At 41.3% G+C, this 242742-nt stretch overlaps 4 protein-coding genes, 1 long non-coding RNA gene and 1 other non-coding gene across 22 annotated transcripts; 2 read left to right on the forward strand and 4 right to left on the reverse strand.

Moving 5' to 3' along the window:
* Positions 1 to 43066: 43066 nt before the first annotated feature.
* On the reverse strand, positions 43067 to 78501 carry LOC141275660 (uncharacterized). Its single transcript, XR_004524470.2, has 2 exons — positions 77771 to 78501; positions 43067 to 44014 (listed from the first exon to the last, which is right to left on the reverse strand). It is a non-coding gene; the product is annotated as an uncharacterized lncRNA (long non-coding RNA).
* A 2041-nt stretch (positions 78502 to 80542) lies between these two features.
* On the forward strand, positions 80543 to 109473 carry AP1S2 (adaptor related protein complex 1 subunit sigma 2). 2 transcript variants are annotated; one of them, XM_019925625.3, is made up of 5 exons: positions 80543 to 80695; positions 82837 to 83015; positions 89770 to 89878; positions 90429 to 90566; positions 107878 to 109473. In XM_019925625.3, the coding sequence occupies exons 2-5, from the start codon at positions 82837 to 82839 to the stop codon at positions 107923 to 107925; spliced, it is 474 nt and encodes a 157-aa protein (XP_019781184.1). In that variant the 5' UTR covers positions 80543 to 80695; the 3' UTR covers positions 107926 to 109473. The 2 variants fall into 2 exon arrangements, with proteins under 2 accessions (XP_019781184.1, XP_019781183.1); XM_019925624.3 differs by lacking the exon at positions 107878 to 109473 and adding an exon at positions 103658 to 105137.
* A 2030-nt stretch (positions 109474 to 111503) lies between these two features.
* On the reverse strand, positions 111504 to 138408 carry ZRSR2 (zinc finger CCCH-type, RNA binding motif and serine/arginine rich 2). Of its 4 annotated transcripts, none has more exons than XM_019925622.3 (12): positions 138277 to 138408; positions 137796 to 137875; positions 135695 to 135883; positions 134222 to 134312; positions 130069 to 130177; positions 129789 to 129875; positions 126928 to 126966; positions 126202 to 126320; positions 119429 to 119642; positions 115669 to 115724; positions 114782 to 114891; positions 111504 to 112706 (listed from the first exon to the last, which is right to left on the reverse strand). In XM_019925622.3, exons 1-12 carry the CDS (start codon positions 138315 to 138317, stop codon positions 112258 to 112260), a joined length of 1584 nt encoding a protein of 527 aa, XP_019781181.2. In that variant the 5' UTR covers positions 138318 to 138408; the 3' UTR covers positions 111504 to 112257. The 4 variants fall into 4 exon arrangements, 3 of the variants coding, with proteins under 3 accessions (XP_019781181.2, XP_019781182.2, XP_073654950.1); XM_073798849.1 differs by lacking the exon at positions 111504 to 112706 and adding an exon at positions 112713 to 112873; XM_019925623.3 differs by lacking the exon at positions 135695 to 135883.
* Positions 138346 to 217379, forward strand: CLTRN (collectrin, amino acid transport regulator). Of its 4 annotated transcripts, XM_073798851.1 has the most exons (10): positions 138420 to 138559; positions 141762 to 141819; positions 168216 to 168259; positions 180140 to 180198; positions 184821 to 184906; positions 197253 to 197366; positions 198863 to 198904; positions 202035 to 202229; positions 210450 to 210561; positions 216548 to 216708. In XM_073798851.1, exons 1-10 carry the CDS (start codon positions 138517 to 138519, stop codon positions 216566 to 216568), a joined length of 774 nt encoding a protein of 257 aa, XP_073654952.1. In that variant the 5' UTR covers positions 138420 to 138516; the 3' UTR covers positions 216569 to 216708. The 4 variants fall into 4 exon arrangements, with proteins under 4 accessions (XP_033705698.1, XP_073654952.1, XP_073654951.1 ...); XM_033849807.2 differs by lacking the exon at positions 210450 to 210561 and having other exon boundaries at positions 138346 to 138480; positions 216548 to 217379; XM_073798850.1 differs by lacking the exon at positions 210450 to 210561 and having other exon boundaries at positions 216548 to 217379.
* LOC101327084 (uncharacterized) lies at positions 142183 to 151931 on the reverse strand. Its single transcript, XR_012329140.1, has 3 exons — positions 151808 to 151931; positions 150593 to 150748; positions 142183 to 145497 (listed from the first exon to the last, which is right to left on the reverse strand). It is a non-coding gene; the product is annotated as an uncharacterized protein (transcript).
* LOC117310350 (carbonic anhydrase 5B, mitochondrial) lies at positions 153675 to 170864 on the reverse strand. 10 transcript variants are annotated; one of them, XM_073798853.1, is made up of 3 exons: positions 170064 to 170273; positions 169484 to 169556; positions 153675 to 157799 (listed from the first exon to the last, which is right to left on the reverse strand). In XM_073798853.1, the coding sequence occupies exons 1-3, from the start codon at positions 170076 to 170078 to the stop codon at positions 157438 to 157440; spliced, it is 450 nt and encodes a 149-aa protein (XP_073654954.1). In that variant the 5' UTR covers positions 170079 to 170273; the 3' UTR covers positions 153675 to 157437. The 10 variants fall into 10 exon arrangements, 1 of the variants encoding a protein (XP_073654954.1); XR_012329138.1 differs by lacking the exon at positions 153675 to 157799 and adding an exon at positions 165780 to 165800 and having other exon boundaries at positions 169433 to 169556; positions 170064 to 170247; XR_012329139.1 differs by lacking the exons at positions 153675 to 157799; positions 170064 to 170273 and adding exons at positions 165784 to 165800; positions 170280 to 170412.
* Positions 217380 to 242742: the final 25363 nt, after the last annotated feature.

Consider the following 242742-nt stretch of genomic DNA (forward strand, 5'->3'; position numbering starts at 1 on the left):
TCGCTTGTCTCTGCTCTACAATGTCTGGGACCTCGGCTGGGAAGTTTTGACAATGGCTGGTGGCCACAGTCACCTTGAAGGCTTCCTCATTCACCTGTCTGGTGGTTGAGGCCAGCTATTGGCTGAAACACTTATATATGGCTTCTCCATGTGGTCTCTCCATGTGAGCTAGTTAGAGCTTCCTAACAGCATGATGGCTGGGCTCTAACAGAGCAAGAGGGATGTGCATGGCATGTTTATGACCTATCCCAGAAGTCACATAGTGTCACTTTTGCCATATTTTAATGGTCAAGGCAGTCACAAAGTTTCACCCAGATCAAGGGGAAGGGACATAGACCCTACCACCCAATATCAAGAGTGTCAAGGTCACACTGAAGAAGAGCATGTGGGATGGGAGACATTTTTGTGACCATCTTCAGAAAATACAGCCTCTTACTCTGGGGCAGATGCAAAGTCAATGAAAAAATACAGATTCTTGAAGTCTGGCTGGAGGAAGAACAAGAGGAAGAAATCAAGGATTTTCCCAGTTTTCAAGTCTAGGTGGAAAAAGAATAACCACAAAAGGGAAGGCTTGAGTCAGAGTCAGTTTGGGGAGAAAGACAGCTCAAAAGATGTTCCCAGTAGTTCTGCCTTTTGAGTTTGGAGAAGATATGAGCATGTTTACTGGCAGAGATAATGGAGCCAAGAGGAAGACTAAAGATAGAAAATGGGGGAGAGAAAATTAATAGGACAAGATTCTGGAGGAGACAGATGTGACGAAATACTCAGATGGAGGTTTAACTTCACATGGAGAAATGCTATTTCTCTGAGGAAATAGGGGGAGAGGATGGGGGAAATAGAACAGAATTCTGAGACATTTTGAAGTGCAGAGAAGGGAAAATGGCAGATCTCAAACTGAATAGCCTATCTTCTCAGGGAAGTAAGAGATAAGAAAATCTGTTGAAATTAACATGAGATGTCTTAAAGTCCATAAGGAATAGAAATGACTAGGCAAGAAACTGAATAGGATATCTGTAGGATACGACTCAAGTAGTTCTTATTTTTGAAAAAAGTTGAAAGAATGTTAAAATGATAATTATTGACACTGGGTGATGGAATATGGGAATTTATTATACTGTTCTCACTAAGTATGTGTGTGATTGAAATTTTCATAATAAAATGTTTAAAATTTTTAAAAGGCTTTTGAATAATACACTTATCTGTTTTTTTGTTTTTTTAAAGAAACTTATAACATTGCATTTTTATTTGTGGGTTGTCAATAAAAATGTTTCCCTTAGGTCAATGGCTCTCAATGGTGAAAGTATTTTCTATTTGTCTCATACTTATTACTGCCCTAGATAAAAGTTCAATCAATTCACATGTACCTGTAAAACCCTCTGCCTAATATTTTTTAAATGCCTGCCGTATACTTTAGGCAAGTTCTGAGATGATTTCGTTTATTTCCCCTAAAAGCACATTATTGCTTTTTGTTGAACTAAACAAAAGTCTTTTATTTCTTTACTATCGTTGTTATTATTATTATTACTTAAGACAAGTTGGTTGCAGGTTGGGTTTTTTTTTTAAAGGAATTTTTTCTTTTTGTTTCTTAATTTATTTTTGTCTGCATTGGGTCTTTGTTGCTGCGCGTGGGCTTTCTCTAGTTGCGGTGAGCGGGGGCTACTCTTCGTTGCGGTGCGTGGGCTTCTCATTGCGGTGGCTTCTCTCATCATGGAGCACGGGCTCTAGGCGTGTGGGGCTTCAGTAGTTGTGGCATGCAGGCTCACTAGCTGTGGCGCACGGGCTTAGTTGTTCCACGGCACGTGGGATCTTCCCAGACCAGGGCTCGAACCCGTGTCTTCTGCACTGGCAGGCGGATTCTTAACCACTGCACCACCAGGTAAGCCCCACAGGTTGGGTTCTATTCTGTCCTTTTCACGGCGATACCCACGTGAAGAATATCACAGGGTTTCCAGTCTTGTTACATTTCTTCTTGGCATTGGGAAAACATTGAGCTGGCAAAATAAATAGCTCAAATCTCAGAAACATGTTAGAGTGATATGGAATCCTGTATGCTTCACAGCACTAACCAACAACCATTTATATTCTTGGGGCTTGAAGGAAACATATTAAGAAAGGATATCCTTGCCTTGTACAAAACTGTCACAGCCAGCTAGCAAGAAATATTAAAGACTGAAGAAATATCCATGAAGCAGCCACTTGGTTTTCTGAATCATGTCAATGATACCCAGAATTCATCAAGTTCATGGTTCCACATCTTGGATTGTGAAAAGTAACTAGGAAGTGTGCGTGATTTTGACCTTTAATCAAGATCTCTTTTTCTGCATTATATTAGGAATAATGAATTGTCATAAATATCATGTGGCTCAAACCAATATTCTGGGAAAATGGCTGGTGGGTTTTAGAAATTAGATGGCAAGCAACTCAAAATCAGATACTGCAAGTATCTTAAAAGGAGAGTAGCCTAGCTTTCCAGCTTTAGATCTTACCAAACCATCCACATGCTGACCAGGCTCCTGTTCAGGTAAGAAGCACTAGAATGAAGAACATATTTACATAATATGGTGGATGAAAAATCTGAACAGGATAGAGGGAGAGGGAGAGAAGACCTGGGAGATTAATGAAAGGGAAGACTCAAAAGCATGAACTCAAGGTCTGAGGGCCAGAAGACATCATGCATCCCTTGCTGAGGGGTCAAATTATTTCTTTCATATCAGGACAGCAATGCAAAGACAGAAAACAGGAAAATTTTCAGTCAAATGCATTTTACTGGGCAAAATGCATTTACTGTAGCCAACTTCAGTCTCAATGACATTTCATGGCAATTTGAGGATTACAAAGGAAAAATTACTGACATCAAATGACAGCACCCACTGACACTATTCCTCCCTTGACTGACATTAATCACAAGTTGCTGTCTATAAAGGAATTTTTATTTAATGGAGAAAGAAGCATATGCCACTTTATCTTAGCATCTTACTAAATAGTAGTTCTGGGATTCATGTGCATGGACTACAGACTATGTCTAGAGCTCTGCTCCTGATTTTGATGTTGGAAAAATTGTGAAGAAGTATAATACATGACAAACTAGGGGAGAGAAAAAGACGGAGAGTGAGGCTGGAGTGGGACTGGTGGCGATTCTTTCTCTAAATCCCCTCACTTCCTTAGTGGATATAAAATATGAGCCAGATATACACAGACACTCTTAGTGGCCAGAGAAGAATCATCCCATCCTTTCCTTTTTGGCTTTAATGAGTTCCCAAAGATCTAGTCAAAGCGTCTGTGTTGGATGGACCTAGTGGAGATGCCACTCATGGTTCGGCCCTTGTCCAATCATCCCAGGAAAAAGCCTTGTCCATGGATAGGCACAGCCATACCACGCAGCCCCTGTACTCTCCAACCCTGTGTGACACAGACCCATGGCCCCAGTAATGGAGGCAGGGGCCCACCTTGGTCCAGCTCCAAGCCCTGACACAGACTAACTCTTGTGCTAAAAGAGGGAGGAGTAAGTGCAGACATTAGCTCAGCAAAATTGATTCCAGGCATTGAACATGAAGCAAATGTTGAAAGGAAAATATAATTTTTGTGTCCAGGTTTCCCTAACTGTGGTAGGCTGAACAATGCCCTTCCCCAAAGATGTCCATGACCTAATATCGAGAACCTGTGAATGTTGTTACCTCATGTAGCAAAAGAGATTTTGTAGATGTCATTAAGTTAAGGATCTTGAGATGGGGAGATTATCCTGGATTACCTGGGTGTGCCCAATGTATTCATAAGGGTGCTTATAAAAGGGACACAAGAGGAGTCAGAGAAGGAGATGTGATAGCACAAGCAGAGGAACAGAGAGAGAGAGATTCAAAAATGCTACACTGCTGGCTTTGAAGACAGAGGAAGAAGCCATGAGCCAAGGAATGCAGGTGGCCTCTAGAAGCCAGAAAAGGCAAGGAAACAGATTCTGTGCTAGAACATTCAGAAGGAATGCAGTCCTGGAAACCCATTGCAGACTTCTGACCTCCAGAACTATAAGATAATAAATCTGTGGTGTTTTAAGTCACTGAGTTTGGGGTCATTTGCTTCAGCAGCACTTGGAAACGAATATGCCAAGAGCCCATACAGACAAGATGAGATCAGTTCACTCCTGGCCCCTAAATTACAACCACTTAAGTCCTAGCTCACTTGTTAGTAGAAGTCCAGCCTTTCTTTGACTCCTCTCCACAAATAAAAGGGAAAGTTTACTCCTTCCAGGAAGTTGCCTTGGTTGTTTCCAGCTGACTCAGTCCCCTCCTGCTTTGAAACCACTCCTTCCCTCCACCCATGGGGCCACTGATGACCCTGCTGCTGGTCACCGTCCACCCCCAGGATTCACTTCCCTTGCATTCCTGCATCACTCCTTTGTATTGCTTCACCCAAAGCATGATCCTGATCAGCTTCCCTAATTTCCGAAGTGAAATGCAAATGCAAGGGTGAAGCTTGTTGTAATAAGAAAAAATAATAAGTAATGATAAAAGTACTAGTTGAGGAAGTTACAACACAGAAGTAACCATCTTAGGTTGGATTCCTTAGAACTGGAACCTGAGATGAGAATTCTTAGGCATGTGATTTCTTCTGGGAGAGAGCAGAGGAATGAGGGAAGCAGGATGAGCCAGGGGAAGGAGTGAAGTTATCATGGGATCTTACTGGGAATTCAGCTTCAACCTGATCCCACAGGGAATTCTGGCGTACAAACCGCACCAGAGGATAGTACCACCTCGAAGGCAAAGGGGCCAGCCTTCTGTACCCTATGTCAGTCCGTCGTTGGCCATAGCCACTTGGGGAATGGGGTAGCATAACCTCCCAGATGAGGAGACTCCCATTCTGCTGAGAAGAATTCTCCAGATAAAGAGGTAGGGATGAATAGGCAAACCCATAGTTGCTGAGGGATGCCATCAGGGGTCCTTAAAAGGGATGTGCGTGGGCACCAAGTGCATCCATGACAACAACCTATAACATAGCTCACAACTAGTCCCGGAAGAGCACCTCTGCCCTGGCCTGGCCTCACCACTGTTCGAAAGAGTTAACTTTACTCTTCATTTTGCCACCTCCTTTTCACTCCACCAACAGAAACGTCCTTGAGCTGTCTCTTCTCCCTGGAGGAGAGGTCCCAGAGACATTTCTTTCTCCCTTAAACACATCACCCAATCCTGTTTCAGTTTCAGGATTTTCCAAAATGATTGACAGCCCTCACTCCCTAATCTTGGTCTTAGGACTCCAAGAAGACACTGGAACACAAAGGCCCAACATTAGTACATTTGTCCTAGTTTGAGTAACATGTGTGTACGGCACCAACAGTCCAATCTACGTTGAGCCAAAGTGATTAGCTCATCATTTCCCTTTCACAGCCATTCAGTCCTCCTTGGGGAGGTAAAGATTAACCCTCCACTTTATTCCTGCCATGAACAAACAGCTCCATAAGAACAAGCAATAACATGCAGGCACTGAAATCTATAAACCCCTTCCTAGGGAAGAACATATCACCAAAAAGTGTTATTCATACTGCAGGTAGCAACCCATTAGTGGTCTTGAGAAAAAATTAATGAAAAAAGGCAGACTAGAAAAGATTAAAATTCATTTCAAATAACAAATGTACATGCTGTTTCATGGAGCAAGACTTTGTTTCAGTTATATTTATTCGTATATGTATATTCAAACATTTGTATGTCTGGGTCATGATGTATTTCTTATTATAGGTAGGAGTCAAAAAAAATTGGGAAAAAAACTCACCAATGTAAACACTTTTCACTACACAGATAACTTCTCTCATTTTCATCCGGAACAGATTGGTTTCTTGATGTCACTGGAGGTTTAGAAATCTTCATTTATTGTTGTGTGTCTTTGCTTCATGTCTACAAAAGAGAAAGATCCATCTGGGTATTTGCTTTCCCCCAAACAAGAGAACTGTCAGCTCCATTCCATATCCCAAAGGTGAACTGAACTCTACTTCTCTACAAAGCCTGCTTTAAACTTTGAAATTATAACATTATGGATTGAAGTAGGTAGAATTATGTCCCCTAAAAAGATATGCTCAAGTCCTAACTCCCAGTACCTGTGAATGTGACCTTATTTGGAAATAGGGTCTTGGCAAATGTAATCAAATTAAAATGAGGTCATACTAGGTTAGGGTGGGTCCTAATCCAGTGGCTGGTATCCTTGTAAGAAGAGGGAAATTTGGACACAGAGACACACAGGGAGAATGCCACGTGACAAGAGGCAGATATTGGAGTAATGTGTCCACAAGCCAAAGAATGCCCAGGATTGCCAGAAACCACCAGAAGCTAGGCAGTGGCAGAGAAAGATTGTTCCCAAGAGCCTTGAGAGAAAGAATGGCCCTGCTGATACCTTGATTTTGGATTTCTTGCCCCCAGAAATGTAAGAGAATACATTTCTTTTGTCTTAAGTCTCTGGTAGTTTGTTTCGGCAGTCTTAGGCAACTAATACATGGGTTTTCCTATTTCTACACTCACCATTGAATTTTCAAAGATCTTAGCAAATATTTACATGTACCTACTTGAATATTCATAAAACATCTCTGAAAAGATAACCAAGAAACTGACAACACTAGTTGCCTTTGGGAAAGGGAAGTGGGTAGCAGTAGAATAAGGGAAGGAAATTTTTTACTATAATACCCTTTTGAATTTTAAACCATGTGATGTATTATCTATTTTTAAAACAAAAATAAAAATTTTGAAAATTTATGCCTCAAACAACCTACCTAGCAATCTTCCCCACCTCCCCAGAGATCACTGCGGATGGAAGCCTGTCCCATTTTTTTCAAACGAAGATGTAAAGTCCTAAAAAGAAGGATCACCCTCTTTCACAGAGAACACCTGGTTCACAGTCATTTCCCTTTTGTACCAAAAACCCAGGAAGGCTAACTGTCTAGTCTTATTCAGAGATATCTTTAGTCATCTGCCTCTCTTTCCAAGCTATTTGCTTAAGGATAAAAAGGTACAACACTGGCAGCTGAAACAATGTTCCTATCTATGATATCCTTAATTACTGACTTAAATGAAGAGCCATTGTCAGATTTCCTCATTAAAAGACATATTTTATGAGCAGATAACTCACACGAATGATTTAAGAAGGACAGATTCATCAGACAGTTTGAGGTTGAATCTAACAAAGTATGCAAAGTTAATTATATAATTTGAAGTGTTGGACAAAATGGGTCCAAGGGTCTTTCAACATCAAAGCCTCTAGTGGAGAAGGATGCAGTGTAACTGGGGCCTTCAGCTAAACTCTCCCGTGAGACAACTCTGTACAATACTGGTGATCAATGCATATTTCATGAATTGAATAAAATTAAAAGCATAAAGTGAAGAGCTAGAAGAGACTCTAGAATTCTTAGGCATGTTTCCCCAGCAATGCTCTGAAAATGGGCACTGGGCTGTCTGGGCTGGAATACTGACTTCACTTTAGCCAGGCTTTTTCTATGCCTCAGTTTTCTCATCTGAAAAATACAGTGGATATACTTTCTGCCTCTTAGCGTTGTTGAGTAGGTGAAGTATATGCAGTAGATGCACTTGGTACCTTGACCAGATTCCCTTTACAAGGCCAGAGCACCCATCCCCTAGCAGGGGAGAATGTGGATACCCCAGCTGCCTCCGTCTCTGCAGAACTGCCCCGGACTGATGGTAGCCATGCCCTCCAGTAAATTACCCCACCCCATGGCCCACAAAGACTGACTGATATGCGGGTACAAAAGAGACCCCTCCTCTCAAGGCAGGGATAACTCCAAGGTGTGGTTTGTATTTCAGAGCCTCTCTTTAAGGAAGCAAGACCGCGCGTGTCCTCGCTCACCTTCCCCCACCCCTCTCCTTTCCTGCTTCCCTCCCTCCCTCCCAGGTTCTTCCTGAAGAGCACGCCCCGCAATGCGCCCAACTTCCTGCTTCAGGTTCTGCTTCTAGGGAACCCAACCTAAGAGAGGAGGTAGAGAGCTTCAAAGTTAAGTGTATAAACAGTCAATCCAGTTTCATCGTTATTGCTTAATCATTCAAATTTAGAGCAAGCACAAAAGCAAAGGACCTTTGACATAATCCACCCCCAAAGGCTTACAGAGGAAAGTGGTGATACAAAATCTGAAAAGACAGAAAATTACTTGGGTGAGTCTATTCCCAAACTAAGACTGAGGAGACAAACCAGGAGCCAGAAAGAGATAGACTGGCCCTGCTTAGATTTCTTTTAAAAACTAGAGACCCTGTGGTGAAGGCCTAAAATTAATATTATGCGCTGCCTTGAGATCTGGTGAAATCAGCAGGGTCTCCAATAGCCTAACTGCAAGTGCCTCTCCCTACTCTGCCACAAAGATCCTCTAGCCAAACAACTCTCCTTATCACAGGGCCCAAGAACAGTTCCCTGCAGCCCTCAGAACTATTCAAACAAGCCAATCACATCCTCCTACAGAAGCCAGGGTACACCTCACCCTCTTGATACCATGAAGCCTGCCTCTCACAGGCCCTGGTTGTTCGCTCTGCTTCTGAGTATAACTCCCATGTAGCCCTACATGGCACGTGGGATCCTCCTGCCCCAGACTGTGAGTATGTGTGACTAATAAACCATTGTCCATCTCATCTCTCCAGTGGTGGATGCTGTGTGTTCAGCCATCTCTATAACTCCATGGTGGGAAGCCATTCATCACCAGTGGGGTAAAGAGAAGGCAATGAAAACAGACCCTTATTTCCAGGGCTTTTAAGACTTCTTAGTTTTTTAACTTCTCCATTGTTTTGTTAAACTTGTCAATTTTCACATATGAAACTGAGAAAAGCCAAAGTGTGTGTGTACGTACGTATGTGTCAAAGAAACAAGATTAGGTTGGAAGAAGCTGGAAAACTGTAGCAAACACAGTAAAGAGGCTGTGTGTGTGGATAAGAGGCAGGGGTGGATGAGGCAGAGCTCGCTTGGGCCAGAGGGAGAGAGGAAGAAATGAACAACTTGCCGAGACAAAGCTGTGTTCTAGGTAGAAGCCTGGCCGCTCCCCATTAGACCAAGGTGCTTCCCGTTAGAACAGAAACCAAAAATCAGTGGGAACGGATCAGAGCTCAAAAGTAAAGGAAGTAAAGGTGCTTGGGCAGAAACGAAAAATGAATGAAGAACAGGTGAAATATACATTATTCGTCAAGAACTCCTGACACTGTGGTTCTTATTAATGCAGAATGTGAGGGATGAGGTTTGGTTTCTCTCACTAGTTTTAGCTAAGGTCATCAAAAATTTTGGCTGCCTTTTAAGTACACAGTACCTTGACCTTGATACTCAGCCTAGTTATGAGATCACTGGGGACAAGTTGAAGGAGGTGCCCATTTCTAGAGCCTTACAGGAGAAACCTTTCTGCTAATCCCCAAATCACATCCCTGTGGACTTTTCATTCAATTCAACTCATGATTTAGGCACTAAGCACCTACACTATACAATACCTAATGTACCGTGTTTTTCCATATGTGCACCTATGATAGGAGAGAATCTGCCCTTTTAACAAGCCTAAAGGTGAGTCTTATGTGTCCAAAAATTTGAAAAGTAATACTTGAAAATATGCAAAGGAGAAAAAGGGAGGTGAAGCACTGACATTAAAATACAAGAATGTCCTTTGGGGGGCTTCCCTGGTGGCGCAGTGGTTGAGAGTCCGCCTGCCGATGCAGGGGACGTGGGTTCGTGCTCCGGTCCGGGAAGATCCCACATGCCGCAGAGCGGCTGGGCCCGTGAGCCATGGCCGCTGAGCCTGCGCGTCCGGAGCCTGTGCTCTGCAACGGGAGGGGCCCCAACAGGGAGAGGCCCGCGTACCGCCAAAAAAAAAAAAAAAAGAATGTTCTTTGGAAAAAATGGGTCAGAGGCATTTCTCCAGAGAAGACGTACAGATGGCCAACAGGTACATGAAAAAAATACTCAAAATCACTACCAGTCAAAATCACCTTATACCAGTCAGAATGGCCATGATAAAAAAGTCTACAAATGGGGAGTTTCCTGGCAGTCCAATGGTTAGGACTTGGCGCTTTCACTACCGTGGCTCAGGTTCAACGCCTGGTCAGGGAACTAAGATCCCATAAGCTATGCGGCACAGCCAAAAAAAAAACAAGTCTACAAATAACAAATGCTGGAGAGGGTGTGGAGAAAAGGGAACCCTCCCACACTGTTGGTGGCAATGTAAATTGGTGCAGTCACTATAGAGAACAGTATGGAGGTTCCCTAGAAAACTAAAAATAGGGTTAGCATATGATCCAACCACCCCACTCTTGGGCATATATCTGGAAAAGATGAAGACTCTAATTCGAAAAGATACACGCCCCCCCAGTGTTCATAGCAGCACTATTTACAATAGCCAAGACATGGAAACAACCTAAATGGCCAGTGACAGATGAATGGATAAAGATGTGGTATATATATATATACACAATGGAATACTACTCAGCCATAAAAATGAATGAAATAATGCCACTTGCAGCAACATGGATGGACCTAGAGATTATCATACTAAGTGAAGTAAGTCAGATAAAGAAAGGTAAATATCATATGATATCACTTATATGTGGAATCTAAAAAATGATACAAATGAACTTATTTACAAAACAAAAATAGACTCACAGACGTAGAAAACAAACTTAAGGTTACCAAAGGGGAAAGGTGGGGGGAGGGATAAGTTAGGAGTCAGTGATTAACAGATACACACTACTGTATATAAAATAGATAAACAATAAGGACTTACTGTATAGCACAGGGAACTGTATTCGATACCTTGTAATACCCTACAACGGGAAAGAATCTGAAAAAGAATATACATATGTGTGTGTGTGTGTGTGTATGTGTGTATATATTATATATACACATATATGTGTGTATATATATATATACACACATATATGTGTATATATAACTGAATCATTTTGCTGTACACCTGAAACTAATGCAGCATTATAAATCAAGTATACTTCAATTTAAAAAAATGGGTCAGAAGGAGTTAGTCTTTAAAAAAACAAGATAAAATAAAATGAAATAAAATAAAACAAAATAAAATACAAGATCACATAGATTGAGTCACACTATTAATGGACCAACAGGAAGGACAGAAGCTGTTGAAAAGAGGATGAAGGTAACTGTTCAGCCTCCTGAAAGATAGGGAGGTTAACCTGGGCTTTGAAGGTGAGTAGGATTTAAATTGACATAGAAAGCATTCCACACACCCACACAATAATGGAAGTAAGCATTCAATGCAGCTAGTATTCATTAATTGCTAAAAAAAAAAAAAAAAAAGGCAAACGTCCAACAAGTACACAGTGGTTGCCATTTTTATTTGGTTGACTCCCTATTTGAGGGAAACAAGTGACCAAAAAACCTATTTAAATACTTAAATCATAAAAACCACAACTAAGTGGTACCGCACTAATTCTTTATTCATGTGAGATTTGACCGTGTAGATCAGGCAGTGCCACCAAGGACCTGGTTTCTCACTATGTAGTTTCTTCTCACCCTTCCATGCTGTTGGCACCATCCTCAGGGCTTTCATGCTGATCCCTTGGCTTGCCCCTCACTGCAGCAAAATGGCAGCTCAAGTCCAAACCTCACATCCTCACACCAACTCTTCAGGACAAGAGATGGTCTCCTTCTATAGCCTCTGCCTATCTTTCAGCCCCATCCTGAATCATGTTCTCACTTGCTCTCTGCACCCCAGCTCCATTGGTCTATTTCAAGCTCATCAAATATGCTATTCTTACTTCTATCACAGCACGTGGGCTTCCATGGTGCATTCTTCCTCCTCTTCACCTAGTTCACACACACTCAAATTTCATCTCCCAGCATAAACTTCATGACAAGGTCAGCCCCTGTTATATGCTCTCAATACATAGTGTAGTTCTCCTTCGTGGCAACATATACATATAACCATTTGATTAGTGTTTGTCTTTTCTACAAGAAAGAAACCATGTCTGGTTTGGTTTATCATTGTATCCTCAGCATCAAGCCAGTGTCTGGACAGTGGGCACTTAATACGTATTTGTTGATTGGATAGTTGGATGGATGGATGGATGGATGGATGGACTTGGCTTCTAAACACGGCCATGTAACTAATTAGCTACATAACCTTCAGCTTTTTTGAGATTCAGTTCTCTCAACTGTGAAATGAAAAGGTTGGACTAGTTGACCTTTAAGACCCTTTCTGAATTTAAAGTGCTGAATTCATAAAGTGTTACTGGCAAGAGAATTTCTTTAACTGTAAGTATGGTGGAAACAAACTAAAAAATGGTGTTTTGGGTTACTCTGCTGTCCTTTTACACTTGTCAATTTAATCTAATTCTGACTTTGTGTGGGTCTCATGCAGTAGTTAGCAATCTGGAGAAATTGATATCCTACAACTGTTACTGAGCAGCTGGAATTGCCAAATAGCTAATACAAGTTAGAAAAATATATATTGACAGTCTAGGCAGATGTTAAATTAAATGTTATTGAGAACATTTTACACATGTTCCTTTCCCTACCCTATCCCCCCATATTTGCAATATTCAAAGTAAAGGGTGGGGCTTCCCTGGTGGCGCAGTGGTTGAGAGTCCGCCTGCCGATGCAGGGGACGCGGGTTCGTGCCCCGGTCCGGGAAGATCCCACATGCCGCGGAGCGGCTGGGCCCATGAGCCATGGCCACTGAGCCTGCGCATCCGGAGCCTGTGTTCCGCAACGGGAGAGGCCACAACAGTGAGAGGCCCACGTACCGCAAAAAAAAAAAACAAAAAAAACAAAGTAAAGGGTGGATTCGGTTTGATGCACTGCTAAAAATAAAATTTCCATCTTTGAGTGATGTTTAGTACAGAGCACTATTATCATATTGAAATAGTTTTATCTTGAATTTACAAAATAACCTTGCTGTATCCAAATTCATAGAAATTTGATTAGATCCTAAATATATTTTCATTCAGGGTCCAATTCATATCCATCGATTTCTGCATCTTAAAAGAAAATATAATTCATCTTTTCACTTGACATGCCTATGAAGCACAAGATAACATTTCCTACCTGCTCCCCCATTCAACATCTGGATCTGAACTATAATTTGCCTATAAATAAGAAATGAGAATTTTGATCAGGCAGCTTTGCAATCTGTTCAAAAGAGTCTGGGAATACTTGATTGCATAACAAACCTCCAAGTAAATCAAGTGGTGTTAAGACAGTTTAACTACTATACAATATTTTATTATATTCTATCTCCCCTTAAAAATTTATACTTTCTAATGAAGTGATGCAGCCAGAGTATCGATAAAGAGAAAGCACTATGTGGAAAGGTCCTTGTGAAAAGAAGCTCCCCTGTTGAGGAAACCAAGGCCCCGTTGTTCCTCTTCTAAGTGGCTGGGGCAGGAACTGGCTAACTGTTCCCCAAACCCATTTCCGTATCCTCCTTGGCTCCCAGGTAGACTGCATTTCCCAGCCTCCCACGTGACAGATTCCTGGCCAATGGAATGTAGGCAGGAAGTTATACACCCCACTTCTGGGCCTGGCTTATAAAATCCTCCCTTGTAATCCTCCACCCTCTTACCTCCCACATATGAAAGATGGCAGAGCTAGGTATGCCTTGTTTTGTGAACACTGTGTAGGGCAGAGCCTCTCTCCACTGTCTCATACTCTCAACCAAATTATGAGCTAGCTGAAGAGAGACTACATTATAGTATCTGTCATTCTTCTCAGTATCTTAGGCTTCTGAGCACAGCACACTACCAGAAGCCTCCATTAAAAATTTGCTATAGGTGATTATTCCTTTTCCCCCATTTTTTCTTCATTTTAAAGACAGAAGAGTAAAGAAGAGGGGAGATCCTGACATTCCGTGACTTTTTTGCCCAAGAACCATCTATCCTTGCATAAATTGGGCCCATAAAATACATTGGCTGCAAGAATGGAGAAAACGTTTAGCTTCTTCAAATGAGTGTATTAGTCCACGTTCTCATAGAAGCATATGCCAAGATAAGATTAAACATACAAGGATTTTACTAAGAGAAATGCCCATGTAAGAAAATGGAGAGTGAGCCAGGAAAGCTAGAGGGTCATGAGACCACGACGCGAGGCTGACCCAGAGTGAAGAAGCGAGGGGGAGAAGGTTGGGCAGAAGTGTGCTGCCATGTAGTCTAAGGAAGGTTTGGCAAGGCCATCAGGGAGTCCTCAAGCCAAAGCTGGCCATCGGAGGAATCCCATGTCCCTCCAGAAAAAACCTGCCTTGGTACTTCTGCCACATATCATTGGCTGGGAGCACCCCTTGGGAGGCAAGGCCTTGGCTCAAACTTGGGGATGGATTTCAGAACCCAGCAGCTGGGGCCATCAGTCAGTTATACTCCCCACAGTTCTTCAAAGCACATTCTCATCGCTTCTACAGAGTGTTCTTTTAAAGGTAACATGAGCTTATCCATCTTATCTGTATATCTTTTTGTTTTAATAGATTTTAGTCACTACGAAAACATAAAGGATCAGGACCAGAAAAAACTAGTCTCCATGATGGGCCTTGTCATAAATTTTGTTTTTATCAGTCACCATCAGTCAATCACATAATGCTCCCCCATTGAATAGAGGCTCATTAACCAAGTTAGGATTTATATTCAGCTGCTAGTTACGGGGACTGGAGATTAAAAAAATGGTTTAACCAAGACAGAGGTTTATTTCCCTCTTATATAAAATAAGTCTGTAGTTAAGCAGTGCAGTGATAGTATTGGGTTGGCCACAAAGTTCGTTTGGGTTTTTCTGTACATCTTATGGAAAAACCTGAAATAACTTTTTGGCCAACCCAATATAATAGCTCTAAAGTATCATCCTGGACCCAGTCACCTACTATATTTCTATTCCTTCATTCTTAGAGTATGATTACCATCCTCAGGTCACTTCATGTTCCAGAATGGATTCTGGGAATCCAATCATCATGTTTGTATTCCAGTTAGGATGGAGGGGAAGAAGTGAAAACAGAAAGGGACATACACGCTAGCTACGTGCCCCTTTAAAAAACAAACAAAAGTAACTATTCCTGGGAAGTACCACTGTATGCAGACAATTTCAAGATACAACTCATGGGCAACACTTTGCTACACAGGAGGCTGAGGAATGAATTCTTTAAGCTGTGCAGAAAAATTCCCCAACTCTTTTCATAGAAGAAGGGGTATGAATACTGGGCAGGTATTCTTTTTCCCAGCCATTTCTCGGGTTTGGTTCTGAAAAGAAAGTTTTTTTGTTTGTTTGTTTTGTTTTTTTTTTTTCGGTACGCGGGCCTCTCACTGTTGTGGCCTCTCCCGTTGCGGAGCACGGGCTCCCGACGCGCAGGCTCAGCGGCCATAGCTCACGGGCCCAGCCGCTCCGCGGCATGTGGGATCCCCCCGGACCGGGGCACAAACCCGCGTCCCCTGCATCGGCAGGCGGACTCTCAACCACTGCACCACCAGGGAAGCCCAGAAAGTTTTAATGTAAAAAGGCTGGTGAGGTTTTTCCTCTGCTACTAGATGAATCTATTATATTAATGACAGCCACTGATCCAGTTCAATTGCCTTCCATAAATTTGCACATATTGTTTATTGGTTGCCTTGTCCATATAACCTGTTCATTCTGTACTTTCTTTCCTCTCTGAGGAGAAGTAAATTTTCTTTTTTTTCCATTATATTAGAGGCCTTCTAAGCTATCTGCCCACCCCATCAGCTTCCCTCTCTGAGAACTGCTCTCCCAGACAAGAGTGCTTCCTGAATCGTATTTCTAACTACCTAATGCATCCCTGACCCTTGAATATTGGGTCAGGGATAGAAACTAAACCAAGCTGAACAGACCCATTTCTCTCTTCCGAGAACTGGGATCTGGAATCAAGATCACACCTGTCTCCACTGGACATCTGAATAAAGGAGATGTAAATTTATTTTATTAATTAATTTATTTATAAATTTATTCATTTATTTATTTATTTTTGGCTGTGTTGGGTCTTCGTTGCTGTGCGCAGGCTTTCTCTAGTTGCGGCGAGCAGGGTCTACTCTTCGTTGCGGTGCGCGGGCTTCTCGTTGCAGTGGCTTCTCTTGTTGCGGAGCACGGGCTCTAGGTGCATGGGCTTCAGTAGTTGTGGCTCATGGGCTCTAGAGTGCAGGCTCAGTAGTTGTGGTGCACTGGCTTAGTTGCTCCACGGCACGTGGGATCTTCCCGGACCAGGGCTCGAATCCATGTCCCCTGCATTGGCAGGCGGATTCTTAACCACTGCACCACCAGGGAAATCCCAAGGAGATGTAAATTTATAAATGATAGGGACAGACATCTTCTGCCATGTTTATGGAACAGTCAAGAGAGCCAGTTTGCTGACAGAGGAGAGTAAAGCAGAGATGGCACAGCTCTTACTTTGCTGTAGTTATGTGGATCAATCCCTTCCACAGATGTTTTCCCAAATATTACATCCAAGTAGATGAACTGAAGGACCATAAATAGCTGGTAGCTAGTGTCAGGTGCATTCCAAACTACCTCTATTATTAGGATCTAACAGATATAACCCCAGCCTTTTCTTCTATGGTCCTTCCAATGTGGTACACTGGAACCAGCATGAGATTTGTTGATTTTTTAATGTGTTCCCTGATTCCTATTCCTATACTTAGTGTATATTTCTTTGAGTAGCTATCTGTTACTTTCTATCAGTAGACTCATCCTGCCTGCGTATGTTATCACAGCTACTAGTGATAAAGATAGTGATAAGGGTTGGGCTTGTTGGATTCAATTTGAGAAACTGAGTTCATTTGGAGTTCTACACTATGCTAGGTCTGGAGAACAAACAGATAAATAAGACATGGACCCTGCCCAGCAATTTATAAGTTGCTATTATAAGTGACTCTCAACCAAGTTCTGGTACTGTATTTGCATGTCAAGTCATATCTAGGAAAAGGAGTTAAGATCTCTCAATTGGAAGATGTCCAATAGCTTAGAGGCAGAAAGGGATGATGACTCCACTGATTTCTTGGAAAAACGAAATCCTTTCAAAAGTTTTTCTTTTTCCCCTCTCTGAGCTGATTTTTACCTACACCCCTCTGTTTGTTTGCACTTGGTGTATCGATAGCTCCACTGAGAAGGGGATCAAAAAGAATGCCAAAGCACTTTTTTGATCAAAATGCTATGATACTAGAAATCAACTATAAGAAAAAAACTGCAAAAAACCCAAACATGTGGAGGGTAAATAATATGCTTCTAAGCAACCAATGGCTAACTGAAGAAATCAAAGAGGAGGAGGAGAATAAGATTCCACAAGCCTTGTGGCCAAAAAAAAAAAAGTAATCATGAGGGGAGGAGAATACAAATGCAGGGTTTTAAAAATTTATTTGAAATTAAGAGATAAGCAACTTAAAACAATCATACACACACGCACACACGCACACACACACACACACACACACACACACACACACACATATAGACTGCTATACAAAAACCTCATGGTAACTGCAAACCAAAAATCTGTAATAGATATACACACAAAAACAGAAAAGGGAATCCAAACATAGCGCTAAAGATAGTCATCAAATCACAAGAGAAGAGAGCAAAAGAAGAAGAAAGGGGAAAAAAAGACCTATAAAAACAAATCCAAAACAATTAACAAAATGGCAGTAAGAACATATATATCAATAATTACCTTAAATATAAATGGACTAAATTAAACAACCAAAAGACACAGAGTGGCTGAATGGATACAAAAACATGACTCGTATGTATGCTGCCAACAAGAGACTCACTCAGATCTAGAGACACACACAGACTAAAAGTTAGAGAATGTAAAAAGGTATTCCATGCAAGTGGAAATCAAAAGAAAGTCAGTGTAGCAATAAGTATATCAGACAAAATAGACTTTAAAATAAAGGCTGTTATGAAAAAGGACACTACGTAATGATCAAGGAATCAATCCAAGAAGATCTAACAATTGTAAATATATATGCACCCAACATAGAAACACCTAAATATATGAAGCAAATATTCACAGACATAAAAGAAGTCGACAGTAACACAATGACAGTAGGGGACTTTAACACCCCACTCACATCAATGGACAGATCAGCCAGACATAAAATCAATAAGGAAACTGGCCTTAAATGACATGTTAGACCAGACAAACTTAATTGATATATAGAGCATTCCATCCAAAAGCAGCAGAATACACTCTTTTCAAGTGCACACAGAATATGCTCCAGGATGTTCACATCCTGGATGTCTAGGACCTAGGTCACATGCTAGGTCACAAAACAAGCCTTAGTAAATTTAAGAAAATTGAAATCATGTCAAGCATCTTTTCTGACCAAAATGCTATGAGACTAGAAATCAACTACAAAAAAAAAAAACTGCAAAAAACACAAACACATGGAGGCTAAACAATATGCTACTAAACAACCAATGGCTAACAAGAAATCAAAGAGGAAATAAATACCTAGAGACAAATGACAATGAAAACACAATGATCCAAAACCAAAGGGACACAGCAAAAGCAGTTCTAAGAGAGAAGTTTATAGCAATACAACCTTACCTCAGGAAACAAGTAAAATCTCAAATAAACAAGCTAATCTTACACTTAAAGCAACTAGAGAAAGAAGAACAAACAAAACCCAAAGTTAGTAGAAGGAAAGAAATCATAAACATCAGAACAGAAATAAATGAAATAGAGACTAAAAAATAATAGAAAAGATCAATGAAACTAAAAGATGGTTCTCTGAAAAGACAAACAAAATTGACAAACCTTTAGCCAGACTCATCAAGAAAAAATGGGAGAGGGCCCATATCAATAAAATCAAAATGAAAAAGGAGAAATTACAATCTACACCATAGAAATGCAAAGGATCATAAGAGACTACTATGAACAACTATATGCCAATAAAATGGAAAACCTAGAAGAAATGGACAAACTCTTAGAAAGGTACACTATCCCAAGACTGAACCAGGAAGGAATAAAAATATGAACAGACCAATTACCAGTAATGAGACTGAATCAGTAATTTAAAAACTCCCAGAAAACAAAAGTCCAGGACCAGATGGCTTCACAGGTGAATTCTACCAAACATTTAGAGAAGAGTTAAGACCCATCATTCTCGAACTATTCCAAAAAACTGCAAAGGAAGGAACACTTCCCAACTCATTCTATGAGACCAGCATCACCCTGATACCAAAACCAGACAAAGATAGCACACAAAAAAGAAAATCACAGGCCAATATCACTGATGAACATGGACACAAAAATCCTCAATAAAATATTGGTAACCCAAATCCAACAATACATTAAAAGGATCATACACCATGATGAAGTAGGATTTATCCCAGGGATGCAAGGGGTTTTTAATATCTGCAAATTAATCAATGTGATATACCACATTAACAAATTGAAGAATAAAAAACATGATCATCTTGATAGATGCAGAAAAAGCTTTTGACAAAATTCAACATCCATTTATGATAAAAACTCTCCAGAAAGTGGACATAATGGAAACGTACCTCAACATAATGAAGGCCATATATGACAAACCCACTGCTAACATCATACTCAATGGTGAAAAGCTGAAAGCATTCCACTTAAGACCAGGAACAAGACAAAAGTACCCACTCTCACCACTTTTACTCAACATAGTTTTGGAAGTCCTAGCCATAGCAATCAGAGAAGAAAAAGAAATAAAAGGAATCCAAATTGGAAAGAAAGAAGTAAAACTGTCATTGTTAGCAGATGACATGATACTATAAATAGAAAATCCTAAAGATGCTACCAGAAAACTACTAGAGTTCATCAGTTAATTTGGTAAAGTTGCAAGATACAAAATTAACATACAGAAATCTGTTGCATTTCTATACCCTAACAATGAAATATCAGAAAGAGAAATTAAGGAAACAATCACATTTACCATCAGATCAAAAAGAATAAAATACCTAGGAATAAACCTACCTAAAGAGGCAAAAGACCTGTACTCTGAAAACTATAAGACACTGATGAAAGAAATTGAACTCTACACAGATGGAAAGAAACCGTGTTCTTGGGTTGGAAGAATCAATATTGTTAAAACGACCATACCACCCAAAGCAATCTACAGATGCAATGCAATCCCTTTCAAAGTACCAATGGTATTTTTCACAGAATTAGAACAAAAAACTTTACAATTTGTATGGAAACACAAAAGACCCCGAATAGCCAAAGCAATCTTGAGAAAGAAAAACAGAGCTAAAGGAATGAGGCTCCCTGACTTCAGGCTATATTACAAAGCTACAGTCATCAAAACAGTATGCTACTGGCACAGAAACAGAAATATAGATCAATGGAACGGGATAGAAATTCCAGAGATAAAGCCACACACCTATGGTCAACTAATCTATGACAAAGGAGGCAAGAATATACAATGGAGAAAAGACAGTCTCTTCAATAAGTGGTGCTGGGAAAACTGGACAGCCACACATAAAAGAATGAAATTAGAACATTCTCTAACACCATATGCAAAAATAAACTCAAAATGGATTAAAGAAAAAAAATGGATTAAAGACCTAAATGTAGGGCTGGACACTATAAAACTCTCAGAGGAAAACATAGGCAGAACGCTCTTTGACTTAAATCACAGCAAGATCTTTTTTGATCCACCTCCTAGAGTAATGACAATAAAAACAAAAATAAACAAATGGGATCTAAATAAACTTAAAAGCTTTTGCACAGCAAAGGACACCATAATCAAACAAAAAGACAACCTACAGAATGGGAGAAAATATTTGCAAATGATGTGACCAACAAGAGATTAATTTCCAAAATATACAAACAGCTCATGCAGCTCAATATCAAAAATAATAGTAATAATAATAAAAAATAAACCCAATCAAAAAATGGGCAGAAGTTCTAAATAGACATTTCTCCAAAGAAGACATACAGATGGCCAACAGGCACATGAAAAGATGCTCAACATCACTAATTATTAGAGAAATGCAAACTGAAACTATCGATACAATGAGGTACCACCTCACACCAGTCAGAATGGCCATCATCAAAAAGTCTACAAATAATAAATGCTGGAGAGGGTGTGGAGCAAAGGGAACCCTCCTACACTGTTGGTGGGAATGTAAATTTGTGCAGCCACTATGGAGAACAGTATGGAGATTGCTCAAAAAACTAAAAATAGAGTTATTATATGGGCAATCCCACTCTTGGGCATATATCCATAAAAGATGAAAACTCTAATTTGAAAAGATATATGCACCCCAATGTTCATAGCAGCACTATTTACAATAGCCAAGATATGGAAACAACCTAAATGTCTATCAACAGATGAATGGATAAAGAAAACAAAAGAAAAAATCTACAGGTAACTACTTTTAGGTGGTTTTCAAATGAAAAAGCTCAGAATTATGCCAGGTTATGAAAGTTTATAAAAATTTTAATGCAAATACAAGGAAACAGCAATACTTTTTCTTAGTCTTCCCTTTTCACTCTGGCCCACCTTGCTGTTAAAAAAAAAAAATTGAGTTTCCTACCTTCTGGAACTTTTTATCAGCAGGAGGTGAGAAATCATATAAATTGCTGGAAACAAATGGTAACAGTCAGTCATTTCTTTTATAATAGACCATTAGATTGGTGTATTTGCATGTATCATCAAATTCTCTAATGGAATGACAATGCTAGAGAGATAATCTAATACAATTAGAATGTAGGCTTCTGGGATAAAATTACTACATGTTTTCCTTGGAGGAGGAAAAAAGTATATCCTCTACCATGAAAATACCAGTGAGAAAAAAGAAGCTATTCTGAATGATTTTGTCCAATATAACATTTTTCTATCATAACAAAATTCTTATGAATTTCACATTAGCCAGTGATTTGAAGGCAGGCATCTTCCAGAGTGAATTTTAAAAAATGTAGGGCTTCCCTGGTGGCGCAGTGGTTGAGAGTCCGCCTGCCAATGCAGGGGACACGGGTTCGTGCCCCGGTCTGGGAAGATCCCACATGCCGTGGAGCGGCTGGGCCCGTGAGCCATGGCCGCTGAGCCTGCGCGTCCGGAGCCTGTGCTCCGCAACGGAAGAGGCCACAGCAGTGAGAGGCCCGTGTACCGCAAAAAATAAAAAATAAATAAGCATGTGGGGCTTCCCTGGTGGCGCAGTGGTTGAGAGTCCGCCTGCTGATGCAGGGGACACGGGTTCGTGCCGCGGTCTGGGAAGATCCCATATGCCGCGGAGCGGCTGGGCCCGGGAGCCATGGCCGCTGACCCTGCGCGTCCGGAGCCCGTGCTCCGCAACGGGAGAGGCCACAACAGTGAGAGGCCCGAGTACTGCCCCAAAAAAAAAAAAAAAAAAAAAAAGGAGAACACAGGATAATCAAGATCAGGAGCATCATCTTTTATTCTTTGATGCAAAAGGCAGATGCTTTATGAATACAATTATCAGTGAAGGCCAATGTTATGTCTCTAACAAGTAACTGCAGGAGCATTCACCTGAGCAATGCTTCTTTGTGGCAAATGAGAGTTGGAACTACATACAAACCCCCAAGTGGGACAGAACCAGAGGCATGCCCTTGTTCAGAGTTGCACATAGGTCCATCCCAGCCTAGAAGTTGGTTTTCAAGAGTTTCTGGCACCAGATTTAATTTTCACACCTCCTTTTCTTATCAGTACTTGGAAGTACTGGTCAAACACACCCTATCCCCAATGGAAGGCTTCCCTGGTGAACACTGCTCCCTTCTACTCCCTCAAATGACAGAACGATCCCATCACTCCTTGCACTGTTGTCACAGCTCCCATGGCACCCTGACTCACTCCAGAGAAATTATAAAACCATATGGAAATCAAACCCAATATAATTCTGCATCTGGAAGAGTTTGGGGAATACCTTCCCAAGCCTGTAGTTTTATACTAACTTTTTAAGTGAACCTAAGCATTTTGGAGACTTTATTTTTTAAATACAACATTAAATTAACATATTAAATGTTATGCATATATTCTATAGAAAGGTGGGAATAGTAAAAAGAGGAGAGAGAGCTAGAATTAAAAACCAGTGGCTTGGACTTCCCTGGTGGCACAGTGGTTAAGAATCCACCTGCCAATGCAGGGGACATGGGTTCGAGCCCTGGTCTGGGAAGATCCCACATGCCGCAGAGCAGCTAAGCCCATGTGCCACAACTACTGAGCCTGTGCTCTACAGCCCGCAAGCCACAACTACTGAGCCCACGTGCCACAACTATTGCAGCCTGCGCACCTAGAGCCCAAGCTCCGCAACAAGAGAAGCCACCACAATGAGAAGCCCACACACCACAACGAAAAGTAGCCCCCGCTTGCTGCAACTAGAGAAAGCTCGCGCGCAGCAATGAAGACGCAACTCAGCCAAAAGTAAATAAATAAATAAATTTATAAAAAAGAAAACATTAAGCTAAGTGAAAAAAGCCAGTCACAAAAACAGAAACAAACAAACAAACAAAACAGTGCCTTTAACGTGTATTTTAACAACATGAATAATTTAAATCTGCCTCCTGGCATCAGAAAAGACATTCTGAAATATTTTCCAGAGATGAATTTTGGTTTTTTGAAATTTAGTGATAGGATGGGCTTTAGCTATACTCAAATGGATTATTATAAATGAAGTATGGTTAACATAGGGGATGCTAGAACCCCAGAGGAAAGAAAATATTCAAGAGAAATATGCATTTTATTACAATTCAGAAGCTTAAAAAACAATTTTTTTTGTTATACTTAAAATGCCTATGGTGTACTATATTACAAATGAGGAAATAGAGTGTGAAATTAAGTGAATTGCTGAGTGGTCAACCAGTTTAAGTACATCAAATGGCATATTCACTAAACTGGTTATATCATGTTACTTATTCTAGACAGACCCATCATGGGATACATACACTTTGAAAACAACCCTGAAGAGTGTAAAGCTATTGATATGTTGATGAATGCTTTCTGCAGATATTCTCCCAAATGGTATATCCGAGTAAATGACCGTAGATAGTTGGTGGACCCAGTGTCAGGTGCTTTCCTAACTACCCTTTTATTATCATAACCTGACAGATACAATCTCAAACATTTCCCTCTCTGGTCCTTCCATATGGCATATGGAAATCAGCATGCAATTTGGTGATTTTTTTTTTTATCCCCATCCCCACCCCCAGCCCCAGTGCATATTTGTTTGTTTGTTTCCTTGTTCATTTATGCATTTGTTTGCCAATCTGTGAGCAACCTGAGATCAGTAGTTCATCTCAGTCAGCATCCTCACTGCCAGAGACATGATAAGCTTCTAGCAAATGTTTGATGACAGCAAAATTATGAATCAGTCCCTTATCAGTGGTGGGATCTTGGGCAGTAAATGGAAATCTCTGAGGCTCAAGTCTCCTCATCTAAAAAAGTGGGGATTAATAATAATACTTGCTTACATTAGAGTTATTTTAAGAAACAAATGAGATTGTTAGACTATTTGGCTTTTATTGCATTGTCATCATCATTATTTTTGCCATTATTATTCTCATGATGAATTTTCAACCTTTATCCAAGAAGAGAGATTGACTCAGTCCTCTCAATGTATATGACTAAATTTGAACTTGAAAGATGGAGCCTGACTCATGAGAAGAGGATAATAATGGGCACTATGTTTTCATTGGAAATTCTGAGTTAGCAGCAAGAATCCTGTTTGTTAAAATTCAGATGCAGATAAATAATGAGTAAGGTTCAGGAATAATTGCAGAGTATCCATGGTTACAGAAAATGCTGTCAACACCCATTGTTCTATATATACCTTGGGAGATATGTCACCACATTTCTATAAATAGAGTAGAAATTGATTCATTTCAACCTTGATCATGTGCAAGGCTCCAATCTTCTCAGGAATAAAGGAACTAGACTTGATGTAATGGGGGAATATGTAGTTTAATGGGTGTAATGGGCCATATGTCTGAGGAAGGTCAACAGAGCAAAGAAGAAAGAAAGTTTATGAGAGCAAATGGGGCTTCTGAGTCTCCAGCAGGCGACTCCTTGGGGGAAGAATGACCCTGAGAACCTGAACAACCTCAAGCTACTTAAGAGTTTCTCCTGACCACTCATTCAGTTTTAAATACAAAACAAAAAGACGACTGGAAGATTTCTAATTAAACATGACAGGAAAAATGATCTTTTAGAAAGGCCATAAGGCCAGAAAGAATGAAAGAGTGGATGACAGCAAATGAGAGATGGCCATAAAATTTTAAAAGCTGGAAAGCAGATGGCTAAGTGGTAAACGACTTAGCATAAACGTAAAATTCGAGTATCTATAAGGATTCAGGGTCAGATAGCAGTATCAACAGAAAAAACAATTTGAGCTGCAGAATCCCAGGAATGCTTAGAAATTGGCAGCACCAAGTACTTCTGAAGGTTGAGTGGCAAAAGGCTAAAACATAACCATAGCCGAGGGCACTAGTACTGAACTAAAAACAGAGGAATTAGTGATATCCTCCCAACCTGCCTCCTACTTGGCTCTGAGAACACCATCAGCTGCTCACTTACTTCCCAGATAAAGAGAATGACCCCTGAGAAATACTAACATGTTTAGCATTTGGTTAATTACAGATGCTAACATTTGGGGGTCTCCTATGAAACATTCAGGCCTCCTCTTTGTCAAGCCCCACCAATGTACAGTTTCCACTAAACTAAGCTTTTTAGTGTTTTACTCTTAGACAGACTACCAAGAATTCCTATTTAAAGAAATTTTCTAACATGACAGACAATGAATATATGGAAAAAAGGAAACCAGAGAAAACAGAAACAATGCAGAGAGCAGAAGAAAACTAAACCTCACTATAAGTAGTATCTTCAAATGATAAAAGACTGCATCATCCAAGAAACAAGGACAAAATACTATACAGTAAAGAAGCAATCCAAGAAGAAATAAAGAGCTCTTGAAAATTAAAATATAACAGAAAATAAATCAATAGAGGAGTGACAAGAGAAAGTTGAAGAGGGACTTCCCTGGTGGCGCAGTGGTTAAGAATCCGCCTGCCAATGCAGGGCACACGGGTTTGAGCCCTGGTCCAGGAAGATCCCACATGCCGCAGAGCAACTAAGCCCATGTGCCACAACTACTGAGCCTACGTTCTAGAGCCTGCAAGCCACAACTACTGAGCCCGTGTGGCACAACTACTGCAGCCTGTGTGCCTAGAGCCTGTGCTCTGCAACAAAGAGAAGCCACTGCGATGAGAAGCTCACACAATACAACAAAGAGCAGCCCGCGCTCGCTGCAAATAGAGAAAGCCCGCGCACAGCAATGAAGAGCCAACGCAGCCAATAAATAAATAAATAAAAAGATAAAGTTGAAGAAATTTTATAGAAAGTTGAATGGACAGAAAAAGAAAGAAATGGAACATACCAGAAAGAGGATAAGAAAATCAGAGGATCAATCAAGGAGGTCCAAGATTGAATTATAAGAGTTCTAGAAAGAAAGACAAGAAAATGGAGAGGAGAAAAAAAAAATCAAAAAAATAATTTAAATTTCCCAGAACAGAATAAGGGGCCAAGCTAGCACCACGCCCTTGCTAAGGTATTATTGTAAAATTTCAGATCACTGGGTATATGAGGAAGATTCTAAAATCTTCCAGAGAGCAAAAATAGCTCACAGATAAAAGCTAAAGAAGTAGACTAGCTAGAAGAAAATGGAGCAATGCTATTAAAATTCTTTTAAAAAATAGTTTCTATATAGAACTCTAAACACAATCATATTATCAATATGTTTTGAGAGTAGTTTAAAAATATTTTCAGGGGCTTCCCTGGTGGCGCAGTGGTTGAGAGTACGCCTGCCGATGCAGGGGACACGGGTTCACGCCCCGATCCGGGAAGATCCCACATGCCGCGGAGTGGCTGGGCCCGTGAGCCATGGCCGCTGAGCCTGCATGTCCGGAGCCTGTACTCCGCAACGGGAGAAGCCACGGCAGTGAGAGGCCCGCGTACCGCAAAAAACAAACAAACAAAAAATATATATATATTTTTTCAGACATGTAATGTCTCAAAAACATGCAAGGTCTAAAAAACCTCAGGAAGCTACTGGAGTGCTGTGATCTTGTGATTTATAATAAGAAATACATATTTGCTCTTCCTCCAGGTCCTGTCACACAGCTCCTAAAACCCTTGGAATTTCCTGTGTTGAGAGGGATAAAGGTGTCTTTTGTTATGTTAATGAGGAGACTTTTGCCAGTGGAGCCAACCTTGTGATTAGAGGGTTGCAACTTTCAGCCCCACCCCACCCCAACCCACCCCCACCTCTGGGAGGGGTGAAGGGCTGGAGATTGAACTCAATCACCAGTGGCCAATGATTTAATCAGTCATGCCTAATGGAGCCTCCATAACAACCTAAAAGGACAGGGTTCAGAGAGCTTCTGAGTTGGTGAGCACGTGGAGAATGGGGAGAGAGAGCGAGCTCAAAGAGCATGGAAGTTCAGAGAGCATGGAACTTCCACACACCCCCTTTCCCCATGCCTTGCCCTCTACATCTCTTTCATCTGGTTGTTCCTAAATTAGATCCTTTTATAATAAACCTGTAATCTAGTAAGTAAACTGTTTCTCTAAGTTCTGTGAGCCACTCTAGCAAGTTAATCGAATACAAGTAGGGGGTCGTTGGAATCAACAATCTACTAGAGTCACTAGGTCAGAAGCCCAGGTGATACCTGGACTTGTGATTGGCCTCTGAAGGGCGGGGTGGGGGGGGACACCAGTCTTGTAGGACTGAACCCTTAACCTGTGGGATCTGATGGTATCTCTGGGTAGATAGTGTCAAAATTGAGTTGAATTGTAGGACACCCAGCTGGTACTGGAGAACTGCTTGGTGCTGTGGAACCACAACCCCCAACCCCACCCACTACCACTACCATTGGAATTGGTACGCGAATCATTAGATGTGCTCCACCAGAATGAGGTAGTAAACTAAGACAGAAGATAAAGGATCAAGTAAAGGAATCAAAGAGAGGAGAGATGATAATTCTCTTTCACCAGGATGAGGGTGAAGGGAACCACACAGCTAAGAAGTGAACCCAGAGAACCACTGATTCACATTGGAGAAAGTGGATGGAGGGCTCCAATAAGGATAACTCCAAACACAAAATGAAGCAGTAGATTACCACCAATGTTTGATGTACTCAAAGGGGAATGATGCTTCTGGAAGAGTGTTTGGGGATGAATTAGAGAAAGGTATATAGAAAAAATATAGGCCCAAAATGATACAATTATTGGGACTTCCCTGGTGGCGCAGTGGTTAAGAATCTACCTGCCAGTGCAGAGGACACAGGTTCAGTCCCTGGTCCGGGAAGATCCCACATGCAGCGGAGCAACTAAGCCCATGCGCCACAACTACTGAGCCCTTGTGCCACAACTACTGAAGCCCATGCGCTTAAAGCTTGTGCTCTGCAACAAGAGAAGCACCGTAATAGGAAGCACACGTACTACAAGGAAGAGTAGCCCCCACTCGCTGCAACTAGAGAAAGCCCGTGTGCAGCAGTGAAGACCCAACACAGCCCAAAATAAGTAAATAAAATAAATTTATGGAAAAAAAATGATACAATTATTAGCTCCAGAGAAAACAAGTTTTCCAAGAAAAGAAACGTAATAATTGTATACTACCTTTACAATGTATACTATTTATGCATAATAGTTACAAAATCACAACATGAATACTGAATTCTGATCTAATTTTTTAAAATTTGGTATAACCGTACTGTAGGATGGGATAGGGTAAGCATGTGTGTTCTGGAACTCAGTGTGACATAGGAAGGGGAGGTAAGAGAGTTAAATCCTCAGCCTCCTGTAGTAAGAAATCAATTAATAACATTGAATTAGAAAAAATTAGAAATATCAGTGTTGATTTAAAATAAGGAGATAAATTCCAGAAAAAAATAGTTAATGCAATCAAAAGTGGTTGACTCTTAAAAGTGGGTAACAGGGATGCAAAAAGGTGGGAAAAGAGATTGTTCATTTTCTTTGAAAACCTTGTAGAACCATATGAATTTGTAGAATCATATAATAAAAATGAATTTTTTAAAAAAATTACTGCTGTACATCTTTTATTTCCCCCTCAGATCTACTCTTTGTCCTGCTCCTTTCATTGAGTATCCTGGGAATTTGACTCATGTGGACCACACTAACAGTCTTAGTTGAATTGGCTATACAGCAGAGGTTGGAGTGAGAGAGAAAGACTTATTTTCACAACTCCAGTTGGGTGGTCCATAAAGCTCTCTCTCCTCTTGCCCTCCAGACCTAATGGCAATAATAATTCTAATGATCTATCCTCAGGTACTGCACTCTCCCTTACGATTTCCCTCCATTCTACCCACATCTTTAGAAATAGTCTCTTCATTAGAATTCTCTTTAAATTACATCATTTGAACGTGTCATGTACTTCCTCCCAGGACCCTGACTAACACAGAGCTTTAGCTACATCTGCATCTAGATTGACTAGAAAATAGATGATAATATTTTCTTAACTTTTAATAACAATAATAATTTATTATAACAATAACAATGTAAATAACACATACACACCTTCCTTCATTATAAATCTCTGGAATCATGGGGTTTTTTTAGGGTAGTTACAGGTTCACAGCAAATTTGAGAAGGAACAGAGATTTCCCATATTCCCCTGCCTTCCACACATGCACAGCCTCCCCCATTTTCAACACCCCCACCCGAGTTCATCACTTGTACATTTGTGACAAGTGATGAACCTATGTTGACATATCATAATCACCCAAAGTCCATAGTTTACATTACGGTTCACTCTTGGTGTTGTATATTCTTTGGGTTTGGACAAATGTGTGACATGTACTCATCATTATGGTATCATACTGAGTATTCTCACTGCCCTAAAAATCCTGTGCTCTGCCTATTCATCCCTCCCTTACCCTGCCACCAACACCTGGCAGCCACTGATCTTTTTACTGTCTCCATAGTTTTGCCTTTTCAAGAATGTCACATAATTGGAATCATATAGTGTATAGTTCGTGTTGTTTCGAGGTCTTTTGTTCTAGTTACATACTCATAGAAAAATTAGAAAATAAAAAAATTAATCACCATAATTCCACAAGCCTGAGTCAATCGATATTGATATTTTGGTGTGGAAACCTAGAGCAAAGTAATAATTAGGCACTCCTTCAAATGGATATTCTTTAGTGATGCTCAGTGTTTATATAGAGAGGCAGTGTAGGGGAATGGCAGAGCATTAGGATGCTTGCTAGTTCCAGCCTCTCTTAATATTCCCAGTAATGCAAGTCCAGTCCCCAAATTCTACACTTCACTCAGCTCTACTCTGAGTTCACCATCTTCACCTCCAAGCAACTTTGCAAAGTGTTCCTTCCGATCATGCACAGTGCTGTGTGTAAGAGAAGTTCTGTCAGTATTCCATCTTGGCAACATTTCCGACGATGTTTTAGTGCTCCAATGATCTTTTACCCACCCCACTTCTTAGCCATTGGTACCCTGGGATAATGTCCATGCCTTTTTTTCCGCTTTGGCACCAAACTAAGCATGGTAGCAAGAGATCATTTCAACATTGTCAGCGGCAGTGAAGGCAAACTAATACACGATCTCCGCTTTTCCAGCTAAAATGTCAGCTTATCTTGTTTTACAGTCACCTCCACAAAAGTTTCTCTGTGAAGGGTTCACAAAGAGATATTGATTTTGATCCACAGCTGATGTAAGGGGGAAAAATCAGTGTTTATATATAAATACTTTTAACTTGGATGGGTGAGATGGACTATAGATTAATGAAGCTCATCAACAGAACGCCCTCACTCATCTCCCTGTGAGGGGGGGGAAACTTGTGTAATCGAGGAGTCAAACTCACTGCTGTTTAACTTTATACTGTTATTGCTAAAAGCACAGGAGCAATGGTGACATCTTGTGTCAGGTTAAAAACTAACAGGATCTTAATTCCTTGTGGTGTCTACTGGGAGTACTTCAGAAGAGTCCCAACTAACACTCATGTGTATCTGCTCATTTTAGCTGCTGACCAAATAATAAAACAGGGGCATTGGTTTTTCAGGTGCAGAGATTACATCTTCAGGAATGATGGGGAAAACTCCACTTGGCATTTGACTGATCTAACTGCCACCTTAAGAACAAAGCAACCAGGAGTGCCAGTCTAGTTCTTCAACTCAGCCCTTACACGTTGCCAGGATATCCTTGTAAAACACATGGGCTCTGGGCCCATCCACCATCATTCTGAAGCAGCCAGAGGAGAGCTGTGGAGTTCTGTAATGATTGCAATTAGTTATCTTACTGCTTCGAGCATTTTCTTCATTTCTTTGGCAAGCCTTTGAATGTCACATGACATGACTGGAACCTCTGGAGCCCAATAGATGCCATATCAAACACTGCTGGCAGCAGATGCCTGGGAAGCCAAATCTTTTTGTTTCGTGTGCTCTTTATGAGAGCAGTGGTTCTTAACCGTGGCCATACAAAATCACCTGGGGAGCTTATACAAATATCAATACCTGGATCCATTCCAGACCAATGAAATTAGAATTTCTGGGAGTTGAAGGCAGACATTTTTGAAAAGCCCCCAAGGTGATATTAGCATGCAGCTCTCACCTGGCTCTCCTGCCCTGTTAAACCAGCCACCACACTGTGAAGAAGCCCATGTCACATGGAGAGGCCATATGCATCCTTGTGTTTAAAGATCTAGGCCTTAGTGTAAATCTCTGATTATTTTTTCTTAGAAAACAGAAGACAACAACAAAAACTTCTTAGAATTACTGAGTCAGAGAGCATCCTTTAAAATACATATACTGATTACAAATCATTTAATTTTTAAATTTTCATAATTAAAATAATTTAATTATTTATTTTGAAAAATTTGTTGCCAAATAACTTTCCAGGAAGGTAGGTCTTTCCTCGGAATAGTCCTCTGTTCTTGCCATCTTCAATCCCTCTCCTCCCATTCTCCCTTAAATTCACATCAGTTATGCCTTTGACCCCATCACTCCACTGAAGCTGCTCTCCATAGTTCCAAGTTCACTAGTGATCTTCACATTGTTGAATTTATGGCTAAGTCTTCTCTTACTCTGACCTAGAAGCAACGTTTTGCACAGTGTATAATCCCTTCCTGATACACACTTCTTCACTTGGTCGCCAGGTCCCACCCTCTTTTCGTTTTCTCATCTCACTGGTTGGATCTTCTCAGTCTCTTTGCTGGGTTTTTCTTCTTTCCCTGTAATGCTCCAGGGCCCAATCCTGGCTCCTTTTTTTCTTTATCTGCCACTCCCTGTATGATCTCAGCCTGTCTCAAGGCTTTAAATTCTACAAAATGCCTTTAACTCCTCCAAATATATCTCCAGCCCATACTTCTATCCAAACTCCAAGCATCTACATCTGACTGTGTACATCTCAAACTCAACATTTCCAAATCTTTTCCCCCCAAACCTTCTCTACCAGCAGCCTTCCCATCTCAGGTAATGGCAGTACATGTTTCAACTGCTCAGGCAAAAAATCTTGACACATTCTCAAGTCCCCTCATCCTCTGTCATTCCATATCCAATTCCTCAAGAAATCCTGATGGCTTTACCTTAAAAATATATCCACAATCTTATCTCCTCTTAACACCTCACTGGTACCACCCTGGTCCAAGCACCTGGCCTTTTGCCTGGCTAACTATAATACCCTCCAACAGGTTTCCCTGCCTAAACTTGTCCCTGCCACACACACACTCTAGCAGTCAGAGGGATGGGAACTTCTGTAACACGTGAGGGGGAGCAGAATACATGACCACCAAATATGCCTCTTTGGCATGTGAATTATTTTGTTGCAATTGATGGGATATAAGCCTCAACTGCCCAACTTGCTGTTGGGTCTCATATCTTTGGGGGTCCCACACATATGAAATTAAAATGTTTTCCTGTTAATTTGTCTTATGTCAATTAAATTGTTACGCCAGCCAAAGAACCTAGAAGGGAAGAAGGGAGAATTTTTCCACCCCTACACATGTCAGATCATGTTGCTTTCTCTGCTCAAAATTCTCCAGTGACTCCCCTTTTCCTCCCACATCCACTGTCCCTTTTCCTGCTCCACATTTTTTTCTGTTGCTAGTGTCACTTCCTAACATGCTGTTTGGTTTGTCTACTTATTCTCTCTTTTGTTTATTGTCTGTCTCTCCCCACTAGCATATAAACTCCATTGGGGCAGGATCTCTGTTTTCATCACTCATATATCCCAAGCACCTAGAAGACTACCTGGAACAATGAAGGCATTCACTGCATGTCTGTTGAATAAACAAATGAATGAATGAAGGCTATTACTCTTTATCTTGAGACCGCTGTGATCTATATGGGCATGTAGACAAGGTTTGTCTACCTGGCCCTCCGCTTCTTCATGCAAGGTGTATCATCCTCTAGTTTCTCTTCAGTTGTTCAGATACCCTCCACTCAGGACTCCTTTCTCTCACAGAGGTCTAGACTCCAAGATTAGGCCTTGTTCTTCTCCTGCCCCCATTCTGTCAGTCTCCTTCCTTCCATCTATGAATATTAGCAAGTAGTCAGCAGTCAAGTTTCCAATTCAAGTCATTCCAGTTAAACTAATTCATGAAGGTCTTTGTGCTTTCTTATTCCCTTCTCCAAGTCCCCTCTCTGAGAGCCCAGGCTGAGGATGAGCCTAAACGTTAGCTAAATTCGCTGTATCCTTTAGTTCTTTAACATTATAATATGTTACTCCCTAGAATATTTGTATTTCAAAGATAAACGCTCCAAGAGGGCAATGCTTACTTGTTGACTAACTCATACGGTATCCTAAGCCTCCATTATTCAAGATTTGGAACATGAAAAAAAATGATTTTTGCAATAAGAAAAGACAAAGAGAGGTAGGTAGTCCTTTTGAGACAGGAGGGAGGGGGACAGGGCACAACCTTTGAAAAGAATGACATAGCCGTTGAGGATATGACAAAAACTGGTTAGAACCAATTAGGCCCAAGCTGGAGGAAGATTCGACTTCCTGTACACTTTGAGCCTCATTATATGCTCATTGTAATACATTAGCATATGCTAAATGACACACCCGCAGGTGCCATGACAGTTCCAAGGCTGACTATAAAGGGCAAAAAAGTGGGTGGTGGCCCAATCCCTGGAAATCCCCACCCCTTCTCCGAAATAGTTGGAATAATCTTCCCACTCGTTAGCCTATGAAATTACCCAGCCCATAAAAACTAACCACCTGTAAAACCGATAGCTAGTGGGAAGCAGCCACATAGCACAGGGAGATCAGCTTTGTGACCACCTAGAGGGGTGGGATAGGGAAGGTGGGAGGGAGACACAAGAGGGAAGAGATAGGGGAATATATGTATATGTATAGCTGATTCACTTGGTTATAAAGCAGGAACTAACACACCACTGTAAAGCAATTATACTCCAATAAAGATGTTTAAAAAAAACCCAAAAAACTAACCACCACACACCTCTGGTGCTCTCACCTTCTGAGACTGATTGCATTCTGTCTATGGAATGTGTATCTCCCAGGGCTCCTCACCTTCTGAGATGGCCCTCACTCTGTCTATGGAGTGTGTATCTCCCTAAATAAACTGGCTTTCCCATTTAGTTCTTGGGGCAGAGCCCCCTTATCTGCCCACTTGTATCCCTCACAAGCGTTCTATATTAATAAATCTACTTCTTGCCTATCACTTTGCCTCTTGCTGAATTCCTTCTGTGCTGAGACATAAAGAACCAGAGCTTCAGTAAGTCCTGACACCGGGTGAGTGATTTTAATTTAAAGACAGTGGGTTCAAGTCCCAATCTGAATTTTGGCTGGGTTGGAATCCCAGCCCGTGGGTTTAAGTTCCAATCCAAGTTTTGGCTGGGTTCGGGTCCCATCTGAGGTGCGATTGGGTTCGAGTCCCAATCTGGGACCAGGTGTGCGGTTTCACTTTCATTTATTGATTCATTCATCAAATATTGATTAGCAACTATTATGTACAGTCACTGTGCTAGGCACTGGGGACAGAGTGGAGAACAAGACAGACCAGGTCACACTCCCTTTGGAGCTCCAGTCCCATACCTGGATTTAAATGCTTTATGCAATGGCTTTAACATTAATTAACTAATTAACATTAAATCACATTAAATAACTTACATTTTTCTTCAGCGGAAAATGCATAATCTCCTTAATTATTAGAAACCACCGTGATGGGTTTTTGCTTCTTTGCTAGTCAAACAAAGCACAAAGGAATCTTATGCTACTAATGAACGGACTGTTAAAATAACCCACGAGATAGGTTTGGGAAGAAAAAGCTGATATCCTAAGCAAAGCCAAAACATTATATTACCATCAAGTCAATAAAGGACCTCGCTATTCCTCTGTTCTGAGCCAGAACCATCCACAAAAGGATTAGAAATGGCACAAACCCAAACTGACCTCTTTCTATTCCATCTGTGTCATTTTTTTAGGCTAAGATCACAAGTCCCATTGGTCAGGCTGTGAGCCTCCTCTGTTCTTTGTTTTATAATGTGATGATTGGGCCTTTCACACGTCTTACCTGACATAATCAGTGAGCCATCCTGTGAGGAAAGCATTGCGATCTCCACCTGGGGATTGGGAGAACAAAGTAATTAGCACAAGACTACCCCTGCTACAAGTGCTGATGCTAGTATTTTAAAACCCAAATCTGTCTGCCTCTTGAGCTTATTTTATTTTCACTGTGACGAAATGTCTCGGATTGTAAGTTTTGTGAAATTGAAATAAATATCTTTCTAGTTCTGGTGTCAGAATGGAAGGGACTCTTCTCTGTTCAGACAAGAACCAAGAGGGGACTTAACTGGTTCTTGAAGTTAACAGCAGTGGAAATAAGCATCAGTGACAACAGAGCATGGGCAAATCATTTATATTTTTTCCTGCATCTAAGTGTCTTTAGGTGATAAATGGGAATAATAAAATAGAAAAAGCTCGAAGGAACACTATACAAATCAATCTAGTGTTTATGACAATTTGACAAAAGAACACTAAAAATTCTTATTATTATATTTCTCATCTATGTTAACAAGACTATTATTAAAAAAGAAAACACCTGGAAACAATAAACAACCAAAATGTTCATAGATAGTACTATGGATAAATGAACTGTGGTATGCTCACCAAATGGAATATAGGAACAGTAGTAAAAATGAATGAACTTCAGCTACAGACAACAACATGGATGAAATGATGAATGTTAAAAACTTGAGAGAAAAAACACTACATATGTTATGATGCCATTTTGATACAGCTCAAAAACAAGCAAAACTAAACAAACTGTTTAGGAATGCATCTATATATGGTAAAAGTGTTTTGTTTTTAATGAATGGGAATGCAAAATTTAGAAGAGCAGTTATTTTTGCAGAAGTAGAAATCAATGGAGGAGAGCCCAGATATTAATGTTCTAGGCCCTGTGTGTCTATATTTTAATATTTCTCACAACTTACATATATATTATATACTACATTTATTATTTTTGCATACATAAAATATTATGTAATACAAATTTAAGTTAAAAATATATTTTCTGTCATAATATTGTGAAACCAATTTTTTTTTAATTTTTAAAAAAATTTATTTTATTTTTGGCTGTGTTGGGTCTTCGTTGCTGCGCACGGGCTTTTCTCTGGTTGCAGGGAGCGGGGGCTACTCTTCTTTGTGGTGTGCGGGCTTCTCATTGCGGTGGCGTCTGTTGTTGCAGAGCACAGGCTCTAGGCACGCAGGCTTCAGTAGTTGTGGCACACGGGCTCAGTAGTTGTGGCTCGCAGGCTCTAGAGTGCAGGCTCAGTAGTTGTGGCGCACAGGCTTAGTTGCTCTGCGGCATGTGGGATCTTCCCGGACCAGGGCTCGAACCCGTGTCCCCTGCTGATTCTGAACCACTGCGCCACCAGGGAAGCCCTGAAATTAATTCTTAAAAGATCTTAAGACCAATCTAGTTTCCTTGAAAAGTTAAAAATTTGTAAAAATTGAGAAATAGGGATCAAGTGAAGTCTGAATCCTGGTGCAAAGGACTCACAATGCATTCCTCCAGCTAGCCTTTGGAGAAGCCCTTATCAGCTGATACAGCAGTTTCCTGAAACAAAGGATCATCCTTCCAACCCAACTTCAAACATCTTAGAATTACTGAACTGGCTCATGTTAGCCAGCCAGCTCCCTTCCACCAGATAAGACCATTTGACATATTATGTAAACACTTTTAGAGTTTATCTTATTCACCACAACAACTCTTCAGTCTGACACACTGGGCAGTCATTTTTTCAAAGACTGGGAAAATAATGACTGTTATCAGCAACTTCCCATCATTCTTTGTGTCCTTGATGCTACAAGGAAAGAGTTCATGAGAGAACTCAGAAGTGCTGGAAAAGCCTTTTGGGGCCTGGATTTATAAGGTGGTTTTCCTTCTGCGTATAATTCCCTGCACTTTTTGGTCTGTTTCTAAGGAGAAATAAAATGACTTGGCTTTTAACCCCTCTTATCCTCATGTCTGTCTTACTGGACAGGTTAAAGGGGAGAGGAGTGGCGGGGGTGGGGGCGCGGGGAGGAGGAAGGAGAAGTGGAGAGGGAGGAAGGGAAGGAAGAGGAGAGCATGTGACAGGGGAGGGGACGTGGGGAGGAGAGAGGGAGGGGAGGGAGAGAGGAGAAAGTGACTTAGTCTGAGAAACCACATTTCCACATGCTATGCTAGATTATTTCCACATGGGTCATCTCATTTACTTCTCCTGACAACCTTGTGAGGTAAGTCAGGAAACTTGAAACTCAGTAAAGATAGAAGCCTTAAAGTGACAAAGCCAGTAAGTGATGGGATTTAACTCCAGATCTTTCTGACTCTGAAGCCAAACTCCTTCTAAGTGCCCACCTGTGGGAATTGGAATTTCAGAACAAGGTAAAGCACCAGGGGGCAGAGGCCTGGAGCACAGCAATAAGATGGGAACCCCAAATATGTGCACATCAAAAATTTCGTCTCACTAAAAAGAAGAATATTTGATCATTCTTGGACTAGTTTTGCTAGCAATTTCATTGAACACAAGGTAGACAAAAAAATGGGACAGACAATTCTTAACAGCTGAGAACTGGTTAAACAGAAGTGTGAAGAACCTTTGAAGAAAGAGATAGCATTATCTAAAAATCCAAAAGGCGAGGAAGGTAAAACTGGATGTAGACTTTAAAGAAACACATTTCTACTGATTCACAGAAAAGACAGAATCACAGAAGAGATAGTATCAGGGGACTCAAATTCAAGCTAGAAGCTCTAAAAATACAGTTCTGTATATGTAATAAGAATACTGTAATACCACAAGTCTGAAGTGAAGGAAGAATTAAAGAAACAAATTTTGCTATGAGCTCAGATGTTTAAAAGGTTAAGAAATGGTCACACAACCTCTTCCAATTCACTGTGACTCCAGTGAGGATTTCGGGCATCGAGAACAAAGTGAAGGTAGCACAGTCCTTGCAGTCAAAGTTCCAAATTGGAGGGCTGAAGGGCTCTCCTGGTTCTCTCTTGTGCTCCCCGCCAGAGTGCCTCAGTCATAGTTTGAGAGATCCCCATGGCACTTATGAAGAGGTCCAGCAGAAAGAAATGGGAGACGGCAGCTCAGTGGTCACTGGTGTCTAGGTCTTAAGTCAAAAGAGAAAAGGGAGTTCTTGACTTTTCTACATGACCCAACGCAGGTAAGCAGTTAGGGATGCAGAATATGCTAGGGAAAGGACTATGCTTTTACCATCCAGGGTCCTGCTACGAAACAAACGGCGGGGGAGCAGAACAGGTTACCCCACAATGTGCCACTTTGGCGTGTGAACTGTTTTGAGCTGGAGGCAATCAAGACCCAGTAGATTCAAGAAAAACTTTTACCTCTCCCTTAACTACCTAAAAGAATTTAAATAGGGGGCCTGGCCCAGAAAGAGAGCTACTACCAGAGATAACTTTTTATCTGAACGACCTATCTGTATGGCAGAGCAAACATCTGCCCTTCTTATCATCCTGTGAATTACACCCCTCCCCTTTTATCAACGTTTTTTTTTTTTTTTTTTTTTTTTGCCATACCTCTTGGCTTGCGGGATCTTAGTTCCCGGATCAGGGATGGAACACGGGTCCTCCACAATGAAAGCACAGAGTCCTAATCACTGGACTGCCAGGGAATTCCCGGCCCCCCTCCCCTTTGAAGCCTCAGGCTCCTATCCCGTTCCTTAGCTTGGGATGGGCTATAAGCCTCAATTGCCTGACTTACCCTTGGGTCTCATTTTTTATATGGTGCTCCCTTTACGTACAAAATTAAATTTGTTTTTCTCCTGTTAGTCTGTCATATGTCAATTTGATTCTTAGACCAGCCAAAGAACCTAGAAGGGAAGAAAGGAAAATTTTTCTATCCCTACAGCCATGGGGTAAGTGAGAGGGTTTAATGAAGAACCCTCTACGGCAAGGTTAAGGTAAACCAAAAAGAAATGGTGCAGTGTCATGGTGTGAGCAACTCCCTGAAAACTGAGCTCTGGGAGAAGGGCGCCCAGGCACAAAAGCCATCATCAATGCAAGAAGGTGGCTAATGACAATCCATAAGGAGGGAAGGCGTGAGTCAGAATATATCACCCATCTCTCTCTACTACCCTCCTCCAATGTCCTGCTTGTGCTTCCCATTGCCAGAGGGTAAATGAGCCCAGTGATGAGGGCCACATAGCAAGGCAAAGAAGCATGGGGAGTAAACCCAGAGGGGCAAACAGAGTAGCCAACGCAATCATTCAAAAATTATGAGTATATGCAAAGATTTAGCTACAAGGAAATTCATCACAGCATTTGTAAAAGCAAAAATATGGAAATGACCTAAATATTACATAGAGAAAATAATTATGTTACCCACATGAGGGCAGAGACAATCTTGCCTATTTTTGTATATAAAGTGCAGCAATTGGAATAATGCCTTGCATAGAAAATATTCCTTAAACATTAAAAATGCTAGTGTAGGGATATATTTATGGACATGGAAAGATGTTCATAATTCAATATTAAAAAACAGGTTACAAAATAATGTGGTAATGATCCCATTTTGTTTGATAGCTAGCTACATAGATAGATACGGGATGCAGGTTTGGAAAAACACACAAGGAGATGGTTATAATAATTAACGATGCTCTGAGGGAGATTGTGTTTCGTTTTGTTTGATTTGTTTTTATGCTTCATTTTCTGATATTCCTGTAATGAATACAAATTGCTTTTATAATAAGAAAATACAGCTTTTTTCAGTTTTATTTATAAAACAGTGTTCATTTTTCTGGTGTTTTCCTTTCCCTTCCCTGTGTCATCTCTTGCTCCATAACCTTGAGAGTGGCAGCAGATGGCTGGGCAGGCATGTAGATCGAGGGGAAGGGAGGGAATCCCACCATATGGGAGTCATGACTCACAGCTTTCCCAGCTTGCGGAGCACCGAGGACCAAAATACAGAAGAGTGGTAGGGGCCTAGGAAAACCTCCTGTTCCCAAGGCTTAAATCCTAGGAAGCTGAGAATTATAGTACATGCTGAAGATGACTAAAAAGTATTTTTAAGCTGCACTGGAAGCAAGATGAACAAGCTGGGAAGAGCATCACTGCTAAGGAAAGATGTCACATTACCAGAGAGCAGGGAGAGGAAGCAGTCAACTCCAATTTTGCTTTCATGTCAACCATAAATAAGGCTTTCTTCTCCTTTTCTCTTTCTTGGCCATCGTCATCATCACCGTCACCATCGACACCCCCATTATTCTTGTAACCTCCTCCAAAATCACTACCATTATCATCGTCCCCATTCCAGATAGTAAACTTCCTAAGAGCAGTAAAATATGCCTTATGCTTATATATACACTGGAACATTTAGCACATGATTCTACATAGGATAAACACAAATTGAATTGACAAGGATGAGGGCACTCTTATCAAGTAAGCAGAAAACGTGACACTGGTAGGAAGACTTGATATACTGCATGAAAATCTTATAAACTTTAGTGAGCCAGTATCGCAAAGGGCCAGAACTTTTTAATCACGTACGCTCCCCCCAGTATATTTACATGTGTTTAGTTATAAATTTTATACATGGTCTACCTTATTAAATATTTACATATAAATTAAAAATTTTAATGAAACCGGTAATATTTGTTTTCCACATCCCAGTGGATCATTTTGGGGTTTACACACCCCGCATGGGAGACCACTGTCTTAGACAACAGAATCAGAATCAAAAGTTTCTGAAGCAAATCTATGATGGTGGCTGTAACCAATAACAGGAGATTAAATATCGATGAAGGTCAAATGTTGCATCTGAGTTCCCAAATTGAGCCCAAGTTGAGGAATTTAATATGCAAGGACACTCTTGTAATACTAAGACATCACCACCAGACGACTTCTAGGTCTAGTAATTGAAGATGAGTGGACTGAGCAATAAGCAGCATTTAAAGAAAAGCCAACCTTGACAATTAATCAAATGCACCAGATGGTGCCCCACTCTCGCTACTATCACTATTTAACATTGCTGTATTAAATTAGTGTGTTTTCTTTCTAGGGATTTCTTGAAACAAAATAAGGTTTCAGAGGATAGGAGCAATATGTGCCTGCTTCCATCACTTTTGGAAACTGCTTTGATACCAAGCAACCAGAAATTCTCATTTACCTGGGAGAGCCCTGCTTTTCATCCCTTTGGGACCAGCATCCCAGCTCTGGGTTGCTGGTTATTAACTGCAGCAGGAGGAGGCATCCTTACGAGTTCATCAGCGAGCGTGGTTTCCTTGAACAACTCCACCCAAATCTGAACGCTTATGTCATAACTTCAGGTCAAGTTATAGAAACTCTGTAGAAACTGCCACCCCCCAAAAGTGGGGTTGGGGCAACCAGAGTGTGTTCTGGGTAGAATAACCTTTGGGCCACAGTGGCTTTGTATAAGGTTATGGTAGGACAGAGTAGAGAGAACAAAGGCTTTGGAGTCAGACAGATCTGGGATGGAATCCATCCACACTGCCTGTGTGACAATGGGCAATCTACTGAACTTCTCTGTCACAAAAGGCAGTTGGTAAAATGCCGTAAGATTTTCTAGGCTTATTGTGAGCGCTGGAAAGAATATTTATAGAGCATCAGGCACAGGATCCAAGCTCTCCATTCACTCAGCCATGCCTGTGGATGTGAATACCTGAGGCACTTATTTAAAATACAGATATTTCTCCCCTAGAGTTTCAGATGTCACAAGCCCAGAGTGAACAAAGGATAAACCAGGGTGAATATTCCATAATTCCCTGCCTCTAGAGGAAACTTTATGTTTTAAGAAGTCCCCCTCATCCCCCAGGTGATTATTATTGTCAAACAAGCTTAGGAATACCCTCACCAACAGTTATTTACCATTGTTGTGCCCACTGCTGTGTCACTGCTATTTTGTTCCTTCCTGCCACCCCGCAGCACTACTCCAGTGTGCCGTCGTTATGGACTCTGCCTACTTTCTTCCACCAAGGAAAATTCCCTGCATTTTCTACTCCACTTCCCTCCTCCCGCCCTCACTCCTCAGTCAACCTACTCTCTGCCATCTGTCGAGTTGGAAAGGTGTGAGTGGATGGATTCACGTGAAGGCTTTGAACTGAAAATGACTTACTTAGTTACGCAGGCCAGGGAGTTTTTCATAATAAGCGGCTTAAACTCGAGAGATTCATCCTAAATAATAGCAGTACTGGCCCGGCGGCAGACGTTTTGAGAAGAAGGATCTCTCAATTCCTGCCATGGCCTACTTGCTGATTCATCTGTATGTATGTAAGAATCACTGGAGAGCTCGTTAAAATGCAGATTCTGTTATTAGATACTGGATCTAAGGTGGGGCCCCAGACTTTGCATTTCTAACAAGCTCCTGGGTAAGCCGATGCTGGTGGTCTAAGGACATTCTGAATGTCAAGGGGTGGGTAATGGTGAAGAAAAGACCTACATCCCCAAAGGCTTGGAAATATACCAACACCTAGAGACTAATGTGATCATGAAAGTCTAGAGTCTCTTAACTTAGGTAAGCACCAAGAGATAGGCCTGTTACCCATACACACACACAACCCACAAACAACAAGTCAGAACTTTTCAACACCTTCAACAACTTAAAAATCATTACTTTCCACGAGGGAACATTTCCGCAGAGAAATGACAACTAAGAGCTCCAAAGTTTATTGTAAAAGCATTTTATGCAGTTATTTTCAAAATTACATCTCAACATTCATAAAAGGTAAATAGAGGTAAATGTGTTTGTTTTACACATGACAGACAATACAAGAGCACCAAGATAACTGTTGAAAGAGCCAGCCCTCCTGGAACAAAGAAATTTCCATTCACCTGTGTGGCACAGTCAGCTCCACAAACGTAAGTAAAAGGTTTTCAACATGTTCAGCTGGCTTCTGCTGTTAACCTCCTGGAGGAAGTTAAAGCACAATGTGAAACAATAAAATACTGAATGTGAGAGCTGGGGACAATGGAGCACAGTCCTGGTGTTCTGGAATTTGAGCAGTAACCCATTTGTAAACCTCGAAGGTTTCTGCAAAGCGGCCACAGGCTGATCTAAAAGGTCACACGGTGCAAACTCCTTAACTGCGATCGTCTTTCGAGAAGACAAGCTCCACCTTGGGTGTGTGAGAGTGATGCTTCTAAGGACACTGACATCCATACAAACATATCATTTGACTCTGAAGCTCCATACATTATCTTTTTTTAAATTAAATAATTAATTGATTGATTTTTGACTGCGTTGTGTCTCGCTGCTGCACGGGGGCTTTCTCTAGTTGCAGCGAGCAGGAGCTACTCTTCGTTGCGGTGCGCAGGCTTCTCTTGTTGTGCAGCACGGGTTCTAGGCGCACGGGCTTCAGTAGTTGTGGCGTGTGGGCTCAGTAGTTGTGGCTCACGGGCTCGAGAGCACAGGCTCAGTAGTTGTAGCGCATGCGCTTAGTTGCTCCTTGGCATGTGGGATCTTCCCGGAACGGGGCTCAAACCCATGTCCCCTGCATTGGCAGACAGATTTTTAACCACTGCGCCACCAGGGAAGTCCCCATACATTATCTTGAAAAGCCAGCTTTGGCACTTGCGCAGATCTAAAGCCTCTTCCTAGGGCAGCTGGAACTTTCTAGATCAACATGAAAATGTTGGTTTACAACCTGTTTAAAACGGCCACCACTTACAAGAGGACCCCGGCTATGCCCCTGATCTGGAGCCCATATTGCCCCTTCCGCAGAAAGCTTTCCTCCTCTCCCCGGAAACCTGGATTTTTAGCCTGCAGCTGCTGAGCTACCAGGCGGAGAAAAACAACATCAAGCAATGTCAGGCAGAAATTTTCACTGTGTCTGCAGTTCTGGTGGTACTGGTGGGAAGATAATACTATGTCAACCTTATACAGGGATAATCTTCTTTGTATGCTCCCACTCATTAGATTTTAACCTTTAGTGACTTTCTGAACTAGAAAAGACAAAGGAGGAGTAGCCTCTTTGCTGTTTAGGTTGGGACAAAATGGGATAATTGTATAGTTTACCTCTGGTACTAAATGCATGACTCAGATTTATTTTTCTTTTGTGTTTTAGTTTTTGGTTGACCTATAACACACATACAGATAAGTGCACAAATCATTATGTATGAACAGCTCAGCAAGTATTCACAAACTGATCACATCCTTTGAATCAGCACCCAAACAGGAACTGGAGCACTGGAGCAACCCAGAAGTCCCCTTTGTGCCCTCTTTCGGTCACTATATCCTCCCCCTCCCCAGGAACGGCTATCCTGACTTTTAATACTCTAGTTTGGTGTATTTTCGAACTTTAAATAAAATTCTAAAAACTGACTTATTTTTGAAACATGAAATTAAAAGGTAATAATATTAATACCAAATTTGTTTAAGTTGGTTGTTTTCATGGTAATCTGAGAGTCCGAAAATTAAAGTGTCTCCTTTAGTCCAATCCAATTGCTATGGACTGGACTGTATCCCCCCAAATTCATATGTTGAAGTTCTAACAACCAAACTGACTGTATTTATAGATAGGGCTTTTAGAAGATAATTACGGTTAAATGAGGTCATAAGGGTAGAGCTCTGTATAGGACTGTGGCCTTATAAGAAGGGGAAGATCTCTTTCCCTTTCCCCTGTTAGAATACAGCAAGAAAACTACAAAAGGCTACCATCAACAAGCCAGGAAGAGAGGGCTCACAAGGCTCCGAATCACCCGGCACCTTGATCTTGGACTTCCCACCCTCCAGAACTGTGAGAAATTAATTATTATTGTTTAAGCCACCCAGTCTGTGATGTTTTGTTATGGCAGTCTGACCTAATACATCCATTTTCCTAAAAATGTATTTCACTTTTTTTAGTAAGTTTATCATTGAAGACCAGCCTCTACATTTCAAATTAATGCTTTTTTTTTTTTTTTTAGTTTTAAGAGAAGTTGGCACACAAAATTAAATTGCTACTGCCCAGTAAGAAAACAAGGATTTATTAGATAAACATAAGGAGATCTATACGCTAAGTGCTGGGGTGCAAAGACAAAAAGGCAAGATCTCTCTCGTCTAGGAAATTCACACTTTACTTGGGAAATTCAATCATTCCAAGCCAACGGCAGATATTAATGGCATCGCTGACATAGGTTTAGGTGCCCTGACTTTGAAGTAATGTAATAAAACCCTGTCCTTGCCACCACCTTTGAAATCAGGGTGGTAGCTGCAGTGCCTCACACTAAAAGTAGACATCCAACACATGTTGTTGATTAAAGAGGTGGCTGGAGGACTCTGAAGTGTAGCTGGAGCAAGAGAGGTGCCAAGAGGTGGCTCTCTTTAATTAACACTCTGTTGGGAAGAATCAGGCTCCCGGTGGAATCACCCATAGTACCCAAAGGGAGTGCAGTGATCCTATTTGCAAGCCAGTGTGACGAGAAGTGTTTCCACTGAGTCATATTTTCAAAAGCCATCGTTTTCCCCTCCTGTAAACAAATGCCAATTAATGTGTAGGATGCGACTTTCTTAGAGTCGAATAAAAGTAACACAGCAACCAGGTGGTCTGCAATGTGCCACTTGTGCTTTTTATTTACAAACCTATTGCATGCCACTTGTGTCGTCAAAGAAACAAGAAATAATTAGAAAGGTAGACTAATAGGGAAAATAAGATGTTTGTGATATCTGGGTCCTCCTCATAGCTCAAAAGGCACTGTTTGTTATACTGCATCCAAATATAAAACAAATGATCTGTCTCCAACATAAACTATTTAGACTGAACACCAGCCAAATGAAAGCAGCTGCCACTAGATTAAAAAGTCATTTTCTCAGCCAACTCAGATTAAAAAAGAAATATTTTATGAACATATTTCTTCAACTCAAGCAGATTTTTATTATTCTGTGTTTCAGCTGCACATAAAAATAAAAACAGCATCTCCTGGCATGACCATTTGTCAGAAATTTAATTTCAGATAAACAGATGGTGCTGAACTAAAAATATTAGTAGGGTATCATCTGTAAAATTCAAATCATTTTAGTATGTGTTGTCTTTAGTCTTTTTTTTAAACAAAGAAGTTTCTTTTTCTAAATTGATCACACCAAAATATAGCTCATATTCATTTTCAAGGATCTTGAACAAGGGTCTCTTATGTCCCCATCTCTAGGGGCTCTTGACAAGAAATAAACTTAGAATATACTGTTCCTTCTTCACTTCACTGCCTGGAGATAAATCTGGATAAAATTTTAAAGGCTACAAATTGAAGTTAGAATTCTCTTTACTGGTTGATTTACTTGCTATTCAAGACTTGGGCACATTTTGTGCAGCTGGGGGTCCAAGTTCTACACGACCAATGTCAGTGAAATGAAAGGAAACAGATAAAGGAGAAAAGGACTGGCACAGCAAACAGCTGAAAGACGACTTTCCCAACTTCCATTAGTTATTAAAACAAAAAATTAAAACAGTCCCTCCAACGGCTCAGTGAAAGTTCTACCCCAGGACCAATAGGCACAGCAACTCTGGGGACCAACCAAAGCTCTCACTGATTCGAAGCATAGATTGGATTAGAGTGCATTTCATTATGTACAGTCTTACTGCACAGCACATATCAGGTCGAACCGCGTGAAACTGCCAATAGTCAACCAGTTTTGACCAACATATATTTCAACCTAATATGGAGACTGCTTCCAAAGACCACTTCATTTCTAACCCTACCCATAGTACAAATCAAGAACATTATTCAATATGTACCAAGTCGTATAGGAGGTGCTTGGCCATTTTTGGCTGCTTCCTTGCCCTTAGAAACCAATTCTTTTCCTCACTGGTCTAATCATATCTAATTCTCTAACACAACGGAGCTTTTTCACCAAGGCTGTGGACACCTTTGGAGTTTGTGCATAGGCTTCAGGGTGTCAGTGAAAACTTAGATATCGTATACATAATTGCGTGTGCATTTTGGAGTCGGGATTGGGCAAGAGAAGTGAGTCCACAATATTTACCAGCTTTAAGAGAAGTGAGTCGGTCAAAATTGTTAGGTAGCTGCTCAAAAATCCTGCCTTGTCCCTGAAAACTCTAGCTTATGTTGATCTCACTCTGGAAGCAGTTCTGAAAGACTTAATGTACTTAAACATAAATTGGCTCACATGCTACTTGCTGGTTTGAAAAATAAATGTCTTCTCTTACAGATCAGATAGAAAGTTCCAAGAGGCATAGTTCTTTTATGCCTCTTGTATCTCCCCTTAGTTTCTAGCACAAGGGTTTAATCTTACAGGTTAATTAAGGTTTTTTGTTAACAAGTAACATGTATCATTGCTCCTTAAAATTATTAAAAAATTGAGTTTTCTAGTGAAAATTCGTCTACCAACACATACTTCTACATTTCTATAGTTTACATTTGGACTTGCTTATTGTTCACAGGAATTGTTTTATTTGTAAAAATAACAATAAAAATATATAAAAAATCATTATTCAGAAAAACATAATTAAGAGTGCAAATCTGATATCAAAAGTCGATTGCAATACACGGTAAAGTATGTAAAAATTTGAGTCTATTCCTGCTGCCACCAGCATCCATAATTATCAGTTAGCTGGTTCAGATAAATAAACGGCTGTGATATTGTTTTTCTGAGAAATAGAAGAAGGCCAAGCCCTATTTGGAAATACATTGGTAGCCTTAAAAGGATTTAAAATACATATATATATATAATTTTCCTGGATTTACACTACCTGAGATGAGTGATTCTTTAAGGCAAGTTTTCTCAAGCTTGGTACTACTGGCATTTTGGACCAGATACTTGTTTGTGGTGGGGCTGTCCTGTGCACTGTAGGGTATTTAACAGCATCCCTGGCCTCTACCCATGAAATGCCAGTGGTAAGCCCTCCTCCAGTTAGGACAACAGAATATATCTCCACTTACTGCTAAATGTTGGGAGGGGGCAAGATCACCCACAGTTAGGACTTCAGAAGATTTCCTTAAGGTTTTTACTCAGTAGCCAACCTACCCCATGTGTTTCTCCTTACCTAATGAAGAGGAGAGCCTCGCTAGAAATAATAAGGTTTTTCCTCAAAGGTTTTGGGTTAGGGTTGCCGGATTTAGCAATTAAAAATAGAAGATGCCCAGTTAAATTTGAATTTGGATAACAACGAATAAGTTTTTAGTATACATATGTCCCAAATATTGCATAGTGTTTAATCTGGCAACCTTATTCCCAGTGAAGTACTAATATAAATAAATTGCTAGTTCCTGACAGGGGAAAAACAGTATTAAATAGTTACTGTGACTCTTTTCTACTCCAATGCTGTATTAAAGTGATGGGAACTAGGTTGTGTTGCAAATAAGTCGTTTAGTCGTTGTTTTTGTTGTTGTTGTCCTTTAAAAAAAAAGGATAACATACCTCACAGTCAGCGAGTGACAGTGAAAACAGCACATACTTTGGAACCAGGCAGCTTTGAGTTGGAACTTGACAATGTCATTTTTGAAGGTGTGACCTTCGACAAGTTAACTTCTGAGTCTTCACTTCCTCTTTTACGAAAAAAAAAGTCCGGGGTGGGTGAGGGGATTATAATTCTGTTACTGAGTAGTTGTGTGAGTGTATGATGAAGTGAGGTAGCTTTTTAAAGATGAAGTGAATATACATAATGTTGCTGGCACTGGGCACTCCCTGGATGTGTGGGGCTGATGACCTAGGACTCTAGGAGGCTGTGGACCAGATGTTCTGGCGCTGCACCTACCCCAGATGTAACCGCACAGGCTCCAGGCAGCACCTGCCCAGGGCAAAAGAGGAAGCCGAGGTTGCCCCGCATAGCCACCCATCACACCTGACCCATAATAGCTCAACGACCCACCGGAGCGGGGTCCCGTGAATAGGGCTGGGAGCAACACTGAGCAGACAGGTGTGCAAAACCGAGAAAAAGAGAACCACAGCCTGACATTTGTAGGGCTATGGGCTATGGTGTTCAACTCCTAAAATGCTCTTCTCAAAAGAGCGTTTCACTCAAATTTTCCCCCTTGCAATTGGTCTGACAATGTAGAAAATATATTGAGCTTTTTTTTTTTTTAAAGATACTTCCCTATATCTCTATTTCTTCATCTGCAAAAGGAAGGGGTGGGGCAAGTGAACTCTAACATTCATTCCAAGTTTGAAAAATTATGTGATTCCTCCCTCCAAAGGCCCAGCTGAAGTCTCGGCTCCTCCTGAAGGGTTCTGCTCTGAAAATCCTGCCAGCACTAACCTCTCTCCCTTAGCTTTTACTGTCTCTACCATTCATTAAAGCAAACAATCTATCACAAGCTACTTCATATTTTAAAACATTATATTATCTATATAATGTACACAGAATAATAAAACAAATATCTATGTATCCACTGCTCAATCTAAGAAATAATGTTACCAATGTTTTCAAGGCCCCATCTGCATCCCTTTCACTCCCAGCAGTAACCACTACCTTGAATTTTGTTAATTACGTATCCCCTTTTTACTACTCCCTTGCTTTTCTTAATAATATTACAACATATATATCTATCCCTAAAGAATATTTGTTTAGAGTTGCTTGCTTCTGAATGTTATATCTGTGTTTTCATACTTTATATTCTATATTCTGTGACTTCTTTTACTCACTAGTATATTTGTGAGACAGCCATGTTGATGGGTGAAATTGTAGTTCAACCATGATCACTGCTCTACCATATTCTATTCTGTGAATATATTACCATTTACTTATTCATTATTCTGTCAGTGGACTATTGGGTTGTTTTCAGTTTGCTGCTGTTTTGAATAATGCTGTGGTGGCCATTTTTTTCATGTTTCTTGGTGCACACAGACCAGGGTTTCTTTAGAGTATAGCAATAAGGCCATGGGGTAGGTGTATCTTGTCTTTTCTAGATGATGCCAAACTGTTTTCCAAAGGGGTTTACCAAGTCATATCCTCACCAGCAGCCTATCAGTTCTCCTTGCTGCATGTCTTCCACACTGGGTATTGTGAGAGCAAAAAAATTATTTTCTCTGCTTACAGTGGGCAAAGAGACCATTCTCCCACCCACCCCTTTTCTTAGAGTACTTCGGAAAACTTAGGGACAGAGTGAATCTGAGCGCTTACTCTAACCTTTCGAACAGAGATAAATCTCTCTAGGGATTAATCCGAGTCTCCAGGTTTTTTTTTGTTTGTTTGTTTGTTTTTGCGGTGCGTGGGCCTCTCACTGTTGTGGCCTCTCCCGTTGCGGAGCACAGGCTCTGGACGCACAGGCTCAGCGGCCATGGCTCACGGGCCCAGTCGCTCTGCGGCATGTGGGATCCTCCCGGACCAGGGCACGAACTCGTGTCCCCTGCATCGGCAGGTGGACTCTCAACCACTGCGCCACCAGGGAAGCCCCAAGTCTCCAGTTTTTACAACAGAGTTATCTCCAAGGCCAGGACCAAACAGTCTCTAGATGTGTAAATAGGTGTACCTCCGGAATTAGCTAAGGGCTCTCTTGAGGGGTGGGTAGGAGACTTTCAGAAGGCACAGTCCTTTGTCTCTCTCGGAGATAAGAGAAGTCATTGTTCTTTCTTCTGATGTGCTCTTTAAATTACACGAGATTTTGTCCTAACTTGTCGTCTCTCGCCTGGACCACCTGTGTCATGTGTTTTCTCTCTTCTATACTGGTACGGAGGTGATCTTGCTGGCAGGATTGTTTTGTTTCTCCAACATATTATTCTTCCATCCATTATTAAAATAATTAAAAAATTTTTGGAATAAATTTAGATTTGCAGAAAAATTATAAAGATAGCATAGAGAGTTCCCATGCACCCCTGATTTCCACTCATTGGAAATTTTTATTTAGTTTAATATCTAGTATCTTGTATTACTTGCATATCATGTATATTATACATATATTATATTATATATTTGCTTATATGTATTTTTGTCTCTGTAAGGGTCTGGGCAAGGTGTTGCTCTATGTTTCAGTACTTACTATAAGACCTTAGCTATGAGAGGAAAGGCCCTAGCTGAATTTGAAGGCAGAGGTGGGAGAGGGCCAAACTGTTCCCCTAAGAAAATGAAAGGAACTTCCAATATTTGTCTCCTGAGAGGAACAAAGCAGAGAAGGGGAAGAAGAGGAGAGCTTAACAAGGACACAAGCTGATACCGAGCTGCAGAGGGGGCCAAGGAATTGTTTTAATAGGATATCAAATGTTAATTTTAAGTTGTGTCCACTGTAAAGCAGGGATGCACAAAATACACATTTCAGCCACATGCCTAATGGCCCGAGCAAGGCCAGAAACAAATATTCTATCCTAGAATGAACTTCCATACATAAAATTTTATTTTAAAATATTACAGGGCTTCCCTGGTGGCGCAGTGGTTGAGAGTCCGCCTGCCGATGCAGGGGACACGGGTTCGTGTCCCGGTCCGGGAAGATCCCACATGCCGTGGAGCGGCTGGGCCCGTGAGCCATGGCCGCTGAGCCTGCGCGTCCGGAGCCTGTGCTCCGCAACGGGAGAGGCCACAACAGTGAGAGGCTCGCGTACCGCAAAAAAAAAAATAAATAAATAAATTACAATTTTATTATTAAAAGCTATCATAGTCATTTTTTAAAGTGTGAGGGTTTACTGTAGCTACAGAAATATCTGGGCTCAGACAGCTGCTGGCCTGCTCTTTCAACCACTGCACCACCGTCTGTAATTTTGTACCAAATGGATATTCACTTTCAAGTGAAGTCAGAACGGGCACACCGTGTTTTTGGCCAGCACCGCCAGCATGGAGTTCTGCCCCTGGTGATGCTGTCACCGATTTAATTAAGTTTCTTTCCTAATAGTAACTGACCAAGGTAAAAATTTACCTCTTTAAGTCCAACGTTAGGTCGATGGTGATAGTGCAATTTCACTGAAGCAGGGTCACCAACCGAGCTTTGTGCACAGTTTAAATAAGATAAGTTCTGAATATTTTCAGGAGCAGCCTTAAGATTGTTTTTCTTGCTCTGGTTTTTTATTCCTAATATGTGTACAGCACTTACAATGCTTCACATGCTCACAGGAGATAAATTTGTCCTCAAACCTTGGACGTAGAAATGTGGCATTGGAGCAAATAATTGGCTTTCAAGATGACAAAACTATCTCTGAATCTCCACCTGCATCTCAGCTTTCATTGAATTCACACCAATTTCAGCATCTTCACTGGAGAAAAATGATGGAGGTATCTCTCCGTCAGGTCATGGAGAAAATACTTGCAGCTTCAAGGCACATCAGTCTGGTTAACTGCTTCAGTAACTTTCAGCAAATAACTACCTTCTCTGCAAATAACCACTGGCTGCTAATAAGCCCTGCTATGTTGGTAACGTTACCTGCAAAATACAGAATTAAGGTTCCTTTGTCCAAGTAACATTTTTTAAAAATTCGTTAATGCTGCTTTTATATCTTGTTTGGCTTGCAGTTTGGAAAGCACCTTGCACACTGTTAGGGGAGGAGTTCTTATTTATTAAAAGCAACAATGAGTTAAATTAATACTTCCTCAACTTTAGTGATGCCCAAGGATTCTGATTTGGTAATTTGGGGTAGGACCCAAGAATTCACATTTCTAATGAGTTCCCAGGAGATGCAGCTGCTGGTGAGGGGCCCACACTTGGAACAGCTCTGAGTTAAATCATGACCTTGTCCCCACCCACTGTCTTCAGCTGGGGGTCTGGTTTGCTGCAGGGGTGTCCGTCTGCTTTTCTTATTTTGCCAGTTTCTAAGCTTCTTTCCAAGGAAACCATTCAGTACTCTATTTTTTTTTAACAGCTTCATTGAGATATAATTCACATACCATATAATTCATCCACTTAAAGTGTACAATCCAACGGTTTTTAGTATATCCACAAAGTTATGCAACCATCATCATAATTTTAGAATATCTGCATCACCTCCAAAAGAAACTCTATATTCTTTAACTCTCATCTCCAACTCCCCCCAGCCCATGGCAACCACTAATCTACCTAATGTCTCTATGAATGTGCCCATTCTAGCCATGCCACAGAAACAGAACCATACAGTCAACCTCTGTACTTAAGTGTTTTCTTGTCAGCAACACAGCAATATTTGTCACGACTAAACATGATTAGAAAAACAACTCCGTCGGGCACCATTCTTTAAGAGATGAGGCCCTGGGGACTTCCCTGGTGGTCCAGTGGTTAAGACTCCGTGCTTTCAATGCAGGGGGCCCGGGTTCGATCCCTGGTCAGGGAACTAGATCCCGCACGCATGCCACAACTAAGATCCCACATGCCACAACTAAGACCCGGCACAGCCAAATAAATAAATAAATATTTTTTTAAAAAAGAGAGAGAGATGAGGCCCTTGCGTTCAGGCCCTTCTTCCTGAACGGTTATTTGGATTTTGAAGGTTTACTGCTGTGGTGGGATCTACTTATCTTACGTGGCCACCACCCCACCTTGTGAGAACGACTCATTCTTTCTCTTGGAGGATTCATCTTCACTGCTCCAACTGTGTGGTTTTAATGCCACTGCTAGTCATAATACCCTCCTCCCAGCTCCCATCACCCTGCCTCCTTAACCCATGTTATGGACTGAATTGAATGTTTGTGTCTGCCCAAAATTCATATGTTGAAACACTAACCCCCAATGTGAGGGCATTAGGAGGCAGGGGCTTTCAGAGGTGATTAAGCCATGAGGTGGAGCCCTCATGAATGGGATTAGTGCTCTCATAGTAGACGAGAGAGCTTGCTTCCTCTCTCTGCTCTGCACTACGTAAGGACACAGCAAGAAGGTGGCCATCTGTAAAGCAGAAAGAAGGCTCTCACCAGAACCCGACCATAACGGCACCCCAATCTCAGACCTCCCAGCCTTTAGAACTGTGAGAAATAAATGTTGCTTGAGCCACCCAGTATATAATATTGTTATAGCTGCTTGAGCTAAGACAACTCAATTCATAGGAGAGGGTACATGACCCAAGCTTGCTCTGTCAGAGGCCTTCCCTGGACATTTTCAAATCAATCCTAAGGGAAGGGAACTGTGCTGGGAGGGTATGAGCCCTTGGGCTGCCAACAACCAGTTTCAACATCCTGGCTGAGATGGGGAGGGAGTCAGAATCTTGAGGAGAGGGGGATCCAATCTTGTCCCAGAGGTTCCCAGGGCCACCGTGGTTCTTCTTGCTTCCCTAAGACTTGGTTTGTTCGTTCAGCCTCTATTCTAGAAGTATGGAATGGACCCCAGTCAGGCCTGAAGGCTCAGACCTAGAAACTCGTGGTAAATTCACCTTTAATGTCACCAGTCTCATGGCAAATGAGGGATGTACCTACTTCTTATATCTTCTATCCTCTTATATCTCTGTGTCTACTTCTTATATCTGGTGAGCAGGCAAGCAGGTACCCAGGCTCTCTCCAGTATGATTGAAAGGGACTAAGAGAGTAAAAAGACCCCAAGAGAAGAGAAGAGCAAAGTTCTCACTCTGTGCTCACTGTCCTTAAAGGGATCTTGGAGGAATCAGGATGCGAGCTGCGTCGTCTCCTGCTTTGTGAGGCTGTTGGGTGCAGCTCAGTTTCTGTATCTTTTGACATCAGAGGAAACATATTCCCTTAACTGTGTCTATGGGCATCTTTCCACCAATCACATCACTGTCTCACTGAGACTCACTGTGCAATGAATTATCCCAAGATCCTTCCAATAAATCCCTTTTAATCTAAAGTCCTTTTTGTTTGCTTTACCACCTGTTTTGAAAAGTTCCAACTATACAACTACTGATGCTAAGAAATTTAGTCATCACCCTGCTTATCTAAAGATAAGGCATTCATTATACTTTTGTGTAAAACGTGACTGTATGTAACTGTCAAGCTGAACACCAGGTACCAGCTACCAACCCCAGAGGAGGACTCCAAACACTTCTGCCTGTTGCGTGTTGGGGTTGGGGTCGCCAAGTGAAACACAACACAGTCAAGCCCCAGATGGAATGGTGCTTTACCTACGTAGAGAGGGGACAGAGCAAGATCAGCTTCGATGTGGGTGTTGGTCCCTCGTGGCCAGCAGGTCCCCAGGGCGGCCAACACGGTGCAACTGGCCTATGCACACCCCTCTTATGCTGCAAGAGAAGGACCCTGACCCTTCCCTGTGGAGCCTGAAATATTGAAAGCTGGGTGCATGCCTGTGGGCCGTTGACATGCACACGTAAGCAGAATGAAGGAACACTCAGTGAGCATGAAACGGGGAAAGATATTCCACACAATGCAGAAAGCCCAACACAGGCTGTGTGCGCTCTTTACCTCTTGGTAAGGAAGTGTTCCAGGCCCAAGGCCGTTTCTTATCTGGCTGAGCAGAGGGTCAAAAGATTGCCTCTTGACCCTGTCTTTCCCAACAACAACCATGTCACTTGGAAACTGGCTTGCAAGGTATAGACACCCCAACTCAAATAGAATTGGTTCACAGAACTGATAAAGTCCACTAGTAAGAGTCCCAGCTCCATTTATTTGTGACTCTTTCCTCTGCCTTCCTACACAATACTGTCACCATTTTAAGACTGGCATTCTTTATGGAAGCAAAATGGGTGCACACTTTGTCTCTCCTGACATTAAACTCTTCTCTACTTGGACAAACTCAGCAAAAAGGGGAAGGGATTAAGGCTGCCACTTGTGAGAAACAATCTCAAAGTCTGCCATGTTGATCTGCGCTCTGTTTTGACTTAGATAATGGTTGAACTTCAAATGTACCAAGTATTGTCAATGAATGAACAGGGCTTCTTTGGAGCCCTGCCCCAAAGAAACTCAGTCTTCTAGTCAACACACAAACAGTTACTCTGAATATAATATTGAATGCTAATTTAAAGGTAACCCAGGAAACCCAGAAGAGGGTACTTAGCCTAACCTAGAGTGCTGTAAAGGCTCCCTAGTAAATATTTTACCTGTACTTTGAAGGTATTTCCACTTGGGACTTTAACTCCATGCAGACATTCCATGAGGGTAAGGCCTGACCCCACAGTATCCACTTATCCTGGCAGGGACTAGCTCTCATGCCATCCTAAATCTGTTCCAGAAGAAGCCTTTGCATAATTGTATTTTAACTGGTTAGTGGTTTTCTTGTTTCCATTTTCAGCCAGTTGTTTGTTCTCTTCTTATAATCTCTTTCTTTAACTTCTGACAGTGTAACAATCCTATCCTGCCCTCCTCCATTTGTTCTAACAGCTCTCCACCCTCTCCACCTACATGTGAAAACTTAATTTTCATTTTCCAATGTATGGAGACACAGAAGTACTTTTCAGAGCAAGTCTGACAATACTGGGAAGGTGAGAACTGACATTTATTAAGCACCAACTATGTGCCAGAAACAAGAGTAGGCTTTTTTACACCCATTTAATTCTCAAAGAAGTCTGTGAGACAGATATAGTATCCCTGTTTTACAAATGAGGAAACCGAGGCCCAGAGAAGATATGTTACTCATAGAATGTTATACAGCTGCTTAGTGGAGTGGTCGAAATCTCTACTCAAGGCTATCTGATTCCAAAGTTTTTCCAAAGCTACGTTCTCTTCATTACCCAGTGATTTCAATTTTGGCTGCAAGAAAAATCATCTGGAGAGTTAACACACACATGCGCGCGCTCACACACACACACACACGCGCACCCCAAGACCTTGGACCCACTCCTAGAGATTCTTATTTTAAATGGGGGGGGGGGCTCAGTATTTTCCTTCAAAGTTTCTTGGATGATTCTAATGAAAACCCAAGCTCAGAACAAATTATACTAGAACGTACTGCCTCACAAACCATATCAATAAATTTCATGAAACCTAGCAGAGGCTGGACAGCACTTCAATCTCAACAACTAAAAATAGCTAATAGTGGCACCAATACACAGTATTAAAGGAAACTCAGGGTAATCTCACCTAGGATGCTTCACCCATGCAAAGTGCTTATGATAGGCCTGGGACCAAGATAGACAGCACAAATCAGATCCCGGAAGCCTGCTCTTGACTTTGCTTCTGAGACTCTGTATGATGGTTGTGTTCTCAGTACACACTGCAAATGCCCTGCCCCATGTGCCCTTGGCTGGGCCTGGGTTCACCTGCAGCTGCTGGGAAAGACAGCCTTGTACCTGCTGACAGCTCCGTACCTCCAGCAGCCACCCATCTCTCTCCACCTCTGACCCAAGGCTTCACTAGCACCTTCAGAGCTGGCTCAGCTGTGCAGGGCGTCTAGGAAGTGTCACGGATTTATCATCCCCAGGGAGCAGCCCTTAACCAATGAGGGACAGAAGCCTGTGGCTAAACACCTCTGCTTCCCATCCTCAGTGGGACGATTCAGAGGATGCTCAGTTCCCTTGAGCTTCATGTGCACACAGTTATAATTACTCACAACTCACCCTTTTTGCTGACTTCTCCCTCGCCTGCCTAAAGGTGCCCCACTCCCTCACTTTATGCTTCCTGGTGATCCTGGGATCACCCCCCTAGTTTACTCCCTGTACCTGAATCCTAGTCTCAGGATCTGCTTTGGGAGAATCAGACTAGAATAACCTCTAGGCGCTTCATTTTAGCCTCAGATATAAATAAGCATTAGGCCGACAATGATACTAACTTATATTTGAATATTACTTTATAGCTTACAAAGAGCTTTCACAAACACTCTCATTTTGATCACTAAAGGAGAATATTTCCTAACACCATCACAAGGGGGGTTGGAGATAGATACAATTCTCTTTCATTTCTTAAGAGAAAAGTACGCCATTATCATACTAAAGACAGGCATAGATTAATTTTTCCCTGTATGCATGCACTCTGCTGATTCTGAGTCTGCTAGTGGGTTCTTCATAAGAAAAATGGCCAATTCAAGCAAATATTAGAAATAATTCTATTGTTTTATACAGCGGATGCTCAAGCAATTAGTGCAACAATGTTAGTGTGTTTTTTTAACTTCTATTGTGAATAGTCATTCATGCTCCATCATGTAAAATTATATGTTAAAAATGTGTGTTGTGGAAACATTTTTCACTGAGATAAATACAATTTAACATGGGTCACAGACTAGGGATAATGGAGAAGTTCAACATTTTTTCTGTCTTCCTGTAAGTGAAATAAAAATGAGACAGAAAGGGGGAGATCATTGGGATTGCACCACAAAATGTAATACACCTTTGCCATTTCTTTGCAACATACAATAGATTCTGCTGGGTATTAGAGCTTACAGCAGTCTTAGCTATAGAAAACTTTAAATAAAATTGACTGGCTCAAGGAAAGGATATTATTATTTTGAGAATAAGAACGAGCAAAAATGCACAGCTCTCTCTCTGAGTCTAAATCCTTAATGAAATGGATAATCCTGCAGTAGAAGAATTCAATTTAAGCTATTATTGTCCCATCTGTGCTGAGTCAGGGCTGGCTACCTTGTACTTTTCTTCACAGAAAGTAGGTCTCCTTTTCAGTAGAACTGCAATCTTTTTCTCTACAATTTGGACCTTTTTACTGCTGGTTGGATTTCTATTATTAGTATTTTAAGGAATTTTAAAGCATTTCCTTAAAAACAAGATTAGAGGTTTTAAGTTTATATGAGAGGTACCACATAAACCATGTAGGTAAGGTTCTTTTAGTTTTATACTTACCTTTACTTTTAGGTTTATATTTACCTTTCAAGAAAATCTAGAAGATTGCTTAAAATGTCTAAGCTCTAACATCCACAACTGAAGCCTTGAACTTACAGAGTTTTTTTTTCTTAATCCATTGGACCAAAGAGAAGCTGGATTTGCTAGTGACTGCATATTTGACCTTCTCAGTATAGTCATAGTTCCCCCAATACATAACAATTCCTGTTTTAGCCACCAATCCCTACTGGAACATTCCGTGTCAAAATGGGGAGACCAGTGGGTTGGGCTCAGTCTGTAGTCTAACATTTTTATTTTTGATAATAATAGTAGGGACATGTTCACATATTAATTAAGACAGTAGTAGTGTTCCTGATCATGACGCTAATTATTACTGCATGCTTAGGATAGACTGCAAAATAGTAAAATGTAAAAAGTACATATATTCATCCGTTTTCCTGTGCTAAATTAATATGACATTTATCTTGGGGAAGTGGGAAGATGTAACGCTCTTTTGTTTTTGTTTTTTTTTTTTGGCTGTGCTGTGAAGCATGTGGGATCTTAGTCCCCCGACCAGGGATTGAACCCGCGCCCCCTGTCTTGGAAGTGCGGAGTCTTAACCACTGGACTACCAGGGAAGTGCCTGTAATGATCTTTTCAACATTTTTGGGGGGGACTTTTCCTCTTTACCATTGGCTTTTGGATTGTAAATGGAAATCAGTTTTCTGGAAAAACTCGAAATGCATTCACATCTTCTTTGAGGCAGATTTTTATCTCAGAGGTGATTATTTATTAGCAGCATTCCAAAAATGCTATCTATTGGGAATGACTGCCCTCATACGCACTTATTTTTATAACTTACCAAACACTAACATGCTAGTCTGCAAGTGACTTCAAGAGAAAAAAAAAAGTGTTTGAAATGGATTGTACTGAAATTAATAGAGACTGCAATTTTGGTGTTTCCTATCTGAGGACTGTCTGAGACTCAGTTTAGTTGTTTTAGAATCATCCAACGGCCCCACACTAACTTGCATTTTATGATTGTTGCTCATGAGGATGTCATCTTATCCAGATGAGGCATTTACATTTTACTCTGGGTTTTAGAACAATTCCTGCTTTTCTCTTTGCTAGGGTAGACATATTTTTGATACATGAATTTGTGAGTCTGAAAAGTTTTGAGTAATCAGTTAACTTAAGTTTAAACACTACCACATAACACAGAATACTTGTTTGTGTTTTCAAACAGCAAATATTACTTTAAAATCATGTCTGCTGTAACGTTCAGATGAGTTTTCTTTCAACACTTGGAAACTATAATATTCTCGGATGTTTTATTTATCAGCTCCCTTTCTCCTATTGCTGTTTGCATGTTGAAGGAACAGTGCAAGACAAAAGATTTAAGTTTAAATCTGGTGAATGCTATAAATGGTGGTGACTGGAACTGGACCGGGGCACGGATATTCCTATGTCACTTCATGTAGTTTTTTCTGCGTCTGGCTAAGAGTTAGGTCCTTCAATATCAGCTAAAACTGTCAAAATTAAGTCAGTTGTGAAAAGTCAAGCCTTAGGAGGCATTCTTTATCTGAAAATCTGTAAGTATTATGCCCAGGCCCCCAGGAGAAAATCTGGTGAACAAGACTTTGCAAGAGTAGATTCGAATTTTCTAATGCATGTTTCCCAGCTGGAAACAAATCACTTTTATTACCTTTTTCTTATTTTTCATCTGCAATTTGTGGACTCATAAACATTATACGCAGTTGAAAATTGAATGGAATTCTATGATTTACTTTTTCATAAATTTTTTAGAAAGTAATTGGCTTGTTCTTTGGTTCTCTCATGATATTGAAGATGAAAAATATTATATAAGCATTTTGATGGATTTTGAGGTTTTAAAAAATTAATGGTGTGGAAGTTGACTCTGGAATAATACGGTTTCTGATTTGGTGTCTAAATTGTACTTTTTCTACCCCCACTCCCACGCCCATGTACTCACTCCGTTCCTTTTTTTTTTATTTTTTTAATTTTTGGGGTATAATTGCTTTACAGTGGTGTGTTAGTTTCTGCTTTATAACAAAGTGAATCAGTTATACATATACATATGTTCCCATATCTCTTCCCTCTTGCCTCTCCCTCCCTCCCACCCCTCCAGGCGGTCACAAAGCTGATCTCCCTGTGCTATGCGGCTGCTTCCCACTAGCTATCTGCCTCACTCCGTTCCTTAACTGCATTATGTGTGGCACCTGGAGGGGAAGGTGCTCAGTGAAAGCTGCTCCTAACAGAGGAGGAGAGAGATCAGTACATCAAGCAAAATATTTGGTAACCAGTGGTTTTTGAGTTTGCCGATTTAAATAGAAGGAGATGTATTATTGAAATTTTAACATTGATCTGTTATGGGATGTTGGAAATACATCCAGGCAATTTTAGTGCATTCCTTAGTAGGCTACCTGGGTAGCCTCTGGTTTCTTGTTAAGAGCACTAGTAGCTATTTTCATGTTGATTTTCCTTAAGCAGGCATTTATTCTTTCTAGCTTTTGTTACTCTTTGAAGGAAAAACTAAATCCTTAAAATTAATCCCGGGTTAAAAAAATATATATATATTAATGTGTTAACCGGCCTAGAAAATCTCTGGTTTTTTCCACAGGTGACCCATCTGACTCACTGATGTTACTCACACACACACAAAAAAAATCACAAATATTATCTGGTTAGGTTTTAACTCATCTTTCTGGTTTGCTTCAATCTTTTAAAACCCTGATTCTAACTTTGGTATCCCTTCCACTTGGATGTCATCTGAAAATTTGATCAGTTTGCCATCTCAAGAGAGACGGATGGTCTGCTGGACGGGCCTGGGCCTTCCCTCAGGGAGCCTAGCGACAGGCTGTCTCACAGGAAGAACCTCAAGGTATTCAGCTGAGAAAGATTTATGGTGTGCAAATTCCAGGTGCCTCACGTCCTAGATAAGGATGAGCCTCGCTTCAGCAAGGCCATTCCACTGACCATTAATCCAAGTTCTCCTAATTCCTGATGATGTGCTCCCGATCCAGTGCCTCTTGCCCTTCTCAACTTCTCTAGAGGCACAGTGGAGCAGAGTCCTCCTGGAGCCAACCCTTGGTGCTTCCAACTGTACCCTGCCCCCAACACTTCCCATGGAAAGAGCAGCTGCTGTGGAAAACAGTTCAGTAGTTCCTCAAAAGGGTAAGGACAGAATTACCATATGGCCCAGCAATTCCTCTCCTAGGTATATACCCAAAAGAATTAAGAACAGGTCTTCAAACAAAAATTGTTCACAAATGTTCAGAGTAGTACTATTCACAATAGCCCAATGGTGGAAACAACCCTAATTTCCATCAACTGATGAATGGGTGAACAAAATCTGGTATATCCATAAAATGAAACATTAGGCAGCTATAAAAAGGAATGAAGAACGTTACTGGTGGTCCAGTGGTTAACACTCCACACTTCCACTGCAGGGGGCACAGGTTCGAGCCCTGGTTGGGGAACTAAGATCCTGCATGCCGCATGGTGCAGCCAAAAAGTAGGAAAAAAAGAAAAAAAAAAAAAAGGAATGAAGTACTGATACAGGCCACAACATGGATGAACTTTGAAAACATTATGCTAGGTAAAAGAAGGCAGACAAAAAAGGCTGCATATTATATGATTCCATTTATACAAAACAACCAGAATAAGCAAATCCACAGACACAGAAAGCAGATTAGTGATTGCCCAGGAATGGGGGTAGGGTAAAATGGAGAATGAGAATGGGGGTTTCCTTTTGGGGTGATGAAAAAGTTCTGGAACTAGATAGTGGTGATAGTTGCACAAGATTGTCAATGTACTTAATACCCCTGAACTGTATACTTCAAAATGATTAAAATAGTAAATTTTATATGATGTGTATTTTACCACAAAAAAATAATAATAAAAAAGAACAAAGTGTATTTTACCACCACAATAAAAAATAATAATAATAAAAAAGAACAAAGCCATCTAACAGGGTGACCATTCAGAGCATGTCCATCCATCTTGTCTAGGAGGGTACAAGACCTTGCCAAATACTTTGCAGAAATCTCTGTACGCTATTTGTACCACATTACTTTGATCAACCGGCCTAATATCATTCGTGAAGGTACGAGTAAAAGGAAATCTGATAACTTATGTGATATTCTTTGTGACCCCCACTATCCTAGCTCCTACAGCTCACTAAGTTCCTGTGTGGGTGCTTACAAATCATTCTTTGAGTACTGTAATCACCCGGGAGTAACATCAAGCACACTAGGCTGTTATTTTTGGCACTGTCTCCTTTTTCAGAATTAGGACACCCCCCCCCCCACGCCCCTCCATTCCTCTGGTTTTTCTCCTCCTTCCCAACCACAGGCATTCAGGGTCTCCTTTGTAAGTTTTCGCTGATGGTTTATCACATTCACCTGGGCCCAAATTCTAGCACTTACAGCCAATCCACGCTGTACCTTGTGTGGTGGTGGTGGTGGTGGTCTTCTTCTTGTTTTTATCTCACCTCTCACTACTCTCCTCTTCACTCACTTTACTCCAGTCACACTAGTCTCCTTCCAATTCCTTACATCAGATATGGCACGCGTCCTCATGCCAAGCTCTAAGATTTGGCACTCTCTGCCCTCTCTGCCTGGAAAGCTTATGCCCCAGGTTCCACTGGTTCATTCCCTCACTTTCTTCAACTCTGTGCTCAAATATCACTTTGTCAGAGAGGCCTCCCCTGACCAGTCTATCTGAAATAGCGACCCCCAAGACCCCTCTCTCATTTTTCTCTCTCACTGTTTACCACCTTCTGACCTATTTGTTTATCTGCTTATTGTGTGTCTCCCACTGTCACTCTCTTCCCCCACCTCGCCACCTGACAGATTTATGTGTTTATATTTGGGTTGTCTGCCTCTCCTGCGATATCATGGGGGCTCAGTATTATTTATTTAATAAATCAAGATTGGCCTTCAACTCTCCCCTGACCTGTTCAGTCCATCAACCAGGAGTTATTGAGCAATCTTTATAAGCCAGGCACCGTGTTAAGTCTCTGAGCTACGTAAAATGAAAAGACATGGTTCCTGCTTGTAAGTGGCCTCCGGACTAGTCAGAGTAGGTCATAGGAGAGGCCACGATCTAGGGAATGTCAAGGAGTCCTCACTGAAGAGGTGAAAAAGGCTGAGGTTTTCTGAAGGCCAAGGAAGGTTTCTACAGGTGTTCGAAGTCATCATTGAGGTGGGAGAGAACACAGCTCATTCAAAGAACTTGAATATTCTGAGGCTGGAGCCCCAGAGGCAGGGGAGACAAGGGTAGCACTTATCATCACCTGATTATTTGTTTATTGTTCATCTGCCCCCACTCTCTTCCCCTTAGTTCTTGGACTTATCACCTCCTGAGCAAGCCCCAAGGGCCTGACCCTGAAAGGCCACTGCACACAGTTTGACACCTGCAGGTGATGGAGCATGTGGTCAAGAAGACAGAAAGGGGAAAGGAGGCCTGGAGCCCAGCAGCTATGCTGTTTGTACAAAGCCCTCATTATTCCTGCTTGCAGACGGCTGTAGTACTTAAGAAAGCTGCCAAGTCAGATTAAACTCAATCAAGAATGTAGAATACGGGTCTTAGGTTCAACAGACAGCACTACTGGTGAGGGAGTCATTGCTATACAAAAGCCTCCGTGTTTCAGTGTAGGCTGGAGCAGGGCAGTGTTCAGGGAAAGGCTGGGTAACCAACCCAGCAGGTAATTGAGTCTGTTCTTTTCTCTGTTCTACTAATGATTCATTAAGCAGAGTGTACTGCTCACTGTGATCCAGACTCATGACTTCAAATCAAACAGAGGAGGCCAATTTTTCTGCAAAGTACAGGAAGGAAACAATCAGTGCCCTGGGCTTGGTTAGGACAGGCTACAGAGGCAGGAACCCTGCAACTGCTTTGCTCTGGGCAAGGCATTTTGGGAAAACTATAGCTTCTTCCTACAGAATGGGTTGTGGAAAAAGTTGAGGCTAATAATAAAGACATGCCTTGGACTTGGTTACCATCACACAAATTTTTTTTTCACAAACTATAAATAATTAGGAAGTTAGGACATTTTAGCTATAGTTAAATGATTATGTTAGGGAAAGAAACAGACAACTGGCACTAAATTTTTTAAAATAGAAATATTATAGTGTTAAGAAATTAAATTTGATCATTACTTTAAGGGAAGCTGAGGATTATCGGAAAATTACTGTGTGATGAATTAATAATAATATTCACATTCCATGGTATACCTACTATGAACTAAGCATTATGATAGGTTATTAGCATACTTTATTTCATCTTCAAAATAACTACCTGAAGTATACATATATTAATAACCTCATTTAAGAGATGAGGAAACTACCGTTCTGAAAGATTAAGCAAGCTGACTATGGTACCCAGAAAAGCCAGGATTTAAAGCCTGAGTCTGTCTGGCTTGGAAGGGCAAGTTTTATGGTTTGTATGTTGCCCTGAAAAGCTCTTCCAGCTTTTGTGGCAAACATCAAGTACCTTCCAAATCAAAGTCCTATTGGAGAGAGACTAGGATAAGAATTAGGAAAGTATTTTTACTTAATGTGAATTTGCAATGATGGAAATCATAGTAGGGAGGTGCAGTTTCCTTAGCAGTAAAAACACATGATTCTTCACTCTTAACTTAGGAGATATCCAAAAGCAAAAAGAAAGCACTTGAAGGAGAGAAATCGCCTCAATTCAAGGCTAAATCATGAATATAAATGAGATATAAAATAAGAAAGCATCTTCATGAGAAACACAGAGAAGCTTCAAGAAAAGACCCTCTTCGTTGAGTCCCTGTGTGTTGGGCATTATGGGGTAGATCCAAAGCAAATTCCAGACACTGGCCTTCTAGCCCATTTGTGCCTGACTATTCTAGACTTCTGACATATAAATCAGGAAACATTTCCTTTCTGTTTAAGATGGAGAGAAACAACACCAATACGCATACCCACAAATCCCAGAACAACAGCTGCCCTTGAAGTGGGGTTTTCTGGATCCCCAAATTGAAAAAAGCCTTAAGGTTCTGAGTGTCCAGCCCTTCACATAGCAAAGGAGTCCCCACTGCCATGTCATTTGTTTGAACATCTCCAACAACTGGGCGCTCACCTACTTTGATTCGACTCCTAATTATTAGTAGTTACTTGTTTATATTTTATCTGAAATCTACCACCCCAGTAACTTTCATCCGTTGATGCTCATTTTCCTCTTGGAACGAAACAGAATTCTGTCTTATGTCCCATCTCTTTCGATGCTGTAAGAGAGCCATCCTTTTGCCCCTAAATATTTTACTCCCAAGCTAACTATCCTCACTCATTTCAGCTGTTGCTCATATGCCATGATTTATAGCACTCTATGATATGACTCCTATGAAGGAGTTGAAGTTGGTCTATGTCCCTCATGAAATATATTTCCCAGAATTGAACATAATAAATCAAAGTATAGTAAGATTGATTATCAAAAGCAAAGAACAGTCAGAATACTATGGATATATTTCTAATTAAACAGCCCAAGATTCCTTTGGGTTCTTTTTTCTTCTTTTGTTTTATAGCCTTATCATGCTCTTGGCTCTTATTGCCTTCAGGCTACTAACATCCCCAAGTCTTCTTTTCTACATGCTGCTATTTAGCAAGTTCTCCTTATATCCTTAACTTTGGTTCCAAGGATAGAACACTAAAACTTGTCCTATTTAAATTTCATTTTAACAGAGATGACCACTTCTGCATTTATTTACATATTTATCCTGCCTTTTTGCAAAAGATACTAGCTGATACATCATCCCTGGGCCAATGCCAGTTTGGAATCTGCTTTGTCATCTGATTTATTCACACTCCCTCCCAGACTCTTGTTCTCTATACACTGATACCCAGGTCCACTTAGCCCATATCCAGGTTACTTAAAAAGGACCATGCTAGGAAAGGAACCCTGGTTGAAACAGATCTTCAACAAAATTTGCCAGATTTGACAGAGATCCATTAATCAGCATTCTTAGGATAGAATGATTATGCTGCTAAATTATCCTATCACCCATCCAGTTTCTCCATCTTCTCAGCAAGGATGTCATGAAAGTGTTTGAAAAATGCCTTGCAGAAGCACAGAAACGCTATGTCTGCAGGATTCCTTTGACCTACTAGCCTAATAAACATATAACAAAAGAAACCAAAGCCTGTCTGTCAGGCTGTCTCTTCTCAATGAATTCGTGCTGGCTTCTTTAAGGATCACCTCCCCTCTCTCTGGGAGTTCACACACCACCCATTTGATATTCTTAATAGAGAATCAATATTGAAATCCCCGTTAACATTTGCATCATCTACCTTCTCCCCATTTTTGAAAACCAAGACATTTGCCCATCTCCTGTCTTCAGGAAGCACTTCTATTTCTAATCTATGGGAAAAATAGATTACAAATGATATTTTAAGGATCTCTTTAAAAAATTGTTTTCATATTCTCAGATATGATTTGTCCCAACCTGAAGACTTGCATTCTTTTAGCTTACATCCTTGGAATGGGAGTGATGGTGGTAGGGGGAGAGAACAGTTTCCCTGAAGAATGGGGGTACTGTTTTTAGAAGGAGTGAGGGATGCTGGGCAAACAAAAGAGATTCCACTGCAGCAGTGAACCTTCAAATTCAAATATACTTCAGCAAGCCTTGGTTCTCTCTAGCTGGTCTTTCTTGCATTAGTGTTACAGCTCTGTGCTGTTCTTGTGGTTTGAGTCTTTGATTGCTACCTCCCTCTTCCCAGGTTTTTATGTGTCCTTTACATTCTGAGCTCCTTAAAGAGACTTAGCCTCTCTCACCAGCACATTTAGTCTCTTGGATTACTTCCTCCACTATTATTAACAAGAGGCTCTAGTCCCTTCATACAGACAACAGTCCCTTCTGCTTATTTGTAATTGACATTTCCTGGAAGTTGATGCATTTATTCGGTTTTATTGCTTTTAGTAGGCCCTGATCCCATTTTCGCAGTTTCTGTTACTAACATGGTTGAAAAAAAATTAGCCAAAGACCAGAGAAGATAAAGCCGTCGAGGGCTTCTGAGGTTAATAGGCTAGAAAATAAATTATTCCATTATCAGGATGAAAACTGAATCCTCACATTAACCTTCCTAATTGCTGGCTTACCTTGTTTTCATACTTTCTAAGTGAACAGGAACAAAGCCACTTGCTGCTGTTCTCATTAACACTAATGATCAATAAGTAGAAAAAAATTTTTTTGCTGATTCTTATATTTTGTTCAACATTATGTAGGCTTAATTTAGAGCTTATTAGGGCATTGCCAGTTTTGCTCATTATCTCCTCTATAAGATGAATATGTTTCTTAGGCAAGTAGTTAACATGAAGCAACAATGACTGACTCAGTTTTTGTCATTAAGCAAGGCTTTCAGTTATGTTTACTGCTGGGGGTGGGGAGGGAAGAAGCAAGCATGAGCATTTAATATTGACTTATTTTAGATACTCCCAAGAAAAGGACAAGACGTACTTTACAACAATTTTGGCACTGAATGTCAATGACCAGAGCTGACTTGGTGTACAAGGGAAGTGTTTGCCTTGCATCCTCCCCTAAACTCTTCTGAGGTTCTTTCCAGCCATTAAAATAGTGCTCTGAAATGAAATTCCGATGCCTGCTACAACATGGATGATGAACCTTGAAAGCACTATGCTAAGTGAAGGAAGCCATATACAAAGGACCACCTATGATATGCTTCCATTTATACAGAATGGCCAGAATAGGTAAATCTATAGACAGAAAGCAGATCAGTAGGGGAATTCCCTGGTGGTCCAGTGGTTAGGACTCGGCGCTTTCCCTGCCGTGGCCCAGGTTCAGTCCCTGGTCTGGGAACTAAGATCCCTCAAGCTTTACCCTGCGGCCAAAGAAAACCCCCCAAAAAACAAAAAACCAAACAAAAAAGAAAGCGTATCAGTGGCTGCCAGGGGCTGGGGGATGGGGGGAGTGTTCGGGAGATTGGAAGTGATGACTAAGGTGTGTGGGGTTTCTTTTAGGAGTGAGGAAAATGTTCTGAAATTGACTGTGGTGATGGTTGCAAACTCTGTGAATACACTAAAAGCCATTGAACTATAAATGGGTGAACTGTGTGGCATGTGAATTACATCTCAATAAACCTTTTTTTTTTTTTAAATCACACCCTACTCCTCCTGCTGCCATTATATACCACTCCCTCTTTCTTTGGAGTCTTTAGCAACTGAGTCACTGTCACCTTTTCCATCAGGTCCTGCTACCATCCCAAATGACTCTGACATCCACATAGATGACCTACTACTCAACACCCAAGCAAGTCCCTTCCTGGGTCTTCTCTGCTCCAGTGACCTTCCCCTCCTTTCTACTAGGCCATCACTCCGCCCTTATTTGTTGCATTCCCCACCCAACCTCCCACTTCCCCACCTCTGAAACAATGTCACAGGTCCCTCTCAGAACACGACTCCCAACACTTCCAGCTGGCTCTAATTCTAATCTGGCCCTGGTGGGCGTAGGGTTCTCCTCTTCCTCGACCTCATCACTTTGCCTCCTTCTGCTCCATCATACCAGCATCCACCACCTCCCTCCTGCCCTGAAACTCCCCGCTTTCACCACCACAGCTCTCCTTGTCTGGCTTGAATTCCACTACTTTGGTGTCTCATCCTTCTATCTCAGCCGTCTGGCAAATCTCAACCCTCCACCAATGCACCTAATTCCAGAACGACCCAGCCACATTTCTAGTCTCCACTGTACACTCAGTGCCCTCAGTGATCCGTTCATATTGCGCCAGAAGACTCTCTCCAGTTCTCCAAGGTTTCTAGGAGAAACCTGCTTCATGTTTCTCAACCCATCTCCACCTCCCTCTTCATGCCCAGCAGATAATCTTCCCTCTGCCTCTATGTCAGAGAGGAAGAAGCTGCTTCCCTAGCACCAAACTATGTGCTTGCCTACATCCTTTCTTCCTCCCCCACCATTCACTGGTCTGAGCAAAATGGAAGAAATGCCCCTTTTCTTATTTAGCCTCTAGTGTGTCTGGCTTACATCACCTCCTCACTACTCAGTGTCCTTGTAGGACTGAGTATTTAACTCCTTTCCCCCATATCTTCAACCTCTTCCTCTCTATTGGCTCCTAGCTTGTCTCTCCCTCCTTAAGCAACAGCAGCACCTCCAACTTGATGCCACACCCCCCTCTCCAGCTCTCTCTCTTTCCGCCTCTTTAAATACAAACCTCGGGACTCCCCTGGTGGCAGAGTGGTTAAGAATCCACCTGCCAATGCAGGGGACACGGGTTCAAGCCCTGGTCTGGGAAGATCCCACGGGCGGCGGAGCAACTAAGCCCGTGCGCCACAACTACTGAGCCTGCGCTCTAGAGCCCGTGAGCCACAACTACTGAGCTCGCAAGCCACAAATACTGAAGCCCGCGCGCCTAGAGCCCATGCTCCGCAGCAAGAGAAGCCACCGCAATGAGAAGCCCGCGCACCGCGACAAAGAGTAGCCCCCGCTCGCTGCAACGAGAGAAAGCCCACATGCAGCAACAAAGACCCAATGCAGCCAAAAATAAATAAATAAATAAATAAGTAAATTTAGTAAAAATATATAAATACATTCCAACCTGCTGCAGTGTTCCTCCCAGAAAACAAAAAACTACATTCCATAGCCAGGCTTCTGGTTGTGATGTAGATTCCAACAATCAGGTGTACCTATGCGAGATTTGGAAGGGAGAAGTGATAGATCATGAAGAGGGGGCCTCACCTCTCCTATTTCTGCTGATGAGCATGGTTATGGAAGCATCTGGCTTTCAGTGGCAGTTGTAGAGGGAGTCCAATGTCCAGTCTCTAGCCACATGAGTGAAAAGAAGGAGCACCCATGGCATCCACTTTGCTGGCAGCAGATTCCTGATTTCTTGATCACAGCAGAGGATGTATAGGCTTGAAGCCAGCAGTTATGAAGACAGCTTCTTAGCATTCCAGCTCACTGATCATGGCAGACACAGTGGCTCCCTGGCAGTCAAGTTCTGCAGTGTTATTCTGGAAGGTTTTCCTGGAAACTCAGCCTAGATTTTGCTCTTCCAATCATATTTAGACTGCTTTTGTTCATATTAGTTAGAACGGTTTATTTTATCTTCAACTAAACTCGGACTACAGTATATCCTGCAGTTAACCACATTTCACCCTGAGTGATTTTTCTGAAACTCTAAAACTCAAATCCAATAATGGCGCTGCCTTTGCTTAAAATCCTTCAGTGTCTCCCAATATCTTTATATAAAGCCCAAATGTTTTAATCTTGTTAAAAGGTCCTGCATAACCTGGTCCTCTTATTCTCTGCAGACTTATCTTTACCCAGGTACTCTCTGACCACAATGACCTTCTATTCAGGTCCTTAAGAGAGTCACACACCCATCTCTTTATCTTTGTACATGTTACTCTCCCTGTGCGGAACACTCTTGCCCAACTCACTTGTTTTGTTTTGTTTTGTTTTTCAATTTTGGCCTAAAGTCTGTGTCCTCCAGGAACCCTTCTCAGATTCTACCACCTATCACGATCACCGAAACTCTGGATTAGGCCCTCTCCTATATGGTCCCTTAGCACCCTAGCCTTCCCCCTTTTGAAACACTTACGTTACTGTATTGGGACTGCCAGTTGTAAACTGTGCCCTCCTGCCCTAATACCATATGCACCTGGCAGAAGGTTCCATGTCTAAGTTGTTCTCTATGTTATCCCCAGTACCCAATGAGTACCTGGCCCAGACATAGGCATACAAATTGAAGTAATAAAGAAACTGAAACATTCTAAGCAGAGGGTCTAATCTCTATTGGATTTATGTTTCAGAAAAAACACTCAGGTGGCCACATGCAGAAGGAATTGTAGTAATGGGATCAGATGGAGGGGAGGGGCTGAGACGGAAAGTCCAGTTTGTTGGTCTGACCTAGGGCAACATTAGTGGGGATGGAAAGGAGGAGATTACTTCGTATGCTATGGTAGGGGGAGGGGAGCAGAAAATCTGCTAACACTCAAGAAGCAATGAGACAGGGGCTTATTAATTTTTCTTTTGGCGTCAAAGTAATTAACATTTCAAAGTAACATTTTCTGAGCGTCTACTCTATGCCAAGTATTGGATTAGATTCTGTGATAGAAAGATTAGTAAAATACTATCCCAATCCTGGAGATCACAAGGGTTTCAGTCCACTAGTGGAGACACAAATACTTTAGTACCAGGCTGAGAGATAAGAGAAAGAAATGAAGAATTTATGTTTTGAGGGGCTGTGGGTGTGTGGTTTTTCAGTTTATTTGTTTGTTTTTGTCTAAAGATAATGGGCTAGTAGTTTATGGGCAACAGACAGTGGACTATGGTGGGAAAACACTGGCTGGAGACAGAACACAGGGCTCTTAGTTCCTCATCTACCACTAATGAAGTAGTATGATATTGAGCAATTTGTTTACTTCTCTGGGGCTTAATTTCCTTATTTGTAAAATGAAGTTTTTGAGTGAAATCACTTTTAAACATCTATTATTTTACGTATTTGTTATATTTAAAAGGTGTGCATTATTTCTAAAAGTTTTTCAAATCATTCAATTAAAATGTCTGTGTATTCTAAATAGTGCTTTAGGATAAATGTTTTAACTTTGTCCTATATTATTTAGAAGACAAGGATATAATCTGATCATAAATCAACTGTCATCTTTGGTTTCTTGGTTCTAAGAAACTGACAACATCATGCACTTTTGACAATTAGGGATAGTTAGCCAGAATATGCTCCCCCCGTTACCCCCATTTCCTTGGCTCTTTCATCCACATGATTTTTAAAATTTTGCATTATCTACTGCCTGGTACAAATGCTATGTTTTGCCACAGGAATGTAAAGCTAATGAAAAATCTCAAATCAGTCTTTCCTGCCCCTTTGATAGATGAGTAGTTTTAAATTCTGGACTCAGACCGTATGAGGATTCTCTTTAAATTTCAACAGAAAGGAGACACATGGAGGAGCACAAAAAGCAGGTTTAGAATCGAGACAAAGAGCTAGCCACTTGAAAATGCACTGCTCTACCCATCACTATGGCTCCTTCTCTTCGTAAGGAAGTGTGTAACAGCTTGCAAGGATGGCCAGTAATACTAGCAGTTTTAACAGATGAACCCGGAAAAATGACTGGCTTAATACAAAGTTATTTTTCATTCACTTAAAGTAAAATTGGTGGTAGGAATGATGATGGTGGTAGTGGTATGTGCGTCTGCTCCACGCAGTCATTCAGGAACCCAGGCTGACAGACTCAGCCATCCTCAAAACCCTACTTCCAAGGACACCTCGAAGTGTCAACATCCAGAGAGCAAAAGCAGTGTTGAGGAGGGAGGGAGGGAAGAGGCTTTCCTGTGGAGGGTTTTCTGGGCCCAGACTGACAGCACTTCCATCCACACTTCATAGCCTGATCTCAGCTCCATGGGCACACCTAACTGCACGGGTGGCTGAGGAACAGGGTCTAGCCGCATGTCATGGAAGAGAAAGGGCAGATTTTGATTACTACGTAGTCGTTTCTGCTTTATCCAGGGATATGGATTCTGTCTACCTGGTCCCTCTCAACTCTCTCCTTTCCACCTCATGTCTATAATCGCTAACAAAGTATTCAGAGGTGATTCCTACTTGGCATAAGTAGTTGGAAAAAATTTTAGAGTAGTGATATTCATCACGTAAGCATCTGACTTTTATGGTGCAAACTTCAAGTTTCTCTAAGTACTCTAATCTCTAACTTAGACTACTACAGTACATTAGTTTGTACAGGGCACACCATGATCAGAAGCCACTATGGGTTGTGCATATAGACTGAACTTCAGGTTCATATAACTGAGACTATTACTCTCCCAATGGTATCAGACTTAATGAGGTCAGCAATAAAAAAATTCAGATCTCAAGTTTCCTCTAGATCATTTGTCTGGGAAAGTTATATATCACAATTACTGGCTTTGAGAACTTTCCTGTTATATGTCATAGCTTTTTTTTGGTATAGAGCAGTGGTTCTCAAAGTGTGGTCTCAAGACCAGCAACATCAGCACCACCTGGGAACTTCTTAGAAATACAACTCTCACCACAAAACTCCTAGAAGAAAACATAGGCAAAACATTCTCTGACATAAACCATAGCAATGTTTTTTTAGGTCAGTCTCCCGATGGAAAAGAAATAAGAGCAAAAATAAACAAATGGGGCCTAATTAAACTTAGAAGCTTTTGCACAGTAAAGGAAACCATCAACAAAATGAAAAGAAAACCTATGGAAATGGAGAAAATATTTGCAAAAGATGTGACAAACAAGAGATTAATTTCCAAAATATACAAACAGCTCATATAGCTCAATATCAAAAAAAACAAACAACCCAATAAAAAAATGGGCAGAAGACGTAAATAAACATTTCTCCAAAGAAGCCATACAGATGGACAACAGGCACATGAAAAGATGCTCAACATCGCTAATTATTAGAGAAATGCAAATCAAAACTACAATGAGCTACCACCTCACACTGGTCAGAATGGCCATCATTAAAAAGTCTACAAATGACAAATGCTGGAGAAGGTGTGCAGAAAAGGGAACCCTCTTACACTGTTAGTGGGAATGTAAGTTGGTGCAGCCACTATGGAGAACAGTATGGAGGTTCCTTAAAAAACTAAAAATAGAGCTACCATATGATCAGCAATCCCACTCCTGGGCATATATCCAGAAAAGACAAAAACTCTAATTTGAAAAGATACATGCACCCTTATGTTCATAGCAGCACTATTAACAATAGCCAAGACACGGAAATAACCTGTGTCCGTTGATAGACAAATGGATAAAGAAGATGTGGTGTATATGTATATAAATACACATACACATACACACACACACACACACACACACACACACACACACACACTCTAGAATATTACTCAGCCATAAGAAAGAATGAAATAATGCCATTTGCAGCAACATGGATGGACCTAGAGATTATCATGCTAAGTGAAGTAAGTCGGACAGAGAAACACAAATATCATATATCATATATATGTGGAATCTAGAAAAATGATACAAATGAACTTATTTACAAAACAGAAACAGGCTCACAGGTATAGAAAACAAACTATGGTTACCAAAGGGGAAAAGTGGGGGAAGGGATAAATTAGGAACTCGGGATTAACAGATAGGCACTACTATGTATAAAACAGATAAACAATACCTACAATGAAAAAGAATCTGAAAAAGAATGTATATATTCTGAATCACTTTGTTGTATACCAGAAACTAACACAACATTGTAAAACAACTATATCTCAATTAAAAAAAAGAAGAAAAAAGAAATGCAATTATCAGGCCTCATGTCAGACGTGCTAAATCAGAAACTCTGGTGGTGGGGCCCAGCCATCTTGTGTTTTCACAAGTCCCCTAAAGAATATCCTAGAACCACTAGTCTAGTTGAGTTAGATTACTGCTGAAACATCTCATTTTAAGGACCAGGTCAAAAGATAATTATTTGAAACTGTTTTGTTGAAAACATAGCAAATCTCTCTGTAATACTGCTGTGAATTAAGAGTATTGTGGAAAACTGACAGAATGAAAAGACTGCTAAGAGCCCTGGGAGGTCATTAGGGCGAATAGTTTCCAAAGGGGTCAGTCACAGACATCTAAGGTTCTATGAAGCATCTCTAGGGGTTTCCTAAAAGAAAATGTATTCATATGTTTGGTGACTGCTCCCCTGACCATCCAGAGTTTGTTGCCAAAAGACATGGAATTTTGTGTCAGGAGAAATAGTTTTGGAGCTTTAGGACAGAGTCAACATCTTACTCATCTTTGTATCACCATTATCTACCACAGTGCCCAGCAGAGAGCAAACACATAATAAACATTTATGTTAATAAATGAATGAATTGGGACTTCCCTGGTGGCGCAGTGGTTAAGAATCCGCCTGCCAATGCAGGGGACACGGATTTGAGTCCTGGTCCAGGAAGATCCCACATGCCGCAGAGCAACTAAGCCCGTGCGCCACAACTACTGAGCCTGCGCTCTAGACCCTGAGGCCACAACTACTGAAGCCCATGTGCCCAGAGCCCGTGCTCCACAATGAGAGAAGCCACCGCAATGAGAAGCCCACACACCACAACAAAGAGGAGCCCCCACTCGCCCCCGCTCGCCCCAACTAGAGAAAGCCCACGTGCAGCAACGAAGACCCAAAACAGCCAAAAAAAAGTGAATGAATGAATGGATGGAATAGTCATCTCATGGATCCCGGTTTTAAATAACTTCCACTAATATTCCAGAATCACTTTGAAAAAAAATCCCGTTTGGATAGTTTATTCTAGTTACTTTGATGAATACTGACTGCCTCATGTATGTGGCCAGTCTTTTCAGCAGTTAAGGATTTTACCTATCAAACATTAAGAATGCCTCCAACTCCAACCCCTCCGAGAGAAAAACAAACATATGAAGATAAGTGCTTGTTCCATTTCTTGAAATGTCTATAAAATATCTCCATTGCTGCATGTTAACCTTTTCAGTGACTAACTCAGGGTTTCTCAACCTCGGCACTATTGACATTTTGGGCTGGATAATTCTCTGTCATGGAAGCTATTCTGTACATTGCAGCCCCATCACCAACTCTTCCCCCACCCCCGCCCCCCTGCCCCACTGTGACAACCCAAATGTCTCCAGACACTGCCAAGTGTTCCCTGGTGGGGGATAAAATTGCCCAGCTTGAGAATCAATGCTTTAACCCAATATTAAAAGGAGAAGAGTCATTCTCCTGCATTTTATTCAAAGCTATGGAAACAGGCGTCAAGAAAGAACGTATGTTCCACATTTCCCTTTAGCTCATTGTTGAGGACTTCAGCAGTGACAGCTCTATCTATTTGAAATGATTTGGTTCACAAATCCTCATTATTTTAGGCCAGTTTTCTCCTTGGAACAACTTTATCTTAGAAGATGCAAATTCACAAACTCTGAGCATCTTTTTACACTTACTGTGATCTTCTACAATGATTCAGCACTGAATTTCATTACAAAACATTTTTATTTAATAAATTTTATATAATATATAGACTGGCTAAAGGAACACTGTACAAATCCTTAATACAGTGTTAGCACTAACAGAAGAATTTTTATCTACTTCATTACAATATTTTTAAAAATTATCTAAGTAAAACCTACAGTAAAATAAAATGTAATAATAACCTTTATTACATCCTACCTCAAGATTCTGTCTCTGGAAAGAAAGTCTTCATTGCATCTGGAATTTACTTCTTGGTATTGAAAGAATATGCTAATAATTCTATTTCTTGATTCACGTTGGATCGTATCTATTTTCTTCCTGTTACCGCATGAGGATTTAGCATTATTTCAACATCCCCTCACGTCTGTCCTCCATATTCTCAAGATAAATATACTACAATTTTTTCTTAAATCGTCAGTGTTTAATCATGAGCCAATAGTGTACCCTGACATCCTCGTTGACATCCTCACGCTACTGTCCCCTCCCTTATTGTCCATGTGGGTCTATACTTTAAACATTCCTCTTCTTTTTTTTCATTTAATGGCATTTTGAGAGGGAGAGGAGATAAAAGCATATAGCCATCACACATTTAACAGGAAACTAAAATTATTTTTGAAAACTTATAAAAGACTACATATAAAGTCTCAAAATTTTACTGTTAAAAGGTAGAATCTCTACTTTACCCTCACCTCTTGCATTTAGCACAAATAAAAGCTAGGCACTTTTTTTGTTGTTGTTTAAGAAACAAGTGATGTTAAATAGACTTACTCTGATCATTTTGTAATATATATATAAATATCGAACCATTATGTTGTACACCTGAAACTAGTGTTATATGTCAATTATATCTCTATAAAAACATAAATAAAAGCAAAGGCAGGTTACCAGAAAGACTTCAATTCTTCCCCTTCTGTACACTTGGGACACAGTTACCATTCCTATTTCATGATAAATCTGTTCTTCTCTCTTCTGACCTTGCCGAATTTTCCTTTATCTACCTGGGACATTGAAACCTGGGAAACATCTGGCAGCCGTGCACCATGAAACTACGTGTTCTTGTTCCATGAGAAACGGTACTGTAATAAATGTTTCCTGTATCAAAAAAAAAAAGTATAAAATCTGATTTTTAGTTTTTCATAAAAAATAATTTTTGTACCATCAATCAATAACAACCAAGAAATCAGGACCACCCAGATAACAAAAGCAAAGGACTAAAAAAAGAGACCCTATTAACATGACAGATGAAGAAGATACCAGGTGAGAAGAATCAGCTATATAACAAAGCCCACAATTTGGAAATTGTGGGAATCAAAGTCAAACAGTTAATTACCAACAAAGACAATAACAGTGCTTCTTTTGTCTTTCACGGTGAACGCACAATAAGCTCTTAATACTAAGACTGGGAAATAAACCATCTATAATCTACTGAAAAAGACCATCTGCTTCTATAAATTTTGTTCTTATACACTTGCCAAAAGAAGAGAACATATTAACAAAATAATGGGCCCTGCACTGTTAATTGCTAGGTTGTTTGCAGTTGTGCTGTTGCTATTAGAATTTAATAAGCCATTCCTTCTGCTAAATTAATAAGCAGCCAAGATTATGTAATAGCTGCTTTCAGCTGCTAATTATTTTTCCCATAATTCCCTACCCTCCCTCCCCCCAACCTCCACCTTTTCTTGGCTAGGAATACCAGAGACTGCCAATATGTCATCAGCAAGTCTCCCGTCCTCGTTTTCAGAACCACAGACCAACATCAGGAGCATAACCAATGAGCTTAAACTTGGAGGTAGTTATCTCAGGAACCTTGAGGACATGAGTTTTGTACAGAAAAAGAGAAAAGCAGCATTTGGATTCAGAGGGCGAGTTTTCATTACATCGTATTAGATATATCTTTGACTGGCTAATGGCATCTGTTTTGTGTAGTAAGGGAGAAATGGGGCATTAACATGTGCCTCTGGGGCAGGATTGGTCCCGTTGCTGAAATTTGGGCAGGGGGCCTAAAGACCTACAGAAAGCCAGCTCTGTGCTTTGTGTCGACCACTTCTTTAATACTACAGTATATACGTTTAGCATACACGCTGGTAGGAAAATTTCCAAGCAGCATAGCAGCGTTTAAAAGGGAAGGTATTCCAGAAAAAAAAAAAAAAGGAAGGTATTGTATATTTTTATTTTGCCAAAGAAGGGCATTAAAAAAATGCCCCCAAATTCCTATTATATACTATCTTAGTTTTATAGACATTTTAACACACACAAAAAGAACCCAATCTCTAATAAAGGATTCCTTTAGATTGATTAAATTTAGCTTCCTGTAAAACTTAGCATCTCTTTTTCCCTTTGGGCCGTTAAAAAATTCGGGCGACTATGTTTGGGAACCTCTGCAAAAAGGGCATAGCTTAACAAAAGCAATTTTCTAGCTTTCTTTGTAAGAACCGAGGTGACTGGGGTAATGAATAGCAGTCGACATGAGAAACCCGTGGCTGTTCAAGCAAGGTCACTTAATCCCGTGGGGCTCCCCTTTCCTCATCTGTAAAAGATGAGTCGGACTGGATGATTCATCCATTCTTTCATTCAAAAAAATATGTACATCCATTATGTGCCAGACACAATGCTCAGCACTATGGTTCTAAACAAATCTACAATTTTATAATCCTTATCAGTCAGCTCACATTTACTAGTGGTGTTATATACTAGGCAGTGAACTAGGTTGGGGTACAAAATGAAGAAAATTCAAGATGTGCTAATGGGCATATGGATGAAAGAGGGATTCCTTCTTACAGGGTTTGAGGGTGAGGCTTCATAGGAGCTGTGACATTTGAGAGCAAGGGCAAGCCAGGCAGAGCAAGTCGTCGACAAGACTAACTGGAACCCAGGCGGATGTGGGGGAGGAGAGGGGAGACTCCGTGTGAAAGAAGCGGGATCTTGAAATGAGGTGCTGTCTAGGCTTTTCAGCTGAGAACGGACAGTAACTCCTCAGGTCCGCAGCACTGAGGACGTACGAGGCAAGCCCCGGGAAGAGACACTTGCACAGCTTGGGGCGAAAAGGTGTCTAGGGCTGTAGCAGTGCGATGGGAAGCAGGGGTCGGATTCCGGACGGTTTTGAGGCAAAGTAATTGTAAAGAGCACTCTAAACGCGTGCACGAGCTCCAAGAAAGAGCTGACTTATTTTCCTCAGAGTTGCAGCACCCCCTCTCTCCCCTCACCAACATCACCAGGCATTACACCGCCCCGTCCCACCCTCTTGGGGCACGGAAAGTTATCCGAGCTCGAATGTGGTTCTTGGCAGTCCAGATCTTCCCTGCCCCGCATAGCAGGGTCAACAAAGGGCACCGCGAAACACTACCTTCTCACCACAAAACAGCCGAGACAGCTGCGCGCGCGTCCCGGTGGCACACTCAAGAGTGCGCAGGCGCGCCGGCGCCGGCAGCGGCCGCTTCCGGGTCACGTGGCCTGGCTTCCGGTTCGGACCACACCCCCCCCCCCCCCCTTGGTAAAGACGCGGCCAATCGGCTTCCTCGGACTGGGCGGTCACCTGAGCTGTCTCCGGTGCCGTTGGCAACAGCCGAGCTGCGTCCCGCGCACCGCCCAGCCCGCCCCTCTGCTCGCCGCAGCCCTGGCTCCTCCCTCGTCCGGCCCCCGGGGCGGGGTCTGTCGGCTCGCCCTCCCCTAGCCACTTAAGCCTTCACTCCGCGAACCGGGTCCTCTCCCCACAGCAACACGGCTTCTCTTCCTCAGCTCAGCGACAGGGGCTTCCCCTCAGCCGCCGCCGCTGCCGGCCGAGCCCCGCCGCGCCTGCGGCCCGCGGCCGCCGTAAGTCCCGGGAGGCGATCGGGGGCGCTGGGGACGGGGAGCGGGGAGGGAGGGCCGGGCGAGCCCCCCGCTGCCCCACGAGCGCCCCGACGACCCCACCCTGCGTCCGCCCGCCCGGCCCGCCACTGGGGCACCGCGCCTCGAAACTCACTTCTCTTCGCGTCCGCGCCCCTCTCCACTCGGCGCCGCGCCCCAGGATGCGGGGGCCAGTCTCGGACGCTGCGGCGGCCCCGCGGCACCTGTGGTTCGGAAATCGCCTCAAGTTTTGCGGGGCATTTGCGGGCGGGGTCGGCGGCCGGGGGCGGCGGCGACCAAGCACCCTTGGCGCCCCCTGCGCGGCGGCGGTTGCCATTGTCTGCCCCGCTCCTTGCCTGTCACCTCGCCCGGGCTGGATCGGTCAGTGATGGAGTGCGGCCCCCCGTGGGGCGGCGGGCAGGCATCGGAGACGGCCGGACCGAGGAGCGCTGGCCCCGAGCCCGTTCCGCGGCCGAGCCCATTGTTTTTAATACCAATCTCCAGGAATTGAGGTGCTCTGTGATTTGTGGCAAAATCAGAGCGTTGGTTTTTAACTAGAGGAAAGGAATACTTGTGCCTTGCGACCGGGCACCGTCCCATGTTAACATATAATTTATTTTCAAGAGACTGAATTATCTATTCGTCATAAAAAGTGGTGGTGGGGGAGATGGGGGAGCCTGCTATAGCCTCCCTTGAGTCCTTGAGTTCCGAAAGCAAACCCCCAGCCCTCCTGGTCATCGAGATCCTGGAATACGGGTCTGTTCTTTTCCAAGTTCTGCTAACGGGTTTGCATGAAACGTTGTCCAGTTGATGCTTTACTTGCTGTCCCCTTCTAATGCCGCTATCTTAACAGGACTTCTATGTGAGGCACTTTGACATCAATAAACAAATATTGTTCGTTTACTTCGTGCCAGGCATCCTTTTTAAGTGAGGTGTTTTCAGCCAATTTTAACTTTAATAAAGTTAAATTGTTGCATCGTAAATTTCTAAATATCTTGATGCCCGTTTATTATTACAAAAAGCGGCAATGATTTCTTAGCGAAATTTAGGGCCCATTTTATTCAAATTGATTGTATAAATTCCCCCACCCCATGTTCATGGTGTGGTGAATATTAAGAGTCAGGCTGAATCTTACTTGCAGTAACTAGTACTGGAACATACAATAGTTAAAAGAAAAAATATATATATATCTGAATTCTACCTTTAAATTACCTTTGTAGAAACAGTGCTTATCTGTTTGCAGTTGAGAAGACCAGTTGAATTATACAAGAAGGTTTCCTTAAAAACTAAACATGTAGACTAATCATCATTTGCAGATTCCAAATAAATATATACAAAACAGTTTGTGTAAAATACACTAGAATTCAGCATCCACTCCATCTGTAGATGCTGTGTTTTTTATCGTTTTAAATGAAGTATTTCATGTAATGTGTGTAGCTCTTAGTTTGGCTTTTTAAAGGTTTTATTGTCTTAGGTAAAATTATATTAACTCACTTTATTGTGTGTATATTTATGGTGGGATTTTTAAAATGAGATAAGATACTTAAATCAGGCTTTTATTAAGAAAAATGCATTTATGGGATTTTTTTGGTTTATATTTTAGATTTTTTGTTTTGCTTAAAATATGTAAGCATAAACTGAAGAGAGCATTCTAAGTTATAGCAGTCTGTCTACAAGTAATTCGGTCTGGAACCAGGACGGCTTGTTCTGTTTAGGGTGAAAAATAGTAGATCTGTTTCTTTCAAATGCATCTAAACCAGTTGATGTCAACAATTCTCTTTTGATGCATATACATGCATTCCTATAGCACAGGTACACAATAGTTTCTTAAATTGCAAGAATTATCTTTTTCATCAGAATTTTCACTTCGCCTGTTTTTGTCCTCCTGTCCCGCCCCCCTAAACTTACGTGGAACCGGGTGGGGTGGGAGGATTTGCATCTGGTGGGAAGATCTTTCTATAAGAATTTCCTGCTATTTTAACTGGCATAGAAATATTGATGGCTACTCATCATTTGTTAGCTAAACGCCCTGTCCCCCAAAGCTTCTCTGTGCAGCATGTCATCTTAACCTTAACTTTATTGAATCAAAGTATTGTCTGTAATGTTGGTTCTGTTTATCTTAACAGATGCAGTTTATGTTGCTTTTTAGTCGTCAGGGAAAGCTTCGACTGCAGAAATGGTACGTCCCATTATCAGACAAAGAGAAGAAAAAGATCACAAGAGAACTTGTTCAAACCGTTTTAGCACGGAAACCTAAAATGTGCAGCTTTCTTGAGTGGCGAGATCTGAAGATTGTTTACAAAAGGTATATTTTGATTTATCAGGAAGGTGAAATAGAATCAAATGTCAGATCATTTATAATGTGGAAACTGCAGACTTTTGAGGGATGACATTTATAAATAATGATTAATAAAGGTATAGATGAAATAGTCTTAAGGTAAAGCTTTGTATTTTTAAGATAACTGCTGTTTTGATTTATTACCCAGGCTAAAATGTTAAAATTATGGAAATCTTTTTACACGAAATTATGTGACTGAAGGCATAAATGATACTTCATGCTTAATCATCTTTTTAGGAAATTTGAAAGAATTCATTTCTTTGCAGGGGAAAATAAGATCAGTATTTTAAATTGTGTGAGTAATTCTCTGAATTTAGATAAGCATTTACCCTCCACCACCACCTTCTCCCCACAAATCTGTAAAGTAATGACTGACATTTGACATGCCTTTTAATCTGACTTTTAGGATCTCTTACTCACTTATAAACACCTTGGATACATAGACCATTTTAGTCACAGATGTAAAAACTGGATATATACAGGATTTGTTCTTTAGGGCTTATTAATTTGAAGTACACTTGTTGCTGTGGTGGAGGTGTGATTATATCTGGTAGATAGATAATTTTGCCAAGAACAGACTTTTAAAATTTTGATGTTGCAAAATGACTCATAGGTTGGCCTTGAACACTAAGCCTTTTAAAAAATGCTATACATCTTTATTAATATCTGAAACTTTTTATACCTTAAAATAAACTTCTCAAGATTGTTCTCATAAGGTTAAAAGAAATATAATTACTTTGTTTCTTCCCCATTTCTGTTCCCTTACAAATAATTTAGTGAATTTAAGATAAGAACATTCATGCATATAAAAATTCTTTCCTGAGGGGGATGTGCAGGGAACTGACTGTATGGGCTTCGAGGAGGGTCAAAGAGAAGCCTGGGTTTTCTCTCAGTTTTCCTTTATTCCACTACAGTATGAGTGGGGTTTGTAGGGGAGATGGTAGAGAAAGTCATGAAGGTTATAGGACATCTAGAACTTTAAAAATACCATAGACTTCTCTTTAGAATAGAATGAATATTAGTCATCTTTGGGTGATTTTGTATCCAGTGTTTGGTTTAGTATTTGTTGAGAAAAATCATAGCATTTTAGAGCTGGGAGATGTTTTAGAGTAATCTAGTCAAGTGATTTTTTTTTTTTTTAAAAAAGCTTTTTGCCCCAAGGATAGAACTTTAAATGAAACAAGTGGAAGTGGAGGTGCTCGTGTGAAATCAGGACTGTGTCTCAACTCATTTGGCTTCCACCCTCTCTGTAGATGGTTCCTGAGTTTGAAAACCACTACTGTTGATCAAACTTCAGCTTTATAAAAAATGAGAATTTGGGAGAAGTGACTTGTCCAAGGTCAGTTGCTAGTGACTGCCATAGTGGCCAGAACTCAAATCTTAAGCCTGGAGGCAAAGGTTTTAAACTGGGATGAATAGAAAATTTGCATTTCTTTAAAGATCCTGTAGTTGGAGAATGGGTGGGGGGAGGGCTGAGACTGGCACCTGAGGGATCTGTTAGGAGACTGCCTCATCCGGCAGTCCTGAAGGAAGACCTCTGCTGTGGGCTCAGCAGGTGGAAGAGCTGTTCCGAGGTAAGTTTGGTAAGACTTGGTCACCGCTAGAAGCAGGGAGGGCAGTGAAAGAAGAGGAGGAGTGGTGTTATTCCATATTTCTGATTCAGTTGATGGGGTAAATGGTGAAGTAGAAGGTTGGCTTTGAGGGGCCTGTGTGACTTCCATTTGGAGATGCCTAGTTTTCTCAGGGTGGGCATAGGCATGGAAGTCTGGGGGAAAATTAGGCATAAAGCGTTAGATCACCAGCATTCAAACAGCAGGCAAAGGATAAGTATAAGGTCAGTCACATTGGGGAAGGGGAGAGAGTTTCAAAAATAAGGCCACCAGTGCCAAAGGTCGCATAAAGGTCAACTAAAGTGAAGAATATTAGATTTTACAGTGAGCATTTCACAAAATGCCCTTCATCAGAACATTTTCAGTGGAATAGTAGAGACAGAACTCTCGAAGAAATGGGGCAAAGTGTGAAGAGGTGGAGACAATAAAACAGCAGGTGTAGAGTATTTGGGGGAGCTTTGCTATGAAGGACAGAAGAGGTGATAACCACCTGTAGACAGGATTGGGGGACAGGGTTAAAAAATGGCATAAGAGACTTAAGCTTATTTCTAGATAGGGGAAGGAGTCCCCCGTGTGGAGGAGGAAAATACAAGCAAGGGAATCAGTCCCAGGAATCAAGATTCCTGTAGCTGAAGGAGATGGCCTGTCAAAAGAAAAGAAGGCACTACTTGGTGCTCTGTGCACAGCATTCAGCCCATCCATGTTGGGCCACCGCTTTTTCCGTTAAAGGCTGTAAAGGGTAATCTCACCTGACTCTGATATTTACATCAAGCGCCTATAAATAAAGGTGCACTAAAAAAAACCCCAGCTTTACTGAGATGAAATTCACATATAAAAGTTAGAATTTATAATCAGTTTTCCTCTGCATTTCCCCATTTCATACTGAAAACTCATCTAGAGTACTTAAGGACATATTTTTTTGTAGCTATGAACAGGTGATTTTTTTTTAAGAAGATGTTGGGGGTAGGAGTTTATTAATTTTTACTTTATTTATTTTTGCTGTGTTGGGTCCTCGTTTCTGTGCGAGGGCTTTCTCTAGTTGTGGCGAGCGGGGGCCACTCTTCATCGCGGTGCGCGGGCCTCTCACTATTGCGGCCTCTCGTTGCGGAGCACAGGCTCCAGATGCGCAGGCTCAGTAGTTGTGGCCCACGGGCCCAGCTGCTCCGCGGCATGTGGGATCCTCCCAGACCAGGGCTCGAACCCCCGTCCCCTGCATTAGCAGGCAGACTCCCAACCACTGCGCCACCAGGGAAGCCCCAGGTGATTTTTTTTTCCCTAGACCAGCTGGAAGAGGAGACCTTTTAAGCAAAGGAATTACCACTTAGCTGCTGAGAAATTCTGAACTAGCACTTTCGCTGTTCATACCACCGAGTGATCTTTATGTCTGCCTTCCTCAAGTTGCCTCATCCACATTCTTCATCCCTGAGCCTTTCTTTACAGTTGCCCCTCTTGGGGAGGGAGAGGTGAGAGGGGAGTAAGGTTAATATAGCTGAAAAATTAGACTGAAAGTCTGGGGACTTGAGTTCTTTTCCTTTGGCCATTAGCTAGTTTTGTGACTTTGAACAAGTCATTTTGCCTTTGTTTCCTCATCTCTAAAATAAACGCTCTTGAAGATCCCGTGAACACAGAAGACACTGTATGCGTTTTTTATTCCTATTTTGTGCAGCATGTTATGGATTAAAGTCTTAATATTAATTAAAAAATACACACCTACCAATTACGAGCTTCAGAATTTGTTGAAGAGTACTGTATTGATTTTCTTTACTAACAAAAGAATTTTTAATGACATAGCAGTAGAATATTGAGAACGGTTTGGTTACAGTCACCCACAGTCAGCTGATATTTAGCTGACTGGGGAGAAGTCATGTGTTGTGAATATAAGAATAGGCACCTTCAGATGTTCTCTGAGTGCCAGTAATTAGAGTAAGCCGTAATCTACTCTGCTAAAAATAACCAAACATACCTTTCTTCTTACTAGTCTATTATTAATTTTACTTCAGATTTAGACTTACAAATATATACTAAGAGAACAAAATGAGCTCATTATTGAATTTTTTAAAACCACTTGCTTCTGAAAATAGGGAGTATACCTCAGGTTCTCCTGGTAATCTTTTACTAAGTCAAGATAACAATTTTTATTTCTCTCTTCAAAGCATGTAAAATATTGCTTTGAATATGTTTTAATTTTTGCCAGTTGCAGGATTACTTTATTTAGCACAGTTCTGGGCCATAGTTTTTAATATACAACTCAGGCTCTGGAGTCAAATCACTGTTCTGGGAAGATTACTCAATTAAGCCTGAGTCTCCTGTAAATGCAAATAATAACGGTATCTCTCTGGAAGGGTTTTTTTGAGGATTAAAATGGTAAATTATGCCAAGGCCTTAGGTAACATTTAGTGCCTTACTCAGAGTGAGGACTCAGTAAATGTTACCTGTTATTATGCTTCTGTTTCTTTCTTCCTTAAGCCTTCTGGAAAGAGGTGCCTTCTTATAATCCTGATAACTGGATGCTCACCTACAGTGAAGAATTCATTTAATTTGATATTAAAGTAATATTTCCGAATGACTCGTATAATCTAGGACCTTTGACTAGTGTTTAAATGCTGTTTACTTATAAGTAAAAAGCGGTACTGTGGATAAGGAGCAAGGATGGTGTAAGCATTAGATTGCTTAACAGTAGCATTGAAGAAATCTTGAAATTTAAAAAACAAATTAAATTTACCTGACGTTGCCTATTAGTAAATTCTTTCTAATGGAATTATTTAGCACTCTGTTCATAGCAGCTAGTTATGTCTGGTTTTTATCTACCATTTTTCATGTCAGCCCCTTTAATCTTTAGTTTTCTTAATTCAGAGAATCTTATGTGTCAATTGTATCAGTTTTCCCAAATTTAAGACTATTTGAGGAGCATGGGTTAGGGAGGATGGAAGGTTGGAATATCCCATTGCCTTTTAAAGCAATAAACAAAACATAGGATAGTGCTGGGAAAGATAGGAAGCGCTTTGTTAGTAAGGTTGGAGGTGGTGCCTGTTACGTCCTTCATGATAATAAATGAACGTGTGTGAATGCCTTCTCTAAGACTGCAGGGGACCCTTTTTTTTTTTTTCCGGTACACGGGCCTCTCACTGTTGTGGCCTCTCCCGTTGCAGAGCACAGGCTCCGGACGCGCACGCTCAGCAGCGTGTCCCCTGCATCGGCAGGCGGACTCTCAACCACTGCGCCACCAGGGAAGCCCCGAACCACCATTTAAAATAACTTAGTGAAGGACTTACCTGGTGGCGCAGTGGTTAAGAATCCGCCTGCCAATGGAGGAGACACGGGTTCGAGCCCTGGTCTGGGAAGATCCCATATGCCACGGAGCAACTAAGCCCGTGTGCCACAACTACAGAGCCTGTACTCTAGAGCCCGTGAGCCACAACTACTGAGCCCGCGTGCTGCAACTACTGAAGCCCGTGCGCCTAGAGCCCGTGCTCCGCAATAAGAGAAGCCACTGCAATGAGAAGCCCGCGCACCGCAACGAAGAGTAGCCCCCTCCCCTTTCACCCCAACTAAAGAAAGCCCACGCACAGTAACAAAGACCCAACACAGCCAAAATAAATTAATAAAGAAATAAATTTATTTTTAAAAATAAATAAAATAACTTAGTGAATGTAGAAATCAGGTAGAATGGACGTGGCAAAAAGTGCATGTGTATGACAAGGGAGTCAGTGTGGTAGAGTGGAAAAGGCCTGGAGTTAAGGTATGAAGATCAGATTTCTTGTCACAGTACAACCACTTGGCAGGCCCTTGTACTCTTGGGCCTCTTTTTTTTCCTTCCGTAATCAAGGATGCTGCTGCTTACTGTTGGAAAAATCAAATAAGAGGAAATGTTTTTAATAATATTGAAATTAATAGTGTTATGAAAATACTCATACTGAAGTTATTCTCATACTGAAGAGCAGGAATTCCTTGAATTTCAAAACTGAGATTGTGTGTGTATGTGTTTGTATGTTATTTTACATTAATGCTATGAGCAGTAATTTCCCATTGTGTTTTCTAAAAATCACTTAAATGCTCCTCTGTGAAAATTACAATGGCAACTGAGACTTGTTTAGAATGTCTTAGGTTTTCATTTTGTTTCTTTTCAAAAGCCTTAAATACATTTAAACCATTTGAAAATACTCTTTTAACCCTCCTCAAAGGACTTGGTTAGGTCATCCTTCCTTATGTATGCCTCAAGGTTGTGTTAATAACTTTTGGCTTCCTTGGATCAAGTATAACCTAGTCCCATGTGCTAGAATCCTAGTTTGGAGAATATGACTTTTCCAACCTTATTATACTTTCTTCAAGGGTAAATAACCCGAGCTTTAATTTAACAGGGTAGAACTTGGAAATTTTGAGGACATGTCTCAGTTTCCCCTGTTCTCTTTTTCTGACTTCTATGATTACTTGGAACTGTTGTTTTTTTCTTGAGGTTTATTCCATAATCCTATAAAACTCCTTTAAAAATAATTCTGTGCTGTTAGAAGTCAAGATAGTAGTTACCTTTGGGGGTGGGAGGCTGTGACCAGGAGAGATTAGAGGGGCTTCAGGGGTTCAGTAATAATTCTGTTTCTTGGTACAGGTGCTGGTACACAAGTATGTTCACTTCGAAACTCATCAGGCTGTACATTTATGACTTGTGTTCTGCTCTGTGTGTATATTACACTTCAGTAAAATGTTCCAGAACATTGACTTAACGTTGACGGCATCTTCAATAAGTCCTTCAGTTGGAGAGTTTATTTTCTTCCCTGTTTACTTGTGGTTTGAAATAGTCAACAGTGCACTTTGTTTTAAGTAAACTTGAGAACAACCTGGGTCAATTGTGTTTTAGAATATTCTAGAAAGGAGCCTGAATGGAAGAAGAGCAAAATAAGTAACTCTTTCTTTTTTTTTTTTTTTGCTTGCCTGTACTTTTCAAAATTTCTTTTTGTACATTTATTACTTTTATAGTCTAGGAGAAAAATAATCTACTGTTGTAAAGAGGAAATAAACTGTATAAGCATGACATATTTTACAATAGGATATGAAAATGTATTTTAGAAAACATGATTATAGGGTAAATTTTTTTCTACATCTGTTTTTTGTTACAGATATGCCAGTCTGTATTTTTGCTGTGCTATTGAGGATCAGGACAATGAACTAATTACCCTGGAAATAATTCATCGTTATGTGGAATTACTTGACAAATATTTTGGCAGTGTGAGTAGTATTTTGTTTTAGGAAATTGAATGCCATAGTGCTTTTTTTTTAACCTTTTCTGTAACAAGTTTATTATTTAATTATCTTGGGGATTCTGACTATTTGATAGTAACTGTGGGAGAGGGAAGGAATGGCTATTTCTTGTCAGTGTGCCTAGTGAGTTAACTGCCAGAATTGCTTGACCCCACAGACCTACTCATTTAATTATGCTGCTGAGAACAAGGTTTAAAATAGTGAAATAGAAAGGGGTCCAACTGCAAAGATTAATATACTGGAAGTGCTTAGTATAGAATTTAGATTTGGTTAGCAGTTACAATCATATTACCCAGAAATATGTATTTCAAAAGATCAGTCTTTATGAGTAGAAAATTATTAAGTTGCCCATGTTAGGAGCTTGCAGAGTCTGGTCTTCCTTAGCTTGTAGGCATTAAGATTGATTCCCTCTGGTCAGATTTTACTGACTACCTGATAGTAGGTAAGTAGGTAAGTATCTTTTACTTTCTTCGGTTTTATTTATTTATTTATTTATTTATTTATTTTTGCTTTTCAGGTGTGTGAACTTGATATCATCTTTAATTTTGAGAAGGCTTATTTTATTTTGGATGAGTTTCTTTTGGGAGGAGAAGTTCAGGAAACATCCAAGAAAAATGTCCTTAAAGCAATTGAGCAGGCTGATCTACTACAGGAGGTAAGCTACTCAGAGTTCTCTTGACTGGACACTAGCATGTTTTGCTCTTGCTAGGGAAGTCTCAGTCATCTTCCCTCATTCTTACAGTTTCAGAAATTACTCTGAAGCATGCTTGGCATGTAGTGTCCATGTGCAGTTTATTGATTGGAATATGTGTCAGCCACATCGACTCAGTTATCTGTGGATGGATTGTTTACTTTGGAGATGATCTGGAGATGGCCCATTTTGGGACCCCAAAACACCAGAGTCCAAACATTTAGAGGATGGACTACTTTAAGATGGGAAAAGTAACAGTAATTTGAGAACTCTCTGTCCATTGTTCTGAATTACTTAAGATAACCCCTTTTCTCACTAGTGTGTACAATGAGGAGTTGACTGTGAGATTATGGCATTTTCATTCCAAGTTGGTTCATATTTTCACCTCATGTCCATTAAGTGCAAATGTAGCCAAGCAAATGATAGTGTTATAATTATACTTTTTGTAGAATCCTCTAGTTTTGTGTTAGCAAAACTAACTAAAAAGTATTTCTACTTCTCTATGATTTTCTTAAATAACAAACCATGTTCTGTTAAACAGCTACATTCTTGTCTTGCCTTGATATCACAAGAACCATTGATAAAACCCCTTTCCCTTTCTAACTTCCACAGTTGTCTTGGGTTAATTGTATATTTGATACTTCTGTACCTTCAATTTCTGAAGTTAAAAATTTCGTAGATAAGGCTACCTTTTCCTAAAAACTTAATGATACATTAATTCAGGTACCTAGTTGAATTATGCTTTAGTCATAATTGTGGTTTTATTCAAATAGAAAGTTTATAGCATGAGGAGAAGGAGCTAGTCAATATAAAAAAATTAGTTTTTTCATTATGGTAATTGTCTTTTTTATTATTAAAGGAAGCTTTAAATCAGAGTAAATCTTTTTCTTCATTATAACTTCTTTTTTTTTTTTTTTTTTTTTTTTTTTTTTGGGGGTACGCGGGCCTCTCACTGTTGTGGCCTCACCTGTTGCGGAGCACAGGCTCCGGACGCGCAGGCTCAGCGGCCATGGCTCACGGGCCCAGCCGCTCCGCGGCATGTGGGATCTTCCCAGACCGGGGCACGAACCCGTGTCCCCTGCATCGGCAGGCGGACTCTCAACCACTGCGCCACCAGGGAAGCCCCCATTATAACTTCTTAACTGTTGGCCTCAGTCAGGAGAGTGGGGAGCTCTCGGTAATCCCTCTGCATCAGTCACTGACTAGGTCGGTTGTGGGGATTGTTTGAAGTTGGGATGACATCATCTGGAACATTCATAAGTTAAATATGAGACAATGCTTTGTACATTTAATTATCTTGAGTTACCAAAACAGAGGTTAAGGTGCCTGCACAAGTGAAGTATTTTGTTGACAGCCCTAATGGCATCTGCTGTTCAGTAGTGAAATGAGCACAGCCCTTTTTCCATGTGTGTATGGTTTGCCACAGTTGTTTATTAATTGATTGTATACATGTCATTCGAAGATTTTCTTTTTAAATGTCAGATGTGCCGACTACAAGTTCATATTCTACTGTTGTAAAATTGCTTTAAAGTTAGCACCTCCTTATTTTGCTGTTCACTAACCAGACTTTTCTAAAAATTAGGTCAAGACCAGGGTCAGAAATTGGGAATTTTTCTTTCTTTTTTTTTTTTGGCCGTGCCTTGCAGCATGTGGGATCTTAGTTCCCTTACCAGGGATCAAACCCATGTCCCCTGCATTGAAAGCGCAGGGTCTTAACCCCTGGATTGCCAGTGCAGTCTGGGAGTTTTTCATATTTGTTCCTTCCCTTGATCACTTTTATATTTCATTATTATGGAACTATATTCGGTTCTATCAGATCCTGGTCCAAGTTCTTTGTCATTTCCTGATTAATTACGTATGCCTTGAAACATTTCTAAAGTTGTTGAAGTTCAGCTTTTAATTTTAATATTTTTTTCTGGAGAGTAATGTTTAGGGCATTGACGTCTCTTGTGTCTGGATTGTTTTTTAAACCCTACTGGGAAATCGCTATACACTTTACAATATGACAAATATGCTAAGTTTACTTTATAGCATGTATTGAGTAATATACTAGAGGATCCAGAAGTTATTACAGGTACACGTTTGTTTGTAAATGTGTACATGTGTGTGTATCTCCCCTATAAAAGTATTTTAATAAGAAGTACTGTCTCTTTTTTTGAAGTAGTATTTTTATATCTCTAATTGGGAAAAGTAGGAATGGAGAGAGAAGCATAGGATGTCCTTAGTTCCATGTAAAATTCTCCTTACCCCATCTCACCCTAGTTTAAAAAAAAAAAACCTGACTACTGTTAATTACAGTTCCTTGTCTTTAGAAGAGAGCTTTGGCCCTATTTCTCACCTGTGACTACATTGTTTTGTACATAAACCAAATTGATACTATATTAAGACATTTTCTATTCAATGGTCCAGGTGAACCATCTTTCTTAATTTAGCCATTCAGGTCTTGAGGAGGCAGAACGTGGCTGGTCCATTCTGAATTTAGAGTGAGGTTAAGGCCTTTATGAAACCAAGCTAGAGTCTGTATGGGGCAGTTAAGCTTCATTCAGGTTATTCTGTTCAGGTTAACTTGTTTATTCAGGTTATTCACCAATACTGTCATAAGAAATCCAGGATGATAAGATGTTTGTTTCCTACAATAGAGTCATTTATATGTTGATACATGATACAAGTTTACATCTCTGGGAGAGTATTTGAATATTATGTTCATAAAATAGGTGATAGAATAAGATGAGAAAAAGCATTCTACAAACTGCTGAAAAAGATTTGTCTGGGCACAATGATAGCAAAAAAGAACTATGATGATAGCTAATGCTTATTGAGCAGTTAGATGTGAGGCATCCTATGCTAATCATCAGGATTTCCTGAGAAGGTCACAAGAGCCTTTTGTTTTTGTTTTTTTGCGGTACGCGGGCCTCTCACTGCTGTGGCCTCTCCCGTTGCGGAGCACAGGCTCCGGACGCGCAGGCTCAGCGGCCATGGCTCACGGGCCCAGCCGCTCCGCGGCATGTGGGACTGGAACACGAACCCGTGTCCCCTGCATCGGCAGGCAGACTCTCAACCACTGCGCCACCAGGGAAGCCCCCACGAGAGCCTTTTTAACCAAAGAAGAAACAGAGGCTCTAGAGGCTCGGTGAAGTTCCAATGACTGGTCCTAGGTAGCAGTTGGCAAAACCAGGATTGTAAACCCAGATCTGCTAGACTCCAGAGCTGTATGAAATCTTAACCACTGTGCTCTGTCCGCCCCAACCCCCATTTGTGTATTTTCTTGGTATGTTTTAAACATTCTGTTTTAGACACCAACTTCTGTATGTCTCAGTAATATAGTAAAGAAATCCATAATTCTCCTGGAGGTTTCTCTATGTTGAACAAAGTAGGTTTCCTAAGACTGATGCTATCCTTTACTTTTTAGACTGGAAATTTTCATTGTCCAAGTTATCAATAGTTGGAATTTATTAATTGGCTATATAGATATAAATAGTATTTTTCAAATCATTTCTTGTTGGATTTATCAAAATGCCTAGATCTATAGTAGCTTTTTTGGTCTTATAATTTAGGGTATAATATTCACTTAGTCTATGTCATGAAATGATTTTGCTTCCAAAATTGTAAATATAGCTGTAAAGACACTTATCTAAATGCAGTCTTAAATTTGTAGAAGTCCTAATTAATTGATCTTAATCTAGTTTTTCATATATTGTGATTTTTTTTTCTTTGTCTATTTAGTGTCAGGTCTTTTACTTGAATTGATTTTTTCTAAACACCAAAGATGACTTTGAATTTATATTGAAAATATCTGTTGGCTTAAAGATATATGCAAAGCACAAAATAATTTTGGTTTTAATCCTTTTTTAATCTGTGAAATACACATTTCTATCCTTAAGAATGTTTATTTTCTTTAGAAAAATTTCTTTAAAATGTCCTTTTTACTCAATTTGTGTAAATGTCATATAGTTTGTTTAGATAGTCCTTCATTTTATAGGCAAACAGGGTTAGAAAGTCAGTGCATAAAGTAGATTTTCTATTAGCATTTTATAGTCAGTAATGAGAACATAACATAAATGTGTATCTGAATAATAATTACTAAAATATCAGATATTATGATTAAATAATAAAGATGTCTTGTTTTACTTAATTACTTGGTAAGGAAGGGTTACAATTTTGATATTTCTAGACCAAACTCTATGTTAATTCCTTTTGGTATTCTGTTGTATGAATACATAATTAGATTTGGGGGTAAAGCCCAGAATAATTGGTCTGTTATCCAATTTTTAACATTTGACCGTTGGAATTTAAAACATATTTTCTTAACATGCCACTCGTACTTAACTTGATTCTTAAATTATTAAAGTGCAACATGCTGAGATTACTAAATTGACATTTTTTATTTGCAATACTTGGAACATTTTCCCCAGCACCAATTAAATACCTATTTTAAGCTAGATTTTTTTGGAGGGAGGGCATGGGGTAGCAGTACAGTTGGATTTATTTTATAAACATTACATATAATGACAAAGGAAATATAGAGTGCATTTTCTTTGTGAAGTCAGGCACTTACCAGTTTTTCTCTGCTCCTTAATTTTATAGAGCCAGAATGAAGAATGGGGAGGTTTGTCTGAGGATATCTTATGATAAAGAGCAGTCTAAGGCTTTAGTCCCTTTGACCCCCACCTTATTTATTGGTAACTACTAAATTTACCATTTTCGTGGCATGGATAAAATGGGGTGTTATGCCAAAACTGTTGCACGTGAGATGATTTCAAGTCCTTGCTTGATCTGTGAAGATCAAATAGTTAAATACTGGGTGTTGGGCTTTAACCCTCAGCAGTAGATGCATGATGGTGTTGATCAGTGCTTTGAGATGTGTCAACCTTTTTTTTTATACTAACAGCATCATTTTCAAATTCATGGGGGTTTTCCTTTTGAGCTTTGTTTGCTGTTGGTATTGTTTCTCACTAAAGTAATCTGAGAAATGAAAAATAAGTGAGGTACCAAAAGCAAGCATTACACTCATGAATTTGCTTCTACTTCAAGGTGGTCCACTTTATGAATAGATTTATTGGATTTACAGTTGTTAATTTGCCTCATCTAGAAAGTGGTACTCTATGGAGAATTAGTGCTGCTAAAATTGATTTGTTTTAGTGCTGGGCCTGCATGATACATCTTAGTACTATACATCTTTGTGGAAGTAGTAATTAATAAATCTCTTGGACTGCATAAAAATGGAAAGGTAAGAATCTTAAGAGAAAAAGTGATTTCTTTAAAAATGAATCTTTTGTAACTTAAAAGTATTTTAAGTAAGTAAGTACTTATTGAAGTATTTAATAACATGCCTTTTAATAAGTTTGGGGTTTTTTTTTAATTAAAATCTTGCTAATTAAGAATATTTGGGCTTTGGGCAAGGTAGTCAAACTCAAGAATAAAGAATATCTTAACATTGTTTTAAAACAGATGCTTTAAAATATATACAGTAATATAACAGCAAAAAGCATTTTGATAAAAATCCTCTTAGGATTGGCTTTAATAAGACAAGCTCCTGTAATTCCTTTGTAATTACCACTGTTTGTATTAAAACCTTTAAGCCTAAACCTTCTTCTTTTCAATTGGGTAAAAGTTAACAAGGCTATATATATAATCTTTTACGCCAGCATATTTTAAATTTTTTTTTTTTTTGCGGTACGCGGGCCTCTCACTGCTGTAGCCTCTCCCGTTGCGGAGCACAGGCTCCAGACTCACAGGCTCAGCAGCCATGGCTCACGGGCCCAGCCGCTCCGCGGCTTGTGGGATCTTCCCGGACCGGGGCACGAACCCGTGTCCCCTGCATCGGCAGGCAGACTCTCAACCACTGCGCCACCAGGGAAGCCCTATTTTATCTTTTTATGAGTAAACTTGATTGGGGTCTGCTAGAACAAATTCTGGATAAGTGAGGTTTAGTTACATTAATGCTTGAAATAGAAAATACAGAAGGGTAGATACAGAGAAAACAGAAGGTGGAACAAATCTTGCCTTTCACTTTGCATTTAATAAGAAACAGTTTGGCCAATGCCCTTGGTCACTGGTTTTTAGGTTGTAATCATTTTGCTGTATGTTTGTTTTTTGAACTCTTCTTCTTTGTTTGCTTTTCAGAATTTTGAGGATTTCCCCCTTGCTGTTTCATTTTAATTCATTTTGAGTCCACTGTTGCTACTCTGGTCTGTTTGTAATAATGAAAAGTTGGAATAACTTAAAATATTCAGTAACTGTAAATGTGATTTTCAAAAGTATTTGACAAGAAGCCACAGTAATAAATGCAATTTTATATCACAATAGTTACATAAACCAAAAAAATTTTTGGTTAAATAATATATACTTACTTATATTTCTTATTTTATAGTCTCATGTTTTCTATTCTATTCTTTTTTTCAATGCTGGTCCTGATCCACTAAGTTGATTGCATGAGCCCTAGGATTGGGACCTGCACAGGAACCTGCAAAGATCATATTCCTAGCTGCTGGTGGTGGTTTTATGTGTTTATTTATTTATTTATTGAAGTAAGTTGACGTGATTTTTTTCTTTAAAAAGTACTTTCTGAAAAATTGCAGGGTTTGAGTTCTTTTTTCCCCTATTGAGACATTCTTTTTTCTTTTATTGTTTCCTCTGCTGTCTTTTTTTTTTTTTTAATAAAAATTCCCATTATAGGAAAATTAACAAATACAGGCAAGCACACGAAAACATAATTTTACCCACCAGCCAGAGACAATTTATTGTGGTTCTCAACTAGGGTTGGGGGTGGGGAAGTTGTGCCTCCTCAGGGGACATTGGGCAATGTCTGAACACATTTTTGATTGTCACTGCTAGCCGTGAGGTGCTACTGGCATCTAGTAGGTAAAGATCAAGGACGCACTGTTAAAGAACCAGCAGTGCCCATAACGGCCCTCTCAGAATAAGAAATTATCCGGCCTCAAGTGTCAACAGTGCCAAGGTCCAGAAACCCTGGTTTAATTTAACATCATGTAATATATAAAATTTTCATTTATAGATTCCATTTACATTTATGGACTGCTACATCTTTTCAATATAATGTATAGTCCAGATTATAAATGACTGGCTGAATCAAAAGTAGAAGGGGAAAAAAAACCCTAAAAATTGTGAAAGAAGGAGAAATGTGCTCAAGTAAATGGCTATAAAAATCACCTCTGTGATCCACCAAAATTACTTTTACTTGATAACCAGAGATAGCCCGTAGCAAAACTTATGGGATGTCACTATATAATTTAATTTCCTCAGCAACAACCAAATCTGTTAACATCTATTAAGGTAATTGAGTTTTTGCCTGAAAACAGAATTGAGCATACCCTGCAGGCAGTTAGAACACTTGAATTTTCTGCTGATTTCCCTATCCACCTTAGGGATTTGATAATTCCTTAAGAGAGGAATAGTTTAAATGACCAGAATTTACATATATAGACTTATGTTGTACCTGTAGACATTTTTGTTGTTTTTCTTTTATACCCTATTAGCGTTAAAGAATTTACTTAGTAAAGATATTTAGAGTTTGAATATTTGAAATTCAGTGATTCCAAGAAATCTTTTCTATTTTGAAAATCCTGATTAAGTTTAGGGCATTTCAAGTTATGATCCTAATGGAAGAACAGGGCAAATACAATGCAACTACCCTAAAATGTGCTTAAAACTATTTCTTTATAGTTTAAAGTTATATTAGCTAGGTTAATTATTCTGCTTCTTTATTAAAAAAGTACAATTAACTGCCGGAGAAAGTAATTTCTCTTTACTATTTTATCACTAACGGGTTTTAGAGCAGGGTTTTAGGAAATGTAGTTAAGTTTTCCTCATTATTATTTTTAAGACAAATGTAATAGAAGTAGACCAACAGCACAACAGAATAAGAAAGCAGGAGATATGAATAAGTAATCCACAGATGAAAGAAAAAACACATGGTCCTTTGACTAAGGGAATGTAAATTAAAATATCAGTTAGCTTTTTTTTTTTGGTTTCTTGGATTGGCAAAGAATAATTGTTTGCTTCTTATGAACGCATAAATTTGTATTCCACTTTGAAGGATTAGTTTAGTGATATCTATTAACAGTTAAATGTGTACACCTTTGCCCCATTAGTTATACTGGAAGGAATTTTATCCAACAGAAATATACAAATGCAGCAAGACACATGCTCAGTATAATATTGAGCCATTGGAACCTAACCAAATGTCCATCAATGGGAAATAGGTTAAGAAAATTACAGTACAACCATACATGAAACTGTTAACCTGGCTTTGAAAGAAATGAGATCAATTTCTATGTAATGATATGGAAAGATACGCATCAAGTAAGAAAAGATCTAGGAGTAGGACATTAACAGTATTACCTCTGAAGATATTTGAGGTCCCTCCCTCCTGTTTTCTAGAAGTGTAATACATGTACTTTAAGTATAATTTTTTTTAATTTATAAATTTTTTAAAAAGACAAAATGCTGCTCTGTGAATGGAAGACTACATTGTGTTGTTCCTTTAGTTGAAACTAGAGTAGAATTTGCTAAAAAGGAAGTTTCAGCAGGTAAAGTGAAGCACTTATGTTCTTTTGGCCATTTTAACACTAACCATCTGGAACAACCATATTGCTCTTGCCACATTGCTAACTTAATGTAAAAAAATCGCTCGATTTTCCTAGTGCCTCACAAGTGCTTTTGTAATAAGACACCGTGAGCCCTTTCATCTAAAAGGTACCTTATAAAGTGCTCTCATTTCTTCTCTTTTTATTCATTGCTAAAAAGAGATCTTAGTGCATTTGGATACTCTGCAGCCCTTTGGTCTTTAGCTCAAGGATTAGAGTTCCAGAGTTGACAATAAGGACTTTGCCACAGTATCCAGTGAGGGGCAATAAAAAGGACCATTGTATTCTAGAACATGAAGGACAAAGGATACAGTTCAAGGAATAAGTGAAGCCCCTTCAAGAAAAACTGAAGTAGAGCAGTAACTACAAATTACACTTTCTTATATATATTTTTAATTAAATGTACATTATTTCTCTTTGACTACATAGTGTACCAGAAAGAAAAATCAGGACACTAGGTTTTCAGTTTTGGATCCAATACCACTAGTTTATTTAAGCACTTCTCATTTCAACAAGACTTAAGCCTTCAGATAATTACTTGCTTACCAGTTTTCATTATAGTTTATCAGATCATTTTACTTTTGAGTCATTGGCCTAGTATAGTGAATATCTGGGAATTTTTAAGGTAATGAGGTTTGTCTTAGGAACGTAGGTGGTTTTGAGAACAGGTGTAACTTAATTCCTTTCTGCTGTGTTTGTTGTCCTACACTTCCCACTACATCTGGTCCTTTTTGTAGGGGATTAAGAAAAAGATTATTCTTAGTATGGAGGAAAGTTGAACATGCATGTATACTGAGAAGAGGAGCTAATGGAGAGAGCGATGAAAAACAGGAATGGAATAATGGGAAAAGTATATGCGGAGGGTGAATAGGAATGGAATCAAAAGCATTGGTCTTGAGTAAGGTGAGCCTTCTCCCTCCTCTGTTTTGAGGAGATGAACGGGTTAAAGATGTAAATTTTTTTTTTTTTTCCTCATGAGTTGGATGAGTTGAGAAACTACATCTAGAGGAGAGCTGCAGGGACTGAGGAGAAAGAAGAGGTAGATAACTTGAGGAAAATGTTGAGGGTTTGGAATAGGTTTGCCCAGGATTAAAGGCCCATTTCAGACTGAAAATAGTAAATATCTAATCTTTATTTAAAAAAATAGGTCACCAAAGAATCTGTACTAAGGGCACTTGTGGTTTATGTTTGTGTAATACAACTTGTTTAAATTTTTTTTCTCACTATTTTCATTCTGGTCTTTATTCCCACACAATCTAAATCACTGACATTTCAGTGTATTAAACTCAGTTTGCTAGGTAATAGAAGACAGTAGGTCTAATTCTGCACAGGACTATAAAGTCTGTGTATTGTAACAGACTTCATTCTCACTCTCCCCAATTCTTAATTAATATAATTATTACATGACTCATAAAATGTACTGGTGGTAAGAAGGCCCAGAATACTGGAGTTATATTTAATCCACTATAATGTTTTCCTCGTATATAAGAGAAAAAATAACTTGGTTAATTATGGGCATATCTGTCATTTAGCTAAAAATCAGCCTTAAATGCTCATTAAGGCATTTATTTATAGCACAACTTTCTCAGCCCCTAGCAGTTTAAACTGGGCAAGTACTTAAAACGTGTTATAGCAACTTAAAAGTGGTTAAAAGAATACATTTATTTTTTTTAATTTAAAAAAAATTTATTTTTTACTTTTGGGTGTGTTGGGTCTTTGCTGCACACGGGCTTTCTCTAGATGCGACGAGCGGGGGCTCTCTTTGTTGCGGTGTGCGGGCTTCTCATTGCGGTGGCTTCTCTCGTTGCGGAGCACGGGCTCTAGGTGCGTGGGCTTCAGTAGTTGTGGCTCGCGGGCTCAGTAGTTGTGGCGCACGGGCTTAGTTGCTCTGCGGCATGTGGAATCTTCCCGGACCAGGGCTTGAACCTGTGTCCCCTGCATTGGCAGGCGGATTCTTAACCACTGCGCTACCAGGGAAGCCCAATACACTTATTTTTGTGGGTTTTAGAGTTTGTTTTCTTCTTGAAGAATGTTTTTCCGGTGAGGAGGTTTTTGCCCTTTGAAGAGTATTCTTCTCAATTGACTGGATGATAATTTCTTAAGTACAGTAATATGGATCACTGTTATAAAGAATAGTTTGGCTTTATCAACCCTTTTCTTTCCTAAAGGGTAGTAAAGGTCTGTCAGAAATGCCTGGGGGGCTTCCCTGGTGGCGCAGTGGTTGAGAGTCCGCTTGCTGAAGCAGGAGACACGGGTTCGTGCCCTGGTCCGGGAAGATCCCACATGCCGCGGAGCGGCTGGGCCCGTGAGCCATGGCCGCTGAGCCTGCACGTTTGGAGCCTGTGCTCTGCGATGGGAGAGGCCACAACAGTGGGAGGCCCGCATACGGGGAGGGGGGGCAGACGGGGGGGGGCAGTCAGGGTTGAGAATTGCTTCTATAGAATTGTTCTCTTTCATAGTTAAGTCTCCTCTGGGGAGGAACCGCTGTGTACTCAGCCCTATTTGAGAAACTACCTTTTTCTTTTCTTTTAATTGTTGGTTTTTACATGGTGTGATATAAAATTAAGAGAGAGGGCTTCCCTGGTGGCACAGTGATCGAGAGTCTGCCTGCCGATGCAGGGGACACGGGTTCGTGTCCCAGTCCCACATGCCACAGAGCGGCTGGGCCCGTGAGCCACGGCCGCTGAGCCTGCGCGTCCGGAGCCTGTGCTCCAAAACGGGAGAGGCCACAGCAGTGAGAGGCCCGCGTACTGCAAAAAAATAAATAAATAAAATTAAGAGAGAAAACAAAAAGATGAAAAGCTGTAATATAAAGTCTCAAAGTACTGGTATTATTTAGGTGAAAAGTTATTTGATAGACAAATTTTTCTTGTTCTCTGTCCAGAAAACGGAACATGTATCACAGCAAGAGTTTCATTGGGTGTAAGAAAGCATAGTAGAATATGTGCTGGAGTACTTACATGTATCAAAATGTAGTAGGATATATAAATTCCGTTTGTAATTATAATTTTGTCAAGTTCGTTGTTTATAGTTTAGCATTACCTGAAAAGTTTAATTACATTAAATCCCAAGGGATAGTCCCAATTATTTCATTTAACTGATATTTTCATAGGAAATTTTGCTCTGATAATGATCTATCATTGGGGCTTATAATTTATATTTTTTACACAGAGAATATTGAAATAGGTTCAGAGTTCATTGACCAAAATACTATTATTAATACCGTTGATACCGAAATCGAATTCCCTCATGAAAATGAAGCATTTAGGGGTTCAATTTATTATTAGTATTATTTTAGCTTGCTGCTTCATTCCACAATATTCTGAGTGGGAGAAAAAAAGCAATTATATCTTTAAACTGTTTAGGAATTATCTGAGGATTAAAATTTAACTGGCTTTTTTCCTCAAACACTTTTGTATTTAATGGTTATTATTTAAGTATAAGGTATCTGTTACATATTTTATTGAAACAGTTTACATGAGTTTGTAGCCTAATATTTCAAAGTGCCAAGTTGAATAAATATTAAATTGAGGATATCTTAAAAGCACTCAAATAAGCAGTTTTAAACTTTTTTGAGTCACAAGCCTTTTGGAGGGGTATAATCGCTTTGAGAGTCTGATGGGCCATGGGCCCTCTTCTCAGGAAAATCTGTACCTAATTTTGTCTCTAGTTTCAGGGAGGTTTTGGAGTCCCTAGACATTCATCTCTTCTGTGCACTCTAGGGTCAGTTTAAAACCTCACCTCAGGTTACCTTGTTGATGTGAGAAACATCCTTTTAGGTACATTTATAGAGAGAAGGCATAGACATTTAACACATCTATTTGGAGAGTCCTTTAAAATCTTTCTCGAGGATTATTTTAAAAGTAATATCCTTAGTCGCAAGGGTATAGTCTTGGGAATTTTTTTTTTTAAGCTAAGCAAACCATTGAAAACCTCTATTGCTACCAAATGGGTGACTACTTTTCTCCTTTTTTCTTGGGAAAGATTTTCCTTTAGGATCTGTAAAAGTTCATGGTCATTCTAGGATGTAATGATTTTCATTAAGGGATTAAATTCCTTTGCTTCGTGTGGTAAAATCCTGATGAACTTGAACACTGGTGGGAGGGAGTATTCTAACTGGATTTTGAGTTAACTCAGTATTTACCAGATGACTTATACTGAAAAATCTTTTCAGAGTATTTTTAGTAAATACAGTGCTTTCGGATTTTGTAGGACATATAGGTCATCATATAGATTATCATTATATACAGTAAAATTATAAAAGATGAATCTGAACTCCTGGGCTTTGTTTAGAAGTTAAATATTCATCCATGAACCAAAATTCTAAAAACAAACAAATTCTAAGTTTCAATTAAAATTTCTTTACTGTGCACTAAACATTCTAGAAATCTGATTGTGTCTATGTCAGTTTGTATACTGTGTGTAAGAATATATGCATTTCTTTTGTAGCCACGTCATGAATATTTTAATGTCCCTGTGTACTAAATGACTACTCATCATCGTGTATGCAGAATTTCACAGAGGAAATAGAGAGCTGATATGCTCATGAAAGAAAATACCCTCAGCTTGGTGACTGATTATCTTGTATAATAATAATAGAACATTTCAGAACCATTACCTTTATAATTGTAATAATTTTCCTGTTTTCATCCTGTTTTCTGTTTTATTTTCATTCGATATGTGATCTTGATATAGCTTTTCCTGCTTGCAGCTGGTTTAATTCTTGAAAAAATATGACCTATGACCATTTTGAGTAATGCTTCATCTTAAACACATACGTGTCATCATTTATGAACCATCTGTGATTAATCGTGTAAGAGGAATACCTAGCAATTGTTAAAATGTTTACCAAAGAAAATATAGCTGAAATGCTAGGGCAGAATAAGCAATGCATAATATAGTGTGGTTTCATCTTCAAATGTTGGTGGGGGGCGGGGGGAGCTATATTTAGGGTGATTATATTATAGTCTATATGAGCAAACGTTTTCTAATGTATCACATAAAAGTGTATTTGGAAATAATACAAGAAAGTAAAATCTACTCTTATATAATATTTAAGGTAAAACATTCAGTTTCTAAGAAATTTATAATGCCACATTTATTGAATCACATTTGTGCTATACGGTATCAAACAGTCCCTTTAAGAACTATTAGAAAGCTATATCAGAAAAGTCTCTTCTGCAATATCTGTTGTTCAATAGTAAGTAATCCTTTCAAAGTATTAATACCTGCTTTATTTTATATAGTTAAGATTCTAATATTGCTTAAATACTAATATTTTACTAGTTATGGTTTTATAATTGTCTGCATTTACTTAATGATTTGTTAAATATGGTTTTATATTTCTGAATATGAAAACCTTTAATATTGATAATTTTTGTGTATATTTTTAATAAAACATGCAACATATATTATTATAAAGGGGAAATTACCAAATAATTCATTGTTTATGTCTAGAGAGTTTAAAGCCCAAGTTAAGTAACCTATCATTAAACAATACATTCAAAAGATGCTCAAACTGATTTACCATTGAAAGAAGACCTGTGAAAATGTGTATAAGGCAGGTATGCAGATCAGTTGTTTCCATTCTTACCATTCTCACTGTACCACATGACATTTGAAGCAACCTGGGTGGGCGGTCAAATGAGAAATTTAGCATTATATACATTGATAGCATTGGGAAACATTGGTCTTTTCGTTTCCATTTTTTTCCTCTATCCCTCCCCCAGCCCTGCAACATGTCATTCATGTGGTTTTAATGCTGCATAAATATGCATTGTCTCATGCCTGTTTGCTTTGGATGCTGTGTGCCCAGCTGTAACAAGATGTTGCTTCTTTTGTTATTTGTATACAGCTGCTTGCTTTAAACTAGTAGATTCTGAAATACCTTTCCTTGCATGTCTAAAATAAAAGTATTGCATGTACTTTGTCTCATGTGAATGACTTTTTTCTTCTCCATCCTTTTGATAAATAATATATTTCATATTTTAATTTTTCCAGGTAATTTTTTTTAATTGTCTTTTAAAAATAACAAAATTTACTAGTTTAACCATTTTTAAGTGTACAGTTCAGCAGTGTTCAGTATGTTCACATTGTTGTGCAACAGATCTCCAGAAGTTTTTTATCTTGCAAAACTGAAACTCTACCCATTATAGACAACTATTCCCCACTTCCCCTCCCCTCAGCCCTTGGTAACCAACCACCTTTCTACTTTCTGTTTCTATGGATATTACTAATTCAGATAATAGTTTTTCTAGGTAATTCTGAGCTACAATTTCAGTGTGAACATGTGAAAATTAATTTTATATTATAAATACAACTGATTAAAAAACTCTAACGTACTCTTTGTATAAGTCTCAAAGGAAGAAAATGTGTAAATGATTCTTTGAAGTTAGGCCTTTCAGAAAGGACAGATACTTTAAATAATGCATATTTGAGAAGTAACGTGGTTCTCTTCAAGAAATGCTGTATAAGATTGCAAGCAGTGAACACATAGGGGAAGTCTGACCAGCTCCAGGGAATAGGATAGGGGGACATTTTTACATGGATAAGCTAAGAATGTTAACTATAGAATTCAATGTAGGCACCCTTTAATAAATACATTAAAGGTTATATGATGTTTTAAAAATTATTTAACATTAAATGGAAATGATTCTTTTTAAATTGTCCCCTTTATTTAATACGTATGTGATTCAGATGTCAGTCTTGCAGTGTATTTAATGTTTAAGGCTAAACATTTATTATAAATGAAAGAGATTGGCTTACATCATTCTTGGGAGTGTTGCATCACTTCCATTAAACTTTCTTTTAAAGCTATATCATGAAAACTCTGAGACATACAAATAGAATAGTATAAGGAACTGTCATGTACGCATCACTCAGCTCCAACAACCATCAACTCAATGCTAGTTTCATAAATCACCACCCCACCCTGCCTTTTTTTTCCACCCCACCTTTTTTGCCTATTTTACAGCAAGCCCTAGACATCCTACCATTTCATCTTTACTACTTAAGTATGTATCCCTAAGAGATGAGTACCACACCCCCCAAAATTAATAGTAATTCCTGTCTTATTCCTGGTTGGGTTTTTTTTCCTAACTGTCTGAAAAATGCATTTTTATAATCGGTTTGTAAGAGCCAGATTCCAAACAAGGCTCACACTTTATCTGGTCTCTTTAAGTCTCTCTTAATCTTTAACAACTCCTCTGCTTTTACCCGCCTTTGCCTATTTTTGTTAAACTGAGTCCCCTATGCTGTAGAATTTCCTCCATTCTGTATCTGGCAGATTATAATGGTGATGTTTAACTTGTTTTCTTATCCTCCATGTATATTTAGGTCTGTAGCCTGGTTAGGTTGAGGTTCAATTTGGAGGTGGGGAGGGGGGCAAGAATACTTCATAAAAAATAGCCTTTTTTCACCAAAGCTGACTTTTACCCATTTTTCATTAATACACAAACATACTAAAAGGTCATCATATGAACTTTATATAGAGAGCTCGTTTATAGTAAGGCTAAATACCTTCATTTAGATTTCAGTTGAGTAATGTATCAGCTAACATTTTTTGAGCACTTTCTGTGAATCAGGCACTAAGCCTTATCTCCCTTAATCTCTACATATGAAGGTAAGTACTATGATCCTTGTTTTCATAGTATAAGGAATAAGGAAACAGACCAAAGAGTTTAAATAATTAACTTAAGATTATTTCATGTAGTGCTTTACATACAATTAAATCTAATGTATGGATTTATGGTTTAATTAATTTTTCTTTTCCTTGTTTTGTGCTGTACCACAATTAGGATGCAAAAGTAAGTTATTTGGGTACAAAAATTGTTTTCCTCTGTTAAAATCTAGTATGCCTTTTAATTACAAACTTGTTGTTAGTAATACCTGAAATTTGACCTACTTGATCCTTTTTTATTTTGTGCCGTGCAAAATTAGACACTTGGGAAAAACTTTTAATTTTTTTCTAGTATGCCTACTTTGTTTAGTGTTCTTTTGACATTTAAAAATGAGTATTGGTTGTTCCATAGAACAAAAGGCACTTTTGTCCCAGATCCCAGAGCACTCTTTCTGTATGTTACTTCCACTGAAACCATTGGTTGCTCTGGGGAGGTCTGGGAAGGTGAGTTTCTGTGCTCTGGGGAGGTCTGGGAAGGTGAGTTTCTGCAGCCTGCTGCTGGGGACATTTAAGTCCAAAACTGAGTAAAAACTCAGAGAAGAATAAATACATATGACTTGAAAAAAGAGCAGGGAAAACAAAATATGTGAAGAATGGGGAGAACTCAGCGGGGGTTCCCTGGTCTTTATTTAGGGGAGGTTTTGAATTTTAACACTAAGGTAACTTACCTTTCCTGTAGAAATGTCGGGTAGCTGTGGGTTTGCACTGCGTTTGCAGTGGGCTTGACTGCTTTTTGTGTTACAGCAATGGAGCCCAGCACAATTGGTAGGTAGTCAGTAGGTATTTAATGCATGCTGAAAATATCCTCCTGTGGTCTCTGATGTTTGGGGCAAAAGTCGCTAAATAAGCACTGGCTCTCCATAGAAGTGCCCATACTGCTGAACTGCTTGCGTTCAGCGTTCTCTGAAACTTGCACGCCCTTCCGTGTCAATTTCACATTCTCAAGCCTCCCCGGATCTGCTTACCAGAGTCTCACATTTTCCCTCCACAGGAAGCTGAAACCCCACGTAGCGTTCTTGAAGAAATTGGACTGACATAACTCTCCTCCCCTGTTGATGACTTCTTGTGGCATTTCACACACTGTAGATGGTCACTGCCTTCATGTCCGTGTTAGCTAATGGTGTAAGATGACGTCTTGTCAGTATTACTGTTCTGCTAAGCTGCTTCATTCAGGCCTACACAATCTTTTTTTAAAGGGAACTTTGGTTAATCAAGTGATAACAAGGGACTTAAATATGAATTAGAATGAATGCAGGAAAAGAAAGGTACTTTTTCTGGCTATTTTAAAGTTTATAGGTCTGTTTCTCTTGAATAGATTATTATCATTACCTTGATTATGTGTATCTATGAATATGACACAGTCAGGCAATATACATTTATTAATTACTGTCTTTGGCAAAAAAGTTAAATTATATGAAACCTGGTTTTATGAAACCAAAGACTAGTTCATTTTATTATATATGCGAATAAAGGGAATTGACATGTCACATATCAAATGAATAAAAATTTCACTCTATGTTGAAACTTTAGAAAAAAAACAAATGTATACCAAAGACCCTTATTAGAAACTAAACACCTTAAAACAAAGGGAATACACAAAAGACTAATGGAATGATGCTGTTTTACACTAAAAATTATTTCTTAGGCATTCCAGACCTGGGACGAGGAACAGAGATCAGCTGTTTCATAATAGTAAGCACGTTATTTTTAAGGCCAAGGAACATTTGACTCCTGAGATAAGTTTCTTGTTGTCATAATCATTTAGTCACTTAGTTGTATTCTTTTTGATGCCCCCAAAATAAAATGGAAATGTTGACTTACCAGGGATTCTTAATAACAGTATGTTACGGAAAATGTTTTACTCCCTTCACAAAGTGTTGCATAAGTCATTGTTTAACGCAGGAATATTCCTTCCAGGGTGCTTGTTACAGCCAAATTTATTTTACTCCCCTATTGCTTCCCTCCACTTAGAAGTGCAGCAAACCTTAGGGCAGCTTCCTTCCCTTCTATGGCACTGCCTAGTTATTGGAAGTCATAAATATAAAAACAGATACCACCTCTCATATGAAAGTGTGAGTTGAATGAGGTAAAATGGCACTAGTGGGCTCTATATTTTTTAAGGATATACAGTTGTTTCAATGTCACTTTTATACATACTTCTATGTATGTAAACATGTCTTCACAGTTTACACTTTCATTTGTATCTGCTGGGCTGGATTAAGCTTTGTTGTGATTGTGACCAGTATTCAGGCCACGTGAGCACGTCTTATCACATCGCCAATTAGTTGTAATAAATGTTCAATGTACACCACTGTCGTGTGTTTTTATCTGTCTCTTTCCAAAAGTTTGTCAAATTATGAAGAGCTGCTGAAGGAAGAATTTAAAGAAAAAATTTTTTGAGTAAAATGTTGAAAATTCACCCACATTTGAATGTGGTGGTGGTTAAAAGCACACACAAGATAAATGGCGGAAGACTTAAGGAGTCTTCATGTACTTCAAGCTCATTAAAAAATAATGTGGAGTCCATGCTACTGAGAGCTTATCTACACATTTATTTTCAATCAATAAATACTGCTTTTAAAACCTTGATGCAGTTGACTTTCTCTTTCTGAATGAGCAACTCAGATCACTCCAGGTAATCAGAGGTATTCCAAATCAACTGGAGTCCACACACACACACACACACACACACACACACACACACACACTAACCGGAGGTGCTAGCACACTTGCTGAAATGGACGGGTATGTGCCAAGTACTGCCTAGTATGAGTAGCAAATCAAAATTTTGGTTATGATAGTTAAGGGACTGCCTATTAACTACAGATAGGAAATGTTACATACAAAATTGTGGATTTTTTTTAAGTATACTCGTTGATTTCTAGAAAAAATAGGAAAACAATGAAATGAGGATATTAAAGATCAAGGAAACAACTACCATCAAACGAATTTGCTAGTCTGCTAAAAATAGATATGTGTGCAATTAAAAGAAAAGGATATGTGTAGATTTAAAGAGGCTCCAACATGCAGCTATCTCTTCACTGAAAACAGGCATATGGCCTGCTGGCAATGTAGAGTTGGAATTTTTGAATCATAAATAGTAATCAAATTGTAGGTTTAAAAAAGGCATTAATAAGTCTAAGTTCAAGATGGACATTTATCAGGATAATGACCCAGTCAGTGGTTTAAAAACTACTTCCTTCCATCCCTCTCATACTACCCATTAACACTTGAGGGAAAAGTCACCAACATCTCTACCTTGAGGACAAGCTGGTGTTCATCTCGTTTTTTCCTCCATGAGCTATTAAGATGAATATTCAGCTTTGAATGCCCACATTTAATTGTGTATGTCTTGGCTGTATTTAGAAAAGGATTGAAAAATTTTGAATTTAGTGAGAATTATTCAGCATTTGTAAATCCATTAGATACTTACAGAAATTTTTCAATCATTTTTAGGGTAGAGGCATTTAAATTCTGGAACAAATCAAATTTTCTTTTTCTTTTTTTTGGCCGCACCACATGGCCTGTGGGATCTTAATTCCCCGACCAGGGATTGAACCCCGGCCCACGGCAGTGAAAGCGCTGAGTCCTAACCACTGGACCACCAGAGAATTCCCACATATCAGTTTATTTTTTCCACATATCAATTTTTAAAGTAAAATGTATTCTGGACCACATAATTCCTTTCCTTTAGACTACAGATTAAAGAACTTTCATTTTCCACAGATACCACTCAGAAATCCCAATCCTGAAGAAATTTCTTTTCCTATTTCTGTTAAACTCAGTATTTTGTGAATCCTTAAGTCCTTATTTCCAAATCTCAAGTTGCCAAATGCCACATACTCGGAAACTCGAGATCTCCAGTACATCAATGGAGAGGAGGTTACCAAGAAAATAAAAATCTTATAAGGAAGTATGAGAGCATCTTTTCTTTTTTATGATCTGAAACCTAAGAATGATATTTTGTCTTAAGCTTTTTATTTATTTTTTTGGCCACGCAGGGTATCTTAATTCTCCAACCAGGGATCGAACCTAGGCCCCTGGCAGTGAGAGCGTGGAGTCCTAAGCACTGGACCACCAGGGAAGTCCCTAATTTTTTTTTCAAGCAAGTTTCTCTGACCACGCTTTTTTACCAGAATTGCTTTAACACCAGGCATATTCAGTAGCAACGAACTCTGTAACACTGTAAAAAAGACGAACATCCTAATGGAAAACTATGGGGTAGGAGGGAGGGGAAAAAATTGACTCCACCCTTTAGTACTTTAAGAAAGTGAATTTTAAAGTAAAAAAGCTATTCGGCTATTAACATGTAAAAAATCTAACAATTATTAATAATTTGGGGCAAACAACCAAACTTAATACCCATTAAATACGTAAAAATGTGTTTGGCTTAGCCAATATGTGCAGAGATGAATAAACACATAAAATTTACCAAACCGGCAAAGGTTACAGTAATTTGGTGCAGGAACAGCAAAATTTACTGTTGACGGTAAAGTGTTTTGTAGTCTTTATGGAGGGCAATCTGGAAAGACTTCTGTATTCATATTTCTTGATGTAATTTATCCTAGGGAAATGACCAGTAATGTATGAAAGTATTTAAGGAAATCCACCACAGGATTGTTTATAGCACAGGATTCTTTAATAGTTCAAAACTTAAAATAACTTAAAAATCCAACAATAGGGATACTGTTAAATTGTTAGATCCAAACTATGCAGCGAGTGAAAATAACAGTAACACTAGGGCTTGATGAAATAGGACAATGTTTGGTGTGAAAAAAAGCATATTCAACTGCAGACATATATGTTATCTTTGTGTAAAAAAAATGTGTACACACCCATACACCCATAAGAGAAAAAAAAGACTTAAAGCAATGCTCCAGTGTTAATTGGTTTTATGTTTTGTTTTGTTTTTTTTGCGGTACGCGGGCCTCTCACTGCTGTGGCCTCTCCCGTTGCGGAGCACAGGCTCCGACGCGCAGGCTCAGCGGCCATGGCTCACGGGCCCAGCCACTCCACGGCATGTGGGATCTTCCCGGACCGGGGCACGAACCCGCGTCCCCTGCATCGGCAGGCGGGCTCTCAACCACTGCGCCACCAGGAAAGCCCAACCGGTTATATTTACGGGTCAGGAGTATAAATAATTTTTGTGTTGTATACATTTTATGTTTTCTAGGTTTTCTATAGTAAGCACACAGATTACCGGAGAATAGAAGTATTTTAAAATAGGGTTCCAGGCTACATAGGCTTTTGCCAGACTTGCTAACCCACGTGAGCTGAGAGCCCTCTATCCAACTACGCAGCCGCCATAATAAAGGGTGTACAATCACTGAAGGACATGGTAAGTTTATTTGGATTTGGGGCTGTGCAGGGTTCAGTCTCGGCTCCCCGACGTCCTCCTGCCGCGGCTCCTGGACCTGGAGGAGCTCCGGCTGTGGCTGCGGCGGCTGCGGCTGCCCCGGCCACGGCTGCGGCCCCTTTTTCTTCCTCTGCTTCGGGAACTGTGCCTCTCCCGGCTTTTGGACGCGTGCTTGTGGGATTTCTTGCCCCCGTGGCTCCTCCTCCTCCTCCTCTCGGCCATCCCGTTCCTCTTGTAGGAGTGGGCCGGCCCGGGGCTCCTCCTCCTCCGCGGCCTACTGTAGTAGTCGTCGTGGCGGCCCGGCCGCTCTCTCCTCTCTGAGTTCTTACTGAAGCAGGAGCCAGTCCGATCCGGAGACAGGTACATGTCTCGATTCGCTTCCCAAAATTCATTGTTGGGATTTCTGAACACGTGAAGAAAGTTGCAGTGTTTCCCTCTTGGACACTGCTGTATTTCAAATAAACCTGGAGGGGCACAGTGAAGAAACGGCATTTACTGCTCGCACTTCATCCTTTTCAGAAGGTACATTTCTGATGTTCGCTTGTGATAGGACTATTTTCTCCTTACGTACATTGATGTCATAGTTTGGTTCCCCGAATTTCAAAAATATTCAATGCTCTAACAAAGGGCACTGTGAAAAGTAACAGATAAGAACTTTTAATTAACCAGAATGCCCTGTTCCCCTACTGGATTATGGTGTGGAGTGCAACCGAACCAATGGCGACCACATTATTTTTTCTAGGCTTTTACCATCCTGCTGACAATGTAGATCCCTAATTAACAGTGAAGAACCAGCCCTGGGAGTCCCCCTGGCAACATGCTTTGAGGGCACGGTGGTGGGAGGACCAAACCACTGACCAAAAGAAAGAGCCTATCGTAAGTAGAAGATCCTGTATTTTCTTATACTTCAAGAAGATGATAAACACTGGCCTAATGCTTTAAATTTACCAGGTGCTTTTAACATGGAAGATTTTTGTCAAAGGTGAAATCTACTTGAACAATTTAGAGATCTTTTGGGGATTTTCAAACTTTTTTAAAAGCGGTGAATTCCCTAAATATGTAAAAGAGTTAAAAGTGAAATACCTCCATACCACACACTATATACAAAAAGTCAGTCAAAATGGATCAGAGTCCTAAACGTAAGCTATGAAACTATAAGACTCTTTGAGGAAAACATACAAGTAAATCTTCGTGACACGGGCTAAGCAATGGATTGTTAGATATGACACCAAAAGCACAAGCAAAAAAAGAAAAAAAATAGAAAAATTGGACTTCCTCAAAATTAAAAATTTTTGTGCTTCAGAGGACAACATCAGCGTGAAAAGACAACCCACATGATGGGAGAAAATAGTTGCAAATCATATCTGCGATAAGGGACCTGTCTGTAGAATATATCAAGAACTCTTACAACTCAATAAGACATATAACCTAATGAAAAATGGGCAAAGCATCTGAACAGACATCTGTCCAAAGATGATATACAGTGGCCAATAATCCAATAATAAGGACACGACAAAATGCTCATTAGTTACTAGGAAAAAATAAAGCTGTTATTTAAAAAATAACAAGTGAAATAAATAGTTTCCTGCTTTGGGGGAGTCAAAGTCACACTCAGAAGCACCTCACTGAAATGGAGAAAACAGACCCATCTCTTTCAGCACCCCAGTCTTTAAATCAGGCATAATGGTTCTTCTGGTTTGCCAAAGCAAGGAATTCTAAATTCCTTTTTTTTCTTCCTTCAGATAAATGGTTTTTAAGTGAGAGCATCCATTAAGACCGGGTTGCCAAAGATTCAGACTTTATAAATTATAGATTTTGAAACAAGAGGTTTTAAGCAGGCGAGTATAAAGCAAAGCAACGCAAAGGGTAAGGGAAGTGGTCCCGTAAGGCATGGGCAGCTCCTCTCGTAGCTCCCGGAGCACTTCAACAAGAAATGGTTCGGCGAAGCCCATCTGATAGAAATCAAAACAGAATGAGCCCTTCAAAATTGCCAGCTACTCAAAGGACTGACTCATTTCCTGACTTGGCAGCCACTGTCTGATGAGTCAGCCTGACTGAATGTGCCCTGACCAGGTTCTACAGCTATAATCAATCTTTATGACACAAAAGCTTGTATTTCAATAAGGCAGGAAGTGTCATAGGTAATGTTTTAGGTGGCAAAGATGACAGAAGGTTCATTAGGGATAAAGATGGGAAAAAACCCAGCTCAAGTGAGGAGCCAATGAATAGAAAACACTTCTGAGACTGCAATCAGGAGACGGCGTCCCTGATAGACACAACTTCTCAGGCTTCCTGCAGAGCCCAGGACTTCGAGCACCGACTCTGTCACCTATACATTGTGACCCCAGTCACCTCATCCATAAAGTGACCCACAAGGTCGGTTACAGGTCTAAACTGTGATGTACTTTACATAATGATCTCTGCTCATCTACCAGGTGAGGCAAAAGCTATGCTTCACACCTTTAAAAGGTTGGTTTTTTTCCTAAAACTATTCTTTATATGACAGTGGAACAGTGGGGAAAAAAGTCACGTATTTTACCACAAATTGCCATTTTCCATCGGGTCACTGGGCAGAATTCGCACTGAAGCTGTCTTCCCGCGTACCACCGTCCATTAAACAGAGAAAAGGCTGCTTGGCATTCTTCTTCCCTTGAAACCACAAATTAAAGGATGCACTTTAGAGTAACTTTCTAATATGCAGATTAACCCTACTGTTAATTAACCCTTGTATTTGTTTACTGTAGGACCACCTAGTTCACTGCCTTTGTGCTACCTAGGGAGTCCTTATTACAGCATTCAAGGTCCTGAAGCTCACTTTATTCAGGAACCGTTTTGTTTTTTAGTTTTTTTTACTAACCCTCCCAGAGGTTTTGATGCAAGGAAATCTACTTGAGTCAAAGCTTCTTAAACCAAAAGATTGGACCATTAAAAATGCAGAAGTGTTTTCCATTGTCACTGCCTGTTCCTTCTCAGCTCAGATCGCTGTCCTTCCTATTATTCAATACAATGGTTAATTTATCCCATTAGCCATGGCAGCACAGGCAAACAGCAAGACGAGCAGAAACAACACACTAACTGCTTGCTCTCTTAGCGGGCCAAATGCACACTGAAATTATTTGGGGCTTTTATTTGGGGTTCTCTATTCTAGTTATCCCTTTTCAGTTTGTGTTTTAATTTTAAAATTATATAAGTAAAAAATTAACTATAATGCAAAAAATTAAAAACTCTCTAAGTATACGAAAAATGAAATACAAATATATAGTTTTCTAATCCTTTCCATATTTCTAGGTCAGCTCTTAATATTTACATTTTTAAAAATACCATGCATATGAAAGGTATATATTCAGTGGAAAAATCCCAGATGTCAATGTAATCACAACACTATATTGTGACAAATGTGAAGATGTTTATGTTTAGAATACTTACGATTGATATTGAACATACACATTGCCCCTCAGATGAGGTTCCAAGTTGCAGCTGACCTAAGGAGCAATGAAGAATTCCATCATTAGAAAACAAACAAAAAAGGCAAAAACCTAAGGAAAAGAAGCCCTCCAGTCATCAAACGCATTTTTTGTCCAGGCCAACATTACCAAAAGTTGTTATCAATCAAAGATTCCAAAATTAAGATACTACCCCACTCTTACGTCTATTTAAGGCATACTTCAGCAGACGGTAGTGTTGCAGGCCCCAATTACCTGATCCCTGTTGATCCTGATTCTTTTTTGTCCAAAGATATGAAATGCTTCACACATGCATAAAAATACAGAGACTATTTTAAAAAAAGAAAAAAAATACAGAGACTAGAAATCAGCCCCTATATACACCACCCAGATTTAACACTAACATTTTCCATTTTTGACTGAGAATGTTTAAATACATAAAACGTGAAAGACCCAGTTGAAGCCCTTTCATCCTATTCTTCTCCCTCCTCCATCACATAGGTGGAACACTATCCTGAGGTTGGGTATAACCTTCACATTCCAAACACACACACACACACACCCCTATCTACACAGACACAATACCCACAGCCATACATACACACAGACAGGCATATACACATATATCATATGTGTGCCATAAAATATATACATATATTATGTACAGACATACAAAGAAGTGTGTGTCTGTTATGTACATATGGGTATACACATATTTATGTACATATATGCTAAGAAGCACGTATATTGATAAACAATATACAGTATGGCTTTGTACATTTTAAAATTTTATATAAATAATATTTATTTCACATCCTTTTTTCAAGATGTAATCATGTAAACTTAATGACTCATTTTAAACTACTAAATACTGGCTATATCAAATTATCAAATATATTTATCCACTCCTCTAATGATGCATATCCAAGGTGCTTCCAATTTTTCATCAACAAACAGCGATGCAGTCAGCATGCCTGAACGCCTCTCTGGGCGGTAGGACTTTGTCTAGTGTGCATGACCGGAAGTAGTATGCTGATTTGTAGGTTCCATGTACTTTCAACCTCACTAGGTACTGACAAACTGCTCTCTAAAGTGGTTTTACTAATTTACACAACGTCACCCATGCTTGATATTAGAATTCATAATTTTTTTCCCGATGGGTATGAATAACATCTCATTTTAATATGCACTGTTCCCATTACTTGTGAGGGTGAACATTGACCATTTGTCTTAAAAAATGACAAATCTGATTTCGTTTTACATAACGGTATAAAAAGGTCCTTAGGGCTTCCCTGGTGGCGCAGTGGTTGAGAGTCCGCCTGCCGATGCAGGGGACACGGGCTCGTGCCCCGGTCCGGGAAGATCCCACATGCCGTGGAGCGGCTGGGCCTGTGAGCCATGGCCGCTGAGCCTGCGCGTCGGAGCCTGTGCTCTGCAACGGGAGAAGCCACAACAGTGAGAGGCCCGCGTACCGCAAAAAAAAAAAAAAAAAAGTCCTCAAATACTCATACTAATGTTTAGCATTTCTTTTCAAAATGAATCTATCGATATAATTTTACAACTTAGTTGCAGAGTATTTTTATTAGAGCATCCCAAGAGAGGCAGGATGCGTACTGACTGACACTACTGACTGACACCATCCTTAGAAGAAAGACTGGGGGGGTTTACCTAGTGGCGCAGTGGTTAAGAATCCGCCTGCCAAAGCAGGGGACACGGGTTCGAGCCCTGGTCCAGGAAGACCCCACATGCCGTGGAGCAACTAAGCCCGTGCGCCACAACTACTGAGCCTGAGCTCTAGAGCCCATGAGCCACAACTACTGAGCCCGCGCACCTAGAGCCCGTGCTCCACAACAAGAGAAGGCACTGCAACAGAAGCCCACGCGCCGCAACGAAGAGTAGCCCCCGCTCACTGCAACTAGAGAAAGCCTGTATGCAGCAACAAAGGCCAATGCAGCCAAAAATAAAATAAATAAATAGATAAATTTATTTAAAAAAAAGAAAAAAAAGGAAGACTGGGGACTTTCCTGGTGGGCCAGTGGTTAAGACTTCACCTTCCGCCTTCCAATGCAGGGGGTGCGGGTTTGATCCCTAGTCAGGGAGTCAGGGAGCTAAGATCCCACATGCTTCTCGAAATCTTTAAAAAAAAAAAAAGAGAGAGAGAGAGAGAAGGAAGACTGAAAGGCCCCAGGAGGCCACGTGAGCCGCACCAGGGCCCTTAGAGATCATTTAAGCCAGTGGTTCCCAAAGACCCGTTATTAATTTTCCATGATGAATTTGATGTTTTGGAAATTTTTCTACTAAAAGTTTATTAAACAGCTTTCCATTTATAACTGCCAACGTGATTAGCATGAGCCTGGCTGACAGAATTCTCAACAAAAGAAAAAAAAAACTCCACGGTTAGTAGGTACGGCCTGTTGCAGATAATGGGGGTGATTTCCATTAAGCAGCCTGAGGTGTTGAAAGCTCCAGCACTAACTTCCCAGAAGCGGTATGATGTAGGGACCCCATGCGGGAAAACACTGATGTAGTCCAGTCCTCGCCCTTCAGGGATGAGGAAAAGGCACAAAGAGGCAAAGAGCCCACGGCTAGTCAGCACAGCAGCTCCTCAGCGGTGCTTCTCACGTGGCACCGAGTCGTGTGTGGCCAGGCACTTAGAAGTACTGTGAAGACGGGAAAGTGCATGCAACAGAAAGAAAAGGTAAAAGGGAAAGAGAAATTTTGAAAGAATTTTTTAAAATCTTGAAATCAGTAGTAAGAAGGATAGCCTTGAATTTCACGAGGGCCGCAGTTGCTCTGTTTCTTAGCTGTTCCAAATTTCCACTGTCATTTCCAACTAGCAGAAAAAATTCACAGCTTTATTCCTATCTCTTTCCAAATTATGGGCCATTTCCCCCATCCTAACATAACAAAATCATTCAGGTTCGGATCTGATCAAATTGCAGACAGCAGGAGACTTCACTGTGCTAGGATTTGACCACTGGGCCCAGGAGCAGCAGCCATTACACCTGACTTCACGCTTGCTTTAAGGAATGTTTTAAAATAACTCTGTAATCTGAACACTTCTTTTACCCCCTATGCTGCATCACAAACCATGACTCTGGGAACACTATTTTCAGTATTGAGAGTATTCAGTGAATAAAAACAAAGTAAAAATAAAAAAGGAAAAGGAATCAAGGTTTATGTTCTTAGGGAGCTCCAAAAGAAAGAACATGCAACTTGGGTGGAAGCTGCAGGCAGGCACCATCAACACAATACAGTAACAACAAATCAACCACCTCGGTAGGTGGAGTAAGTAGACGATTGTCACACTCTGCTCTCCTCGGCTCTAGGGGAGACCGACCACGGGAGGGAGGGCATTCCGCATCATATGCAGCCCCTAAGCGAACGCTTGGATACCTATTTGCAGAGGACCTTATGCAGAGAATTCACAGGCTGCAAAAGAATGGGACCATAAAGGTACTGAATGGATGAAATATCTTTTCCCATCAAAACCTCAGAACCCAGGAAATGTCATGCTAGTACCTGTTTAAGATTTCAAGTAGTACCTCAACCGTACTGGCAATGAGGTGGATGGAGAGAGAGAGAGAAAGAATTAACATTTCCTTCCAACATGGCGCCAGGCCCTCCACCATAGCGCACGTCCCACCCAGGCAGAGAGCCTGTGCCCTCGCTTTCCCATGCCATCTGGTGCTTCAGAAGGAGGCGAACCAGTCCCGTCCTCCACGCGCACTGCATGTGCCCACCTTGAACTGTATCACTTTCCCCACGTTCTTGAACTCGGGGAGCACGTCGTCATAGAAGTCCAGGAACTGCTGGTAGGTTTCCTCTTCGCTGTACTCCAGACTTGCGTCGGGGTCATAGTCGTCCCTTCTGCACTGCTCCATCCCAAATGTCGTAAACATGCTTTTAATAAGAAGGGTGGGACTTGATGCCGGGAAATTGTGTTTACGTGAACACCTGCGTATGAAGGAAAAACTTCAGCATTCCAATGGTGAGAAATTACACATAAAAGGCTTGCTTTAAACTGTGAGATACTCAAGCAACTTAGCTGTTTCAACTGAACTGTAAGATGATAAACCCCATTCAGACTTTAAATTTCAACACTTAAAACTGTTCTAGGGCTTCCCTGGTGGCACAGTGGTTGAGAGTCCGCCTGCTGATGCAGGGGACACAGGTTCGTGCCCTGGTCCGGGAAGATCCCACATGCTGCGGAGCGGCTGGGCCCGTGAGCCGTGGCCACTGAGCCTGCGCGTCCGGAGCCTGTGCTCCGCAATGGGAGAGGCCACAGCAGTGAGAGGCCCACGTACCGCAAAAAAAAAAAAAAAAAAAAAAACCAAACTGTTCTAAGGGCTTCCCTGGTGGTGCAGTGGTTAAGAATCCACCTGCCACTGCAGGGGACATGGGTTCGAGCCCTGGTCCGGGAAGATCCCACATGCCGTGGAGCAACTGAGCCCGTGCACCACAACTACTGAGCCTGCGCTCTAGAGGCCACGAGCCACAACTACTGAAGCTCGCACGTCAAGAGCCTGAGTTCTGCAACAAGAGAAGCCACCGCAATGAGAAGCCCGTGCACCGCAACGAAGAGTAGCCCCCGCTCGCCGCTACTAGAGAAGGCCCGCGCGCAGCAACAAAGACCCAATGCAGCCAAAAATAAATAAATTTATTTAAAAAAATAGTATCCAGCATTAAAAAAAAAAACTGTTCTAAAACTGACCAATATATTGGGTCTCATTAAAATGTAAGGTTGGGAATTATTTCCAAGTTCAGATGCCATTCAGCTGCCTTTTACTGAAGTTCAGGAAGCCTTACACATGTGGAAGCACCAGGAAAGAGATGCATGGGCATGACGGAGCGTGATGAAAGGCACACAGACACCGAGCATGGGACTCCGGACAAGGTGAGAACAGTGCAATCCTGGTTCCATACAATCGCCAACAAACCCGACACTTAGAGAAAAGGGTATTCTGAGAGTTTCAGCTAAATGGATCGCATTTCATAGTTTTCATGGCATTCTTATATTCTTTTTCTGATCCTTGCAAACTGTTAGGACAGCCAGGGCTAGTATTTTCTCCACTTTGAAAGAAAGAAAGTGAGGCCTAGAGAAGCACACGTACCCAGGTCACATGGCTGGGGAGAGAAGATCCCAGAGATCCGAGCTTATCGACAGTCTACTGCCTGTGTGTTATATGATGTGCTAAATGTAAGGAATTTCTCTTTAATGAAGGTTAACCATTGTGAAGAACAATTTTCTTTTCATAGCTTAAACTGGACTGGGTTGTAACTGAGTAATTTTTTAAAAAAATCTTTTATATGAGTTTACTTTCTTATTTACTTCCTTCTCCTCAAGTAAAATGAAGGAAAAAAATGCAGTTTAGGATTCCAAATCATCAAAATTTTCCTGATTAAATTTCTAGTTTAAAAATTAGTTAAAACAAGAACTTTAGAAAAAAAATCCACAGAACTTTGGAATAAAAAAAGTTGAAAAACAAGGCAGGTGTTAGAAAAAAAAAATGGCCCTGAAATGAATAAATGTTTAACTCATGCTTACTTTCCAGTGTCTGTAACATACATCTCTGTACACCTAGTGAGACAATGCACACAGAATGCCCCGCATACACCATGCCCAGCTCAGAAATGGGCAATCTGTGTTCATTAAAGTGAAATTTTCTATTTTTCAAAGGACCCTCCTAGATTATTCAGTCAGAGACCTTGTAATGAGATCCATCTTCCCAAGGACAAATACCCACAGAAAAAAGAACGAGGATTCAACCTGGTTGGCAGCGTTAGCAGAACCAGAATTTTACAAGTATGGAGCACATACAGAATTAAATGAGAAACCAATTTAACAAGGTTAAAATTCTCATGGGATTATCATAACTGAATGAACTTGGCTCTATAGTACCCAGGATGTCAAATGAACATTTGTGAGTTTTGGAACAGCGCCAAAGTCCCCATCTAGGGAAAAATCCCACTTGGCCTAGAGATAGTCCATATAATCTGAGTGTATTTAAGGCCAGCCCTATAGGTTCTACTGAAAAGTCAGCTAAGACAAGAGATATTTGGGAAGGCAGTCTAAAGTTGTGGTATCAAACCCATGTGATTCTCAGAATCACCTGGGAAGAACTGAGATTTCTCAGGTCCTGCCCTAGACCATCTGTTCAGACCTCCAAGAGTGGGGAACCCATGTTTTCAGAGTAACTCCCCACCTGGTCCTGAAGGTTAGCCATGTTTGGGGACTCCTGGTTTAGGCCATGCTATTTACTCAGATCCTTGAATCAAGTAAGACTGCCACAAAATCATGTAGCTGGACATTACCTTAACCAAAGGACAGCCAATAAATGGCATGGGTCTCCAAATGCCCCCTCAGGTAGAGCTAACTGACTATGCCTCTTTTTCTTTTTTCAGGGGAGCACTCCAGGCACCCACTACCTTTGTCCTTTATAGAATCAAGCTACATGCTAAAGGTAGGCTGTGATTATTTACTGAAGGTCTTTGTGAGAAATATTCTCATGAAAATTACATATGCAACTGTTAATAAAACACCTATCAAAGTTACTGTCCACCTTCCTACTCAATGTCTTTATACAGTATTCCACGGGAGAAATATTTAGACTCTGATGCCTGGAAAATCTTTGTCTTTCCGGAGATCCCACTCATTTCCTTTTTGGTAAGAACTACATAGCTCATTTCTGCCTGGGATGGATACAACTCCAAAGCCAAATGTATTGTACGTTCACAATAACTCACTTTCTTCTCCTTTCCTTGCTTTCAATTTCTTTTATTTTATTAAACTTAGTGTAGTAGATTGTGAGCCTTCTTTATTTTTCATAAATTTATTTATTTATTTATGGCTGTGCTGGGTCTTTGTTGCGGTGCGCTGGCTTCTCATTGCGGTGGCTTCTTTTGTTGCGGACCACGGGCTCTAGGCGCACAGGCTTCAGTAGTTGTGGCACGTGGGCTCAGTAGTTGTGGCTTGTGGGTTCTAGAGCTCAGGCTCAGTAGTTGTGGCACACGGGCTTAGTTGCTCCGCGGAATGTGGGACCCTCCCAGGCCAGGGATCGAACCCGTGTCCCCTGCATTGGCAGGCGGATTCTTAACCACTGTGCCACCAGGGAAGCCCTGTGAGCCTTCTTTAAATCACTTCTGGAAACAAGTGAGGTATAAATAACTACTCTGATTAATAAATTTTACTTTTCATCAGTGATTATGTTCTTTAAGGACCAAAAAATAAATAAAAATTGAACTCCCCTCAAAGCTGTGACTCCAAGTGCAAAAAGGTTCTAGAATCAAACTCGTACTAATTACAAAAACAAAGCAACCAAAGAAATGCTTAGCTTACGGGAGTGCTTGATGTTGTGACAGACCTTAACAGAAAAGAACAGTTGTATGATCTGGAGCAAGTCACTGGGGCTCTCTGTGAAAGGGGGGCAGTATCTTTGTTTGAAGGGATGGTGCTGGATTTTGTAATTGCTGGTTTCATGGAATCTTATTTCACAACTGATCACTTGAATCATGCAAATACCCAAATCGCTCTCATACTTTTTTCTGATAGTTGTGATGGTGAAATTTCACATGCCTGTGAATATATTAAGAAAGGTCCACAAACTAAGCTGACCACCGTCAATATTTCCTTGAAACGGCCCTCAGGGATGGGTTTTGAGAGCCTGACAGTCCATTCCCCTTTTCACAAATAAGTACTGTCAACTGATTTCCTGAAACCACTTAGGACATCTCCCCTTCTCTCACTTATGCCCAGCAGAAGACTCCAGAATCCGATGACCACAAGTCTTCACATTTAGGGAAATGCTAGAAACATATCATAATTGAGGACTCCTGCAGCTGGGAAACCTTACATACAATTTGGTTCAATCCCCCACCCCTACCCCACCCCCGCCAATGCAAAGGTGACTCACATTGAGTCTCAACTGTCTTTCAAAGCTAATTCACTGTACACTTTTTCTTTGGTGGGGGATGTTTTACATCAATCATTACTTTTTTTTTTTTTTTTTTTCGGTACGCGGGCCTCTCACTGTTGTGGCCTCTCCCGCCGCGGAGCATAGGCTCCGGACGCGCAGGCTCAGCGGCCATGGCTCACGGACCTAGCCGCTCCGCGGAATGTGGGATCTTCCCGGACCGGGGCACGAACCCGTGTCCCCTGCATTGGCAGGCAGACTCTCAACCACTGCACCACCAGGGAAGCCCCAATTATTACTATTTTGATGAAATTAAACATACATTTGGGAAACACTTCTAAGGATACGAAGGGGGGTAAAGTCTTTCTCCCCTCCTTAGTTCCCAGTTCCTCAAGAGGAGACTTTCACTATTGACCGGATCCTGTGAATCCTTTCACAGATATTCTGGGCATATACAATCCCAGCTATAAAATACAAGAGGAGTCACAAATACTACATTAGTGACTCTCAATCCTGGGCCCATCAGAAACACCTGAGCACATTTCAAAAATTAGGGTGCCCAAGTCTCAGAAACTCTGATTTAATCAATTTGAGGTAGGACATAATTTTTTTCAAGCTTTCTAAATGATTCTAGTGTGCATCCAGGGTTGAGAACCACTGTTCTTAAAAAATGTAAAATGACGTGAAGGCTTAAATTAAAAAAGAAAGAGAAAGCTAGAGAAGGTTCATATTTTCAAAGAAGGAAATAAAACAGCATGGATAATTTTATGAATAAAATAAACATGAGAAACAACATACAGTTTCTCATTAAATACATATGAATTTTCCTATTCATATCCCTTTTTATGATGAATAGGACACTAAGATATAATTAGATCTTTTCTTCTGCAGAATGAAAATAATTAGATTTTCCCTCAGATGGATTTACTCACCATTATGAATTATTTATCTACTTTAAGCTGTTCATTCATAAACAAGCCAAATTATAAAACTCACCATTGCCTGGCATACAGTTGGTATTTAAATATTTGCTAAATGAATGAAAACATCAACACTTAGTTTTCCACATGAATGTCTTGTTTTAAAATCATTGATCCAAAAGAGGGAGGGAAGCAGAGTGTCTCAGAGAATAAGGGCAACAGTAACGAAATGAAAATACGAGCAAACACTCAGAACTTGCCATGGGCCTGCCACGTTCTCCCTGCTTTCCCTGCATTCACTCACAACTGCCTTAGAAGAGGGGTACTGCTTTTTTTTTTTAATTTTATTTATTTATTTATTTAATTTAGTTATTTTTGGCTGTGTTGGGTCTTCGTTTCTGTGTGAGGGCTTTCTCCAGTTGCGGAGAGCAGGGGCCACCCCTCATCGTGGTGCGCGGGCCTCTCACTGTTGCGGCCTCTCTTGTTCCAGAGCACAAGCTCCAGACGCGCAGGCTCAGTAGTTGTGGCTCACGGGCCTAGTTGCTCCGTGGCATGTGGGATCTTCCCAGACGAGGGCTCGAACCCGTGCCCCCTGCATTGGCAGGCAGATTCTCAACCACTGCGCCACCAGGGAAGCCCGAGGGGTACTGCTTTTAATCCCCATTTTACAGGTGAGGGAACTAAGGCACAGAGGGCTTAAGTAACTTTCCCACCTTGACAGCCGCTAAAGCCAGATGTTGAACCTGGTGTCTGTTCCTGACTCAGAGCAGACTGAGAACACATATTAGAATTTTCCTCTACTCAACTCGGATCCTGTCTTTCACAGATATCCCTTTGGGCATGCCAGTTTTTTTTTTTTTTTTTTTTTTTTTGCGGTACGTGGGCCTCTCGCTGTTGTGGTCTCTCCCGTTGCGGAGCACAGGCTCTGGACGCGCAGGCCCAGCGGCCATGGCTCACGGGCCCAGCAGCTCCGCAGCATGTGGGATCTTCCCGGACTGGGGCACGAACCCGCGCCCCCTGCATTGGCAGGCAGATTCTTAACCACTGCACCACCAGGGAAGCCCGGCATGCCAGTTTTTAAAGCCTCTTTTGTGTACAGTGTTTGCCATTCAAAAAGTAAAGCCAGGGCTTCCCTGGTGGCGCAGTGGTTGATAGTCCACCTGCTGATGCAGGGGATACGGGTTCGTACCCCGGTCCGGGAAGATCCCACATGCCACGGAGCGGCTGGGTCCGTGAGCCATGGCCGCTGAGCCTGCGCGTCCGGAGCCTGTGCTCCGCAACGGGAGAGGCCACAACAGTGAGAGACCCACGTAACACAAAAAAAAAAAAAAAAAAAAAAAAAAAGTAAAGCCAGACTGCTCCAGTCTTTTGAAACAGATTATTTCCCCATCCCAGGTGTCCCATGTGGACTAATACAAGTGCAGAAAGGAAATAAAAGCAAAAGGTCTTCAGATAGCTGTGGGAGGAACGCAAAGGAAGCCCTGCCAGAGAACTGGACGAAGCCCACCCAGAGAAGAGGTATGGGGGTGTGGAGGAAGCAGGGGATGCTCAGCTGGGGGAACCGGAGCAGCAGCAAGAATGCAGCAGATGCCTATGAACATTTCAAACTCCAGCCCGTGCCAACTCAAAAACCTCAACATTTTGAGTCACTTAACTCTGACACAATAAAGCAAAATTGGTTACCTATCTCCGAATCTGCAAGCTCCTGTTTTACTGTAGAATGGACAATTAGCTCGATCTTTTTCCATTATCCTCAATTCCATGGGTGGTTCTGGGTTTTGCCATGTGGTGCCATTTTCCAACTGTTAAAAATAACCATGACTTTACTTGGTGTTAAAAATCCATGAAGAAGTAAATGTTTAAAAGGTATTCGAAATATTTGAGTCAAAAATAAAAACAGATTCATGTAAGAATATACACATTCAAGTTGTATCACACAATCTAGACTCTACAAACAACTGTCGTGAGACAGGGTCTATATGTCTCTCCTGGCTCCCAGTCACTGCCCATCATCAGGCATCGATATGGCTACCAGGAGCAGTCACCAAAGTTTCCCTTCGGTCCATCTATTCCTAAAAGGGTTGAAGGACTTCTTAGGGAACCACCCCCTGAGACCAATCTAAGTTACTGTGAATCAAGTTAAACCATCCATCTGGGCGTAAGTGTGTGTGATGCTGGTTACACACACTTTAAGGACTATAAACAAGTCCAGTCCACCAGGGTGATCTTTGCTTTTGTTCATCAGTTCAATTTTGTTGTTGCTGCGGTACAAAGCACAGAGCCACGCAGGTGATTCCCACATTCAGACAGGATCTAAGTAGCTTACCACGAAATTAACATTATTGGAAATATTGTTTTTAAAGAAATGTTCATCGGTCTCAAGTTCTTAATGAAAGGTTTTGAAAATACCTCATTTTCAGCCTGCTCCAGCATCTTCTGCACAGCTTCCTACAAATGGTGCAAACATAGGACTAATGAAAACCTCAAAGTCAGGTAAGTCACATCTGGTTTCTCTGGTTAAGAATCTCATGTGTCACAATTTTAAAAAAAACTTATGCACACAAAAGGCTTCAGGTTCTAATTTGCTTTCTACAGCACAGATCTTCTGAAAAGCTTTCAAAAGACATATAGCTGAGAATCTTCATTCAACTAGGACATTTAACAGCACACATTGCAAAACACAGTCTTCTAATAATTTCAGTAAGAGTAGTATTTAGTAGATTTGAACATATATTCCACATTCTAGTTTTTAAGATGAAGTATTAGTGAATATCATAAAAGACAATGCTAGCTGAAACATCACAGACATTTAACAGACGCTACATTATGACATGAACAGCAGCAACTGGGATTGATAAAAAATCTGAAACTTTCCGATAAGGCAAAGTCAGTCCTGAAATATGCCAGTAAATTTTGACCTCCTTGGCATTTAAATAAGTTTTAAATTATGTTCGACAGACTTCTCTTCCCTAGCTCCTTAAAGCATTACATAGAAGACTCATATGTCTAGCTGCTTACTTGATTAACTCTGCCTGGCCATGTAAGGGTCCTCAGTAACTTAACGTGCTCAAAACGAACCTCACTCTTGCCTACCCCTCGCCCATCTAAATGCCCATCTCAGTAAACGGTGTTGCCATCTGACCACCTGCTCAAACTAAAAAGCTAAAAGTATGACTTGAATTCCCTTCCCGGTCCATTCAGCCTACCAGCTAGAGTTCCGTTGACTGTGCCACGACTCACCCCAAATCTCTGTACTTCTCTGTATTAAGCACTACTGTCATCCAAACCACCATCATGTCCTGTCTGGAACAGCAGCCTTCTAACTGGTCACCATATATCCACTCTTGCCTCCTTGGTCACCACTCCCCACCCCCATCCCCCATTCTTTATACAAAAGTCAGAATGATCTGTTAAAAGTAACGATAAATTAGATGAAGTCAATCCCTGATTAAAAACCCTTTAATGGCTTCCCATGACACTTTAGGTAAAATCCAAACTCGTCCTTCCCACCCAGGAGGCCTTACATGAATGACCCTGCCTACCCTCCTGACTTTCTCCCCACCCCTGCTGCTCTTTCCTTTGGTCTCTAGGATTCAGGCACCCTGACCTCCTTTCAGCTCCACGCTCAGGGCGTCCCCCCTCTGCCTGGAGCCCTTCTCTCTGAGATCTCTGCATTCAGGCGTCAGCTCACACGTCGGCTTCTCCTTGGAGAAGTCTTCCTTGACAGGCAATCGAAAGAAGTACTTTCCTACCCCAATCACTCTGTCACATGACATTCTGCCTTATTTCTTTTTTTTCCTAATGCTTTATTCCTTTATACCGCTTAACATTACCTCAGAGCACTTCAAATGACCTTTTTTGCTTGCTTATATTCAGTTCCGCCATCTAGAAACCGAACTCAATGAGTACAGATCTTTTTCGCTGCCCTATCTCCAACCCCTAGAGAAGCATCTAGTTTACAGGAGAAACAAAGAATGCAGATCCCTTTATATATGCTTAGAATCGACTTCATTTTACCCACTTCTCCTTAATGTCTCACCAGACTTCTTTTGAAACAAAAGCGTTAGCTTTTATCTGGTGCCAGAAAGACCTCAGTTGAAGAACATTCCACTGTTAAAATGGGAATTTATTACACTCTACTAAAAAAATAACAAGCTCCAAACAACTTTCCTGCCCCCTAAAAACTTAGCATGATCTCGCCTCATCTGGAAAGCAGTACTCAAATAAGGGTGTTTAAAATTTGCACTGGAATTAACTGATGGCCTGAGACAAAAGAAACAAAGGTTGCTTCTACCCCATCATGACCAGGATGTAAACAAATGCATTTTCCCCCGTAATCTGGTGATTACCCAATTTTATGTGCTATTCATACATAGCATTATCACAGAAAAGATACATCCTGATGAATCAGTCAAGGAAAGATGAGCTGTGATATCTTTGAAATAAATACACTGTTAAGGAACAGCAGCAAAATAGACCAAAGCAATCTTTAAAAACAATCCTGGAAGATATAGAGGATATATACATATACCTTATAGATTCTTTTTTTGTGTGTGAGCAACTATAGGTTAGCTACAATTGCCTTTATAGCACAAGTTAGAAAGGAAGTCAAGATTTAATAACAAAAAATATTTCCTCATCCCTCAATATTTGAGTCTGATTTCTTTCAATCTATTAGTTCTTGCTGACACGTCCAAAGCAGTGAAGTCTCTTATGAATCAAACAAAGGTGGAAACTATATAAAATAGTATTCTCTAAGTAAGTCAACCCATATACAGCAAAACCTCCGAAGAACACCATTTGCTCTAGAGTGGTACAAAGTGTAAGGCAGGGGCCAGCTGCCGGTTTTTAATCAATACAACAATAAGGTTTTATTAGAACATGTCAACACCCTTCATTTTCGTGTTACCTATGGCTGCTTTCACGGGACACTGGCAGAGTTGGACATTTTCAACAAAGACCATACAGATCATAAAGCCTAAAATGTTTACTCTGGCTCTTTACAGAAAAAGTTGGCCAATCCCTGGTATAGAGAGTAAGATCGGCAGAGATGAAGAAAAACCTTCATTTAAGGCATCTGCCACAGCACCCACCCAAAGAAGAGCATCATAAGGAAACGCTAGTGTATATCCAAACTAAAAACATGACTCTAAAGAAAAAATCAAGTCCAAACCTGACATGCCTATAGCTTATCCTTCAAGCCTATCACCCGCCCCATCCGCTCACTAAGAGGATACGCAGTGCATCTATCCTCCTGTGACTGGAATCACCTCTCTTTCCTTCTTCTCCTGTAGCTTCTGCTGCTCTTCTTCTCTCTCTTTTCTCTGCTGTTCTTCCCATTCTTCCTTTAACTTTCTCTTTACAGAGGAAAAAAGAAAGAAGAAAGGTAATTATTTTTCAGACTCACTTTTTTACAACATTTCACATATGGGGCAAATAAATGAAAAACTTTAACACTGGTAAAATGGATAATATCCGATTTTTAAAGTTCAAGGTATGTAACTCAATGAGAGTCGTTTTGGTTAACTGGTTATCTGATTAATACCATACCTCTTGCTCTTCCTGCCGTTTTCTAGCTGCCTCTTCCTTTTCCTTCTTTATTCTGAATTCTTCTTGCGCCTTCTGTTCCCGCAGCAACCACTCCTCATGTAATTTTTGCCTATTGATGTAACGATGTGATCAGATAAAAGAAATGGGCACTAATCTACAAATACATCCACACACATATATGATAGCAAATGGGATTTTGGGAATGACGAAAGTATCATGAAAGATATTTTCTAGAAAGCAGTTAAGTGGAGGTAAGAGGATCAAGAGATGAGTAGTGATATTGGAAAAGCACTACATTTTAGCATATCCTCCTAGAGGGTGACAGCATAAAATCACTACTTCTACATTTCCTATCTGTAATATCTTTACACAAAACAATGACACTCTAGCTTTCCCTTTAGGTTGACCACAGTGATGTGTAGGTGCCAATAAAGTGAGTAACATCCAGCTTTTCACATTCAGGAAGTATTACCCTTCCTGTTCTATGCATTTTGAAAGTGCCCGTCGCAGGATTGCAGCATGATAAAAACCTGACATCTCCTGCTGTAAACCCTTGGACTGCTACTCTTTACAGCTGAGAGACTCCTGTGGTTTGCCCCAAGCACCTAACTGCTGAGAGAAGAAAAATAGAACTACATCGTGATCGTGTCTTTAAAATAAAGAAAGATACAGGTTGTAAGAAAAGATGACAAAGAGTTACAAAAACAGATTAGTGGGTGTCTAGTTTATTTTTAGAAATGACCAATTATAAAGAGTGATCTTATCTTAAAATGGTGTCTGAGATATCCAATACCACAAGTTTCCAACTTAAAGATGGGTTATATTTCAAAAGTTTATTAGCCGATTAAGTGTTTAAAACCTAGACTGCATTTTCCCACTGAATTTGTAAAAGGAAAATGAAATATGAGAAACTGTTCTATATTACTTCAGGGACATTAGCAGTTAAATAAGGTTTTATGTCTAGTCTGGGGACCCAACCACAATTTCAAATACTTGATGGGAAAAAGTATTCCATTTCCAACTACAGATTCCAGGAACCCATCTTTTAGCCATAGTAGACACTGGCATGTTGCATGTGTCAACGTTCCTGTGTATGTCATAGAGTATATGTAAATGTTTCAGTGTGCAGAACTCTGATTCATGAACCTTTTGAGGAAGATATTCATTGTAAATAAACTGAACCAAAGTGTATATATATTTAAGACCACAAAAGAGTAAAATATTACAAACTTTAAAACTTAGTAACTTGGATATAATACTGAGAACTCTAGAACTCTGGGCACATAACTCTGTCAACCCCCTGCACTAAGAGACTTGAGCAAACTCTAGCATGCCTTTTAGCAGCATAAGGCTGTGTCCCTAGGATGACCCCATCACCTCCCACCCCCCAAGACATTAAAATGCCTGCCTGAGAAAACTCAATGCTGCCTAGAAAATGGACTGTTTGCTCTGGCCAACACCTGATAATAGGCCTCTGCCTTCCCTCTCCTAGAGCATTACTCAAAAGGGCTCGTAATTATGAATATGTGTCTCTTACAGCTCATAAGGGTCTCTCTCAAGGGCCTGAGAGCCATTCCTGGGAAATGCAGTCATTAAGAAGGATGAGGCCTCTGGCTCCCAGTCTCTGTGGGAGGATAAAGCCCTAACTTCCCTAACTGCCCACTAACGAACACAGCTTCCTGGTCACCTTCACAGGGATCAACTCCTGGTACTGTTCACTTTCCTCATTCTCCCTTTTAAATGCCCAAATCGCCTCTACACAAACCAGAATGGAGCTCAGGTCTTCCCCTACTGTCGGGAGTTACTGAATAAAGTCTGTTCCTGCACTTTAATGTCCGGCTCTGTTTACCTTTGACACTATACACCTCCTTTTAAGTAGTACATAAAGCCATTCAGTATTTTCAAATAAGTTTCCTGCTTTTCAACAATAAAGTATTATGCAACTCGTATAGGAATAAACAAAAATCAAGGGAACACAAAGACATGTGTATGTGATTTAAAAGAAGCATCTAAGTAAATGGGAAAGCAAGAAAAATGACTTCCCTATTTCATGCTATACATATCATCTTTATCATTACAGAAATCTCTAGTAGTAAGAACAACCAGAGATATTACAGCACCTCCTATCTGCTCACACTACGTTAAGTGCTATACACTTACCACCTCATTAATCTCATTTAATCTCCCCAATTCTATGCTGTAGGTACTATGATTGATGGTTTTTTTTTTTTGGCTGCATCATGTGAGATCTTAGTTCTCCAACCAGGGATCGAACCCGTGCCCCCTGCAGTGGAAGCGTGGAGTCCTAACCACTAGACCACCAGGAAAGTCCCTGTTTATGTCCATATTTAAGGCGAGGAAATTGAAGCTTAGAGAGATTAAGCAACTTGAACACAGCTAGTAAGTAGCAGGGCCAGGACTGCAATGCAGATCTGGCTGAATCCAACTCCCTGTTCCCAATCATTACTACTTTTTTTTAATTTTTTCAGCATTTTCATATTTCCACCTATTTATGTGCTTATTTGGGTAACAGGAACTAATTACAAGAAAAGAAGCAACATTTCCAGTGAACACACTAAATAGCTAGACAGGACCTATAAAGTTTTTTCTCCTTTAAAAAATTATTTATTTATTTTTTATTGTGGCAAAGTATACATACCATAAAATTTACCATTTTAACCATTTAAGTGTACAGTCGAGTAGCATTAAGCAGATTCATATTATTGTGTACCACTTGGGGAATAAAAAACAAACTACCCCCTGAAAAATACCAAAAGAGAAAAAGAGCAGAATATTTTTGTCAACTTGGGATGGGGGCGGCCTTTTGAAATCAGACATCAAGGCTAGATATCATGATGAAATTGACGACATGGAGATCAAATTATGTGAGTAACACGATAAGCCAAGTTAGGACTGATGACAAACGAGAAAAATATACGTCACACACAGGACAGATAAAGGATTAATATCCTTAATCAAGTAATAACATTGCTTGCACAACAAACTTAAAAAAAATGAATCCCAAAAGAGAAAGGTGCAAGAACTAAGCAAGCTACAAATAGATAATATATAAAAAGATACTCAACCCTACTAATTAAGAAGTGTACATTTGAACTCTTCTCAATACTCTGTAATGGCCTATATGGAAAAATAATCTAAAAAAGAGTGAATATATGTATATGTATAACTGATACACTTTGCTATACAGCAGAAACTAACACAACATTGTAAATCAACTATACTCTAATAAAAAAATTTTTTTAAATGTACATTTGAAACAATGAAATATGACTTTTCACTAAAGGAGTTTTAAGAACTGATAATGCCTAGTGTGAGTGAAGGTGTGGAGAGATGGGCACCTTGCTTCACTCTTGGAAAGGCTGCAAACTGCAATCTGGATGCCCTTTCTACCTGCCCATCTACCTTTTACGTGTACTTCTCCTCTAGGCATTTTCCTAAGGAAATAATAGGACAATTACCATGGATTTATAATCATGGATACTCACTGCAACTTTTTTATAATAGTAAAAAGCCTGAATGTAAAATAATAATAAATTAATAGTAAATAAGAGTAAATTAATAGTACATGGTAAGTGAATGTTATTTAATAGTAAATAACCTGAATGTCCATCAGTAGAGAACTATAAATTATGAATAGAAAATAAATTATGCCAGTCATACAATGGATACTGTGTTGCTATTGAAATGGTTGAATTAGATCTTTGCACCAACACCGAAATAAATGTCCTATATAGCGAAAAAAGCAATTTATAGAAAAATAGGTATAAATATCATCCCACAATAGAAATATACATATATACTACATCTACAGTTTCTTTCTTACCTTCTTATTGGGGCTATCTTTGGTGTGTTGAGTTTACTGAAGCCCTTTCACTGTTTACACTTCTTAATTATTTGGATTTTTTTTCAAAAACATTTACCAATGAGCAAAAAGAGTGAATAATACTTTTTTTTTTAAAGACAATATCTTTTTTCAGCCCATCAGCTAGCGGTTTAAACAGTTTATCCAGGGTATTTTATAAGACCTATTTTGTATAAGATTGTATAAAGAAGACCCGCCCTAGTTAGCGAAGATTTAGGATATTCAAGTAAAATAACTGGGTTCGCAGGAAGCGCTTCAATCAGTGCTGACCTCTCTCTCTCCAGCAGCCTCTCTTCTTCTCGTCGTTGTTCTTCAATAAAGGCATCCGCCGCTGTCTCCTCCTCCTCCTTCTGTGAGAGTCCTGAAGGAATGTCAGTGTTTTAGTACACTATCTGTATATTACAAAACCTTGGTCAATAATTCAGGGAAAAACTTACATACAATTTTTCATCTTTACAATTATGGTACAAACCTGTTTTTAAAACTTTCTAATAATAAAGGGCCCCAATCGCCCAAATTGGAACAATGTGAACACTGAAAAGAACAATAATGGTAGTAGATAACACATTAAACTTAAAAAATTTATTGATGGTTCCATAGTGATACCCCAAAAGATGGTGAGGTGTGAGAGGGAACATCCACCTGTATAGAAGAATGGCAACTAAAAAATGTAGAAAGACTTAAGTAGAAAAGTCCTCACTTCTGCACCCCACTGTAGGAAGAGGATATTTATTTGGGAAGAGAATATTTATTTACACTATCTCAAAATATCAGCCCTCGGACGAGTACTAATTACAAAGGCAGGAACATCTTTTTCAATGGAGCCATCTGATTGGCAACACTTAGACCACACTTGCATCATTAGGAGTGGAACAACTTGACATGAGAGGCCCCCTGATGTATGCAATGAGAGCTATACAGCATCAGCTTTGTAGTATTTTGCTACAGAGTGTAACCTGAAGCCAATCAGAAGACAGACTAATCTAGAATGCAGAGCATTCCACAAGACAACTGGCTTGAGCTTTTCAAAATAATCAAACTTGAATTGGGAAAGTTTAAATATGGCCTGTATATATATTACTGAATTAATGTTCCTTTGTTTAGTATTATGGTCCTTATTCTTAAGAGATGCAGGCTGAAGTATTTAGGGGTAAGGGGTATGGATATGCAACTGATATGCAAAGGTTCAGAAAAAATTTGTACATATGGATCTATCTATATATAGAGAGAAAGTAAAGCAAAATGTTAACAATTGACAAATCTAGACGAAGGGTTCATGGATGTTTATTGAACCATTTTTTCAACTTTCTGTACATTGGAACATTTTCAAAATAAAAACATGGGGGCTTCCCTGGTGGCGCAGTGGTTGAGAGTCCGCCTGCTGATGCAGGGGACACGGGTTTGTGCCCCGATCCGGGAAGATCCCACATGCCGCGGAGCGGCTGGGCCCGTGAGCTGTGGCCGCTGAGCCTGCATGTCCGGAGCCTGTGCTCCGCAACAGGAGAGACCACAAGAGTGAGAGGCCCGCGTACCGCAAAAAAATAAAAATAAAATGAAAACATGGGAAAATAAGTTTTAATATAATAAAAATTTATATCCTCTTCTACTCAGAATTTAAATGTGAGGGAAAAAAAGGAGGAAAACTGAAGTGATCTTAAGGAAATATAACAGAAGATCTCAGGCTAAAAGGAAAAAGATATTGTCTGTCACATATATTAAGTATAGGTCTAACCAAAGACTCACCCAGTCCTAGATAATCACCATACAGCTGACCCTTGAACAATGCAGTGGTTAATGGGCACTGGCCCTCCACGCAGTTGAAAATCCATGTATAACTTAGAGTCGGCTCTCCACATCCATGATTCCTCTGTATCTGTGGTTCTGCATCCTTGGATTCAACCAACTGCAGACCATGTAGTACAACAGTGTTTACTATTGAAAAAAATCCACATATAAGTGGACCTGAGCAGTTCAAAACCCATGTTGTTTAAGGGTCAAATGTATATCTAATTGTATTATACATGTAACTGTATATGGAATCATGCTACAATTTTACAACTTGCTTTTTATCCTTCATGTTACCTTAATTTCTGATAATGCAGCTCGTTTCAGATTATTTAAAGTAGAACTGGGGGCTAAAGAGGCTACCTGTAATAGAGAGGTTGATACTCCAGAAATTTCTACTAATCACTTGCCAATTCACTCTTATAGCAATCCTTACAGAATACTTCTATATTCTAGCCTTCTGTAATGTTTGCCCATGCAACGTGTGCTACAACCCACAGCAGCATTTGGTAGACCACACTATTCATGAAGCACCACTAAGTAAAGAATTGTGAGTTGGAGTAGGCCAAAGCAGGAGCAGCCATCCAGAGACAAGCGCTTAGTCTTGGATCTGCCATTAGCCATATATAATCACGAGCAGACCAGTGAGCTGCATCCTTCAATTGACTAAACTGCCAAAGGACACATCCACCTGCCTATTCACAGAGGCTCACTCCAAATGCACTTTACAAAGTTAAAGGGGAATAAAAAATCAATGGAATATGTTGGATTTAAAATATGTAAAGAAAAAGAAGAGTTTTTAAAAGTGGGGGCATGTTACAAGAAAACAGGTTAACAAAGTAAGGAAGCTGAAAACTTCAAGGAGGCTGGGAAATCACTAAGGGCATCAATAACGTCAACCTAACCTGTTTTTCCTTTTATCCCTGATGCTTTATCCTGCCTCTAGTGGGCCAGTTTTGAACGAATAAAACAGAGATGCTAATACAGGCTGCAGGGCAACGCACTGCCCCTTCCATTCTAAGTATCCCAAGTAATGCTACTGAAACAGTTACAAGGTAACTCCAATGGTAAGTAAAACCTCCATGGCTATTTTCTCAAGGCTGGAGAATCCTGGTTCCTTGAGTCTGTGGACTTCAAGAATTGTCTAGGATAATTTAACAGGCATATTCTGGCTAATGTGTATGGTAACCATTATAACTCAGTACTCCTGCGTGATTTCAGTGCTTTCGTCTGCATTTATAACTACACTATACAACTTTACAACTAAGTTCATTAAACAGGTAGGTTTAATATACAAATGTTAGATTCTGCCATGAAGGCCAAATGACACCACCATCAGTACAGATGAAGGTTCCACAGTATTTTAATAGGAAAAAAAAGTGATAAATAACCACAGGGCAACAGTAGTAGTGGCATTCCAAACTCCACTCAGTACCATATTCACGTTGTGAGCATCTATTTCCCATCATCCCTAACACTACATTAATGTAGATATGGGGACTTCCCTGGCGGTCCAGTGGTTAAGACTCTGAGCTTCCACTGCAGGGGACTGGATGTATAATTGTATAATTTCACTTGGTTTTGTGATTTGTAAGTATATCGCTTTATAAGTCAAGTAAGTTTCACAACTAATTTTATGCATATATGTTTAAATAATGTCAACACGGGGTCTCTCATGTTAGTGAAATTTAAGAAAAACTTGCAAAGTGTCTAAAACTGTCGACTCCTGCTGGTTTTACAAAGAAAACTATTCACCGAATACTTACTACGTGCAAAGGCTGGGCCAGCTACTGTAATTCGTAATGCCTGCACCTGTAATATTAGATACTTCATAAATACCTAACACGTAATCAGTGGGTGATGATTCACCGTGACTTCCCCCCCACCCCTTGAGTACGTTAACATTGTTTCTGTCATGGGTCTAACACAACTTTTTGAGAGGCCGTGGCCACAGCAATTCTTTTTCGGATACGGTACTTGCTTTCCTTCTGACACTGGGGCCTCAGGACGGGAGTCGGGGGAGCAGGTGCATACACAGAAAACAGGATGAATCCATTACCTGAGTCTCTCAGTCGAGCGAGTTCCTGCCGACGTTTCTTTCGTTTCTCCTTCTTCAGGGCGGCCCTGTACTTTTTGTGGCTGGAAAAACAAGACACAAACACACTCCAGCGTCAGTGGCCGCACCTGCAACGGTGCCTGAGCTCCCCTCTCCTCCGCGCCCAATGACAGGAACTCGTTTGGGCGCTCGAAAGTGAAACCTTGCTTCCCGTGTTTTAATTACAGAGCATGCTTTTACCATCGCCTCGCCATCCCATGCGCAGACGGCAGGTCTTCTCCATCCCACCACCTGTACCCCTCCTCGCCTCCCTGAGCCCACAGACGCCCGCGGACAGTCCGGGGCGCGCCGAGGGAAGGGATCGAGCTGCCGCGGTGGCTTATCTGCTTGGCCCAGCTCCCTTTCTGCCTGCAAATCCTTCAACCCAGCCTCGGTCCGCTCCGTCCCCTTTTCTTGTCAGCTCACCTCCCCCAACCCAGCTCACCTCAGCTTCTCCGGAAACATCATTTTCTCGGACGCCGCCATCTTGCCAGCACCGCCACGCCCCGCAACGGTCGGCCGGAAGGGGCAGGCTTGAAGGCGTCCGCGGTCGCGCGCAGTCGCGGAGTCGCGGTCGCTGCGCGGCCTCTCGGGCTAGAGGGGCGGTAGCCTGTCTCCCCCTTGGCTGACCAAAGACGGACGACGGGAGGTAGGTAGCTCGTCTTCCAAAATCCTGCACAAGTAAATGTCTCCTTCTCGAAAAATCCTCTGGGCTCCTAACCCGTCTTGTAAGTACTTTTTCCCTCGTAGCGCGTCCCCAGTGCGTTGTCACTCCCTCTCCCCACCTCATTGTGAGGTGTCTTGTGGCCAAGAAGTTAAAGCCACACCTCCCTCTTTCTCGTCCATTCACAAAGCCTCATCTCTCACGCTGCTCGCCTTGCTTTCCAGTCCGAGGCTCTGGCTCCTTCCATAGTTCGACCTATCAACGCCTTAGACAAAGCTCATTACGCCGCCCCCTTCCATTCACACCTGCCGGCTCTATAGGCGAAATTAACTACCGAGGCTGCAAAGGTGCAACCTCTACTCCCAAGGAATTTACAATCTAGAGGCAGAGAAGGACCAATTCATAGATTAGATAATATGGTACAGGCAGCTAAGATTACTTAACATAGTCCGCCTGGAGATTCAGGGAGAGCTTTCTGATGCCTGAGTTGCTTTGAAGGCAGACGACCTTTACTCAGGTGGAGAGGGTGGTAATGGAATTGCAGGTAAACCAGCATAAGCAAAGGCACTAAGAGGTGAAGCAAGGTGGGATCTGCCAGAACCGCGAGAATTTTGGCCATCGAATATAAAGGGTAATTTGAAAGTTTCAAGGAATACAGCGGTATTCCTTGAATACCGCTGCGGCTAGGTTGTGGAGGAGGGCCATTCCAAGAAGCCTTAATTATGCTCTGTAGGGAACAGAGAACCATTGCAAGATTTTAAGTTGAGGCTTGTTGTGATCATATTTGTGTTTTAGGTAAATTACTCTGGTTTGCAATATAAAGGGTACAGCCGGAATAACGCAATCTAGGTGAGAGGTGACAAGGAATTAAACTGGGGCAATTGGGTAAGGGACTGAGAAAACAAAATAAACCCTGCTAATAATTAGACCGTGATTTACACATACAAGGCCAGGGACAAGACCAAAAAAAAGTGTTTCTCCCAAGGACAGGTTGCGACTGCAAAAGGATTAACAACCCCCATCTTTTGATAATTGGATAACTTCCCTGGCTTACCTTTTTCCCTCTCTCCTCCAAATCAAAATTACTGAGATACCCAATTACTAAGCTGCCTGTTTCCCTAGTCCCTCCTTGAAATCATTCAGCAGAAGCCCAAACTCTTCATAAACTGCCCTACTCCCTCTTAGAAAGACACTTGCAGTAACAAGCCTCCAAGTGGAGCTTGTCCAGCTCAGTGCATCGGTAATTAGGGACATAGACTTTGGAGTTGGATGGACTGGGAAACTCAAGGCTTGGCTCTCTGATCTTGAGTAAATTCCTAATTTTTTTTTTTCTGGCCGTCCTAACCACTGGACTGCCAGGGAACTCCCAGTTCCTAATGTTTAGTCTTCAGTTTTCTCATCAGTAAAAATCAAGGGAATGCTATATGTTGGCATAGTGCCTGGCAATAGTTAGTGTCCCCAAAACTTTATCTGTTATTAACGGCAGCGGCAGCGTGAAAACTTCCCAACCCCCTCAAGAGTGGGTTAGGTACTTGTCCTGCGGGTGCTCTCAGCACAAGTATTTCACCTTTTATAACACCTATCACACTATACTGTACTTTGTTGCCTTCATAAGACTGCATCTGGCACTAAATCTTAAACTTCTTGAAGGTGAAGACTTGGCAGTTACGGCCTCTAACTAGAGAATGCCCTGGGTGGCACAAAATATAGCTGTGCAAATCTCCAGTTTTGCTGGTTCCTGTGACCAGGGCTTATGCTGAGAATTGCTGCCATTCTGAAAGCATCAGTGTTTGGGTTGCTGTAACATTTCTTATGAATCAGACCAGACTTTCATGTCAGAATAACTAAGAATGTCTTCTAGGAAGATACTTCTAATTAAAAAGGGATACAGATTTCGATTTTATTCTATTATGATTTAGAAATGAATGCAAATCTCCTTTTATAGAAGTTAGAGGTTTATCTTCAACAGTTAACGGCTGCGTTCATTTTCATGAATAAGCTTAAATTGCTCAAGTTAATTTCATTACAGAAGTTACTCTAAAAGCCAATTCCATTTCCAAACTACAGTTACCATCATTTGAATTCGATAAATCATAAGATAAAATAAGGTATGTAAAAATGTAATGCAAAGATACATTCTACTATGATATTCTGATAAATAGAACAAATTTATCTTTGTTCTGCAATGTAACATGTATTTTCTATTTTTCTTGGTGCCTGAAATACAACATCTACTTATTCTCAAATATATATGTTTTGGTTTATCCCCTCTCTATGGGAAAAGGCCTAAACTTTTGTCTTATTTTGTCAGTAGAAAATAGCTGATTGTTCTTAAAAAGTTAAAGAAAATATTTTACTCATATAAATGATGTAATAGATACTGCTATTACTAAATATGAGGGTTTTGTTTTGTTTTTTTCTCGGACCAGGGATCAAACCCGTGTCCCCTGCAGTGGGAGTGCGGAGTCTTAACCACTGGACCACCAGGGAAGTCCCTAAATATGAGTCTTAGTTATTATAAAGTGACCAAAGAATGATCCATAAATGTATTTTTCATTTATTGCAAGCATAAAGGGAGAGCAAGAAATGTCTACTTTCTGAATGCCAGGTTGGAACTCTTTAAATTAATTTGTTTTTTTTCTTGCTCTAGCAGGACAATGGTACTAGGACTCACTGAAAGGTCAATGCAGAAATTCTCAGGAAAGAACATTTCATTTCTCACCTACCATTAATTTCAGTATTAATCACCAGATTTATTCAAGGACATACAGTGGGGTCTCAAGTCCTATCCAACACTCATTGCTATGCCAAAGGCTTTATATATTTTCTAGATTACAGTTATCACTTAAAATAGCAAGATAAGATACTTATAAATGCATATTAATATGAAAATGCATGCAAATCTATATTTGTGCAACTGATTAAAAGTTTTCTTTGGAGCAGGGAACTATCCAGTGGTAGTTATTCTTTATTCAATCAATTCTTATTCAGTTATTAGTGAATAAAGTTATTCTTCATTCAGTTAATATTCTTATTGATTCTTTTGTCCAGTGATAAGCTCAAAGCAACACAACTCCTGGAATGGTGGCAGAGTTGATATCCCCACCTAGAACTGAAACCAAAGTACCATTTTCGAAGAGTAGATTGAATTTGATAAGCAGGGATCAAAATGTACACAGGGACAAGTGTCTTAGTCTGTTCGGGCTGCCATAACAATATACCAAAGACTGGATGGCTTATAAATAACAGGAATTTATTTCTCACAGTTCTAGAGGCTGGGAAGTCCACGATCAAGGTGCTGGCAGATGGCAGATTCAGTGTCTGGTGAGTACTTCCTTACTGATTCATAGATGCCCATCTCTCTGTATCCTCACATGGTGGAAGGGCTGAGAGAGCTCTGGGTGGTCTCTTTTATAAAGGCACTAACCCCATCATGAGGGCTCCAACCTCATGACCTAGTCACCTCCCAAAGGCCCCACCTTCTACTAGCATCACATTGGGGGTTACATTTCAATACAGGAACTTTGGGGGGATACAAACATTCAGTTCCTAACAACAAGAATGCATTACTATTTACATGCAAAGTAGCCAGTATTGTTAATATGTACTAATTACATGGTCAAATTGAGCTTATTTGCTTAATTGAACTGTAACCATTTTGATCAATAAAATTTTGCATGAAAGAACTTAAAGTTGAATTAAAAAGACAATAAAACATTAAGTAGAATAGGTATCAAAAGTGGAGTCTTCTAGTGAACAGAAAAATACCTAAAGTGATTACAATACTGTAGTTTTGCTAATACTGTGCCAAAAGAATGTGTCCCCAAAGTGAGCAAGGGAAAGACATCTTCCTAAACTTTTTTGAGGTGGATGCCTGGTTTTAGAATAGCCAACCTCACCCTAACCCATGTAGCCCTGGGAAAGGAGAAAGGGGCTAGAAGCTTGCCCTGATGTCAGCAGATTGTGCACTGGTTCCATAGTGAGCTGAGGAGCAGCGGGTGGATCTTTCCATTCCTGCCTCTCTAGTAAATCCCTCATGAGTTTTCCAGTCACTCTCTGATCTCACGTTGTCTCGCTAATTGTATAGATACCTTACATGCTCAAAAAAACTAATAGGAAGAAAAAGTCATTAAACAAATATTAGTAGTGTAAAGAAAGGGTTTTATTATATTATTTAATGAAGATAAGCAGCAATTTTAGTACAGAATTCTTTCTCAAGCCCTTTGACAGCCCTCAAGCCCACTTTCCCCCTTCATGTCTAGGAAGGCACAAGTAAAACACTTTTTGGAGGCAGAAAAGACTTGAAAAGTTTCCCCTGAGGGTGTATCAGTAGCCAGGGAATTTACATCACCCCCTTGGGGGTCATCTGACTAATGCATGGAAGAAACCACATCCCCAAGGCAGTTTCCATAACCTCTGCAGAGAAGGTGACCAAGAATTTGTCATGCAAAGCAGGACATGGTTGAGAGTGAAAGAGGGTGCTGTTAATAACTATACCAGAACACCAGATGTAAGTTGATCAGGGGTGGCCAGCAGGGACACACCCTATGAATACATCCTTTGTATCTCTGAGATAGAAGGGCAAGTCAGGCATTCTGTGAGTCAATTTGGAAGGCTCACTGCAATTGAATTTTGCATTAAGAATTTGCAAGAGACCTAGGAGGGAAGCCTGTGTGCCCTGAAAAATGCATATCTTGTGTGTTTACCTTTTAAAAATAACTATGGTTTAAAACAGAAAAAATATATAAAGTTAACATAACTTTTCCCCCATATTAATCTTTTAAAGGATTTTATTCATTTCCTAGAGCATATATGCTTCCCTTTTCCAGAGAAGGCATGAACTCTAGAAGCAATGCCTTTACCCCCTTCCTTTTTTAAGAGCAGAGATATGCCCCCAAACTTACACATACAACTCCAACCCTATTTTTTTCCCTACTGAATTTATTAGTTATTTTTAATGGTGGTAAAATACACATTAAAATAAAATTTGCCATCTTAACCTTTTTCAGTGTATAGTTCAGTAGTGTTAAGTATATTCATCCAACCTTATCTTGCAGATCGGATGACTAGCATACTAATGAAAGAAATATACTAGTAAATGCAGTATTGAATTTGAACACAGGCATAGGCAATTAAAAACATTCCACATATTTACAAGCAAGGGCAACAGTGGCATGGATTCCTCAGAATATGTAGAATTATCTAGGTTTTAGCCTATTTGACAGGTTTCTTTCCCTATTATTATAGCAAAAGTCTTCTAAATGTTTATTTATTTTATTATTTATTTATTTTATTTTGGCTGCACCAGGTCTTAGTTGTGGCATGCAGCTTCTTAGTTGCGGCACGCGAACTCTTAGTTGCGGCATGCATGTGGGTTCTAGTTCCCTGAGCAGGGATCAAACCCGGGTGCCCTGCATTGGGAGCGTGGAGTCTTACCCACTGGGCCACGAGGGAAGTCCCTGCAAAAGTCTTCTAAACCACTGTATAAATTAGGAGATTTATGTTGATCACCTGCCTTGCACAGAACCTCAACTAATGAAATAAAGTTCAGATAGTTTTAAAGGGAAGTCAAGATAGTTCTGTCATTGTGGAAAATATTGTATTCTATGAAACAATGTACAAACAATTCAAAATAATATTATAAACCATAGACTATTATATTACTAGCCTTTTGAAAAGTATTTCTGTAAATGGATCATGAAAGAATTTTAAGTTCTAGGCACTTAAAGCTTTTTCTTTAAAATATTCTGCATATGCTTTCTATATGATCAAGCCTTTAAGTAAAACATCTGACTTTCAGAAATGCAAAAGGATTTCCAGATATAAGTAAACCCTTGTGTTTTTAGGATTACAAAATATTTTTTCTTTTTTTTTAAATAAATTTATTTTATTTTTATTTAGTTTTGGCTGCGTTGGGTCTTTGTTGCTGCGCACGGGTTTTCTCTAGTTGTGGCAAGCGGGGGCCACTCTTCGTTGCGGTGCACGGGCTTCTTATTGCGGTGTCTTCTCTTGTTGCGGAGCACGGGTTCTAGGCGGGCGGGCTTCAGTAGTTGTGGCATGCGGGCTCGGTAGCTGTGGCTCACGGGCTCTAGAGCGCAGGCTCAGTAGTTGTGGCGCATGGGCTTTGTTGCTCCTCAGCATGTGGGATCTTCCCAGACCAGGGCTCGAACCCGTGTCCCCTGACTTGGCAGGTAGATTCTTAACCACTCCGCCGCCAAGGAAGCTCACAAAATATTTTTTCTATATTATAAATTGATAGTAAGTAATCATGTCCTGTACTAGTAATGACAAGTGAAAATCGAGGCAAATATACCCATTGAGAAGGCCTTATAAAAGAATACTCATTCATGTTTTAAAATAAAATATACCTAAAACCATAGCCAATGTTCAGCCAAGAAGTACCAATCTGGGTCCTGTGGCTGTTTCTGAAAAGCCTGCATTCTGGATGCTCAGTGTCTGTGCCTTACCAGTTGTTAAATATTTTGATTATCATCCCTACTTATAACTCTGTAGAACCACCAATTGATAAACATATCAGTAAAAAGACAGCTCAAAAATGTCACACATAAAAAGACATTACAATTACCAGCAGGTTGCTATAAGAGAAATCTGTGTCTCTTGCTGGTACTTAATGATAAACATCATTATCAATAAAAGTAAGAATTTGTTTACCAAAGAGCTTCCCTCAAAGACTAAGGAGCGCTGCCATACCAAGAAAGGCACATCCATAATTATTAAATGCAGGCATTTAGAAGAGTCTAGTTAGCAATTTTTAAAGAACTAGTATATATTTAAGCAAGATACCACCTAGATAATGGCGTCTAAGGGGGTCACTTGGCTGGTAGACGACTTGGGTTTTGCTTGTATGTTCAGCACATAGTCGTGAGGGAAGGATGAGCGGACAGTGCAGTTCATTAGGGGCTGAAGGGGGCGGAAGTTGTCCACCATTCTTTTCTCTTTCTCCCCCTCAGAAGTGAAGAGCAGGGTCCGAAATTGCTCAAGCTAGAAACAGGAAGCATAAATAATTTCAATAGAAAAACAGCTTTACTTCATGAATAAATTACTTTCATTTTTACTACCCTGAAACATTTGTCTAAAATTGGATACAGAAGGAGAATTTACTTCTGGGCAGGAATCCCTTCACTGCTGGACAGGGAATAAAATGTTGTGTGAGGAGAGTAGCAGGACGTGGTGAAGCCAGTGGGGCACTTGGGATTCAAAGACTGGCGATCAAAGGCCCTGTCCCCCACGTATTAGCCATGTGCCAAGTCCAAGTTACTTCATCTTTGGTTCTCAGAAACCTCATCTTTAAATGGGCAAAAATAGCCAGGCTACAGGATAATAAATAAAAGGCTTGATGCATATAGTAACAGTGCCAAAAATGTTTTGTTTTTTTCAAAATTTAACTGAATCCTTAACATAACGTAGTCTTGATTGCTTACCGCACCTGGGCATTGCGGACAAGGCAATGCAGGTGGAGGTCTTAACAGGCAGTGGGGTGCCTCCTGCCAGCACTGTCCAATAGAACTCTCCGTGGTGAAGGAAAGGTCCTAATTACAGCAGCCACAGGCCACAAATGGCTGGCTGCTGAGCACTTGAAATGTGGCCATTGTGACCAAGAACTAAATTTTTAATTTAGTTTCAATTTAAATGTATTTATACTTAAATTTAAATGCCCACACGTGTCTTGTGGCTAAGGTACTGAACAGTGCAGCTCAGTATAAAAGGAGTGATCCCAAATCAAAGGCTTGTTTTCCAGTGTGGCAGTAGCATCAATCAGTAGCCCCTTGGCTTTCTGAGCAACCATGTTATAGAACACTTGACTTCAAGCCAGCTGGAAAAGCTCTTTGTAGCATTTTTCCTCACTCAATCAGGCACACTGTAGCTACAGAGAGGACAGCCTAGGGCACAGCAGGCAAGCATGGGAAGATTTGTCTGGATTAAAGACTTCAGGCCAAGTAGGCCAGGGACAAGCACCCAACACAGTGACCGTACTTGCAAATCACACATATACCCTCATTAATTAGGAACGTGTCTGAGTAGTTCAGGTTTATTTTTATTTGGCTAATTGCAAAAGATTAGAAATAGCCCAAGTATCAATAATATATTTCATTAGAGCTATAAAATGGGCTAGTATATAGCCATTAAAAATGATATTGAAGGTAATGTTTATTATCTATAAAATGTTCCACACATCATCGAGTGAAAAGAGCAACAAAATGGCATGTACAGAATGATTCCATTTTGTTCAAAAAATTGTATATATTTATATAGATGAAAGAACAGAAGGATTTATGTGTATCTGTATAAGTAAAAGACCAGAAGGATTTATCCAAACAATGATTAACACTTAGTGGTAAGATTGTAGGCAACTAGGATTATTGATGACAGCTAACATTTTTTTCTTACTGAATTTTCTATGTTGAAATTTCATTTGAAAAGTCCTCACATGGGCCACTGACCCTCTGATTTATTTATTTAATTTATTTATTTTTCAGTGTTATGTCAATTTTTAAATATGAAGGATAGTAGTGGAATAAATGTATAGGCCACCAAGCCCAGGCTTATGAGCAAACTCTGTATTCTGTCATTTGTTTATGGTGGTTTTCATGACACAGATTTTTTTTTTTTTTTTTTTTTTTTTGCGGTACTCGGGCCTCTCACTGCTGTGGCCTCTCCCGCTGCGGAGCACAGGCTCCGGACGCGCAGGCTCAGCGGCCATGGCTCACGGGCCCAGCCGCTCCACGGCACGTGGGATCTTCCCGGACTGGGGCACGAACCCGTGTCCCCTGCACTGGCAGGCGGACTCTCAACCACTGCGCCACCAGGGAAGCCTGACACAGAATTTTTTTTTTTAAATTATGTAGTCTACCTTACCAGTTGCTATCTCTGTGACTTCTGGTTTTGATATATGGTTAGAAAAGCTTCCTCCATTTGGATGTACGAAAAGATTTTCCTATGCCTATCCTAGTACTTTTATGGCAGTATTTTTAACATTTAATATGTCTGGAATATATTCTTGTGTAAGGTTTGAATGGTCAATCCAACTTTTCACCCCCAAATGTCTGCTCGATTGTCCCCATCGCTCTTACTGAATAATCTCATCTTTCCCTTTCACTGGGCTGAGATGCAACCTTTATCATAAACTAAATTCTCATATGTACTTGGAGATATTTCTGAATCTACAGTTTTCATCCTATGATTGATCTCTTTATGTGTGTACCAGTACAGCACTATTTAACTATTGAGGCTTTATAACTTGGTTGATTTAATCATCTTTCATTTTCTCTTTCACAATTTTCCCTGGCTCTTTATTTATACTTTTCTTTTTCCACATGAGGTTAGAAGTAGCATACCTATTTTAAAATCCTATTCGTATGGGCTTCCCTGGTGGTGCAGTGGTTTAGAATCCACCTGCCAATGCAGGGGACACAGGTTCAAGCCCTGGTCTGGGAAGATCCCACATGCCACGGAGCAACTAAGCCCGTGTGCCACAACTACTGAGCCTGTGCTCTAGAGCCCACAAGCCACAACTACTGAGCCCGCGTGGCACAACTATTGAAGCCAACGTACCTAGAGCCCATGCTCTGCAACAAGAGAAGCCACTGCAATGAGAAGCCTGCGCACTGCAACAAGGAGTAGCCACCGCTCGCCACAACTAGAGAAAGCCTGCGCGCAGCAACGAAGACCCAATGTAGCCAAAAATAAAAAAAAATTTTTTTAATAAATTTATATTAAAAAATCCTCTTGGTATATTTATCGGGATTACATCAAATTTATGAAGAATAAACAATTCATGGCCAATAACAACTTAAGGAGAATTGACATCAAAGGTGTCTATGATGTCTTCCTATTCAATAACATGGAATGAATTTTATCAACTCAAGTCTTTTGTGTCCTTTAGAAATGTTTTAAGTTTTCTTGTTAAGCTGATTCCAAGGTATTTTGTATTTTTTTCCATTATAAATAGCATTCTTTCTTCCATTATATCTTTTTTAAAAATTCATTTATTTTATTTACTTATTATTTTTGGCTGCATTGGGTCTTTGTTGCTGCGCGTGGGCTTTCTCTAGCTGCGGCGAGCGGGGGCTACTCCTTGTTGCAGTGCGCAGGCTTCTCATTGCAGTGGCTTCTCTTGTTGTGGAGCACGGGCTCTAGGTGTGCGGTCTTCAGTAGCTGTGGCTCGCAGGCTCTAGAGCGCAGGCTCAGTAGTTGTGGCGCTCGGGCTTAGTTGCTCCGCGGCATGTGGGATCTTCCCGGACCAGGGCTTGAACCCGTGTCCCCTGCATTAGCAGGCGGATTCTTAACCACTGAGCCACCAGGGAAGCCCTCCATTATATCTTTTAACTGATTGTGATGTATACATGTCCAGTGTACTGATTTCTAGAAATTAATATTGTACTCCACTAATTACTCAGTTATCTTTGCAGTAGTTCTTTTTGTTGTTTTTCTAATTTATTTTTTCTTTTCTGGTCCAATTATATTGACTACTTCCAAAATATAACTCAGTTAAAATTTAACATAGTAATTCTCTTTTCCGTATTAAGCATACTATATACTTTAGAACTGAGATCAATCTCTTTTATCAAGTTAGGGAAGTCTCCATACCTTCCTATTTTATTGAAAATTTTTTAAAAAACTGAATGTTGAATTTTGCTACTGCTTCTTAAGAATCTATGGAAATGATTATTTTTAAAATATATTTAGATTCACTGATATGATGAATTAATATCATTCGTAATATTGAACCATCCTTGCATTACTGGAATAACTACTACTTGGACAAAATATATATTTCTTCTTTTTTTAATTTATTATTTATTTTTGGCTGTGCTGGGTCTTAGTTGTGGCATGCGGGATCATTTTTTTCAGTTGCGGAATGTGGACTCTTAGTTGTAGCATCTGAACTCTTAGTTAACACATGCATGCAGAATCTAGTTCCCTGACCAGGGATTGAACCCGGGCCCCCTGCATTAGGAGTGTGGATTCTTACCACTGGACCACCAGGGAAGTCCCTTTTTTTTTTTTTTTAATTGGAGTATAGTTGCCTTACACTGCTGTGTCAGTTTCTGCTTTACAGCAACGTGAATCAGCCATATGTGTACATATATCCCCTCTTTTTTGGATTTCCTTCCCAGTTAGGTCACCACAGAGCACTAAGTAGAGTTCCCTATGCTATACAATAGGTTCTCACAAAGTATATATTTCTTTTAAGGTACTGCTGGCTTCTGTTTATAAAATATTATTTTAGCTTTTTTTTTTGGCCATGCCATGCAGCATTCGGGATCTTAGATCCCCAACCAGGGCTCGAATCCATGGCCCCTGCATTGGGAGCGTGGAGTCTTAACCACTGGACGGCCAGGGAAGTCCCTATTTTGGCTTTTTAGCTTTTTAAAAAACATATCCTTCAGACATACCAGTCTGTACATTTTTTTTTTTTTTTTGGTCTGATCTTTGGTGGGTGTTGGTGTCAGTTATCCTGGCTTCATAAAAAAGGTTCTGGAACCTTTTGTTCTTGTGAAAATGCTTTGTGATTAATTAAAATCCCATAAAGCAAGCATAAGCAAATATTATTGCAGTTCAGTTATGTTATGAATTAAATAGAATATGTGTATTAACATAGTAATCACCACTTAGTTGCTAAGGAAAAAATAGACTCCAGGGTCAAAACAACTGACTTAAAATTTCTGGACAGACATTGTTGGGTTCTGCTTTTATCCTGAGGTTCCATAGCAAAATTCCCTTAAAGATTTTACAGGATTTGAGCACATCCATTTTCAGCCTTCATTCTTCCTTTTAAAAGGGTCTTGTTTATGCAGAGATTCGTATTTATATATAAAATATACAATGCATAAAACATATGTCATTGTCAAATATGGAAGTAAAAAGCTTATGTTTCCTAAGTTTTACCTCTTCTCTCTAGTTAATTTGAAGCATTTCCTAATTCATATCCAAATTAACACAAGATGTTAGCGCATTTTAATAAAAATGTATGAGCATTACAAGATGTTAAAAACTGATGCCAAAGTTTGAGCCCAGCCTTGTTTTAAAGGGGCAGACTAGAATTTCCTTACATAGAAATGTGGAAAGAACGTACCTGATCACGATCAACCTCTATGGGCTGCTTCTTAATGATCCAAGTGACAGACTCAGAGAGTGGCGGGATAGTCAGGGACCCTGAGTAGGTCCAGTAATCTGAGCATGTAGGCATCAGACAGGAAGGGTCGAATGACCCAAATTCCACAAGCATGTCCTGGCCAAGAGAAGGGGTCATCGAGTTATCATTTTATGCTGAAAACCACTCAGGAATCAGATGATGTGGTGATGATTCTAGGGGAGTCTGAGGACCAGCAGTGGTCCAGATGAGCTCCAGGTACCTCTGGGCACCTTAGGACAGAATCATACCCATGCTTTGTTCCTGCAATTAACCATGTATTTCTGATAGTCCTCAGTGGGAACACAGCAAAAACCATTTTCTCCCTTCGTTCTAGTGAGCTTGTAGCAGGTGCTATCCTCTGAACTCTTTGGGAGGCATTAGGTGGTAGCTGGTGCATAAACAAGGAGGCTTTTCCTTTTCAAGAGAGATTAATAGAATTCACCTTTCTAAAATGCAGTGCAAATTACGAGGAGACAGGATACTGGACAGAGAGAGGGACAGAGGGGAACAGGGAGGGAGAGAGAGGAAAGTAGATGGGGGTGGAGTGGGGGTGGGGGAGGGAGGAGGAAAAGGAGGGAGATGGAGAGGGAGGGCAGGGTGGAGACAGAGGCAGGGAGGGGAGGGAAGACAGACTTGCAGAGAGCAGCCCCTCTGGGATTCTGAATATTGAACAATTAACCTTGACGGCTGGACAGAGGTATCCACCCTGAAGGATGTGGGTAATTGTTCTGTAAAGCTGGACAAGCCAAGTTTCTGTCAGACTTTTCTGTGCCCCCTACCTATGGGAGGGTAGCTAGAGCCCAGAAGGCTTCCCTGAGTGTTTGCACAGGACTGTGAAGGAGCAGCAGTCAGGAGCAGAGGAGGGGACTCATGTTCCTGAGTTTCTGAGTGCTCATTGGCATGGCAGCCAAACCAGAGCCGCCGTCTGTGCCCACCAACAGAATCATGTCTCTCCTCTGCAAAGTGTCCCAGGGCCAGGGGCTCTCTCAACACAAGCATCATAAATGGCAAGTTGTCTTAAGGGGCAGCTTTCAAAGAGAGCCTGAATTACACTGAGGTGAATTAACATTTTCCCTTTCAAAGTGCCATGTTAGCGTCTCCACTCTGAGATTAAAACATAAAATATATTTCAAGTGATTTAGGGGGAAAAATTACCTAATGCGTAATTGAAGCCGTAGTATCCACCAGTTTCTGTTGCTCTTTATGATATTTGCCTAGCTAAAGAACAATAGATGAGAAAATATTAAAAACAATTGACATCTCACTCTAGAATTGTAATAGAACGTGAATTAAAATCAGACACCTGGACTTCCCTGGTGGTGCAGTGGTTAGGAATCCGCCTGCCAATGCAGGGGACATGGGTTCGATCCCTGGTCCGGGAAGATCCCACCTGCCATGAAGCAACTAAGCCCATGCGCCACGACTACTGAGCCTGCACGCTAGAGCCCGTGAGCCACAACTATTGAAGCCCACGCGCCCTAGAGCCCACATGCAACTACTGAGCCCATGCCCCACAACTATTGAAGTCCACACGCTCTAGGGCCCACGTGTCACAACTACTGAAGCCTGCGCGCCTAGAGCCCGTGCTCCGCAACAAGCGAAGCCACCGCAATGAGAAGCCCATGCACTGCAAGGAAGAGTAGCCCCCGCTCGCCGCAACTAGAGAAAGCCTGCGCGCAGCGACGAAGACCCAACTCAGCCAAAAATGAATTAGAAAATAAATAAATAAAACATATTATTAAAAAATAAGATAAAGTCAGATACCTGGTGATTACCTAAAAACAGTCCACAGTACTGGAACTGCACTTAAATTGACAATTTAGAATGTTATAAACATCACTGAGTGAAAGTAGATACAAAACAAATGAGCAGGCTGTTTGCTGATAGGCTGGAACCCACAGTCTGCAGGAAAAGGTGTCCCTTACTCCATCAGCTTCCCCCTCTGGGTCTCACTGGTGCTTGGCGCACAGAGGCTCTGGAGGCTGAAGCTGTCAGGGCAAGCCAGCGCGTAGTAAGGCCCAGCTTTCAGTTCAGGCCCCTGAGTCCTGAGGAGCTTCAGTGCAATAGCTATGTTTTCCAGTTTCTATATTTGATGCTTTGATATCTGAGGCCTTGCTGATGCTAGAGGGATCACCTCTCCCGAGGTTAGTCAATTGCTAGAGAGAACAAACAACAGGGAGCATGCCTTTCATGTACAAACCAACCAATCCAGAGCTCAGACCCCAACGACTTCCTTTTTGGGATTCTTAATACTCTGAGCTACTATTCCTCTGCCCTAGTCACCCCAGGGCCACGTACCAGACAACTGGGGGAAGCCTCTATGCCCAGAGCCTGCTGAAATTATCCAAAGTGGCCAATCCTAAGCCTGCTTATGTTGTCTCACCCATTCCTTCCCATGGAAACCACAACAAAGGTTCTGTCCATGTCTTCCCCTGCCCTCTCTGCCTCCTGACCACCCCTGGTACTTCCCCATGTGGCCATGCATGGCATGCCATGTCTCCTCTTTTTAGGTATTTGTGAGTATAATAAAATTCTTCCTTCATGATAGCCATTTCCACGTCTGTGTGTCTTACCATACTTGACTAGACTAAAACCTGGGTATCCTTAAAACACTCAGCATCCAGAGTGGACTAAGGCAGGGAGCCTGCAGGAGGCCTGTACCTATGGAACCTGCAGGAGCTCAGAGGTGCTGTGCAGAGTATGGTCCACAGATCTCCAGTCCAGTTCTCCAGGTGCTAGCTGAGTGACCTGGCAGGAAAGCACTTAACCTCACTGACCTTTACTTTCTCCATCTAAAAACGGAGATGAGGGTCCACCACAGAGACTTCTATGGGAGATAAATGAAGCACTCAGCAAATGTATAGTCACATCACACTCTTAAATGTTTAGTTCCTTTCCTGAATTTCCCTTAGTTGTTTGCCTTTATCTTTTTACTCCATTTAAAATACATTCTTATCAAATCTCACACTTTAACTGATATTTAGTATTATTTGCTTTTATCCTTTTATACCAGTGCCTAAAAACAGAAATGTAATGCAAACCACAGAGGTAATTTTAAAGCTTCTAGGAGCTCCATTGAAGAAGTTAAAAAACAAAAAACACACAGGTGAACTTAATTTTGAAAACATTTTATTTTACCAAATATATTCAAAATATTGTCATTTCAACATATAATCAATGTGAAAAGTTACTAAGTCTTGAAAATACGTTGTGTATTTAATACATACAGCACATATCAATTTGGATGCTAACTTTTCATCAGAAATACTTGATTTGTATATTTTACACTTGAAAATGTAGATAACATACCCAAGCTGTCCCAAACATTTTTAAGTTTTCCAGTAACTGAATTGTCAGTTCCTAAATTTAAATGACAATCAACTGAAGCAAAATTTGAAATTCGTTTCCTCACGTACAGTAGCCACATTTCAGGTGCTCAACAGCCACACATGACTTGTGGCTACCATATTGGACAGCCCAGTTTCATACCATTTGAAATATATTCTTAACAGTCCTGTATTTTAAGCATTGTTTATCTTACCAATGTATTGCTCCCCATATTCTTAAAGTAAATAACAATATTCTAATGTTCTATCTTTTCATTCTAGAATACAACACATCATTTAAACTTGGTAAGGTTTTTAAAAATAGTTTAAAAAATATTCCTACCATAGCCAAACCATCTTCCTCCAGTTGCTGCATCCTCAAAGCTTTCAAATTGGATTGCATTCTGATGTACCAAGTACAGTTGAAACACCACTAAAAGAAGTACTGCCTGACCATATAGGATTGCTCCAAAATAATTCAGCAGCCTTATTCAGCATACACTATTTAAACATGTTTCCCTACCTAAAATAAAGCCACTGGGAAAGACATGACAATCTGATGCAAAATGAGATAGAAATAAAGAACAGGAAGAAACTTATGCAGGAGCAGCAATTAATTCCATGTGGATTAATATTACTTTGGAATAAAGGGATTTATTTGGGGAGAAAAATTTTTTTAATTATATAGTAAAGTGAGTAACATTTCAGTGAGGGATCAACATTTGTTCATTCCCATCTTGATTTGCAGGAAATACTAAAATCCAAAACCCATTTGCATCAAAAGGAGAGAAGATGCTTATCTTGAGAGAAATAGATTCTCCTTATGGGAATTGGACAGGAGTTGAAGACACATTTCTTTTTTGAGGGGTAACCACTTAAAATGTGTTTCTTTCTATTTGTAACGTAACATTTAAAATTAAATTAGGGGAAAAGTTGTAAGAAGAAATTTTATTTCCTTATATGCTCCCTATGCTTCCCTACAAATTATCCTTGTCCATCATTCATGAACTTTCTGGCATTGCCATCCCCAGAGCCTCCCAAGTGAGACACCTCAAGGTCATGGTTAACTTTGCCTTCTCTTCACTTTGAAGCCTTCTCGTCTCCCAGTTCTGTTGATTTTATTTTAAAAATGCTTGTTAAAACTTGCTCTCTCTCTTTCGACTGCCACAGCCTTCATTTAGGCTCCCACCGTCTCCCATGTGGATTAAGCTGTCCTGCACGGTTGCCTGGGTCAATCTCAAAAAATAAAGCAATTGACCAATTATTTAGATGATATCATGCTATGCCACTCTGTTTAAAAATAACCAGTGTCTCATAAGCCTGCCTTCCACCTACCCTCTTTTTTAAAAACTATATTTTTTTTAAATTTTATTTTATTTATTTATTTTTGGCTGTGTTGGGTCTTCGTTGCTGCGCGCGGGCTTTCTCAAGTTGAGGTGAGTGGGGGCCACTCTTCATCGTGGCGCGCGGGCTTCTCACTGCGGTGGCTTCTCTTGTTGAGGAGCACAGGCTCTAGGCGCGTGGGCTTCAGTAGTTGTGGCACACAGGCTCAGTAGTTGTGGCTCACCGGCTCTAGAGCACAGGCTCCGTAGTTGTGGTGCACAGGCTTAGTTGCTTCATGGCACGTGGGATCTTCCCGGACCAGGGCTCGAACCCGTGTCCCCTGCAATGGCAGGTGGATTCTTAACCACTGCGCCACCAGGGAAGCCCTCCACCTACCCTCTTAATCTTCAATGATCACCAATCTTCCCGCTTCTTCCCACAACACACATTCTCATTCTGGCCACTTTGGGTTTTGACCACTTTCTGAACATCTGCTTCTGCACATGGTTTTCCTTCAGTCTGGATGCCCTTCTAATCCTCTTGGCAAACTCCTTTTCATCTTTCAATACCCAACACAAATGTCCCCTCCTTAGTGGAATCATCGTAGACTCCTCTGAGCAGTCTACATCACACCCTCTGTGGTCCCACAGCACTTTTAGAAACCCTTCTTCAAATCACACTTGCTTTATCATTTTAATTTAATGTGTGCTTCTGTCACTAGACTTTGAACTCTGGGAGGTCAAGAATCGAGTTGTTATTCCTAGCACTCAGTGCAATGTCTGACACATGGTTGGCACTTAGTAAATGTTGAATGAATAAATAAATCAATGAATGACAAAATACATACATGTTATTGGGTAACCACAAATATAAAAGGCCTTTTTCTTGCCCGACTAGCCTTTTGCCCAGTACAGTTGACCCTTGAACAACGCAGGGGCTAGGGGTGCCAACCACCTCGCCGTTGAAAATCAGCATATTTAACTTTACAGTTGGCTCTCCTTATCCTCGGTTCCGCATCTGTAGATTCGAGCAACAGCGGATGGTGTAGTACTGTAGTATGTAGTTATTTTTTAAAAACCCATGTATAAATAGACCTAAACAGTTCAAACCTGTGTTGTTCAAGGCTCAACTGTATTGCAATTTTATCATTTAAAATCTGACTAAATATTGCTATTTAATATAAAAGTTATTTGTAAAGTCAGCAAGTAGAGGAACATTACCACATATTCAACACACACAGAAAATAAATTTCTAGCAAAGTTTTAACTTCACGCCCTATCTTCTACATCAGTTATAGAATCTATACACAGAGATATATGTATTAACAGGAAATACTGTTTATACTAGTAGATGGAAATGTGCATAAAAATGAAAAGAGACATTTTTCATACACTCAAAAAAGTCCAAGGAGGATCCAGCAATCCCACTTCTGGGTATATACCCAAAAGAATTGAAAACAGCATCTTGAAAAGATATTCGTACACCCATGTTCACAGCAGCATTATTCACAATAGCCAAACGGCGGCTGCCACTCGAGTGTCCACGAACAGATGAAGGGATAAACAAAATGTGGTATATACAGCTGACCCTTGAACGACATGGGTTTGAACTGCGTGGGTCCACTAATACGTGGATTTTTTTCTAAAGTAAATATTCCAGTACTACATGATCCCCAGCTGGATGAATCCGAGAATATGGAGGAATGCAGATATGGAGGGCTGGCTATGAGGTATACTCAGATTCTCAACTTTGTGGAGGGTTGGTGCCCCTGACCTCTGTGTTGTCTACGGATTAACTGTACATACAATGGAATATTATTCTGCCTTCAAAAAGAAGGAAATTCTGACACATGTTACAATACGGATGAACCCGGAAACATTATGCTCAGTGAAATCATCCAGTCATAAAAAGACAAATACTGTATAATTCCACTTAAGTGAGGCACCCAAAAGTCAAATTCATAGAAACAAAAGGAAAATGTTCATTGCCAGGGGCTGGAGGGTGGGGAAAAATAAGGAGTTATTATTTAATGGGTACAGAGTTCTGAGGATGGATGGTGGTGACAGTTGCACAACAGTGTGAATGTAGTTAATACTACTGAACCATATACTTAAAAAAAGGCTTAGAGAGTACATTTCATGTTATGTGTATCACACAACGAAAAAAAGAGTCCAGTGAGTCCCGTGCCACTGCTAACAAAAGAGGTCCCCGCTCCCATGGAGGCCTTGCGATGTGGCCTGTGCTGACATGAAACTGTCCCTTTAACTCCAGATGAGACCACAGACAGGTCTGGCTCTCACCTGAGTTATCTGCAGAGTCTTCAAGTTCCACGAGGAAAAAGTACCCGTTATTCCAGACGCGGAGGCAGGTGGTCGGGTCGTAAGAGATGGTGAGCAGTTCTAAGCCAGGATCGTAGACACTGTCCCTCCACCGGACGTTGATGGGCGACTGGCGCTCACCCCCCGGGACCAGGTCCACGCTCTCCCAGAGAGGGTGCACTAGGAGAAAGCACATCGGGGGCTGTCCTCGAGATGACACTAGCTGGAATCCCACTGGGGGGATGATATGGTCCCATGTAAGCGTGTATGCTGGGTTCAGCTCTTATGTGAGCCAGCTGTGAGGATTAGGCAGCCATCCTGCAAAGCCTGGATAGAATGTTAGCATTGCTAAGGTCCCTGGAGTCCTGCCACATGAATAGCTATGACACTGTATATATTAAGGTGTACACGCACACTCTGTCCCACACGGGTGCTGATGACATCACTGACGGTGATTTTTCTACCAAAGAGTCGAGCGCCAGGTCTTTGTGGCAAGTCCCTGATAAATCTCAGGAAACTTCTTACAACAAAGAAAGAGCTATCCACACATGATGGATAGAACCCACATGTATAATTCGGGTGGTCCAGCTCTCTGCCCTTTAGAATCAGCACGGATGGGCAGAACCGAGACCAACAGGAAAGCTGGACAAAATACGAATCAAGATAAATCATTACCAACGACCCTCTGCACCTCACCCCACCAATGAGAATGAGTCTGAGGATTGGTGAAAGTGACAAGGCAGCTGCTGCCCAGTCAAACCCCCCTGTGCATGGCAGGGTCACTGGCACTCCACTTGTAAAAAACAAGCTTGCCTCTGGTTTCCTCTTACAGAGGAGACGGTTCTCTTCCTGAGATAGCTGCCCAAAGCAGGATCTTAACCTTCGATTTTTTGGTACAAGTGCCCCAGCGGCATAGACACAGAGCGCTCCAAGGCAGTTTCTGGACCAGTGGTTCTCAAAGGAGGGAGCGATTCTGACCCCGGGGGACATTGGACAATGTCTGGAGACACTCTATCGGTGGTCAAAACTGGAGGAGGGTGCTACTGACATCTAGTGGGTAGAGGCTGGGGATGCAGCTAAACATCCTACGTATATAGGCTGGGCTTTCACAGGAAAGAATTACGTGGCCCCAAATATCATTAATGCCAAGGTTGAGAAATCTTGGTCTAGAGCAGAAAGCAATAGGCAAACTCAGGGCATTCCCTTTCCCCACCCCCCGCTCAATTTTTTCATATAATGCGGTAATCTCGTCTCTAGAGAGGTCTGAACCCAACGTTTTGGGTTTTCTCCCTTAGTGTAAAATAACTTCTGAACAACAAGAACTTACTTTAGAGAAGGAGGACTTTCTGTTTCAGAAATCTAAAATGAAAAATGCATATGAATTGGTACAATAGTCATATTGGTATCAGATTAGAATGCAAGTTCCTTGCAGGGAGGAGCCATACCTCCCTCCCTTTTTTCCGTGCCCTGTAGCGCCCTACTGGGTATATGCCCTTTGAGTATTGATTATCCAAATGCTATTGTTGGGATAAAAAGCTGTATTTGATTAATTTTTTAATTGTTTTTTATTAATTTTTATTGGCGTATGGTTGCTTTACAATGTTGTGTTAGCCTCCACTGCACAACAAAATGAATCAGCCATACTGATTAATTTTTAATTTGATATTTTAAAACTTCCAGAAACCCCGAGAACAGCCATGATTCAGTCTTAAAGCTGCCCGCCGGCACAAAGAAACCTGACAACACTGTCCGCTCTGAGATGCTCAGACTGAGGCTGAGGGTTTGAGCATTCACGCCCTTCAAAACCAGCTCGTGTGGGTCTCGTAAGGAGACTAGGGGAGAAGGGAATACAGAGCAGATCCCTAAGACGATGCCCTCTTCCACCCAAATCGTCCCCCACTTCATTCAGGAAATGGCCTAGAGTCTACTCTCTCACCCACACAAACACCAGCCCAAGGAAACTGGGCCTGTTCCTTCAGCTGCTCTTGTATGGTCATAACGCTCCCGTCAATTTGTATGCCCCTCTATTCACAAGTTCAGCTTCCAGGTTTTCTTTCCCCCACCCACCTCCTCCTTTAGGAACCCAGAGCATCCCCCCACCAGGGAGCCCTTGGTCACTGTCCCCTTCGTGAAGCCAGCTTTTGCCCAGGGCTCGTTTTGCTAATGATAAATTCACATTTTTGTTCTCTCCTCCCTTCCTCTTCCTGCATTTTAACAAAATACAGATTAAAATGATTTCTTGGTGGTTACTCAGACTTCCCCTCAAAGTCGGAAGGTGATTACGTGTTCTGACTAACGGAGCCTGCGTTTCCAGCTTCTTCTCATGTGGGGAGAATGAAATAAACAGAGAGAGTGATTCTGTCAGCCATGGTTTAAGGGCACGACGTCACACTGTCGTTAGGAAGGTGTCACTAATGTAACACTGAGAGCAACACAATCCCTGTAGATTCCACAGTGAGGATGTGCTCAGCTTTAGTTCCTGTTTACATGACTGGTCCTGTCTTCGATTTACTTTGTGCTTGTACCACCTTCAGCTCCAGCCTCGGGGGTGTCCGTCTTTCGGGATCATTCCTGTCTCAGCCCCTCAGTTCCTGCTCCTTCTCAGAAATCAATCTCCCCTCATTCAGCTCAGGGCTGGCTCCTCTTCTTGGCTTGTCACGTCTTCAGCAAAAGTGTCGCCTCCGCACCTCCCTATCCTCTTATGCGATCCCCTCTTGTTTTTTATTAATCATAGCATTCTGATCTTTTCCTTCAAATCGTTTATTACATGGGTATGATGATAAGTATATGCATATATGCTTAGTTTTCTGCACCCTCACGGCTCTGCAAGCCCCATGAAGAACTGAGCTGGCTTTCAGTCCCTGCTTGTGGATTGAATGTATAAGATAAAGAGCATTACTGGGAAGGGGTCATTCCCGTTTTATCTTTATTTCCTTTTACTCTACTGAGCGCCGCATTGTTTTCTCCTTAAGGATCTTTGAGGTTTATCTCTTCTTTGTCCAGCCCATGACCACCAGCCTCATTCAGGCCCCTGTACCACAGACTTTTCCTCAAGGAAAGGTCCTCTTGCTCACTTTTCCTCCTCTCTTACTCCCCTCTACTGTGTTTTGCCATCCATCAGTTTTCCTAAATTACCACCTTCATCATGTTGTTCCCATGTTAAAGACTATGTGAAGTCCAAGCTTCTGCATCCAAGCATCGAGGTTTTCCTAGTAGGAACCCATCTCGCCCATCTAATTTTATTTCTCCTCATTCTTCCCAAGCTCTGCTCTTGCCACGCTATTCCAGAACCTTGCCAGGCTACTCCCCTTGGTCAGTCAGTGAGATGTGCTGAAACTGTAGGATACCTCACTGGGCTTTGAAGACTTAGGAGAAAATCCTGTAAACTACCTCACTAATAATCTTTATATTGATTACATGTTACAGTGATAATATTTTGGATATAGTGAGTTAAAGTATATAACTAAACTTAATTTCACCTGTTTCTTTATCCCTTTCTTAGTGTGACTGTTAGAAAATTTAGGAGTGTCTATGTGGCTCACATTATGTATCTTTTGGACATTATTGCTCTATACCATCACTAGCTTTCTCTCCAGTGCCTTGCCCTGTACTGTCCTTTTTCTTGAGATGGGCTATTTCCTCGTCAAATTGAACACCATCCTAGCAGGCCTAGGGCTTATTGCAGTGATGGGATACACAGGGACCCTCCATGTGACTTTGTTGGGGATAATCACAGAGTGCCTTGTTAGAGCATCAGGGTTGTAAAAGGCACTTTCATGCTCAGCCCAGGTAACCACAGCATCACATGCAGTTACCAGTGCAGGAGACTAAGGCCCACATTTCCTGGTGGTCAGTTCAGGGCTGTTAGTTCACTGTAGCTGCAGATACCCCTGAGGCCGTTACTGTAATTCCACAGGGCTAATAGGTCCACTGTTTCTCAAGATTATTTGAAAATTAATGGAAGACAACACAGTCTGGGTATCCCAGCCTATATTATCTGGGGATTAACGGAATTCTCTGTGAAGATGTTGCAAAACAAGCTTTTGAATACTCTCGTTCTCCAGGCTTTATTAGTGTCCTTCAAAATGAATTGGAGAAATAATAGAACAGTTTTCTAACACAGTTAAGTTATAATATAGACTTGTCCTGTCAAATAGAAGTTTCTCTGATGATGGAAATTTCTAATATAGTAAGTGGTAGCCACAGGTGGCCATACAATTTGAATATATTTACATGTAAATACACACATGGGGCTAGTAGCTACATTTTATACAGTGCTATTCTACTGAGATTTGTCCTAAAAATAAATGTTCCTCTTACTTCTAAAACTAGGGAGATCATGAACGTTAAGAATCAATAGAATAATAACAAATCTGTACCATTTCCATTCTAGATGACATTCTTTATATTTCATTAAATTAAAAATTAATATTATTAAACTTATTTCCCTATGGTCTAAGATCTCATGCCTAAATCTTTTTTTGTTGTTTTTTTTTTATTCAAGACCCATTTATTCTCTAGTTCTGCCCACATGGAGACACCCTCCTCAAAAAGGCGTTGAATCCTTCCGTTCACTTTAACACCTTGTGCTGAAGACATGTGTTCCGAGGTTTCAACTATGAGATCCACATTCTTAAAGCACTAGTTCTTAAACCTCATCTAGATTTCTCCCCTTGGATGGGGGGAGATGACCCAAACACAGAGAAGAACAGCTCAGGACTGTGGGCTCTGCTCGTCCAGAAGACCTTGCAGCTCCCCTGACCACCCGGCTGGAGCCAGGATTAGGGCCCTGAGACGAGGGGCGCCTGCTGGGCTGCCGCCCCCGCCCCCGCCTCCTGCCTCTTCACTAGGCTGGCTGTCACCTCTAGTTTCCCTGGAGTTTGGGGATTCTAGACGGTCTCTGCTCACACTTCTGCATCACGCCTGCTGCCTCAGCACTGCTGATCCACACCAAGGGGGAAAGGCACACAGAACTGCTTTTCAGCACACCAACGTTCCACACAAAAGTTATTCTATAAGCCTGCAGGTTCTTTTTCATCAGAGGACATTCGCAAGGCCATGACTTCCCCCGGCTCCCCACTGCCCTTGCCAGCAGACTGGATACGCAGGGCGGCCGTGCTGAGTGGTGCACACCGCCCTGGCTCCACTCAGGCGCACTCTCTTGGAAAGCTGAGGGCGGTGCCCTGGGCTCATCAGCAGGATCTGTCCCGAAGCCAGTCCTAGAGTGACAAGAGCCACACCTGCAGGTCTGTTCCACTGACCAGCCGCACAGGACCGAGCTGGGCCCACGGACCTTGGTCTGGATTGTGTTGGCTGGTCGTTCTTGCCTAGGTTCACAGGCCAAGAGCCAGTGTCCTTCCTTTCCTGCTCATCACCGCACCAGCGGCTCACTGCTACCTGTTGCCGTCACACGCCTGGCAACCTCGTGTTCCGGGGCCAGCCAAGAACTGAGACCCCAGCAGGCCCCTAGTTCCCAGCAGGCCAACTCCCCATTAAACTACTGCTGCCTAGCCGTGTTCTCGAGGCTGCAGAGCCGGGAGGGTGCGGAGAGCATAGCAAGCCGCGGGCGCCCCCAGCCCCAGACCCGAGGTGCTCCGTGGAGGCGCCGGAACCTCGCCGCAGCCCCGCCCCCTCAAACACAAACGACCTCTGCGCCCGCTTCTCCCGCGGACCCGGGCGCACCTCCGACCACCGCGACCCAGGATGGAGGCGCGGGGCGCGGGGCTCGGCCTGCGGCGGGCGCTGGGGCGGGCGGGGGACCCGAGCTCCGGCCCCGAGGCCGTGCGGCCCGCCAAGCCCACCTCCGTCCCCGCCGCCCGGAAACCCTAAATCTTTTTTATGTGACAGAAATTTAGGCTAAATTTCACTAGATGATACAAGAAATGAAAGTGATTTTATTTTCATCGTGGGTAATAGATGCAGGCTTTCATCTTTATTTTATCATATCACCAGTCTGCAGGGTTAGGGCTGTCAACATTTACTGTCTGCCACTTGAGATCACAGCCAACAGCAGTTTGAGTTGATGCCAGTGATTCCTCGGGAAGAGGGATGGTGCGGAGTGAAGGCAGAGCACAGGGCACAGGCCCCAGTGAAATGCTGTTTCTAAATTCGCCGCAGCCTCCTCCTTCAGTCACTCCCTACTCGGCTCCCGGATCCTAACAATGGTCAGACATCTGAGGGAGGTGCTGAGCATATGACAGTGATGAAGGTGGTGATGATGATAACGACTGTGGTACTAGAGGTCGCTGCCAAGGCCGAGTTCTCAGTGTGTGGCAGGCGCTAGCTAAGGACTTTCCACATTAACTAACCCTCAGTGGTCTTGCGTCACTCTGGGTCACAAGTGTATTGGGCCTTCCGCTGGGGTACTGAGCTTCCAGAATCAATGAGTATCGTCTTTACAACTACACAGATGAGGGACCAGGATATACAAATAGGACATGCGCAGTGGCCCAGGGCAGCAAAGACCAAATATTCTCCTGGGGGAAACAAGGAGGGACAGAGTAATATTCGAAAACCAAAATCAAACGGTGACTGTGACCTGTTTCTTCTAGTAAGTTACAAACAAGAACATTTCATCTGATGTGGGAAATTAATCAAGAGAAGCCCCTACCTCCCTAAGCCAATACTTTCTGGGTTCTGTCAGCACTAAAAGGAGCAAACTATCCTAAAGACACGAGCATATTGGATTTACTTCCATCTTTCTGTAAATAAAAACAAATACTTTCTGTATATATAAACAAACAAGAAAATAAGGAAAGCACTCACACAAAATTTAGTAACTAGATAAATATGACTACTTTTTTCCATTTTAAGCCTTAGACCGCAAAGTGCCAGTGTTGAGAATAAGCCAGTCCGTGTAGGATGGGGGCCTGATGGTAGGAAGCCGCACCCAGCAACCAGAAATTTATTATGACTCAGACCAGCTCAGTTTAATGAGAACACAGTCAACATCGGAGGAAACAAACTTACAGTAAAAATATATTTATGAAGCAGTTTCAAGGCAATAGATTTAGCTAGATTAGCATTACTAATAAATCCCTTTTGTAATGTGCAAAACAGGGTCAAAGAGAGTAAACCCAAGGAGGAAAAGTTGAGAAAGCTAGAATCTGGAAGCAAACCAACACTGGAAAACTCTGTGTGAATTCACTGTGAATGGTGGAGAATATGTAACTACTTAGCATATATGCTTAACCATTTCATTAAACTTATGTCTCCACTAACACACACATTATCCTCTCCGATCATCTCAGGGGTTCTGTACCAGGGTTACTTGGCCCCCCAGGGGACACTTAGGGATGCCATGCAGCATCTGCAGTGCAGTCCACCCCGACAGCACAGGACGACCCACGCCCATGGCAGTAGCGCCGTGGTGTCAGGGAGGACCATCTGCTGCCTCACTTGATCTGCTGGGTTCGCAGCGGAGCTCACACTGGCGAGCTGGTCAGCTAGAAGCACCTCTTCTGCAATTTGTAACGAGGGATGGAATATTCCAGAGTATGAAGCTACTGAACTGCTTGCAAACATGAATATGCAAATTCCAGAATGTTCAGACTCACAGAAATAATTCGCAGTCCGTGGATCAATTTTAGTAAAAAGACGGTTGCTAACAAAAAACAATAAAGAACAGGTTCAAAGTATTTGAAACTTAGGACTTCTTTGACCTATTTCTGCATGACATCATTTTAACAAGTTAAAATTGGTGAAGAAAACACCTTTCCACACGGCACCGGGGTAATCATTTCACAGTATGTACGTGTATCAAATCATCATGATGTATACCTTAGACTTAGCTCAGTTATATCTCAATAAAGCTAGGGGAGAAAAAGGCTTTCCATATTTGAACAAACAGAGAAATAATGGGTTCTGACTCTCAGTTCTCAAGGCATCTAATCCCAGCCTGGAATGCTACTGGCATCAGAGCTGCAGACACTCAACACATGTGACTGTTAGGGAACAACCAGGCTTCTGCTCTCTCCAGGCAGCCATGTACTCACAGGCTTGGTTCCGGGTTTTGTAAGTACAAGTGTAGAGGCTGCAGGGCCTTGCTAGCATGGACCTCGGAATCTGGAACCTTCTCCACTGTGCATTGCATGGAGAGGCTTGAAGAATGACCCTCAGGCGACTCATCATCACCATCTTTAGCTTGAAGTCTTGATCAGCTCCCAAGTAACTTGAAGGAACCTAATAACCCAGAGCAAAAGGAGGACAGAGGAAGAAAAGTCGCAAACAACAGAGGTGGCCGATCACGTGGAAAACATCATTCAGATTATTAGTATGCGGGAGGGGGAGGTAAATACAGCAGGAGTGGAGTGAACCAGGCAGAGGGTGGTAGGAGGTGAGGTCCAGAGGTAGTGGATGCCATATCAAGGAGACATGTAGGCCATTGTAAAGGCTCTTTCTCTAACTCAGGGTTTCTCAGCTTCGGCATTGTTGACATTTTGACCAGATAACTCTGTTGTAAAGGACTAGTCTTTGCACTGTAGCTTGTTTAGCGGCGCCCTTGGTCTCTACCCACTAGATACCAGTGGCACCTTCCTTCCATTTGTGACAACCAAAAACGTCTCCAGGCATTGCAGATGTCCCTTGGAGAAGGGGAATCACCTCTGATTGGGAACCACTGTTCTAAGAGAAGTGGGAACACAATGGAGTTTTCGGAGTAGAGGAGGGACATACTCTGATTTACATTTTTTTTTTTTACATCTTTATTGGAGTATAATGGCTTTACAATGGTGTGTTAGTTTCTGCTTTATAACAAAGTGAATCAGTTATACATATACATATGTTCCCATATCTCTTCCCTCTTGCGTCTCCCTCCCTCCCACCCTCCCAATCCCACCCCTCTAGGTGGTCACAAAGCACCGAGCTGATCTCCCTGTGCTATGCGGCTGCTTCCCACTAGCTATCTACCTTACGTTTGGTAGTGTATATATGTCCATGCCTCTCTCTCGCTTTGTCACAGCTTACCCTTCCCCCTCCCCATATCCTCAAGTCCATTCTCTAGTAGGGCTGTGTCTTTATTCCTGTCTTACCCCTAGGTTCTTCATGACATTTTTTTTTCCTCTTAAATTCCATATATATGTGTTAGCATACGGTATTTGTCTTTCTCTTTCTGACTTACTTCACTCTGTATGACAGACTCTAGGTCTACCCACCTCATGACAAATAGCTCAATTTCGTCTCTTTTTATGGCTGAGTAATATTCCATTGTATATATGTGCCACATCTTCTTTATCCATTCATCCGATGATGGACACTTAGGTTGTTTCCATCTCCGGGCTATTGTAAATAGAGCTGCAATGAACATTTTGGTACATGACTCTTTTTGAATCATGGTTTTCTCGGGGTATATGCCCAGTAGTGGGATTGCTGGGTCATATGGTAGTTCTATTTGCAGTTTTTTAAGGAACCTCCATACTGTTCTCCATAGTGGCTGTATCATCAAAAAATCTAGAAACAATAAATGCTGGAGAGGGTGTGGAGAAAAGGGAACACTCTTGCACTGCTGGTGGGAATGTGAATTGATTTACATTTTAAAAAGCTCATTCACAGTGCCCTACTGGAAACTGACCAGGATGAAAGAAAGAAGCAGGGAGCCCATTCAGGATAATCCAGGGGCTGGAACTAAGGATGTCACAGTGGACGTGGTGAGAAGTGGCTGGGTACTGGATGTATCTTGGGGATACAGCCCGTAAGATGTGAAAGAAAGCAGTCAGAGATGACTGGCAGATGCTTGGCCTAAACAACTGCAAGGATGGACTTGCCACGAACTGAGATGGGAAGACTGTGTATGGAAAAGGTTTTGGGTGGGAAATCAGCAGCTCAGATTTGGGCATGTGGAGTTTGAAATGAAATTCCAGTAATTCAAGTGAGGAAGTATGGTAGAATATTCTACCTCATGGTAGAACGAGGATGAACCCCTGAACAAAGAAACAGAACCCGGCACAGGAGCTGGCGGGGAGGGAAAGATGGCGCTCTTACTACTAATTCTATTGGGTTTGAGGTGCCAAGGGGGCAGGCGAGAGGAAAGGTCTAGGGAGAGTTGGCAGTGCAGCTCTGGTGCTCAAGAGAGGTTGTGAGGCTAGAGAGAGAAGGAGGTGCCAAGGGGGCAGGCGAGAGGAAAGGTCTAGGGAGAGTTGGCAGTGCAGCTCTGGTGCTCAAGAGAGGTTGTGAGGCTAGAGAGAGAAGGAACATACCCTCCCCCCAGGGGTAACAGGTGTATAGAGACCAACAAAATGGAGTGATTAAGGAGGCCAAGAGATGGAGGAGGAATGGTCAAAGGCAACCAAGGAAGGAATGGAGCATGGAATGTCAGGGGCAAGGAGGGTTCCAGGGAAATCCTAATAGAAAGAAACTTAATTTAGCTAATGCTAGGCTACAATACGTGTAACAATATGTGAGATTATTAATGTCCAGGTATGTGCTTCGGAAAGAAAGATGCTTATCAGAAAAACGTTTATGAATTTGCACCTAGACTATAAACTGCAAAATTTAGCATTACAAATAAACTAATACTCATTATTAAATAGGCCCCAGGTGAACCCTGGAACGTATAAATGTAGAATACATTTTCTCAATAAGTTATATTTTGTTGTACAGGCACAGGAAAGGTGTGACCATGAGCTGGATGGGCCCTAGGGAAGGTAAGCTTTCTATGCTACATGCCCTTTGCTATCACTGATTATATATGCTCTTGGGTTTTACTTACACCGTCCTTATCTGCTGTTTTGCAGACAGAAATGTGTGAATGAACAGATTTTAACAGCCTTTTAGAATCACTTGTAGATTGTGTATTTATTAAATGCCTTGGCTCTTCAACTCTGCCTGGTTAAGCCATTTGTACTTATGCAAAACACCAAAAAAAACCAAAAAACAAAGCACAAAAACCTACTAAAGGTTACAGTTGCGTTGAAGAAAAATTCCTTGATTCTTATCAGATGGACCCTTCACTTTCTTGCCTTCTGATTTAGAAAGGAAGACAGCGTTTTTGCAATTCTCTGAAATTTAAATTAGAAGTTATGTTTCCTTATCTTGACTGAGAAAGTTCAGCTTGCTCCTCTCACCCACTTCTTCTCTATGATCCCAATATAGGGTTGCCAAAGGTTACATTTCTATAATTGCTTAGCGCACTGCAATTACTCCAGCGCACTAATTGCTCCAGTGGAATGATATGAAATGCATTTCCCTCCTTCCATCAGATTTCCTCAATATTCATATTCAGTCAAAAGGAACGCAACTAATTGTATTCCAACTACGAGTGGTGGCAGCCTTTTGCCTGGCTCCAGGGACAACGGGGCAGGCGTGCACAGGCACAGAAATGGTGCGCTTGCTGCTTTCAGCCTTTAGGTGCATTTCAGACCTGGCACTGAGTTTACAATTTCTGAGTGAAGTAGGAAAGCCCTAGAAAGTTGAAAGGTTTTCATTTCCAAAATATTCAAGAACAGTGTAGCTCTTTATCAGGACCCAGAAGGGAGAGTGGGGGCATGGGGCTGGGGAACATTGGTTCACTGTGGACTTCAGTGCAGGCTGAGAACAGAGACCGTTCTGAGGGATGTGCAGGGGCAGCTTATGGGTAGCGTGTGGACAAGCTTCCTTCACCAGAGACTTCCAACTTCTCTCCATACTCCAGCAAGACTTTTAAGCAGCAGAGTGGAGATGACCAGAGTGTCAGCAAAGGAAAAAGGGGAAGCAGAAAGCAATGTGGTTTTCAGTGGTTGACAGAGAATGAACTCTACTCAACATAAGGTGTACACATCTTCATTATCTCCCCATATTTCTCAAGCTTTCTCAGCAAAAAATAAACAAGAGAGAATTACACTAATAACAACGACTTTCCAGCATCCTCTGAGCAGTAGCTTTCAACTCACGCCACAAAGAATTACAGCCACCAACAGCGTCTGTATTTGGTAGGTTCTTCCCCTCTAGCTCCAGGACGGGGCACTAAAGAAAAAGGATAGAAGAAAGAATTGAGGAGTAGAGAAGACTCAGACTTGTCCACATGATATAGCTGCTGATCCCCTGCCCCGGGGGTGGTTGTGAATCCGTCCGTAGCCCTTGGTATAGTCAGGAAGAAAATCAACAACGCAGATATGAGTGAATCCAGTTTGCTGGGCCTCGGTTTCTGAAACTGCAACCTCCTTACTTCCCAGACTCTCTGGGACAGCTGTTCTACCTTTAAATGCACAAAACGGTAAGGGGGTGTAGTTTTCTGGTGACCCTCAGAGCGGAGGAACAGGACTAGAGTAGAGATGGAGCGACTCCCTGCCTCCCCTACCCCCATCGTACAGAGAAGCCCCGCCGGGACTGTGGCCATCCTAGCGGAGCCAACAGCTGTCCCGCCTCCGGGGCCCACTGCAGCGCCTGATCGTGTGTATGAGAGGATCCCTGTTCTCTCTGCTAGCCTACGCTCCCCTGCTGCCCACGCTCCACATCGCCGCCGGACTTTACCCGAACGTTCCCCATAGCGGGAACCACTCTGTTCGCTACCGGGATGAGAGACTCAGGCGCGCGGCCATCTTGGCCACGCCCCCTTGTGCCTAGCCGCGCCCCTCACGCCGGGACACGTCATTTCGCCTATTACGTCACTTCCCCGCGCGCCCGGCCCACGTCCCGAAGAAGCTTAAAGTCCCGCCCTGGCTACGCTCCCCGTGTCGGAGCCCGAACCTGTTTTCCACCCAGCTCTGCACCTGTTCTCTGTCCTGACTGCCTGACTGCCCCTGCTGCCATCGCTCCGGGCCTCCGGCCGCGGTGACGCGCCGGCGCGCTAACTTGGGCCCACCTCTGGCCTCGCCGTGGGCCCACCCCTCCTTGGAGCCGGACCATCTTTGTTGCACACCTTAGAACTGTAAAGCCACGCCCCCACGGACATGCCGCGCCCACGTTCACGGTAAATCCTTACACTGCGCCTACACCAGGGCCCTCCTTTTTGTTACGTCACTTGCATCCCATACGCTACTCCGTGGCCCCGCCTTTTCATCGGAGTCCACGCCCCTGATCCGAGTCCTTTCACATTCCTCTTATCCTCTGGGCCACGCTCGTTTCGCTGACCCCCCGCCGCTCTCTTGTGCCCATTTCTCTGCTTTCCACTCTGGTAATTCCTCTGCCCACCTCTCCCGCAGTCTCGACCAAGCCTGTCTTGCCTTTACGAGCGGCTACGCACCGACTGAGTCCCACATTTTCAGGTCAAGCCTCTGTGCTACGCCGAGGCCACGCCCCTCCCAAAGTGGCCGTCCCTGCCGCTCCTTCCCACGGTTGTCCAAACCCCGCCCCTCAAGCCCGGGTTATATTCCACTCCCCTCTGTCCTGGCCAATCCCGGCGCTCCGCCCGTGCCGCACTGTACAACCCTGAGGTCCCCATTGATCACGCTAACTCCGCGCATGCGCGATTCCCTGCATTCCGCATTCCGCCATGGCCACTCCCTGGGTTCCCAGGCCATCCCCTTCTGGTTGGACTCTGGCCTGGTCCACGCCTCCTGCTCTCCCTCTGCTGGCCGAGCCTGGTCCTGGGAAGCCGCAGAGAAGCGGGCAGGCCTCACGAATTTCAGGAGAAAGTCGCCCGGGTCTCGGAGCTAGATGTTAGTGGCGTGTATAGGGTGAGACGAGCCTGCGGATCTCTGCTCCACGCCTAAAAATGGATTTTCTTCATATTTCTCCCAGTTCCAAACACCAGAAGTCCAAGAGCAGAAACCGGATAGGAAACGTAACTGAGGACCAACTGGAACTGTGTTCCTACCAGCTTCCCAGCCGACTTTAAATGCTAGCAGGCTGCATGGAGTAAGCACACTCCTCTACTTCCTAATGGATGTCTCCTTCAGACGACTTTTTTAGGTACCTTGTGCCCTCCTGCTGTCTAGGACCTGTGGAGACAACACCACACTTAGATTTCTGCTTCTGGCCCCCTACTTTGAGATTAATTTTCTTTACTCTCTCCATTTACATTTCTGGGTCCACGGAGAAAAGTGAAGCGGTTATTACCAGCTTTATTTATTTATTTTTTCCTGTCCAGAAACCTTTGAGTGGGCGCTCCTAGGGGAAGGGCACTTTCCATTAGCCATTCAGTTATTCATTCATTGAAGTCATATTTATGGAGTACTATGTTCCAGTGACAAGACAAACTTCAACGGAGCTTATAGCCTGTTCCCCAGCTTGGGTTTGGATGGGACAAGAATTGATGAGAAAGTTAGGGAAGATGTGGTAAGGGGGTCGGTTATAGGTGGAAAAGGACTTGGTAAGTGCTGGTTTCTTTCTTTTAAATTGAGGGATAATTGACATGTTACATTTTATTGGTTTCAGGGGTACACATAATGATTCAATATTTATATAATTGTGAAATGATCACCACAATAAGTCTAGTTGACATCCACATATAGCTACAAATTTTTTTTCTTGTGATGAGACCTTTTAAGGTTTACTCTCTGCAACTTTCAAATATGCAACACAGTATTATTAACTGTAGTCACCTTTCTGTACATTGCATCCCCATGGCTTATTTATTGTATCAATATAACTGGAAGTTTGTAACTTTTCGCCACTTTCACCCATTTTTACCCACCCCCACCACCCTGCCTCTGGCAACCACCAGGCTGTCCTCTGTATCTGTGAGTTAGGTGTTTTGTTTTTTGTTTGTATGTGTGTTTTTTAGATTCCACATATAAGTGAGATCATATGGTATTTGTTTTCTCTGTCTGGCTTATTTCACTTAGCATAATGCCCTGCATGTTCATTTGGGTTTTTTTGTTTTTTTTGTTTTTTTGTTTTTTGCGGTACGCGGGCCTCTCAGTGCTGTGGCCTCTCCCGTTGCGGAGCACAGGCTTCGGACGCGCAGGCCCAGCGGCCACGGCTCAGGGGCCCAGCCGCTCCGCGGCATGTGGGATCTTCCCAGACCAGGGCATGAACCCGTGTCCCCTGCATCGGCAGGTGGGCTCTCAACCACTGCGCCACCAGGGAAGCCCCATTTGTTTGTTTTTGAGAAGCACAGTTTTTCTTGATTTTTAGTCCCAACGGAAATCCTGATTCCTCATCATAATGATGCTATGAACTAAGTAGGAAACAAGTGTCATAAAGTGTAAGTGTCATAAAGAGTTTCATACAGATCCCCTCAATGTAAACTGTTGCCACAATCACAAAGCACAACTAAATCAATTTTATGAACCACCCAAACTTTCCTGTTTATTTGAGATCACAGGCCCTCAGTGGTATGACTTAGCCAGGGCAGCATTTAGATCATCATTCCCCACGATGGCAAGTAAGTTTTAGCTCACATGTCGACTGACTGAATAACTGCATTGGGAAGTTTTGTGGCTGAGTCCAGGCTCCGAAGGAAAATGTTCTGTAATAGATTAACAATGTCTGTTGTGAGTCCAGGATGGATGAGTGGTTGCAACAACCTATCTGGCATCTCTGATTTGTAGTAATAGAGGTCTTGCATGCACGTCTTTTAGGCGGTCTTCAAAAACAACATTTCGTACTGTAAGTTTTTGATGTTTTCAGACAGTAGAAAGATCAAGGTCACCGTCACTGGGCAAAACTTAAGGGCAGAAACTTTGATGTGTTGATTACTTCATATGCTTTGTATATCAAGCAGAATGAGGGTAGCTTAAAATTCTGTTATGAAAATGAGAGCATCTAACCTGAAAGATACATGGCCCCTCTACCTCGTTGTAGAGGTTGGTAAAGGCGGTACCTATTGGCAGGGCTAAATGTGACTGGGTGACACTAACTGGCAGCCAGATATAAGATTAAGGATGGAAAATACTACTCCACAGAGCATGGTTACAATAATCTTTAGCCTAGAAAGAATATCATGACTTGTCAAAACTGTGAGAAAACTCTTTTTTTAAAAAAAATTAATTTATTTTGGCTGCGTTGGGTTTTCATTGCTGGGCACGGGCTTTCTCTTGTTGCGGTGAGCTGGGGCTACTCTTCGTTATGGTGCGTGGGCTTCTCATTGTGGTGGCTTCTCTTGTTGTGGAGCACGGGCTCTAGGCACATGGGCTTCAGTAGTTGTGGCACGCAGGCTCAGTAGTTGTGGCTCGCAGGCTCTAGAGAGCAGGCTCAGTAGTTGTGGCGCACGGGCTTAGTTGCTCCGTGGCATGTGGGATCTTCCCGGACCAGGGCTCAAACCTGTGTCCCCTGCATTGGCAGGTGGATTCTTAACCACTGCGCCACCAGGGAAGTCCTGAGAAAACTCTTAATACAACACCCAAGCAAAGTTGGAAAGAGTTAAACATTCAGGAAGAAATGTCAGTAAAGTCTTGTTTTTACTACATGGGACTTATTTTTTTTCATTTTTATTTTTAAAATTTTTATTTATTTATTTTCATTGAAGTATAGTTGGTTTATAATGTTGTGTTAGTTTCCGGTGTACAGCAAAGTGATTCAGTTATATATATTTTTTCAGATTATTTTCCATTATAGTTTATTATAAAATATTGGATATAGTTTCCTGTGGTATACAGTAAATCCTTGTTGCTTATCCATTTTATGTATAGTGGTGTGTATCTGTTAATCACATACTCCTCATTTATCCCCCACCTTTCCCATTTGGTAACCATAAGTTTCTTTTCTATGTCTGTGAGTCTCTGTTTTGTATAAAGATTCATTTGTATTATTTTTTAGATTCCACATATAAGTGATATCCTATAACATTTTTCTTCCTCTGTCTGCCTTGCTTCACTTTGTATGATATTTTCTAGGTCCGTGCACATTGCTGCAAATGGCAATATTTCATTCTTTTTTATCACTGAGTAATATTCCATTGTGTATCTATACCACATCTTCTTAAGCCTATCGTCTGTTGATGGGCACTTGGGTTGCTTCCATGTCTTGGCTATTGTAAATAGTGCTGCTGTGAACATTGGGGTGCATGTATCTTTTCAAATTAGAGTTTTCATCTTTTCCGGATATATGCCCAGGAGTAGGATTGCTGGATCCTATGGTAGCTCTATTTTTAGTTTTTTAAGGAACCTGCGTACTGTTTTCCATAGTAGCTGCAGCAATTTACATTCTACATAGGACTTATTTTAATGTATTGGTCTTCATGCAGATGAGACACTCAGACAGGCGCATATGCATCCTGTTTATGAAACCGTCCTTTAAATTGCTACCTTAGGAATATAAAGTTGGCAGAATTACACTCACTCAGTTTGTCTGAATTAATCTTCATTTCCAAACATTAGTGATTAACTTTCTCTGAACTAGAAAATTGTTACCCTGTGTGAAAAAAAGGCAAGGTTCATAATGATTACAGTTGTTGATTAACCTACAAAATTTGATGAGACTTCGAATATCGTAGCTTCAGATTTTTTTTCTCATCTTGAAAAGGGCATAAGGTACGGGAGTGGAGACAAAAATTTTCCAAAGCCCAGGGTTCCTTGTTTATCAAAGATACTGGGAGTTGTTTTTCTCTGGCTGGGAATGTCAAAACAATTGCAGTGTACCTCGTGATACTTCATTTCCACAGTCTTGAGCTCCTTAAACTGCCCATTTATGATTCAAATAAGTCAATTCAGTGTTATTAAATTACCCAATATTCATGGGCCGTGAGAAATGCAAATGGAACCAAATATAGTCCCTGCCCTCCAGGAGCTTAAAATTTGTAGGACCCAAAAGCAAATCATGTTGGCAATAGATCCATGTACAAATGTGAACAAAATGCTATGGGAACATAGGACAAAGAGAGAATAAAAAGTTAGTAGATTAGACAAGTCCACAGCAAATAGTAACAGCTAAAAATCTATAACAAAAAGAAAAGAAAAGAAAGATTCCTCGAAGGAGGTGATCATTGAGATAGACCTGTAATAGTGGTTAAGATGTTTAAAGATTAAAAAATGAAAGCTCACAGTGTTCAAGGTTGTATAGGTTTACAAAATACCTGTTTGTAACAGTGAAACAGAACAATCAGCTTCAAAATTTAAAAGCTACATTGGTTCTCCCTGCTACATCTTGTTTTATTGCAGGTAAATGGAGCATACATAATCCCCCACATGCGTTTACAGCTCTGATGTACTTTAAAAGGCATCTTGTGTGAATCAAAAGAACAACTCACATGTTTTCTTTTCGTGTGGTCTCATATTTAATTCACCCTCCAGAGCAGTAGATCAATAGTTATGTGCCAAGAAACTGCTTTCCAGTAGTGTTGTGGAGTACAAAAAAGCACAGAGAAATCAATTTCTCTTTCCTGTCTCAGGAGACTCAGTGCCTTTCATATTGCTAACGGCTACAGTAGTCTCAATTTTTTATCTGCGTTCTCTAAACTCTAAATATTGGCAGTAAATAGGACCATATTCAGAATGATTGAAAATGCTTTATTTGCCATCATTACCACTGTTACTGATAAATTATTAAGCTCCTATTTGTGAAATTGCTGAAATGAGCATTGTATGAAGCAAGTTTGATATGAATTCTCTGGAGGTTTAATACTTAAAATTGTGCATGAAAATAAAGGCTAAGTATGTACAGGATTTTGAAAAGTGGAAGAAAAAAACCCGATATGTTGAGAGGCAAGAACAATAGCATCTAGTTCCACGTCCTTTATTGAACTCTCAAGCTCTTTAGTTGTTAAATCATTTTTAGCATGTTCCAAGTGATCCAGACCTTGTAAGAGTCTTCATATTTTACGTCAAGTTATTGACGGTGTCTTATTTTATCATTATACATTTTCTCTCTTTATTCATCTGACAGGACCTATAAAAGTCAATATTTTAAATCATTTCATTTTTGGCTGCTGTTTCTTTAGCTAATGACAAGTACTCTTCTAAGCAAATACTGGGGTATAGAAAAATAAAACTGTAACTATAGACTATTTAGAAAATGGAATGAGATCACTGTACATCTGTACTTCTTATGTCATGTGGCCAGAACAGTAGTCCAAGGAAAATTCATAGCCACAGATATTTTCACATTAACTGAGAAAGATTAAAAATAAATAAGCCTAGTAGCCAACTCAAGAGTTATAAAAAGAACAAGAAAACCAGTATGACAGAAAGAGTAAAGACTTAATAAATGTAAAGATAGATGAATCAGAAAGCAGAAAGAAAGGAATTAAAAATTAAATGCAAAATCTTGTTGTTTGATTAAACAACAACAAAAATAGGTAAATTTCTGGAAAGAACAAAGGGGGAATGAGAAAAAATTAATATATAACTAGAAAATATAAAGGGAATGTAACAGTGAATGGAGTATTTTATGGGAAATATTGTATAAAGTCCATGAGAAAACTGGAACATCTTAATGAAATGAATGCATTTCTTGGATACTGTAAACAGCGAAAAGGGACTCAGAAAGAAATACGAAACCTGAAATTACTGGCAATATAAGAAAAATTTAAAAGAACTCTTCCTCCGAAATATGTATGGTCCAGAATCTTCAACTCTGAATATTTTATTTCTTCTACATTTTCAAGTATTTGTAAACATAGACAATGTTAGAAATCTATCTGTACCATTTTCAACATGGTAATAATACGAGGGCTGGAGAAAAGAATCAGCGCTTGAAAAGGAACCTAAATATTCTTCTACAAAAATGGATTTAAAAACCTAAAGAAAGAAAAACACAGCAACTAAGTCCAGAAGCATGTTAGAAATCATCAAACTGAGCTTATCTAAGGGTTGGATCAGTGTAAAGAAATTTTAAACTATAATGTACCAAGTGGTAAAAATTCTCGGATCATAATAGATACTGAAAAGGCAGGGGATACAATTCAATATAGGTTATTGAATACAATTCAATAAAGGGAATTTTCAGTAAACTAGGAATAAAATAAATTTGATATATCTCACGATCTGTCAATTTTAAAGTGACTCACCAGGGAATTCCCTGACCATCCAGTGGTTAGGACTCCGTGCTTTCATTGCCAAGGGCACGGGTTCGATCCCTGGTCGGGGAAGTAAGATTCCGCAAGCCAGACAGCGCGGCATGCATGCATGCATGTATGCATAAATAAATAAATGAAAATAAAGCGACTCATCAGATCCCGTGGAGGGCCCATGTGATTGCCACCGTGATGTTTCCCTGTTCCCATAGGGCCACTACAGTGAGACAAAACAACAATAACATCACACGAGAACATACAAGAAGATCCAAGGCTACGGAAGGTGTGTTTCAACTATTAAAATATATTCACATTGGTCGTCCATGCGGGTAGTAGTATGGGTATTTAGTACTTTTCTCTTTTTGCCTCTCTGTATTTTCTGTACAGAACTTCTATTCTTTTTTCTATTGTTTTTAAAAATGAGACAACAAACATTGAGAAATCATAATTCAGAAGAGAAGAGATTTTCTTCTTTTTTCAAATGAGTAGCTTACACTGACAAAAACTCAGCATTTTACTGTCTTCAAGCCTCGTCACATAAGTGACTAAGTAAAAGCAGAAGAGAGACATCTGATATATTTATGAAGTTTTAAGGCGAAAAGAAGGCTGAATCAGATTTCTGTCTCGCTAACACAGCTTTGTTCCTTGATGCAAATAATCAGCTTTGTTATGTCTCTGTCTATTCCCTCCCCGCCCCCAGGATGCATTTATCTAGTCTAACATTTCCTAAGATAACTTCATCTAGTCTGACTATTTTCAGGGGTCAGTTATGCGGGCCCTTCCTTCTAGGAAATTTCCATTTCATCTAATAGTGAAATTTCTGGAATGACTACTAGGCTAACTTTTGGCCACTTCTCTCTCTAGTACAACTTTTCCTGACTCTGTGCCCCGGCAACCAAGGTGAAGGAGATGAGGAAAAGCTCTTAAGTGGAGTTAGCCAACAGCAGTGGGTCATCTACGATAAGCTGTCACCCTAACCAGGAAGGGGAAATGAGAAGTGTAGCTGTTGATATTTTTCTTGTTGTTGCTTTAAAAATCCAGATTGTCCGTTTAACAGCCGGGTCACCCGATCTAATTTTTCCATTCATGGTTTTCAAGCAACGAGGTGGAATGTGGGGACTGAACACATGCAGAGGCAGCATGGTAGAGAGGAAAGTCCTGACACTGACCCGCTGGGGGGCTTGATCGGCACCTGTAGAATGCCCACTAGGGGAAAGGTTCTTCACTCACTGCCGTAGTCCTCAGAGCATCTCTGAGGTTTCGTTACTATTTCAGTTTTGATCAGTGATGACCCTGAGACACAGTCGGGTTCAGTGTGGTGGAGATAGGGTTCAAGTGTAAGTCATCCAGGCTGGTAAAGTGACACCCATTCCACTCCCTGTTGCCAGCAATGCCTTAAATACTGGATCCTCGGTTTCCTCATATGTAAGATGATTATACCACAGCAACTGTGGGCTGCTGTTTTGAGGATTAGAGAAATAATTCAGCAAAGCTAGTTCATGGTCGGTAGCTCCTAATTACTGTCGTGTAGCTGCACTGAGCAATGTAGTTGCTTAGCCACATGTTTCTACTTAAATTAACTTAGTAAAAGTTCATTTTCTCAGCAGCACTGGCCCCATTTCAAGTGCTCAACAGCCACCGATGCGTAGTGGCGTCCGTATTGTATACATAGTGTATAGTGCAGATATAGAACATTTCCATCATCACAGAATGTTCCATTGGATCGCACTGCTGTACATCATTAACTTTTGATTTTACACAGCTACCAGAGCTTAGCGCTGAGCAAAACCATTCTCTTTGAGTTGGAAACTCTCCTGAATGTTTACCTGTGGAGGTGAGAGTCTAATGAGGCCAGTCTTGGAAGGGTGTCCTTTGTTCACCAGAGATAGAAAGGAGTGATGTTTGTTTCCTAAATTAAGAGAGTCTATCTATACGCCAGAGATATTTCAGCCCTGAAAAGATGGGACGTTCATGCCAAGGTAAACCTCCAGAAAGGACTAATGCTTTCCACTGTGCATTTAACCAGACAACAACAGAAGAAAGGTGGGGGGAGGATTCCGACTTTTGGGTCAGCAGAGAAAACATTCTTTAGAGGTAGAATTTGGAAAGGACAGCTAATCTGTTTTCCAAACAGATTTTCGTAAATAACTGACAGGAGATGGGCTGCTTCTCTCAAAAGTATTAACCCAGATGATGGGGGTTAATCATTAAACCTTTTAGTTGGTGGCTTGCTTGTTTGTCTGATATTCTAATCCGGGTCACAGAATGGCTAAGGCAGCTTTAAGCGAAGGGTGGATTTTTTTTCCCTCCGTTTGTCTTGTGTTTTCCACTTTGAAAGAATGTTGTGGCTGCTCTTTTTTCTAGTGAGTGCTATTCATGCCGAACTCTGTCAGCCAGGTACGTAAGCCTTGAAACTTCAAAATAGATGAACAGTTTTCTAAATGATTGACAAGTCTCTGCCTGAAAGACTTCTTTATTTTTCTAAATCTGCCGTCGTGTCATGGCTTGAAAGTTGAGCCTGTGAATGTTTTATGAGTTTGAAATTAAAATTTCAGCCATTTAAGATGATTGCAGTTAAACTTCCGGAAGTATCTGGGGCAGTTTACTTGCAATTCTGTTGATTCGAGTTGCATTAAATATTAGCATCTATCAGGTTCCATTTTGGCAGATTTTATCATCATATAGTGCTCTCTGTCTTTTCTCTCTCTGGCAGATGCAGAAAATGCTTTTAAAGTGAGACTTAGTCTCAGAACAGCTCTGGGAGATAAAGCAGTAAGTGAAGAAACTTGTATGTTCCATTAAAATTTTGTTTGCTGATAACACTGCTTTCTCTTCATAGTTATCTTAAACTTGTATAGATTGCTTCTAAAGACCTGAAATCTGATATTTTCTTAAAGCAAAAAAGATTGTAGTGAAATAGAAATTGTTAGTAAAGTGATTTTGCCTGAAGTATTTAATCTGCAGTGTGTGCTGGAAAATATGTGAAGTTCTGTGCTGCCCCAAACAATTTTGCAAGCCTGCACGTTTCAGCCTAGCAGAGTGGAGCAGAGGGGCCTGAGTCAGGCTCTCAGGTGTGGGCTGGGCTCTGCTCCTCACCGTTGTGGTCATTTGAACTTTGTCAGTGACTTTTCTCATCATTGAAAGGAGGGCACATTTCACCCGCATGAGATCTTTCATGGCACAAAACGTTCCAATTCTCAGGTGAGGTTTCTTCAATTCTTCTCAGATGTCAAAGTAATAGCATGAAATATATGCTTATGAAATTAAAGTTAAAAAAATACTCATGGGGCTCCGGTAGCTATAGGAACAGTAAAGACTGTTGAATTAATAAGATGGAGTTGTGTCATTCTAGTTTTGGTTTTCCGGCATGGTCTCTGACCATTTTCCCGAATAGAAGGTGATAGTAAGACGCCTCAGGCTAGAGATGATAAAAGAGTGCTAAAGATAGTTGGAAGTATTCAGTTGGCAGGGCAATCCAGTTTTGTTCGCTCACTCGCTCCGTGAGTAATAATCATTCTAACCGCCACCATTCCTTGAGAACTTAGTTTACTTTCTAGCTGGGACCCTTCTAATCACTTTGCTCACATCAGCTCATTTAGCCTTCACAACAACCCTTTGAGGAAGGTGGCATGGGTATTCCCATTCTCATTAGGTGGATGAGAAAACTGAGGTGCAGAGACATTACGTGGCCTACTCAAGATGTCAAGTCAGCAAGGGGCAGGGGTCAGGTTTGAACCCAGGCAGTCTGACTGCAGAATCCACCATCTCTGCCAGTGCGTAGGGTTGCTTATCTCAGGATCCTCTGAGGGCAGGCACCGTGCTGGATGCTGGGGATGCAGTGCAGCTAAAACCAGGCTTATCCTTGCCCTAGGGGAGCTTATAGTAGTGGAATTGGTTGCATATTAATGAACCAAATGCAAGTGTGTAATCTTGGCAAGCGTTACAGGGAGGAGAAGTACGTAGGGGCTTTGGCCTCATGAGGGGCCGCAGGGACTGGCATTTGCTGTGAGGTCTAAAGCAGGAGTAAAAGTGAACCAGGGGATGAAAGGAAAGAGGGTGGAGGGACCAGCACATGCAAAGGCTTATTATAGGAAGGAACTTGGGGAGAGTGAAGGGTGGAAGGAGGGCAAGGTGCCTGGAAGTGGAGCAGTGGGGAGGACCATGGCGCATGATGAGCTTCGGGTGGAAGGAAGGGTCAGGCCAAAGAATGTGTGGACTGTGTTGAGGAGTTTTGATGTTATATATATATATGTATATATATATTTTTTTAATTAATGTATCTATTTATTTATTTTTGGCTGCGTTGGGTCTTTGTTGCTGTGCACGGGCTTTTCTCTAGTTGCAGCGAGCGGGGGCTACTCTCTGTTGCTGTGCACGGGCTTCTCGTTGCGGTGGCTTCTCTTGTTGCAGAACACGGGCTCTAGGCATGCTGGCTTCCGTAGTTGTGGCACGTGGGCTCTAGAACGCAGGCTCAGTAGTTGTGGCATGCGGGCTCAGTAGTTGCGGCTCACAGGCTCTAGAGCGCAGCCTCAGTAGTTGTGGCGCACGAGCTCAGTAGTTGCGGCTCACGGGCTCTAGAGCGCAGCCTCAGTAGTTGTGGCGCACGGGCTTAGTTGCTCCATGGCATGTGGGGTCTTCCCGGACCAGGGCTCGAACCTGTGTCCCCTGCATTGCCAGGCAGACTGCTAACCACTGCACCATCAGGGAAGTCCTTGATATTATCTTTAAAGCGACGAGGAGTTTCGTGGAAGGGGCGTCATGACAGAATTTGTGTTTACAAGACACTTTGGCTACAGTGTGGAAGACAGAGTCCAGGCGCCTGGAGTAGAGAGGAGGAGCCAGTTGGGAGGCAGGTGGAGTAGTGCAGGTGGGAGATGATGGCTATTTGGAGTATGGTGTGTTGGTGGAGGGGGGGGCAGTGAGGGGATTTGAGAGTCACGGGGATGGGATGACAAGGAAGAGAGGACGACGGGTGAAGCATAAGCTTTTGTTTCTAATTATGCAACTGGATGCCTGATGGCCCATTTATGAGTCAGGGAACCAAGAACCAACAAGAAAACCATGGCTTTAATTTTGGACTTACTGAGTTTGAGGTATTATTGACAAACAGGCAAGGACAGAGCTGGCTTGAGATACACATTCCTGCGTCACCTGCACTGAGGTGGTGATGACAGTGCTGAGGGAGAAAGCGGAGGGTGGCAAGAGGAGAGGGGCTAGCCTTGAGTTTAGCGATTCTCGAAAGCTTAAAGCCCTTGTAGAGGAGGGTGAACCTGCAAAGGAGGCAGAGGGGCAGGAGGACAACCAGGACGATGCTGTATCACGAAAGGGAAGAGAGTGCCTTCAGATGAAGGGACTGTTCAAGAGCATCAAATGCTGTTGAGAGGCCAAGCGAGGCGTGACTGAAAACTGCTCATTGTGTTGAGCAACGTGAAGGTCATTGGTAACGTGAGAGAGCCGCTTTGTGGAGTGGAGTGATTGGAAGGCAGATGGTGGAGGAGGTTAAGAATAAGTGGGCAATGGGGCTTCCCTGGTGGCGCAGTGGTTAAGAATCTGCCTGCCAATGCAGGGCACATGGGTTTGAGCCCTAGGTCCGGGAAGATCCCACATGCTGCGGAGCAGCTAAGCCCGTGTGCCACAACTACTGAGCCTGCGCTCTAAAGCCTGCAAGCCACAATTGCTGAAGCCCATGTGCCACAACTGCTGAGCCCGCGTGCCTAGAGCCCGTGCTCCGCAACAAGAGAAGCCACCACAATGAGGCCCGCTCACCGCGATGAAGAGTAGCCCCTGCTCGCCGCAACTAGAGAAAAGCCCACGCACAACAACGAAGACCCAACACAGCCAAAAATAAATAAAATAAATAAATTTATATATAAAAAAAAAGAGTAAGTGGGCAGTGACCATGTAAAGACAGAAGGATGGACAACTCCTTTGGGAATTTTGGCTCTGAAGGGCAGGAGAGAGACAGCAATGGGTAGAAGAAGGAGGACTAAATAAAGTGATTTAGTTTTGCTGTTGTTTTAATGGGAAAGAGTTGAGCGTGGTTCAGAGTCAATGGACAGCCTCCAGTCAGCACTGAATGCACAGAAGAGAGGGGAAAACTGTATTGTTTAGATCCTGGGAAGGGCCGAATGGAAGCGTTCCTAATAGAGGTGGACAGAACAGCCGTTGACAGGAGGAGAAACACCACATCTGGCCCTTCGGGGGAGGATGTGGATAAGACATGTGCCTATGGAGGAAGTTTTGTACTTGGTGTCAGGAGGGCGGGGGAGTGTGAGTGGATGACTCGAGATGTATCAGTAACTTATGAAACAAGAGCTCCTAGTGAGAGTGAGGTTTGAGGGAAGCACTGAGATTTGGGGAGGCCTGAAGGAGCTTTGAAATAGTCATTGTGAAGTTTGAGAGAGAGAAAACTGATGGAGAATCCTAAGGGGATCCCGGGCAATTTGGGAGTAGGTCATCATGAGTTTAGAGTTAAGCCACAGAACCTGTTTTGTGATTTTCTCCAGTTACACTTGATTACCACCTAAAATGTGGGGTCAGCCACTTCAGTTTGCTAGGGCTGCTGTAACACAGTACCACAGATTGAGTGGCTTAAACAACAGAAATTTGTTTTTCTCTCATTCTGGAGGCTGGAAGTCCAAGATCAAGGTGTCAGCGGGGTCGGTTCCTTCTGAGTTCTGTGAGGGAGGGATGTGTTCCAGGGCTCTCCCCTTGGCTTCTAGATGGCTGTCTTCTCCCTGTGTCTACACGTCTTCCCTCTGTATGTGTCTGTGACAAATCTCCTGTTCTTCCAAGGACACCCGTCATATTGGATTAGGGCCCACCCTAGTGATCTAATTGTAACCTGATCACCTCTGTAAAGACACTATCTCCATATATGGTTCTATTCTGAGGTACTGGGGGGTTAGGATTTTAACATATGAATTTCTTTGTAGGGGGGTACAATTCAGCCCATAATACACACATACACTCAAGTTTTCAGCTAAGAGTATAAAAAGTAAAATTGTACCAGTGTTAATAAAGGGAAGGAAGCTGAGACGGGGAGTCAGTTTATGAGGGAAAGGTGAAAGGGAAGAAGGGAATCAACTGTTTATGTCCAGGATGAGATGTCCAAGTGACCTGTTTGTTGACTGGCTACTAATACTGCAGATTTGGAAGAAGATAATGCAATGGGAAACACACCACACTTACAATGATAGAATAGCCGGGAAACTCTATCCTGAACATTATGGTGACATGATTTATCATGGTCTCCAGTCTTTATTGTATGAGGAAGATGAGAGAGAGACACAGACAGACACACACCAACACCAGTGTGGCCACAGTTAGAACCCAGTGGACCAATTTTTACCCCATGCCTCTTCACTTTACCTTCGGTTTTACTTCTCTTTCAGTACGCCTGGGATACAAATGAAGAATATCTCTTCAAAGCGATGGTGGCTTTCTCCATGAGAAGAGTTCCCAACAGAGAAGGAACTGAGTAAGTAAGCAATGAAAAGTCTAAATTGATTGTTTGCAAGTATTATTTGAGACAGGACATTAATTCAAAACTCAATCTTGAAAATAAGGTATACATCTAATTTTTAAGGGACCCACATTTTAATTCAACATTAAAAAGAACCTTTATAATCTAGCTCAGCTTACAGTTTATATCATGTTCTAACAATGCTCTTCATTCAATAGGCACTATGAAGATAAATATAAAAATTTGTAGTTACATGTCATAAGCTTTCTACATTTCTCTCTCTCTCTGCATATATATATTATATAAGTTGAAGTTATATAAGTTGAAGATTAAGATGCTGACAAGGTAGATTTCATTCTGAGGCCTCTTCTTTCAGCTTGTAGGCAACACCAGATCTTTGTATGCTCACACGACCTCTTCTTTGTTGAGGGGGAAGTGGCAGGGGAGAGAGTGAGCATTCTGGTGCCTTTTTGGATGAGGGTGCTAATCCTCTCTATCAGGGCTCCACCATTATGACCTCATTTAACTGTAATTATCTCCTTATAGGCCCTATCTCCAAATATTAATACATTCACGTTTGGGGTTAGGACTTCACTATATGAACTTGGGGGGCAAGGGGATAAGTGCATAGCACTCATTTTGAAAATAACTAACATATGTATAGGTTCATTGCACTGTTGGTATCTATCATAGCACCTTGTTTATTTTCTTCAAAGCCTTAGTACAACTTTTAATAGTTTTACATTTGAATCTGTTCTTCCAAAGGAATCTTCCCTATTTGTGATGTTTCCTTCCATCTCCATTTGTGATTAGGGTAACACTCCTGGTTTCTCTCTACTCCCTTACTTCACTCTTCCCTTGAGAGGTGAAATGACTGATTTGATTGGTGGGCTGGAGGGATAAACTGGGCATGGGTTCCCTTCTCTTGAGGAGCCGGCCTGCCCTCAGCATGCATTTTTCTGTGCTGCCCCTCACACTAAGTACAGAACCAGGCCCTGCCTGGGCAAGCTTACACACCCACACGGCTGTCCGTGCTGTCTGTAGCTGTAGACTGTTTAGATTGGTAGGTGCCAGATCCTAAGGTGTTAAATATCTTGCATAGTACACCAGAATATGGCGATACCTGCCTCGGTTCAGCTCTGCCTGGGTCACTATAGATGAATTTATCTCATCGCAGGATATTTTTAAAATTAGGAAGGAAATTTGCCGTTTATTTTGGTCTCCTGTCTGCTTCATTCTTTTGTCTTAATTTTATTGAGAACTTGGCAGAGAGGGTTTCTATTTTTGTCTTCCTCAGACCCACAATGTATTATGCATGGGCTGTGAATATAAGGGATAAAACAGAAGAGTAAAATTTGGGGGAGCAAAATAAACATATGATATGTGGATTTGCATTACACAAACACACACATATATACACAACACACATATGTATTTTTTCACACATATGTATTTTAAGATACGTAACATATTCACATGATTCAAAAAATTAAAAGAAGGAGGTGTAAGGTAAAACAAAATGATGCCCTACGTGAACTTTACTCTTGTTTTATAGATTTTTAGAAAAGATATATTTGCCTTTATCTTATGCCTTTAAATGGAAGCATTCTTTCCAAAACAATTTATAATAACCTTTTAAAAATTAAAACGAGGACTTCCCTGGTGGCGCAGTGGTTGAGAGTCCGCCTGCCAATGCAGGGGACACGGGTTCATGCCCCGGTCTGGGAAGATCCCACGTGCCGCGGAGCGGCTGGGCCCATGAGCCATGGCCACTGAGCCTGCGCGTCCGGAGCCTGTGCTCCGCAACAGGAGAGACCACAACAGTTAGAGGCCCACGTACCACAAAAAAATAAAATAAAAAAATTAAAATGAGAAGATTGCCTTCCAAAAAATAAAAAAGGAAAAATATAAGGAGAAGAGGGAACCCATGTACACCATTGGTGGGGACGTAAATTGTACAGCCACTGTGGAAAACAGTATGGAGGTTTCTCAAAAAACTAAACATAGAACTACCATATGACCCCACAATTCCATTCCTGGGTATATATCAGAGAAAAAGAAAAACCCTAACTCAAAAAGATACATGCACCCCAATGTACACAGCAGTGTTATTTACAATAGCCAAGACATGGAAGCCACCTAAGTGTCCATCAACAGAAGGATGGATAAAGAAGATGTGGTGTACACACACACACACACACATATCCACATATATACATATACATACAATGGAATACTACTCAACCGAAAAAATGAATGAAAATTTGCCATTTGCAACAACGCGGATGGACTTGGGAGGCTATTATGCTTAGTGAAATAATAAGACGAGTACTGTATGTTATCACTTATATGTGGAATCTAAAAAATAAAGTAGTGAGTATAACGAAAAGAAACACACAGATATGGAGAACAAGCTAGTGGTTCCCACTGGGGAGAGGGAAGGGGGAGGGGCAAGATAGGGGTAGGGGGTTAAGAGGTACAAACTACTATATATAAAATAAATAAGCTACAAGGGTATATTATACAGCACAGAGAATATAGCCAGCATTTTATAATAGCTATAAATGGAGTTATAGCCTTTAAAATTGTGAATCACTGTGTTGTACACCTGAAACATATAATATTGTACATAAAACTATACCTCAATTTTCAAAAACGAAAGAAAAGAGAAAAATATAAGGAAAACAGCCGCTGGTCGTCTCACAATGCTAGCCCCTCAACTAGTCTCTTTTTATCTTATTGTCATTTTTGATCAACAGATTTTATACATCGCTGTGTTCATTGTATTATTACATCCTCTTAGTACCTAAATTTCACCTTGTAAATGACTATGTTATATCACATTTCCATTCTTAGGAAAAGTTAATTTAAATATGTAACATTTCAGATTAGTTTTGAGGAATTCACTTTGGGAATTTGATTTTTCGGAACCCGGACATTGTAGGAGTCTGTGAATATGTAATCTGGTTTATTTGCAAAGGTGTTTTAATTGGAACTGGGTGCATAGGCTCTATAGAGGCTTTTGTTGCCAATGTCAGTTGAAAAATTGAAAAGCGCACACCTAGATTGGGGTCAACAAATTGTTTTCCTGTAAATGCTCAGGCAGCTTGAGTCCCAGCAAGCAGTACTGCTCTCAGGGGGCTGAGGGATGAGGGCTGCCTCATGAATCAGGATGGGCTTAAGATGCAGTACAAGTGCTGCCCCCTAACGGTGGCTGCTTCTTTACATGAGCAGGTTTCCTCTATGGGAAAGGGCACCACACAATGCAAGATGAATTGAAAACAACTTCCCAGACAGGCTGCCTCTCCCGAGTGTGGTGGGTAATAGAAAGGCACCACTAGCTTGGCAAATGGATCCGATTTTAAATGTGCTTTTCAGAGGTCTTTTGGTGCCAGTGTGAGGCAGAGTGGATTCTAGAGGGTGGGAAGTATGCCTGTTAGGATGGCTTTAGGGATTCAAATCTTGAACATTGGCCGATTTTTTAAATCGTTTTTTTCCTATCCTGTCACTGCTTATTCTATGGATACTGCAGAAAACTTAGAGCTACTGAGATGCACTGGGTGGAAGATGTAAAGAGTAACTCACTACAGATAGTCAAATAATGAACAGAGTAATAAAGACTCTTCGTCCCACCTTTCACTCAGTCCTAACTACGGTATCTCATATCAAGCGCGATCACCTCCAGTGACACAGGGCTCAGTGTCTCCTCTGCATATCTGGGAACGTACCGCCAGCCTACCCTTGACCCAGTATAAGCTGGATTGACTCTGCCAGTGGGTGTTCTTTCTAAAGCGAGGTCCTGGCCACATCCATGAAGGACTTGCAGGAGAGCTGAACGGGTCCAGTCACCATGACCCCAAGCGGGCAGTGGAAGAGAAGGTCGAGGGTCCGAGAGGCAGAGGGCGAGGCCCTGCAGGGAGGGTGCGGCGTGTCCACGGCCTTCCCCGCAGGACAGGGGCGGGGATGGGTCCCGGTGCGTGTGCACCACGCAGCCCGCTGGGAGCTGACAGCTGGGTCCATGTGATGGGCGTCCACTAGCGCCCAGGCCACACTAGTGGCCCCCTTGCGTGTTCCCCTGCCCACCTCAGGTCAGGCAGAGCTGCTAGTAGAGAGAGGAGTCGTCTGCGAGAGGAGAGAGGGGCACATCCCTCCCCAGCTCGCAGACGTTCCCAGGGCCACTTCCAGCTGCCACCAGAGTAGCAGCACCTGGAGCGTGAGCCACCGTGATGGTGTCCCCAGCCACTGAGACTGTCCCGTGGGTGGAACAGAAACTGGCGCCTGCCTCTTAGCTGGAGAAGTCTGAAGGCAAAGGCTGGCTTGAGCCTCCATGACTGGGTGAGAGAGGGCGGCTTTGCCAACAGCCTGCACTCGGACGGCTGCCCGCCCGGCCCGGGGCCAAGCAGAGGCCTCCGGAGGGAGCTGCACGAGTTGCTGCCTGTGGGGCCCGGGATCCAAGTGCAGGGCAAAGGGAAGGCGGCAGAGCGGGCAGGGAGGGGCGAGATGGAAGCCTTCGGCCCTGGCCAGAGTGCGTCGTCCTTGTCAGGGGAAGGGGCAGTGCACAGGTCCCCAGACGGTCTCCTGAGGCCCCCCGGGTGCACTCTGGGTGGAGAACGCGAGGACCTGCCCCGGCAGGGGCCACCAGCGGCCAGAGGGCAGCACAAGGAGCCTGGCTAGGGAAAAAGAAGCTTCCCTTTTTCTCTGCTGTCGGATCCCCGCGCTCTCCCACCTCCCTTTTCCATCCCCCAGTGAGCGGGACTGCGGGGAGGTAAGGGGCGAAGCGCAGGAGGGGTGGAGCCAGGAGAGTAAAAGAACAGAGCAGGCCGCTGAGGCCAGCACGGGCCGGGGCGAGGGAAGCCATGTGTTAGGGGCGGGAAGACAGTTCGTCTAGGTTTTGATCAGACCAGACCGGCCTGAGCTCTTTAAGGGCCAGAAGTGACAGGCAAGCTCCATCGCGCCTCCTCGAGATGCTGTCAGGGAGTGAGGGAGAGAAAGCTGACAGAGCGCCCACGGCAGTGGTGTGAGAAGCAGAAGCCTCTTCTTCATGGTGCTCCCCTGAGGCCGCCTGTGCGCTACACTGCTGGATGGGGGCCAGAGAATTAAGTAACCTCTGTTGGAAGCCTCCTGTGTAGGCTGCTAGGTAGGCCCTGAGATTTAAATGATGGGTAAATCCAGGTCCCACACAGCACAGGCCCACACCCAAGAAGCCGGCCCTGGGAGTCATGGAAGACGGACGAAATGTGACAGAAACAAGACAGTTCCTTTGAAGCATTACTTACAAATCTTGATATCAAGTGGTTTTCTTGCTCTTCCCTGGATTTTCTTAAAAGTAGAATGGAAGAGGGAAGGACAAGTTTAAGTGGTAGAAAGTTCTGGTTTCATTAGATCAGATTACTTGAAGGTTTCTTGGGACTTTGATTGAAGATGGTAAACAGGTGTTTTCAAGTTTTTATAATAAGGTTTAGGCCAGATTTTCTAAAATAGTTTCATAGGAATTTTTAAATGTTGAAAGTATTATTATCTCAGGAAAATATGATTAAGTTTAAACTTTAGTCTATTTTCCAGGAAAACTGAGAAATCTAATTGCCTAGTTTCCTCCAATATTGGTTTTTTAGAATAATTTATCATTTTTAGCAGGAGAGGCAGAAGTCTAACTCAGGCCTAGCGTTCGTTCCCTTTCTGAGGAAAATGCTGTAGGGCACGGAATGGATTTCTTCCTCTGCCTAATTATTCAAGGATAAGCCTTGTGATCTAAGAACGAACAACATGCTCTTGTATCCACGGTAAGGGGATTAACGGTCTCGTGCCTGTTAAACAGCAGCCCAGCTCCTGTTTAGTCCTTTGATTTCCAGAAACAAGAGCCCGATTCTTCCCACCCTAGTTGGCCCTGTCTGGCGCCACTGATGAGGAGTGGCAGTGGAGCCAGTTCTGAGACAGTTACCTTCAGACCAGGGCTCCCCACACTTGAGGAATGGGAGTGGACCCTTCTACCCTTTTAGTGATTTGCTGACAGGAGCGACTGTATATGTGTAAATACTACAGCTTTGTGAAGCAGTCGGACAAAATTGTTATTCCAGTGAATACAAAGAATTCCATCAGACCCATCTATATTTACAAATCTTGAAAGTGTAGGTTTGCTGTTTAGCTGTGCTGATGCCATTTCAGTCATTATTTATTTATTTTATTGAGGTATAATGGACAGATCACGTTATATTAGTTGCGGGTACACGACATAATGATTTGATATTTGTGTGTATTGTGAAATGATCACCTCAGTAAGTCTAGTTAACATCCGTCACCGTGCATCGTGATGTAATCTTTTTTCTTGTGAGGAGAACTTTGTAAGATTTAGGCATTTCAGTTTATTCATTACATCAAAACATACTTTAAAAGACATGTTTAGTTCAGTAAGTGCTGTCGGCTGATTAATTTTTCATTTTGTGCAAATCTTAGAGGACATTCAGTGTGGTCACATTTAGAAGAAAGGGCGTGGAAGAAGTCACGCTGGTTGGACATAATCTATCACTGGAAGGAATCTGCATCTTTTGGTCGCTAAGTAAATTATCTACCGAAATCTATAAATCACTCTTCATGTTACTCCCTTTAGCACCCACTTTCCTTATATGTACACTTCCTCTTGGCTACCTCTATCTGCACTATATTCAGGAGTCTTCTTATACTAGAGAGTTGTCTGTGTTATGTTGTCTGAATATTTGTGATTGGGGAAACAAAGTTTTAGGGAAGTAATCTCCCTCCTTTCCTTCCTCCCTTTTCTGTTATGGCCGTGCTGGCCCAATTTACTTTCTCAGTTACTGTCTCTTGGAATAAGGTAGAAACAGTGAGTAAAAACAGTGGAGCTCATTACTCCGTTCTGTTAGTTCATTCATCCATCTATTCATATCACAGTCACTGAGCGCCCACACGGGCCACACTTCAGGAATACAGGGCCGCACAGTGCAGGGTAGGCTTGGGCCTTGGCCTCGTGGCCCAGGGCCCAGAGAAGTCTTGTGTTGCAGATGGACAGAGTGTTTGATAGGCTCCCAGGGAACGCTCAGCTGATAAAATTGAAAACGATGCTCAAAGCTTGGAGACTATGAAGTTCTACTGTGGGTAGAAATTAGAGCCCCTCCTGACAAAGACTGTGGACAAACCACGTGGAATCCAGAAGCCCTGTGCCCTCCCCTCTGTCCTGGGTCTGTTCTCCGACGGAGCATGGCGTCTTGTGGGCAGATCCGGGCATCTCGGGAGTTTTGGCTCCCACTTTGGTTTTAATCTTCTGGTGAGCTCACACTGTGACCTTGATCTTCAAGCGTCTTAATAGCACTAAACTCCTAGACCCGGCACTCATGGGCAAGGTCGTGCAATCTAAATGCCCCTGCAGTAGAACTCTTTTCCTAACCCTCCCTAACCATAGTAGCTAATCATTGTTAGCTCTTGGTAAACATCTGTGAGTGAATGAAGCATGCTTAACGTCCTGACTCTTAAACCAGGGCCCCGTCTACTGGGCTGCAGTGGACACAAGCAGACGGTGTCCCACCCACCATTTCTCCCTCGTGTTGCACCTGAGTCCCCTGGGTGGATACTCCCACGGTGAAGGTGGCGGGAATGGCCACAGTAGAAGGAGCTCCCCGCCGCCTGCATTTTATCTCTTGTTGGACCTCAGTGTCTTACTCTTGCGGTACCCAGGACATCCGTTAATTTCCCAAAGGGTCATCCAGACAAGGAGGAAGCCCCAGCCCACGAGGGTGTCTCCATCGTCCTATGCAGCCTCTGCCTTGCAGCTGGCTCCAGAAGCAGGGCTGTGCTTTCCCCTGGCCCTTTCCCCACAAGCTCGCTACTTTGGGAAGTGGGTTTACTCATTACCAGTTCAACTGCCTGGATCGGAACAAAATGTAAACACATCTCTGTAGTTCTGTTTCTATAGTTGATATTTGTAGAGCAGAAGCTTACTGTTTTGTGTGCTTAAAATCTTTGACTTACTTTTCCTGGCTAACCCATCATGTAGGAGGGATACTTACTACTCTTCTACTGAGGAAGACCCTAAGCAGTTAACCGTACCCTGACTGACACACGAAGGTCTCAAGCCCTTTCTAGTAACTCACGCAGAGTGCAGTGCCTTGTCTCATGTCTAGCAAATGGCAGGTAGTAAACTTCAGAATAAAAGCTTGATTTATAGAGTTTCAGCCCAGGATGTTTTGTATGTAACAGTAACTGTCTCCATTGAGAATGTTGAGTTTAATGTTTTCAGCCAGCAATTTTAATGTTTTGGACATCTTTATTTCTAAGTAGATAACATATTTTCCTGTTATTTGCTGAGGTGCTGTGTTAAAGCCTGAGCTGCCACCCAGTGGAAACACGGAATGAAGGACTTGAATTCGTAGTAAGGGATAGTGGGTTCCATGGTGATGGGGACAGAGGAAGCGCTTGGGCCACAGTGTGTCGACGCAGCTGTGTGCATCCCTCCTCCTGCCTTGGTTTCTTCATAGCACATCTCCCCACCTGTCAGTGTGTACATTTATTTAAATGTCTACCTTCTGTCTCCGCCCCCTTAGAAAGCGTGCTCCATGGGAGGGAGAAGGGACTTTGCTATGTTTACAGCTCATTCTCTGACTCTCTAGAGGGGAAACCTTGAAATTCATGTTTGAACAGTATTTGAAGAGGCTTTAGATGGAAAGAACAATACAGGCAAAGTGTCCAAATGACCATTTACTTGGTTTCCGGCCCCCTCTATTATGCCAGCAATATTATTTTGGTTTTTTTTTTGATTTATATAAATGGCTTGTGCTACCCATAATATGCCACTTCCCATCTTTTTCATTTGACAGTGTATTTTTGAGATATACCTTTTTAAAAAAAAATGTGTAACTCTAGTTCCGTAGTTCCCAACTGGGGGTGATTTTTGTCCTTCAGCGAGCGTTTGGCAGTGGCTGGAGACATGTTTGATTGTTTTTACTGGAGGAGGTCCTGATGATATCGAGTCCACAGAGGCCAGGTTTGCTTCTAAACATCCTGCAACGCACAGGGCATCCACATCATAGAATTATCTGGCCCAGACCGCACAGTGCAGAAACCCTGGGCTCTTTCTTTCCTTTAATCTGTGGAATAGTAGTCCCTTGATAGCAATACCATGTTCACTTTATCCCTTCCCCTGTTGGTGGACATTTAGCTTCTTCCAATTCTCTGCTGACAAAGGGGGCTGCGAAGAACATCCTCACCAGTGTGTGTGTGTGCGTGTGTATGTGTGTGTGTGTATGTGTGTGTGTGTGTGTGTAAGAGTGTTTCTGGTGGCCGTACTGTGTTCTAGGAAACACTTCCAAATGCCGCTTCAGAAGGGCTGGACCCATCGACACCCACAGCACGGCCTGGGATTCCAATTCTCTGCATCATTTCCAGCATTTGATATTTTTTAACTTTTCAGTTTTTGCCAACCTGAAGATGATAAATGAGTAGCTCATTTTAAAAAACCGCGTTGTCTGATTGTTAATAAGGCCCAAAACATGAGTCATGCGCACCCCACAGCATTCTGCAAAGTGGGGGATATGTTTTTGCCAAGCACACACCACTTCATGTTGTTCATCTCTGTGTCTTTGAAGAAGGCACATTTTGGGAGACCGGGCTTGACTGTTTCTGCCAGTAGAGGGCACTGTTCCTCAGTGGCTCTCCACCAGTGTCATTGTGCACCGCGCGCCCCGCCCCTCGCCCCCAAACATCTGGCAGGGCCTGGAGACGCGTTGTATGTTTACAATATGGATTATCTACTGGCACCTAGAGGACAGAGACCAGGGATTTTGCTAAAACCCTACAATGCAGAGGTCTGCACCCCACAAAGACTTGTCTGGCCCCAACAGAGCCAGGGTGGAGAAACCATCATGTGGATGAAATCCTAATGTTTGAATCTTTGAAAGAAAGACCATGACAATCTCTAGGATAATGAAGCTATTTTAGTATTATTTAAAATAAGAACAACCTTTAAACCGTATGAAGTGGCAATAGGGGAGAAGCACACCTTCCTGAGAAGGGTCCTCCGAGAAGGGTCTTCTCAGGGGCAAAGGCAGCAAGGGTGGGTGGGCAGGAGGGAGTGCAGGCCTGGACGTCAGCAGTGCTTCCTCGGGGCGGCCTCTGCAGGTAGGAGAGGTGGCTCTGGGGCTTGGCAGCTCCTGGCTGGACTGGAGGGAGCTGGCCTGGCGTTCCGTGCCAGTGACTCAGGCAGGGGTAGGGCAGGTGTCAGCTGGGTAAAAGAAATGTGGGTTTGAGTGTTAGGAGGAGGTGGCCTTGGCTCTCAGGACTCAAGGGGGACGTCAGGCTGCAGGAGGCCCAGGCCCAGGAGTGCTGATCTGCCCCCATCTCTCCAGCGAGGCTCTGTGACTGTGCCCTGGGCGGGTGGGGGGTGGGGGGTGGCCTCACAGCAGGGTGGGTGGCAGGCAGGGAAGGCTCAGGCAGGGCTGCTGTCAGGCCGGGGCTCAGTGTCCTCTTCTCGGAGGCGCTTGCACCGGGAGCAGATGCTTCTTCTCAGAGGCCCCGGCCTGGGCACAAAGACAGGGACCACTCCATTCCTCATCACGGGCCGGAAGGCCGACAGCCTGGGCTCGGGGCTCTTAGACCTGAGAGGCCCGTCGAGCCGCCTTTGTCCTTCCTCGCATCGGCTGAGGGCCCTCAGCGCGGTCTCCTTGGCACAGGGATCCGGCGACTTCTGGCTGGGCGGACACGTGGACAAGCTGCTTAGGCTTTCAACGGGGGCGGTACGGATGTCCACCAGGCTCTGCGTGTGGCAGGAGAGGCGGGCGTTCCACTGGGACCTCATCGTGAAACCGTTGCCATGGCCGGAAAACCCCAGCCCCGAGGAGGTGCGGAGGGGCGGCCCACTGGGAAGCGGCCACCTGCTGCGGAACCAGAGCCTGCGATCCTGGCGGCGGCGGCGGCGGCGGCGGTAGCACAGGATTTGGCACCCGTCCCGGCCCATCGGGAGGCAGGTTCCGCGGGCGGCCCGGTCCATGGGAACCATGGGGACCGGCGCTTCCGGGCGTGGGCTGGCTGCGTGGCCTTGGCCATGCCCAGGTACATGCTCAGGTAGCTGCTCATGCTCACGGGTCAGCGGGGTCGGACCTTCGACGGGCTTTGGCTTCTGGGCGGCCCCGAAGTCTGTAGACGCGAAGCTTACGGCGCTGAGGCGACCGTTGGCATCGGGGTGTGGGACGGTTCGTGGGGCGTCGGAACCTCTGGGCATGAGGTCCTGCGTGCGCCAGGCCGGGGCCTCGCGGACGCACCCGGGGCCTCGCGGACGGACCCGGGGCCTCGCGGACCCGGGGCCTCGTGGGGCGCACCTGTGTTCTGAGCACAGGGGATCCTTCAGCTCCCACTGCTGGCCCAGGCGCTTGGCTCTGGGTGGCGGGGGAGCCCTCCACTTTTTGCCCTTGACATTTAAAGGGAGAAAATATAATAATTTGTACCAGGCCCTGAAAATTGACTGAAGGGCGCTCTCTTTCATTACTGTAAAAATGAACAAAATGCACTTGAATGCTCCTTTAAGGAAAAAGAGCGAATTTACTTGTATTTCTACAGAGGCTGTGTGTTTCTTCTAGAATGGTTGCTAATGTCACTTTTTGTAATTTTATTCTTAAGGACCTGGTGAAAGCCTTTCGGGACTTATTTTTTAGCTCCGACAACGTTGGTTTGTTGTGGATTCTCCTTTTATTTTCTGCGTTCATAGATTTCATACATTCATAAATAGATTGTCTCTAATCTGAACACTAATGCCATTTCTTTCTTGTCATTTCTACTGGTGATCCAGGTATATAGAGTAGAGTGAGGCACATTTCCAATTTATAGTTGGAAGCAGGTACTCGCAAAAACAGTGTTCAAAGCCTGCTGGTAAATGTTACAGCACTTCAGTCTGGGGGTCTGTTGTTGGGCCGACCCCAGTTACTGGAGTAGGAGAGGGGTGGAAACAGTGGCCAACAGAGGAAGCAAGTCCTCGATCAACAGATTTGTCTGGTTCTGAGAGGTGGAAGGCTGAATGAAGAGGACACTAAAAAGATCCTGATGAGGAAACACAAAAGGCTTTTGTGTCAGAGAGGCCAAGAGTTGAGGAAACAGGGATGCTGTCAGCTAACAGGTGATGAAGAATGAGATACGTAATGCCCTCTACTGAGCCATTCTGTTTTTTCTTTCTTTTTTGGTAGATTCCTTATTTTAGGAATGATCCCCAAGTCTATGATTTTGAAATAAAGGAAATTTCCTATATTATTTTCTTCTTAGTAGGACATTTCTTCACCTCTTAAGACGGTAATAACACCAGAGTGGAATATCTAATGCAATTTGGTATTATTCACTCATAATGTACTTTTTTTCTTCTCATCATCTGCAGAATTTCCCACGTCCTACTTTGCAATGTAACCCAGCGGGTGTCATTCTGGTTTGTGGTTACCGATCCTTCAAGGAATCACACCCTTCCTGCTGTTGAGGTACAGTCAGCCATAAGGTAATCACCGCTAAATATGCCTTCCACTGGTAAATCAAGGTATTGATTAATTCAGCTGTTTTGATAGATTTTGAAGACTTCTCTCTCTGGTTCACAGTGATTTATTTATTAAGATGTCAAAGGTTTCATTTCGTTACTTTGGAATAGAGATTAGTATAGATCAGTGGTTCTCATCCAGGGGCAGTTTTGCCTCCAAGGAGACATTAGGCAATGTCTGGAGACATTGTTGTTGTACAGTGCTGGTGACGGAGTAGGCAGAAGTTAGGGACGCCAGTTAACATCCTCCTGTGCTCAGGATAGCACTTCACAGCAAAGAACTATTCAACCCCAAATATCCATTGTGCTGTGGATGAGAAGCCTTGGTTTAAACATTAGCTAAGAAGGTTTAGTACTGTCTTCTTTTGGCGAGAACACCTTGTACGGCACTATCGTGTGATGGTTTGCCATATGCCTTCTCGAGCCCGAATGCTTAGGTGTTTTTTGTTTTAGGGGAGTATAGTTGCTTTACAATGTTGTGTTAGTTTCTACTGTACAGCAAAGTGAAAGTCTTTACCTTTAAAAGATAATTTTTTGAAAAAAAGTAAAAGCATGACTTTCATACAAATCAAAAATAAATGCTATCCAAGATTCTATTATCTTATTAGTTAATGAGGGAACTAGTAAGATGTTAAAACCAGTTTAAAGGAGACTTCAAGGCAGCATGCAAATGCAGGAATTGAAGAATGGTGATGTTTATTTATTAAAAGATACACCAGTCTATCCATTGGCAGTGCTCCACCAGACACAATTCACCTTGATTTTCTGTGGACAAGAATCATTTACATTGTATCAGTTTTCTCCAACTTACACATATGCAAAATAACTCAAAAACAGTAAAAGGTGGAAATTGTCCAGAAAGGTAGACTTGCAGGACACTCAGTCATATTTTTCACCCATTTGAAGTTTTACCCATTTTTTCCTGACAGTTCCCCTCCTTCTCTCCTTGGGATTATAACAAACTTTCAGAAGTGAAATGTATTCTTTTCTGCACAGAAGCAGAAGAAGCAGTTTGTTTTTATTTCAACTAATGTGCACTTTATGTGTGTCAAAACTTCAAATCCCACACATGATTGGTGTTGGGCAAAGGTATATTGGAAGAATGAGTTCACAAAATAAACTATTTCCTGAAAAAGAATGAAACAAAGTTCATTCTTCTTACAAAGGATTTATTTACAAGTTACTGAAATGCATATTTTTCTCGTTACCAAAGAGAAATGTCTAGTGAAAGAACTCATCTGCTCTTTGTAAAATATTAATGTTTAAGATAATGAGTGTATAATCAAATGCCAAGTGTTTTTGTGTGAATAATCATCTGTTTCCCTTGCTGAAGCAAAGGCATTGAGGCTCTATACCCATGGGAAATGATTTAACAAGGTTTTCTTTGTTTTGTTTTTTTAATAAATAAATTAATTAATTAATTAATTTTGGCTGCATTGGGTCTTCGTTGCTGTGTGCAGGCTTCCTCTAGTTGCGGTGAGCGGGGGCTGCTCTTCGTTGCGGTGAGTGCACCTCTCATTGCGGTGGCTTCTCTTGTTGCGGAGCACAGGCTCTAGGCGCACAGGCTTCAGTAGTTGTGGCTCAAGGGCTCTAGAGCACAGGCTCAGTAGCTGTGACACACGGGCTTAGTTGCTCCGCAGTATGTGGGATCTTCCCAGACCAGGGCTCGAACCCGTGTCCCCTGCATTGGCAGGCGGTTTCTTAACCACTGCGCCACCAGGGAAGCCCTAACAAGAAGGTTTGAGCCAAATTGTTTCCGCACTTTTGCCAGTAAGAATACTGCTAAGAGCCACTACTTAGGGAGTAAGAATTAGGAATATTGTATTTCATGAGAAAAGGGATTTTATTCAAGCCCTGTGATGAGGGAGGGCTACAAGGAAAATGAAGGCCCTGTGGTTAAACCAAGCTTCAGTTAATGTGAGGCGGAGGAGTGAGTGTTTAGGGTGAAGGTTGAAGATCTAGAGGAATATGTTCACAACAAAATGTCTGTTTCAAAGGCCCTAGTAAGAAGGACTATTGAGGGGGTGAGGATGGCCAATAGAATGGGAATTTATGTCCGGGAATGGATAGGACTCATCAGAATTGTATGAAAATAAAGGAAACAGTACCAAGAGGGAAGGATAGACTGAAAAGAAAGGAGATGGTACCTAGAAGGCAGGTAGTAGGAATTTCAAGGCTGAAGAACCTATGTGGTTGGGCAAAATAATGCTAGTTCCACCTAATGCTTGCATAATATTTTCTGGTTCACAAGGCATGTTCTGATGCGTCTGTGGAATTTAGTATCAACACCAATCATTTGTGAGCTATTATTATTATCCCTGCTTTATAAATGAGGAAATTGAGGCTCAGGGAGATTAATTGATTTGCTCAGTTCACCTAGAAAAATAAAGAGTGACGACTTGAACGCAGGCATGCTGCCAGCACATGCAGTGATTTTTTTTTTTCTCCCGGTCTGCTAGAGTATCCACACCTATGGAATTAGGCAAGGGGATGACAGACCAGTTTTAAGATGTCTGCTTTTGATCTGTTTTGAGGGCCTGGCCTTATTCAAGGCCAATCTTGGCTAGAAGATATCCATGGTGATTGACGCCTCTTGGGGATTTCAGTGGTAGATGGAGATATAGTTTGTACTAAACTAGAATTTCTTATCAGCCTGTGTGCTAACCAACCAGGTAGACAGAATGAGAATGCAGAGCAACTTTTCACTTTACTCTGTTATACCTTGGTAGTGGGGTTCATTATTTTGTGGGAAGCTTTTTGTTACCGTGTTAGCAAAATTAGGTTACGATAAAAGAAAACATTCCGTAGTTTGACAGAAATTGCATGGAAATTATCCCCTGCTGCAGATTCCCTGGCTGGGATTCTCCTTCCCATTTATGAACAATCAGGCCTCCCCACAGATTTTCATTTGCTAAAGGAGGTCTTTCCTGATACCCCGGTGCTGGTCTGCAGAGATTCTCCAGCTTTTACTCTCAGGTTCAGGATCAGTAGTCACCAGCCACATGTGGCTCTCAAGCACTTGAAATGTAGTTAGTCCAAGGTTAGATATGCTCTAAGTGTAAAGTACACACCAAATTTCAGCGACTGAGCACAAAATAAAATGTGAACCAACTTAAAATTGATTACATGTTGAAATTATATTTTCTTGGATATAGTGGGCAATATATATATATATTTTAAAATATTTATTTGGCTGTGCTGGGTCTTAATTGCGGCACAGGGGAGCTTTAGTTGTGGCATGTGGAATCTTTAGTTGCAGCATGCGAATTCTTAGTTGCGGCATGTGGGATCTAGTTCCCTGACCAGGGATCGAACCTGGGATCCCTGCATTGGGAGCTCAGAGTCGTAACCACTGGACTTCCGGGGAAGTCCCAAAATATATGTTATTAAAATTAATTTTCCCTGTTACTGTTTACTTTTTTTTTTAAACGCAGCTCCTAGAAAATTTGACATCACACGTAAGGTTCACATTATATTCTGGTTTCAGTGCTGCTCTGGAGGTTGTTGAAGTCAGCTTGCCTAGTGTGAATTCAGTAAAGGCCACACAGTTATCTCCAAGAAATCTCCTCATCTAATTTGCAAATTCCAGTTAGAAATTTAGTTTCAGTCAAATAAGTTTTTGCTACCAACCCCTCCCTAACTGCCACCAACCCCTCCCTAGGTGCCACTACCACCAAAAATACAGATTTTCCCTGGGAAAAGCAATGCATTTACCTTCATATTTTTCTAGACTTTTGTACTCCTAAAGCACCATTTACTTTAGTCATATGGAACTACTTGCAGCTGACGCAACAAATCATACTACATACCATGTCTCCAATTCCTATGCTCACTGCACACTTTGGTCTAAAGAACTCCTACTTGTCCCTCAAAGCACAGCTCAAAAGTTGCCTTCTTAGGAAAGCAGCTGTGACATTTTACTATGATGTACTTACCCCTCTGCTGTGCTCCCACTGTGCCCCTCCCACTGTGCCCCTTGCACTGTGATTGCACTGTGATTGTGGAGGGACTGAAGGGCCACTCTTCTAGACTGTAAGCTTCTTGGGTATTTTTATTTCATTCTGTATCTCCAGCACCTAGCACAGGATCTGGTACTTAGTAAGTTTCCAGCAAATGTTTGTTGAATTGAATGAAAAAAAAAAGATCAAATTGATGGATTTGCAGCTGCTCCTGGCTTCGTGTTCTCTTTTCTGCTGCTGGTTTTGTTTTTTCTTCTCATATTTATCACCTACTTTTTGCATATTATTTTATCTTTTCAGGCTGTTGGTATTTATGTAAGGCACCTTAAATAGAGTTCTGTCATTTTAATCTAGATGCTGCCTCTCAGGAAATAAAACATGGTGGGCAGAGCTCAAAGCTCAAGACTTCCAGTTACTTCTAGGACATTATCAACAATGGAGGGCAGTAGTTCATAGAGAAGCATCTTTCTGGCAACCAGCACTGCCACTTATAGACAGAAAACCACAGCATGATTTGTCCTTATCAAACTGTCTGTTCAACCTGAAGTCTCCTGCTAGGGGGATGCTCTGTTTATAGAGATAGTTATAATCGTGGGGAGATAGGGTTATACCTTCTGTTTCTAATGTTTCTTCTGTCTTGTTTCGTTTGTTTTTAATCATCATTGTATTTTAGAATGAATAGGAACCGGATCAACAATGCCTTCTTTTTGAATGACCAGACTCTGGAATTTTTAAGAATTCCTGCCACTCTTGCACCACCTACTGACCCATCTGTGCCCATCTGGATTATTATATTTGGTGTGATATTTTGCATCGTCATAGTGGCAACCATGCTATTGATTTTGTCAGGAATCCGGCAACATAGAAGGTAAGATATTTAAAGGGAGTGATTTAAAGAACATTTTCTTGTTTACTCATGACTTGGAAAAACAAGGAGAGGATTTTCCCCTAGATGAAGAAAATGTGTTATATCTGAAACTGAAAAAATTGGTGATTTTTCAAAATATCACTTATGCTCTTGTTTTTGGAGACTTTTTGGAGTCCGTGTCCCTTAGTTAACTATGGGTCCTTCCATTACTATCTTTCTTTCTATTCTACACCATGTGAATGTTTTAATATCTGGGTTATGATTTTGTAAGCTGGATATACAGAGCTAAGCAGACTTTTTGGGTAGGCAGAGTTAATCTTTGCTAGTCATCCACCTCCAAAGACTAGTAGTTCCGTAGTCCTTTTCATGCCTCCTCACCCTGGCCTGCCTCTTCCAGTGCCTGCAGCCTCCACCTTGTACTACACACTTTTGCGATGTTTTATATTCCCTCCCTTTGATGGATGCTCTCCCTCTAGTGCCTATGATTTTATATAGACCCGTGTTCTTCACAGTGGCCTTTGAATCAACTTCCTGCATCAGAATTGCCTGGAACACTTGTTTAAAATATAGGTTCCTTTGCCCTACCACAGACCCACTAAAGTTGATTCTCTGAAGGAGGTGCATTCTTTTAACTGAAGTTTAGTTGATGTACAATTGAAGAAAATATGTTTTAATGAATATCTAGGCTATTCTAATTCACTTAGTTTCAGAGCTTCCAAATAAAGTACTTACATTTAGATTCCCACTCCTGGAGTTCATTTAGCTGGATTCTGGGGCACATGCAAACTTTGCTGTCAAAATTATTGGTATTAGAGAATTTCAGACCAGTGGGAGAGTTATTTAGGTAGAGAGGAGACAAGATTTCTTAGCACAATGAAAGGAGAAAATAATTTTGTTTACAAGCACCTCTGATCCAGAGGGGAAGTGAAGAGAGTCCTTAACTCTTCAGTAGACACTCTGATGCTTCTAAACCTTCCCTTCTGATACCAAGGAAGAGGAATTCTGGTAAGTGGAATCACAGGCACACACATTGGTTTTCAAAAGGGTTGGTGCCCACACGGGACATGCAGGTTGTGTTTGGCCAAGTGTGTGTTTGACTAAATGTTTCTCCTGAGACTTTCTACTTTCCATATTGTTCACCCTGGTTATTAGCAGAAGGTAATCATTTTAAATTTGGGGCTTTATAATTTTTTTCACAAATGGTAAGTGAAATGCTATGGAATAAATGTGATTTATGTGTAGTGCCCAAATTAAGCTCAAAGATTAAGATCAAGTTGTACTTGCTTGCTTTTATTGCTCTTGGCGTGACACATAATGCTGAGAGGCTTGGTACAACTTATTAATCTGTTTTGTTTTGTTTTTCAGAATATTAAGAAATATTCTCTTGTAGTATTTGAATACCTATGTTTAATAGTTTTAAGTTTTATATTAATCCTGAAATGCTAGGATTCTATGGTTTCCAACAACTGTAACCTTTGTGAATTCACGCCATCTCCTTGGTTCCCAATTTCCTCACTAGTACAATATGATGAAGGAGGTAGAAGAATGGGCTCTGGAGATAGACTGCTTGGATTCAAAGTATTTATTGCCTAGACTCTGCTCTTGTATGTAATCCATTAACTGTATGGATATCAGGAAATACAGGCAATGAGTCAGGGAAACCAAGCTCAAGAGGATATGGTTTGTGGTGCTCGAGTCAAGTTGGTTAAATTTTTCTTTACTGTCTGTGCATAGATAACTTTGCTCGAGTGACAGTGAGGTATATTAGAAAGAATTAATTTGCTGGGATCAAAAGAGTTAATAGAGTTCTTGAAGTAGTGCCTGGCACTACTGCTGTTAGCTGTTACTGTTATTTTATTATCCTGCCAGTTGCTGGTCTTTCAGCTCGTTAGTGCTGGGATCAGCTATCTCTTCCTTCAGAGCAGATTCTGCAGTAATATAAAAACTGAGTGTGTAGCATCATAATCTGTTGCCCGGGAGAAGGGAGGCTGTTGTCACAACCTTGCCTTCACAAATTTAGTTCATGTTCAAACCAGGAAACAGATGGACAAATCTCCTGTGTCAACCTGGAGAGCATCAGTAGTTAGCAAATAGAGTCAGGACAGTTATGACAACCTTTTGAAGAGAAATTAATTTGTTGGGTTTTCCATTTGGTACGGAAAAAATTTGGTGGGTTTTTCTTGGGCAAAGTATCACTTCAAAGTTGGGGCGAGGGTGCAGTTTGAAGTGGGGAGAGCCCTGATCATTGTGATGAAAGCCTTTTCTAATTGTGGAAAAATAGGAGTTGCCCCTGAAAGCCTTTACTGTTGAGGAAGACAAAGATTTGTTCAAGAATCCAATTCATACATTAGGTAATAATGAACACAGTTTGTGTGATACAAAATCTTAAACCTAGAAGACCAGGAGGGACCACAGGGTCATCTGAATCACCATTCTGCTTCTGCAGAGAAGAGTGCCCATGTCATCTAAGACATGTGCATCTTTATACTTACTACTGAAGAAATTGCTCAAGTAAAGCTTTAACTATTCTGTTAGCTGTGTCAATAACAGCATTCCATTGACTGTTCAGAACCACTGGGTGGAAAGTATGCAGTCACTGGTGGCCCAAACTAGGTGAACTCAAATACTAGTTATACCCTTTAGCTGAGTGACCTTGGTTGCATCATGTAATTTCTGTGGGTCTGTTTCTCCATCTGTTATAGGGAGATAATGTCTCACAGGACTTAAATGAGGATTGGGTGAAAAAATGTGTATAAAGTACCTAGGTTATAGCATGTACTAAATAAACAGTAATTAGTATTATCCAAGATGAGCTTAACCCATTTCTGTGATTAAGGGATGCTAGAAAAAGATCTCTTTTCCATCCAGATATTGCCACCGTACTGCAGAAGATTTTCCAGTTCAATGACTTATTGCTTGAGATTTTATTAGTTAACAAACACCTATTTTATTTTATTATTTTTTTCATAAATATTTTATTTTATTTGACCATGGAAGTTTATCAGTCAATATTTGACTATGTCCTCAACCAATATAACTACAAATGAGGTCCAGCAATGCCATTCCAACTGCATGATTTTAAGAAATTTATTCTGACATGGTGCCTAGACATTTTCTCCCACAAATTAGCCCCACTCCTAAGGATCAAGCAAGGCTGGAGATGGTCTCTGGAGAATGTGGTCTTGACCATGGGCTCAAATCTCAGGTAGAGTTGTTTTTTTTTTTTGTTTTTTTTTTTTTTTTACCATCTTTATTGGAGTATAATTGCTTTGCAATGGTGTGTTAGTTTCTGCTTTATAACAGAGTGAGTCAGTTATACATATACATATGTTCCCATATCTTTTCCCTGTTGCATCTCCGTCCATCCCACCCTCCCTATCCCACCCCTCTAGGTGGTCACAAACCACCTAGCTGATCTCCCTGTGCTATGCGGCTGCTTCCCACTAGCTATCTATTTTACATTTGATAGTGTATATATGTCCATGCCACTTTCTCACTTTGTCCCAGCTTACCCTTCCCCCTCCCCATATCCTCAAGTCCATGCTCTAGTAGGTCTGTGTCTTTATTCCTGTCTTACCCCTACGTTCTTCATGACCTTTTTTTTTTTCCCCTTAGATTCCATATATACGTGTTAGCATACGGTTTACGTTTTTCTCTTTCTGACTTACTTCACTCTGTATGACAGACTCTAGGTCCATCCACTTCACTACAAATAACTCAATTTCATTTCTTTTTATGGCTGAGTAATATTCCATTGTATATATGCGCCACATCTTCTTTATCCATTCATCTGTTGATGGACACTTAGGTTGCTTCCATGTCCTGGCTATTGTAAATAGAGCTGCAATGAACATTGTGGTACATGACTCTTTTTGAATTATGGTTTTCTCAGGGTATGTGCCCAGTAGTGGGATAGCTGGGTCATATGGTAGTTCTATTTGTAGTTTTTTAAGGAACCTCCATACTGTTCTCCATAGTGGCTGTATCAATTCACATTCCCACCAACAGTGCAAGAGTGTTCCCTTTTCTCCACACCCTCTCCAGCATTTATTGTTTCTAGATTTTTTGGTGATGGGCATTCTGACCGGTGTGAGATAATATCTCACTGTAGTTTTGATTTGCATTTCTCTAATGATTAATGATGTTGAGCATTCTTTCATGTGTCTGTTGGCAGTCTGTATATCTTCTTTGGAGAAATGTCTATTTAGGTCTTCTGCCGAGTTTTGGATTGGGTTGTTTGATTTTTTGATATTGAGCTGCGTGAGCTGCTTGTAAATTTTGGAGATTAATCCTCTGTCAGTTGCTTCATTTGCAAACATTTTCTCCCATTCTGAGGGTTGTCTTTTGGTCTTGTTTATGGTTTCCTTCGCTGTGCAAAAGGTTTGAAGTTTCATTAGGTCCCATTTGTTTATTTTTGTTTTTATTTCCATTTCTCTAGGAGGTGGGTCAAAAAGGATCTTGCTGTGATTTATGTCATACACTGTTCTGCCTATGTTTTCCTCTAAGAGTTTGATAGTGTCTGGTCTTACATTTAGGTCTTTAATCCATTTTGAGTTTCTTTTTGTGTATGGTGTTAGGGAGTGTTCTAATTTCATACTTTTACATGTACCTGTCCAGTTTTCCCAGCACCACTTTTCGAAGAGACTGTCTTTTCTCCAGTGTATGTTCTTGCCTCCTTTATCAAAGATAAGGTGACCATATGTGCATGGGTTTATCTCTGGGCTTTCTATCCTGTTCCACTGATCTATATTTCTGTTTTTGTGCCAGTACCATACTGTCTTGTTTACTGTAGCTTTGTAGTATAGTCTGAATTCAGGGAGCCTGATTCCTCAAGCTCCATTTTTCGTTCTCAAGATTGCTTGGCTCTTCAGGGTCTTTTGTGTTTCCATACAAATTGTGAAATAGTTTGTTCTAGTTCTGTGAAAAATGCCAGTGGTAGTTTGATAGGCATTGCATTGAATCTGTAGACTGCTTTGGGTAGTAGAGTCATTTTCACAATGTTGATTCTTCCAATCCAAGAACATGGTATATCTTTCCATCTGTTTGTATCATCTTTAATTTCTTTCATCAGTGTCTTAAAATTTTCTGCATACAGGTCTTTTGTCTCCACAGGTAGGTTTATTCCTAGGTATTTTATTCTTTTTGTTGCAATGGTAAATAGGAGTGTTTTCTTAATTTCACTTTCAGATTTTTCATCATTAGTGTATGAGAGTGCCAGAGATTTCTGTGCATTAATTTCGTATCCTGCTACTTTACCAAATTCATTGATTAGCTCTAGTAGTTTTCTAGTAGCACCTTTAGGATTCTCTATGTATAGTATCATGTCATCTGCAAACAGTGACAGCTTTACTTCTTCTTTTCCGATTTGGATTCCTTTTATTTCTTTTTCTTCTTTGATTGCTGTGGCTAGAACTTCCAAACTATGTTGAATAAGAGTGGTGAGAGTGATCAACCTTGTCTTGTTCCTGATCTTAGTGGAAATGGTTTCAGTTTTTCACCATTGACGACGATGTTGGCTGCGGGTTTGTCATATATGGCCTTTATTATGTTGAGGAAAGTTCCCTCTATGCCTACTTTCTGCAGGGTTTTTATCATAAATGGGTGTTGAATTTTGTCAAAAGCTTTTCTGCATCTATTGAGATGATCATATGGTTTTTCTCCTTCAATTTGTTAATATGGTGTATCACGTTGATTGATTTGCGTTTATTGAAGAATCCTTGCATTCCTGGAATAAACCCCACTGGATCGTGGTGTATGATCTTTTTAATGTACTGTTGGATTCTGTTTGCTAGTATTTTGTTGAGGATTTTTGCATCTATGTTCCTCAGTGATATTGGCCTGTCGTTTTCTTTCTTTGTTAAATCTTTGTCTGGTTTTGGTATCAGGGTGATGGTGGCCTCGTAGAATGAGTTTGGGAGTGTTCCTCCCTCTGCTGTATTGTGGAAGACTTTGAGAAGGATAGGTCAAACACCTATTTTAAAAGGCAAGTGATCTTATTAGGCCTGCTGTTTACTATAATAGTGGTGGACTGACTAATGAGCTCTCTCTAAAAAAAAAAAAATCCCCTGATTTGTAGCATTTGCTGACTTCCTATCCAGTCTGAAATTTCTGAATGTTTGAGTCACCTCTAGCAAGCCTGTGCCAGCCAGTTTCAACACGCCATTACAACTGCCGCCTCTTCGTGAAATAATTCGAGGAGGTTGCTTCTCTATTACCATCTAGTTGAGAACAGCAGTTTGCAGAATTGAGAGATTTGTTGCAGGAAAAAAGTTGGAAAAGTGATTTTTTTTTTCTTTTGGGGAATAATTAGGGAGTTGGGTATGTGGGAAGACAACCAAGATGAACTGCATATACTTGACAGTGGTGTCTGTACTAGATCTGTGTCTAGCCCCAGCCTGGAAGTGGATATTTTAGCTCTCTGGTCAGCTTTATGGTAATGGTGATGATGGTGATGGTGATAGTGATCACTGTAATGGTGGGGGTGATGTGATAATGCTAATGGTGGTGAAGTCGATGATGTGATGTGTGTTTTAGTTGAAAGAGCACTGGATCAATACTCCTGGTTTTGGGTTCCAGTCTCATGCCCTGGCATTTTTTAGCTGAATGACCTTGATCCAGTCATATATGGAAAATGAGGATAATATTTTCTTAAATAGTTACGATGATGGGAAGACAAAATTGGAGAATACACACAAGTGCTTCATCCACTGGGGAGTGCTATATCAATGTAAAGAAGCATCATCATCAAAAAGCAGTTACAAAGTGCTAATTCTATGTAACCTGGCACCTTGTGCTATAAAAGAAGAGTCACAGACACAGCACAATTTCAGACTTGTATGTATATAGTAGAATTGATTCATGAGTCCTGCATATAAATAGACTGTTATAATGTTATTGTCTTAGGAAGGGATCTTAAACAATGATCTGAATCCATCTCTCCAGAAGCCAAGGCCCAGAGAGGTAAAAATATCTTATTCCTTTATTGACCATCCATTATGTGATAGGAGCTCTAGAATGTATCATGGAAGAGACGTACATAGATAACATGGGTGGTCTTTGCCTATAAGGAGATGATAATCTTGTAGTTGTAACAAAGCCAGGTCAAGGACTCAGGACATTGAACCCTAGCTAATGCTAGCAGTTGAGCAGAGTCACTAGTAAATTCACTTGGTTTATTTCTGGTTATATTTCTCTTCTCATAAGGTCAATAGTAAAGGGAAGTGCATTTGGATTTCTATGAATTTTTTCACACAAGGGGCTGGGGCTCAGCCAATATTTTCATATACTGAAACTTCACTTTCTTATAGAGTCTCAATTAAGTGAATAAATTGTCTTGAAAATAGAAATGTAAATGAAATCAGAAATGTTAGAGCTAATAATTGTTTTACTTTGCTGTTCTTAAATGTACACACTCAATAGGAGTCAAATATGTGTGCTTCCCTGGTGGCGCAGTGGTTGAGAGTCCGCCTGCCGATGCAGGGGACACGGGTTCGTGCCCCGGTCCGGGAAGATCCCACATGCCGCGGAGCGGCTGGGCCCGTGAGCCATGGCCGCTGAGCCTGCGCGTCCGGAGCCTGTGCTCCGCAACGGGAGAGGCCACAACAGTGAGAGGCCCACGTACCGCAAAAAAAAAAGTGTTTTGAGAGAAGCCTTGGGAGATGAAATAGAGTTCTAGGTCTACTCCTTTCACCAGTCTCATTCCATTATGAAAGACAAGTTGCTCTACATATTTGAGTCTCAGCTCCTGCATTTGAAAAACAGTGATAATAATAAAATCTACATAGTATTGCAGTAGGAATTAGGTGAGATGATGTGTACAAAGCACTTAGTCTGCCGTGTAATAGATACTAATTCTTACTGTTTTGCTATCACATCACCAGTCTCACTGTGCTGCAACACCCATTAAAATCGTTCCAGCAGTGCTGCCATTTCCCCAGGACTCATCCATACTGATTATGACGACAGTCCCAGTTCCCCAATAATTAACTCTGTCCTGTTTTGGAATCATATTTGTCTGTCCTTTGTTGTTTGTCTGGCTGTTCTTGGGCCTTGGCTTTTCAGCCCTGTCTTGTTTGAAGGGAGACAAAAATACTGTTTCTGCTTTTAGCTGCCACTACTTTATCTTGAGCAAACCCTGATCCTCAACACCCCCTAGCTATGTGGGCCACCCGATACAGGCAGACCTCACTTTATTGTGCTTCACTTTATTGTGCTTCGCAGATACTGTGTTTTTTACAAATTGAAGCTTTGTGGCAACCCTGCATTGAGCAAGTCTGTCAGCACCACTTTTCCAACAGCATTGGCTCACTTTGTGTCTCTGCGTCACATTTTGGTAATTCTTGCAATATTTCAAACATTTTCATTATTGTTATATTTGTTATGGTGATCTGTGATCAGTGATCTTTGATGTAACTATTGGAATTGGGGGGGCGGTCCACAGAGCACATGCACATAAGATGGCAAACTTAATGATGAATATTGAGTGTTCTGACTGCTCCACCAACAGGATGTTCCCCGTCTCTCTCCCTCTCCTCCAGCCTCCCTATTCCCTGAGACACAACAGTATTGAAATCAGGCCAGTTAATAACCCTACAGTGGCTTCTGAGTGTTCAAGTGAAAGGAAGAGTCACATGTCTCTCACTTTAAATCAAGAGCTAGAAATGATTAAGCTTAGTGAGGAAGGCATGTTGAAAGCTGAGACAGGCTGAAAGCTGGGCCTCTTACATCAAACAGTTAGCCAAGTTGTGAGTGCAAGGGAAAAGTTCTTGAAGGAAATAAAAAGTGCTAATTCAGTGAGCACACAAATGGTAAGAAAGTGAAACAGCTTTATTGCTGATGTGGAGAAAGTTTCAGTGGTCTGGACAGAATATCAAACCAGCCACAACATTCCCTTAAACCAAAGCCTAATCCAGGCAAAGCCCTGATTCTATTCAATGTTATGAAGGCTAAGAGAGGTGAGGAAGCTGCAGAAGAAAAGTCTGAAGCCAGCAGAGGCTGGTTCATGAGGTTTGTGGAAAGAAGCCGTCTCCATAACATCAAAAGTGCCAGGTGACACAGCAAGTGCTGATGGAGAAGCTGCAGCAAGTTACCCAGAGGACCTAGCTGAGATAATTCATGATGGAAGCTGCACTAAACAACAGATTTTCAATGTAGATGAAACAGCCTTCTATTGGAAGAAGATACCCCCCAGGACTTCCATAGCTAGAGAAGAGAAGTCAATGCCTGGCTTCAAAGCTTCAAAGCACAGGCTGACTCTCTTGTTAGGGGCTAATGCAGCCGGTGACTAAAAGTTGAAGCCAGTGCTCGTTTACCATTGTGAAAATCCCAGGGCCCTTAGGAATTATGCTAAATCTACTCTACATGCGCTCTATAAATGGAATAACAAAGCCTGGATGACAGCACATCTGTTTACAACATGGTTCACTGGATATTTTAAGCCCACTGTTGAGACCTACTGCTCAGAAAAAGATCCCTTTTAAAATATTACTGCCCATTGACAATGCACCTAGTCACTCAAGAGCTCTGATGGAGATGTATAACAAGATTAATGTTGTTTTCATGCCTGCTAACACAACATCCATTCCTCAGCCTGTGGATCAAGGAATAATTTAGACTTTCAAGTCGTCTTATTTAAGAAATACACTTCATAAAGCTACAGCTACCATAGATAGTGATTCCTGTCGTGGATCTGGGCAAAGTCAGTCAAAAACCTTCTGGAAAGGATTCACCATTCTAGATGCCATTAAGAACATTCATGATTCCTAGGAAGGGGTCCAAATATCAACATTCACAGGAGTTTGGAAGAAGTTGATTCCAATCATCACGGATGACTCTGAGAGGTTCAAGGCTTAAGTGGAGGAAGCAGCTGCAGATGTGGTGGAAAAAGCAAGAGAACTAGAACTAGAAGTGGAGCCTGAAGATGTGACTGAATCGTTGCAGTCCCATGACAAAACCTTAACAAATGAGTTGCTTCTTATGGATGAGCCAAAAAAGTGGTTTCTTGAGATGGAATCTACTCCTGGTGAAGATGGTTAAAATGACAACAAGGGATTGGAATATGACATTAACTTAGTTGATAAAGCAGCAGCAGGGTTTGAGAGGATTGACTCCAATTTTGAAAGAAGTTCTTCTGTGGGCAAAATGCTATCAAACAGCATTGCATGTTACATACAGAGAAATCATTCATGAAAGGGAGTCAGTCGATGCAGCAAACGTCACTTTTGTCTAATTTTAAGTAATTGCCACACCCACCCAGCCTTCAGCCACCACCCTGGTCAGTCAGCAGCCATCGACGTCAAGGCAAGAGCCTCCACTAACAGAAATGTTCCAATTCGCTGAAGGCTCAGATGACGGTTAGCATTTTTTATCTCCAAAATATTTTTAAATTAAGGTATGTACTGTGATTTTTTTAGACATAATGCTATTGCACATTTAATAGACTACAGTATAGTGTGGCTCGCTTTATTGCAGTTGAACCAAACCTGCTGTATCTCCAAGGTATGCCTGTACTTTTTTGGTCCCCTCTTTTGCCCATCTTCTCTCTGGATTTATGAGAAATAGCCACACTAAGGCTTCTAAGAGCTAGTTTCAGGTGTTTTAGTCACGGGTTTTTTTTTTGTTTTGTTTTGTTTTTAATCCTCTTCCTGAACCACCTGACATGCAGGAACAGCGGAAGTTATTAACACTCATTTTTATTTTTCAGGAAAAAGAATTCATGTTTTTAGCAGAACATCAAATCAGAATGATCCAGAAAGATAGTTAAGTTTTATTATACTTAGAGCAATGTGCAGGCAGTGACTCAGTTTATTACAGGACACACTATGAAATGTGACAAAGGGCTGTATTACTGTTAGATAACCTTTGAACTTCTTATCATGTCCGCCAGCCAGCAAGTTACTGACACTGCAGTTTGTGAAGCCTGGCAGTGCCAAGACTGTGAACAACTAGATCTAAGGTCACAAAAAAATAACATGTACCTAATTTGTCATGGACACGGCTCTCGTTTTGATAAATTTCCACAGCGATTTTGCTCAGAATCTTTTTGATTAAGAAATCCTTCTTCTAAAGAAGAGAAACTTGTCCTCATCCATCTGCACCTTCCTTTTTCGTTCTTCCCCATTCCTTGTGATGCCTGGTGGATTATTTTTCCTTTGTGGTTGGCAGGGGGAGGGGAGGCAGGATTTCTTGCCATGATCTGCAAGTGTCCAGCTCTCTGCAATTTTGCTTCTAATTCTATAAAAACTTTTTTTTTAACTGAAGAAACTGGCAAATGAACACTGGCAACCATTACTTCTAAGACTGCTGTTGCATTGCCCCCTACTTCAGAATGCTCCATCCACAGGATTTTTGTAATATGAGTTTCATACTTACATACACAAATTTCAGGGTAAAACTTCACTGTTAAAAACCTATTTATTGTTATGGAGAATTATTATTCACTCCAAGCCCAATGAGGAGTGACTTGGGGAGAAATTGCGTGAGCTAGGCATTTTTGATGATAATTTATAAATATACATTTGTCGCTAGGGTGTCATTCTTACTGAAACATCACTCCTCTCTTTTATAATCCATGAAAAGGAGGGGAGGATGAGTGAAATTTGGAGTTTTTCTTTTTTATTAAGCCCTTTCTTTCCACTTTAGGACAAGAACTGTGTCCCTTCCAACACATAGTAGGCACTCAAAACATAGTTATTGAATGAATGTTGGATACTATGAATGGAAGTGATGTGTTCGATGGTTATAGAATGTCAGTTGTCTTTGCTTTCTGGATGACGTGGAAAGTGACAAGATACCCCTGTCTACAGGAGGAGGGACCAAAGAATTCTAGTCCTCTGATAGGTGATTTCACCTGGCTGGAGGACCTTCTCATCACAGGAAATTGTATGCCTACTCCAACTGGCACTGATCGTTGACCGCTGATGCTTGGAATGGACAGTGCAGTATCTTCACCCTGAGGAAGGGAAAACACAGCAGCCTGTCCTTACCTAGGTCTCTGGGACTACAACCCACCGACTTCCACTCCCAGCGTTGGGCCTGTAGTGATACATTTTGACATTTGACAGTGGCATGCACAATGGCAAAATACTTTCAAGTGATGACAGTGGGATCTACAGTATTGAAATGCTACTTTACTTTTCTTTATAAACTCCACCTATTTGAAATTATCTAATAAACCATCAGTGAAGCCTGGCAAAATCTGTACTCACTCCTAATTCTTAAGGTATGAAAATGAGTACTTTCCTCCATCCATTTGAAAAAATAACTATTCAATAAATACAAGAAATATCACGTGTACATTCCCTTCCTTCCTTCCTCCCTTCCTCCGTCCCTTCCTCCCTTCTTCCCTTCCTTCCCTCTTTCTTTCTCCTTCTTCTGATAGAGCCCATTCAAAATCTACCTTGGGCTGCTGTCTGAGTAACTTTGCCTACAGCATTAGTCCATCCATTCTTCCATCCAGTTGTTTGTTCCATCACCCAACTACCATCCAATCATCCATCCACCCATTCATCCATCCATCATTAATTCATCATCCAGCCAACCAGTCATTGATCTACATTCATTGATCCATCCATTTATCTGTCTAACTAGCTAGCCAGCTACTCATATGTCTGTCCATCCAACTCTAAGCACATTAGTTGAGTGCCTACTCTATGCTGTCAGCTGTTTTACAAAATATCTTTTAATTTGGAGTTGTCTGATTAGTTCTTCCTGAGAGATTCAGGTCAAAAAAATCTGGTGATGGGGTAGGGCAGGAACACAGAACACAGAATTTTATTTTTAAAAAATATGTCTTCTCGGTGCATCACATCTAGAGGCACTTGTCAGTTTGTCTCATTGTTGGTGATATTCACCAAATTTCTCCCTTTACAAAAAACAAATGTCTCTTTATAATTAGTACATTGCTTGTAGGGGTGTTACATTGAGACCCTGTGAGTATCCTGTTCCTTAGTCATCTCCCACTCAGTGGTTTAGTATCCATTGAGGAGCCTCATCAGAATCAATTATTATTATTTGGTGATTTTCTCTTTCTGTTGCATCTTCTATATTGGTTGTCATTCTTTTGTAAACAAGAGCTCTTTCTTTTCTCTGCCTTCCTCCACCATATTCTTTAAAGCACTTTGAAATGAGCTCTCATGTAGGACTAATAGGAAATTCTACCTTGATCATCTTTGGGGCATCTTCACCACCTCCTCACCCGCTAGAAATTCACTAAGTTTCTAAGGGACTTCCATAGCGGTGGAAGTCCATCCTGGTCACCACAGCAGTGTCCACCATCCCAGCCATGTGATCCACTCAGGTCTGCCTCTTTGGAGCTTCTACAGATTTCTGGGACAAGAGAATCTTTGACAAGTCTGGGAGCCTCGTGTCTAACATCATGCCTCCATGGTGCCCTAACATCTAACTTGTGATAATCCTGAGGGAAACTCTTCTGCCCTCTGATTGCCTAGAGGTACTCACATCTCTTTTCTCCCCCTACCTCTATGATATCAAGCACAACTGGCTCAGTGTCTTGGCCTTTCACAAAGGACAGGAAGAATGTTTGAATTCAAGGCTACATTTTCCCACACTCCAGGGAAAGATTAAGGATCTGGTTACCATTTGGATTGGGGTAGCAGGGTCCTTAAAGGGTCTGAGAATGAATAACTTAAAAATTTACCTGTTAAATAGAATTTTTTGGAATGACCTGGGATTATAGCTATGAGTTGTAATTAGTAAAATGTGTTCGGAGTTCCAAAAACCTGACTTAACAAATGAATACAACTATTTTGTAATGAGTAGAGCCAAGGAATGATACCTGCAGTTTACAATGGTTACATCCTTTCTACAAAGTAATGTGAGTTTGCTTCTTGGTATCTCATTTCAACCTGATTTTTACCTAACATTTGCAGACCATTAATTTGTCAAATCTTGTGAGAGGAATTTATTACTTTTTTAAATTCAATTTTTGTGAAGTTCTCCTAGAGCTAAATTTTTTAACTTGCCAATTTACCATATGTTTTCCTCACATTCCTTCATGCAGTTTGTGTGTGTGAATGTACATACGTATATGTATGTGTATACAAACATATTCATTCATACAAATATATATATTCATTCATATACATATATATATATAATCCATGCAGACTTCTGATCTTGATAGCATCTTTTCACCTCATCAACTCTTTATGATCTTTGAAATTTATTTGAAAATACACAATGTCATCTATTTTCCCCATCATTCTAGGGTTCCTCTTCCCTTTCCTGATCTCCATGTTTGTACAGAAGACCATCCTTTCTCTTCCTAGATCCCAATCATTCTTTTTATGTGCATTTAGGAAGAACAAAGGACCTTCTGAAATGGAAGACACTGAAGATAAATGGGAAAACACAGTCAAAATTGAAAATGGCATCCCCTGCGATCCCCTGGACATGAAGGGAGGGCACGTTAATGATGCCTTTGTGACAGAGGATGAGCGGCTCACCCCCCTCTGAAGGGCTGCTGTTTTGTTTCCCCCTGAAACTCAACACTTGTTTCTGTGCAACTGCTGAACATCACAATTCATTGAGGGAAGATTATATATTTTGTTTCACCATTCTTCTTTTGTAAGAAATTTTGAATGTGCATGAAATTGAAAGGCAATGAATTATACCCATGAAGACCATTGGAATAATAAGCTGTTGACTATCCAGAATATTCTAAAATATTTCTCTGACAGCACAGTGTGTAAGTGTAGTCATGTGGCATTTGTAGTTACTGATTTTAAAATGCATTAGTATTTAAGCATTTCCAGCAATAAGGTCAGGCCAGTATATATATATCACACTTTAAAGACCTAAGAAAAAATACTTTTCCAGTGGAGAATGCCTATAATATGGTGTCCAAATCATTGAAAATGGATCCTTTTTGAATATCATTTATATCACTCTGTATATGACAAGATAAGCAAGAAGAACAAGTAATTACTGTAAATGGGTTGGATAAAAATGGGCGTGTTGATATACAAGGTGGAATTTGATCCTGTTATCATACCAACAGTTGCTTATATATATTTTCTGACTATCAGTCTCTAATAGGGCATCTGTATTCATTGATTATTTCTGCAGTTTGTAGAAGTACAATCTATGCTAACTTAATAAAGTGCTAATCATCTCTTTTTAAGTGACTGATTGTAGTCTGCAATTTATTTTCACACTGTGGAACATAGTAAGCCTTATTTTTATGTTATGTTTAATCTGCTCTCCAGTCCTAGAAATGAATTATTTTTGTTGTGTGTATCCCTGCTTGAAGACTGTAGTTTTTAGACTTGATTTTACTTTCAGGTAGGCCATGTATCATTCTAAATTCTAATAATAATTATTATACATGTATTAATAGAAGGAAAATATGCAGCTCAATCTCCCACTGCTATCACCCATAGTTGGTGTTCCGGCAGTAGTCGCTAACTCACTTCCCTGCCTCCAGTGGATACAAACTCTAAGAGGGGTAGTGGAATGCAGAAGGTTTATTGGGGAGTGCTCGCAGGAGATATACCTGTAAGAAGTGAGGAAGTCACGTGTGGTAGATACTAAGGTGTCTGTCATCTCCTGATGTTCACGCCTTCATGTAACCCTCTCTCCGTGAGTGCGGAGGGGACCTATGACTTACTTCTAATGAATAGAATACAGCAAAGCTGGTGAGATGTCACTCCTGCAGTTAATTTTTTTTTTTTTTTTTTTTTTTTGCGGTACACGGGCTTCTCACTGTTGTGGCCTCTCCCGTTGTGGAGCATAGGCTCCGGACACGCAGGCTCAGTGGCCACGGCTCACGGGCCTAAGTGCTCCGCGGCATGTGGGATCTTCCCGGACCGGGGCACGAACCCATGTCCCCTGCATCGGCAGGTGGACTCTCAACCACTGTGCCACCAGGGAAGCCCCCTGCAGTTAATTTATATGATATCTGAGTCTGTCTTGCTAGCAAACTTGTTCCAGAGACTCTCCTTGCTGGCTTGATTAAGTAAGTGGGCATGTTGGGAAAGCACAAATGAAACTGTGAGCAGGTTCTAGGAATTGCTGGTGGCCTCTCAGCACCAAAGATCGCCTCCAGCCAATAGCCAGCAAGAAGCTGGGATCCTCAGTCCTACAACCACAAGGAAATGAATTCTGTCAACAACTGAAGTGAGTTTGGAAGTGGATTTTTCCAAAGTCAAATCTCTAGATGATAATGTAGTCTGGCCAACACTTTGATTGCAGCCTGAGCAGAGGATCCAGTTGAGCTGTGCCCCGACTCCTGACACATGGACGTTGTGAGATGATAAATGTGTGTTTTTTAGGCCACTAAGTTTGTGCTAAAGCATTATGCAGCCATAGGAAACTAACAGAGTAGGATTAAGCAGAGGGAGAAGTAACCAGAAACATGGTTACAACAGAGGCCTCAGCCAATCCTTCAGGGATCTTAGGAGCTGAGGTTGTCCCTGATTGAGATAATGTGGCTGGGTCTTTGTATCTCTGCATTAGCTGGTTACGGTCATGGGTGCTCTCTGGGAAAGGATCTGCCCTTGGAAAGGGCAGTTCCCTGTGGCTGAGGGCAATTCCCACTGAAGGACTCAGCCATGAACCTTCAAAAGCCATTATTTCCAGAAGCAGGGGATGGGTATGTGGGCCCTAAAGAGGGGGCCTGGGTGGACCCCCAGAATATCCACGACACCTTCGCCAGTTATTTGGCTGCAATGTAGATTGAATGAATATCCAAAATGCAAACCTGATTCTGTTGGTTTCTCACATAAAAGCTTTTAAAAATGGTTTCTTATTCTCTTTACGATAAAGCCAGACTCCTTAACATGGAGCCTGCTGCGGTTTGACCCCCACCTTCTTCTCTAACTTCATCTCTCATACTTCTACCCTTCTGTTTCTCTGTTTCTCTCTCTCTCATCCAATCCTAATAGATCTCTCACTTCCAGGCCTGGAACACTCTGCCCCATCTTCCAGCCACTCTTCCAGCTTGTCCTAGAGTTTCTCTCACTTAAATCTCTCATCCTCCTAGACGTCTTTCGTGGGCCTCCAGGCTAAGTGCTCCTAGACTGCCCAGATAATGATACTCATCTTGTACTAGAATTATATTACACTTAAATGCGCTTTTGTAGAAAAAGGAGACCACAAAGGCAAGAGTGCCCTGGGGCCCACATAAGTCTTCTAATACAACCTTGTCTCCATAAAGGTTTTCATAACTCACTTCATTTTCTTCCCGCCTCTAACCAGATAGAATTAACCACTGCTTTGTAACCTCACCATATCTACACATCTTTTCAGTTATAACCATCACAATATTTTATTTTGACTATTTGTTTATATACCTTCACACTAAATGTAATATTCTTAGAGGCAGTGTTCAAGTCACTTAGCATACTGCCTTGTCTTCCTATTTCCTTCCCTTTCTGTCTTCATTCTTTCTTTCCTTTATTCTATAACGGTGAGCAAAATCGAAAACAGTCGCTGCCCTCATGGAGCTGAAAGTCTACATAGTCAGAACTCAATAAATGTGTGCTAATAAACAAGCAAATGAGATGGTGGCTGTCACAAGGCCATAGTCTTATACCTTCTGGGAGCAAAGCCTGGCCCCTCTCTGTAGGCGGAGGAGCTTGAATTGGTGGCTGCAAATTTTTTGACTTGGGCACCATTTTGACTTGGGCACCATGTACTCTTTAACGTTATTAGGGCTTCCTTATTTTTAGGAGAGGAATGAGATTTCAGTTGGTTTACTAAAGAACCATTTTCTATCTTACATCCTCTTGAGTTGTGTACTCCGTAATACGGTGGCCTTGCATATAGAATTGGTGAAACATCATCTGAATTCCATCAGTGTGCACTAGCAGGCACCATCCAAGACATTCATTCTCCAGAGGGTGGAAATTGTTCTTGGTGGGGAGAAAAAAAATTCAGTATTACAATGGTTTTTAATCCTCCAAAGGACCACAGTACGTAAACAGGTGTAAAGTGTATCTATGGTATTAAAATGTCCTGGGTGAGCTCTTAGGAGAAGATGTCTGAAAAGTCTCAATAATGGGAAAAAAAATTGAGAAACACTGATCCTAGATAAGCTTCTTATTTTGAAGGCATGGGATGGACCAATTTGATCATTAGATCATTTTCTTCACTGTTTATCCTGAAGGGGAGGGGATCTGTTCCATTGGCAAAGATCTGCTCCACTAAATATCCTTGTTGAGGAAGTTTTCCCTGCTAGCAGAGATGCGCTGTAAACTTGACAGTCAATATAACAGCAAAATAGAGCTTATGTCTCCTGCCCACTGGCTTTGACAAACACTCTGGGTAATTAGAGGGCAGTCAATCATCAACCATACCTTTCATTTTAAAAATAATGATCCTGTAATGTCCCACAAGGGAACACATTGTGAGGTGATATGTACTGGAAATAAAATGCTTTAAAGCGAGTGGAAATATAGCTGTCACTCCAGTCTCCAAGTCCTTAGCAAAAACTGTGATGAAACTGGAAAGACAGAAGCATCTGAAAACCAAGTCACTGCAGAAACAATGAGCTGGGATGGTGATATCTGGACTTGTTTCACAGAAGAAATGTAAATGCAGGTAGATTTTGGGTTTTGGGGTGTAGTTTCATCTACCATGTTTTCCACAAGGACTAACCAATACAAAACATCACTATATAAAAGAATGCAGTGAACTGTTGCATTTAGAATGATACATGATCAGATTCCAGATATTAGTATCACCAAGTGAAGTATGTGCATTTATCATCCCTGGATAAGGAACAAGGAATAGGACAGAACACAGGTGAAGAACCAGAAAGAGCATAAAATCCCTCAAAGTCCAAATTCCCAGTCCTTATTTCAAAGTTATGGAGCCCCTTAACATAGTATTTTATTTCCCACTTTACATCTTGTTTTGTTTCATAAAAAATATTACATGTCTAGTTACCTCAATTACACAAGCAAATGCATGGAAGTTTTTCCTTCTTTCTTACTAACTTTCCTTTGGCCCTTCCTCCCTCCCTCCCTCCCTCCCTCTCTCCCTTCCTTCCTTCCTTCCTTCTTGCCTGAAGAATTTATTGAGCGGAGGCACTCTGTGTAAGATAAGATGCTAGGTTCAGGAAATATAAACAGAGAGATAATTTCCTAGAAGGGACTTGTTCATAATTTATGACGAGATTCAGTTTATTACCAAGAATACCATTCTGTTTTAGGAAATTTTGGTTTGAATGAATGAATAATTTCTAGTTGTTATTTACTGAGTTATTTTGCTCTTTATTTTCACAGCACTGGTTGAAAATGGATTTGATATTAGTTATGGGCAGAGACTATGGGCCAGTTTATAAAGCACAGTGTTAGTCTCTTCTTTATTATAACACATTAGGGGCAGTAGTAGGATGCAAATAGTTGGTACAAGTCTTTATCATGGTACTGGGCAGTAGGGGAGAGTTTGGCCAGTAAAGAAATGACAACTGTGTCCCTAGAAGTAATTTTTCCATAGTTACTCCTTGATATTGCTTATATTTTTTGAAAATTAGTGAACATATGACAATAATATGGGCGTGGGGTGTTGGGTGAAGGGAGAGATTTCATCAGATGCAGAGAAAGTGATCCTAGGTTGGTTGGTTTGTTTGTTTTTTCCCAAGTGTCTGATGTCTTTTGGCCCAATCTGAAAGTAGGTTCCCAGAACAACAGGGCTAGGTCATATCCAAGACCATCGGAAAGGGTAGAACAAGAGCTCCTGGGCCTGGTGTAGAACAAAAGTGAGCACTAGCCGCCATGGGCAGGCAGGCCTAGAAGGTGCCACTGTCAGGTGCCTTGCTGCAGTAAACAAGTGGCCCCTTTTGCACAACTTAGCAAAAGTTCAGTTAAGACTCGTGTTAATCTCTCCTGGATTCCATTTGTCCTCCTCCACCGTAATTAGTGAACAGTGAATCAGGGTGGCAATATTCAGTTTGTATCAGGGTAGCTTTTTTTTTTTTTTTTTTTTTTTTTACGCGGGCCTCTCACTGTTGTGGCCTCTCCCGTTGCGGAGCACAGGCTCCGGACGTGCAGACTCAGCGGCCATGGCTCATGGGCCCAGCCGCTCCGCGGCATGTGGGATCTTCCCGGACCGGGGCACGAACCCGTGTCCCCTGCATCGGCAGGTGGACTCTCAACCACTGTGCCACCAGGGAAGCTCCAGGGTAGCATTTGAAAACTTAGGAGGTGGAACCAGATCAAATTGCTGCTATGCAATCATTTTTGACCTACAGAAATGGCAATTTCCTATACTTCAAGCTGCTAGTCAATTCTTTGGAATTTAGGAAAGATGTTCCCCATGTAAATATGTCATATATGGCAAGACAGCCTTCAGGCCAGTTCACAGGAGCATATTAACCCATAATGCAGCTGAAATGTTGTATATTTATGATGTACAGTATTAGAAGGCAAACTTATAATGCCAGCGATTTAATGGAAACAAACAACAAAAAAAGAAGACTAATAAGAGCCATCTTTGATTGTATTTTATTATCAGTGCTTGAGGAGAAGCAGGTTTTAATGGAACAATAAGGAAGTGCATGGAACTAGTGAAAGGAATTTAACTCTGAGGACCTTTAAAGGATGTTGATCCTGGCTAATTAAAAGTTAGGTCTCTCTTTACTGTCTTGGCTTCACCAATATCCACTTGCTCCCTAACTCTTTGCATTCTGGGTTCCATTCCCATAACCCTGAAGAAACTGCTCCCTCAAAGGTCACTAGGGAATCGCTGGTTGCCAAGGTCACGGCATCTTGGTCCTCACCCTCCTGAATCTTTTTGACACACTTGACAGTGTAGGGCGCTCTGCCCCCCTCTTTGATACACTCTTCCTTCTTGACTTTTCTGTGATATGATCCTATCCTTTTACTCATCCGCTCTCTCTAATCATTCTCCAAGAAGCCAGAGAAGAAGTTGAAAGGGAAAGAAAGACATGGGTGAAAAATTAAGAGATTTTGTGTAAAGTATAGTTGAGCTGTCAGTAGTGAAAGAAAAGAGAGTTGCCTCTTGTGCATAATGAAGGTCATGGAGAAAATACTTGGGCCTGAAGGTTCTCTCTGCTGACCACCAACAGGTTGGTTGCTCTTCAGAGAAGCCTTGGAGTAAGAGATAAAAGGTGCATAGGAGTCATTGTATGTTAAATAATCAGTGCTTCACACAGTGGTGGAGAGCACCAAGGCTAGGGGAATACACATCCACAATCTGCAACTCCGAAATCCAAAACTCTGAAAACCATTTGGCAGCAAGCCTGGCCCAGATATGATACTCTTTATGATCTTTACTGTACTCAGTGGTCTTTATTTATTGTACTTATTGAATGCAGAAATATTCAACTGTTTACTGATAGGATGCTGCCCCAGATCTCACAGGGTGTAGATTAATACATGGTATATGCACAGTATTACCACTAGTATCGCCTGAGTTCTAATCCTAACACCACCATTTACTAAGTGGGTGGCCCCAGGTGAGTAGGGCTTCATAAAAGCGGAGAGGAAGCAATCTGGTGAAATAACTTATTTCCGTTTGATGTAAATAGACTAGCTTTAAAAAGGAACTAATACTTGCCCTATTTGTCCAAAGTGTTGTTGCGAGAATAGAATGAAATAAAGAATAAACACAGCAAAATTAATGAAGAAAGTGTGCACTGTGAGTGAAATTTTTCATTGTTAAAATTGATAGTGAAACTTCTCAACTTGAGGCCATAAAGAGGAATAAGGATTTATTTAAGGAGAATATTTTACTGTATGAATAATTCATAACTACAATGGCTTAATCTCAGAAGTAGATAACCTACCCATCTAGGAAGACACAACTACACACAGATGAAGTATCTATTTGAATTTTCAACCCAAAGAAATTAAAAAAAAACAAAAACAAAAACAAACCTACAAAACTCCACTAGTGTAATTGCAAATAAAAAACTTCCAAGTCCGTACACATTGCTTCTAACTACCACGATGCCTTCATTTTTCCCTAGAGGATATAATTCTATATAAGCCCTGAAGAGACAGAGAGACAGATTGAGACAGAGAGAGGGAAACTTGTGGTAACTCAGCTAATCATCCCAGTATAAACTTCAGTTCAGTTAGGTAATGATGATTATGTTTTCAAATAATTACTCTTTTTTTTTTGACTATCATCATTGAACCAGTTGACATTTGTTGAATCAACTGGCCTCCCAATAAACTGAGTTAAAAATTATACCTGACTGGATGGGCAAGCTGTTTTGTTGAATTAACTACTTAATATGGTAGAACTTTGTGCATCCAGTCAAATTCTACTGATACTTAGACTCTCCTATATTGAGGATTGGTGCCTGTGACTTTTCTGCCAGGTATGTGGGGATGAGTCACCCATCCTATTTCTTCATTAGTTAGGACTGTTACAAGCAAAGACTCAAAGGTCCCTGGGAGGACAGGGCCACAAGACAGCAGTAGAAAAATTTCATATCATAAGCATTTTGGCTTTTTTTTTTAAATTTTACTTGAATTTTATTTTTTCATTTTTTATTTTTTTAATTATTTTTTAACATCTTTATTGGAGTATAATTACTTTACAATGTTGTGTTAGTTTCTGCTGTAGAGCAAAGTGAATCAGCTATACGTATACATATATCCCCATATCCCCTCCCTCTTGCGTCTCCCTTCCGCCCTCGATATCCCACCCCTCTAGGTGGTCACAAAGCACCGAGCTGATCTCCCTGTGCTATGCAGCTGCTTCCTACTAGCTATTTTACATTTGGCAGTGTATATATCTCAATGCCACTCTCTCATTTCATCCCAGCTTACCTTTCCTCCTCCCCATGTCCTCAAGTCTATTCTCTACATCTGCGTCTTTATTCCTGTCCTGCCCCTAGGTACTTCATAACCTTTTTTTTTTTCTTAGATTCCATATATGTGTGTTAGCATATTTGTCTTTCTCTTTCTGACTTACTTCACTCTGTATGACAGACTCTAGGTCCATCCACCTCACTACAAATAACTCAATTTCATTTCTTTTTATGGCTGAGTAATATTCCATTGTGTATATGTACCACATCTTCTTTATCCATTCATCTGTCGATGGACACTTAGGTTGCTTCCATGTCCTGACTATTGTAAATAGAGCTGCAGTGAACATTGTGGTACATGACTCTTTTTGAATTATGGTTTTCTCAGGGTATGTGCCCAGTAGTGGGATTGCTGGGTCATATGGTAGTTCTATTTTTAGTTTTTTAAGGAACCTCCATAATTTACTCCATAGTGGCTGTATCAATTCACATTCCCACCAGCAGTGCAAGAGTGTTCCCTTTTCTCCACACCCTCTCCAGCATTTATTGTTTCTAGATTTTTTGATGATGGCCCTTCTGACCGGTGTGATGTGATACCTCATTGTAGTTTTGATTTGCGTTTCTCTAATGATTAGTGATGTTGGGCATCCTTTCATGTGTTTGTTGGCAATCTGTATATCTTCTTTGGAGAAATGTCTATTTAGGTCTTCTGCCCATTTTTGGATTGGGTTGTTTGTTTTTTTGATATTGAGCTGCATGAGCTGCTTGTATATTTTGGAGATTAATCCTTTGTCAGTTGCTTCGTTTGCAAATATTTTCTCCCATTCTGAGGGTTGTCTTTTGGTCTTGTTTATGGTTTCCTTTGCTGTGCAGAAGCTTTGAAGTTTCATTAGGTGCCATTTGTTTATTTTTGTTTTTATTTCCATTTCTCTAGGAAATGGGTCAAAAAGGATCTTGCTGTGATTTATGTCATAGAGTGTTCTGCCTATGTTTTCCTCTAAGAGTTTTATAGTGTCTGGCCTTACACTTAGGTCTTTAATCCATTTTGAGTTTATTTTTGTGTATGGTGTTAGGGAGTGTTCTAATTTCATTCTTTTACATGTAGCTGTCCAGTTTTCCCAGCACCACTTATTGAAGAAGACTCTCTTTTCTCTATTGTATATTCTTACCTCCTTTATCAAAGATAAGGTGACCATATGTGCGTGGGTTGATCTCTGGGCTTTCTATCCTGTTCCATTGATCTATATTTCTGTTTTTGTGCCAGTACCATACTGTCTTGATTACTGTAGCGTTGTAGTATAGTCTTCTCTTTCTCAAGATTGGCTATTCGGGGTCTTTTGTGTTTCCATACAAATTGTGAATTTTTTTCTTCTAGTTCTGTGAAAAGTGCCGTTGGTAGTTTGATAGGGATTGCATTGAATCTGTAGATTGCTTTGGGTAGTAGAGTCATTTTCACAATGTTGATTCTTCCAATCCAAGAACATGGTATATCTCTCCATCTGTTTGTATCATCTTTAATTTTTTTCATCAATGTCTTATAGTTTTCTGCATGCAGGTCTTTTGTCTCCTTAGGTAGGTTTATTCCTAGGTATTATATTCTTTTTGTTGCAGTGGTAAATGGGAGTGTTTCCTTAATTTCTCTTTCAGATTTTTCATCATTAGTGTATAGAAATGCAAGAGATTTCTGTGCATTAATTTCGTATCCTGCTACTTTACCAAATTCATTGATTAACTCTAGTAGTTTTCTGGTAGCATCCTTAGGATTCTCTACATATAATATGTCACCTGCAAGCAGTGACAGTTTTACTTCTTCTTTTCTGATTTGGATTCCTTTTATTTCTTTTTCTTCTCTGATTGCTGTGGCTAAAACTTCCAAAACTATGTTGAACAATAGTGGTGAGAGTGGGCAACCTTGTCTTGTTCCTGATCTTAAAGGATATGGTTTCAGTTTTTCACCATTGAGAACGATGTTGGCTGTTGGTTTGTCATATATGGCCTTTATTGTGTTGAGGTAAGTTCCCTCCGTGCCTACTTTCTGGAGGGTTTTTATCATAAATGGGTGTTGAATTTTGTTGAAAGCTTTTTCTGCATCTAATGAGAGTATCATATGGTTTTTATCCTTCAGTTTGTCAATATGGTGTATCACATTGATTGATTTGCATATATTAAAGAATCCTTGCATTCCTGGGATAAACCCCACTTGATAATGGTGTGTGATCCTTTTAATGTACTGTTGGATTCTGTTTGCTAGTATTTTGTTGAGGATTTTTGCATCTATGTTGATCAGTGATACTGGCCTGTAGTTTTCTTTTTTTCTGACATCTTTGTCTGGTTTTGGTGTCAGGGTGATGGTGGCCTCGTAGAATGAGTTTGGGAATGTTCCTCCCTCTGCTACATTTTGGAAGAGTTTGAGAAGGATAGGTGCTAACTCTTCTCTAAATGTTTGATGGAATTTGCCTGTGAAGCCATCTGGTCCTGGGCTTTTGTTTGTTGGAAGATTTTTAATCACAGTTTCAATTTCAGTGCTTGTGATTGGTTTGTTTATATTTTCTATTTCTTCCTGGTTCAGTCTCGGAAGGTTGTGCTTTTCTAAGAATTTGTCCATTTTTTCCAGGTTGTCCATTTTATTGGCATATAGTTGCTTGTAGTAATCTCTCATGGTCCTTTGTATTTCTACAGTGTCAGTTGTTACTTCTCCATTTTCATTTCTAATTCTGTTGATTTGAGTCTTCTCCCTTTTTATCTTGATGAGTCTGGCTAATGGTTTATCAGTTTTGTTTATCTTCTCAAAGAACGAGCTTTTAGTTTTATTGATCTTTGCTATCGTTTTCTTCATTTCTTTTTCATATATTTCTGATCTGATCTTTATGATTTCTTTCCTTCTGCTAACTTTTGGGGGTTTTTTTGTTGTTGTTGTTGTTCTTTCTCTAATTGCTTTAGGTGTAAGGTTAGGTTGTTTATTTGAGATGTTTCTTGTTTCTTGAGGTAGGATTGTATTGCTCTAAACTTCCCTCTTAGAACTGCTTTTGCTGCATACCATAGGTTTTGTGTCCTCGTGTTTTCATTGTCATTTGTTTCTAGGTATTTTTTGATTTCCTCTTTGATTTCTTCAGTGATCTCTTGGTTATTTAGTAGTGTATTGTTTAGCCTCCATGTGTTTGTATTTTTTACATTTTTTCCTGTAATTGATATCTAGTCTCATAGCGTTGTGGTCAGAAAAGCTACTTGATACGATTTCAATTTTCTTAAATTTACCAAGGCTTGATTTGTGATCCAAGATATGATCTATCCTGTTCCTTGAGCACTTGAGAAGAAAGTGTATTCTGTTGTTTCTTGTTGGAATGTCCTATAAATATCAAGTCCATCTTGTTTAATGTGTCATTTAAAGCTGGTGTTTCCTTATTTATTTTCATTTTGGATGATCTGTCCATTGGTGAAACTGGGGTGTTAAAGTCCCCTACTATGATTGTGTTACTGTTGATTTCCCCTTGTATGGCTGTTAGCATTTGCCTTATGTATTGAGGCGCTCCTATGTTGGGTGCAGAAATATTTACAATTGTTATATCTTCTTCTTGGATTGATCCCTTGATCATTATGTAGTGTCCTTCTTTGTCTCTTCTAATAGTCTTTATTTTAAAGTCTATTTTGTCTGTTATGAGAATTGATACTCCACCCATCAGAATTTTTCAGTCCCTTTCTTTTTCTCTTCTTCTTCTGGGACCCCCTATAATTCGAATGTTGGTGTGTTTAATGTTGTCCCAGAGGTCTCTGAGACTGTCCTCAATTCTTTTCATGCTTTTTTCTTTATTCTGCTCTGCAGTAGTTATTGCCACTATTTTATCTTCCAGGTCGCTTATCCATTCTTCTGCCTCAGTTATTCTGCTATTGACTCCTTCTAGAGAATTTTTAATGTCATTTATTGTGTTGTTCATCATTGTTTGTTTGCTCTTTAGTTCTTCTAGGTCCTTGTTAAACGTGTCTTGTATTTTCTCCATTCTATTTCCAAGATTTTGGATCATCTTTACTGTCATTACTGTGAATTCTTTTTCAGGTAGACTGCCTATTTCCTCTTCATTTGTTTCATCTGGTGGGTTTTTACCTTGCTCCTTCATCTGCTGTGTGTTTCTCTATCTTCTCATTTTGCTTAACTTTCTGTGTTTGGGGTCTCCTTTTCTCAGGCTTTAGGTTCGTAGTTCCCGTTGTTTTTGGTGCCTGCCCCCAGTGGGTAAGGTTGGTTCAGTGGGCTGTGTAGGCTTCCTGATGGAGGGTACTGGTGCCTGTGTCCTGGTAGGTGGGGCTGGATCTTGTCTTTCTGGTGGGCAGGGCCATGTCCGGTGGTGTGTTTTGGGGTGTCTGTGAACTTATTATGATTTTAGGCAGCCTCTCTGCTAATGGGTGGGGTTGTGTTCCTGTCTTGCTAGTTGTTTGGCGTAGGGTGTCCAGCACTGGAGCTTGCTGGTCATTGAGTTGAGCTGGGTCTTAGCATTGAGACAGAGATCTCTAGGAGAGTTCTCGCCGATTGATATTACATGGGGCCGGGAGGTCTCTGTGGTCCAATGTCCTGAACTCGCCTTTCCTACGTCAGAGGTTCAGGCCTGACACCCGGCCGGAACACCAAGACCCTGTCAGTCACACGGCTCAGAAGAAAAGGTAGAATAAAAGAAAGAAAGAAAAATAAAATAAGATAAAGTTAATAAAACTTTAAAAAATTATTAATATAAAAAATTTCAAAAGGGGAAAAAAGAAGAGAGCAACCCAACCAATAAACAAATCCATCAATTATAACAAGTGCTAAAAACTATACTAAGATAAACATAAAAATCAGAAACTAGTCAGTCGCATACAGCAAATCCCACGTCTGCGGTTGCCCAAAGTCCACTGCGTCAATTTTCAGATGGTTCGTTTTCTATTCAGGTATTCCACCGATGCACGGTACCTAAGTTGATTGTGGGGATTTAATCCACTGCTCCTGAGGCTGCACAGAGAAATTTCCCTTTCTCGTCTTTGTTCGCACAGCTCCCAGGGCTCAGCTTTGGATGTGGCCCCGCCTCTGCGTGTAGGTCGCCTGAGGGCGTCTGTTCTTCGCTCAGACAGTACGGGGAGCCGCTGATCCGGGGGCTCTGGCTCACTCAGGCCCGGGGGGAGGGAGGGGCACGGAGTGCGGGGTGAGCCTGCGGCGTCAGAGGCCGCCGTGACGTGGCACCAGCCCGAGGCCGCCGTGCGTTCTCCCGGGGAAGTTGCCCATGGATCCCGGGACCCTGGCAGTGGTGGGCTGCACAGGCTCCCGGAAGGGGACGTGTGGAGAGTGACCTGTGCTCGCACACAGGCTTCTTGGTGGCAGCAGCAGCAGCCTTAGCGTCTCATGCCCGTCTCTGGGGTCCGCGCTGATAGACGCAGCTCGCACCCATCTCTGGAGCTCGTTTAGGCGGTGCTCTGAATCCCCTCTCCTCGCGCACCAGGAAACAATGGTCTCTTGCCTCTTCGGCAGTTCCAGACTTTTCCCCGGACTCCCTCCTGGCTAGCCGTGGCGCACTAGCCCCCTTCAGGCTGTGTTCACGCCGCCACCCCAGTCCTCTCCCTGGGATCCGACCGAAGCCGGAGCCTCAGCTCCCAGCCCCGCCCGCCCCGCCCCGGCGGGTGAGCAGACAAGCCTTTTGGGCTGGTGAGTGCCGGTAGGCGCCGATCCTCTGTGCGGGAATCTCTCCGCTTTGCCCTCCGCACCCCTGTGGCTGCGCTCTCCTCCGCGGCTCCGAAGCTTACCCCCTCCGCCACCCGCAGTATCCGCCCACGAAGGGGCTCCTAGTGTGTGGAAACCTTTCCTCCTTCACAGCTCCCTCCCACTGGTGCAGGTCCCGTCCCTATTCTTTTGTCTCTGTTTATTCTTTTTTCTTTTTCCCTGCCCAGGTATGTGGGGAGTTTCTTGCCTTTTGGGAGGTCTGAGGTCTTCTGCCAGTGTTCAGTGGGTGTTCTGTAGGAGTTGTTCCACATATAGATGTATTTCTGATGTATTTGTGGGGAGGAAGGTGATCTCCACGTCTTACTCCTCCGCCATCTGGAAGGTCCTCCACCTTTTGACTTTTATTTAGCACAATTCCAGGTAATCTAACGTGCTTTCTGAGGACCTAAAGAAAATTTAAACCTATGAATGCAAGAACTAAAATCTGCTTGCTCAAAAGCAACGGAGGCTTGCCAATGCTAATATCTTTGCCATCATTCCAAGGGTGACTGAAGCTCATATTAAATGCTCATCATATATTATAGTGTTTGTCTGCTAGATTATCATCTGCTTAGCTATAAAGGGGAATACCAAAGTTCATTTTAGTAGTACAGTGATTGCCGAAAGCCTCAGGTTACAGTTTCAAATATAGTGCTTTGACACAGCACATTCCAATAGATCGGGGTGGGGGGGGAAGCCATTTATAAAACCTCCCCAAGGATTATACAGGAGTCCTTTGGGGGAGAATTGAGGGTGTGGGGGGCTAGAAATCAGGGTACCTGGCAATTTTTCTCATAGTTTTATAGTTCATTTTTACTTTGTGTTGCGAGTGCAGATAGATGCCTTAAATATCTATGTATTCCCTTTCACCACCTTCCTGTCAGACTTATGTTTCTTTCCAGATAGATAGGTTATCTTAGTTAAGATTTAGTCATTGTAGATATGAATATCCGTATTGTAAAATAGTTTCCCTAAATCAGTCTTTTTTTCTTCTCTTTGTGGACTCAAGTTGAATAGTTTCAATAACACTTTTTCTAAAGAGTATAAAAGTTTTATTCACAAGGTCCATTTTATTCATGAATTTTTATTGCTTCTCATTATTTATTTTATTCAAAAGCAAGTATTACTAATCTGACTTAACAAAAGAAGAAACAGCTGAGCGAATTTAAATATCTTACCTGAAATCATGCAGCATTTAAAGATGTTCACATGTTGTTAGAGGGTTTGGAGCAACTGATTCCTTTAGTTTCCATATTTTAACTATACTGTTCTACGTTTAGCTTATTTCCGTTTAAAAAGGACTTTGTCATCAACTCCTCTTCCTGGAATGACTTGAAACATGTCATCAGTGCCATGCCAGCCATGTCCTCAATGGAGGAGAAGAGCTGGGTTTGGGGTGCCTGAAACCCCATGACTGGCTAATGTGCAGGGTGGTTGCCAGGATTATTCTTGGTCCAAACCAAATACAGTACCATGGGCAGTGGCATAGAGAGAAATCAGAATCTTAAACAGATTGAATGTGTTTCACAGCTGGAAAATTTTTAAAATGAGGATTATAGTTTTGCTTCAGCATTTGTATAGCTCTTTGGATCATTGTTGGCCATTCCTGTGCTATGCTTGATTTAGGTCATTTGCTATTTATACTTGGCTCAGGGGTAATGAAAGGCACATTTTAGTGGCTGTGATAAAACTGCAATCAGAACTGCAACTTTCCTCATCCTATATTGAGTCAGACTTAAATGGAGGAAGAAAACCCTGACATATCCTGCTAACATGGAAAGTCAGGGAATTCCCTGGTGGTCCAGTGGTTAGGACTCCACACTCTCACTGCCGAGGGCTCAGGTTCAGTCCCTGGTCAGGGAACTAAAATTCCACAAGCCACACAGCACAGCCAAAAAAACCCAATAAACAAAAAACAAAAAACCCCGAAATAAACAAAACAAAAATTAAAAAACAAATGGAAATTCAAACCATGATATCATTCCTTTACTTAAGCCTCTCCTCTCTACCCATCTCTTTCTAGGTAGAACCCAACCTCTCTAAATGGTGATGGGGCCCTACACGATCTGCCTTCGGTTCCTGTACACCTCCTGCTACCTTTTTATTATAAACATTATCATGCATAAAGAAAGGTGGAGGAGTAGTATAGTGAACACCCACTTATCCACCACCTAGATCTAACCATTCAAAACGAATTATAAAGGACTGGGAGAGATGAGGTGCTGAGAGGGTTGGAAATGAAAGGAGAGAGGACACACCGGGTCAGGCTGTTAGAGATGTAATGGAGGATGGGCTGGGCTCCTTACACAGGGAGTGGGAGGTAGGGGTGGGGAGGGGAGTGGGGAAGAAGCCCCATTTGGACTGTGGTTGGGGCTCATTCTCAGGGCAGCATTTGCTTTCCTTTGTTTGTTTCCCAGCTTTATAGAGATATAACTGACCTATAACACTGTGTAAGTTTAAGGTGTACAACATGTTGATTTGATATAGATTTCAAAGTGATGACCACTATAGTGTTAGCTAACATCTCTATCACATCACATAATTACCATCTCCTTTTTTTAAAAAATAAATTTACTTATTTATTTTTGGCTGCATTGGGTCTTCATTACTGCACGCAGGCTTTCTCCAGTTGCGGTGAGTGGGAGCTACTCTGTGTTGCGGTGCATGGGCTTCTCATTGTGGTGGCTTCTCTTGTTGCAGAGCACAGGCTCTAGGTGCACGGACTTCAGTAGTTGTGGCTCACGGGCTCAGTAGTTGTGGCTCGTGGGCTCTAGAGCGCAGGCTCAGCAGTTGTGGTGCACGGGCTTAGTTGCTCCACAGCATGTGGGATCTTCCCGGACCAGGGCCTGAACCCGTGTCCCCTGCATTGGCAGGCAGATTCTTAACCACTGCGCCACCAGGGAAGTCCCCCATCTCCTTTTTTGTGGTGAGAACATTTAAGATTTACTCTTAGCAACTTTCAAGTATTTAATATAGTATCATTAATTATAATCACCATGTTTTACATTAAATCTCCAGAACTTAGTTGTCTTATAATTGGAAGTTTGTACCTGTTGACCAACATCTCCCCATTTCCCCCACCCCAACCCCTGGCAACCACCACTCTACTCTCTGTTTTTAAGAATTCGGCTTTTTTAGATTCCACATAGAAGTGATATCATACAGTATTCATCTTTCTATATCTGACTTATTTCCCTTAGCATAATGCCCTCAAGGTCAATCCATGTTGTCATGAATGGCAGAATTTCTTTTTTTTTCTCATGGCTTATAATAGTTCAATATATATGTGTGTGTGTGTGTATATATATATATATATATATATATATATATATATTTCCACGCCATGTTTTTTTCCAGGTTCATTGAGATGTAATTGACATATAACACTGTGTGAGTTTAAGGTGTGCAAGGTAATGATTTTTATTTATTTATTTATTTATTTATTTATTTATTTATTTGCAGTACGTGGGCCTCTCACTGCTGTGGCCTCCCCCGTTGCGGAGCACAGGTTCCGGACGCGCAGGCCCAGTAGCCATGGCTCACGGGCCCAGCCGCTCCACGGCATGTGGGATCCTCCCGGACCGGGGCACGAACCCGCATCCCCTGCATTGGCGGGTGGACTCTCAACCACTGCGCCACCAGGGAAGCCCTGATTTTTTATATACATATACTGCAAAATAATTACCACAATAAAGTTAGTTAACACACCCATCACCTCAAATAGTTACAATTTTTCTTTTTGTGGTGAGAACTTATAAAATCCACTCTCTTACCAACTTCCAAATATACCATACAGTACTATTAACTATAGTCGCCATACTGTACACTACATTTCCAGAACTTCTTTATCCATTCATACATTGACAAACACTTATGATGTTTCCATATCCTGCCTATTGTGAATAATGCTGTAATAGACACAGGAGTGCAGATATCTCTTTGAGATCCTGTTTTCATTTCCTTTGGATATATACCCAGAAGTGGGGCTGCTGGATCATATGGTAGTTCTATTTTTTAACTTTCTGAGGAACCTCCGTATTGATTTCCATAGTGGCTGTACCAATTTACATTCCCACCAACAGTGCACAAGGGTTCCCTTTTCTCCATCCTCACCAACACTATCTTTTGTCTTTTGATGATACCCATTTAAAGAAGTGTGAGGTGATATCTCATTGTGGTTTTGATTTGCATTTTCCTGGTGGTTAGTGATGTTGAGCACCTTTTCATGTATGTATTGGCCATCTGTATGGGTTTTTTTGGAAAAATGTCTTAAAAAAGATAATGCTATGTTGTGTTTCCATTGTCATTTGTTTCAAGATATTTTTTAATTTCTGTTTTGATTTGTTCTTTGACTTATTGGTTGTTCAGGAGTGTGTTGTTTAATTCCCACACACTTATGAATTTTCCAGCTTTCTTCCTGTTATTGAATTCTAGTTTAATACCACTGTTGTTGGAAAAGGTACTTGGTATGATTTCAGTCTTTTAAAATTTGCCAAGATTTGTTTTGTGACCTATCATATGATATATCCTGGAGAGTGTTCCATGTGCACTTGAGAAGAATGTGTACTCTGCTTCTGTTAGATGGAATGTTCTATATATGTCTGTTAGGTTCATTTGATCTAAAGTATGGTTCAAGTCTAATGTCTCCTTATTGATAGTCTGTCTGGATAATCTATCCATTGCTGAAAGTGGGGTATTGAAGTCCCTACTATTATTATATCGTTGTCTACTTCTTTCTTCAGATCTGTATTTGCTAAATATATATAGGTACTCCAATGTTGGGTGCACATATATTTACAATTGTCATATCTTCTTGATGAATTGACCCTTTTATCATTATATAATGACCTACTTTTCCTCTTGTTACCATTTTTTTAGTTAAAGTCTACTTTTTTCTGATATACGTATAGCCACCCCTGCTCTCTTTTCGTTTCCACTTGCATGAATTATCTCTTTTCATCCCTTCACTTTGTGTGTCTTTAAAGCTGAGGTGAGTCTCTCGTAGGCAGCATATAGTGGGTCTTGTTTTTTAGCTACTCTATGTCTTTTGATTGGAGAATTCAATTTATTTACATTTAGTGTAATTCTTGATAGGTAAGGACTTACTAATGCCATCTTATTCACTGTTTTCTAGCTGTTTTGTAGTTCCCTTGTTCCTTTCTTCCACTCTTGCTACCTTCCATTATGAATTGATGATTTTCCATAGTGGTATGCTTTGATTCCCTTTGCTTTATCTTTTGTGAATCTACTGTAGCTTTTTGTTTTGTGGTTACAACAAGGCTTACATAAAACATTGTATGGCTATAACAGAATATTTTATGCTGATAACAATTTAACTTTGATCACATACAAAAACTCTCCCCTTTTACGCTCCCCTTTTATGTTTTTGATGTCAGAATTTTTTTTTTTTTTTGCAATACGCGGGCCTCTCACTGCTGTGGCCTCTCCCGCTGTGGAGCACAGGCTCCGGACGCGCAGGCCCAGCGGCCATGGCTTACGGGCCCAGCCGCTCCGCGGCATGCGGGACCCCCCGGACCAAGGCACGAACCGGCGTCCCCTGCATCGACAGGCGGACTCCCAACCACTGTGCCACCAGGGAAGCCCTACATCTTTTTATATTGTGCATTCATAACCAAATTATTGTAGCTATAGCTATTTTAAATAATTCTGTCCTTTAACCTTTATACTAGAGTTAAGTGGTTAACACACCACCATATTACAGTATTAGAGTATTCTGAATTCTTTACCAGTGTGTTATACATTTTCATGTGTTTTCATGCTGTTAATTTGCACTCTTACATTTCAGCCTGAAGATTCCTTTCAGCATTTCCTATAAGGCAGGTCTACTGGTGATGAACTCCCTCAACTTTTGTTTGTTAAAGAATCTTTATCTCACCTCCATTTTTGAAGGACAGCTTTGCTAGGTAAGGTATTCTTGGCTAACAGTTTTTTTTCTTTCAGCACTTTAAATATATCATCCCATTTTCTCTCCCAGCTTGCAAGGTTTTTGCTGAAAAATATGGTTATAGCCTCATGGGGGCTCCCTTGTATGAGAGAAAAATTTTTTCTCTAGCTGTTTTAAAAATTCTCTCTTTGGCTTTGATTTAGATAGTTTTATTATAATGTGTCTCAATCCAAGACAGAGAAGACTGTCTTGGATTGAAATTTTGGGGCGACCTATTAGCTTTGAGAACTTGGATGTCCAAATCTCTCCCCAGGTTTGGGAAGTTTTCAGCCATTATTTCTTTAAATAGTCTTTCTGCCTCTTTCTCCCTCTCTTCTCCTTCTGAAATTCCAATGATACAGACATTATTTCTCTTAATGGTGTCCCATTAGTCCCATAGGCTTTCTTTATCCCCTTTCATTATTTTTTCTTTTTCCCAGAGCAGCATTTAACTGGAGCTGTGCCCAGCCATGTCCTCCCCGTCAGTCAAGGCCAAATTCAAACCCTCCTAAACCTTCCTCAGCCTATGAAACCTTCCAGAGACAAAGATTACACAACACCCTTCAATAGTGTACGTCAGTGTTGACCACTGTCAAGCGATTCTCCCTTAAGACTAAACTTGAATTCTTGCCATCATGTCCTTTCAGCCCATTTCATCCTGTCCTTTTCTTGGGAGAGACAGAGCTGTCTGGATAATATCTCCTACATATTGACGTCAACAAATTTCAAGGCAGAAGTACTATATCATTTTCATCTATTTTTAAAAATCATAAATATCTTCTTCTTCAACAATCTTACTAGCTCTTTTGAACTTGACCACATCCTACGGAAAGAGGCAGGAGTTGAAAGGAAAACACACTGACAGGTTAATCCCAGTTTTCTTACTGGGTGACACAGAGCTAGTTACTGATCATGCTGAGTGTTTAGAAAGTAACAACTTCCACAAAGGTGGTTGTGAACACTCAGCAAGGTGATCTACAGTAAATGCTTTAAGTGTTAGTTTTCTCCCCTGTCATGTTAAAGTCAGGGCTAATTATTTGTATCGACATTTTGTTTTATTTTTTCCTTATTTCTCCTATTTGTTATTGAGACCAGTGCAAATGCATGCATATTCTTGTCTAAACAGGATTAGTTACTTTGTGCTCAAATGTCTTGGCAGCTTTGCTATTGGGAGTAGGTAATTTACTATTCTGCTGGCCCTGACTGAGATGTAAAGAGGTGGAATCACGCACACATGATTCTTGAGAGTACTATGTTCATAGTGCCGTCTATCTAGGTCAGCGTCCCTTAACCTCACACTTGACATTTGGGGCAAATAATTCTTATTTGTGGGGAGCTGTCCTATGCATTGTACAATGTTTAGCAGCATCCCTGACCTCTACCCACTAGATGCAGGAGCACCCTCCACCCAAGTGGTGACAACCCCAGATGTCTCCAGGCATTGTCATTTGTCCCCTGGGATGCAAAATCATCCTGGTTGAGAGCCGCTGCTGTTTGTTACTGATATAGACTTGCTTTGAAGAGAACAAAATGACTGCCACACCATCTGAGGTTGTCATCTGTGAACCTATGATCTCTAATTACTCTCTATTCCTGAACATTCTCACCCTACTGAGAAAAACAGCTTTTCACCGAAAAAGGGTAGAGCACCAATGGCCTCCCTTCAGTGAAAATTGTGAAGATGAATGCAGTAAAAGGAATGCAAGGAGGAACTGTGTTTGTAACTTGTGCAAGTTTGATGTCATTGTGGGACCATTTTTCAAGCTGTCCAGCTACACCTGTTATGCTTCTTTATGCCTTGACTGTCCCTCTCTTCCATGTCTGTAACAGGAATTCCTTCGAAAAGCCCTTTCTGACCACAAAGAGTCTGGGCATGAAGTCAGGCTGCTGAGGTTCCAACCCCAGTTCTGTTCATTTCCAGCTTTGTGATCTTGATTCCATGCCTCGGTTTCCTCACCTAGAAATTGAGGGTGGTGCTAGCACTTACCTTATAGGGTTGTTGTGAGGATTAAATGTGGGGGCACATGTAAAGCAGTTACATTCTGCCTGGCACATAATAAGCACTCAACAGAGTTTGGATTTTATTATTACTGTTACTGTTATTAGTAGTATTAGTCTCTATGATTCAGAGTCTCATCTCCTTTGTAAAGCCTACCTGACTGACTCCTTGTGCCCACTCTGACCTCCTATTTCTCTGAAATCATGAAAAGTTTTATATTCTTACGAATCAGAATTTGTTCCATCATCTTTTATCTGTGTCTTCTGAGTAAAATTTCCCAATAACACAGGATGCAATGAGCCAGAGATTATGTGTTCTATATGATTTGCATTCTCTCATCCATCTCACTTAATTGGATAAGTAGTTGTTAATACTGTTGAGGGGATCTATATCCCTGGAAAAAGTTGGGTAGTGGTTTGGGAAAATATCTTTTCTTTCCTATTAGAACTTTCTTCTCCCCTTGCCCACTCTTCTTGGTTGTATCATATATATTCAGTGGGTAGAGACATCAGCATGCTATTGAGACTGAGGTGGAAACTCCCTCCAGACCAAGGCACAATTCAGGAAGATCTTACAAGCTCTGTCTTCTGTGCCTGAAATTCATAAGGACCCACATTCATGGTTGGAATGAAATCTCTACAGAAAATATCCCAGAAATAGTGGGACATTCTACAGTGGGTGGAATACGCATGACCTATATTACATATATGAAAAGCATCCCCTCCTACTCCCTTAAGGCAAAACCAGGTTTAGCTGGAGGTCTACCATTCTCCAACATGAACCAGATGTAAATCTTGATTAGTCTAAGCCAATTATGCTAGTCCCCTGAGAAAGCTTCCCTTAGTCTTAAAAAAGTCATTAAAAAAGAGAGAGATTCACAGGAAGAAACTGCTCCTCTTTCCATGTTGTCATTTCTAGATGTGATGCTTGAAATGAATGTAGCCATCTTGTGACCCCAAGGGAAGCTTTAATCAGAGCAGAGCCAACATGCCAAGGGTAGCACGGTAGAAAGATGGAAGAAACCTGGGTCTTTGATGGTATCATTAAGGCGCTAAGTTAACTAACTCTGGATTTAACATATCATGGTCTTTTATTTGCATGAGTTAATATGTTTTCCTTGTTGTTTAATCCAGTTGAGTAAGAGTGTCTTCTTACTTGCAACCCAAGAGCATCCTATCTGAATAGATAATTTGGAAAGACCTTGGTGAAGTTATTAAGAGATTGTATAAGTTAGCTTTTTGCTACACAAAAAGCCAGCCTAAAACTCCGTGGCTTGAAACAACAGCCATTTGTTTAGTTCATGAGTCTATGGGTTGACAGTTTTGTCTGGGCTCACCTGAGAAATTCTTCTGGTCTTAGCTGCTCTCACTTATGCGTCTGTAGTCAGTTGCCAGGGAAGCTGGGGGCTGGCTGGTCTAGGATGGCCTCAGCTTGGTTGTCTCATCTCTGCTCCAGTGGTCCCTTGCTCAGGCTTGTTCACTTGATAGCTACTCAGCCTTCAGAGAGAGAGAGAGAGAGAGAGAGAGAAAGAGAGAGAGAGGGAGAGAGAGAGAAAAAGAAAGGATGGACTGGCCCACTATTACTTCTGCCACATGCCATTGGCCAAAGCAGATTCAAGAAGAAGGAAATAGACTATATATCTTTTTTTTTTTTTTTTTGCGGTACGCGGGCCTCTCACTGTTGTGGCCTCTCCCGTTGTGGAGCACAGGCTCCGGACGCACAGGCTCAGCGGCCATGGCTCACGGGCCCAGCCGCTCCGCGGCACGTGGGATCCTCCCGGACCGGGGCACGAACCCGTGTCCCCTGCATCGGCAGGCGGACTCTCAACCACTGCGCCACCAGGGAAGCCCAGACTATATATCTTGATGGAAGAAACTGCAAAGTCACATTATAAAGGGTGTTGATACAAAGAGGAGTAAAGAAGTAGTTTTGCAATCTACTACAAATATCTTATAGTGAAAGATAAAAAAACCCTCTCCCTGATTAGCTGAGCATCATGGTAAACAGTGGGTTAAAATGTGGACACCTGTACTTGTTAATCAGACTTAGGCCCTTTAGTTAACCTCTTTAAGCCTTCATTTATAATCCTATTAGATGGAAATTATCATAATTCCTTACAGGGTGACAGTGAGGATTCCAGAAGATACTGCTTGTAAAGTGCTTAACATAGTCCCTGGCATATAAATATTAACCATGATTTGAAATCTATAAAGACAGGCTTGTATGCTCTGGTTAATGCCCTAGAATCCTCTCTTCCTCTCTCTCACTTTTCCTCCTTCTCCTGTCCTTTCTTAGTTAAACAACACTGTGAGTCATTTCTTATCCATTCTGCCACTCCCCTTTACCCCATGACTATTCTAGCTGGCAGCTGCATCACAGCATCCCCATACCTGTCAGAGGCTTGTGCCTCCAGTGGAGCTCTTTAGGATGCTGGCTTGCCTATGCCTGATGTTCACTGATGGGTGTATTGGGGCCTGACCTAATGCCTTGCCTTGTCCTGGGCCTTGTTACTTCTGGGGTTTTTTGGTGGTACGTGGGCCTCTCACTGTTGTGGCCTCTTCCGTTGCGGAGCACAGGCTCCGGGCGCGCAGGCTCAGCGGCCATGGCTCACGGGCCCAGCTGGTCTGCGGCATGTGGGATCCACCTGGACTGGGGCACGAACCCATGTCCCCTGCATCGGCAGGCGGACTCTCAACCACTGCGCCACCAGGGAAGCCCGACTTCTGGTTTTTGATAAGCAGCAGCTCTCTCTTTAGGGAGAGTGCCAGGTTGAAATCCCACCTGAGTAATATATGGAGATTTTTGCCCTCCCCCACTGCTTTTCCAGTTTCCCAAGGAGTATGTTACTTGTCGGTATAGATCTAGACTACCAAAAGTGTCTCTAGAGTGCCCCATGCTCCCGAGCGTCCTAGATCTTCCAGAAACATAATATGGAAGAGTTGGAGCTATCCCTAAATTTCAGGTTCATGTTGAATTTGTATGGAACTTGGGCCTAAGGGCTTCTTGACCAAATAAATTCAGAGAGGATGCTGAATCAGCTTCCAAAGATGATCAAGCATCCCAGCGAGCTATAACTGACTCCTGCGCCCCAGCTAATCTTAGAGAGATTCCACTATTACAATAGGAGAGGCAAAAAAGCTTGCGACGGTACCAATCCAGGTACAAAATCCAGGGGAAAGGCTGAGCAGAGAAGCATGCTCACTCAGTATGAGAGTTCCTCCAAGTGTATTCTCAAGTTTTCAACGTTCATGATTGCTTAGTGATTTCATCCTTGCAGAGATCGCTGAAGCTTTGCCTAACCTTATGTAAAGCAATGTCAAAACTTTGGGAATAACTGAATTCCAAAAATAACATCTTGTAACATAATGGCATTATCCAGATTCCAAGGCCATGAGGCCTTGATTCCTTTCTGGATGGAATCCAAATTAATATTATTAATATCTACCACATTCTGACTGTCCTAGAAAAGATGCAAGGCTGCCCTGGGACTTACGTTATATAGTTTCTGGTTTCTGGGCATTGACATATTTCTCAGCCAAAGAAGATTCCTGATGAGATTGATGACAGGCTGGCAAACCTTAAGAGGGTTGTCAGTGGCAAAGAATGAAGAAGTAGTAAGACTCTTACCCAACTGAGCTTCTAGTTTTTATGTATTTGTGGTGACATTTCATCAAAAGCCAAGATATTTTGATTTAAAAAATGGTAGATTCTGAAGTCTCAGGAAAATTCTTATAATTCCAAGTGCATGTATCCATGTGGGCATGAGATTGAAGCTCAGATGTTATGTTAGGCCCTTGAGGATTTATAATGTGATTTATCTATTCCCCATCTCTCTGATTTGGCCAAGGTAAGTAGCCTTGGCCAAGCCCTACCAATGACCCAGACCAGATACGTCCCTTGGAAGTGGAGGAGGGAATGGTACAGTGTCTCCAGGATGAACCTGCTGGACTTCAAGAAGACAACTGCTGTTGGACATTTCTAGTTGGATCTGAAAACATGGCTCTTACACTCAGTCTGCAGACTGAGGTAGAGGTCAATAGGGATGAAGGCTTATTCTAAGATATTTAGAGCCAATTAGGAAGTATTAACCAAAGTGTAAAAGTCTTC

Source organism: Tursiops truncatus, chromosome X (assembly GCF_011762595.2).
Source record: "Tursiops truncatus isolate mTurTru1 chromosome X, mTurTru1.mat.Y, whole genome shotgun sequence".
Classification (NCBI taxonomy): domain Eukaryota; kingdom Metazoa; phylum Chordata; class Mammalia; order Artiodactyla; family Delphinidae; genus Tursiops; species Tursiops truncatus.

Excerpts from the sequence above, each read along its gene's own strand:
- AP1S2 (XM_019925625.3), top strand. The coding sequence starts at position 82,837 with ATGCAGTTTATGTTGCTTTTTAGTCGTCAGGGAAAGCTTCGACTGCAG. Across the intron at positions 83,016-89,769 it reads CTGAAGATTGTTTACAAAAG|ATATGCCAGTCTGTATTTTT; the intron begins GTATATTTTGAT and ends TTTTTGTTACAG. Across the intron at positions 90,567-107,877 it reads AGGCTGATCTACTACAGGAG|GAAGCTGAAACCCCACGTAG; the intron begins GTAAGCTACTCA and ends TTCCCTCCACAG.
- ZRSR2 (XM_019925622.3), bottom strand. The coding sequence starts at position 138,317 with ATGGCGGCGTCCGAGAAAATGATGTTTCCGGAGAAGCTGAG. Across the intron at positions 119,643-126,201 it reads GCTTGCAGATTCGGAGATAG|GTGTTCACGTAAACACAATT; the intron begins GTAACCAATTTT and ends CTTCATACGCAG. Across the intron at positions 112,707-114,781 it reads ATGGAAAATGGCAATTTGTG|GTTTATTTGAAATACAGCAG; the intron begins GTAAAATACGTG and ends GTGCCCCTCCAG.
- CLTRN (XM_073798850.1), top strand. The coding sequence starts at position 138,517 with ATGTCTCCTTCTCGAAAAATCCTCTGGGCTCCTAACCCGTCTT. Across the intron at positions 138,560-141,761 it reads CTGGGCTCCTAACCCGTCTT|TTCTAGAGGCTGGGAAGTCC; the intron begins GTAAGTACTTTT and ends TATTTCTCACAG. Across the intron at positions 141,820-168,215 it reads GATGGCAGATTCAGTGTCTG|GCACAGGAAAGGTGTGACCA; the intron begins GTGAGTACTTCC and ends TTTGTTGTACAG.
- LOC117310350 (XM_073798853.1), bottom strand. Across the intron at positions 157,800-169,483 it reads TGGCTGTAATTCTTTGTGGC|TGCACCCTCTCTGGGAGAGC; the intron begins GTGAGTTGAAAG and ends GCTTTCTCCTAG.